This window comes from Notolepis coatsorum (assembly GCF_963971535.1).
Source record: "Notolepis coatsorum genome assembly, chromosome: 5".
Lineage (NCBI taxonomy): Eukaryota > Metazoa > Chordata > Actinopteri > Aulopiformes > Paralepididae > Notolepis > Notolepis coatsorum.
In genome coordinates, this window is record NC_140169.1 from 129,711,080 (window position 1) to 129,961,079 (window position 250,000).

The following is a 250,000-nucleotide window of genomic DNA, read 5'->3' on the forward strand; positions in this document are numbered from 1 at the left end:
TATTATGTGCGCAGGGTACCTTTAAGTGCTTCAGTAGGATGGCGTATTTATGGCGTTCATCCAATACATCCACCAACATGGTCTCCAGACACATGCGGAGTTCTGTATACTGGGCCCGGTTCTCTTGGGTGAAGTCGGGTACCATAGGCGTGCCAATGTATGACGCTGACTGTGGATACATCGGCGAGCGTTGGGGGAGAGGCCTCCTAGGCGAGTCTCCTCCCGCTCCTTGGTCTGGGCTGGTACCGGCAGTGTACCATGGCCCGCTTGTCCAGGTGCTGTTCCTCGGTGCGGGTCGTGCGTCGTGCTCACCCATGTATAGAGTCGGGGGTCTGTAGCGCAGCTCCGCGGGAGTATAGCCTGGGCTGTACCGGACCTCCTGGTCCGGTAGAGTACTGTGCTGTCGTCGGGCGTGGTTCTCCTCCTCTTCCTCTTCGTCTTCAGTTAGGTCATCCAGTGCTTGTAGTCTCTGGTTTAGCCTCTCCACAGGATATGCTGCTCCTTCCCGGTTGCTAGGTCTCGCTTGGACCGGTGGGGGGAGGTGGTCTGTGGGGGGTATAGACCTCGTCTGTTGGTCAAGTTCAGGGTTGTTTACTCGGCTAGGGGATGCCGCCCTGGAGGTGTGTCTAGACGAGTTCCTGGAGCCTCTGGCGGAGGGAGAGGGTGTTGTCCGTCTGATCAGCTGTTCTATTAGTTGCGCTTGCTGTCTGTCGCGCTCTGCGTCCCGTAGAGCACCAGCAGCTGCTCGCTGGCTGTCTGCTCGGTCTCGGGCCACATTCTCTTCCCTCTGAATGCGTCTTATTTCTAGACGTATATGCTCTTCTTCGCTCCGCTGCTGGATCTGCAGTCGGTCGCGTTCAGCAGCGGCGTTCAAGCTGATGAGGAAGGCCTGCTGTAGGGTCCTCTCTGCCTCGCTTGGAGAAGGCGGTTGTATAGGGGAGCCTTCCCTCGGGGTACTCCTTGCGGAGCCTTGGAGCTCTATCTCCACGGTGCTCTCCCCGTCTTCTTCCGTGCCGAGTTCTCTCTCGGTAGCGTTGTATTCCTCCCGGGACTCATCGGGGACTACTTCTTCAGTACTGGCGGGGTGTGAAGTCATGTCTGGTTCCCACTGGTCCCCACCGTGAACTTGGTCAGTTACATTAGAACCCGTAGGGGCCTCTATGGTCGGGGTAGTCTGGGCGTTGGGGTTAGACATACTTTTACTTTCTAGTTTTACCGCGTTTACTGTTAGTAGAAGACTAGGTTGTTGACTGACAGCGTAAGCCTCTAAGTACTGAGGGAGCCGTCGTTCGCGCTGCGGGCGTTGGTTAGGAGGATCGTTTCGTGGAGTGTTCATCATAGGCCATTTCAATATTAATAACACTATATTAATATTACACTAATTACCCTCCGGCTCGAAGGACCAATTGTAACTGAGGGGTACAATTCCCTGACTGTATTACTAGATATGATACTTACTACCACTACCTTTGTACTTAATATTCGGCCACCCAGTACTCGGCATAAATATATTATGATGAACACTGTCACGTAGATGAAACGGATCCAACACAAATGTACGAATTAGAAATAGGTCTTTATTTCTACACAGCGATGGTGTGTAGAGCAAGCACTTAATCAAATCAATCACATTTATGAATGGGAATTAGTATGCACTTTTATGGCAAGAGTATTCGTCGGTATATCAATAGAGAATGTCCAATCTCTGAAGGCGCAGGTGGTACATATACGACCTGGAATAGTTAAGGAATAACAGCAATGATACTTTAATGATTATAGACTGGATACACTAGGGGGGGTTAATCCGGTCGCTTGTAAGCCGACAGGAGTAGGAAGGGGGGGGGGGGGTAGAGTCCGGCTGCCTCATCCGGCCAAGGGTATCCCAGGTGAACCCACTGTAGTGCCGTTCAATGCGCCGGCGATCCTTGGACCGCAGATGAAAGCAGATGGACTCTTTGTGGGCCGGCGTCCTCCGGTCCACGGAGGAGAGACGTGAAGCGACCTCGTCTTGCAGAGCGTCTCCTCACCTTGCGTCCTCTCCAGGGGGGGGGGGTTCCAACACACGGCAGTGTCGGGGGTCTTTATCCATGGAATAATCAACGTATACAAAGCATAATCCGTGCCTGGGAAGGCGGGCTGTCGTCGGTAGAATAATCCGGTATACAGGTCCACTCGCTCGTCGGCTCTGGGGCTCCTCGGGTGCAATCTCACATGGGGTCGATCATCCTGGATGAGCAGCCAGTTTTCTGCCCGAAACGATGGGGTGCTGACTACGGTAGTATTCTCACCGCACGAAGCACTATATATTAACAGACTATTATTAGCTTAATAGACTACGTCCAACTCGACGATATAGTGCCAAATATGACTATTCAAATATTAATATACACGATGTCTCAATACCGATAGTAGGCCGAACTTGGCCTTACTCCCACACGTGGCGTCGCGGGGAGGCTTTACGTCTGTCACTCTATGGGAGGGTAAGAAACTGGACTGAAAAGGAAGTCCTACTTTAGTAGCGCAGTATATATACGCACTATGAACAAATAGTCCCATTAGTGGTGCGGTAGCCAGATTCCTACGCGGAACTAGGACTTGTTCGTACATGTTGAGCGGTACGTTTGAACTGGGTCTGGGGGGTATGGCAGCCTGGCACCAAGGTCTCGACCAATAGTAGAATGGAGACTATTATGGGATGTTCAGTAGGCTAGAATGGATATTCAATGCATATTGTACAAGGAATATACAAGGGATATCAGAGAATATTAGAGAATATACAAATACAATTAAATATATATATATAATAAATATATATATTCGGTTTAATCTGGCCCTTCACAACAGTAATCATAGTACTGCTACCTACCTCTTAGTCTCTAGTCTACCCATATAACTCTGTATGATAGGATGTACAATAGTGCTGAATATGCTGTATATATACAGTACATTTATACAGTATATTTATATTTATATATATTGACCAAATACTGTATATATATATCCATATCTATCTGAATATACCTGCATATAATCCTTCTATACAACTACTTATACACCTGCATATAACCCGTTACAACTCTGCATGATAGCATGTACAATAATGCGGTATATACTCCTGTATATATATACTGTATATATATATATATTTATTTATTCTTACCGTATATATATATATATATATATATACACGTCTGTCTGTACATATCTGCATATAATCCTTTTTACATATCTGTAGATATTATATATCTGTACATATCCCTTACCTACGCTTACTAGTTATACTGCTGGCCAATAGGTACAACTTACTACCATAATGTCTTTATAACTGTATCACTGTACATTAATACTACAACTCAGTAAATACATCTGATTAGCATCCGGTTTAATCACCTGTACATTATGTATATTACTGTATATTACTATTGCACTTTACCGTTACATTTGCACTCTGGTTGGATGCCAAACTTATTTTCGTTGTACTGTACTTGAAGTGTATAATGACAATACATTTTAATCTAATCTAATCTAATCTAATATAATATAATCTAATCTCTAAAACTAGGTGAATCACATCAAAACTATCTGGATAAATAGATAGAACTCCGGTAGTAAGGGGGACGATTCTTTTATATTTGTATTTTGGGTGAATTGCCCCTTTAAGATAAAGCTCTTTCCCTTTTCAATTTAAATATCACAGGATGTGCTGATACCACTTTTTCCACTAGGAAACAGATTTTGAGTCCTTTAAAGGAACACATCAACATTATGGGGAATTGATTGATTGATTGATTGATTGATTGATTGATTGATTGATTGATTGATTGATTGATTGATTGATTGAAAACTTTATTAACAGATTGCGGAATGGGTACAATACAGTGCGGCTCAATACAGACAACTGTTAAGAGGATGCAGACCAGAAAAAGACTTTTGTCTTGTTTACATCAGGGTCCCCCATTTTCAATTCATCAAGACATTTATGACATACATGACATACAGATATACAGTACTGTTTCATCAAGACATTTATGACATACAAGACATACAAATATACAGTACTGTTTAAGAGAAAGATCATAAGAAAAATATATATACATTCGAAGGGGAAGAAACTGTACATTGGAGGGGGTTGGGTGGGTGGGTGAGGGGGGGTTTGGACATTTACCAGGGCCAGTTTCTAATTGCAGCCACCCATAGGTGCTCTTTGTGAGCGGTTTTGAAGAAGGGTAGGCATTCACATTATTTTGTGGCTGTGGGTAGATCGTTCCACATTGTTGTGGCATAATTGCGAAACGTGTTTAGTCCCTTGTTTGAGCCGAATCTGGGTTGAACATGATTTGTGGAACTCCCTCTGGTGTTGTGGTCGTGGAATTCACTGACCTTTGGGAAGTATTTCGACATGTACATGGGTATCTTAGTGGTGTAGTGTATCTTTTTTTTTTTTTATCCACTTTTTCTCCCCATTTTTCTATTTTTCTCCCATCCCAATTTCGTGTATCCAATTCTTCCCTCCCCTGTCTTGAACGTTGCTAGACTATGCCTCCCACAGGTCAGTTGTAGTGAGGACAGAAGCCTTGCATCACGTGTCCCCTCCGGTACACGAGGAGGCAGCCTGTCGCATCTTTTCACCGCAGCAACTCAAACTCTCAGTGGCGAGGAGTAACGCGTGGGAGGCTCACGCTGCCCCCGACACTTAATTAATTCCTGCTTCCGTCGCACCGGCGTCACCAAACCGACCTGTAGGAGTCGCTGTCCACAACGTCAAATCCCCACCCACCGGCTTTCCCACCCTCTAACACTTGCCAATTGTGTTAGTATGAACGACCGGCCAGCCGGTAGTAACGCCGAGAGCTGGGCTCGAACCCAGCGTCTCCAGCGTTAGAGGCGAGCGCCTTGCCCACTGCGCCAATCAGCCGCCCGTGGTGTAGTGTATCTTGTAGACCAGGCCCATTGCAACTAAGTTGCTGTACTCTGTCGTCTACTCTAAGCCATCCTAGGTTGTCAAAATTGGCAGGGGCAATGCTTACCGTGTTCTCCAGAGTCCGACATTAAGATAGATACCAATGTCCTCTCTGTAGTAGAAAGCTATGTGCCTGCAAGCTAGGCTAGCTTAGCACAAATTAATGGAGATAAACCACTAGCCTAGCTTAAAACTCTGGGAGAGGTGTTTTTGGCCAACAGCTGGGTCCGTATCTGCTTCCATTAATTTCTGCTAAACTAGGCTAGCTTGCAACCGGATAGCTTTCTACTGAACGCATAGAGAAGAAATTGGTATCTATCTTCCTGTCTGACTCTGGAGAAGACGGTAAGCACATGTCCCATAATGTTGGTGTGTTCGTATTTGATTTGATTTAATTTAATTTGATCTATATTTATCTCGAACACAACAAACCTACAAATCACAGTAAAGCCAAAATGCAAGGGGCAGAAAGAAGCACAGTTTATCTAGTCCTCCCCCTTTCTTACAATATAATAACATTTAAAATAAAACTATCTTACTACCCTAAGAAAAAAATAATTAAAGACCATAAACCATTAAACCATTTTTTCAAAACATTCCCTGAGAGCAACTATCTTTTGAACTGTGCAATGTTATTGCTCTGTTTTGTTTCCACTTGTAGTCCATTCCATAAAGCTACCCCACAAACGTATGCTTTTAAGAGTGGTGTGGACAGTAGGATATTTTAAGTTAAGTTTCCCCCTTAAATCACAACTTCCATCTCTGTCCATTAATATTTTTTGTATATTACCTGGCTTTAAACATGATTTGAGCAGTTATAAATGTAACTAAATCCATGAATATTAAAGTGTGTGACATTAAAAACAATTGATTAGTATGCCCAACATGATTTATAATCCCTATTGCTCTTTTTTGCAGTGTGCTTATCAGTACAGTGCTTTTATACGTACGCTGAAATTATATTAAATCCCCTTAAGCTTTATTAAAACTATTCTCTTGCGCTGAATTTCAACAATTTTTTTTTAAAATGAGCACGTCTGGATTCGCTTCACAGTCAGCAAACATAGCATTACCCGGGGAATTAGGGAGACTTTGTGCGTGCAAATATGAGGGGAAACTTCAAAAGCACCGAAAAGAGTTCGAGTTCCTCCTCCAAAATGTGCTTTCACTTGATGTGGGCCTACAGTTATTACACACTCTGTGTCAGAGAGGACACATAAATAATACCATAACAAGCCCACTCAAACCCCCCCTTGTAAAATGAGGTGTTTCTGGGAATGAACATAAGGATGGTTGCTTGGCATTCCATCCAGACAGACAGGGAGGGGAGGGGGGTTGGCACAAGCTCAGTGACTGAGCAAGCCTTGAGTATAAACCTTGTATCCAGGCAAGTTCCAGGAGACCAGACAACGCCCCAAGGTTTTCTTTCTTTTTTTTCCTTTTTTTTTTTTAGAAAGAGGGCTGGTTACGTAATGCTGCCTGAATGCTCAGAAACTGTTAGGTGGTGGCCTCTGTGTGATCTACTTCACTGAGGGGAGGAGACGTCTGGGTGTGCGTCTGATGACAGGGGACACTGGAGCGTCTTAGTGGCCAAAAGCTTCAGAACTCTCTCTCTCTCTCTCTCTCTCTGTGCGTGTCTCTCTTTCTCTGGGCCACAGAAGTAGCGCATATCTGCCTCTGAGATATAAAGGCAGCTTCGGTGCATTTTGTACAGCAAGTAGGGCCTTTGATATTTATGGGAATGACATGCAGACAGCAGGAGCAGCGGCTAACAGAACAGGACAAAACCAGCGTGTGTTGCTTCAGTGGTGTGTGCTCTATGTAAAGTTCAGTTGGTACATTAATGGAGAACAGAGAACAGGAGCGTTCGGTTCGTGTTCATTTGCCTCTTGGCACTGGAAGAGGATTACAATGCAATGATTGTAAAACATTCCAGAGCCGAATATGATCTATACATAATGCTGAGGAAATCTCATTGTCCAAACAGTCTTATACTGTAGGAGAGAACTCATCAAGTAGATTATACCATAGACATCCTAATGAGGGAAATAAATGAACACAAGATGGAATAAATACACGTACTATCATGCTCTCAGGCACACAAAATGGTTCCATGTTCACCACTCTGCTGGATTTCAGTGCTCTGCATTGACTGAATAATTATGGTATGCAGCCTGTAACCCATTAATTACACAGTAGAATGAAAGACAAGGCAGTTCTTCATCACTGAAGCGAATGTCTCTGAACTGGAACAGAAATATTCGGTCCGCGGTATTATATCCTTGATTAGCCTACATTTAGACATGACAGAGCAGAGTTGAATTAATTATGAATGTGACTAAATATAAATGTATGCAGGACTGTTACATGTCCTGTTCTGTTTCAATCACAGTCACAGGCATGAATTGCATATCTCAAGACAGAATGGGTTAACTTGTTTTCCTATTATTGTGGCCTACACCGATATAGTCCAGGTGAAAAAGTTTTCCATATAGGATGATCGTGATGTATCTGAAAAACGAAGAACTATAAACTTAATTAAAGATCCAGTACAGTGATGTTTTATTTGAGTCATACATTTTAAATAAATAAAATATTTTGGACTATTAACACTTTCAGTGCCAAAAACTACTTAAGTCGTTTCTGGGCCCCGACCGTTGAGTGCCAAAAACGACTTAAGTAGTTTCTGGGTCGTTTTTCCTTTTTTCCCGATATTTTTATTCATTATCCATCCAGGGAGCCTGTTATTACCATAGGGAATGAGTCTGAGGTTGCCAAAGTGCAATACCGGCCGCATCCAGCTAGACGGCTGTATCGAGCACCCTTTGAAACCTTGTATCTTGGCCTGTGCGTCGATTTCCGGGTCGTTTAATTTTTTTGTTTAAGCTGAGCGGTTATAACGGCCGGATTGAGAAGAATCAAATGCTCCCAATGCATGATGTGTAGTGGATTATGTTGGCGACACGATGGACATCAATACTTGGAATCGCGATCAGATAATTGGAATATTCTTTTTGGGGTACATCCTAGTCAAGATAAGGTGTTACGATTAGAACGTTTAGATGGCATGGTGGTGTGTAGAACCCAATTGCAGCATAGACACGAGGAGAGGATAGACAGGAGGCGGAATGCGTTGGTTGCTCTTTCACAATAACGTACACTTTATTGTGACACACAGAGAATAATACGAAAAGAAACACTTTGAAATAGGGAAAAGAAAAGAGAGACCGTAGTCTCAAAAACGAGATAAGCACAACACTAAAGAGTACTCACAACAGTGTAACAGGAAACATTAGTAATGACCCAGCAAGGAATCCTGGGCAGACAACACTTAAATACACAGACTAATTAGAGACATGAGGGTGATTGGTAAATTAGACACAGCTGGGTGGAACAACTAAACAGAAAACATAACAGGGTTAATATACTGAAACATGACAAGACCAAACAGCACATAGATACAGACACAAGGGAGACAAAACTAGATTAGACAATGGGGCACAGCACAGACAACAGATGAACAAACAACAGATTTGTGATGACAGACAGGAAATGAATAAATACAAGACAACAAAGATGTACACACTGAACTAGGCCACCTGGTGGTTGAAAGACATAGTTCAGGAGTGGGAATTGTCCATGGACAGATGGGAGTTGTGAAGCAGGACCGGGGGGAACGTTATATGATATCAATCTTGCGTTGATCCAAGTATGTTTTCACCTCGATCCGAACGTGTGTGTGTAACGTTAGTCCACAACGTATGCCGTTGGTGGCGATCAAAGCATCAAAAAACGACCCCCCCCCCCCCCTTTTTCATGCATTCATGATGAAACATAATACCTATGATATAGATTTGATTTGAGAATAATAGCGGGTCCAGGCAACAAACAGCAATGGTTATAGTATAATACACTTATAAGGCTATTCCTCAGCATTTCAGGAATTACCCCAGACCGATCTAAAAACATACTTATATTCACCACGGTATAACGCGCAAATGTATGCATGGAAAAATTATCTATTTTTTGCATCTCGACCGGAAGAAAGTCACTGTCAAATGACCATAGTATTAAATCAAATCAAATCAAATCAAATTTATTTATAAGGCCCAACAACACACGTTAATGTCCCCATGGGCCGTACAGGTCTTCTTTAAACAAGTCAAGAAGAAAACATAACAATAAGTCAAGAACAAAACAAGGACACCATAAGGTCCAACAAATTTAAAATAAATGCAAATAAATGAAAGAATGTATTGTATCCATAGCTATAATATAGAATATAGTTATAGCTCTACAAACAAGGTGACAGACTCCTATCTTTTAAAGCGTGGCATTGAATAGATGGGGCCCCAAAACAGCGCGGCACTCAAAGTGTCTTGAGTATATTTTCTTTGCTTCAGATGTATCATTTGATTTGTTAAGGCCACCCTCTCTGAGCATAGCCAACTGAGGTGTGGCCTTCTAATACATAGACACTATAGAATAGATGTTTGACAGTTAAGTTAAAGACTCCTCATATCATGCTGTGAGTCCTTTCACTCAGCTAGGTGTGACTGATGGGCCAATCAGAGCAGCTAGGTGTGACTGATGGGCCAATCAGAGTAACCTGTGTGTATTATACAATATTTCAGAGAAAGCAGACTGGATATCTGAAATGGTTTGATTTTGTTGCTATGCAGGGGGGTAAATATTAACACATTGACGACCAGCGTGTCGCGCCGATTTATAGGCCAGAGGACCGAGCGTTGTCAACAAACCGATGTACTTTCTAACAGCTATATATATACTTTATAGTATTGCTATCTGTCCATTCTCATTGTCACTTCAGTGCATAAACCGTGCCTTCATAATGGCTTAAAGAAAATAAAAATCCATCAGTTGGTTGTCATTTTATAGCGCCGTGAATATAAGGTTTATCGCAGTTTTCGCCTAGTCTTTTTTCTGGGGAGCTAGATAATAGGCTAAAGGCTAGTCACGTTATATCAAATGCCATTTCTGCTGTATATATACGAATGAAATAAAACAAACTGCGTAGCATCCGGACTATTACAGAGCATCTATGGATGAAATGGGGGCGGCGGGCGACGCCGATTACTATTATTTATTAGCAATACAGTGTGCGTTCAATCAGCCATTTTCACTGATCGATCACGTTGAGTTTTAAAACAATGTCCAATCCAGCTGTAATTTGGGGGAATAGTATCTTACCGTCAGCCCATGTGATCGCCGGCAGCATTTCGTCAGTAGTCATCGGAATCTGGTAGATCGATATGTCCATTGGTTGATCATAAATCCCATTATTCCAGGCTGAAATCTGCGTTCGGTAACGGGATCAAAGATGGAGGGTGTTCGTTTGGGGCCGAGGCTCATATGAAACGCCCACAGACAGTACATTTTTTTTCAATCGCCCTCAATGATACTGCAGTGGAGCGATGGCGCCCCTAAGCGGATCTGGCCGGTATTGCATGTTTCGAAAATCAAATATGCGGGTAGGTTCTGCAAGTCGATCACGGGCGTTAATAGCGTTATTAATATGGAATAAAACAATAACAACTTGCCTGGCACCGAAACACGAGTTAACTCGTGGCTGGTCCCTATAGTGTTAAAGGGCTTTGGTCATCATTTCCACAACAACAACAACAACAACAACAACAACTCTAACATGTTGGGTAATGTAATGTTACATACCTTCTCCTGTAAAAGCAAATGCAATGAGATTGAAAAACAAGATTTTCATTGCACTGTATCTTTAAACTATAAACAGCTTCCCTCCACTCTTGACTGATTGACATAGTCAAAACACAGATGCTTGTTTTCACTGACGACATTTATACACAGGATATGATCACTTGTGCCAGAGACATGAGTGAGTTAATATATACATACATACACATAAGGGTCTTCTAGTTTATTAATCCCCTTGGAGAAATTCAGGTATCACAGAAGCATGGGGGGGGGGGGGGGGGGGGTACAGGTAGAATAGGTGTAAAGTAATACAAAGTGCAAAGTAATAATGGTGATAGTGATAATAGTGATAACAGTAGTGAATGGCAGGATTCAATCGGACAGTAGTGATAGTGATGATGATAGTACTGTATACATGATCCAATAAGTCAAGGATAAGTCTATGGCTGAACGTGCTCCTCGTCTTGGCTAGCTCCTCATAGAGGGGGTATAGCTAGCCTTCCTCACCAGCTTGTTCAGTTTGTTAGTGTCCATTGAGTTGATGTTACTCCCCCGAGCATACAACAGTGGAGAAACCAATACTGGCTACCACAGACTGGCAAAATGACTACAGTAGCCGGCTGCACACATAAAAGACCTGAGTCTCCTCGGGAAGAACATGTATGGGTGTAGCAGGGTATGGGTGGCCAGTGCAGAGTGTGGGTACGTATGTCATTGGGGTTTTCAAGTGTGCATCTCCCCACCACACCTCCAGAAGGCTCAACAGTAGATGATAATTACATCATCTTGGAACCACCTTTAAACCCACGCTATCTACAAACTCATTGCCAACAATACTACCTGAACCTCTACATCCACACTGTAAGCTAGAGAGCTATACGTCAATGCTTAGGCTACCAACCATGCTAATGAATTATAAGTTACTTACTTACTTACTTACAATGCTAATTATATCCCCAAATGACAGTGTCGGGGTATTATGGATTTAACCAGACTGCCTCCAATGCAGATCCTTTGTGTGAATGTGATAACTCCAATAGCTTTCATTTGAATCTTTTCAAATTGTTTGTGCACATTTATAACCCCTGGAGGATGAACCCTGTTGATTTTGGTGACCCCATGACCTTTCGTCTAGTGCCACCACCAGTCCCAAAATGTCTAATTAGTGTATCTCTAACAGCTTTCATCCGAATATTCTCAAATTTGCGTTGCACAACCATGACCCCAAGCAGAAGTCTTGACTTGGTGACTCCATGACCTTCCCTCTTGCGCCACGCATTAGGCCAAATGTTCAGTACTCAAATTAGTGTATCTCCTGATCCAATTTCCACCTAACTTGACAAATATATTTGCCTTACCACAGGCAAGGAGGCCTGTGAAGTTCTGAGTCATCTGGCCTCATGGTGGCGCTATTCTCATAAAACTAAAAACATGAACAATTGCACAATCGAAGCGACAACTCCTCAACGGCTCGAATAAGGGCCATGGTCACAAAAGGTGGATTGAGAATTCAGGCTGTTCAGGGAGATACCTGCTGTGGGTCACCAAAATTCTTCAACATACAATGCCAATAAGCTATAAGCTAAATCTACAATTGTAATGGAATATGATCCTCAAAATCCAGGAGCTGAATCCATGCCACAGGGAAATGCACACGTTACATTATGTATCATTATTAGTCTATTATTTGTACCAATACCCACCGACTCAAAATTATTTCTAAACAAGAGTCAACCATAACATTATGACATGCATGATATTCTTTACTCACAATGAACATGAACCTTATTAATTAACAATAAAGGCAGTATAATCCATTGATGGCTAGCAGTACTAGGAGGCAACGGGTTGGAGAGACAGCTGAAAGGTTCAGAGATCAATATAGGCAGCCTCTCACCAGTGAAATGAGATTAGTCATAATACAGCCAATACTGAGGTAAGCAGCTTGAGAGCTTTCTGTATCACAGCGTGAGCTCTCCCTTTCTTTCTCGCACACACACACATACACACACCCACACACAAAAATACACACATCCACTGGAGCTGCACAATATATAGTTTCAGCATCGATATCTCAATGTGTGCATAGTAACACAATAGTGACATTGTGAAGGATGCAATGTTAAGGATGTTAATTATAAGTTTAATGTTATGCTTTAAACTTGAGAACTGCCTGTAATCTCCTGGATCTCTTCCAGACACAACCCTTATTTTAGGGTGAGCAACATGCATTGTTGTATTATGTTGTATTATGGACATTAGCCTGCATTGATAGATGAGTATTATCTGAATATAATGGTGTCATGGTGAGTCAAACAAGTATTAAACAAACGCCTAATTTCCTCCTCCCTAATCATTGCTAGAGTGACTCATTCTTCCCAAATGAAGTTAAAATCTGCATATCTGGTGAAGTTATGGTGTATGTTTTCATATATACTGTAGCCTATATCGCAAAGAAATAACGATATTGCAATGTAATTTTCTCCAATATCGAGCAGCAGGCCTAACATCCATAGAAAACATACACACACCCACACAAACATACACACACACACACACAAACAGACACTCATCCACACAAACATATATACACGCAAACAGACACGCACCCACATGCAAGCACAGCACCCAGCCACCCACCCACATGCACTGATCATGTTCTGTACAAAGACAGCATTATCTTACCCCCTCAACATGTCTCATGAATCCTGGACACACAATACCTTGTCTCAGATGAATAAGAGGGTATCATGTCATCTTAATACAGGTGGGTTGGAGGGGGGGGGGGTAAATTGACAAAGAGGTGCCAAATACGGTTTGATTTGTAGGAGGTGTCTCTCCTTGATTAAACTGAATTATATAGGTGGAAACAATCCCAAGCCCTGTATTATAAGAGTACAGTGTTTGTGCAGTTGTTGAAAAGGAGCCTCGTCACCTGTGTTGCTGAGGGGTTTTCCTACAGAAGGAGGACGTGGGTGGGGTTGGGTTGGGCAGGCAGAGTCGTGACATGCCAGGCTGATGGGAGGAGGATGCAGTTACATGGCTGCAGGTCTTCTACTTTCATCTGCCTGCTGCAACTAACCTAATATGTTTCATAATTTTCACAGCCCAATTCATTTATTATTGTTTACACTGTATTCACCTAAATCAAATAGGCCTACTACTGTGTGCAATGTGCCACGTTATCTAGTTGGGTCAAGTGTACCATAAACTTGTCTTTGTGTGCTTTTTCTATTCAGCAAACAGCTGTTGTTATTATTATTTGCAGTGGCTTTCATAGGCGACATAATTTGCGATAATTCTTACATTGCAAATTTATTTTCGTTGAAAATCTGCATTTAATGCAATTTTGAACATTCTAGTAATAGCAAAGTGTGCAGGTATGCAGATACCGGTGGTGACGTCTTCATCTCTGCTCGTAGTAAACCCCGTGACCTAAAAGCCCGCCTTCTTTGCCTCCCTACTGGTTAGGTTTAAGTGACAGCCTGTTAGCGCTACTAAATAACTATTTCTTATTGGTCGGTGTTAGACACGGTATCCGCCTTCATTGTTGGGTTTGGTTGAAGTTGTAATTTTTTTCAATTCCTCGTCGAGAAACGCACACAGAGAGAGAGAGAGAAGAGCACATCCACCCGGAGTAGCAGCACAGCAGAGATATAGGATCCACGTCAAAGGTTCGGATGTCATCATAACGTTGTGGCTAATGTTAGTTGATTATTAGCTACATTGAGTCGCGTGATTACTAATAACGTCAACGCTAGATGTATTTCAATGTGCACGCTATAACGTCACGTGTTCATATTGACATGCACTAAACATTATGCCAATTTTGAAATGAAATCGCTGCTGTTTTTTTTTAATAACTTCTTGGGCTAGCCCCGTGTTAGCAGTCTAGCTAACGTTAGCTAATGCTGGTTGCAAAAAAAGCTTGCTTATTAAGATTGATTGTATGGCAAGAGTAAGTTAGTTTGGATTTGTTAACGATATATTTTAGCTAACGTAAAGTTAATAACGTTAACTAGCTATAACTTTACGTTACGGGTTGGCCCAACGTTAACGTTACATTCCGGTCATGTAAGTACGTTAACGTTACATTCCGGGTAATGTAAGTACGTTAACGTTACATTCCGGGTAATGTAAGTAAGTCAACGTTACATTCCGGTCATGTAAGTACGTCAACATTACATTACGGTTAATGTAAGTACGTTAACGTTACATTACGGTTAATGTAAGTACGTTAACGTTACATTCCGGTTAATGTAAGTACGTCAACGTTACATTCCGGTTAATCTAAGTATGCCAACGTTACATTACGGTTAATGTAAGTACGTTCACGTTACATTCCGGTTAATGTAAGTACGTTAAAGTTACATTCCGGTTAATGTAAGTACGTTAACGTTACATTCAGGTTAATGTAAGTACGTTAACGTTACACCTGGTTGAGGGTTCGTCCAGCCCGCTCCCACATGATGCCACGGATGCTCATCTAATAAACGTCTCGTTAGCTAGTAGTAACGCTGCGTTAATAATAAGGCCAACTACAACCCCGCCCGAGGCTAATGTAAATAACGTTAGAGAACGTGTAAACGATCGGACGTTACCGACTAGAAAAAAAACGGGTGACCGTTCCTATTTGCTGAAGACAGGATGCTCCTCCTGCAGCAGAATCTTGTTGCAGTGCAGATTGCAGCCTGCTAGATTCATGCTGGCTAGCTACTAATAGTAGTAATACTCATAATAATGGCATGAATTGTGATTAAACTGTCACAATATGCTTTCACCCCCCCCCCCCCCCCCCCCGCAGGTGTCCGACAACAGGATAGACAGTTTGTACGTTTGTACCAGCAAGCAAGTTCCTTCACTACCGACCGACACCGTAGGATCGGCATCGTCCACAGAGCTCTGTCCTCGGCTCGCTGGTCCCCTGCCTCCCCTGTCCCCGGACTCCACGGTGAAACTAGGAGCTGCAGCGCTTGAACACAACAACAACAACACAGACATGGATAAAACGGAGCTGATTCAGAAAGCCAAGCTGGCCGAGCAGGCAGAGCGATACGACGACATGGCTGCCTCCATGAAGCAGGTCACGGAGCAGGGAGCGGAGTTGACGTGCGAGGAGAGGAACCTCCTGTCGGTCGCCTACAAAAACGTGGTCGGAGCCCGCAGGTCGGCGTGGCGGGTCATCTCTGCCATCGAACAGAAAACGGAGGGCAGCGATAAGAAAATTGAGATGGTGAAGGAATACCGGGAGAAGGTCGAGGGCGAGCTGCGAGACATTTGCAAAGATGTACTGGTGAGTGAGTGAATGCTTGCAAATGCAAGAAGAGGAGAAAGTGGCCATAATGACGATGCTGGGGGGGATTAGAAACCCTTCCCGAGACCCAGGGGTGTAGCACAAACAGGGTTATTTATGTGTAAGAGATATTCAAATTCTATATAGTAATGTTCTTTTTGTTTAGTGTAGCAGAGGCGGTTTGTCACAGTAGGGCAAATCATTTTTAGGATGCCAGTGACCTCCAAATCCCTTGTGAGGAGGAGTGAGTATCTCACTCTAGTGGTGAAGCTGAGCTGGCTGAGATGATGTAATGCTTGATGTAGCTGTGCTAAAGTCCCCCCACATATGGACTTTGACATTGTAGCGTTATTGGCCTGGTGCCCATCGCCCGACCCGTCTGGGACTATGCAGAAGGGCTGCACCAATTGATTCCGACTCTGAACGGTGGTGCAGTGTGTGTGTGTGTGTGGAGTGACCTACACTTTCCATAGCTCTGGATCAATATTATGCTCGCAGTCAGAAAGGGCTGCACCTCACCACCTCTCCCCTCCACACAGTTTTGAAATGGCATAGATGGCAGGGTTGCTGCCGGCTAGTGGTCTCGGCCGCTAAATGAATGTTGGCTTTGTTCACATGAAAGCCACTGGTTTGAGGGATGATATTTAGCATGACAGGCCATGAGTTTAATAAGGCGTAAAAACTGGGCCACTGGTTGGGATGTACTGTACTTTTAGACAATGAGTGCATTAAAAGCCTGATCGCAGCTGTGTGTGCTATGTGGACAAATCTAAAATTACCTTGTTGATACACCAATCGCATGCATAATACACCTAGTTTTATATAGGATTCTTGTCATTCTCAACTTAATCTTTTGTTGTTGTTCACTTCATATATCCTGATCTAATTCTAAACAAGAATTTCTGATATTTCTACCGATGACCTAATGGTGCGTGCCTGGTGCCTGCCTCATCATCCTTGGTGACATCAAGTGCGATTCATAATTGTTGCAATGAGTTGACGGGGGTGAGCTCTGCTTTGAATAATTTATTAAACGTTACAGGTGTGATTATTAGGGGGAGCAGCTGGCTCACTTGGTTATCTCAGTTGGTCATTATGAGTAAGCCTGGGGGCAGGGATCTGTGGCCTGTGTTCTCTCCTCACTCTTTGTTAGGACAGACTGTTGCCTGACCCGGCCGTTTGCTGTTGGTGTTATCTATGGTCATTATGGCGAACAGAGAGTATTGTTGCATCTACTGTAGGGACTGGAGTCTCACAATTTGATTTATTCTTGGGGGGGCCACGTTTCCATTTCAAATAGATTCTTGATTTCATCACGATTATCTAGGAAATTTAATTTGATGGATTTGATTCTAGACTGATAAAAACCCTTGATACTTCTATGTCATGAAAAAGTTGAAATCATATAAGACTGAGAACTGATGGGGGGAAAAAAAGATTTGTGGGACTTAGGGATGCCTTGATAACGTTATTTTGCTACCGATCGCTGATCGATATGTATGTATCATGTTAACAATATGGGCCATATCGGCTGATACACTGCCGAATCAATAGAGATTTTGTTTAGTTATAGCAGCTGGTATATCAGTATTATAGGTCCGTTTACATTGCAGATGGTATTTGTTAATCTGTCTCAGACACATTTGTAATAGTTCCATATTTTAGGTTAGTTAGCATGCGACAATGACACCAACTCCACTGAGAATTGGCATGCGTTTTTGAGTCATTGATCGCTTGCAATCGGTGACTAGAAAGCAATATCGGAATACCCCAATCTCGTATTTATACTGAATATTTGCCGATAACGATCGATCGATAACCTATAGGATTTTTTGATCAATTTTCTAATCTTAGAAAATAGAATTTCTATTTATTTTTTCGACCCAACCCACTCGCCCCTACTTTACTGGCCTTCAAGGTGTGGTATTGGTGATGGCACTTTGCTATTTTTCTCAGATTACATTCCAAGGCCACTTTAGTGATCATCTGCTCCAACATTCCATAGCCATATGACACTACAGTCTAGATTGGTCAGACTAGATTTCACGTGGGAATTTGAATGATTGCATTTGCCCTTTTCTATGCCAACTTGACAGATGGGGCTAATATAGGGTAATTATTACATAGCGCCATGCTGTCAACTCGGTCCTTAAAGGAAAACTCCAACATTTTGGGAAATTAGCTTATTTGCCATCTACCCTGGAGTTAGACAAGAAGATGCATACTTTTTTCTTCTCTGTGCATGCAGTAGGAGTAGGAAGACATTGGGAACTAGGCTAATGGAGGAACCTACTTCCAGTGACTGACGCTAAGCTAGGCTAACGGTGCGCGTCTTCCTACTCCTACTGCATCCACAGAGAAGAAAAAGGTATGTATCTTAACACTCCAACATGTTGGGAACCCTGGAGTTTGACAAGAAGATGCATACCTTTGTCTTCTCTGTGCATGCAGTAGGAGTAGGAAGACGTTTGGAACTAGGCTAATGGAGGAACCTACTTCCAGTGACTGACGCTAAGCTAGGCTAACGGTGCGTGTCTTCCTACTCCTACTGCATGCATCTTCTTGTCTAACTCCAGGGTAGATGCCAAATAAGCAAATTTCCCAAAATGTTGGAGTAGGAAATAGCAGAGATAAGAGGTGAATAAATACCAATATGATGATAGTCCTCCTGTGTTATTCCTCTGCCAGTGGATAGTGGACATCCGCTCAAGTTTCTCCTAACCAGAAACAAGAGAGAAGAGTCTGTCCTGCCCCCCTAATCTCAGCATCACTCTGATGTGTAGCTCCATAGAGAATGATTAGCCCTAAGAAATGGAAAGAGAAGATGGAAAAGGTGGTGACAGTAATTAGTTGGATTTTTATGGGGATGAAGTTTTTTTCTTTTTTTTTTAGCGACCAGCAGCTTTAAAGGTCACTCTTGTCAGTTGGTTGGTCCATTGGTCAGTCAGTCCACAAAATTCCCCACCCTCTAGTGGCCACAATTTTCGCCCTAGGAGGCTGAAATTTAGCATGGACTTCAAGTGTGTGTGTTCATGTCAATTGGCTAAAAGGGGCCGTGGCAATGGGAGGGGCCTATTGGAAGAAGAAAAAAAAGTGTTTGAATGCATGCACGTACGCGATTGTAGCTAATGCAAATGTACCCTTGTTTTCTTAAGCTATACTTCTGTGTGGGCTGTCTCTTTCTCCGACCATCATACCTACATGTCGTCTGTGTCGCCCGACGTTCACTTACATTTTTGGCATCAGCTGCACATAGACCTCGCTGAGCTCTAGCCTCTCAAGCCAGACAGAAGAAATGAGTTGTGAACAAATTATGTACATTTTCTTCCCGTCTTGTGAGGGTAATGTTTTCTGGTTCAAAACTGAAATCACTATCATAATGTGAAAGCCACCATTACTAGGTTAAAGGTCCGAAAACAACCTTTGTACCAGTTCCTCTTCATAACAGATGGAGCGTTGTCAGGCTTTGCATTAACATCACGGATTCATTTTTTGTTCTCTGGCTTCTTGTGTGTAGGAAGCACAATTCATGTTTAGAAATATGGATTGAACTGTCCTCATCTCATAATAACAATATAGAAATTCAAGGTTTGAGCGGTATTCCACTTTAAGTTATATAAATTGTGTACCCTCCTCCCTATCATGTTGTTGCTCTCTAATCATAACACTTTCCAATGGAGCCACCTTCTGACTTCACATAGAACCACATTTAAAACAATCATGCATAAAAGCAAGGTAGTAATATAATATGTAGAAAATAAGATGGAAAATGTCTTGTAAATAATATCAATGAAAAACAACGGCAGTTAAAAATGCGAGTGCTCCTTGGCAAGCAGGCTTCCAAAGTTCTTTGGATAAAACCGCCCACTAGCTAAATAGCATATTACAGTGTCTACTGTCACCGAGCCGCCAGCACAATAACCCTGTGCTGCTGAGGAAGTGTATGTTCTGCCCTACTATAAATAGGGCAGGGGATATTGGTGCTGTTGGCGGATTAAGAGATGTTTGTGCATAGCTTAGCTGCATTGTTCCGCTTATCCCTTGTGAACACTGGGGGTGTCCTCAACGTGAGGCCCCCCCAAAGGAAGGGGCGGGTGAGGGGGCTTTACAGAACCTAATGCATAGCCACCGCACGGGAGAGGGGAAGGGTTCTGTGTTGAAACGGACTAGCCGACTTCACGTAAGGGTTACTGCTGCTCTGTGGGGAGGGGCCGTGTTATGGTTTCCTGTCAACATGGGGAACTCCTTTACCTATAGCTTTATATAGTTAATGGCTAAGGGTCTGAGGCATGTCACAACCCGTTAGCTCTTCGTCCAGTCATGTTCAGTGTGATTTGTGTGTGGGGGGGGGGGGGGGGGGGGGGTGTATTGGAGAAAATCAATACTACTACACTTTGCATTTGATCCTTTCCAGAGTAAACCTTAATTAAATCCGATCCACAGTAATTCCGACGGGTCCTTTTTCTACAACCTAGGATCTATGGTAGCTACTGTAGCTTGGGATGGTGAGTAGGGTTAGCCTGAGCATTGAAGCTGTAAAGCATGCATCGTAGAGCTGCTCGATTACAGCAAAAATCATAATCATGATTATTTTGATTTATTATTGAAATCCCGATTTATTAACTCAATTACTCATTCTTCTCGACCAAAGGCTGCCTTTCTGTCATCTTCTACAAGTTACCAAAGACGTTGCAAAAAACTGGAGAAATGCGCCGTGGCTCCCTCCCTCAACACAAGCTGAAACTACTGTTTGGGCTTGAGTGGGGGGCGGAGCGCACCGCCTTGAAGGAAGGGTGCGCTGCATTTACTACACAAGACAAAATGATAGCAACACGGCATGCGGCACAATAATCGTTTTATCCCCCCCCCCATGATCGTAGGAAGCCAAAATCGTAATCGTAATTGATACTGGATTAATCGCCCAGCCCTACTCCACGGCTTCACTTCACCACCCATTTCTTTCTAGCCCATGTGATTCGCTGTGACCCTGAAACGGATGTTCATTCACAAAGCATTACTGTGTTTGGCTCGCGATGCCTGTTCAAGCTCTTAGCATCTGTGTGCTCCAGCTCTGCTCTGGCCATCTGGTAGAGGCACCCTCCCCTGCCATGGCTCCTCTGGGCCATAGTAGTGCTTTTGCTCTCTTGATTACATAACCTAACAGTCACATTCTCTGGGTACATGTAGGGGGGTGGGGGCTGCACGCATGGTTACTTTGGTAAATGATTTAGTTATTATTACAGAACATGAAGCACATATCAAATTATATTTCACTGCCCTGCCATTGTCTCAATATGTATTATTGCAGGCTGGAATTGTGCGTAAGCTAAGAAAATTGTGACTATGATCTTTTCTAGCTAAAGCACAATCTCATTTACTTGCACAAGCCCACACGTTTCTTCTTAACCTTTGGACTGCCACAGCTATGTTGATAATAACATTATACCCCATGTATGTTGCTAATAACATTATACCCCACCCCAGGTATGTTGAGAATAACATATTTTCCAGGATCATGGTTGATTTGGAGGTACTACTAATAATAATAATAATAATAATTCATTATATTTATATAGCGCTTTTCTCAGACTCAAAGGGCTTTACAACGTAGGGTTAGGGAAATTGCCTCCTTCACCACCACTGGTGGTGTTTGTTTCAGCCTAAAGCCTTACAGGCTCCTTAATGCTTGGAGGGGGGGGGGGGGGCTATAGATTTGGGGCAGACGCACTTGAGTGTCTTATATTGCGGTGGCTAGAGCTGGGTGATATATCACTATTTTCTGTGGTTTTGACGGTATAACAGTACGTGGTATAGTTTTCCAGTATAATTTTTTTTTACAACAGGGCTTTAATTCTATCTATATATTGTATTAAAAGAAATGCACACCCGAGCCACTAGAGGTCGGCAAAGTGGCATCGCGAATCGTCCACATGTGGGCCCTTGGATGTTAAGAGATTAACACTTTGGATGCCAACGACGCTATAAGTTGTTAGTTCATGCCGCCAGTTGAGTGCCGCCAACGACATATAGCGTTTGTTTGTCGTATTTTTTTTTATTGCCGGTTTGAATTCATACTTCATCAATCGAGCCTCACGCTAGTGTTGCAGAGTGTCTGAGCTCAATTGGGAAGATACCGCCCCCTATCGTCTCTCCCTGTGTAACTGCACCCCATTAGTTTAGACTGATGAGGGGGGGGGGGGGGGGGGGCAGTTTCCTCTTTTTAATTTTCCGTCAAGCCAACTGAAGAGACCAAGTGATCGCCGGCCCTCAGAAATGCGTGGATTATGTAACGCTGAATCAAACGCGATCGATATTTGGAATGGCGATCAGGAATTGGAATAATCTTTTTGGATAACATCTGATCTGAGGTAAGGAATCTATTTTACCAGTCTTGGGATAATCGGAGCTTTTTTCACGGATATATCAACGTGTCCCATATGTGTGTGTGTCTGTGTGTGCGCGCTGATCAGGAAATGAGAGAATCGATATTTCAGCCCGCTTCTATAGCGTACATAAGTACACATATACTATCGATAATCTAGCGTTTATTTGAAAACGATTCATAAATAGGCCGAAAAATGACAGTTTTTGTGTATGCCAGAATATTCCAGTAAATGCCGTTTATCACAGAATCTATATATTTTCCTGAAAAACTAGGGCTTTTCAAAATGCTATAAAACGGAAATTAACCGATTATTAAAAAAATAAAAAATAAATATATATATATATAATACGTTTCGACAATGTTGACTGCAAACAAGTCATTGATAAGCAACGGGCAGATTAGACACATAGCCATAATTTAAGACTGAGATTATGCGTTCACAACGCTATCATTGAAGTGGGTGCTGGCATTTAACGGGGTTTTACCATGTTCACCAGTGGTACCATCGTTTTTTTTTGTAGCCAAGAGTAAAGTCCATAACCCTATCAAAAACAGTAGTCAGTCAAAGTGTATATTTTCATTTTTACCAATGTTTTATACCATTTAATACGAATTTATCGAAAAAATGCTAATTATCGTAAAACCGCAAGGAAATGACTAAATCCAGATTCAAACCTGCCATTGGAAAGAGGAGCATTTTCCCTATCCATAGATGTATGATTTGGCCATAACAAGGTCAAATATGAATTCATAATTAAAATCGATTATCATTTATTACTGTATCTACAAATCCTTCTGTTTAATCATCTTCCCTTTTCATTTGCTTAGATTTTTTTAACACTTGATCTCAACAAGGTGGTGAATGAGCTCAGTGAGCGACCTCGGTTACGGCACAATTGTAACATGGTGTTATTCACAGGCACAGATGCAAAAATAAATCATCATTTATATTCTCCTTTTCTTCATTACAATTTACCCATGGCTAGTAACAGACACAACACAATATTTCTCACACCAGTGGAAATGCATACCCCCAGGTCCCTAGATGTTCCTAGATACCAAGAACATGCAAATCGACCTTGCAGAAGTGGAGCAATCTTCCATTTACCATGTACCTTTAAGTGAAAACGGGCTACAGCTTAAAATTCTGCTGCAAGGAATCTTTTTTTGATTAACTTCAAAATATACTGTGTGTGTATATAATATATATATTACATACACATGGACGATGGTATAAAATCCACACCTTTGCATGGATCCATGACTGTATTATCTTCATATTCTGTATACCTCCCAGCCGTGGCCCACCCACCACAAATCTGTAGGAAATGAAGAGGGGCCTTGCTAATCACATGTTGGCAACATGGCAGCCCTGCCAAACTTGAAGCAGCTCACATGTCTGTATTTGCTAGCACTGTTCTGAAGGATCAGAAGATGCACTCCGTCACTCGTTCTCTTTTCCAGAAGCGAGGTGGCCTAAGAAATCAAAGGGGGGAAAGGCAGTGATAAACCGCAAGGAGGGAAATAACAGAAGTACAGTAATTCAATTAGTCTAGACCCAGTAATGATCATGAATAATAAATTATCTTCTCATTTATTTCTCAAGTTTTTTTTCTTTCTTTTTGCCTCAGATCTGTGTGGATGGTGATTTGTAACCATGGCGCATTAGCAGTGCCAGCCGAGCCCTGTTCTAGATTTTTAGTTTTGCTTTTGACATGATGCTGTTCTGCTTACCTGTCACTTTTGAAGTGCATGTGAGACTGCTGGCTGGGCGGTCCTGCAACTTTCCCGACCACAAAAGGGGGGTTGATGGTCGTTATGCAGGGTAGGGCACCGAAATTCTTTTTTAGCGATCCGGTTCGGGTAGTACTACGGAGCCTGTTGACACCGGTAACCACTCAGCATCCAGTTCTCTGTACCCAACCATACTCTATACTCTAACTTAAGGACCTTATTATTTCTAAATAAACACTCACATTTTGGAAGGAATGTTAACGTGAAACATTACTATTGTTTACTTGCTAGCTAACAAGTCAGCAGCCAACATTACCATGATGCAATGAGCTGACAATGACGTTAATGTTAGGTATTGTTAACGATGAGGAATCAAACTTCCCCTCTTGAAAACGGAAGTATCCCTTCCAGGTTCCACAGCTGACGTTAGCTGTGCAGCAGATTCAGGATCCCTCGCTCAAGTAGGGATGTGAATTACTTTGCTAGTTGACATGTCGGAGGCATAAATTGACAAGTCGTTTTTAGATTCTGATGTAGACCCTGATGTAGACCCATCAGCTTTAAAAATGCACTGTTTTATATGGCTTAATTCACCACAAAATGTATCTCAATGTAAGGATATTTTCGCAGATAGGCCTATTTATTTCCCCATATCGGATATGAATTAGCTTTTTCACTGCCATTCCAATGGTGCTCTCCTTTCCACCACAATTGCACAGAGATTGATGTTCACTCTCTGTTGTGTTATGTATAACGGTCGGTATGCATAGGGATGGCCACTAGCATGTTTTAGTCTAATGCAGCCAATGTAAACGGCCTACTTCGCTGACTTCTCAAAGTCTGTGAAAATGGGTGTCTCAACTAGTATAGATTCCTACTCAAGTTGTGGCATTAATGCGCCGGCTACATTAATAAAGATTTTTCAGTTTCTCCAGTCCACTAATTCTGTCCTAATATATCCAGATAATGCATCAGCTAGTATTTTTGTAAACTGAAAGTTCTTCGCGATTGTCCAGTTCTAATTTTGTAACAACAGAGTTCTGTCAGTGGTGCAGACTGATGATGCGAGCGCTGGTGGCCGCGTGATTGATGAGACATTCCCATGGAATAGTCACTTAATCCAGATAAGAGAACAAGTACTAGAAGTGCTTCTTATGCTGTTCTCTCAGCTATGTTTTTGCAATCTCTTATTGCACATATACAAGGCATAGTTTTCATAGGCCTTGATATCACAAAATCATAACATACATTGGCTTATTATTGTAACAATTAGTTTAGCTGTTTTTCATTTAATCTGAACAATGATTATAATGTAGTAGGGGTGGACGGTATAAACTGTATACGGTATAAACGGTATGAATTTGCGCTACGGTACGGATTTTGACTATACCTTGTGACCGGTAGACTAGAGCAGCTAGTCACAACAGTAGCAATGACGTTAACGTTACTTGACGATTCACTCAACGTTTGCAGTGGTTGTTGCATAGTGTTTAATTGTACGGAGTTTTTCTCCACTTGCTCACGGACCTTGCCATATAGTTTTGGCATTTCAATTTGGCTAAGGAGGCTGAGAGGAGACTGGCTTTAGCACAGCAACGGGCTAACGTTAGCCGCTAAGCTAACGTTCTAACGTGACTCTGCGGCACCAGTTCCACCAGTTCCATTAGGGTTATATTGACGAGGCTTGACAACAGAGGTTCAAAGATAACTTCACATTTATTTGGCTATTCGTTTCTTTATATCGCTTTATCCATCGGGGCTGCTCCCGTTTCCAACTCTGTGTGTTGACAATCCTGGTGTGACATCATCAACTACAGTATCTTAGGACGCTCGAACCTCAAACTAAAACCTATTACATCACGCTCTCTCTCCTCTCTCTCTACGTTGTCAAACATGTACACTAAAGTTAAGTTATGTTGGAGTTGTATTGTGCTTGAGTTGTTTGAGGGGGAAAAAAACTCCTGTCCTGCTGTAGTTTTTATTTTCACTTTGTGCTGCTTGATTTGATTGTATTTCATAAAAAAAAGTGTTTTTCAGAGATGGAAGTAACTTCAGAAAAGGTTTTGCATTTTTCTATTGCAGTTTTGCACAATAAATGTTCTTAAAACACCTCTACTATGTGAAATATGTCCTAGTAATACAAGAGTACAATAGCTGCCATACCAGTGTTTTACCCCTTCAGAAGCATTTAGACATTTTAAGATAAATGAATATACCGTGATATATACTGTTACCATCTACGCTTCAAATTATACCGTGATATACATTTTAGAATTTAGACCATACTGTCCAGCCCTATAATGTAGTAAAACTAAATATTTTAAATGTGTAACGTCCACGTTAATTTTGGGACTACTTGGATTGTATTTCTGGGAGGATGGTGAAGATAAGTTGGTGAAGAGCCCAGCCTACTCATGTACACTCCATTTAGCATTACAACATATGGAGCATTTTCCGTGGATAAAGGGAACATTTGTTTGGGTTCAGATTGGTTATCTCTGCTATGAAGAGCCAGGTCAAAGTCATCATGTTTTGTAATCGATTAAACTGACCATAAATGGCATTTGTACTTTTCTTAAAATAAGTCGAATTTCCCCTGAAGTCGGACCAAAAAACCAAACCCAAGCATGTGATTTGAACCTCGGTGACTGACTGCAGCGCCTGAATGTCTTGAGTTTAGCTGAGGGCAACAGCCACTGGATCCAGCCGAGATGAAGGGAGGACGCCGTCACGTTCCCTCCCTGCATGATGACCCAGCTCTGTGCAGAACCTGGGAGCAGAAGTCTGCCCTGCTACACATGTGGTCGTCTTCTTGAGAGGAAGCGGCATAGTGTTGCTGTGTGTGTGTGTGTGGAGACTAGAGAAGCTCTCATTCTTTGAAATCTGGGTTTGCAGTTGCCAGCACTTTTCTCTGGTTCAGGATGCCACTGTTAAAGAGGCAAAAGGTCATGCGAGTACAGCAAGACATGATACTAGTCTGGCAGTTTCACTTGTGGCTTGTGTGGCCTCCCTTACTGCAGTATGCACACAGCACACCAGCACTCAAACTCAGTTACTCAAAAATGATGCATGTCTGCTCGGATCTAACTAACCTCATTCTTAAATGGGTCATCCTGCACCTCTGGCCACAGGAAGTAGTCCATCACATTTCTGACTGTATTACTGTTGCCTAAGCCAGGTTTTTCAAGGTCTCCCAACCCCCTCAGTCACAATGAAAAAAAACTAGGGGCGATATCTTTCTGAGATTTGATGGTATAGTTTTCCAATGCAAATTACAACGTGATGACGTATATATATATTTTTATTTTAATACACTTTTGTCATCGTCCTATTTCATTCAAAATGGTCTATTTTCTTTGTACCCTTTAACACTTTCAGCGCCACGCCTGGTTTTCCATTTTACCGCTTGAATGCCACCATCGGCGCCAATGTTAACGTTAATATCGCCTAATCTATGTTTTAAATTATGGCTATGTGTCTAATCTGCCCATCGCATTATCAAATACTATTTTCCAGTCAGTGCTGTGAAGGCAGATTGTTTTTTTATCGCGTCGTTTCCGTTTCAGAGCAGTTAGAAAAGCCCCCGTTTTGATATAAAAAACAGCTCATTCTGGACCATTCTATGAAAATCGTCTTTTAGTGGAATATTCCACAACGTTGATATTCATCTGCCTTTTTATGAATCGTTTTCAAATAAACGCTAGATGATCAATATTATACGTGCACGCAAGCACATTACGGCCGCGCACTGATAATCGCTCCGTTGATTTCCTCACGGAGTTTTACAGTGAAACCGAAAGAAGACATTTCACAAAACAGCTTATAACTTCATCAAACTTACTCTGATTATCCTACCACTGAGTCCTTACCTGACATCAGATGGTATCCAACTGGTATATTCCAATTCCTGATCACCATTCGAAAAAATCGATACGTGTATGGATCCAACGCGATACAGTAGAACTCCATGATCCGCGGGGCTCTGAGGCTCCAGAATGAACTCTGGTAACCCCGGCTGGATCAGTGAACTGGAAAATGTGGAGTACCGGATTTTTTTCCCCATTTCATTTTCATTGAGTCCATTCCAAAATCACTTATGTCATCTGGGAGACAAGAGACTTTTAAGTTTAAGTCGAGCTCTTTTCATATTCATATGTTATGTTTAAGTCAGAGAAAAATCGTGAAATTTTTGCAAGAATCATGCAGCCCTAATACCGTTGCATGGACCCACGACAATATACCCTTCAGTATACCTCCTCCCAGCCCTAATGAAAACCTAAGCAATGTTCCTCTACTTTTTTTTCCAATATCTTTAAAACGACTGTACTGTGAAGAGGAGACTGTGATATTAATGCTTACTTTCTTTCCTCAGGGCCTGCTGAGTAAATACTTGATTGAAAATGCCCCGAACTCAGAGAGCAAAGTGTTCTACTTGAAGATGAAGGGAGATTACTACAGATATCTGGCTGAAGTAGCCTCTGGAGACGACAAGAAGGGTGAGTGGGCCTCTGTACAGTGTCCTAGAACACAAGCTGCTGCCGGCAAACTTGGGCTCCTGTGACTTGCCATTACTTAACAGCTGGGATGAGTCGGCACAAGTACAATGGGGGAAATAAGTATTGAACACATCAACATTTTGTTCAGTAAATGTATTTCCAATGAGCGTATTCAAGCGAAATTTGCACCAGATGTTTGTATTAATTAAGAAATCCAGACAAGAAATCTAAACATTAAAGTCCATATGTAAATAAAGTTATGTGTAATAAAGTGGAATGAAACGGGGAAAAAGTATTGGACACACTAAGAAAAAGCAGTACAGCAAGGAAAGGCAAGGAACTAGCTGAAAACCAAAACTAATTAGGAGGCAACTCTACCTCCTATCTGTGCTAATAATGTCAACTGGGTTAGAATATATTGATGGGGGTGGCGCAGTGGGCAAGGCGCTCGCCACGAACGCAGGAGATGCTGGGTTTGAGCCCAGCTCTTGCCGTTGCTTCCGGCTTGGCTGGTCGTTCATACTAATACAATGAATTGGCAGTATTAGGGGGTGGGAAAGCCGGTGGGTGGGGATCGGACGTTGTGGACAGCGACTCCTACAGGTCGGTTGGTGCGCCTGTACAGCAGAATCAGGAAGTATCGTGGGCAGCATGAGCCTCCCACGCGTTACTCCTCGCCACAGAGATCGCGCTGTACAGGTGAAAAGATGCGACGGCTGCCTCCTCGTGTACCGGAGGGGACACGTGATGCAAGGCTTCGTCCACATTGCAGCCGACCAGTGGGAGGCATGGTCTAGCAACGTTCGAGACAGGGGAGGGAAGAATTGGATAATACGAAATTGGGATGGGAGAAAAAAGTAGATAAAAAAATATATATATATATATTGATGTAAAATGTTTTTTTTGTTACCAAGGTGCCACACAAGAAACATCAAATGATGGGTAAAAGCAAAGAGCTCTCAAGACCTTCACAAACAGATTGTTGCAAATCATGAAAATAGAATTGGCTAAAGACGTATTTCACAACTTCAGAATCTTCCAGTAAGCACCATTGAGGGCATTATCCATAAGTGGAAGCAACATCACTCCCATCATCAACCGGCCATGCACAGGTGCTCCTCGCAACATTTCTGATCAGGGAGTCAGAAGGATACTTAGAAGAGTAGCCAGAGAGCCATGGACCACTAGGAAAGATCTCCAGAAAGACTTGGAGGCAGCAGGTACAACTGTGACAGAAAGGACCATAGGCAATGCACTCCACCGCCATGGCCTCTGTGTGCGCTCAGCCCGCAAGACTCCACTACTGAGAAAAATACATGTTGAAGCTTGTTTAAAGTTTGCCTAACAACATTTGGACAAGCCAGCGAATTACTGGGAGCATGTACTCTGGTCAGATGAGACCAAAATGTTATTATTATTATTTTTATTTTTATTTTTTTTTTATCTTTTTCCCCCTCTATTTTCCTCCGATTTTCTCCCATCCCAATGTTAGTCGTTATGCCAATTCCCAGTTCCCTTCCTGGTCGCTGCGCATTTACCCCTCACAGTCGGTCTGGGAGAGTGGAGGCTATCACGTGCTTCCTCCGACACACGTCCAGCCAATCAACCGCTTCTTTTCACCTGGCAGCGCGGACCCCCATTGAGAGGGCGTAGCGTGTGGAAGGATCACACTATCCCACTCAAGTCCTATCCGCGCTTAGCAGGCGCCCCGACCGAACTGTAGGAGTCGCTGTTTACAACGACCCGGACCCACCCCGCCAGCTTCTCCCACCCTCTAATACTGCCAATTGTATTAGTGTGAACGGCCAGCCAAGCTGGTGACAACCCCGGAGCTGTGAGCTGGATTCGAACAGGCGTCTCCGGGGTTGGTGACGAACGCAATCTCCGCTACGCCACCTAACCGCGCTCAAAATGTTACTTTCTGGCTGTCACACAACACCATGTTTGGAGGAGAAATGGCAGTGCACATTACCCGAATAATACTACCTGGGGCGACCAGGTGGTGCAGTGGGCAAGGCACTCGCCACCAATGCTGGAGACGCTGGGTTCGCGTGTTTGATCCCAGCTCTCCACATTGTTTTCAGTTTGGCTGGTCGTCCGTACTAATACAATTGGCAGTATTAGAGGGTGGGAAAGCTGATGGGTGGGTCCTGGGTGTTGTAAACAGAAAAATACTCCTACAGTTCGGTCGGGGCGCCTGCTCAGCGAAGGAAGGGTCTGGAGGGAGGTAGTGTGACCTTCCACACGTTACACTCTCCCAGTGAGAATCTGAGCTGCCAGACTGGCTGCCGGCTGGCTGCGCATGTGTCGGAGGATAGCATGTGATAGTCTCCGGCCTCCCGGACCAACAGTAGGGGGGGTGCGCACCAACCAGGAAGGGAGTTGGGAATTGGCATAACGACTAACAGTGGGATGGGAGAAAAATCGGAAAAAGAGGAGGGGAAAAAAAGATAGTAAAAAAAAAAGTGAAGTTTGGAGGTGGAAGTATCATGGGGCTGCTTCTCCTCTCCTGGTACTGGCAGACTTCATATCATTGAAGGAACAATGAATGGAGTCATGTACAGAGAGATTCTTGAGATGAACCTGCTGCCATCCACCAGGATGCTGAGGATGACACGTGGGTGGACCTTCCATCATGACAACAATCCAAAGCATACAGCAAAGGAAACTTGCAGTTGATTTCAGAGAAAGAAAATCAACTTGTTGGAATGGCCCAGTCAATCACCTGACTTAAACCCAATTGAACATTTGTGGAAGCATCTGAAGATCCAGATTCACAAGAGGCCCCTCCGCAATCTTCAAGATTTAAAGACTATCTGTGTAGAGGAATGGGCCAAAATCACACCTGAATACTGCGGGTGATTAGTTACATCATACAGAAAGCATCCTTGGAGCTGTCATTACAAACAAAGGCTTCTCCACTAAGTATTGAATTAATTTCAGTTGGTGTGTTCAATACTTTTTTCCTATGTCATTCCACTTTATTACACATACATTTATTTATGTATGGGCGGCTGCGTGGCGCAGTGGGCAAGGCGCTCGCCACTAACGCAGGAGATGCTGGTATCGAGCCCAGCTCTCGGTGTTGCTACCGGCTTGGCCGGCCGTCATACTAACACAATTGGTAGTAGAGGGTGGGAAAGCCGGTGGGTGGGGATCGGACGTTGTGGACAGCGACTCCTACAGGTCTGTTGGGTGATGCCGGTGCGGCGGAAATGGGAAGTATCGGGGGCAGCGTGAGCCTCCCACGCGTTACTCCTCGCCACTGAGTTCGAGCTGCTGGGGTGAAAAGATGCGACAGGCTGCCTCCTCGTGTACCGGAGGGGACACATGATGCAAGGCTTCTATCCTCACTACAGCCGACCAGTGGGAGGCATAGTCTAGCAACGTTCAAGACGGGGGAAGGAAGAATTGGAAATACGAAATTGGGATGGGAGAAAAAAATAGAAAATGGGGAGAAAAAGTGGATAAAGTTATTTATGTATGGACTTTAATGTTTAGATTTTGTCTGGATTCCCTGAGTTAATACCAAAGTCTGGTGAAAATTTCACTTGAATGGCCACATTGGAAATATATTTACAGGACAAAATGCTGATGTGTTCAATACTTATTTCCCCCATTGTATATTTATATTTGTTAATTGTTCCCTCCATCTTTTTGAGTCTACTTAACACAATGTCTGCCACGCAGTTTGACCATCTTATACCTCTCTCTGCCAGTGCTGTAAGCCTATGGAGTTGCTCACCTTCTTTGCAGGGCTATAACTTTTTAAATATTATAGCTATATCGACATGACTATGGCCCATTCAACATCGGGTATCTATCGTTCCGGATGTGGGAACGTTTGTTCATGAATTTGTCCATTCATACATTGTCGTGTTAATACCGTCGTGAATATAAGTGTGTTTTTAGAGTGTTCTGCAATAATTCCTACAACGCGAGTTATAGGCCTGACTCATATTATACATAATCGATTGGCGTTTTCGTTCCTATACACGCTATATTAAAACATTTAAATTCATATGATCGGTATACATTATGCTCCATCATGCGTGACGGAAGGGGGGGGGGGTCGTTTATGATTCCTTGATTGTCAGTAATGGCTTTCTTTAGTACGACATCATACGTTGATCAGATGGATTGCAATGAAATAAATGGACAATCGAGCTGGAACGTTTGATTCCTCTTACCTGTGGCCGATGAGTCTGGAGAAAAAAATTCCAATTATTTGATTTCCATCTGCTAGATCCGTTTTCCGTTTGTACTTGATTCTTGCGTCTCGAAAGTGATCCAATGCACTAGAGTGTAGGGCTGACCTTCGATTATTTTTTTGAATTCGAAGCTTTGGGGCCGAGATTCGATATTAAAAAGAAGACATATTTTTTTTGTGGGACTTGTACAGCACTCTGTTCAACGTCAGTGCTGTAACGTTAAAATCTTAGACAAACAGGTAGCGGTCAGGTGGCGTAGCGGAGATTGCGCTCGTCACCAATGCAAGAGACTGCGGTCTCGACTCCCGGAGTCAGCATTGCCTTGGCTTGGGCTGATCGCTATACTAACTCGTTTGGCTGGGTTAGGGGTAGAGTTGTTCCGATACCGATACCAGTATCGGAAATGCCGCCGATACTGCCTAAAATGCTGGTATCGGCGAGTACCCTCTAATTCTGCGCTCCGATACCATATGACGTAATTTATCAACAACACTGCGGTCTGCTGAGTGAGCATTATAAAACAAACGTGTTTTTAACCGACGTGAATTAAAGTGTCAATGTCATTTGTCATTTTAACAGCAGATACTTTCCAGATACGTTGCCATCGTGCTGTTGACGGGGAGCTCTGATGGGTTCGCTTGGTGGTGTTATTAGCATTGAACAGCTAACCGAAAGCTAGCGTTAACTAACGCTAAAGTTTTATCTTTAACGTTACCTTGGCTAAAGTTGGGGCTATTCATAATCCAGCAATAATGGCTGCAGACCTGCAAGCAAAGTACAGGAAGTTGGCAAATGAGTATTCCAAGTTAAATCACATTTTCACCAGTAACGTTACAGTCTTTCCATCTACCGGTAGCTCATGCTAGCTAACCTAACGTTAGCTCACGTTAACGTCGTCACTGATCGACCACCTCGCGTATCGGTGACAATGTTTAGCTCTTAGTGCCAAATGATAAGAGTCTGAGGCGGAGTCTCAAAAGAGAATGTTGAATATTTATTGTGCAAAAATCACAACAAAAACGGAGCCTTGTGGAGTGTGCAGCAACGAATAATGTCTGTGTGGAACTAATGTGCCAACAACCTTTCCGTGGGTGAACTCATTGAGATAGTTTTCAATTACTGATACTAATACTAATCTATACAATCACCTGTTGTTGAATAAATACCATTACCAGCCTTGCTGGATGAATTATGAATGGCAATAGCGAATAAAGGAAATAACGATCATAAAAACGAGTTAACTCGTTTCTGGCGCTCAACGCATGATGGCCAATAGTAGTATATTCGTTAATGGCGCAGAAACGGTTAAAGGTGCTATAGATAACAATTCGATGTAGAGTAATTGTTTATATAAAAATTAAGATAATAATACGCTTTTAGAAAGGTGCAGAATAAAAGTATTGCCCCCCAAAACAATTTATTGATTAATTTATAATAAAAAGAAAATGTTGGCGGGTCCAAAACGAATGTTGTTGTTTACATGTTGCGTGCATGTCCCTACTTCCCATTTTCCCTGTGTGGAATGCACCTGATTGGATAAATGACATGATGGTGCTCAGTCTAGTGTGACATCTAGTGGCTCAATGTTATCTATAGCATCTTTTTAAGAAACTCAAACGTAAAATGAGTTGAAAAGGCTCAAATAATTCACTTGACAGCTTCTATGCTGCCATGTTTAGTCGCACACACGAACATACTTTGACTCATAAACACGGCACACATATGTGCCACATTCAAACTAGGGATGCTCCGATATTGATATCGGATATCGGCCGCCGCCTGGCCTGATATGACTAAAATAGTTGGATCGGGTATCTGTAAAAAAAAAAAATAATAATAATATTGTAATTTTTTTTAACACTTTGGTTGCCTAAGGTTAAATTCATGATATACCATAGATTGCCAGCGCTATTTGTCTATGGAGAAAGTCCCCTTCTTTGCAGGGCTATAACTTTTTAAATTCTATTGCTACATTGCCATTATTAGGGCCCATTCAAAGTCCTATATGTATTGTTCATTGTGTAGCAACGTTAAACTTTTTCATTCACATATTCATAGTAAAGTATGGTCTAATGTATAAGTATATGATGTATAAGTATATGATGATGGCGCCGCCCCGTTCGGCTGCCTCTCTGTTTGCTCCGTCGAGACTGTGTTTACTTTTGTTAATATTTATAGTTTTTAGAGTTTTGTGCGTACCAACTGTTGGTGCATTTAATGTATATGACCGTCAGTCACTCATAGACATTGGATTACGGGAAACTTACCAACTGGATTACTCGCTGGATCAACTTTCCGAACCACATCAATGGCCGGAAGAAATCCTCCGGAGACTAGGACCAGATCATTTGTTCCTAGACCCCAGGAAAAGACGTCGAGGAAAAAGGGCTGGGATCCGAAACAGGCTGAGATCCAGACGACACCGTACACCACTTCCCAGTATATTGCTAGCCAATGTACAATCAATAGACAATAAACTGGATGACATCCGAGCAAGGATTCAATATCAAAGAGACGTTAGGGACTGCAATGTCCTTTGCTTCACCGAAACATGGCTAACACCGGAGGTTCCAGATCACGCGATTCAACCAGCGGATCACTTCTTTATCCATAGGAAGGATCGGACACAATCAGAGTCCGGTAAACAACGTGGTGGAGGTATTGCCTTCATGTTTAACAAAAATTGGAGTGATCCAACGAATGTGAAGGAATTATCCAACCACTGCTCCCCAGAACTGGAATATATAACCATCAAGTGTCGTCCTTTCTTCCTCCCGAGGGAGTTAACGGCGATCGTCCTGGTCGGAGTGTATATTCCACCGCAAGCCAACAACAACGCCGCGCTCTCCAGACTCCATGACGAGGTAAATAGTATACAAGCGACGAACGTTAACGCCGCCATTTTAGTACTGGGAGATTTCAATAGCGCCAATCTGAGAAAGGTATTGCCCGATTTCTACCAGCATGTGACTTGCAACACCAGAGGCGGTAACATCCTAGATCACTGTTACACGCAATTTAAAGGTGGCTACAAGGCTCATTCTGATAGTGGCTTTGGCAAGTCAGATCACGCATCCATTTTCCTTACACCAAAGTACAGACAAAGAATTAAAAGTACTCCCGTAGTCTCGCGAGAGGTGCAGAAATGGGATGTGACGTCAGAGGATACGATCCGGTCAGTGTTTCACAACACAGACTGGATTGTATTCCGCGACACAGATAACATTAATGCCTACACGGAGACAGTGCTGGACTATGTCTGTACTAGGGTGAAAGAAACAATCCCCACTACCAAAATGAAAGTTTACCCAAATCAAAAACCCTGGGTAGACAAATCCGTCCGTGAAGCTCTGAGAGAGCGCACCAAAGCATACAATGACGGCCTAGTGGCAGGCAACATGAATGACCACAAGGTGGCGCAACACAACGTAAGGAGGACAGTGTCAGAGGCCAAACGGCGCTACAGGGATAAAATTGAACTCCAGTTTGAACAAGCTGACTCTAGAGCTATGTGGCAGGGGCTCAAAACGATGACAGACTACAAAGGCGCCTCCCTCAAACTGAACAGTGACATCTCCTTAGCAAACGACCTCAATACCTTCTATGCGAGGTTTGATGCTGGTAATAACAACACCAGCTCACAAGCCTCGGCAATGGGGGGGGGGGGGGGTCGGCTGCTGATGGAGGCGCAGTGTTCAGGGTAACAGAGCATGAGGTGAGGCGGACCTTTAAAAAAGTGAATATCAGGAAGGCAGCAGGTCCGGACGGCATCCCCGGCCGCGTCCTAAAAGTCTGTGCCGACCAACTGGCCCCAGTATTCACTGACATATTTAACCTGTCCTTAGAACAGGCTGTCATCCCCACCTGCCTGAAGAAGTCCACTATTATCCCTGTACCCAAAAAATCCAAGCCTGCTTGCCTCAACGACTACCGCCCTGTAGCTCTCACCTCCATAGCCATGAAGTGCTTTGAGAAGCTAGTAAAGGGCTACATCTGCTCCTCCCTCCCCATCAACATGGACCCCCTGCAATTTGCATACCGCCCCAACAGGTCCACGGAGGACGCCATATCCCATGTGCTGCACACAGCAGCATCACACCTGGACAAGAGGCAGGGGAACTATGTGAGAATGCTATTCATCGACTACAGCTCGGCATTCAATACCATAGTCCCCTCCATACTCATAGCCAAGCTCAGGGACCTGGGCTTGGGCTATGACCTCTGCCAGTGGGTCTTGGACTTCCTGACTGGCAGACCCCAGGTGGTGAGAGCAGGCAACTGCACCTCCTCATCCATCACCCTCAACATAGGGGCCCCCCAGGGCTGTGTTCTGAGTCCCCTCCTCTACTCCCTGTACACACACGACTGTGTGGCTCAGCGGAGTAGCAATACAATCGTCAAATTTGCTGACGACACAGTGGTGGTGGGCCTGATCTCTGCCAACGACGAGAGGGCCTACCTGGAAGAGGTCAAGGTCCTGGCGGGATGGTGCCAGGAAAACAGCCTCTCCCTGAACGTCAGCAAAACAAAGGAGATGATTGTGGACTTCAGGAGGTCGGGGGTCAAGGACTACAGCCCCCTCAGCATCGACGGGGCACCGGTTGAGAGAGTCAACAGCTTCAAGTACCTCGGAGCCCACATATCCGAGGACTTGACATGGACCATACACATTAACAGTGTGGTGAAGAAGGCACGACAACGCCTCTACTTCCTCAGGCGCCTAAGGAAGTTCCAAGTCAGCCAGAAGATCCTTAAGAACTTCTACTCATGTACAATAGAGAGCATCTTGACCGGCAACATCACCTCCTGGTTTGGGAATAGCACTGCAAAAGACCAAAGCAGACTACAAAGAGTGACACGTTCAGCCGAACGCACAATTGGAGGGGGGCTCCCCACCCTCCAGAACATTTACTACAAGCGTTGCAAGGGGAAGGCTAAGAGAATTATTAAGGACTCGAGCCACCCGAACAACTGCCTCTTTGAACTGCTGCCGTCAGGCAAGCGATACAGGAGTCTCAAGGCGAGCACAGAAAGACTCAGAAGTAGCTTCTATCCCCAGGCCATCAGGCTGCTAAACGAACAATGAATGAACACTACACAACAACAACCACCAAACACACATAGCACACACATCCACACGCACACACTCACTTTAAACAAACACACTGTAGCACCCACTACACACACTTTATAGCACACACCCACTTTAAACAAACACACTGTAGCACCCACTCCCCACACTTTATATTTATGGATGAAGGATTGCACTACAACTCGTACACCTTACTGTAAATTGTACCTAAAATTGTACCTCATCCCATTTCTGCTTTGCACTAGATAGTACTGTACATTAGTACACTGCATAGTATTGTGTATTGTATATTATATGGTAACTCAGAACATTGTACATATGTCTATACCGAACAACTGTGACCTCATTTTCTTCTTCTAAATTCATGCTATATTATGTTATTATGTTATTTGATACTATCTTGTCTAGCACAGTCTCTGGAGCGTAACAGTAAGAAGCATTTTGTATGAAAGTATTCTGTACTTCTGTATGACAACTATTAAAGAACTTGAACTTGAACTTGAGTATGTTTTCATCTCTTTCTGCAGCTTTCTCCAGAACGTGATCTATAGCCCCAAATACATTATATTGATGATGCAATACAGTTTTATGGCAATCAGCGTGATATAAAAAATTACAACTAGACGTACTTCTAGAAGTTACTACACGTCATCTGATGTTGACCGGATGGGCTAGGGGCCGTTTATAATTCCGTGGGTAGCGTTATACCAATCATCTAATGTGGGTCAAATGTTGATAATAGCAGTTAGTATCGAAGACGGTAACGTTACACGCTGAAACTCACCCCAGTCTCCGCGCGCCGTTGGGCGATCATCGTAGAGTTGAAATCTTATCATTATGGGATGTAAATTTACCCGGTCCATCTCCAGCTTGTATAATGGTATATACGTCCAAATCATGTTGTTTATCGAGTTATTGGCAATTGATCACTGTGTAGCGTGACGAGCCAGAGTCGCGGGACCTATAGCGAGCACCCGGAAGTACTATGGACGTAGCACAACCTCTATGCCACTTCCTGTTAAAGCGATTGCGCCGATCGGCCACCAGATGGCGCTCCTGAACCGCCAGAGAGCTCAGTGGGTCCTGCTGGTGGATCTCAGGCCAGCGGAGGGGACATATGAATCCGATCGCAGATTTTTGAAATATTGATATAAGGACGCTGTACAGCGTCCCCCGGCAACTTGAGCATGGCCAGCAATGACGTCAAAACACGTTTCATGGCAGTCAAAGTGTTCATATATAATTTTAAAAAATAAATAACAATTCAGTACATTTATATCTGTTAATTTGTTACATTTTGTTTCAATAAGTTAGGGAAGTAATGTTTTAAGTCAAGCCTGATGTTGCCTTGCACAAAAGAATGATCCCAGTCTCTTCCACACAGTGAGGCATACAGTTTATTAATTGAACAATGAGTATCGGATCGGTACTCGGTATCGGCCGATACCCAAAGCCCAGGTATCTGTATCCGGACTGAAAAAGTCAGATTGGTGCATCCCTAATTCAAATGTCAACTCGAAAGACGTTTTATTTGGTACAGGCCCAGTCCACTCTGTTGCTCTGTCTAAATGACTCTTGAACTGTGGTGAGGTGTATTTCTCATGCAGACATCCTCCCCAGGAATGCTGTTTTCTCTGGCGGTTAGTGAAATCTGTCTTGTCTGGAGCCCCCCCCCCCCCCCCCCCCATGGCAGCTCCAGGGGACGTCAGTCCGTTGATATAAGTTAGGCTGAGTGATTTTGGGCTGTGATGGATGCGTGAGTGTTTGCTTCCCTGGGGGCTGGCTGGCTTCATTCTCATACATCCTGCAGTGAGTCGGCCCCTCGCTTGGAGCTTTGCTGCCAGGCTCTGCTGCCTTAGCTTCCTCGCCGCCGTCCTTACCCCCCCCCCCCCCCGCCCAGGATGTGAACATGATGAAGAAAGGCATTACTATCATCATGGTTTCGCAACTTGGTCTGAACTGTGAGTTCAACGTTCGTCGGTGGTTGAAAACCCGCCCAATCGTCCGCCACAGAATAAAAACACGTTTTCAATCAATATCTGAATAAATAAAAAGGTCTTACTGTCTATACTACTATGTACTCTGCTACTATGTCTATACTACTAACTAACTACTATGTACTACGGTATGCTACTATGCCTATACTACTATCTACTATAAGATAAGATATTCCTTTATTGATCCCCTTGGGGAAATTCGGGCGTCATAGCAGCATGGGGGAGGGGGAGATACAGGTGTGAGCATGGTAGTAGTAGAAATGCATATAGGCAATACAATTTGATCTGAATATGAGAAAAGTAAACGGTATTATCAAAGGTGCAGATGAGGGCCTGTATGCCCTATCAGTTATATTATACGTTACAATAAATATGGGCAATAAAGAATTAGAATCTGAATATATGAGTAAAAGTAAACATGCTACTATTTTTACTACTATCTATGTTATTATGCCTATACTACTATGCACTCGAAGTGAAGCACTCAAGTTCGGCACTGCTAGACAAACAAACACTACTTACCCTTAGCCAGAGGTGCATTAGATAAATGACTAAATGTAGCGGTGGAAGGAATTGTGTATTGATTTATAAAATGTCACTGCAGGCTTTTGAAGTTTTAACAGGGAGGCCATATTAACACGTTGAGTGCCACGGGTCCGGTGCCCCGGAACCCCGTTGCATGCCACCACCCACTTCAATGACGGAGCTCTCATATTTGCGAACGCATAAACTATATCTTATATGGCCGTCGCTTATCAATGACTTGTTTGCAGTCAACATTGTCGAAACGGATTGTTTTTTTTAATCGGTTCATTTCCGTTTTATAGCATTTTGAAAAAGGCTCGTTTTTTTGAAAGTTTCAGAAGATTCTGTGATAATCGCCCTACACTGGAATACACAAAACACGTTGTCATTTTTCTGCCTATTTATGAATCGTTTTCAAATAAACGCTAGATTATCGATAGTATATGTGTACTTATGCACGCTATAGAAGCGGGCTGAAAATCGATTATGTTATTTCCTGATCGCACACAGACACACATATGGCACACGCTGATATATAGGTGAAAATAGCTCTGATTATCCCAAGACTGGTAAAATAGATTCCTTACCTCAGATCGGATGTTCTCCAAAAAGATTATTCCAATTCCTGATAGCCATTCCAAATATCAATCGCGTTTATTGATCCAACGCTGGGTACTGGAAACACACATTCTCCGCTGTTCTGGTGGTGGGCAATGACTTCGATCGTCTCCGGTTACTGACGAGTAAAATGTGGAAGCAGGACTTTTTTTTTCTCCATGCGTTTCATTCAATCCAATCCAAAGGGGTGCAGTACCAGCCGGAGAGACGATAGGGGCGGTATTTTCCCTGTTCGAGTTCAGACGGATCCCCACTGGTAACGTGAGGCTAGATTGATGAAAAATGAATGGAAATCGATAATAAAAAGAAATAACGATAAAAAACGAGATCTCTCGTCGGCTGGCACTCAACGGTTGGCATGAACTAACGAGAAATCTCGTTGTTGTCACTCAAAGTGTTAAAGACTCAGAATAGATTGCTTCCACCCACTTGTTTAAACTCCTGGGTCCATGTTAATTGATAGTAGTGCAAAATAACGATTGACAATAGTGATCCGCCAATCCAGCTGTGTCTAGCCTACTACTTCCTCAATCATAAGACCTCCGAAACCACACTGAAAAAAAAGGACGAGAACTGTTTGTTTGGACAACATGGCGCTTGAAGAAGTGAAATTTAAGGGAAAGGGTGCTGTTGGGCAACTTGTAACACTGACAGACTCAGCAGCTAGAGAGCTTTGTCGCTTTAATTTCTTATTTGCTGAAGTGGACAGTGAGTGGAGTTTTAATTTTGAGAGTTTGGGGACATAGCGACAGTAATTAAGGGAGGCGGAGTGAATACAAGACACAGTGAATGTCTATTATAACATTGTTATTTAAGACGTTTGTCTGAGGGAAGGGACAGTTGTGATTGGAGCATCAAGAAAAGAGGGCATTGCTTGAGATGGAGGTCAATTCTATAAGGTCAGCAACTACCTTTGCTGAAGCATAGTGTTGTAACCGTTTATCCCTGTGTTTTCCCCACAACATAGAGACGATATCCAACTCCCAGGATGCTTACCAGGAGGCGTTTGACATCAGTAAGAAGGAGATGCAGCCCACGCACCCCATCCGCCTGGGCCTGGCCCTCAACTTCTCCGTCTTCTTCTATGAGATCCTCAACTCCCCAGAGAAGGCCTGTAGCTTGGCCAAGCAGGTGGGCGTTTGTTTCCCTGACATGTACAGTTTGTATAATGCTCTCTGTAGAGCTGGTTAATATATACACTGTTCTAAGGTATAGCATAATTGATATTACAATCCTGTTGTCAACAATAGTTTGTTTAATTAATTCATTAACCGTAAGGTTTCACATTGTGATGGGAATTGATGGACATTTCTGCAGGGGTAAATTTGTCAGTTTTTACCATTTAAATGAATGACATTGTCTCTGAGTGGCTGTCAAGTCTGTCTTTATGCTGATGACACTATTGTGTATTGTTGACTCTGTACAACTATCTACGGAGAACCTGCAACTATAATGCTCTACAAGATGCACTTATTAAACTTAACGAAAAAACTAAAACATAATTCATGCTGTTTTCTAGACCCAGGCAGAGATATAAAATGTTATGCTCACAATAATCGGCATATAACCACTACGAATGGATATAACATTGAGAGAGTATAAATATCTTTGCATCTGGCTTGATGAGAAATGTCCTTTTAAATGCCATATTGATAATCTTGTAAGCAAACTGCAACAGAAAATTGGCTTCTTGTACAGAAACAAACTAGCTTTCCTATGATTTGGTAGGAAGAGGACCGTTGAAGCAGTTTTGGATTATGTTGATGTCATTTATAGACATGCTGCTGCTTCCACTCTTAAACCCCTGGACTCTGTATATCATTCTGACCACCATTGTCTCCTGTATAATAAGGTTGGTTGGCCTTCTCTGGCAGAGAGGCGTAATAAACATTGGTATTTGTTTATTTACAAAGCTGTTATTGTAAGCTACTACCTTGCATCACAATAATGCTGGATTGGAACTTTGGACCAACAATGCACTCAAATGCCTGGCTTATGTTTAAAGATTCAGTACAATGAGGCGGCTAGGTGGTGCAGTGGGCAAGGCGCTCACCTCCAATGCTGGAGACGCTGGGTTCAGTTTGGCTGGTCGTTCGTACTAATACATTTGGCAGTATTAGGGGGTGGGAAACTGATGGGTGGGGATCGGACGTTGTGGACAGCGACTCCTACAGGTCGGTTGGTGCGCCTGCGCAGTAGAATCAGGAAGCGATGGGGGTGGCGTCCCTCCAAAGCGCAGACCCCTGACGCTGAAAGATCGCGCTGTGCAGGTGAAAAGATGTGACGGCTGCTACCTCGAGTATCGGAGGGGACTCGTGCAATGTATGGCTTACACGTCCACATTACAGCCGGCTTGTGGGAGGCATGAAACAGCGTTCGAGACAGGGGAGGGTTGAATTGGACGATACGAAATTGGGATGGGAGAAAAATAGAAAATAAGAGAAAAGGTGGATAAAAAAAGAAAAAGATTCAGTACAATGAAAATCTTGTTTTTCAATCTTGTTGATTGAATTTTTTTAACACTTTAACTGCCCGAAAACGCCGGAACTCGTCATTCCCCGCCATGCTCAAGTTGCCGCGGACGCCGTAACTCGTCTTTGATATCAATATTTCAAAAATCTGTGATCGGAATCATATTTCCCCTCTGCAGCCTTGACGCACAGTTCTGATCTCCTCTCAATCCTCTAGCGGTTCAAGAGCGCCATCTGGTGGCCGATCGGCAGATCGAAACCGGATGTCAACCTTTAACCCGGCAGGACTCACTCCATATGTGGTCCGGGCACTTGCTAATGTTAGAGAGACTCGGGCTACGTTTAGACGAGCGTTTTGTGAACAGAAACCGCAAAAGTCATCTTGCGGTTTCACTTTTAATTTTACGTTTAGACGAGCGTTTTGGGGTGGAATTCTCCGTGCAGACGACGCTGTAACGACGGAGCCCCGCTGTCACACGATTGGCGCATATGTCACATGACGTGCTGTGAAGACCCGCCCTACTCTGCCTCTGATTCGCAGACTGTGGATGGGGAATGTGATTGGACCAAAGCAGAGTCACTCACAGACAGTGGGTCCACTCACGCCGCGGGACAGATTCTTGTGTATTTAACCCTTTCACTGCCACACGACAGCCGGTTGTGTGATAGTAAAGGGTTAACCTTCTGTCGTGTGGCAGTGAAAGGGTTAAAAGTACTGCCAATGTAGCCTTCAGGTGATCTCCGTTGATATCATACTTGCTTTGTTTACGTCTCGACTACTGGCGCATACCTGCTACCTGTGACGTAAGCAGTACGCGCGACCAGAGCCGTGACAACCCTTTCGTCATCGTTTTAACAGATTTATACGGTTTTACAGTTTAGACGAGAGCGCAAAGCTTTTGCGTTTCTAGGAATTCCACCCTGGAAGGTAGTCTCACTTTTTTGCGGTTTCACCCCGTAAAAACGCTGTTTCCGTATAAACGAAAGGCACATCCGAAAAAATATTTTTGCGGATTCACCTGCTAGCGTTTCCGTCTAAACGGGGCCTCAGTCTTCACACAGTGAACATCGATCGGTGGAAATAACTCGAAGAAACAACATGATTTGGACGTATATACTATTATACAACCTGGAAATAGATCGGGTATTTCGACATCCCATAATGGAAAACGGTCTACTCCACGCTGATCGCCCAACGGCCCGAGGAGACTGGGGTGAGTTTTAGCGTGTAGTATTACCGTGTTCGATATAAACTGCTATGATGAACATATGACCCACATTAGATTAATGGTATAACGTTGCCCACGGAATTATAAACGCCCCCTCGCCCATCCGGTCAACATCAGATGACGTGTAGTAACTTCCAGAACCACATCCAGTTGAAATTTATTATCTGGCACAGATCGCTATCAAACTGTATTTCATCATCAATATAATGCATTTGGGGCTATAAATCACGTTCTGGAGAAAGCTGCAGAAAGAGATTTAAACATACTTATACTTTAGACCATATTTTAGTATGAATATGTGAATGAAAAGGTTTAACGTTCATACACCCTGAACAATACATATAGGACATTGAATGGGCCCTAATAATGGCAATCTAGCAATAGAATTTAAAAAGTTATAGCCTTGCAAAGAAGGGGAACTTCTCCATAGACAAATAGAGCTGGCAAGGGATGGTATATCATGAATTTAACCTCGGCAGTTAAAGTGTTAACAGAAGGTATGTTGACATAAAATTTCCTAAAATGTTAGAACTCTTGTTCTAATGAATTAATGAATAAATAAATAAATGGAAGTGGATATGGACCACTAGCCTAGCTTAAAACTCCGGGAGAGTTGTTTTTGGCCATCTGCTAGGGTAGCTGGTTCATATCCGCTTCCATTCATTTGTGCTAAGCTAGGCTAGCTTGCAGCCGTATAGCTTTATACTGAAAGCACAGAGGAAATTGGTATCTATCTTCTTGTCTGACTCTGAGAAGACGTATTTAAACGTATTTCCCATAATGTTGGCGCGTTCCTTTTTTAAAGATCGATACTCTCGTTCAAAACCATCATCACGAACCGCTGTGCATCAATGTGTAACTGTCTTAGCTGATTTTCTTTTGTTTGTATCTTGTTTTGTGTGACTACTTTCGACTTGTCCATTACTCGTCGTCACAAAAAATGAGAGCAACCTTGATGAGAGAAATTATAAAAAAAAAAAGGTTTTATAAAGGTTTGAATGAAGGAGAATGGACCATTTCAAGTGAGTGTGTGCAATGATGTTTTGCAACAAGAAAATATGTAAATATCATTATCACATGAAAAAGAACAAATATTGATTGATATATCTCTCCTTCATTGCCCAGCACTACTCTGTTTTGTCTCTACATGTATAAACCATTTGCCCTGTGTGTTTTCCAGGCCTTTGATGATGCTATCGCGGAGCTGGATACGTTGAGTGAAGACTCGTACAAAGACAGCACACTCATCATGCAGCTGCTCAGAGACAACCTCACAGTAAGAGCCCTACAGCTCCCATCGTACACACGCACACACACGCACACACACACACACACACACCTAATTAGGGCTGCTCGTTTATGGCAAATATATAGGCACCACTGTGAAGGAAGGGTGTGCTGCATTTACAACAAGACAAAATAACTAAGAGTAACGCAGCATGCAGCACAATCATCGTTTTATCTCTTATCTTGTGGGAAGCCAAAATCATAATTGAAATTTAAACTGTATCAACCCATTCTCTGCCACCATTTTGATCATCCTAAACCATCCTCTGCCAGCGCTATTTGTCTATGGAGATGTTCACCTTCTTTGCAGGGCTATAACTTTTTAAATTGTATTGCTAAATTGACATTACTATGGCCCATTCAACATCAATTATCTATCGTTCAGGATGTAGGAACGTTTTACTTTTTCATTCACACATTCATACTAAAATACCGTCTAGAGTATAAATATGTTTTTATCGTTTTCTGCTGTATTTCATAGAACGTGAGATATAGGCATAAATGCATATATTAGATTATCAAATGCAGTTTGATACCGATCAACGTTATATTAAAAATGTCAACTGTACATGGTCCTAAACGTCATGACTGATCATCTGCGGGTGAACGGAGGGGGGGGGGGGGGGGGTCGTTTATAATTCAATGACCGACGTTAAATGATTTATGTAGTATGGGTGATATATTGATCAGAGCAGTTTGTATAGAAAATTATAAAGAAAAACGCTGAAACTCACCCCAGTCTCCTCGTAGCGTTGGGCGATGATAGTGGAGCAAACGGATCCCAATTATGGGATGTTGATCAATGCGATCCATTTCCGGTTTGTATATTACTAATACACGTCCAAATCATGTTGATTATTGAGTTATGGCAAAGATCCATATCGACGGTGTCTGTATTGAGCCCCGGGACGATAAACAAGTGGCCGGACGAAAATAGGGGACGGACCGAGCTCCAATGGCCACTTCCGGTTTGGCAACTCGCCGATCGGCCACCAGGTGGTGGTATTGAAGCGTTGCAGAGTTGTGATGGCTCAGATAGCATCAGCCAAGACTCTGTGGGTGAAATATAAATACCATGATGAAAATATAAAATATTGATCTCAAACACGCCTTACGGCGTGATTGGCAGACAACGCATGGCGGAGAAACCCGCCTTAACACGTGATTGACGGAGAATGGGTTAATTGCCTAGCCCTACACCTAATTCACTCACACACAATACACAAGCGCAGTGTTTCTTAACAATTGGATCTGGGACCCAAAATGAGTTGCGTGCCCGTCCGTCCGTCGGTGGTGGTGGTGGGTCACCAGATGACAACCACATGTGTGTCGTAATGAGCCTGGGACCCAATTGATCCATCTCAAACCCTGCCCCCGTTTCTTGATCCTCCAATCCAGTCGTGATTGGGCGACCAAGAGGGCGGGCTTGAGACAGGTCAATGTTGGCACAGTCTTCAGCCTGAATCCATTGTTTAGCACTGGATTTCCATTCGTCTCTTATCAAGAGCTTATTTTGTGGGCGGCTGAGTGGCGCAGTGGGCAAGGCGCTCACCACTAATGCAGGATTGGCAGTGTTAGAGGGTGGGAAAGCCGGTGGTTGGGGATTGGACGTTGTGGACAGCGACTCCTACAGGTCGGTTGGGTGACGCCGGTGCGGCGGAAACGCGAAGTATCGGGGGCAGCGTGAGCCTCTCACACGTTACTCCTCGCCACTGAGAGTTCGAAAAAGATGAAAAAATACGACAGGCTGCCTCCTCGTGTACCGGAGGGGACGTGATGTAAGGCTTCTGTCCTCACTGCAGCCGACCAGTGGGAGGCATAGTCTAGCAACGTTCAAGCCGGGGGAGGGAAGAATTGGAAATACGAACTTGGGATGGGAGAAAAATAGAAAATGGGGAGAAAAAGTGGATAAAAAAAAATTGCTTCTTTTGTGACGATCCGTTTGCTGTGAAAGAGGTTTGAAAGAAGATGATGGCGAGGCCTGCGATGCTAATTATGAATGTCTTGTCTGTTTCAGCTATGGACTTCTGACAACGCAGCGGATGAGGCTGAAGCAGGAGAAGGAGCAGATAACTGAAGCCCCCCCCCCCCCCCCCCCCCTGTCCTCACCACAATGAAAATAAACGAGAAAAAAAATACATTTTACATATGTTCATTCCTTATTGTTCCACTTGAAAATTTACACATGTTCATTCCTGACTGCTCCACTTGAAAATATTATAGTAACGGAAGGCCATTGTTATCACAGACCTGTGTGTGTGCAAAATTTTAATCATTTAAGTTTTCACCACGTGGCTTTTGTTTTTACGATGAAAGACGAGTCAATTTAAAAAGAAAGTGATATTGCCATTCCTGAGTTTGTGTTCGTCTTGGCCCCCCTAATGTGCAGTGTCTCTGCTGTAGAAAAGTATTAAATAGCTTCACCTAAAATTTAACATTAACTGTCTGGATGACACGACATTGCCGTTTGTGTGCGTGTGTGCGTGCTTGCGTTTTTGCATGTGTAATCAATTCTGAAATGCCAATCACGAGCACCTAGAGCAGCCTCTATATGGATGGGGGAGATGTGTCATGCCAATCCTTTGTGCTGCTGTTGTGATCTTGTAAAAAAAATAAAAAACTGCAGGACAATGGAAGACAACCAGATGTGTTAGCTAGACTGCTCCTTTTCACCTGTACTGTAAGCCTGTGGAGACTGCTGTTCAAACTCACAAGACTGCAAGCATCTCGGTAGAGCAAGTGCTATACTGTATATGAGCTGTTCTAACAAACTCCCTTTATAATGGGTCACAAAAAACACTCCCTCATTTTAACATTGAATATGTTACTCAGTAGTGGGCATGTACTGTGGCAAGAAAACAGTTGCACCTTTTTATGAAGACCAGAGATGGAGAGGCGGTAGACCATTAACATGCATGGCCATTTATACAATGTACACTGGAATGGGAACCAATTGCATACACAAGTTCCACTTGTTTGTTCAGTACTTATTGCAGGTTTGTGGACATGTGAGAGGGTGTTTGGTTTGTCCAGTGATTGTCATCAAGAGATTCGGACCACTATTGTGTTTTTCTTTTTTTCTTTTCTTTTTGCTACTCATTGATTGTAGTTCCTGGAGCCTTGTTAAAATGTTTTAACGCCCTGTGTAACTGCTAACATGAATAAAATTGACATTTTATAAATCGTAAGCTTGTGAGAGTTAATTTGTATCCGTGTCCTTGTATTGAAGAGACCGTTTGGTTTTTATGGCCTGTAATGAAGTTAATAAATATAGGCATGCATGTCTGCTTATAAACGACTCACCAATGTCGTTTGTTATGTCGCCCCCCAGCCCAGACGCAAGACTGAATATAGTCTGTTGATGCCATCTCTAAAATATCCAGTAGCATGGTTACACATGAAACAATAACCATACAGTGAACTAGTTTGCATTTATTCCAGCCTCGATTGAACATTGTTTATTCCTGCAGGCCTATATTCTCCACCACAGGGTTGCATGGGTCATTGAGTCAGTGGGTGTACATTAGATGGTCAGATTTGGAGGTCCAAGCATTAAAAATAGATATGCGCAGATGTCACTCACTCAGTTTACTTTGCTACTATTGCCCTTACGTAAGATGATAGAGTCGGAGGCACAATTTCCCCTCAACGATTCTAATATCGACGGCTACTTTATGATAGCCTTTAACATGTTGCTTTGATGGGATGGCTTGTCTTTTCTTTTCTTTTTTTAGAGATGCATTTTTTCTTTTTCTTGTACAGTAGCATTACTTCCGGGTGCGCGGACGCTTTCCCCAAGGCGACGCCAAGCAGCGAGACGCTTGTTGTCTAAACAAACAAAAGGGTTATACGAAGTAAACTTATGTAACGTTTTATTGATGTTGTTTTGTTACAGTTTCGGTGCAAATCTGGTTATTTGTCAATGTATATCAAGTCGGGAGAACATTCGCGTCGCTCGAGGCAAATTCAGAGCAATTCCATTCAGTTAGTCTGTGGGCTCGAGTGTAAATATCCCACACACACATCGGATAAATCACAACATTATGAAACAACAATTGTTACTAATAATTTATATTGTATTAACGGAGGGTGCAACTACACCGCCTGCGGATGTTGAAGACAGCGAATATAGTGAGTAAAAAACATTTCCCTCTTTACTTGACTGATCCAATGAATCCAGCACCAGTCTTGCTAGCTCCCACACAACTGTATGAAAGAACTCAGCATGGGAAAAGAAAACTGACTGGTTGCTGGAAACAGAATAGTTGGCATTATTTCAGTCGCATACTTGGCCGAGTTTAACTTTTCATAGATTAACTTTTATTATGTGAACATGATGGTGATGACGGGATAACTGTTTGATGCCCTCTTCTCCCCAGGTAACAGATAAGATAAGATATTCCTTTATTGATCCCCTTGGGGAAATGCAGGCATCATAGCAGCATGGGGAGGGGAGGTACAGGTAGTAGAAGACATGGTACATGCCACAGAATTATAGTACAGTGGAGAAGTAAAAATAGAATAAAAAGGCAGTGTAAACAATATAACAATATAATTAACTCTGGACATGTGCATATGGTCAACAAGGTGCGAGATGGGGGTATGTATGCCCTCTCAGTTATATTTGCCCTACAATAAATAGTTACAATATATAATCTAAATCTAATCTATAATAATAATACAAAAAAATAATACAAAAAAATAACCTACATTCTCTGTATTTCAGACACCCTTAGTTCTATGCTGGCAGATTTTGAGGTGCTGCCCCTCGCCAGTCTCCAGGCTCACTCAGTCCGGAGGAGGGATGCACAGACACAGACACACGTGGAGAGACTGCTCAGCTTCACCGCCTTGCAGAGGTAGGCTAGTTGACACACACACACACACACACACACACACACACACACACACACACACACACACACACACACACACACACACACAGGAGAGTGCAGTGGGCAGTTGGGTGTTTGGTTTGAATCGTGTCCAACTTATGTTGTTTCTGATAGCTCCATGGGGAATTCTGGGTGCCATTTGACCCTTGTTTGATGATTCTCCAGCTCTTTACTCTGTAATCCAGTGGTGCCAAAACCATTTGACAGGGAGGGCCATGGGCTGAAATGTAACATGGGCCATGGGGCCAGATTTAATGCAACTTCACATTCATACTATAATAAATGTGGAGTACATAACAGTGTCTCAGGTCTAATGGCACTGTGTTTGTACCCTGTAATAGCCAAGTTAGTTTAAAAAATACCTTCTCAAATCATCATTCACTACATCAAAATAGACAAAAACAGAATATCTAATAATTCTCTGGAACCCTTTGAAGGGCCAGCGATAATGTTGTGGAGGGCCGAATTTGACCCACGGGCCCGTTTGGGCAACCCTGCTCTAATCTAATGCATGAATGGTAACCTGGTGTTCTCTGTGATTAGGCATTTCAAGTTGTACCTGAGGACAAACACGGAGCTGTTTACAGATGACTTCAGAGCAGTGTTTGTGGACGAGGATGGCGAAGAAGAGAGCTATGAAGTCAACAGACAGAACTTCTTCACTGGACATGTTGTTGGTAGGCTGAGGCATTCATTACATTGGGAAATGTTTCACATCAAATAACTGCTAGTGCTGACGACTTAGAGAGCATTTGCACACTATTAACCCACCCACTGTTGTTCTTCAGGGGAGGAACATTCTCGTGTGCAGGCACACATCGACAACAATGACTTCTCTGCGCACATCCTCACTGATGAGGCAGAGTACATGGTCGAGGTACTGTATGGGGGTGTCTGTCTTCATACCAGAGACTGAAATACAGATATTTATATATATATAAGTATTCATTCAGATTTCTCTAATTCCCAAAATGGCTTCTGAAATATTTTGAGAATGTGAATTGAAAATGACTATTTCAGTTTTGATATAGTACCACACTTACCATTACCATACAGTCCAATATGATCAGTTGGATTTATCTTAATGTGATTTTCCATACCTAAGCAGATATTGTGATATAGGCTATCATTATGACATTTTCCAAACCTAAGCAGATATTTTTATATAGCCTAAGCTATCATTATGAGATTTTCCATACCTAAGCAGATATTGTGATATAGGCTATCATTATGAGAAAAAAAAAGTATTTTGACAGATTGTAAGACTTTACTTTAGTAGCCTACCTTCGTAATTAATGAGGAACTATATGTTAATGATTAAGTAGCCTACCTTGGTAACTAATGAGGAACTATATGTTAATAATGATTAAGTAGCCTACCTTGGTAACTAATGAGGAACTAGGCTATATGTTAATAATGATTAAGTAGCCTACCTTGGTAACTAATGAGGAACTATATGTTAATAATGATTAAGTAGCCTACCTTGGTAACTAATGAGGAACTAGGCTATATGTTAATAATGATTAAGTAGCCTACCTTGGTAACTAATGAGGAACTATATTTTAATAATGATTAAGTAGCCTACCTTTGTAACTAATGAGGAACTATATGTTAATAATGATTAAGTAGCCTACCTTGGTAACTAATGAGGAACTATATGTTAATAATGATTAAGTAGCCTACCTTGGTAACTAATGAGGAACTATATGTTAATAATGATTAAGTAGCCTACCTTGGTAACTAATGAGGAACTAGGCTATATGTTAATAATGATTAAGTAGCCTACCTTGGTAACTAATGAGGAACTATATTTTAATAATGATTAAGTAGCCTACCTTGGTAACCAATGAGGAACTAGGCTATATGTTAATAATGATTAAGTAGCCTACCTTGGTAACTAATGAGGAACTATATTTTAATAATGATTAAGTAGCCTACCTTGGTAACCAATGAGGAACTAGGCTATGTTAATAATGATTAAGTAGCCTACCTTGGTAACTAATGAGGAACTATATTTGAATAATGATTAAGTAGCCTACCTTGGTAACCAATGAGGAACTACATGTTAACCAAACGTAGGAACATATATTATTTAACTGATTATCTATTTTAAAATATCTATTTTCAATTGGGTAAACAGCTAATAATGGGCATTTGAGAGTCTAATGGACAGTTCTTTACTTTCAATGTGTCATTTGGAAGCCAAGTAGAAGCCATCCTGGGAGGATTTCCCAGCCCTGAGACATCATCAGGTCTGAGATGTCAGTAACTGATAGTTATCCAACAGTTTGTTGGATTGAGAGGTTTAAATGGCCAACGTCTCAACAGCGAGGCTGTCTTCAGCAGGGTGTGGGAGGAAGACAGGCTCAGCGAGGCTGTCTTCAGCAGGGTGTGGGAGGAAGACAGGCTCAGCGAGGCTGTCTTCAGCAGGGTGTGGGAGGAGGACAGGCTCAGCGAGGCTGTCTTCAGCAGGGTGTGGGAGGAGGACAGGCTCAGCGAGGCTGTCTTCAGCAGGGTGTGGGAGGAAGACAGGCTCAGCGAGGCTGTCTTCAGCAGGGTGTGGGAGGAGGACAGGCTCAGCGAGGCTGTCTTCAGCAGGGTGTGGGAGGAAGACAGGCTCAGCAAGGCTGTCTTCAGCAGGGTGTGGGAGGAGGACAGGCTCAGCGAGGCTGTCTTCAGCAGGGTGTGGGAGGAAGACAGGCTCAGCGAGGCTGTCTTCAGCAGGGTGTGGGAGGAGGACAGGCTCAGCGAGGCTGTCTTCAGCAGGGTGTGGGAGGAAGACAGGCTCAGCGAGGCTGTCTTCAGCAGGGTGTGGGAGGAAGACAGGCTCTCCATTGAAATGTTGGGTAAGACGTCTGTGGTAGTGAAACTGTTAACCTTTTGTAGTGTGGCAGTGAAAGGGTTAACCCTTTATAGTGTGGTAGTGAAAGGTTAACCTTTTGTAGTGTGGCAGTGAAAGGGTTAACCCTTTATAGTGTGGTAGTGAAAGGTTAACCTTTTGTAGTGTGGCAGTGAAAGGGGTTTAACCCTTTATAGTGTGGTAGTGAAAGGGGTGAACACAACACTAACTTACCATCTTTAGATAATAAAGTACTCAACCTGTATTGTCTTTAACTATGAATGAACACAATACTCTAACTTACTATCTTTAGATAATAAAGTTTGAAAACGTTGTTCCTCTGAAAACGACTTACATGGTTCTTCGTCTGAGGTACTAATTTATTCCTTAATTTGAATCAATGGATTGTTAACATTTAGTTCCTTGTGTGTTTCTAGGTACTTGATCATTTGTGTTGTCAGAATCTGAATCAGAATCAGAAAGGTCTTTATTGCCAAGTAGTTTTCACATACAAGGAATTTGCTTTGGTAGTTTTCGGTGCGATATTAACGACAGATAATAAAATATGAAGGTGGAGTAAAATTAAATTAAATATGAACTAAGTTAAGATAGAAGCACAATAGAATAGAATATAATTATGAAATAAAAAACAAAGAGGTTGAATAAAATAATAATAATAATAATAATAATAATAATAATAATAATAATAATAATAATAATAATAATAATAATAATAATAATAATAATAATAATAATAATAATAATGAAATATGGGATATAAACTAAATTAAATATAAGCACAATAGAATATAGTACAATTACAAGTAAAACAATTAAAATAATAAGAATCGGCCAGGGCTGTACAACTGTGCAAGGTGTGGTCAAGTATATACACTGATTAGAATAAAAATAGCAATACAGTTATTGTACCTCCTAAAATAAAGTGTTACCTGCAAATCCCCCCCCCGGCCCACACACCTATCGCCCAGCCCTAGACTGATGTGAGGGCACTTATACTGTATCTAATAGTATTATATGATATCATATCTCAGACTGATGTGAGGGCACCTATACTGTATCTAATAGTATTATATCATATCATATCTCAGACTGATGTGAGGGCACCTATACTGTATCTAATAGTATTATATCATATCTCAGACTGATGTGAGGGCACCTATACTGTATCTAATAGTATTATATCATATCATATCTCAGACTGATGTGAGGGCACCTATACTGTATCTAATAGTATTATATCATATCATATCTCAGACTGATGTGAGGGCACCTATACTGTATCTAATAGTATTATATCATATCTCAGACTGATGTGAGGGCACCTATACTGTATCTAATAGTATTATATCATATCATATCTCAGACTGATGTGAGGCCACCTATACTGTATCTAATAGTATTATATCATATCTCAGACTGATGTGAGGGCACCTATACTGTATCTAATAGTATTATAATATATTATGATGTCACCTCTCACCTCTCCCTCCTCTCAGCCCCTCTGGAGGTTCACTGAGACGCCGCCTGATGGCCGCCTGCTGGTGTACCGGTCGGAGGACATCAGGAACCTCAGCCGACTGGCCTCGCCCAAAGTGTGTGGCTACGTGAATGCAGGCTCCAACGACCTGCTGCCCGAGAGCATGAGGTCGGCCGTCCTGGCGCCGGCGGAGGAAGAGGGTCAGTCTGGGATAACTCAACTCTTGGTGCAGAGCGCCGGGCGGAGTGTGCACGACCACGGGGATATGTGAATCTAGTGACGTAGCGAACAGGAGCATTCAGAGCAGTGAGATTCTGTATCGTAGCTCTGCTGTGTCACACACAGATCTACTCGTTTTTGGCGTGAATGGCTGGTTTTTCCAGTCTTTCTGTGATATTTAGTGTAGTCACAGGAGTTCCGGCTCCGCTCTCTCCATAATTATACAATCCCAGTAAGACACTGATTTGCGGTCAGCCATTATGGTGTAATCAGAGTACACAACTCCTGAGCCTTACATATGCTGTGTTGTGTACGGTAATATATAATAGAACTCCTTGACGGTAACATGCTTATGCAATGAAGGGGATCCTTTTTACCCAGAAGTCAGGAGGTGCTATGTGCCTCTGCTTTCCTGTGTCTGATCTTTGGGCCTTAACAGCCTCTCTCAGGCCACATGGTTATGGCTTGTTTCATTAATCATCATCTCTGTTTTCATTGTGTTGATTCATTATTAACGGGAGGCTTATTATTAGACAGCCGTAATGGAGGGCTGATGACGATTGCATAACTACATGGTTGGAGCCAGGAGAAGGAATTGCATGTTAGCCAATAAACAAACAAACAAACAAACAAACAAAACAAAAAAGGAAATGGGCCATAATTTCAGTTGTTTACCAAAATAAATTTATATGCTAGGGCAGTGGTTCTAAAACTACGGGTTGCGACCCAAAGTGGGGTCGTGGGTAGGTGACAGCGCATTGGCAAGTAAAAAAGAAAAAAAAATCAATATTTTTTTTTATGTTCTGGCAACATATTTTGGCTAAATATGCCTTGTTTTATAAATGTGTATTGATAACATAGTGCTGTAATAAAATGTTCTAATAAATATGCATGATCAAATTCAACAACGTGCTTTTAATTTGATATTCCTTAATTCCACGTTGAAATTACGCGATACATTAAGTGTGGGGTCACCAAAAAAATGGGGTTGTGGTATAAAAAAGTTGAGAGAACCCCTGTGCTAAGGTGAGTACACATGTAAGGACCATAGATCAGATGCAAAAGGAACAGAGAGTGGGGATGTCATTGGAGTTATCAAGAGAGCAACACCATCACAGATTGTTGAGTTTGGCTCACAACACCTCAAGAAGACTCAACAGCACATTCCAGCCTGGAACCACTTCTGGCCTCCTTCCAGGGTGCATTATCAACTAGTTCATTACTGGTTACAGTGGAGCAGTGCAGTTCTTTCCTGTGGTGAGTGATTTTGTTTTCCACACAGCGCTCCTGGTCAGAGAGAAACGACAGGTCCACGACCACCGCAAAAACACCTGCCCCCTGCTCCTCGTAGCAGATCACCGCTTCTTCGAACACATGGGACGAGAGGAAGAGAGCACCACCCTAAACTACCTGGTGAGATCTGGTAGAGACGGGGGGAGGGGGGAGGGGGGAGGGGGGGGGGGCAGCAAAAGTAGTTTGGTGGAAGGTTCCTGGTTAGATTCCGGCTCATCCTGGCAGCACTTTGAAGTGTCCTTGAGGCAAGACACTTGCCCCTAACTGCTCCCGATGAGTAGGTTGGCACATCGCATGGTTGCTTCGGTGGGTGTGTGAATGAATGGGTGAATGTGAGGCATAAGTTGTAAAGCTCTTTGGATAAAAGCGCCATATAAATGCAGACCATTTACCATTTATGAGAGGAGGAGAGGAGGAGAGCAGCACTAGACTACCTGAGAGACCGAGGAGGAGAGTGGGAATTGTGCTTTATTTACCATGCTGCTTGTCACTATATTTAGAATGCACTAGTATATTTTCAGAAAATCCCTATGGGCCAATTTGGGCTTTCAAAAGCACAATCAGATGGGTAAGATTGTATTTTTATTCCCGATTGTTGGCAGATTGTAGAATTGAACGTTTTGGTGACCTTTTTACTGAAAGTGTGTTGCTTAATGCAAGAGCCAAGTGAACGACAACACAACATTAACATTGGAGTTTTATTTGAAAACACAAATCATTCCCAGTTTATTTCTCCTTTTAATTTACATGGTTGCATCCTTTATAATTGACACAGGGAGTGTTGTAACCCCCCCTACACTCATGATACCATTATTTGAAGATAGGCACATCTGGAAAAAAGTCTTAACTCTTAATCTGTTTTGTGTCTGCCTTTGTACTAATTGTGACCGATACAATTTATCTGTGACGGATATATCATGATTATCTATCTGTCACAAAAACAGCCTAAAAAGAAAACACAAATGCATCCCTAGAGAGAAGGCATAAGGTGATCGTGTGACAAGAGTCACAAGACTTTCATTACCATGTCTTCCTCTCTCGCTCTTTCTATCTATCCATCTTTGCAGATTGAGCTGATTGATCGCGTGGACGACATTTACAGGAACACGTCCTGGGATGACGAATTCAAAGGCTACGGTGTTCAGATCCAGCAGGTGATAGTGGTGATTAATCGTCGTCATTTAACACGCGGGACGTTATCGAACATGATAGAGGTTTCCCCCTCATCCGTCCCATTCAGATCATCATCGAGAAGAGCGCCACCCCTGTGCCGAGGGGGGGGTCCCACTTCAACATGAAAGGCAGCCCAGTGGAGGGGAAAGACGTGTGGGACGTTAAGAAGCTCTTGGAGGCGAGGCCACGCACTCACTGATATGAAGCAGGATGAGGAACTCTTTATTTACAATATCTACACATAATGTAGAGATGACTCCTCAAAGGCTTTAGACAAACCTATGTATGTAGGCTAAAATAGACTATGTTTTCATCAATCCAGATTCCATGGTATTTATAATGGGGGACCTGTTCAATTTGAGTTCCTTTCATAGTACATAATGTCATTGGCATTACTGTGATCAGATCTAGAGGAAAAAACGACTTATATATATAAAAAAAAAATAGAAGAATTTAAACCTTCCTGAAGATTAGTATTATATCATATCAATGATGCATCATAGCTCAAATAAAATAGTTATTGTAATTTTTATTTTTTGTCATTACAGCAATTTAGTGTGGACATAGCAGACAAAGCAAAGCAGGTATGCCTGGCTCATCTATTCACCTACCAGGACTTTGATGAGGGGACCCTGGGGTTGGCTTACGTGGCCCCCTCCAAGCACGGCATCCCTGGAGGCCTGTGCTCCGAGAGTAAGAGCCCTCTGATCCGCAGCCTGGCCCCTTTGAAACCACAGAGGGTTTTGCTGCTTCCAACCAGGGATGCACCGATACCAGACTAGTCTTGGGTTGATACCAGACTAAAACAGGGTTTCTGTACGGAAGAATCTCCCTAATGCTCTAATCCACAACCAAGAGCCGTGTTTAACATTTACGAAATCAAAGCAAAGTATCTTGATGTTCTGCGTTTTTGAGCATGGTGGAAAGATGTATTATATTTGAATATTCTTTTTGTCCAGTGATCCCAAACTAATGATATTAAGTCTAAATGGTTCAGTAAAAGATTGGTACTCTGTCTGTATTGACTGCTATTTAAACTTCAGGAGAATCTGTATCAAAAGTGGTATTGATGCATCGGTGTGTGTGTCTCTGTCTCTGTGTGTAATAGTTCATTTTATTGAGCATGCACAGTTAAAACTATAATGTCCTATTTTCTCCAGAGTGCCCTCCGTCTTCAAATGAACACAGACACATCTACCTCAACACTGGGCTAACCAGCACAATGAATTATGGGAAAACCATCCTGACCAAGGTTGATTCGTTTTTTCTTCTACTGAGTTTTAATGTTCAATTCTACCCAAAGACAGGCAGGCTATACAAGCACCCTATATCCTCTGTGTATTTCATGCTGCTTGTGTGTGTTTTCTGTCCACAGGAGGCAGATCTTGTGACGACCCACGAGCTCGGTCATAACTTTGGGGCAGAGCATGATCCCGATAACATCCCCTACTGCGCCCCCAGGGAGGACCAGGGGGGTAAATATGTTATGTACCCCATAGCTGTGAGTGGGGACCATGTCAACAACAAGGTACGACCAGGCTTTTCACCAAGAGCTCTTTTAAAGGTGCACTATGCAGTTTCAGAGCAGGGGGGTTTGTTTGCAGAGCCTTAAAAATAAATGTACTGTAATTATTAGAATTGTTCTGTCTTATGCTATCATAAATTAAAACAAAATAATTTCTAGGTACTGTGAACCAAACATAAGCCCAGAACCAAACATAAGATTCCAGCGTTTCAATTGGGCACATTTTGGCCATTTCGCTAAATAAGCTACTACTGACTTAATCATCAATTCATTTGGAAAGCACTTCCACTTATTCCAAACCTTGTTATTGGGATATCTGGTTTCTGGAAACAAGTATTTTCCACCAGGTTAGCTATGGATTTGCATTGAAATGAAAGATTTGTGTAGATTTTACTGGATTTCGACTCTACTTTTAAGACTGAGTAAAACTCACCATGGAGTATACATACAATTAAAAGCTACAGGAAGAATTGCTAATGAAATTGTGACAGTTTAGAGGGTGTAGTCAGATGCAACTTTTGAAATATTGAGTATTGAAACATTCTGGGGAACAATTTCTTTCCCTAAATGGACACATCACCTTGGAACTAAACCCTTCACATGCTCGTCCCTCCAGCTGTTCTCCAACTGCAGTAAGATTTCCATAGTGAAGCGGCTGAGGAGCAAGGCAGCGACGTGCTTCAAGGAGAGGAACAGTAACGTGTGTGGGAACTCTCGCGTGGAGCAGGGGGAACAGTGTGACCCAGGCCTGCTGCACATCAACAGTGACCGCTGCTGCACCTCCGACTGCAAACTCAGACCCACGGCGCAGTGCAGGTGAACCCCCGTCCTCGCAACACAGGCTAGAATCAGACTAGGATCAGACAGAAGGAGAATCAGACTAGGATCAGACAGAAGGAGAATCAGACTAGAATCAGGCTAGGATCAGACGGGAGAATCAGACTAGGATCAGATTAGAATCAGGCTAGGATCAAACTAGGATCAGACAGGAGGAGAATCAGGCTAGAAAAGGAACCTTTGCTAGCCCCCACCCTTTCTCCACTTGAATACATTTTTGGTGGGGCATCTTTGAACATTTTAACGATGCCCCACCAAAAATGTATTCAAGTGGAGAAAGGGTGGGGGCTAGCAAAGGTTCCTTTTCTAGCCCCCACCCTTTCTCCACTTGAATACATTTTTGGTGGGGCATCTTTGAACATTTTAACGATGCTATAGATAACATTCACTAGATGATGCACTAGAGGACCAGCATATCATTAATCCAATCTGATGCATTCCATGTGGGTAAATGGGAAGTAGGGAGGGAATACATGCACACAATCTGCTATCTGCTAACATATGTCGTCAATGTGCTCTTAATTTTACTCATATTTTGCATGATGTGTTTTTAACCTGTTCTTAATTAACTGTTGCATGCTATATATATTATTCTTTCTTTTTTAGCGGCTTTTTAACACCAGGCCCATGGACACCAGTTGAAAATTAGCTTTGGCTAACACTGTCACACATTCAAGTTTCAAGTTTCTTTAATAGTTGTCATACAGAAGTACAGAATACTTTCATACAAAATGCTTCTTACTGTTACGCTCCAGAGACTGTGCTAGACAAGATAGTATCAAATAACATAGTATAGCATGTAATTTAGAAGTAGAAAATGAGGTCACAGTGTTCAGTATAGACATATGTACAATGTTCGATGCAGAATAGACGTAACTGAGTTACCATATAATATACAATACTATGCAGTGTACTAATGTACAGTACTATATAGTGCAAAGCAGAAATGGGATGAGGTACAATTTAGGTACAATTTACAGTAAGGTGTACGAGTTGTAGTGCAATCCTTCATCAATAAATATAAAGTGTGGGGAGTGGGTGCTACAGTGTGTTTGTTTAAAGTGGGTGTGTGCTATAAAGTGTGTGGAGTGGGTGCTACAGTGTGTTTGTTTAAAGTGAGTGTGTGCGTGTGGATGTGTGTGCTATGTGCGTTTGGTGGTTGTTGTTGTGTAGTGTTCATTGTTCGTTTAGCAGCCTGATGGCCTGGGGATAGAAGCTTCTTCTTAGTCTTTCTGTGCTCGCCTTGAGACTCCGGTATCGCTTGCCTGACCGCAGCAGTTCAAAGAGGCAGTTGTTCGGGTGACTGGAGTCTTTAATGTTCATTAATGTGTGTTGTCCCTGTTCAAATAAAGTCTAAACTAAACTTTGCGGAAAAGCAATACTTTTATTCTGCACCTTTCTCAAAGCTGGATGTATTATTATCTTTTGATTATTACTCTATATAAAGATTTTATCTATAGCACCTTTAACAGGATGTCAGCCTCGAGCACACATGTGGTCCAAGATTTTGGTCAGAACCAATGGGTATGATTCCAGATGACAGAACGATGGCGTGTAGGTTGAAAATAACTGGAATGATCCTTTTTAAGCAGAAGACATCAATGCTCAGAATGGTATTGTTTGATTACAGCACATAGATTCTCACACTTTCTTCTCCGTTTTGAGTTTATTTTCTTCTGCCGGTGTGCTTCTAGCGACAGGAACAGCGCATGTTGTAAGAACTGTCTGTACGAGGCTGTGGACGAGGTGTGCCAGGAGCCCATTAATGCCACCTGCAAGGGGAAGTCCTACTGCACAGGTGAGCTTCAATGTCAAATACTATCCATTGATTCATTGCTACATCATACTAAACCAATCGCTCGCTTCAGTCATCACTGATAAATAAAATAATCAAATTGTAGAGCAACAGGAGGGATTGGAGCCAGAACCAGCTGTAACTGCATTTAGGGCTGAAATGAGAATATTGTATCAAAGTTCTTTATGAGAACGATTAGCTAATTACTCAACAAAAATGTATTCACACGGACATTAAAGAAGGGAATACGTACTGTCCTGTAGTTAATCAAAGACTTTAAGCCCCTCTGACTTCAAGTCCTTATAAAATGCTTACATGTTACAACTGTATATTTTGTTGTGTTTTCTCACAACAGGAAATAGCAGCGAGTGTCCACCCCCAGAGAACGCCAACGACACGACGGTGTGTTTGGACAATGGGAAGTGTCTGAGCGGAGTGTGCATCCCCTTCTGTGAGGCTGACCTGAAGCTGCAGTCCTGCGCTTGCAACGGTACTCAGCTCCTCCTCCTCCTCTTATTACAACATCTTGGTTTTAATGGGTGATGCTGTGTGATCGCAAACTGCAAACATCCCTTATACTCTGTTAATTTTTTTGCTCACTAGAAACAAACTCGTCCTGCAAGGTATGCTGTCGGACCACAGACGCTGTGTGCGCCCCGTACCAAGACAGCCTGGGAGAGTTCATATACCTCCGCAAGGGCAAACCCTGCACCGTGGGCTTCTGCGACGGAGCTGTGAGTGAAAATTACGGGTCTTTCCCCCCAGAACTACTAGGAACGTCTAAGTGTGTCTGACTCTTACCATCTAAACTGCACGGACTATAGCCCCTTTCGTGACTGTGATGCAAGCCTTGCTTGAATACGCAGTCACTGATTCTACGCTACTAGCCATGTTAATGTGCACCATCAAGCACTGGTTAAAAACGAGCGGTTGGTCCAAAATATATCAGATATAAATTTCAAAGGTACTCACCGTTGCATTAGGGTTTCACACACAAAAGCGGGGGGGTTTGAAAGCTCGGCGTTGCTAATAAACATTTTAATTTTTTTTTATAAACGAGTAAAAAAATCACTTCTTCCGCATTGTGACGCAGGAGCGCTGTGCTTTGTCACATGCCAGCAATCACAGCGCTCCTGCGTCACAATGCGGAAGAAGACATTTTAGCCAAGGCTAGCTCAGTGATTTTTTCACTCATTTATAAAAATGATTTAAAATGTTTATTAGCAACGCCAAGCTTTCAAACCCCCCCCGCTTTTGTGTGTGAAACCCTAATGCAACGGTGAGTACCTTTGAAATTTATATCTGATATATTTTGGACCAACCGCTCGTTTTTAACCAGTGCTTGATGGTGGACATTAACATGGCTAGTAGCGTAGAATCAGTGACTGCGTATTCAAGCAAGGCTTGCATCACAGTCACGAAAGGGGCTACACGGACTACAAAGCATAACATATGACGTATATTGTGCCGGTTAGGGTACCTTGTGTATACTGCACCTGTGTATACTGTTTACTTTACTTACTCATAGTATATATTCTCTATTGCCCATATTTATTGTAACATATGTTAGATTTCAGGGTAATTAGCCCATCATTGATGGTTCCTCCATCTCCTCTTCCGTGATGTATCAGCGTTTAGTTAGTTCACGGAGGCAATCGTTCGTGGAATTCTGTCCTCCCACGCACTGACTGGCTAAAACACTGTCTCTATTCCCTGTATGCATCCAAAATGAGTCTGACATACATTGAAAGTTCAGGTAAAAAAAAAGAAAAAAGAAGAAGGTTTATTTACATAAACAAAGGTTCTCGTACAGAATGAACAAATTGAAAGTCTTTAAAAGGTTAAGAAACTAAATTAAAAAGTTCTATCTCTCCTTGGTTGTTGCGGCCTAGCTCGCTAGCTCTCTCTCTCCTCGTGGTCTACCCTCCCCCAGCCTCCGTGGAGGCTGGCTCTGCTCGTCTTCTCTCAGTGTCTTGTATCGCTGTTCCAAAAACACAAACTGGTCTAATAAGCAATCTACCACTGTCTTTCTGTAATTTGCTATCTACCCGCCTCATCACCTAGGCAACGGCTGTCTCTCTCCTTGCGCTCTCTCTCTCTTGGTCTACATTGAGGAATGCCGACCCTTACCAGCTCCGCCTAGCTTTCCTGGGTTGCCTAGGCGACCCGTATCACTATCTATTGTTGTGACTTCGCTATCTCTCACAGGCCCAGGCCCTGAGCTTATACAGAAACTGGAGTGAAATGTCTGTCTAATACAGATTAGTGAAATGTCTGTCTAATACAGATTTTGTCTAAAAGACTAAACGCCACTTTGCCAGAATTAAAAGGTGTTTACCTACATACTTTCTGTTATAACCATATGAAAACATGTCATATCTTTCAGTATAACTGATGGGGCATACAGACAGAGGGTTAGGCATAACCCTATTATAATTGTATTGCCTGTATTTATGTCTTTCTACTATTACCATGTCCATACCTGTACCCCCCCCCCCCCCCCCCCCCATGCTGTGACGCCTGAATTTCCCCAAGGGGATCTTATCTTATTATTGTGTTTCCTTACTGATGCACAAGTTTGTTTTGTTTTTCAGGGCAAGTGTATGAAGCAAGTCCAGGATGTCATTGAACGTCTGTGGGATTTCATAGACAAGCTGGACATCAACACCTTTGGGAAGTTCCTGGCCGACAACATTGTGGGTTCCGTGGTGGTGTTCTCCCTGGTGTTCTGGATCCCCCTCAGCATTCTGGTCCATTGTGTGGTAGGTGTTGTTGGCGAGGCGGGTGTGCGTTTCAGATGTGCTGGAGTCACGATCACGGTCTTTCAGTACTGTACAACGCAATGGGCCGTGCTCAGTTATGTCCTGAATGGCCGGTCAATTTCCACATTAAGGTGAAGAAGCTGATTAACTCTCAGTAACTCGTGCTAAATGAAAGTGTGCAAAACTGTTTGTAGCTTTTGGGGATATGTGTGTGAGATTATGTGCAAAATGTGAAGTGCCCTTTTTAAGAACATTACATTTGAATAATAAAATGAGCTCACATTATGTCAGATGTATTATGTTATGTGTAGAAAGTAGGCCCCATTTCAAACACAACTTGTTCGGTTGCTCTGAATGACCATGACCAGTCATCATTGACCCCTTGAATCCAGTGCTGGAGTGGGACGCTCGGATGACTGCTTGTTGCATCTGCAGTAACAGAAATATCCAACGTTTTTTTTGTATTTAATTTTTTTAAACATAACATAAATTAGACACACAAGCATTAACAGTAAACATCCAATGAAATCACCATTTAAATAAATGTAGTATACGAGATATATACCTAATACTTGCTATCTAATACCCTACATACATATGCTCTCGCTCGCTCACCCCCCCCCCGGACCCCCACTTGGATAATCCATCCATTATCATTTGTTCCTAACCAGGCACTACAATTCATATGCTAGCTTTTATTCTCTCCACCACTTCTAACCAGATTGCAATTTTGGTTTCACTGACACCTAAAATTCTTGCTGTAGATATTTCTAGATAAATCACATTGAGATATGTAAGAACCCATACCTTCCGACACATTTTTTCCGGTTGAAACAATCGTGATGCTATCAGCTTTTTAGCCGCTGTGAGACCAGATACAACTAGTCTCTTTAGCTGTATAGGGGCTGCAAACTGAAAAACATCATTCAACAGCAATACAGAGGAGTGTACAGGTATGTTCAGAAATAAGAAATTTGATAATGGCTGGGACACTTCTTTCCAGAATATCTTAACTGGTGGGCAATCCCAATACATGTGCATAAATGTACCCTCATCCCCATCTGGAGTCTTGTTTAAGTCCCATTCTGTTCAATCTTATAGGAGTCAGGTATGTCCTATGAATATAATTAAGATTAATTTGTTGATGGTCTGGGTTACGTGACGCAATTCGAACGTTTGCCCAGACTTCTTGCCAATCAACATTTATTTCCAAGTCTGGTATATCCCTCCTCCAGACTAAGTCTAGGGGGAGGATTCCATATGAGGACGTTAGTAAGTGATGATAAAAATCAGATACGAAACCTCTTGATGTTTCTCTTTCATAGAAGAATTTGTGATATCTGTGGTGCTCAATTGGTATCCTTAATGGGACTCCATGAGCCTTCAAACAAACCAATAACTGTGCGTAAAAATAATATGTGGAACTGGTGAGATTAAATTTTTTATGTATGTCTTTATAGCTACAAAAACACTGTTTGTTGAAAACATCTCCTAATGTGTGTATGCCCTGCTTTTCCCATTTAGGGTATCTTATAGGTCGTTTTCCAATCAGGAGTGCATTGTTATTGAATAAGGGAGTATGACTATGCCATTTATGTTGGTTAGAATATTTTTTTTGTGTTTCACGCCATATCCGGATCACATGAGTAATAAGGGGGCCAAATTTCAATTCGCATAGCTTAATTGATAATATGGTGTATACTATGTCCTGCAGTCTGTGGTGCTACTATATTTTCTTCTAAGTTTCTCCAGGATATAGATGCTTGGGAATCAAACCAGGTTGTCAGTGGTCTTAAAGAGTACGCTTTAAAATAGTGGTAAAAATCTGGAAATGCCATACCTCCGAAGAAATATCCAAAGTTTATCATTCTTTCCTCTCTTTCTTTCTGTAGGATAAGAAACTGGACAGGCAGTATGAACAGACCACCAAATCTCAGTTCTTCCCTAGTGTAAGTATTGTCTGGTTATTTTGTATATATCTTAGATTATTGGTTTATGTTTGAGTTTAGTGCTCAGTACAACCCGTCTGATGGCCTGCTGCGACTCTTGTGTCTCCAGAATGCAGAGCTACTGAGCAGCCTCGAGTCCGCATCGGTCCGCATCTTCAAACCCCCCGCGTTCTCATCAGCCATGCGCTTCCAGGCCTCCGGTCCCCTACAGACCAGCACACCCCCGGCCCTCTTCCCCCCCCCCGCCCTGGCGCCCGGTCCGCCCCTCGCCCAATCCCTCGTCTCCGTCCCTCTGCCCCCGTCAGACAGTCCGCACATGGCCACCATCCAGGAGGATCCCAGCTTGGACTCCCACCTGGACGAGGAGGCGCTGGAGGAGGACTTCCACAGAGCCGCCGCGGGCTCCGCGTCCCGCTCCTTCGACGACCTGACGGAGCACTCGCTGGCCGGACGTGTCGACAAGGTCCCGGCCTTCAGGCTGAAGAGGCAGCACCGCATCAACAGCAAGGAGACCGAGTGCTGAGAGGGAGTCTGGCGGACGGAGAGACTGGAGGAGTAGGTGCAGCCTCCTGAGGCTCCCTCAGCGTGAACCAGAACAAGCTGGGCTTGTGTGATAATGTGTAGGTTGACAACGGCAGCTTTAGTTGAAGACCAGAATGTTCCTGCAGGCAGAAAACAAGCCATGCTTTACTATAATCAGGGTCCTCGTTTTTTTAATGTGTGTAGTTGACAATCACTAAAGTGTCTATGGAGTGCCTGACTATATTCTCGTGGTAATTGAGTACTAGGTTTATAAACGTTTATCGTTGCAGATAAACCGCCAGCACAGCGTCTCCTACATCAGCCTGATGTAAAGCTGGATATACTTGTTGTAACACCATTTGACCTCAACATGTAAACTTAAGTGTGTGTGGGGTTCTTAGATCTTATTATCTTACAAGGAAGGACCTTGAAAATGCCAAGAATGTTTGAGGATCTGGTCTATTTACATGGTTGGTGTCTAAAAATCTTTAATATTTGCAGCACCAGCACTATGTTTACCGTTGGATGTCGCCAAGCCATGCGTTTATTACATTTGTCCAGTGGGGACTGTTGGGAAATACTGAAATATAAGTTACATCCAGCAGTTACATCTTTGTGGAGGAAAGTTGGGTAATTTAATATGAATATGCTACTCCTGGCATTGAGAGTAGCTTAGAAATACAAATGGTTACACAAACCGTTGCAGTAGAAATAGGGTTTTAGGCCACCGTGAAAACAAGCCATCTGCTGCACGTTTCTCTGGAGTTGGAAGAACTTGAAACACCAGATGATGAACGATTTCTCAGTGTTCTATTTTGTTCTTCCCTAATGAATGCATTTGAATGTGCTCCGGCAGATGGTTCCCATCACGTTTAAGGTCCGACTCAACAGTGTTTACCATCAAGATGTTCTAAATATGACTAAGGCGGAATTTAAGACTGCAAAACCCACCATTACACAGGAAAAGCAGCACTAATTCCCACTAATATTTGGCATGAACCAACCATCACATTTGGCTTTCTATCATAGTTGGGATATGAGATTAGTGACCGTATCCAATTACATATGGTCATATACATATGGACCATTAGATACGGTCAATTGCAGCTGTTGGAATTTGGAAAATGGTACATTGTGTTTACATGCACAAACTCAAGACAGATAAAATGCAGTCAGTGGTGAAAAGGAGGGTAGTTGCACAGTTACTCGTTAGATTCTAGGACTACCGTTAACACTTGTCTTGTTACAGACACTTGTGTTTTTCAGTGATTTTTTTACACTTTTGTACTGCCAAGAAGGTTCCTTAACCGTGTCAGTACCTTTTGAGGCTAAAATAAATACAGTCAGTATTACAGCCATTACATTCATATTGTAAGTACTCAAACTTTCTTTAGTAACAGACTCAATTGCCATGTATGTATAACAGGCATTGTTTGTATTCATATGCTAAATGACATGGCAATACAAAACAATTCTATTTTAAACTCTTCTGGCACAAAGTCCATTTATGACCACTATCAGTAGTGCCTTATGTCCAGTATGTTTTGTACTTAAATTAACTACATTACATATTTTGCTCTTATTTGATATGTATTGTGATGTTTTCTATTGTTAGTATAATTACCTATACATTGTGTGATGTTACATCTATTATTTGCCATATCTATTAATCTTTTGCCATTTATTTTTGTCATACAAGCCCCTTGTCATTTTATGATGTATGCAATGCATCTACATGTGTTATACCTTGTATGATGCACACAATGCATTTGCATTTATTTCCCTATTGGAATTTATATTGTTAAATAATTTTCCATGAATTGCAGTGCATAGCATTTATGTTTATTTTCTATACCCATTTTAGATCATTTGTTAACCAGCCCAGTACTTACTAAGAGCAGTCTATTCTCAAGTGCATTCAGGCTCTATTGTATATCTCAAGTATATACAACTTTATGAATAGATTTTCCATTGAATTCCTTCCAGCTATGTGCTGGTCTAAAATAACTCCAGTATTTATAACTGTGGTTATTTTCGTTCCCCCCCATCATTTCCTCATCTTTGATCTGGTTGGCCGGGCTCTTTCCTCCCTTCACTTGTGTCACAGAGACGGGTTTAGGTTGTCTTTTTGGAAATGGCCGAGCGAAAGCCAGAGATCAGTCAGAAGTGCACTACGGAATCATTTTGTGTCTCACACTGTGTCTTATGTGTATCAAATAAAGGAATTTGCACCTTTTGAAATCGACACGTTTCTGTAGAAGGCTCATTTGAACACAGAAATAATCAGAATACCCCAACATCGACACCGAGTCATTGGTCAGTCAAAGACCTTTATTCAGTCATAAAGTGATTGGTCGTCTTTCAATTCAATTCATTTAATATTTTTATAAAAAAGTACAAAGGCTATTCCAAAATAAACTGATGGCGATTCCGTTGGAATCGTGTTTTACACACAGATTTCTTTGTGTACGGCAACAGCTAGACAAACAGGAATGAAAGGAAAGAAAAAAACATCTACATCTTCTATAAAAAACTATCTGCTCTGCTCCTTCTTGAGGATGAAGCCAGAGAGTGATCCGTCCCAGAGGAGTGAGACGCTCCTCCTCCTGCTCAGCTGACGGGGTCGAGGGCGTCGTACAGACGCTGAATAGCCAGCTCCACCATCTCTCTCAGGGTCTCGTCTTCAGCGCTGCCGTCCTCATACTTCACCGTCTGCAAACAAGGAGGGTTCCAGTTAGAAAACACATCATATGTATGCCATTTATTCTTTTCTGTAGGAGCTACAAGAGCCGCCCCTCCCTTAACACTTTGAGTGCCAGCCATGCAGAGAGCTAAAAGGCTCCATATGCCAGCGTCCACTTCAATGATTAGAACTCTCATATTTGCAAAACGCATAAACTATGTCTTAAATTATGGCTGTGTGTCTAATCTGGCCGTCGCTTATCAATGACTTGTTTGCAGTCAACAGTCGAAATGGATTGTTTTTTTTAATCGGTTCATTTCCATTTTATACCTTTTTGAAAAACGCAATTTTTTTTTAAGTTTCAGGAAAATATTAAGATTCTGTGATAATCGGCCTTTACTGGAATATTCTGGAATACACAAAAAACTGTCATTTTTCAGCCTATTTATGAATCGTTTTCAAATAAACGCTAGATTATCGATAGTATATGTGTACTTATGCACAGATGTATATAATGTATTTATTATTTAAATGCCTTTATTTCATATTCGATGCCGACGGTAGGCTATATATAGCACATTGTTATTAATCTTATTAAACTGTATGCTTCACCTAGCACCGGGATTTGTAACCGCACAAAAGCACCGCTGCGGGAGCATCTTCTCACTGAGAACACACAGCCTGCACTTAACTTTTTTCTTTTCTTTCCCCCTCACAATTTATTTAACGTGCCCTGGCTGGCTGGCTCGGCGAGGCTCTCTGTAGCCTATACCGGCTCTACCGGACCCGGTGTCTGCGAGTGATGGGGGCTAGTGGCGAGTGAGGTGGCGAGCTTCTCTCACGGTTTTCTGGACAGCTTCGGTCCCTCGCTGGTGCCTTGGCGGCTCATCATCATCCCCCGGTGCGCGTCTCGCCGGAGTCATGGAGTATTATTTATTAGCAGTTTAAAGACAGCGCAACTGTCTTTCCGGTATGTCAAGTATTTGAGCCGTGCCGTTTATTAAAGTCAACGTGTAAATACGGCAATTGGGGGGTAGAGGTGCGTGTTCACCAGCAGAGGGGTCGGCTGACAGGCAGCAGGCTTTGCCCCAAGCGGGATTCAAGCAGTCAACACGGAGCTGCGAGAGAGAGGTTCAGCACCTTGGACAGCGTGACAAATGCACCCATTTCATTGGCTGTCACTCTGTTACACTATACACGGCTGGCTCCGCAGGGGTAGAGGTGCATGTTTCTTCTGACTCAAGTGACACCGACACACTTAATTGGAGTGAGGCATTAAGACTGTGCAGGAGACGCTGGGTTCGAGCCCAGCTCTCGGCGTTGCTACCAGCTTGGCTGGTCGTTCATACTAACAATTGGCAGTGTTAGGGGTGGGAAAGCTGGTGGGTGGGGATCGGATGTTGTGGACAGCGACTCCTACAGGTCGGTTGGTGCACCTGCGCAGCAGAATCAGGAAGTGACGGGGGCAGCGTGAGCCTCCCACGTGCTACTCCTCGCCACTGAGAGGTCGCGCTGTGCAGGTGAAAAGATGCAACGGCTGCCTCCTCGTGTACCGGAGGGGACATGTGACGCAAGGCTTCGTCCACATTGCAGCTGACCAGTGGGAGGCATGGTCTAACAACATCCGAGACAGGGGAGGGGAAAATTGGACAATACGAAATTGGGATGGGAGAAAACCAGAAAATGGGGAGAAAAAGTAGAAAAAAGAAGAATAAGTATACACCTGTACAATCTACATTTCCCACGTTATTGTCCTGCAAATGAATGCAATTGGCAAAGCATATTCATGAATATTACGATGAAATAAATAAAATAAAAAGAACAATCCACTAAAACATCTAAATAATAGTATAACCGTTAGCTAAGAGAATCTATTTTAGTCAAGGACTGTACACAACTCTGTATGTTCAGTCACACAGTAACACTGTAGGGACTCACCCTGGTCTCTAATGTACATTCAGTCACACACCAACACTGTAGGGACTCACCCTGGTCTCTAATGTACATTCAGTCATACACCAACACTGTAGAGACTCACCCTGGTCTCTAATGTACATTCAGTCATACACCAACACTGTAGGGGACTCACCCTGGTCTCTAATGTACATTCAGTCACACAGTAACACTGTAGGGACTCACCCTGGTCTCTAATGTACATTCAGTCATACACCAACACTGTAGGGACTCACCCTGGTCTCTAATGTACATTCAGTCATACACCAACACTGTAGAGACTCACCCTGGTCTCTAATGTACATTCAGTCACACACCAACACTGTAGGGACTCACCCTGGTCTCTGGGTCGATATAAGCAGTATTTCCATCCACTGTAACCGTCAAGTCTTTGTCATCTTTGAAATTCACACAGTCCTCTCCGAACATGTCTCTGTGAAGAGAAGGAACACCAGACTTTAAAATCCAGGCCACATCATAGGTTTCAACAACATCTATGACCTCAGAAATATGGACACTTGGTCATTATGGACATGTGTGTTAGTATAGACACCTGCAAATATCTCATTATGTTAAAAGATGAACCATTAGATTATCCACTATGATGAACATCTATTAGATTATCCACCATGACGAACATCTATTAGATTATCCACCATGACGAACATCTATTAGATTATCCACCATGACGAACATCTATTAGATTAACCAACATGATGAACATCTATTAGATTATCCAACATGAGGAAGATCTATTAGATTAACCAACATGAGGAACATCTATTAGATTATCCAACATTATGAACATCTATTAGATTATCCAACATGATGAACATCTATTAGATTATCCAACATTATGAACATCTATTAGATTATCCAACATGAGGAACATGCATCATGAAAATCTGATGCGGACCGTATAGGGTTGATATGTTGATTTTCTTTTGTCAATGAATGAAGTATTGAGATATTCTCCAGATATTCTTGTTGAGTTTTCAGTCCTCAACACTCACTGTAGCATGATCTCCAGCCTCTCCAGGAAAGTCTCCATGTCCACGCCGTCGTCCTTCTTGGACTCCACAACTACAATGACAGAACAGTATCAGGACAACGGGACACAGGATCTATTTCTTTGGTTCTGTTCAGATTCCGTATTATTCCTTTATGTATACTGACGTCTCTGAGCCTTGGGGTTGGACTGGACCTGCAGAACCACGGTGGTGACCGCATCAGCATACATGTCGTTCAGAGGGTTGGCGAGCCACTGTGGAGGGACAGACAACCGTCAGGGCGTTTACCTCGCAGGGACCCGCCCGCACTCTTTTCTTGATCCTCCAATCACAACTATTGCTTCCCATGCAATGTTTGGCAAGAAAAGAGGGCAGGGCTACATTTTCTGCTATCGTGTTAGTGATGTTATCGTGCATCAGTCGTGGAATAGAGCTGGGCGATATATCTATCTATTGTTTATTGTATCTTTTTTCATAAAAGGTGAATCGTGATACACAATTTGGTGTCTAAATTAATAATAAAAAGCAAATGTTGACAACATGACAAACATCTATTAGATTATCCAACACGATGAACATCTATTAGATTATCCAACACGATGAACATCTATTAGATTATCCAACACGATGAACATCTATTAGATTATCCAACACGATGAACATCTATTAGATTATCCAACACGATGAACATCTATTAGATTAACCAACATGATGAACATCTATTAGATTATCCAACACGATGAACATCTATTAGATTAACCAACATGATGAACATCTATTAGATTATCCAACACGATGAACATCTATTAGATTATCCAACACGATGAACATCTATTAGATTATCCAACATGATGAACATCTATTAGATTCTCCAAGATGATGAACATCTATTAGATTATCCAACACGATGAACATCTATTAGATTATCCAACATGAAGAACATCTATTAGATTATCCAACATGATGAACATCTATTAGATTATCCAACATGAAGAACATCTATTAGATTATCCAACATGATGAACATCTATTAGATTAACCAACATGAAGAACATCTATTAGATTATCCAACACGATGAACATCTATTAGATTAACCAACATGAAGAACATCTATTCGGTTTTCCATCAAAGCAGATATGACATCTATCAATATTGAAATAAGTCTTGATATAGAAATGTTTTTATAAATAAAAAGGTACATTTAAATGGTAAATGGCTGCATTTATATAGAGCTTTACAATTTGTTTCTCACATTTTTACCCATTTATTCACACATTCACACACCGATGGCGGAGGCAACCATGCAAGGTACCAACCTGCTCATCGGGAGCAATTAGGAGTTAAGTGTCTTGCTCAAGGACACTTCGACACGCTGGCCGGGAATCGAACCGGGAACCTCCGGATTACCAGACGACTGCTTTACCTCCCGAGCCTCTGTGCTTTTATTTTGAGGTGCCAAACCGAAGTCCCATTTAATCTTCTTTGTGGTAGTTTGACACCCATGGACAACCAATTTGTCCATTCCTGTGTGGCATTGCCCGTCACCAAGGCTCATCGCGGAAAATTCATAATTCCAACAGTGACGGTTCTCTCACCTCCAGCACCACCATGCCTCCTTCATGCACCAGGGTGATGTGCTTAAAGATCTTCACAGTGATCTTCTCCGCTGCCTCCACCTGCTCCACGTCTCCTGTGACAACAGAGGACATAGGAAAGGATGAGCACAACAACATTCACTTTTGAGAGATGAGAAGAAGAGGGATTCAGAGAAGAGGGAGCTGCGAAGAGGAGGAGGAGGAGTAGGTTGAGGAAGAGGCAGGTGGATGGGAGACAAGAGAGTGTGGAGAAGCGGTGACCCACCGGCTAGACTCCGCAGCTGGCTGACCAGCACCGAGATGGGGCCGGAGAAGGGAATGGCCTGGGTCTGCTTCACCGTGCTCATGGCGAGGTCCGTGTAGTCTGGAAAGACACAGAGCGGGTTATCTATGAACGCAGACCGTGACACACCAGAGCTCCTGCAGGCTCTCCCTCTCTCCTGGGCGTGGAAGGCTGACATGGCGGCACAAACTGAGATTTCAGCACAAGTAGGCTCTGTGCCAACTGGGGTGTTTTAGGGTTGGGTTATATTAGGGATGCTATTGTTGAGCTTTCCATACTTTAACAGGTAGCACTTGCTGGCAACTCTGATCGCCAAAGCAAGACGCATATAGTCCAAAATAGTCTGCAAAAAACATCATCTCGCATTTGACATCCTGACCGGCTAAACTAAACGAACGCTAGAAACATCATTGTTAGGAACTGCAGCGCACGGCCACATCTTAACCCTTTCACTGCCACACTACAGAAGGTTAACCTTTCACTACCACTGTGGGTGTGAAAGGGTTAACCTTCTGGATTGTCGCAGTGAAAGGGTTAACACACACACACACACACAACAGGGTGTAGAGAGAGCAGCACTCACTGGACAGGTCTGAGGGGCTGAGGATGTGGTAGCTGAAATTCCGTTTCACCAGGATGCCAGACACTCTCTGACCCTGAGCACATTTCTCATCAGCCAGAGAACCCATCACCTGCAACACAGAAGACAGAACTTTAAAAGGAACACGCCAACATTTGGGGAAATTAACTTGCAGTCTTCTCCAGAGAGAGACAAGAAGATAGATACCAGTTTCCTCTCTGTGCGTTCAGTAGAAAGCTATCTGGCTGCACGTTAGCCTAGCTTAGCACAATGAATGGAAGCAGACATGGCCGGTTAGCCTTTGGGAGAGGTGTTAGTTGGACAATGCCTAGGCTACCCGGCACTGTCCGCTTTCTATTGAATATACAATGGATTATACAACCCCCATTGTATATTCCTGTTTATAATGAAGTCCTGGATGAAGCCAATGTGTTGCAGGAAACCAAAATAACTTTCGAACTAGGTTAGGAAGCTACTTCTGTGTAACCAAATATGGCCTTTACTCCCTTGCTTTATCCAACCCTGCCTCATAACAAGCATTTGAATGGATAGAAAATCCAAACTGGGAGAAATATTTCCATGTGTCTGTAAAAATGCAATACGTGTGCTGTTAAATGCTTCCCACCAACACCAACTATATATAGTGAAAATATTTAGTTCCGCCTGGCTAATTTGTCATTGCAATCTAGTGCGGTTAAATATCGATTCGGGAGGCAGCGATATCAACAAAGAATAGCGATACTTAAGTGAATAGATTTTTTGCCCCACCCTTAGGCCATGTCCAGACTAAACCGATTTCGGTCGTATCGGTCAAAGTATTTGAATTGATCGTATGTACCTTTCATCCACACGGAACTGCGTTCTGGCAGCCTTAAGACGCTACTTTCTGAGACCGGCTTCCAGAGTGCGCAATTCTGAAGACGCTCCCCTTTTGTCACCAACTTCACAAGCGATACGCGTCTTCTCCTGAACCGATGACACGATAGCCCACCTCTCCCTTAACCCGCATGTGCAAACTCAGCCAAACATCACCAACCACCGTCGACAACAGATTGACATCTTCCTTACAGTGTTACAGAAGCTATTGAGCTTGATCTGGCTTTTACAGCTAAATGTACTTTTTCTGAAAACCCAAGTAGTAGCCAAGCACATACTGTTCCATAGCATACCCCTTCAGTTGATCATGACAAATCCTCTTACCTTGACGATTAAAAAGCCTCCATAATTTAGTAAATAGTATCCCCATGGCATGGTGTCGAGCTGTAGCCAGCAAGGTATGCTATGCTATCAACATTAGCTAAATAGCTAACCAACTAAATACAAGAGATAGTGGTATCCTGAGGTAACGTTAAATACAGACAACTTTTGCTACAATTACAGTGGTATCCTGAGGTAACGTTAAATACAGACAACGTTTGCTAGTCGAAAGGACTGGACAGTGGACACGGACAAGTTAAACATCAATCAATTAATTTAATAGAACAGTTAGTTTGATCTGCCTCCGACCGCACCACGGGGCTATTATATTATATACAGCTTTGAGCGTTCTCTCTCGCCTGCCGATTAAAATCAGCAGCTCGTCCTCCTCCTCCTCGTGTAGCTGCTTGCGCTTGTGTGTCTCTGAAAACTAGCGTCGGCTCAAAAGCACAGAACCGGACACACAAGTTATCGAAAACAACAACGACAACACTTCCGGTCGGGGTTTTCAAAATAAAAGAGCGACGTCTAAAAACAGGAAAGACATTTATTTTGTAAATTTGTGGCACACACTAATAATCTTGAGACGTTTTCGTTTTTACGGAAACATTTTTTTAAATGAAAACGAAAAAGATCAAAATCGTTTTTAGTCTGGACAAGGCCTTAGTATGCATTGTTTACATTGTTACATTGTTTCAATGCGACATTCCCTGATTAGATAAATGGAGGAAAGAAAATAAACAAACACATCTGTCTAACAAATGATACACATTCCCAAAAGAGACAAATCTACAACCCCAGTAGAGGACCTGTGGCGGTCTCACCTTGGCCAGTTTCTCTCCTCTGAAGTTCAGGTTTACGGCCTCTGTGTTGCGGGGGTTGTGGACCTCGATGTGGACCTCGTCGTTGTCTTCGTATTCCCTGATCAGAGCAGCCTTCAGACGGGCCATCTCGTTCTGCTCCCCATGGACCAGGATCTGAACAAGACCAGGATACACTGGGTCTATACACTGGGTATCTATTCTGAGATATGTACAGTATTATAAACTCACACCCTCGAACACCTTAAGAGCTACATTATTATAAGGCTCCCCCCTTTCATGCATCTATGATAAAACATAATACCGATAATCTAGCGTTGAAATTGTTGTGACAATTATGCAAATCCATTTTACACAATTATGTAAATCACAGTTTAGCCCATACGGTGAGAATAATTACGAGTCACAGCAATAATATAAAAACAGAGTCTTACCTTAAGGTGTATTTGAAGAAAGTTTATTAAAGATACCGACAATTCTTACGGTAACTGAGTCTCTCTGGGTCCCTGCTAATCAGGGATATCGCATCATCATTACCTCTGCCCAATGCAGCTACGTCCATCATCAGAGATAACTCAGCTCTAAGCTGAGTTTATCCGTTACTAGCTGACTACCTCCAGTGTTCCATAAAGTTCTGGAGGAGAGACTAAAAAGCACACGGTAACATCAGCTTATATAATAAATAAAAGATGAGGCTTTTCTTATCATACAAAATGATCTTTAACCAATCAATGACCCTTGTGTCATTTATCCTGTGGGTTATTGGACATCTGATTCATGATGTAAATGAGCGTTATCCAATGAGTTATAAACTCTCACCCTCAAACATCTTAAGAGCTACATTATTCTAAACTCACCCTCAAACATCTTAAGAGCTACATTATTATAAACTCACCCTCAAACATCTTAAGAGCTACATTATTATAAACTCACCCTCAAACATCTTAAGAGCTACAGTATTATAAACTCACCCTCAAACATCTTAAGAGCTACAGTATTATAAACTCACCCTCAAACATCTTAAGAGCTACATTATTATAAACTCACCCTCAAACATCTTAAGAGCTACAGTATTATAAACTCACCCTCAAACATCTTAAGAGCTACAGTATTATAAACTCACCCTCAAACATCTTAAGAGCTACAGTATTATAAACTCACCCTCAAACATCTTAAGAGCTACATTATTATAAACTCACCCTCAAACATCTTAAGAGCTACATTATTATAAACTCACCCTCAAACATCTTAAGAGCTACAGTATTATAAACTCACCCTCAAACATCTTAAGAGCTACAGTATTATAAACTCACCCTCAAACATCTTAAGAGCTACATTATTATAGTCACCCTCAAACATCTTAAGAGCTACATTATTATAAACTCACCCTCAAACATCTTAAGAGCTACAGTCAGGGGAGGAAACTAACTTTTTGGCTTACCAGCCAACTGGCGAGTATCTGATTTTTTTTACCAGCCAAACAGATTTTTTACCAGACAAAAAAAATCGCTAATTGTGATAATTACTTCTTTGTATGTCAAGCCGCGTCAATGTTGTGTATGCATCTGGGTAGGTACACTGTGCCTTTAAGACAGCACGGTGGTCTTACGACAGTGCTGTGAAGTACCGTCAAGTGTTGTGGTAACGTCAGTTGAGTTGGTGTGCTGTTGTGCACAGTGCACTGGTTGAGCTAGCCCCTTTCGTGACTGCGATGTGCAAGCCAGGGGCTTTTGAGCATGAAATAAAATGTCTAACCTTACGTCGTAGTCCGGTGCTTTTTTGGAAACATTATAGTCATAACAGATACACCTAGCTGGCTGCTTTGAGCACACGGGGCTAACGTTAGCTAGCAAGCAGCTATAGCTAAAACGCTAACTAGAAGCTAACCACTGTATACAGTTCCAGTAGACTAACATTACACCTCTGTGATTTAAATGTGTCCTTAGTAACTTATACTCGAGGGTTGTACTAGGGTTGGATGCAGTTCCCCGTTGGTCAGTCTGTCTGTTTTCCATCTTCTGCTGTGTTTAACGTTATCTGTTTGCGAGTGCTCCTGATGGCTAGCCTAGTACCGCGGGACCTTTATTATTATATGTCCGCGGGTTGGCCAGTACTGCGCAAACGTTTATTAAACATTATATGTCCGCGGGTGGGCTTGTGCAGTGCTCTCGTGGCACTGTCAACTAAAGCGAACACTCAGAAGACGCGCACCGTTTGCCAGTGCAGTGATTGCAGAATGTTTTTTATTTTTTTGTATACTCGCCAGCAGGGGAGGAAACTAACTTTTTGGCTTACCAGCCAACTGGCGGGTATCTGATTTTTTTTACCAGCCAAACGTAAAAAATACTAGCATTTGGCCAGTAAAGTGGCCTAATTTCCTCCCCTGGCTACAGTATTATAAAGTCACCCTCAAACATCTTAAGAGCTACAGTATTATAAACTCACCCTCAAACATCTTAAGAGCTACATTATTATAAAGTCACCCTCAAACATCTTAAGAGCTACAGTATTATAAACTCACCCTCAAACATCTTAAGAGCTACAGTATTATAAACTCACCCTCAAACATCTTAAGAGCTACATTATTATAGTCACCCTCAAACATCTTAAGAGCTACATTATTATAAACTCACCCTCAAACATCTTAAGAGCTACAGTATTATAAAGTCACCCTCAAACATCTTAAGAGCTACAGTATTATAAACTCACCCTCAAACATCTTAAGAGCTACAGTATTATAAACTCACCCTCAAACATCTTAAGAGCTACATTATTATAAAGTCACCCTCAAACATCTTAAGAGCTACAGCATTATAAACTCACCCTCAAACATCTTAAGAGCTACAGTATTATAAACTCACCCTCAAACATCTTAAGAGCTACATTATTATAAACTCACGCCCTCTCAAACATCTTAAAAGGGTAAATGAGTTGCTCTTGGGTTACAACACGGTTATGGAAGCTAAAGCCAGTTCAATGACCAATATTAGTTTTGTCTTTAATGTCTCAATAAAGATATTATCTTTCTGTTGGGAGTTAAACTCTTTTGACTTTGGTTTGAAACCAGGCTACTTACCACATGAGGAGGCTTGAGAGCTCTGATGAACTCGCTGGTCTGCTGGTAGTCAGTGTGGGCAGAGAAGGAAATGTAGTCCACAGACATCTTCAGCTGAAGCTTCTGACCGGACATGGTGGTGATCTCCTCCGGCTCAGACATGATGTGCTGGAAAACAAAAGGAACTGTTCAGATATCATGCAGGTCAACATCGACAGGGCTACTTTTAACTGTACCATTTTGCGTCCCGGTGTGACTGAACCTATTGTAGGAGAAAATGTATAGTTTCCATACCAGAAGATCATAATTACTATTGATCTACAAATCAGTGATATTTAGGGTTGTGTAAGAACACTAACTTCCCGTCGAGCTCTGTAACATATTAACGTTGACAGACCTCTGTGGGAAGGTTTGTGTTCATCTTCATCAAACAATATTCAAGGTAGAATGTGTACAAAAGCAGGACATGATAACATAACCCAGAACATTAAAGCCAGGTCATCAGGACCGGGGGGGGGGGGACTCGTCAAAGAGCCCATGATCTTTGTCCGATGATGTAAGATCGTATGATTTGAGGGAGGACACGCCTGTTTAGACTTGTCATGTGATCAGCTGTTCTTGAATGTCTATAAATATTAATATATTATGAAAGACCGGGCTTCTCTTTCTTCTGCCGGCCAGTTCTGTTCTGTTCCGTCTTGAACTTCAGTGCTCTAAATTGAATAAAGTACTGTACGTATATGATTAAGACCAGCCTCGTCTACTTTCCTTAAGAAGCTCGGTTCTCCTTCACTATCCTTTCTTTTCATGTGATGAAATGTCACAATACCCCCTCTGCAGCCATTGTGTCCCTCCTAGTAGCCATTCTGTTTAATGAAATTATTTGTGAGACAAAACAGTGCAGGTGAAAGTGACCCATTGGTAAATTGGTCTACTTAGCAGGAGGGACATGAAATGGCTGCTGCAGAACGGTCACAAATGGGAGACATGGCAATTCAGCAAAAGCAATGGATAGCAAAACCAACTTTAAGTTAAAATGATGAAAACAGGCTGCATCATTGCCAAATATTATTTATACCAGAGAGAACATGACTATGTTTATTTATTTAAATTGAGCCCACCTTGGCCAGTGTCCCCTCCACACAGTACCCAGCGATGATGACTCCGTTCCTCTTGTCGGTGCACCAGCTCTCAAACAGCTCCCTGGACAGACCGCTCTGCATCATACCTGGAGACGCCATCACCACGCTGGGACCGATGTCATCAAAATGGTCCATGCTCTGGGGGTAGACACACAGACAGGTCGTCATATGACTTCTATATATAAAATAAAGTTGACCTTGATGCCTTTATACCATCACCACACAAAGGGGTAAAGGGCACAACATGTACCCTTAGATACAAACATCCGGAATGGAATTTACCTATCTCAAACCCTGCCCTCTTTTCTTGATCCTCCAATCGACAACCCTCTGACAAATAAAATGTGTCCTGTAAAAACATTTGTCCGAGGGAGGCAACAGTTGTGATTGGAGGATCAAGAAAAGAGGGCGGGGTCTGAGAGAGGTCAATTCCCATAAAAGGATATTTCCAGGCAACTGACGAGAAGGATGTCGTGGACAAAATATCCTCACCTTGAGGTTGCTGATGTGCTTGAAGACAAAGGGGTTGTTGATGTTGATGGCCTTGCGGATCTTGTCGTTCATGGCGTTGACGTAGGTCTGGTAGACGGCCATGCACTTCTTGGCCAGAGACGAGGCGTAGTAGATGGGGATGTCGTGCAGCTCCGGGTGGTTCTGCCAGTACTCGTCTGAAGAACACACACAGGCGTTAGCGACTTCTAGCCGCCTAGACCCATGATGTCAGTGGGTGGGAGTATTTGCCTCGACAGACACACTCTTCAGCCAATCAACGTAACAGAAGTCATTCAGTCGGAAGGATGACGGAAACATATTTACCGCCGAGAATGTCCGCTAGTGCTACTGGTGTTCTTGTTTAACTGTTATAGAGTCTATTTCTTCTATAACTGCACATATGGCTGTGTTTATTCTACTAACGTTAATGTTACTGCTCGCTGTGTAACTATAGCTATATGTACCCCATTTATATCATATGAACTGAGATTTAAGTCATACATATTTTATTAATTTAGTTATTTATGTATTTTTTTCTTTTTCTCCATCTGTATATGAGAAGTTTTCCTTTTTATATTTTATTGTGCTCTGTAAAACACTATATAATTTCTTAATGTTTTGTTTAAAAAAACCTTTTGGTGTGAAAGACTGGCTTCCAGGCTAGGCGTGTGTGGTTGTAACCATAGAACTGTGAGTGGATAGAATACTGTATATTCTTGAATGGCCTGTATACTTTAAAATGGCTACCAAAAAATATTTGATCATGTTGTTATGATACAAGGTTTTGGTGCATGTATTTTGTATTGCCATGACAAAAGTCACAATTTGCATAAACATTCCAATGGCAGTTGTGTTGACCTCGAGTGTCATGGCACTGTCCCACACATGAACCAAAGACCAATTCCATGACTACTACATTATCAAATGACCATGATAACACTAGGAGAGGCCCTTGCGATCCATCCAAATTGTGTCTCTCTTACCCAGGATGAGCAGCAGCTCCTGGGCTCGGCCCAAGGCAAACACTGGTATGAGACAGCGGCCTTCTCGGTTGACAATGTCATGGACTGTATTGCAGAATCGGGCCTCTCTCTCCTCCCTCTTCTCGTGGATGTGTGTTCCGTACGTGGACTCCTGGAGACACGGAGAGAGAGAGCGCAGACATCCCATAATCATTACTTCTAATGTAGCCTACTGGAAGTCAAAGTGACAGAAGTCGTTGATGAATTCTCCCCCGTTTGTTGTACCAGGGGTTAAAGAGTAAATTGCAGGTGTGTTACTGTAAGCAGGACTCACTGTAATGAGAATATCAGGTTTGACACTGGGGATCTCTGCTGCCATGAGATGTCTGTCCTCCTGACGAGAGAAGTCTCCTGTGTACAGGATCTGTGGACATACAGAATATTAAGACAGGGGGAAACCACTAGCACAATGGGTGATGCATTTCATCCTCTCATTTGACTCACTTGATAGGGAAGGTTCTACTGAAAGCATCAGGTTGCCACCTAGTGGCCGGGATAGGTAGCTAAACATTTCTAAACAAATGTTTACTGAGCAATGACCAGTGTGGGTCTGGGTCAAGGAATCAACACAAGTCATCCTATCATTTGTTTAATGGCAACTGAGGAGTATTGTTGCTGTATTCTTCTGAATCAATTGTTTGAAGGATTTGATTATTTGCCAGCATTCTAAGATATTGACACCCGTTTGTGTATGCGTGTATTTTGTGAAGTAGTATGGACATTTAGTTTACCAAATGCTTATTTATTTTGTTTAGCAATTTGGTTAGGTCTAACCGAATGCTGACTGAACATTAGTCATTATTATCATCATTATTTACATTATTTCCATTTAGTATAATTTTAGATTATTTATGGCATTTATTCCTTTGATTGGAATTGTCCTTTGTTTTTCAGTTTATTGTTGTAGCACACATCTTCTTCAGTAAACACACCACATTTGCATATTCTTGGTATCTAGGTACATCTATGGACCTCAGGGAATGTATTCACAGTGTCAGAAATATTGTGTCTATTACTAGGCTTGGTTAAATTGTGATGAAACAAAGGAGAATATGAATTATGATTTTTCTTTGCATCTTTGACAGTTAATAACACCATGCTAATAATTACCAAACATAAAAAACGTTCAGTACCTTCTTGAGATCATGTGTACAAAAAAATCTAAGGAAATTAATAAAGGGAAGATAATTAAACAGAAGGTTCTGTAGATACAGTACTGAATTCTCCCATCCGGACCAATGCAATTTGAAATATTATTATAGAATATAGAATAAGAGGCTTATAAATTACCTTATTATAGCCAATTCGCACATTTATATATATACATATATTATCTTTCAAATGCCCCGAGTTCAATTTGGATTTAGTATCACCAGGCGTGCATAAGAACAGATAATGATATCTACTGTAATGTACTGTACTTTTTTATTTTCACCACAGTGCAACCATTTTGAAACTAATTTCAGATCTAATTGTTGCTACATGCTAACAAATAGGGAGGAGAAACTAACTGCGTTTCAATATTTGTCAAAAACGTTACCTTTTGTGGCTTATTATCCCGAATAATAACAGTTATTGATATTATTCATTCAGAACGCTGAACCCCCACAGAACCTGCCAGAAAGTGTAGTTTGAAAAAAAATCTGCAGCTATAGAGGCCCTCCACAAAATGGCCGCAAAAAAACTACAATTCCCATGGTTGAGATTTTCAAAATGGTCGCCGTCTCGCAGTAGACTTCAGTAAATCGAAAACTTAAAACTATCTAATGGCACTTTTAACCTATTGCTAAACTAACGTATTGATGATAATATACATTCTACATGCTTTTGTGTCATGTTAGTGATGTTAATACTTGAATACGTTTGATTTTAAAATCGCAAATGTTTTGCATCACTCTGAAAAATATGGATTTATGACCAGATGCCATTTTGGGACCGGATCTGGTCCCGTCGGGTGGAACAGGTTAAATACTGTGACTGAGGATGCAAGGAATAGAGATTAAGTAGACCCTCTCAACACAGAGCCAGTACAGCATCAAAAGGAACAAAGAGAAGAGGAGGAAGTGTACATCAACATAGGGCTGGGCGATATGGCCAAAAACGTTATCGCGATAAAATTATAAAATTATTTTCATATAACTCGATATCGATAATTATCGTCGATATAATTTCTATCAAGTTTAATTAACTTCTTATGCCCGGCGCCGATGGACGGGCTATTAATAGACTTGTTTTGCTGCTGCGAATGTCTCGAGTTGATGTCGTCATCAGTCCGCGCACTAACAGTTAGCCAGAGCAAGCGGTGTATTCCATGACAGTGTACTAACTATCACCCTAAAATACTCCGTTCCGCCCCAATACATTGCAACGACGTCCACCGCATACCCCACACTACTCTAACCGTGGCCTCAGAATTCACGCCACACACCCACTCGGCACGTAAACTATAAAATAGCGGCGTGCAAGCTAATTATCCTAGCCAGCCTTGTTTCTAATGTACTAACTATCACCCTAAAATACTCCGTTCTGCCCCAATACATTGCAACAACGTCCACCGCATACCCCACACTACTCTAACCGTGGCCTCAGAATTCACGCCGCACACCCACTCCGCACGTAAACTATAAAATAGCGGCGTGCAAGCTAATTATCCTAGCCAGCCTTGTTTACTACTAGAGTGTCCTACCTCTCTACCCAGAGGTGCACCGCAGGTCTCCTTCGCTGTCGGCCATCTCCTTCACTGATTGGTTGTTAGTGCGTGTGCTCATATCCAAGCTTGGAAAATCGATATATCGAAACTTTGCGACCACGTTTCATGTTTATTTCGAGGAAATAATTTATCGCGATAGTTAGTTATCGTTATCGTTTTATCGCCCAGCCCTACATCAACACCTGCCCCCTCGGAGCAGAATGACAGAGGCGCTAGTTCAGCTAAGACCTCTTCACCAGGAGCTGCCCCCTCTGAGCAGAATGACCAGTCCACCTCACTCTAAACATAGCTCTAGGGAAAGGTATAGGCCCCCAACTGAGGCAACTGCTACAGGCAGCAGCGGATCCTACACATACTGCAGTGGTAGCAATGCTAGCACTGTTGCTCTTCTGTTGGACTCGGTGAGACAAACAGCCTACACACCCTAATTGTGTATCAAAAGCAACAAAAGAAAACTGTTCCTCAAAGCAGATATACTTTCATATAGAGCATCGAGCACTCCGAGCATGATTTCAGTGTAATCACACTGACTTAAGAGATTGATGCTTTTACAAAGTAGCTCATATTTGCTGGTATAAAGTATTTAATCAACCGGTCCTCACCTTCACACCAGCGATTTCAATCATGAACATGGCGGCTCCCAGGACGTGGCCGGCGTGGTAGCACCAGAACTTAATACCGGCCACCTCCTTCACCTCGTGGAAGTTGATGGTCTCTATCTTATCCATGCTCTCCTCCAGGTCCGTCTCTGTGTAGAGCATTTCATCTGCTGAGATATTGCTGTTAAAATAAAGATATTGCTGTTAAAATAAACATATTACTGTTCAAATAAAAGCATGTGGGTGTAAAGTAGGATGAAGTCATAATGATCTGAACATGTCAGCGTTACTGTACATCAGCACATGCCATACAGAAATGTAACCCCTAGCAATGTCAGTGCCGCAGTCTACTCAGCCGTTACATTTCAACTGGCCTCGCGTCTCGCTCTGCTACCGAGATAACCTCTTATCTCCTCGCACCTAGCGTGCACATGAAACAAAAACAAATGCACCCACTTGCACGTGACCGCGCCACCCCCATGCGTCCCTATATGATGCCGGAAGTGGTCATGCCTCACCCTTCCTCATTTCGTTTCCAACACTGACGTAGCAGTGCAACTGGTTGTTATGAAACGTAGGGAGAAATTACACAATGTTGGGTATTTGCCAGAAGTTCACCAGCCCCCGGAACCTTCTCGGCACATCCTAACAGCACAGCGGTCCTGTCCTGGGTTTTCCTCGTCTCGTGACCGAGGGACGTCGCGCGACGGTTAGCAGTCGAGCTAAGTTGTGCACAGGTAAGGCCTGCGCTATCAGGCATCGATACTAGCATGGGTAATACTGCTCGTTGTCTCGTGAGACGACCGAGTGATGTATTGGCGCGGGGGGCGGGATATTTGGGAAAACAGTCGTCATGACTCTTTTGGGTGTTTTTCCAGATATCCTAGAGCGTGCAGCTAATGCTACAATGTTGGGACGCCGTTCCCCATGTACCCCGGCAGGGTTGTCGCCACTCTTCCTTCCTCTTAACCGTTTCATTGCTGAAGGTCAATCGGTGTCTAATGTGGGGGGTTTTGCTGAGGCTTATTTACCCTTTATACGGGTGGATGGGCTGACAACAGGGCGCAAGGCAGGTGTGCCGTGCTTAGAGGGCCAGGTAGCATCGGCCCTTTGCCCTGGCATGGTTGAACGGTATCCCACCCGGAAGCCGACGCCAGAGGGACGAGAGTGGGCTGGTGAAGCTTATATCGCCGCGGGACGGAATTTAGCAGCAACCAATAACATTGCTCATTTGGCTGCTTTTCTGTCCAAAATGGTGTCGGGTGGTGGGGCCTTAGGGCCAGCCGACGTCAAAAACATTGCGCGTGTTTTTGAGGTTATACAGCTTTTGACCCAGCCGCAAGCAGGGAGGGCTAGGATGCTGTCAACACTTGTTCACAGGCATCTTTGGTTGGAACAGTCTCCACTTGAGGAGGAGAGAAGACTTCCCCTCCTCAGGGCTCCCCTCTCCGCAGAGGGACTTTTTGGTCTGTCCGCAGGGGCACGGGCGGTATTTGACCTGGGCCCCACACCACACAGCCAGAGGCGAGAGCACGGCCTCGCCAGAGGCTGCAGCGAGGCCCCCGACCGGCGGCCATGTTTCCCCCGCCTGAGATACCCTGGGCACAAATAAAACAGGCGGCCGAGGGATCGGCTACATTAGATGAGCACGCCCTAAAAAACTGTTGCCGTCTAGCTGTGTCTAGCACGCTCTCCGGTTACTCCCCCTCGCTACGGGACACAGGGCTCTGATTTGTTCCCTTTGGCTGTGGGCCGCGTGCTTCCAGTGAAGCGCAAGCGGCCCCACGTTTCGCTTCTCATGGGGACAGGGGCTGACACCCAGTTGCTAGCTAGGCCTGGGTCTGACTGAGAATGCTGTGCTGTCAAGCGGCTCCCACACCACACGTTCTGCGTCTGTGTTTGGTGAGCCTGGTGTTGTATCAGTCGACGGAGCAGGGTTCCCTGTATCTAAAAAAGGTTGTCAGAGGGGGAACTCTAGGCCCAGGAGGTCGCAGCGTAAGTTCCCCCAGCCCCGCCCTCGCCAGGCCGGGTATCACGTTGGTGCCTCCCCCGACCGGAAGACCGGCGGTGGTCAGTCAGGCACGCGTGGTTTGGGTGGTAGTAATATCACTACAGGGCTACGGTGTGTAGGGACCCACCCTATCGGGCAGTGTGGGGACCACACACCTTGCATGTCCAGCTGCAGAGCAGGCTATCCTCAGCAGTCTATGCTGGGAAGATGCTCAGCGGGGGAGCTTATGTCACCAAGGGTGATGGCCGCTCCCCCCGTATCAGACCGGCCCTTTCTGTCAGGGTCCCCCCTTGGGTGCGATTGCCTCGTTGGTAGAGTCAGGGTGCGATATCCCGGCTCCGCGAGACACCCTGCTCGCGCTGTTGGCGAGTCCAGGGTTGGCAACACACAGCGGGTGGGACCGGGCCTCCTATCTACGGTTCCTGGCGGGCCAGCACCAGTTGGCGGCGGGTGTGCTTTGGGATTATCATCACGTATGGTTACAGGAGTGCCATATGTCGAGGTGGATGGAGAGAACGCTGAGGCTGGGGCTTGTGTTGCAGTTTGCACAACCCCACCCTCCGTTTTTGGGTTTGGTACAGACCCTTTTGTCAGGGTCTGCAGCGGTGACAGCTCTGGCCGACGAGATCCAATCTCTGTTGGCGAAGCAGGCCATCGTCGTGGTCCCAAGGGAGTTTACTCCCGGTATTTTCTGGTGCCCAAGAAATCGGGAGGTGTCAGACCTATACTGGACCTGTCCGCGTTCAATCGGCTGATTGTGGCGAGACGGTTCAGAATGTTGACCGTCAAACACCTGCTAAGCGCTGTCAGAGTGGGAGACTGGTTCACCTCTATAGACCTGAAGGATGTGTACTTTCACATCCCGATCTTCCCTCCTCACAGGAAATTCCTTCGCTTCCTTTTTCAGGGCATAGCGTATGAATACCAGAGGCTGCCGTTCGGCTACTCTCTGGCCCCTCGCACATTCACCAAGTGCGTGGAGACCGCGCTGGGACCTCTGCGTCGTCAGGGGATACGAATTCTATTCTACCTCGACGACATTCTGCTCCTCAGCCGGTCAGAGGAGATCGCCAGGTCTCATACCAGGCTGGTGGTGGAATTCCTCACCAGTCTAGGTTTTGCTGTAAACTGGGAGAAGAGTACTCCTCTTCCCAGTCAACAGGTGGAGTACTTGGGCTTGGTTCTGAGCTCAAGGCCCATGAGGGCAACCCTCTCAGAGCGGCGGCGAGAGGATATTCTCAGCGCGCTCAGGAGGTTCCGTCCTGGCAGGACGGTTACGGCACTGTCCGTGATGTGCCTGCTCGGTATGATGGCATCTGCTCTACCTGTGGTCCCTCTTGGCCTCCTCTTCATGAGGAGGATACAGAGGTGGTTTTTCAGTATGAAAATAGACCCAGTGAATGTCAAGTGGAAGCGACTGAAGGTTCCCGACCACTGGTGGAGGCCTGGTGCCCTCACCAGCGGGATCTCCATGGGCAGCAGGCTATCACACGTCATGGTCTTCACAGACGCCTCCCTCAGGGGATGGGGGGGGGGGGGGGGGGAGACGTGTCGGGCCGACACAGTAGGGGGCAGCTGGCAAGAACCATGCTGCCCGGTCTGCGCTACATATCAATGTGTTGGAATTGAAGGCGGTCCTTCTGGTCCTCAAGCGGCTCGGCCACCTGGTGGTGGGCGAGCATGTTTTGATCAGGACGGACAGCATGACGTCAGCGTCGTATATCAACAGACAGGGAGGAGTACGTTCCCCCCCAACTGCACCGGGCGGCGGTCGAGCTCTGGCTATGGGCGTCTCTCAATCTGCGCAGCCTGAGGGCTCTCCACATCCCTGGCAGGGAGAATGTGGGTGCAGATGCGATGTCGCGGGCGGTCCTCATCCCGACGAGTGGAGACTACGTCCCGACATAGTCAGACGGGTCTGGGACAGATTCAGGGAGGCCACGGTGGACCTGTTTGCGAGCAGACAGTCCCACCAGTGCCCCTTGTGGTTCTCGGTCAGTCGGAAGGACAACCCCCCTCTGGGGGTGGATGCCTTCTCGATGTATCCGTGGCCGCCCGGGATTATGTATGCGTTGCCCCCCATAAACCCGATAGCTCAGCTGTAGGAGCGGGTACGTCGGGAGCGCAGGACTTTGATCCTGATCGCGCCGGGACACGGCTGTGTGGTTCCCGGTCCTGATCCAGCTCTTGGTAGCCCCGCCGTGGGCTGTTCCATGGTCGCCGCGGGCCCTCTCTCAGGCACGCGGAACGCTGTGTCTGCCCCCTGTTCTGGGGCAGCCGTTGATGGTTTGGCTGCTGAGAGGGTGAGTCTGGAGGGGATGTGTCTTAACCCTACTGTGGTTAACACCATCCGGAACGTGCGCGCTCCGTCTACTACCGCTGTTTACGCAGGTAAGTGGCGTGCTTTTCGAGAGTGGTGTGAGGTTGGGGGCCTGGACTCTGTTCTTTCCTTCCTCCAGTCTATCCTGAATAGGCCGTCGGCCACGACAGTGAGGGTATGCGCCGCGGCTATATCCTCTTGTCACATGGGTTTTGAGGGCGGTACGATGTTCAGCCACCCTCTCGTGAAACGTTTCCTGCTTGGCGCTCGGCGTCTCAAGCCTGTGGAACGTTCTCTGTCTCCGAGTTGGGACCTCCAACTGGTCCTGGGCCGGTTGTCGGAGGCCCCGTTTGAGCCTCTTGAGCAGGCGCCATTGGATCGGCTGTCCTTTAAGACTGCGTTCCTTTTGGCCATCACCTACGCTAAGCGCGTGGGTGAACTGTGTGCTCTCTCGGTGCGGCCTGAGTGCCTGTCTATTCGGGCCGATAGCGGTGTGACTCCGAGGCCTAATCCAGTCTTCGTGCCGAAGAATATCCGGAGCTCTTTTCGCTCCAGGGATATTGTGGTTCAGGCGTTTCATCCGCCTCCTCACGCTAGTGGGTTGGAGGCGAGCCTTCACCTGTCGTGTCCTGTCCGTGCACTAAGGGTTTACCTTAGTCGGACGCAGGATCTCAGGGCTTCCGATCAACTTGTTTGTACGGTGGCCCTCGCGCGGGTAAGGCGCTATCCAAGCAGCGCCTGTCACATTGGTTGTGCGAGGGCATTGCCCTTTGCTACACGTTGGCTGGACAGGTCCCCCCCCCCCGGGAGTGTCAGGGCACACTCCACTCGTGGTGTGGCGGCCTCTGCTGCCCTGTTAGGGGGGGCCTCGGTCGAGGACATCTGTGCTGCGGCCTCCTGGTCCTCCCCGGGTCCTTTCGTTAGGTTTTACCTCATGGACATGACTGGGGGTTCTGTCTCCCAGGCGGTCCTGAGGTCCGGGACCTCTCCTGCATCCCGCCATCAGGTGGGCTAGCAGGGGTGTGCGGGTGTGGACCGCGGGGTGCTGTGTCACACGTGGTCCTGCCTGTGCTGTGCGTTCAGGGGTACCCGTTTCCCCCTTTTTCGCACTTTGGTGGAGTTGACTGCCTCCCCCGCTTCGTATCTCAGTAGCAGAGCGAGATGCGAGGCCAGTTGAAATGTAACATATGGTTATTCTATAACCCTAGTTACATGATACTGGCTGAGCGTCTCGGTCTTAGCGCCCTGAGGTCCCTTGGGGGTGTTTCCGCTTATGGAAATCGAATTGGGAAGGGTGAGGCGTGACCACTTCCGGAGTCATATAGGGACGCATGGGGGTGGCGCGGTCACGTGCAAGTGGGTGCATTTGTTTTGTGCACGCTAGGTGTGAGGAGATAAGAGGTTATCTCAGTAGCAGAGCGAGACGCTCAGCCAGTATCATGTAACTAGGGTTATAGAATAACCATACGTTACATGGGACCAAAACCCCTTCATGCATCGCTGTTGTAAATGTTCATTTAAATTCAAAAGGCAACTGAGGTTTCCCTAATTTACAGTCACGCCGAGTGTACATACAGAGTTAAGCAAAAAAGGCATACAAAAAAAATCACACAGCATATAAAATCATAACAATAAGACAAGTAAGGATAACAATCAATTAAAACATGTACAACTTGATTGACAAAGAGAGGAGAGTCTCAAGGACTGTTGGAGTTCATTTCATGAGCTAGGGGGCATCATAGCAAAATGCAGATTTACCCTGTTCCAAGCAAAGTCGAGGGACCTTAACTGGACCAGCCACTAGAACGGGTTCCATAACATAGGTACCAAAATTCCATTCCAATAATGTAGTATAAGTAGCAGAAATGAATATGAAGTCAACATCTACCTGACTTTAACGTAGTCAGACAGTAGCCAGCGATAAATGGCTTTGGTAGCGTGGGTCATGAAGGTCCTCCCTTTGAAACTGGTCTTCTGGAGAAACCAAGGCAAGGCACCACAATGATCTAAATGGAAACTGAAGAAATAGAGAGAAAGAGGTTGTACTAATGAATGTACTAATGAAGGTCAGTTATTAGACAATATGCCATTGTATTCTTGATCCTTGAATAAACAAATAAAACACACAAACTCCAAAAAGCTCCACTTTGATTGAAACGATGTTATCTGATGTTTATCACTTACTATTTCCAAAGTATAGATGACTACATCCTCTGTAATTTGACAGTAGTATAAGCAAAGGTCCATAAGACATACAGCAACTTCAATAATATTGAATAGTGAGTTTTACTTACACGTCAGCAATCACGTCTCCAAAGTGTAAATACAGTGGATATTTAATAACCTGTTCCACACGATGTGAAAATCCGCATAAAATATATACCTAGGTAAATGGAATATTGCTCCACTTCTACAAGGGCTATTTGCATATTCTTGGTATCTAGGTACATCTATGGACCTCAGGGAATGTATTCACAGTGTCAGAAATATTGTGTCTATTACTAGGCTTGCTTAAATTGTGATGAAACAAAGGAGAATATGAATTATGATTTGACAGTGAATAACACCATGATAATAATGACCAAACTTCAAAAACTGACCTCGTTCAGTACCCTCTTGAGATCATGTGTACAAAAAATCTAAGGAAATTAATAAAGGGAAGATGATAAAACCGAAGGTTCTGTAGATACAGTACTGAATTCTCCCATCCGGACCAATGCAATTTGAAATATTATTATAGAATATAGAATATGATGCTTATACATTACCTTATTATAGCCAATTCGCACATTTATATATATATATATATATACATATATTATCTTTCAAATGCCGGAGTTCAATTTGGATTTAGTATCACCAGGCGTGCATAAGAACAGATAATGATATCTACTGTAATCTAGTGTACTTTTTTATTTTCCCCACAGTGCAACCGTTTTGAAACCAATTTCAGATCCAATTGTTCCTACATGCTAACAATAGGGAGGAGAAACTAACTGCAACGTTACCTTTTGAGGCTTATTATCGTGAATCATAACAGTTATTGATATGATTCATTCAGAACACTGAACTTTGAACCCCCACAGTCTCTGACAGGAAGTGTAGTTCGCAAAAATTCCAACGCTGGTCGACAGCTATGCATGTCCTCTACAAAATGGCCGCAAAAACACTACAATTCCCATGGTTAAAAATGTCCATTTCCGGCTTGGATAGACGATCGAAAACTTAAAACGATCTAATGGCACTTTTAACCTATTGCTAAACTAACGTATTGATGATAATATACATTCTACATTCTTTTGACATGTTAGTGATGTTAATACTTGAAAACGTTTGATTTAAAAATCGCAAAAAATATGCAACACTCTGAAAAATATGGATTTAAAGGAAACTCAATACTGATGAGTTATAAGAACAAATCACTCACTGGCTGATGAGAAGCAAGTCAACCTCTGCGGGATCGATCAAGTCAATATAAGGAAGGGCATCCATCCCCTCCAAGCCTGGGTGGATTCCACAATCCAACTGCAGAACAGAACAGTCATGTTAGACCTTTCACTTTAAAGCGAATTAACGTTACACACTTACTTGACGAAACATGACAAGACATTACCATGATTTTGCGTCCCTTGAATTCCAGAATGATGCATGATCGTCCCACTTCTTGACCTGCACCTCTGCGTGCAAACAGAGAAACAATGAATGAATGAATGAATGACTACTTTATTTAACAGGTTGCAGAATTGTTAGGGGGGTGCAGACCAGAGAAAGACGTTTGTCTTGTTTACATTCCCCCATAGCCCCCTTCGTGACTGTGATGCACGCCACTCGGCCAAACCTTGTTGGCGTGCATGACGGTGCATCACAGTCACGAAAGGGGCTAGGTCCCCACAACGAGTGTCACTAAATAAAACGATTTATTCGCTCATCTGATCTGAAACTGATCTGGATGATGAAGTATGAGCACTGAGCAGGTAGTTTAGCACAAAACAAAGGTTTAGCTATACAACATGTGGTGTTAGTACCGTCACACTTCACTCAAATCATTACATATCTGGACTGGAGCGATTCGTTAGCTAATGTTAATTCAGTACAAAACAATGTTAATATAAAACTTACAACGGACGAATGAGGAGTTGGTCACTTTCCTCAGCAGGAACAGTTACATCGGATTTCCGTTTGGTAGCCATGCTTCAAATTATGAACAGACTAATATTATTATACACTTTATTATTTCATAACTTTGTCTAAGTTGTTGCAACTTCAGCGTGGCTAGAGCTAGCTATGTAGGTAGTCGCTAGGCAACTTCCGGTCCATGTCGAAATATATCCGTGTAGTAAACGTTCCCTGCGAACTTTCTGTCCGCAATAAGCGGGGTAGCTCAGATACACACATTCATTATTGTAAAATACTACTAGGTAAATGCAACTTTAGAAGCACAGCTTAAATTAAAGTTATATTGTATTCGTTTGAGGAATCCATTTGTGGTGGGCCTGTTTGATATGGTGGTTGACTACAAAATATTAGTTATACAACAATCAGAATGTTAAAAACCTTCATTCTGGTAGTAGAATATAATTACATTTCCTCCGTTTAATTGTCCACCCGTGAATATTACAATCTGAGATATTTATGGCTTATTTGCATGATATTACTGTGCAGTGATGTTGAATTAATGAATGAATGAATGAATGAAAACTTTATAACAGATTGCAGAATGGTACAATACAGTACGGCTCAATACACACAATTGTTAAGGGGGTGCAGACCTGAGAAAGACGTTTGTCTTGTTTCCATCAGGGTCCCCCATTTTCAATTCATATAGACATTTATGACATACACACAACATGACATTTATGGCATAGGGACATATAGGTATTTAGTACTGATACATTTGTGACTTAAACGGTATATTCAAATATACAGTACTGTTACCCCTAGATCCTGACAGAGTATACATATGATGGGGAGGGGACTGTACATTAGGAGGGGGTGGGTGGGTGGGAGAGAAATATACATACGGCGGGGAGGGAATAATACATGCGGTGGGGAGGACTCAGACTGTCTATTAGGAGGTGGTGGGGGTTTTGGGCATTTACGGTTGATTGATTGATTGATTGAAAAGTTTATTAACAGATTGCAGAATGGGTACAGTACAGTACAGCTCAATACATACAATTGTTAAGAGGATGCAGACCTGAGAAAGACTTTCGTCTTGTTTCCATCAGGGTCCCCCATTTTCAATTCATCATATGACACACATGACATACAGATAGACAGTACTGCTACATCTATACATTTATGACATACCAGATTTTCAAATACAGTACTGTTTGTGATACTAAAAAAAATCCAGAAGAAGAGTATATACATTTGGCATAGAAACTGTGCATTGGGGGAGGTTGGGTAGGTGGGGTGGGGCTGTACATTGGAGGTGGGGGGGGGGGGGGGGTTGGGTGGGGCTGTACATTGGAATACTGACAAAGCCATGCTTGGTCTTTATTGTACAACTGGGTTAGGACATTTGTAGGGGCCAGTTTTGAATTGCAGTCTCCCGTAGGTGTTCTTTGAGAGTGTTTTTGAAGGTGGGTAGTGATTTACATTCCTTTACAGCTTTGGGTAGGGCGTTCCACATTGTTGTGGCATAATTGCGAAACATGTTTAGTCCCTTGTTTGAGCCGAATCTGGGTTTTACATGATTTGTGGAGCTCCCTCTGGTGTTGTGATCGTGGTATTCACTGACCTTTGGGAAGTATTTTGACATGTACATGGGTACCTTGGTCGTGTAGTGTATCTTGTAGACCAGGCCCATTGCAAGTTGCTGTACTCTGTCGTCTACTCTAAGCCATCCTAGGTTGGCAAAGTGTGCAGGGGTGAGGTGGGTTCTAGGAGTCAGGTCAAGCAGTAGTCTGACTAGTTTGTTTTGAGATGTTTGTAATTTGGTTTTTAGTGCCTTTGAGGTGCTTTGGTACCATGAGGTGCAAGCATAGTCGTAGTACCCTTGAATGAGTGCTCCTGCCAGAGTCTTCAGGGTATTCTTGTTTACCAGGGAGGAGATCCGGTACAAGAATCGAGTTCGTTGATTGACTTTTTTTTATTACATTGGATGCCATTTTGTCACAGGAAAGATTAGCCTCTAGGATGGAACCCAGGTAGGTAATTTCATCTTTCCTTGTGACAATATTGTCACCCACTGTAACTGAGAAGCCGTCTGTTTTGCTGAGTTTGTTATTTGAACCGAAGAGAATGGACTCTGTTTTGCCCATGTGTAATGATAGTTTGTTGTCGGCGAGCCATATGCAGATTTTGCCTAGTTCCGAGCTGAGGGTTTTTTCAACCTGTAACTTGTTCTTGTCAGAGACCAGCAGGGCTGAGTCGTCCGCAAACAGGAACAAGTTGCAGTCACAAGCTGACGACATGTCATTTGCATAAATTAGGAACAGTAGTGGTCCTGGTATGCTTCCTTGAGGGACACCACAGTTCACTGTGAGGGGGGGGGGGGATAGGGTACCGTTTACCTCCACCATCTGTTCTCTCCCCTCCAGGTAGGATTGTATCCAGCTCACTGATGGAGGTGGTGGGGGTTTTGGGCATTTATGGTGGCCAGTTTCGAATTGCAGTCTCCCGTAGGTATTCTTTGAGAGTGCTTTTGAAAGTGGGTAGTGATTCACATTCCTTTACAGCTTTGGGTAGGGCGTTCCACATTGATGTGGCATAATTGCGAAACGTGTTTAGTCCCTTGTTTGAGCCGAATCTGGGTTTAACATGATTTGTGGAGCTCCCTCTGGTGTTGTGATCGTGGTATTCACTGACCTTTGGGAAGTATTTTGACATGTACATGGGTACCTTGGTCGTGTAGTGTATCTTGTAGACCAGGCCCATTGCAAGTTGCTGTACTCTGTTGTCTACTCTAAGCCATCCTAGGTTGTCAAAGTGGGCAGGGGTGATCAAAGTCCTTTTAGCTTGGCCCACCACTTCTAAATATTCGATATATTTTTAAAGTGACATATAAAAACGCCACTGTGCGTGCGTGCACGTGTATGTGTGTGTGGGGGGGCCTCCACAAGAATCTGGCCCAGGGGCCTCTGAAGTCTTAATCTGGCCTTGGCCACCTGACCGCAACAATTGTGTGTATTGAGCCGTACTGTATTGTACCCATTCTGCAATCTGTTAAATACAATTTTCATTCATTCATTCATACTTGCCGTCTTTGGCGTTGAGCCAACAAAGTCATCAATGGGTTTTGGGTCCCTAAACAATGGTATTGGTATAGGGGCACAGAGCCACCGTGAGAATGCGCCAGCACCACCATGTGGTTATGAAAATAAAATAATAATAATAATAATAATAATAATAGTAATATAAAGAATTTTTTAGCTTTTGCAGTGGAAGTTTGGGGCCAGCTTATACCTCATACACTGTACTTACATTTGCACTTTATTATGCTATAATATTGAAATTACATCTTTAAGTTGCAGGAAATAACAGCCTGCTACGAGAACTGTTTTATTGATTCACGGCACTATAATGAAATTACCAATTATTTTGTAAATGTCCTTAGAATGGTGAGTGAGTATTTTATTTGGTTCTCAGGGTTAGTGGGATCTAGATTTTACAGTTATTGCATGCAAATCCAATGGGATAAGAAAGTTTGACCAAGCGCTGGTGGCCATTTTGAAATGTAACGCCCCAATATCCAGTTTTGTTTCCAATATATCTATCAACACATCTGCCAAATTTGGTGCTTTTATCACAAAATGAACAATTGGTTTGATATGTTGAGCTATGCCGCACCACTATTAACAATTGTGTGTATTGAGCTGTACTGTATTGTACCCATTCTGCAATCTGTTAAATAAAGTTTTCATTAATTCATTAATTCAACAAGACGAAAGCATCCCCTTAACAATTGTGTGTATTGAGCCGTACTGTATTGTACCCATTCTGCAATCTGTTAATAAAGTTTTCAATCAATCAATCAATCAATCAATTAATCCTCCACTGATCATTGCAGTTTGCAGACAAGCAAGTTAGAGCAAAATGCAATCTTCCGTAGGCATGAGGGAAGATAAAAACAAACAAAATTGAACATTGAAGTACTGCTCTGGGCTTTCTTATCATTTATTGTGTCTACAAACTAATAACTTTAAGTAGACATACTTATTGCTGTTCTGCAAAGTAAATCAGAACTGTTCTGTAAAGTAATTCAAAATTGAAATTGTTATAATGTACCTTAGAACGGGTGAAAAGGCGGATGAGAAATACCTAGCTCTGACAGTAGTAAACATCTAAAACTGCCATAGAACTGTCAAGACACACCATTGAGTTGATCATACTCAAAGTATTAAGAGCGAAATACTGCTCTAGGCTTTCTTATTATTTATTGTGCCTAAAAACGAATAAAACGTAAGTAGACATACTTATTGCTGTTGTTCTGTAAAGTCAGCTAAATGACTAAATGTAATGTAAATGTATACATTTCGTCTTCATATTTGATTTTTTTTGTTTTGGGAAGGGCACTTGTGGCCCCCCTTCAGCCCTATCTGTGCACGCCACTGTTCTATAAGGTACTTTAGAGCGGGGAAAAGGTGGAGTATGAGAAAGACCTATGGCTCTGACAGCACCCATCTAAATGTCTATTTGATGTGTATCAGTGATAATGAAACCGTAAACAGAGGCCTATTAAGATGTTAGATCCTAATATGAAAAACGATGTGATTTAATGTTCTATGCCTTACCTTTGTCTATTTTATCCTTATTTTATGTCTGCATTTTATGCATTGCTCTTGATCTGCCAATGTTGTGCTCATTTTATGTCTGTCTTTTTATTTAATACATTTTTTTTACTGCTGTGAAGCACTTTGAGCTACAATTCTTGTATGAAAGGTGCTGTACAAATTACGTTTATTATTATTATTATCTTCGTCGTCATCAGCATCAACACTATTTAGAAGAAAGAGAAGATCTTCCTACGATACATAAATGATTTGTTCATTGAGGTTTGGTTCTTTACAGATGTCCATCAATTCACATGACATTGCCTTGAAAACACATCTTTTAATGACACTGTGCATCATGAGAACATAAGGGAGATGTACATTTAATTCCATGTCCAGTTCAATATCACAGCTCAAATATACACATACAGAGTTACCCTGCAACCCTGTCACCTGCATATTCAAATGCTAAAATATGATGTTCCATCACGTGTTCCTAAAAATCCAGTACAAGCAGTGTGTGTCAATAATGTAACATAAAATAAGCTCTGAGACAAGCATCTATACAGATCAGGGGTCTCCTGTCTCCATGTTAAAGTAACTGCTTAAAATTTGGCACATACTGTCGCATAAGGGAGGTCACCTTGTTATCATCCTTGGCCACAACTAAATGACTTTATGTCTCCACGTTGCTTTTATTCAAATATAGAAACAAACACTGATATACAATAGTCTACATCTCTTGATGGCAGCTTTGGTCCAACATGCTGAGGCATCAGTCAGTGATGAAATGTACAAATGTCACAGGAAAGACGCCTCTCCTGGTCGGTTCCGCTTCAATGTGTCCATACTGCAAAACACAAGAGAACACAGTCAGCGGTTGAATAGAAAATTAACAATGTATTTTCTCTAGTAAATCAGAGAGAGCGAGAGAGACATTTAAACTCCCCTTTTTTAAACACAGAAATCCATCACAATCCTTTTTTATAGATTTGAATGACAGAAATCTATTACTGTTATGGTTTGTAACCGACCCCAATCGCACAACACAAGACAGGTATGATGGTTTGCCAAGAAACAGATATTTATTGAGAGACAGGGAAAAAGGGCACTGTCCCTTTAAGGGAGAACACAAATACAGGAATATAACAAGAGGGGAAAAACTAGGTGCCTTTAAGAGGCGGGCAGGAAAAGGGAACACTAAGGGAAGGTTAATGAACGCTAGGGGAAAGTTAAAGGAACACTAGGGGAAGGTTAAAGGAACAGAGGAACTAGAGACTAGGAGAAGTCGGGACAAGGAGAGCTAGGGAACAGGAGAACTGGGGACTAGGAGAACTAGGGACAAGGAACTAGGTGGAACTAGAAGGGGAGAACTTGGGACCAGGAACTAGGTGGAACTAGAAAGGGGAGAACTAGGGACAGAGGGGACTGAGGCCCGCGGAGGCGGCTGGGGAACAGGGAGGAACTGGGGACAGAGACCCGCGGAGGCGGGCTGGGGACAGGGAGGAACTGGGGACTGGTGGGAAAACATCTGGGCCGCTCTGCAGAACAGAGGAGAGGGTTAATATTCAAAAGGGAACAAACAGAGCAGATGCAGAACAGTCCAAATAAACAGAGTAACAAAGTAATAATATCTTCGTGTGACAAACACACAGGGGGAGATGTAATGTCCAAAAATACTATCTAAGTGAGAACAAAAACAGAGTGGGAGATGAAATGTCCAAACTACTAACTAAGTGAGAACTAAAGGAGGCATTACGCTGGGTGAGTGACATCACAATCAAAACTCACCCAGGCGTATGCGTAATGGTACAGGAACAGCAGCGAGACGGGGGCAAGAGGCATTACGCTGGGTGAGTGACATCACAATCAAAACTCACCCAGGCGTATGCGTAATGGTACAGGAAACAGCAGCGGGAACGGGGGCAAGAGGCATTACGCTGGGTGAGTGACATCACAATCAAAACTCACCCAGGCGTATGCGTAATGGTACAGGAAACAGCAGCGGGAACGGGGGCAAGAGGCATTACGCTGGGTGAGTGACATCACAATCAAAACTCACCCAGGCGTATGCGTAATGGTACAGGAAACAGCAGCGGGAACGGGGGCAAGAGGCATTACGCTGGGTGAGTGACATCACAATCAAAACTCACCCAGGCGTATGCGTAATGGTACAGGGACAGCAGCGGGGCGAGGGCATCGCCACCGGGTGGCTGGCTGTCCGAGCCGAGGAACAGAGTGCTGGAACAGCGGCGGTGGCGAGGGTGTCGTCCACCGGGTAGCCGCTGTCGGAGCCGAGGAACAGAGTGCTGGAACAGTGGCGGTGGCGAGGGTGTCGTCCACCGGGTAGCCGACTGTCGGAGCCGAGGAACAGAGTGCTGGAACAGTGGCGGTGGCGAGGGTGTCGTCCACCGGGTAGCCGACTGTCGGAGCCGAGGAACAGAGTGCTGGAACAGTGGCGGTGGCGAGGGTGTCGTCCACCGGGTAGCCGCTGTCGGAGCCGAGGAACAGAGTGCTGGAACAGCGGCGGTGGCGAGGGTGTCGTCCACCGGGTAGCCGCTGTCGGAGCCGAGGAACAGAGTGGCGCGCCACACCTTGGTGTGCGCGTCGGAACCGAGAGACGCATCGGGGTGCGTCTGCGAGGAGGAGTGTGCCAAGCACGAGGATCCTTGGAAGATGCGCGTTGCGCGCTGGAGACTGGAGAGCGTGCCAAGCCCTTGAAGATGCGCGTTGCGCGCTGGTGACTGGAGAGCGTGCCAAGCCCTTGCAGATGCGCGTTGCGCGCTGGTGACTGGAGAGCGTGCCAAGCACGAGGATCCTTGGAAGATGCGCGTTGCGCGCTGGAGACTGGAGAGCGTGCCAAGCCCTTGAAGATGTGCGTTGCGCGCTGGTGACTGGAGAGCGTGCCAAGCCCTTGCAGATGCGCGTTGCGCGCTGGTGACTGGAGAGCGTGCCAAGCACGAGGATCCTTGGAAGATGCGCGTTGCGCGCTGGAGACTGGAGAGCGTGCCAAGCCCTTGAAGATGCGCGTTGCGCGCTGGTGACTGGAGAGCGTGCCAAGCCCTTGCAGATGCGCGTTGCGCGCTGGTGACTGGAGAGCGTGCCAAGCCCGAGGGTCCGGGAGATGCGCGTTGGTCTAGATGTGCGTCAGGACGAACAGCTGCGCTGGGGTCTGCAGTGGAGCGCTGGGGTGCCTCCCGTGGAAGTACAGGGAGCGCAGAACAGTCTCCTCCACAGGCTACGGCGACAGCAGACGAAGGCTGGAGCAAAACATCTCAAGGCTGGAGAAATCCATATACAGCATTGGTAGACCAGAGGATCTCCCGAAAGAGTCTAGATGTTAGAGAATATGACTCAGCATGAATACAACACGACCCCACGCCGAAACGAGGGGAAGAGCCCTGGTATTTAAAGCCCACAGGGGAACTAATTAGCCTGCCACCACAGGTGCGAGAGGTAATTGATAATAGTCCAGGTGTGGCCACTGAGAGTAAACGAGAGTAAAGAACGAGAGGGTGGGGGCTAGAGAGAGTGAGTGAGAAGGGAATTTCTAACAGTAGGCTTAAAGAAAACAGAGAAAGTTGGTGAGCAGCGGACAAAACCTCACAGTACCCCCCCCTCAACGGGAGCCACCTGGCGACCCAAAACAAATACAGACAGAGTGGCAGGGGGCAAAACAAGACAAAAACAAAAGGTACTGGCCAAGCCAGCAGGGGAAGCCACCACAAGAGTGGGGCTAGCAAAAGAAACAGGGTCGCCGAGGGGTAACTAGGGTAGCAGAGGGGCAACAGGAGGAACTGGCCTAGAGGAAACCGGGCCTAGAGGAACCGGGTCAGGAGGAACTGGGTCCAGAGAACTAGCCTAGAGAACTGGCCAAGAGAACTGGCCTAGAGAACCGGTCTAGAGAACTGGTTTAGAGAACTGGCCTAGAGAACTGGTCTAGAGAACTGGTCTAGAGGAACTGGTCTAGAGGAACTGAGGGGCAAGCAGGGTAGCTAAGGGGTAACCATGGTAGCACCGGGAAAGGGCTAGCAGAGGGAAAGGGTAGCTGCCAAGGCACTGATAGCTACAGGGCCTATGCTAGCTGTACTGCTACATCAACATAGAGGCTGCGCTAGCTGCCGAGCTAGGCTAGCAGGGGGAAAGGGTAGCTGCCAAGGTACTGATAGCTACAGGGCCTATGCCAGCTGTACTGCTACATTAACATAGAGGCTGCGCTAGCTGCCGGAGCTAGGCTGGCAGACAGGGCTGGACCAGCATGAGAGAACAAGCTAGCTGGAAGGACAGTCCTAGCTGTGTGAGATAAACTGACCTTGCTAGCTGAAGGGCAGTCCTAGCAGTGTGAGATAAACTGACCTTGCTAGCTGAAAAGGCAGTCCTAGCAGTGGGAGAAAAACTGACCTTGCTAGCTGAAAAGGCAGTCCTAGCAGTGAGAGATAAACTGACCTTGCTAGCTGAAAAGGCAGTCCTAGCAGTGGGAGATAAACTGACCTTGCTAGCTGAAAGGGCAGTCCTAGCAGTGGGATAAACTACACAAAAAAGTGGAGGCCATGCAGAGGGACCGGGTTAGCTGCTTGGGCCTGGCTAGCTACAGGGCCCATGCCAGCAGCAAGGGCTGCATAAACATAGAGGCTGTGCTAGCCGCCGAGGCAAAGCTAGCAGACAGGGCCATGCTGGTAGTAGAGGCCTAACAAGCTGCAGGGGGGTCAAACAGGGCTAAGAGGGGAGCTAAACAGGGGAGCTAACCGGGGAGACTAACAAGCTAAACAAGGGAGCTAAACAGGGCTAACAAGGAAGCTAAACTGGGCTAACAGGGAAGCTAGAGGGAACAAGAGAAAAAAAAGGCAAACTCAACATACACCGTCTGTGCTGGCTGGGGTCGTCGATTTGGTGGGGTCGTACTGTTATGGTTTGTAACCGACCCCAATCGCACAACACAAGACAGGTATGATGGTTTGCCAAGAAACAGATATTTATTGAGAGACAGGGAAAAAGGGCACTGTCCCTTTAAGGGAGAACACAAATACAGGAATATAACAAGAGGGGAAAAACTAGGTGCCTTTAAGAGGCGGGCAGGAAAAGGGAACACTAAGGGAAGGTTAATGAACGCTAGGGGAAAGTTAAAGGAACACTAGGGGAAGGTTAAAGGAACAGAGGAACTAGAGACTAGGAGAAGTCGGGACAAGGAGAGCTAGGGAACAGGAGAACTGGGGACTAGGAGAACTAGGGACAAGGAACTAGGTGGAACTAGAAGGGGAGAACTTGGGACCAGGAACTAGGTGGAACTAGAAAGGGGAGAACTAGGGACAGAGGGGACTGAGGCCCGCGGAGGCGGCTGGGGAACAGGGAGGAACTGGGGACAGAGACCCGCGGAGGCGGGCTGGGGACAGGGAGGAACTGGGGACTGGTGGGAAAACATCTGGGCCGCTCTGCAGAACAGAGGAGAGGGTTAATATTCAAAAGGGAACAAACAGAGCAGATGCAGAACAGTCCAAATAAACAGAGTAACAAAGTAATAATATCTTCGTGTGACAAACACACAGGGGGAGATGTAATGTCCAAAAATACTATCTAAGTGAGAACAAAAACAGAGTGGGAGATGAAATGTCCAAACTACTAACTAAGTGAGAACTAAAGGAGGCATTACGCTGGGTGAGTGACATCACAATCAAAACTCACCCAGGCGTATGCGTAATGGTACAGGAACAGCAGCGAGACGGGGGCAAGAGGCATTACGCTGGGTGAGTGACATCACAATCAAAACTCACCCAGGCGTATGCGTAATGGTACAGGAAACAGCAGCGGGAACGGGGGCAAGAGGCATTACGCTGGGTGAGTGACATCACAATCAAAACTCACCCAGGCGTATGCGTAATGGTACAGGAAACAGCAGCGGGAACGGGGGCAAGAGGCATTACGCTGGGTGAGTGACATCACAATCAAAACTCACCCAGGCGTATGCGTAATGGTACAGGAAACAGCAGCGGGAACGGGGGCAAGAGGCATTACGCTGGGTGAGTGACATCACAATCAAAACTCACCCAGGCGTATGCGTAATGGTACAGGGACAGCAGCGGGGCGAGGGCATCGCCACCGGGTGGCTGGCTGTCCGAGCCGAGGAACAGAGTGCTGGAACAGCGGCGGTGGCGTCGTCCACCGGGTAGCCGCTGTCGGAGCCGAGGAACAGAGTGCTGGAACAGTGGCGGTGGCGAGGGTGTCGTCCACCGGGTAGCCGACTGTCGGAGCCGAGGAACAGAGTGCTGGAACAGTGGCGGTGGCGAGGGTGTCGTCCACCGGGTAGCCGACTGTCGGAGCCGAGGAACAGAGTGCTGGAACAGTGGCGGTGGCGAGGGTGTCGTCCACCGGGTAGCCGCTGTCGGAGCCGAGGAACAGAGTGCTGGAACAGCGGCGGTGGCGAGGGTGTCGTCCACCGGGTAGCCGCTGTCGGAGCCGAGGAACAGAGTGGCGCGCCACACCTTGGTGTGCGCGTCGGAACCGAGAGACGCATCGGGGTGCGTCTGCGAGGAGGAGTGTGCCAAGCACGAGGATCCTTGGAAGATGCGCGTTGCGCGCTGGAGACTGGAGAGCGTGCCAAGCCCTTGAAGATGCGCGTTGCGCGCTGGTGACTGGAGAGCGTGCCAAGCCCTTGCAGATGCGCGTTGCGCGCTGGTGACTGGAGAGCGTGCCAAGCACGAGGATCCTTGGAAGATGCGCGTTGCGCGCTGGAGACTGGAGAGCGTGCCAAGCCCTTGAAGATGCGCGTTGCGCGCTGGTGACTGGAGAGCGTGCCAAGCCCTTGCAGATGCGCGTTGCGCGCTGGTGACTGGAGAGCGTGCCAAGCACGAGGATCCTTGGAAGATGCGCGTTGCGCGCTGGAGACTGGAGAGCGTGCCAAGCCCTTGAAGATGCGCGTTGCGCGCTGGTGACTGGAGAGCGTGCCAAGCCCTTGCAGATGCGCGTTGCGCGCTGGTGACTGGAGAGCGTGCCAAGCCCGAGGGTCCGGGAGATGCGCGTTGGTCTAGATGTGCGTCAGGACGAACAGCTGCGCTGGGGTCTGCAGTGGAGCGCTGGGGTGCCTCCCGTGGAAGTACAGGGAGCGCAGAACAGTCTCCTCCACAGGCTACGGCGACAGCAGACGAAGGCTGGAGCAAAACATCTCAAGGCTGGAGAAATCCATATACAGCATTGGTAGACCAGAGGATCTCCCGAAAGAGTCTAGATGTTAGAGAATATAGGGCGGCTAGGTGGTGTAGTGGGCAAGGCACTCGCCACCAGTGTGGAGACGCTAGGATTCGCGTGTTCGAATCCAGCTCTCCACATTGTTTTCAGTTTAGCTGGTCGTCCGCAGTAATACACATTGGCCGTATTACGGGGAGGGAAAACTGAAGGGTGGGGATCGAACGTTGTGAACAAGCGACTCCTACAAGTCGGTTGGTGCGCCTGCGCAGTAGAATCAGGAAGTGTCGGGGGCAGCGTGAGCCTCCCACGCGTTACTCCTCGACACTGAGAGATCGAGCTGCGCAGGTGAAAAGATGCGACTGCTGTTACCTCAAGTACCGGAGGGGACTTGTGCTATGTATGACTTAGTCCACATTGCAGCCGGCTTGTGGGAGGCAAGAAACAGCGTTCGTGACAGGGGAGGGTTGAATTGGATGATACGAAAATTGGGATGGGAGAAAATATAGAAAAATGGGAGAAAAAGTGGATCAAAAAAAAAAGATGTTAGAGAATATGACTCAGCATGAATACAACACGACCCCACGCCGAAACGAGGGGAAGAGCCCTGGTATTTAAAGCCCACAGGGGAACTAATTAGCCTGCCACCACAGGTGCGAGAGGTAATTGATAATAGTCCAGGTGTGGCCACTGAGAGTAAACGAGAGTAAAGAACGAGAGGGTGGGGGCTAGAGAGAGTGAGTGAGAAGGGAATTTCTAACAGTAGGCTTAAAGAAAACAGAGAAAGTTGGTGAGCAGCGGACAAAACCTCACAATTACAATCTTATTATTTTTTTTTCTTTTCATAGACTTTAATGACAGAAAATGAAATCTATAAAAAAAAAATCATAAGCCAAACGGTGAAGCACAATTACATAAAAATCCAAAATAAAATAAAATACGACTTTGACAGGTGGTCAAAACTCAGTACAGGCACGGGTATCAATAGTTAAGATGGATGTCCTACCTAGAATCAACTTCATCAGCTCAATGCTACCGTTACCCCCTCCAGATGGTTACTGGAAGATATTACACTCTTCCGCATACAAATGTATTTGGAATAACAAACCACCACGTATAAAAAGATCCACCGCACAGAGAAACAAAGCCGACGGAGGTATGGCATTTCCAGATTTTTTCCACTATTTTAAGGCGTACACTTTAAGACCACTGACAACCTGGTTTGATCCCGAAGCATCAGTATCCTGGAGAAATTTAGAAGTAAATATAGTAGCACCACATAGACTGCAGGACATACACCAACTTATCAATTAAGCAATGCAAACTGAAATTTGGCCCCATTATTACTCATGCGATCCGGATATGGCGTGAAACACAAAAAAAAATGTCTAACCCACATAAATGGCATAATCATACTCCCTTATTCAATAACAATGCACTCCTGATTGGAAAACGACCTATAAGATTCCCTAGATGGGAAAAGCAGGGCATACACACATTAGGAGATGTTTTCAACAAACAGGGTTTTTGTAGTTATGAGGAAATACACAAAAAAATTTAATCTCACCGGTTCCACATATTATTTTTACGCACAGTTATTGTTATGTTTGAAGGCTCACGGTGTCCCATTAAGGATACCAATTGTACACCACAGATACCACAAATTCTTCTATGAAAGAGAGACATCGAGAGGTTTTGTATCAGATTTTTATCATCAATTACTAACGTCCTCGTATGAAATCCTCCACCTAGACTCAGTCTGGAGGAGGGATATACCAGACCTGGAAATTGATTTTGATTGGCAAGAAGCCTGGGCAAATGTTCGACTTGCATCACGGAACCCGGACCATCAACAAATCAACCTTAACTATATTCATAGGACATACTTGACTCCTATAAGACTGAACAGAATGGGTCTTAAACAAGACTCCAAATGCTCCTTATGTACAAATGGGGACGAGAGTACATTTATGCACATGTACTGGGACTGCCCACCAGTCAAGATATTCTGGAAAAAAGTGACCCAGCAATTATCAAATCTCTTAACTCTGAATATACCTGTACACCCCTCTGTATTACTGTTGAATGATGTTTTTGAGTGTGCAGTACCTATACAGCTAAAGAGATTGGTTTTATCTGGTATCACAGCGGCTAAAAAGCTGATAGCATCACGATGGTTTCAACCGGAAAAAAATTGCCGGAAGGTCTGGATTCTCACTTATCTCGATGTGATTTATCTAGAAATATCTACAGCAAGAATTTTGGGTCTCAGTGAATCCAAAATTACAATGTGGTTATAAGTGGTGGAGAGAATAAAAGCTAGCATATAATTGTAGTGCCTGGTTAGGAGCGAATGATAATGGATGGATTATCCAAGGGGGGGGGCCCGGGGGGGGAGCGAGCGAGAGCATATGTGTGTAGGGTATTAGATAGCAGGTATTAGGTGTATATCTTGTATAAGACATTTATTTAAATGGTGATTTCATTGGATGTGCACTGTTAATTAATGCTTGTATATCTAATTTTATGTTGTCATGCTTGTTTATGTGTTTGTTTAAAAAATTATAAAAAAAAAGAAGAAAAAAAAGAAAAAAAAATTCAGGGAGGTTGTAAATTCTTTGCTCATCTTATGCCTATGTCTCCATCACTGCTGTGAAGCACTTTGGGATGCAATTCTTGTATGAAAGCTGCTATAAGTGCAAATGTTTTCACAGGAATTCTATCTAGGAATTCTAGAACTATATAGCATTCGATGACCAGGAGGAGCCATTGTTACATTGTCGTTAAAGGAACACGCCAACATTTTGGGAAATTAGCTTACAGTCTTCTCCAGAGAGAGATAAGAAGATAGATACCAGTTTTCTCTCAGTGCGTTCAGGAGAAAGATATCTGGCTGCATGTTAGCCTAGCTTAGCACAATGAATGGAAGCGGACATGGCTGGTTAGCCTAGGCATTGTCCAACTAACACCTCTCCCGAAGGCTAACCGGTCATGTCCGCTTCCATTCAATTGTGCTAAGCTAGGCTAACATGCAGCCAGATAGCTTTCTACTGAACGCACAGAGAGGAAACTGGTATCTATCTTCTTGTCTCTCTCTGGAGAAGACGGTAAGCTAATTTCCCAAAATGTTGGCGTGTTCCTTTAACGTGTGAGATTGTACACAGAGGGAAGGAAGAGTTAAAAAGTGGGCGGTACTTACCCACCACTCGAGATCCTCTTCCCCGTCCACCACTATCACCTCTCCCTCGACAAACGTCAGCTCGTCTGGGTTATCTGCTGAGCAGCTGTAGATGGCTTTCACCCTCTGAGTCTTCTGTTTCTTGAGATACAAACAAACAAGGAGACAAAGCGACGGACGTGGACAGTTAACTCTATACGTTTAATCAAAATTGTCTTCCTTTTGTCCAGCAACTTGGATGAAGCCTGTCAGTGCAGGTGTTATGTGGGAGGAGTCGTCAGAATTCGTGGAACTACTGGTATTGCTTTGGGGGAGCTGCAGTACTTACAGGGAAGTTAGTGCGAGGCTTGGGCGTCGGTGGTGAAGCCAGGCCAGAGCTCTGTGGGGGTTTTGATTGAGGCAAACCCCTAGCTGCACGTACATGAAGAAAAAGAAACAGGTGATTCTATCAGTGGGTGTGTGTGTGTGTGTGTATTTGTGATTTTTGTGTGTGTGTATTTGTGATGTTTGTGGGTGTGTGTGTGTGTGTGTATTTGTGGTTTTTGTGTTTACCTGGCCTATCAATAGATCCAGTCCTAACTGGTGGTCTTTTTGGGACGTTCGTCTCTGACCTTAAAACAAAGTATAAGAATTGATATACTGTAGTTGAATTGTGCAAAAAATATATATATAAATAACATTTGATCAATCAATGAACAATATTTCATCAAAACATGTGAGGGGCTGTGTCCACCGGGCACCTCCTGTTTAGCTGACAGTGCTAAACAGATGTTGAGGGAAGCGCCGTTTATGGACGCTGTTGTTGTGCTCTTTTGCCGAAAGCTGAAATGTTTTCAACTTCTAGCGCTCACCACTCGGAACGGGCACCAGCGCAGCGTTTCCATGGAAACAAATAAGAAGCCAGATCCCCGATGGACACACAGCCCAAGGGCTTAATCCCATGGCACCCCCTTCCCCCATCTCTTTGATGATCTCCCTCTACCCATCTTTCCTTCCTACCCCCATCCCTCCCCCCGTTCCTTCCTACCCCCCTTCCCAATCTTTCCATATGTCCCCAAAATGTCACGACACCCCTATATTCGTGTATTCCTGTGAAACCCCACCCTTTCCAGTTTTGTATGTATAAAGATGTTTCAAGATCCGGTGAGGGCTCTCTCTTCCCGTGGTGTCTTAGCTAAACACCTCGTTGAGATTCATCCAGCCTAACCTTTACTATTTTGTATTGATACTTTGATTGAGTTAATAAATCGTATTAACCAGGTCTCTTTGGACTGAGTAAATGATTAGCTTAGGCTATTTCCCACCACAAAGGTCTTACCTAGTGGGTGATTTCGGTGATTTCGGCGACTTCGGCCCCGAGAGTCTGCCGGACTGGTGGATGGGTACAGGGGGTGGCTGTGGCGAGGATTTGAATGGTCGTGCCGCACAAGGAATAGTCAGCGCGGTGGGGACCGGTGGTAGTTGCATGGCTGGCGGCGCGGTGGGTACCGGTGGTGGAGGCAGCGGTGGGAGAGGCGTGTTCCTGGCCGAGTGGCTCTTTGTCTCCAACATACTGGTCCTCTTGTTTATGGCAGGAGGTGGTGGCGGCACAGCTGGTGGAAGTACTGCGAGAACACGGAAGTATTGTAATGTTACAGTCTGGTTATTTAGTCTGGATATATTATTGGATGTATTAACTCTGTGAAACAGAATCAAATAGAATAGCCCATTCCTACTGGCCCTCAAAAATGGAATGAGGGCTAAATATCACCGTCACTCTGTTTATCTTTGTTATCTCTGTGTTATCTTTGGTTAACAGATGCCATGTTGTCATCTGTCCCCGAACAGACTGGTCCGTTCAGAAAAACACACGTCGAATCACGAAAGAAAAAACATGCACTTAATGGCATTTTGGTGGACAGAGAACAGCTCTCACCATACATAGAGCTGTTCCTCTCCGGTGTGTGAGGCTTGGGCGGGTCAGAGGAGGACCGCTGTCTACCCACAGTCTCCAAAGTGCCTGGCCTGTTAGGTGCTGGACCTGTACGAGACAACAGTGTCAAAGGGTTTTCACACCTCTGCTTCCAAGGAGCTGAACCCAGGGGGCAGCAGCGCAGCAACAGTGTGTGTGTGTGTGTGGTTGTATTAAGGATAATATAATAATAATAAACTGGACTTTTGAAGAAGTCTTTATTCATCATGCAGTGACACACGCATGCGATGGGCGGCACACACAGGAACACACACATGCAATTGTTTTTGGGTCACAGATGAAATTGAGTCTCTGGGCTTGACCCATCCCGTCGTCCTTCCCTCCAAGGGCAGCCGGGAGTGGAGCCGCGCCCCGGGGACCAATCCAAGTGCTCCTGTGCATCTTCGTCAGGGAACGCGACAGCATTAGCGATCTGTTGTGCATGTTTTTCCACTTGGTTTATCTTATCGGGAGGGGAAACCCTTGCGAGCATGGGGAGAACTCCACACAGAAAGGCCCGGGAGATACCCCACCTGGCAGGGACGTGCACAGGACTTTAGAGGGGCAGGTGCTCAAAGGCTGAAAAGGGCACTGGGCCTGTGCTATTTTTGGGGGCCCTTTTTGGGCGGGGAGGGGCCTTTGTAGGGCTGGGCGATAAAACGATAACGATAAATATCGCAATAAATTATTTCCTCGAAATAAACATGAAACGTGGTCGCAAAGTTTCGATATATCGATTTTCCAAGTTTGGCTCCGCTCAGCCTCGGCTCAACACACTCACTAACAACAACCAACGTTACGTGATGACATGCTTACGCGCCCCACAGCTCCAGATGCGCTACTGTTTTGGTTTAGGACTCAAGTGGCTAGGATAATTAGCTTGCACGGCGCTATTTTATATATTTACGTGCCGAGTATGTGTGTGGCGTGAATTCTGATGCCACGGTTATAGTAGTGTGTGGTATACGGTGGGCGTCGTTGCAATGTATTGGGGCGGAACATAGTATTTTAGGGATATTTAGGACATTTGGATACATGGGTGCCTAGGATAATTAGCTTGCACGGCGCAATGGTATAGTTTGGCTAGCTAGGATAATTAGCTTGCACGGCGCTATTTTATATATTTACGTGCCGAGTATGTGTGTGGCGTGAATTCTGATGCCACGGTTATAGTAGTGTGTGGTATACGGTGGGCGTCGTTGCAATGTATTGGGGCGGAACAGAGTATTTTAGGGATATTTAGGACATTTGGATACATGGGTGGCTAGGATAATTAGCTTGCACGGCGCAATGGTATAGTTTGGCTAGCTAGGATAATTAGCTTGCACGGCGCTATTTTATATATTTAAGTGCCGAGTATGTATGTGGCGTGAATTCTGATGCCACGGTTATAGTAGTGTGTGGTATACGGTGGACGTCGTTGCAATGTATTGGGGCGGAACAGAGTATTTTAGGGATATTTACTAGTACATTGTCATGGGATACACTGCTCGCTCTGGCTAACTGCTAACGTGCGCGGACTGATGACGACATCAACTCGAGACATTCGCAGCAGAAAAACAAGTCTATTAATAGCCCGTCCATCGGCGCCGGGCATAATAAGTTAATTAAACTTGACAGACATTATATCGACGATAATTATCGATATCGAGTTATATGAAAATAATTGTATAATTTTATCGCGATAACGTTTTTGGCCATATCGCCCAGCCCTAGGCCTTTTTTTTTTTTTTTTTTTTTTGACCAGTCAGCTGGTTCTTTTTGCGTTTATCGCTTTTTTTTTTCTGGTCAAGTATGACCGACAAAAACAGGTTGAATGGGGGTATAGATGGGGGGAAAGACACTCTGAGAAAGTACGGCTTGTCCGGGAGTCGAACTCGCTACCCCAGATCCGTGACGCGCACGGTTGTCCCCGACGCCAAAATAGCGTTCGAGGTACGCGGTGAGCTACTGGAGCTCCCAGCCCTAGGCCTTTTTATGCTTTTTGGGGGGTTTTGGTGATCAAATATTGAATATTGAACTATAATAATCAGTGCAGGAGCTCACTTATCCTTGAAAGACACTTTTATCACTGACTTAAAAGGCCCATACATCTCCATAAATGTTCAGGGGGGAGGGAATAAGTGCTTACCCTACAGACCCCAAGAAGTGCTGTATATTCTGTATTGTTTAATATAAATGCATTTTTTATTCCAATCCCGATTTGTATTTGAGATTCCCAAATCCCATCGGACTTGACTTCTTTGTGTCCCTCAGTGAGTGTAATACCAGCATTCAACTGTATGCGCCACAGCGGTTTCTATCATCATCATCATCATCACCACCCACGCTATGCATAAAATATAGGTCCGCGGAGAGGCACGCTGAGGAGGCCGTGCAAAATGCAATGGAATATGGGGCATCTCTCTCTCTTTACCTAATATTTTGATTCTATCCTGACATTTTTAGTTGGAAGGGCAGTCTATATGCGTAAAGAATTTATTTAAATTAAATTTTTCAAAAAGGCACTTTTTTTATGAGGCTCAAAAAGGCAGGTGCTCAAGCACCCCTTGGGCTCTATGTGTGCACGTGCCTGCCACCTGGGTACCTGGCAAGGCGGAAACCTGGTCCCCAAGTGGGAATCGAACCCTGGACCTTCTAGCTGTGAGGCGACAGTGTTAACCACTACACCAAACCTCTTCCTATCTCCACACAGCAGTGTTGTAGTATTCAAGTCCAGGACTGATTTTCAGGACTCGACTTGGACTGGAGCACTGATGACTCGGACTTGGAACGTGCAGGCGAGGACTCAAGATAAATACAGTTATTTATTACCTTTTTTGTCATAGGCCCTAATCATTTGGCATAAGAGATTGATGGCTAGTGAATTTGTTTGGCTATTGTGTCACAAAGTAACTCCCTGTGTCATTTATGTTTAATGTAGACCTTTTTTTATTTGTATGTCAGCTCAGACTCAACCTTGATGACTTGGACTCGGACTCGGACTAGGGTAATGGGGACTCGACTCGGACTCTTCTTTGGTGACTCGGACTTGGACTCGAACACTGGGGGACTTGGACTCGAGATTTAGTGACTCGACTACAACGCTGCCACACGGCCACAAGGGGAAATGGTAACTTTGCTAACTTCACTTTCTCATCTAGAACATTAGTACCAAAGACAATAGAACCGACCTTTGGTGGGGAGTCTCGGGGGTAAGGGTGGGGTGGGGACCCCTGGTGCCCCGGGCGGGGGCGGGCTAATGTCCAGCATGGTGCCGTACGTCTCGTTGCTGATCATACTGCTGGCCTGAGACCTCTGCTTGTCTCTGGCCAGGGAGGCAGCATCGCGGGCCAGGGCGGCCAGGTTGGGCTGCATGGGAAGGCTGCCTGGAACAAAGCAGCTGACGGGACGCTCGTCTCGCCTGTGGGGGATGGGCTAGAGGACACGGAGCACGATATACATTTTACATTTAGTCATTTAGCCAACGCTTTTATCCAAAGCGATTGACGAGTTCTGTACGACAAGTCAGCAGAAAGTTGCAGAGTAACAATATTCATCAAACAGTGTTGAAACTTGGGTGCTGCAGTGTTGAGTGCATAGTAGTAGAGACATATTAGTATAGTAGTAATATAGGCAAGGAAGATTATTTAGTGGAAGAGTGCATGATAGTAGAAGACAGTACGATGGTTATTATACTTTTTTTTTCTTCTTTCATTTCAGATATTGATTGTTTTTAGTCGACGGCGAAAGATTAGTCGGGTTTCAGCTGTCCTAACAAACAAGTGTGAGAGCATGTCATAGCAACAGCTGTATTTGCTGTCTCAGCCGACGTATATATAGGTAAGTGTGTGTGTGTGTGTGTGTGTGTGTGTGTGTGTGTGTGTGTGTGTGTTTGTGGTCAGAAATAGAATCTAGGCAATTGACTGATAATTGCTGTAGTTTCTAAAACAATCCGACTACCAGTTGTCAATTGTTAGGCCACAGACGTACGGCATAGACCAGTGTGATGGCGTTAGGCGGGCTGTGGGTGCAGGTACCAGTGCTCCACCTCACCTTGTCCTCCATCTCATCCTCGCTCTCATCCATGTCGTCGTTGCGGAGCCGCCACTCGTACTCGACGTGCACGTGGACGTTGAACTTCCCCGTCTGAGCCTGGTTCAGCTGGCGAACAGAAACACAACAACGTTAGACACTTTAGATCCGTCTTCTCCTCCCCTTCCTGTCGCACAGATCCATGTCATCGTGTATCATCCTCCTCCATGCAGTGCATCAAAGACCCAAACTGTGATCCAAATGTAAACGAATGGGTCACCCCACCGACCCACAGAGATAAGGACCAGGAACAGAGAGATGCGTTCTCTTGTTGATGGACGGAGCGATAGATACAAAGAACCACGTGAGTTGGGGCTGTCATAGGTTTGTTTATGTTGGTCATGTTTGTTTATGTTGGTAATGTTTGTAAACATTGGAGCAAAACAGATGTACAGTATATTTTGATTTATGACGTGGTAAATAAGTTCCAAACAGCATATCTTCCATCTACAAATTGAACTGGAATCTGAGACATTTGAATGTATAATGGACAATGGAATGGATGGTGAATTTAGAGGAGTTTGGCTTGGTGACGATGGTACAAAGACATACCAACAAGTTACAACATCCACAGTACAATAGACACACATAGGACTGGTTGATAAACCGGGAATTACAGATACAGACATTCTGAATTACCAACCTAATCTTCTAAGTGCATTCCTCCAGAGCACTGGCTGTTTAGTTTTGTTCTTGACAAAATTGACAGGTAAACATTACAAACATGATGACAGACAAACATGTTGACAGGTAAATATTACAAACATGTTGACAGGTAAATATTACAAACATGTTGACAGACAAACATTACAAACATGTTGACAGACAAACATTACAAACATGATGACAGACAAACATTACAAACATGATGACAGAAAAACATTACAAACATGTTGACAGACAAACATTACAAACATGTTGACATGTAAATATTACAAACATGATGACAGACAAACATTACAAACATGATGACAGACAAACATTACAAACACGTAACACTACAAACATGATGACGGACAAACATTATAAACATGTTGACAGACAAACATTACGAACATTTGCTAGCCTTTTAAAAAAGTTAATTAATTTATTGTCACCAAGGTCAATTATGGCATAATCACGATTTTTTTTTTATCCACTTTTTCTCCCATTTTTCTATATTTTCTCCCATCCCAATTTCGTATCATCCAATTCAACCCTCCCCTGTCACGAACGCTGTTTCTTGCCTCCCACAAGCCGGCTGCAATGTGGACTAAGTCATACATAGCACAAGTCCCCTCCGGTACTTGAGGTAACAGCAGTCGCATCTTTTCACCTGCGCAGCTCGATCTCTCAGTGGCGAGGAGTAACGCGTGGGAGGCTCACGCTGCCCCCGACACTTCCTGATTCTACTGCGCAGGCGCACCAACCGACCTGTAGGAGTCGCTGTCCACAACGCCCGATCCCCACCCATCAGTTTCCCACCCCCTAATACGGCCAATGTGTATTAGTATGAACGACCAGCTAAACTGAAAGCAATGTGGAGCGCTGGGCTCGAACTGACGAGCCCAGCGTCTGCAGCATTTCGTGGCGAGTGCCTTGCCCACTACGCCACGTAGCCGCCCACGCATAATCACGATTATTTAGATTGATATTGAAATCACGACTATTAAACACGATTACTCATTGATTTGAAAACATCATATGACAACGACTGAATTAGTTTGACATTTCAAAATAACTTCAAGGTCATACCACGCAGCCCTACACATACGGTACAACGACAACAGCAACCCACACGGTGCACAGTATGACATGATAAACAATAGACAGCAGACTGTGGATACTTGTACACGAGTGTTAGCCATGTGGCATACAGGATAGTTCTGAATGCTATTTAAAAACATCACGTACCAGTTCCTCACACTGTGCGTGCCGGAGGCGCTTGGCGATGTCCAGCGGCGTTTCTCCAGATTCATTGACTGCATAGACAAAGGTACAAATTTTTTATAAAACTAGACTTGACCAACACATCCACCGCCATTAAGTTCCCAATAGAGTTACCGATAGAGATGGTGGCTTTCCCGCGCAGAAGCAGCTTGAGACACTCGCTGTTGTCCGTCAGGCAGCAGTAGTGTAGCGCTGTAGACCCTTTAGCTGTCTGCTTGTCTAGGTTCCCACTGTCACACACACACACACACACACACACACACACACACACACACACACACACACACACACACACACACACACACACACACACACACACACACACACACACACACACACACACATTATATTTGATTATTGTCATTATGCAGCACAAGGACAGTACAACGAAAAGAAGTGTGGCATCCAACCAGAGTGCAGGTGTACCGGTAAAGTGCAACAGCAATATACAATGTACAGGTAATTAAACTGGGTATAAAATATATAAATGAGTACTACTGGATGTAGTGCTAATCAGATGTATGTACAGAGTTGTAATATTAATATGTACAGTGATACAGGTATAAAGACAGTATGGTAGTAGTCATACATGGCGTAACTAGTAAGCGTAGAATATGTACAGATGTAGATCTAGTATCTACAGATATGTAAAAGGATTATGTACAGACAGAAGTGGATATATATATATATACGGTAAGAATAAATATATATATACGGTATATACAGCATTATTGTACATTTCCTCTACTCTATTCTAGTACCCACCGGCCTACCAGGGGCATAATTTACATATTGAAAATCACCATTAATGTTCAATGCAACGTTTTATTTAGATTTCTAAATCTGAAAAGGACACTCTGGGTCAGGGGTCCTCATTAATTTCCCCCTGTGTGCAGTCACACAGTCACACAGTCACACACACACACACACACACACACACACACACACACACACACACACACACACACACACACACACACACACACACACACACACACACACACACACACACACACACACACACACACACACACACACACACACACACACACACACACACACACACACACACACACACACACACACACACACACACACACACACCTGTTCTGGGCTAGGAAGTCAACAATATGGAGGGAGTTTCGGTCCACCATCCTGACTGCCAGGTGAAGAGCCGTCTCGCCTGGTTCCTTTAAGAGCACATAATAAACATGTTAAAGCACCAGCCGGCTCCAAAGACACATCTTTCATTATTGTGTGTTCATCCCTGACAGTGGTGATGAAGTAACCAATCACATGACGACATTCCTCATTCTGCATACTAGATACTATCCTGGTTAAGGTCTTAGACAGGATAAGGTGTTTATAATGTCACGTAATGTCTGCATATGTGAGTAAACAGAATACTGTAATTGTAATATTACCATGGAAACGGAAAGCGCAGACCACAAAAGCCAGCAGCAAATAGGATAAGGATATGTGTTGGGCTATGCCGCCCTCTAGAGTTGTGTTTGAATGGTGCATCCCAGCAGACAGAGCTTTGCGTTTGTACTTCCTGGCATTCCGTACGTAGCAAATACACATCTACAAACACACACACACCTGCTGCTGCCTCTGTGTGACTATTGACTCAAAACAAGTGTCCCAGCGATATTAATATGCACGTAAACACATCCAATGACATACGTATGATCACAAATCGCCTGATGACCTACATGCTCATTGGGCAGTGAGAGGGTCTCCATGAGGTCCACACCCTCGGCGAAGACCTGGAAGAGTGAGAAGATGTCGCGGGTCCTCACGGACTCAGACAGGCACTGTAACCTGGACGCGGCGTCCGCATGCTGCTTCTGGGCGTAGCGCTTCTCCGTGTACTTCGCTGTGATGTAGTCTTTTCTCATCTGCCTGAGGGAGAGGAAATGGCACAGACTGTGTTACGAGGCACAGCTGAAAACCATCTAGAATCAGAATCTACGTTCTTGTCACATTGTATTGTCGTCCTTTTTACAGTATAGTGGAGTGCTGCTCCTCTGCCCAGCAGTACTGGGTTTAACAAATCATGTTAAACCCAGATTCGGCTCAAACAAGGGACTAAACACGTTTCGGAATTATGCCACATCAATGTGGAACGCCCTACCCAAAGCTGTAAAGGAATGTGAATCACTACCCACTTTCAAAACCACTCTCAAAGAACACCTACGGGAGACTGCAATTCGAAACTGGCCCCTGTAAATGTCCTAACCCAACCCCCTCCAATGTACAGTAAATGACCAAGTACGGTTTTGTCAATATTCCAATGTACAGTTTTGCTTGTACAGGTGTACAGTGTTCCCCACCCACCCCTCCTACCCAACCCCCCCCCCCCCCCCCCCACCCCACCCACCCAACCACCTCTAATGTACAGCCCCCCCCCCCCCCCCCCCCACTCACCCAACCCCACCCCACCTACCCAACCTCCTCCAATGTACAGTTTTTACGTCAAATGTATATACTCTCTTTTCTGGACTCTTTTTGTATCACAAACAGTACTGTATTTGCAAATCTGGTATGTCATAAATGTATAGATGTAGCAGTACTGTCTATCTGTATGTCATGTATGTCATATATGTCCTGATGAATTGAAAATGGGGGACCCTGATGTAAACAAGACGAAAGTCTTTCTCTGGTCTGCATCCCGTTAACAATTGTGTCTTGAGCTGTACTGTATTGTACCCATTCTGCAATCTGTTAATAAAGTTTTCAATCAATCAATCAAACCATCAACACAAGTGGTGCAAAAGAAGCAATAAAGCGATATCCTCCCACCACCTTCACCATAGGAAGAAGAATCTTCTATAGGCACGTGATTGTTTATTTTGTATCAAAAGATTATCTTTAGGATTTGTGTTGAGGTTAGAAGCTAATTTCAAACATTTTGTACCAAATTATTTTCAGAGGTAATTTTTCCTTCCCAAAACCACACTCAGCAGCTTTAAGATTAGATTAGATTAAAATCTATTGTCATTATACAGCACAAGTACAGTACCACGAAAAGAGTGCAAGTGTAACAGTAAAGTGCAATAGTAATATACAATGTACAGGTGATTAAACTGGGTATAAAAGATGCACATTAGTACTACTGAGTTTTTTTTTTTTTTTTTTTTTAACTTTTGTTTAACTCTTTGTGTCAATAAATAAATACAAATACAAAAAATACAAGACAATATGGTAGTAGTCATACTGGCCAGACAGGATAAGGTGTTCATATGCAATTTTCATATCCCAATTACCAATATTCCTATATAGATGGTTTCACTGGAATTTTGTTGCTAGGGAACAGTTTGTCAGTTATTGCATTGCCCTGTCACTCACATGTCACTGGAGGGACTGGGCTTGGTCACTTCCTGTGCAGGTAGGTCCGCCTCCATTATCTCATTGAATCCAGCATTCCCCACGTTCTTAGCCAGCTACGGGAAAGATGGAGAACAGATGAATTAATTTGTGGTAACAATACATCGATCCTAAGGTCGAATCGCATCGAATCAAATCGTGTTCAAATTAATATTGAATCGTTGCCTGAAGAATCGTAATCAAATTGAATCGTTGTGGGGTTAAATATTTACACCCCTATTATTGACCTATAGTCCATTCATGCTGAGTGAATCAGTTCCTCCAGGCACATTTGTGTATTCAAAATAGTTTGTGGAATTAACTGATAGAAAATGTATCGAATCAAATCACATCGCATCGAATCAAATCGTGGTCAAATGAAGAGATTTCATGATGCATTGAATCGTTGCCTGAAGAATCGTAACCGAATCGAATCGTTGTGGGGTCAAATATTTACACCCCTAATAATAATACATATAAATAAAAAATAATAAAGCTACCGTCACACCTACTGGTGGCAGAACAACTATAAATGATATGACTATACCTAGAAATATACACCGTCATATCTTATTATGATTGGTCAATTATCTTTAAAGTTATCAGAAGGAGACTTTATATTAACATAGAACCAACTATCCACTATTATAACCCCGGGCCTGTAATACTTACCAAGAGCTCGGACGTTCCCAGGACGTCCAGCTCAAGAGACTGTATCCTGGAGTAGTGGACGCCCATCTCCCTGTGGATCCCCGAGCACTCGATGCAGATCAGCACCCCGAGGTTCGTGGACAACCAGGTAGGACCTGAGGACAGAAAGGGAGACATTTCACGTCATTTCTGTGATTCACCCGCCTGCTGTTACACATGGAGTTTACTGCTACGGTACGCAACTTAGTTTGAAATCAGGTTATTGAAACCAAGTAATAGTGACTGCTCCAAGAAGTCAACACACTGTAAAGGCTATACAGGTTTCAATACAGCATCCAGTTCATATAATACTAACACGGTAGCCCTCTTTAAGGAACCTGTGCGATGGGCATGACAAATGATGACCCAAGAATGCAGTAAATGCTAAATAAAGTACAGTTAGTATGGGTATTCGGGTAAGGCTACATTCTGTGTCAGAGATTGATGAAATTACATTCAGCTGCAAGTAGACCTATATAAACTAGGAAACCAGCAGATTTACCCAATTTCCCCATTTGGAAGAACGAAGTTCCTCTTCTGATGTTATCTAGAGCTGCAGCCTTCGTTGTCAGGTAATCAGTCTACTTTCAGTAGATTATCGTTTCTTTATTTGTATGCTTTTCCCTGCTAAATGAGTTATTTTCTTTAAAAAAGAGAAACACCTCTTTGATAAGAACTAGGTCCTCCAGCATGATGCACAGTAGGAAACCTTTACATTTTTTTTTATCCACTTTTTCTCCCATTTTCTATATTTTCTCCCATCCCAATTTCGTATCATCCAATTCAACCCTCCCCTGTCACGAACGCTGTTTCTTGCCTCCCACAAGCCGGCTGCAATGTGGACTAAGTCATACATAGCACAAGTCCCCTCCGGTACTTGAGGTAACAGCAGTCACATCTTTTCACCTGCGCAGCTCGATCTCTCAGTGGCGAGGAGTAACGCGTGGGAGGCTCACGCTGCCCCCGACACTTCCTGATTCTACTGCGCAGGCGCACCAACCGACCTGTAGGAGTCGCTGTCCACAACGCCCGATCCCCACCCATCAGTTTCCCACCCCCTAATACGGCCAATGTGTATTAGTATGAACGACCAGCTAAACTGAAAGCAATGTGGAGCGCTGGGCTCGAACAGGCGAGCCCAGCGTCTCCGTCATTCGTGGCGAGCGCCTTGCCCACTACGCCACGTAGCCGCCCCGAAACCTTTACATTTTAACGTTTTAAACACAATTTGTAAATCAGTCAGACAGTTTTAAAACACAGTTTCATCAACTAATTGATTAATCAACAAAGTCGACTTAAGTATTTCTTTAGTCAAGGAAAGCCCTCATCTTATCTTATCAGGTACTGTTTCCCAGCATGCCATGCTTGCCGACCACTCACCGGGAGCTCCGCAGTCGCAGCAGACATCGTTTCCGCTCATCCTCTTCACCTCTCCTACGATGGCTTTGGTCAGCTCCTGGACGATGTTGTTCTCCCCTCCATCCCGGTTCCCTTTGAAGGCATTGTTCAGGGCCTCCTCCTTACTGTTCTGCAGCACTGAGATCCATCTGAAACCAAGGAACCCCCGTAAATCATTCTACAATGCGTTTACGTGCACATTCATATTCTGGATATTAGTTAAAGCTGCACCATGTAGTTCTTCTTTTTGTATGGGAACGGTCACCTCTAAAAAGGTCAAGTATAATATATCTTTAGTATTGAATATACCAAAATGTCACAACAGAAAAACTTGGTTGGAACATTGTTTGAAGCTAGAAATGATCTGTTTGGCTGTGGTGGTGCTCCTATCCTCCCACCACCTTCACCATAGGAAGAAGCATCTTCTATAGGCACACTGTTGGTCCACTTTGTATCAAAAGATTATCTTTAGGATTTGTGTTGAGGTTAGAAACTAAGCTCATTTTGGCATATCTCATATCCTTTTGGGTTTCTCATAGTCGAGCTATGAGCTCATCCTGGCCATTGTCAACACGGAATATGGCGCGTCCGTGCCCCCAACTCATAGACGGAATGCTCAGGTATCCCAAATCATATTGGAATATGAATGGGCGCACAAACACACAAATGTCAAACATGAAAAATGCATAGGGGCACACGCGTCGACCAGCTCCATTCCTTTATGGATACAGCCTGCATACAGTACTTACATCTGACACTCTGCCTCTTCCTCTGCTTGGAAGTGATACGTTCTGTCATCTGTGAAGAAAATAAAATAAAAAAGTAAAGACAGTTTACTAAGCAGAAGAGGTAGAAATTTGTAGGAAGATGAACTACCTGAATTTGCCTCCCAAGATAAAAATATAAACCTGAGATCAGAGAGCATCCAATCAGAGAGCATCCAATCAGAGAGTGCCCAACTTACGTGAAAACAGATCAAAGCTCTTTTTCTCGTCGGGATTTCGCTTCACTTGACAGGTTAAAAGGTTGAGCTTCGCCGGAGGCCTGTTAGCCTATGAGGATTGGAGAGATGATGATGTATGAGAGGAGAGAGACTGGACCGGAGTCTAAGTGACCTATCTCAAAGCCCGCCCTCTTTCCTTGATCCTCCAATCACGACTGTTGCTTCCCTCTGGGAAGGAGGATCAAGATGAGAGGGGTGGAGTTTGAGATACATCAGACCAATTACACAGAATTTTGACACGTCTCGATTTTGTTTGCACCATGCTCCTTTTGGGGGAAAACAACTCTGGGAATAAACAGGGATTAAATGGTGTGTGTTCATAAACTACAACTACAAAACACACGGATATGAATCACACTGAAGACCATTGTTGCCCAGAAAAAGTCATTACCTCTTAGGAGATAATAGTCACTTAGAGATTCAGAAGCGTAATATTAAATGTCCAGGTCACAGCGGTGTGCAGTGTTGGAATGTAATTGCTTGACTTAACATGATGCACTAACAAAAACTTTTCAAACAACGTAAGCACTCTGATAACAGTTTTTACACGGGCCAAATACAATGGTGGTCAATAGGAACAGTGTCTGTGTTTTCCCCAAAAGTAGGCGTGACTGCAAAAAAATCCAAAGTACCCGGATGTGCCGGTCTAACGTATAGGTCAATACTGAAACGGATGAAATGTATTTGATTGCATCAAAAGATCTGCTGGCAGTCCATTCTCTGTTCATCAGCCTTTGATACTTTGTCACGACTGAAACACAATGGAAAATAAAATGGAGAATGTTGAGTCAATTTTGATCAAATTCCTTGTGAATCACATTTGACAACACCACAAATAATTTTGTCTAAACGTTGAATATGGTGATCGTCTGCTTTGGATAGAAAGTTGAAGTCGATTCTTAATATATGTAATTATTCAAATGGGATACCGGGGGAAATCCCAGCATAAAACACATTGTGAGTAAATAAAAACATACGTGGCGTTAGAAAGCCGCCAGGGTGTGGCACAGCTAGGCTAAGAAACAATGGACTTAGTGTAGAAAGTTGACAGTATCCTGGTTCGATGCCATTACTCCCCCCTCCCCCCCTACACCACACAGCATAAAACACCTACAACCTCTTTTGCCAGTTTGGACAGCAAGGAAGAGGTGTAATGGTGCATTCGGTTGGTCACCATTCAACTTGGAAATGTACCATGTGACCAAATGGTAAATACGAGACGATGGCAGTCAGACGCAAGGCAGCAGATCCAGCCGATTATTATTATTCTTTTTTTAAAGATGAACCTTTCTTTCTTGATGCAGGTGGTTTGAGCGCTTTTGTTTTAGGAATCCCAGCATGTCAACATCATATTTCTTTTTCTTTTTTTTTTTCTCCATTTTTCCTTTGATTTTCTCCCATCCCAATGTTAGTCGTTATGCCAATTCCCAGTCCCCTTCCTGGTCGCTGCGCACTTACCCCCCACAGTCGGTCTGGGAGAGTGGAGGCTATCACGTGCTTCCTCCGACACACTTCCAGCCAATCAACCGCTTCTTTTCACCTGGCAGCGCGGATATTCTCTGAGAGGGCGTAGCGTGTGGGAGGATCACACTATCCCACTCAGGTCCTATCCGCGCTTAGCAGGCGCCCCGACCGAACTGTAGGAGTCGCTGTTTACAACGACCCGGACCCACCCCGCCAGCTTCTCCCACCCTCTAATACAGCCAATTGTATTAGTGTGAACGGCCAGCCAAGCTGGTGACAACCCTGGAGCTGTGAGCTGGATTCGAACAGGCGAATCCTAGCGTCTCCGGGGCTGGTGACGAACGCAATCTCCGCTACGCCACCTAACCGCCCTGTCAACATCATATTTCTGATGATGTCTCATGATACTCCATGTTCATAATAATAAAGTATATATACAAAAGGTGAAGAGGTCGGTGAAATGTCACAACTCGTAAACTGTGGTCTCATGGAGCCTGAGTTCCACCACTGGTATTATTTACCATTTGGTCGGCCGCTCGAGTGCAACTTCCTGGTGGTAAAAACTCCGAAATTTCCGACTTTACGAGGACCGACTGAACGCACGAGGAGAATGCTGGGTACTGCTTACTGCATTGAGGGACCAGGCTAGGAAGACGGAATGACATCAATCCAGGAAGCCACAATTTTTATGCATAAAGCCCTTTTCAGACAAAGTCCAGATAGTGTTGTGTATCCTGCGGTGAATTAAGTTGCGACGCACTCATAGCCTCAATTCAACAACTCGATCTATTTGTAAAACACAAATGGTAAATGGCTGCATTCATTTAGCGCTTATATCCAAAGACGATTACACATTGTTCCTCACATTTGACCCATTCACTCACACATTCACACACCGATGGCGGAGGCAACCATGCAAGGTGCCAACCTGCTCATCGGGAGCAATTAGGGGTTAAGTGTCTTGCTCAAGGACACTTCAACACGCTGCCCCAGGAGGAGCGGGAATCGAACTGGGAACCTCCGGATTACCAGACGACTGCTCTACCTCCCGAACCACTGTCTCCCCCACACAACATCGGTTTGTGTTTTATAAATAGATAAAAGTATGGTAGCATTGAGGCAAACGAGCGCGGCAACTCGGGGGGTGATGTTCTTCTGTACTAGCGGCTAGGAACTCTCTCCAGGGTGACTATAAACCCTGCAATAGTTTGTGTATGTCAAAGAACAAAGTCATGAATCTGATTTCAAATTCAAATGGTTCCTCTTCCCACCCTTCTCTCTGTCATCCTTTTCCTTATGCTCTTCCTTCTCTTCCATTGTCTCTTCCTCTGCCGCTTGCTGTTTGGCTCTTCGTGTAAAAACTTCAAAATCACACACACAAAAAAATAAAATAAACGTGCTTCTTCCAGAACTTATTTCACGGAGACGACAAATCCAAGAGAGGGGAGGAGCTGGAGACGTGGGACATGCGGGACGTTCAGACAGAGAGGAGAGCACCTCATGCAATAGGAGGAGGAGGCGACCCGCTCTCTTACCGTGCCGTGATGGATGGTCAGGAAGCCGTTCTTCACCGAGCACTTCCTTTTCTGCCACACTTTCCTTAATCTGAGAACGAGACAGCGGTGACAAGGCTTTCAGAACATTCTAAGAAGATGAAGAAGAATATTATTTTATTGTCAATGTACACAAGGCAATTTAAATCTCTCTTTTTCGCATTTCCCTCCTAGTTACACGTACACACAGTTTCCCCACACATATGCATTTCATCAGAGAGGTCAGAGCGTAGGGTCGCCCGCAGTGCAGTGCAGTTATGGGGTTCAGTGTCTTGCTCAAGGGCGCTTAGGCAGAGATGGTGGGCACCGTAGATGTAATATACCAGCCACCCTTCAGTCACCCGCTCACAGATGGAATACACCCTCCTGTCAGTGGCGGGGATCGAACCGGAGACCTTTCGGTTACTGGCAGGCCTCTAAGGCCATGCTGCCTCCCCATGCTTAAATGTTTGTAACTGCTGTCATACAGATGTTTTACATGATTATAGCCACTTTCCTATAGATCAGGGGTGTCCAAACCTTATGACATGGAGGGCCAAAACGTTAACATGGGTGGTGGGCTGTGGACACTGATAATGACCTTAGTAATAATCTAATTCGTTTAAAGATCCCTCCTCAAATGATAGTTATGGTAATGCTTATAATTACCATATAATACAAATGAGAATGATGGATTTCTTATGCAAGCTTTCAACAAGGAGGAGAAAAAAAATCAAACACATTAATATTGTCATCTAATATCCCTCTTTATGAAGACAAAACACTTGCATGGAATTTCTCCTCAAAGTAAATTCATCACATGTTTTTTTTCAAATGGCAAACATCTGCTGCTCTGAAGTAAATGCAACCATAACTATGAAGAGGTTTCAAGAGCCATTGACCCGCCTTCTCTTCCTGCAGGTTTCGACAAGTTAAATGTAAGACTTTTTAAGACCACTTTGAAGGAAAATTACTATGAAAGAAGTAATTCTATATTAATTGTTGGGGGGAACTGATAGGCTTAGTAGTAATAGTAGTTACCATACTGCTTACTTTGCAGCCCGGACGTTTCCCCCAAACACATTTAAACAGAGAAGTTATCGCAACATAGAAGTAACTTCCTAATTCAATACATTTTTAAGATCATATTTAAGACCTTTTTTAAGACTTTTTAAGGCCTAAAATAATTTTTCTCCTCCAGGTTTATTCACCCAGGGAAGATGAGCATGTATGATCTTTTTCAGTAACGGCCTGCAACACATTCATACAGCTGCACACATTCACACCTAGGAGCTGCCCAGTACAGCCACCGTACTCTACCGTTAGCCACTAAGAAGCTCCAATGGAGAAGTTAGTGACTTGCTCAAGGGCACGCCAGCAGCCGTTGATAAGGTAGGGGACGGAGTTCATCATTCACTTCCTCCACACAGAATTTCCCAGTCGGTTTTTTTGGGGGGGGGGGGGGGGGTTCAAACTGGCGACCTTCCAGCCGCGAGTCTGCTTCTGTTAACCTTAAGGTTATCACTCATATACAAGCAAAGCTCTGGCTACTTACCCCTCGCTTTTCTTGGAGAGCATTCCGGAGCGTTCTGTGCCATGAGCCTTGTTTCCCTGAAGCTGGTGGAGACTGTACCCTGCATTCTGTTTGGCCGGGGAGTCCTACAGAGAGAGAACAGAGAGAGAACAGAGAGAGAAAGAGAGAGAGAACAGAGAGAAAGAGAGAGAACAGAGAGAGAAAGAGAGAGAGAACAGAGAGAGAACAGAGAGAGAAAGAGAGAGAACAGAGAGAGAAAGAGAGCATCTGTATCACTTCCCACAGTTCAAACCTACCAATCCACTGCTATATACTAGCAGGAGAACAGTATCTGGTTTTATCAGTTAATGCAAGTAAGCCTTAAAGATACAGTACAATGGAAATCTTGTTTTTTTCAAATCTTGTTTCCATTTTGTTTTTGCTGTTGTGAAAATTATGACTAAAGCCCTGGTGATATCTGATGATATCTATCCCTATCAACAGAATTTCAGATATCCAGTCTGCTTCCTCTGAGATATTGTTTAATACACACACGGGTTACTCTGATTGGCCCATCAGTCACATCAAGCTGCTCTGATTGGCCGATCAGTCACATCTAGCTGCTCTGATTGGCCCATCAGTCACATCTAGCTGAGTGAGAGGACTCAAGAGGAGACGAGGAGAATCTACATAGTGTGTAGTGAACAGAAGGCCACGCCCCCTCAGCCTACAGAGAGTTGGCTGTGCTCAGAGAGGGTGACCTCGCTCTCAGTTATATCAAAACAAATTATATTTCTGGGGGAAAGAAACTATAGTTGTGACATTAACTGTCCACAATAAGCAATTTATGACATCATTACAAAACATCATTGTACTGTATCTTTAATAACGTGCCTCTCTGGAATCTGAACGGGGGAATGGACAGAGAAAACAGTGCATTCTAATGGGATTAAAGTGTCGGGTGTCAGGCCCTTATGAACTGGTCAGGCGAGCATGGAATTCCCAGACCAAACAAAGGGGCTTGATTCCCTGAGAGGCAAACGGTCACCGAACCAACTTGAATGTCCAAAATTATAAATATTAAGAGCTCAGTCAATCAACTACAGAATGACATTTCTCCATTTCCATTTAACATTTTTGGTGGTGGGGCTAACCGCTGGTTAACATTTGGATCACTGATTGGGCCTTTAACTCATGATACTCCGTGTCCATAATAAAGCATGTTTGCACCACAAAAGATGAAGGGTCAGTGATATATACAGTACGTCTACAACTCATAACCTATTATTATCCTATAACCTAGTTATATGAATACTGGCTGAGCGTCTCGCTCTTCGCCATTATGAGATATCTCTTATCTCCTAGCACCTAATGTGCTCACGAACAAACAAATGCACTCACATGCACGTGACCAGGCCACGCCCCCGCGTCCTACTATATGACGCCGGACATGGTCACACTCTACCTTCCTCAGAAAGATTTCCAACACTGAAAACCCAACCAAGGGACCTCAGGGCGCTAAGAGCGAGATACTCGGCCAGTATTCATATAACTAGGTTATAGGATAACCTTTCGTTATATTATCATACTGGCCAATCGTGTCTCGCTCTTCGCCATTATGAGATATGGGGCAGAGCAGACGCGTGGCCCGACAAGTGTACCCCCTGAGGGCCCGTAAGCCCCAACCAGGGAGGAGGGGAGTCCCGTCCACCCGCCCGTCCTAACGAAGGGGGGGAGGCAGTCAACTCCACCAAAATGCGAAAAAGGGGGAACCAGACACCCCTGAAAAACGCACAGCACAGGCGGGACCACGTGTGACACAGCACCCCGTGGCACACACCCACACACACCTGCTAGCCCACCAAATGGTGGGACGCAGGAGAGGTCCCAGACCTCAGAACCGCCTGGGAGACAGAACCCCCAGTCACGTCCACGAGGTAAAACCTAACGAAGGGACCCGGGGAGGACCAGAAGGCCGCAGCACAGATGTCCTCCACCGCCTGCCGCCCGGTGCAGACGGGGGGAGCGCACTCCTCCCTGTCTGACAATATACGACGCTGACGTCGTGTTGTCTGTCCTGACCAAAACATGCTTGCCCACCACAAGGTGGCCGAGCCATTTGAAGACCAGAAGGACTGCCTTCAATTCCAACACATTGAATGTAGCGCAGACCGGGCAGCATGGTCTTGCCAGCTGCCCCCTACTGCGTTGGCCCGACACGTCCCCCCCCCCCCATCCCATGAGGGAGGCGTTGGTGAAGACCATGACGTGTGACAGCCTGCTGCCCACGGGGACCCCGCTGGTGAGGGCACCAGGCCCTCCCCAGAGGACGAGGTCCCCCAGTACTGACATGGGAACCTTCAGCCGCTTCCACATGTCTCTCACCGGGTCCATTTCCATACTGGAAAAAACCACCTCTGTATCCTCCTCATGAAGAGGAGGCCAAGAGGGATCACAGCAGCAGGCGCATCACGGACAGCACCGTGAGGCCTAGCCAGCAACTGGGTGTCAGCCCCTGTCCCCATGAGAAGCAAAACGTGGGGCCGCTTGTGCTTCACTGAAGGCACGCGGCCCGTAGCCAAAGGGAACAAATCAGAGCCCGTATCCCGCTGGTGTTGGGGGGAGGGAGTGACCGGAGAGCGAGCTAGACACAGCTAGACGGCGACGGTTTTTTAGGGCGTGCTCATCTAATGTAGCCGATCCCTCGGCCGCCAAGGCTGTCGGCCTTGTGATCACCTGTTGTCTTTGTGTCCTGGGTACCTCAGGCGGGGGAAACATGGCCGCTGGTCGGGGGCCTCGCCACAGCCGCTGGCGAGGCCGCGCCCTCACCTCTGGCTGCGCGGTGTGATGCGGTGTGGGGCCTAAGTCAAATACCGCCCGCGCTCCCGCGGAAGACCAAAGTCCCTCTGCGGAGAGGGGAGCCCTGACGAGGGAAAAACCTTCTCTCCTCCTCAAGGGGAGACTGTTCCAACCAAGATGTCTGTGAACAAGCGTTGACAGCATCCTAGCCCTCCCTGCGGTTATAGCTTGCGGCTAGGTCAAAAGCTGAATAACCTCAAAACCTTGCGCGATGTTTTGACGTCGGCTGGCCCTAAGGCCCCACCACCCGACACCATTTTTGACAGAAAAAACAGCAATTTGAACAATGTTGCCAGTCGCTGCTAATTCTATACCGCGGCGGTATAGGCTTTAACAGCCCACCAGCCACCTGCCGGGCCGACTCGCCTCATGGCGTCGGCCGGGCGGGACACCGTTCCACCGTGTCAGAGGCAAAGGACTGATGCCACCTGCTTCACAAGCACGGAACACCAGTGGTGGCTGCAGACCAAAATCTACTACTAGTGAAGCACTGCCTCACTAGTAGGCATGCAGCAACCTCCACTGTGGTGTGCACCCATGAAGGGGTAAATTAATAAATGAACGAAAACTCCACTAACACACTGCAGAATGGGCTAGCCCATACACACAATTGTTAAGGGGATGCAGACCAGAGAAAAACACCAGTCCCGTCCACACAATTCATAGATTCACAAAAAGCACACCAGCCCTGAGCCTCAGCCCATCCACCCATGTAAATGGTAAACAAGCCCCTGTTAAACCCCCAACATTAGACACCGATTGACCGTCAGCATGAATGGTTAAGAGGAGGGAAGACCTTTTAGTAAAGACAGCCCTCGGCGGGGAACAAGGAACGGCGTCCTAGCATTGTAGCATTAGCATTAGCCGCACGCTCTAGGATAGCTGGGAAAACACCCAAAACAGAGTCATGATGACCATGTTTTCCCAAATATCCTGCCCCTCGCGTCAACACATCACTCGGCTGTCTCACGGGACAACGAGCAGTATTACTCATGCTAGTATCAATGCCTGACAACGCAGGCCTTACCTGTGCACGACTTAGCTCGACTGCTAACTGTCGCGCGACGTCCCTCAGTCCGCTGTCACGAGACGAGGAAAACCCAGGACAGGCCCGTTGCGCTGTTTAGGATGTGCCGAGAAGATTCCAGGGGCTGGTGACCTTCTGGCGAAAACCCAACATTGTGTAATTTCTCCCTGCGTTTCATAACAGCTAGTTCACGGAGTGCACTGCTAATTCCGTGTTGGAAACAAAAAAGAGGAAGGTAGAGTGTGACCATGTCCGGCGTCATATAGTAGGACACGGGGGCGTGGCCTGGTCATGTGCATGTGAGTGCATTTGTTTGTTCGTGAGCACATTAGGTGCTAGGAGATAAGAGATATCTCATAATGGCGAAGAGCGAGACGCGATTGGCCAGTATGATAATATAAACTCAGGTATCAAGTAACTTGCCCAGGTTACCACTGGCATTCACTTGGTTGGCCATTCGAATGCCACTTCCTGGTGGTAATAAACTTGTAAATGTCCAACTTTACGAGTTGACGAGGACTTGCCCCTCTTGAGTGCACTATATCCGAGCGTTAAAATGCGTGACTAATTTGTGTGGAGGATTGGACAATGACATCTTTCATCTCCATTGACCATATTCCCACGGTGGCCATTTTGGTCTTATGGTATGGTATGGTATGGTAATGGTATGGTTTATTCTTTTTTTTTTATCCACTTTTTCTCCCATTTTTCTATATTTTCTCACATCCCAATTTCGTATCATCCAATTCAACCCTCCCCTGTCACGGACACTGTTTCTTGCCTCCCACAAGCCGGCTGCAATGTGGACTAAGTCATACATAGCACAAGTCCCCTCCGGTACTTGAGGTAACAGCAGTCGCATTTTTTCACCTGCGCAGCTCGATCTCTCAGTGGCGAGGAGTAACGCGTGGGAGGCTCACGCTGCCCCCGACACTTCCTGATTCTGCTGCGCAGGCGCACCAACCGACCTGTAGGAGTCGCTGTCCACAACGCCCGATCCCCACCCATCAGTTTCCCACACCCTAATACGGCCAATGTGTATTAGTACGGACGACCAGCTAAACTGAAAGCAAATGTGGAGCGCTGGGCTCGAACAGACGAGCCCAGCGTCTCCAGCATTTCGTGGCGAGCGCCTTGGTATGGTTTATTCTTAATCCCAGAGGGGAAACATGGTTTGCCACCAGAGAGAGTACAAATACACAAACAAGAAACAATAACATACAGTACAAGTTACATAACACAAGTCATGCTCAGGTGGGAAGAGGGTCGAAAGGAACCCAACCTGAGCATGATATAAGAGCAAAATGGTCACTGTGTGAATATGGTCAATAGCGTGCAAAGTGAGCTTCCTCACCTCCTTCTGCTCAGACTGCAAAGAGGACTTGAGGACATCTCTGAGTTGAGTCAGTTGTTTCCGCTCCCCATCCTGTGTCTGTTTAATCTGACGGCAAACAGAAAGAGAAATGAAAGGGCGCCCGGGGACAGAGACACACCAGGGACACATCAGGGATATCAACAGCAAAACAATATTCCTATTAGTCGCTGATCACATTAGACTTTGAAATGAAAGTCCGTGTATCTATACAGCTTAGAGCTGAGGAAACATGAGGAGTTTACACTCAACACTGAGTCAACATTTCCTGTAAAAGCCTGACCAAGTACTTTGGACATGCAGTGAATGTGTCAAACAAGAAAGAAGAAGGGTGGTTACTGTGGTCAGGTCTGTTGCCAGTTTCTCTATGGAGGGCTTCAGATTCTCCACCGTCTTCAGTCCGTCCTGGAAGAAGCTGAGAAGAGAAGAGAAGGAAACGTTGGTGTTGGTAATGTATGTCTTTTGGATCCAGGTGCAAGATGAACTTGTGACAAACAAACAAAGAGAAAGAGAGAGAGTAACCTACTTGCATTGGGCGTGGAAATACTTGATGAGGCTCTGAAGAAAGTCAACCCCCTTCTTGACTTTGATTTCATTCACTTTTAGAAGATACTAGAGAGAGAGACAGATAAAGCCCATGGTCACTGGCATTAAGGGTCTAATCGACACCACCTCCTTCACAGAGTCCGAGTTGCTTTGATTTCTTACATGTTACACGTGGTTCTTGGTATCGGGATTCTAGTATCTCTGGTGATACCGATACCCTGCTATAGCCGCGTATTGGACCGATATCCGATACCATTGTCGGTATCTGTGCCTCCCTAGCTTGAACCGCTGATAATGAACCAACGCAAAACTCCTGATGGTAACAAATGAGAGGGATAGGGGTGAATCTCTCACCTCGCACATCTGCAACTGGAACAGTCGCCTCTCCTTCTCCATCTCCTCTGCGATCTCCCCTCCGCTGAACTCCGTACGGATCATCCCGTGCTGTTTGGCGTGCTCCCTCTTCTCCTTCTCCAGTTTAGCTCTGCGGTCAAGAGGAGTGTTAACGGTAGGGAGGCACCGATACCGATACAGATACAGATATGGGTCTGATACCGGGCTAAAATGGATTATGAGAATGGAATGGCTAAGAATGGAATCGAAGAATTTCCCAGATACTAAAATCCGATACCAAGAAGCATGTCTAACATGCTAGAAATCAAAGCAAGGTGACTTGATTTGCTGCATTTATGACATGTTAACTCTCTCTAATGGAGAAAAATGTATTATATCTCAATATTTCTTGTCCAATGAACCCCCCAAAAGTCTATACTGTTAAAAGTAATTATACATTAAAAGTAATGGATCGGATCGGATCTATATCGGCCGATACCCCAAGCCCAGGTATCGGTATCAGGACTGAAAATGTCGGATGGCTGCCTCCCTAGTTAACGGCATAGAGATGGGAGAGTCCTGACCATGCGATGCCATTTGAGTCAGACCATCTCCTTCTATAAACACAATGCGTAAAGTTCCCTTTTCCAACCAAACGAACCAGGGAAACAGTGTGGTATTCTTGGTAGAAAACGAAACAGAGTTATGATACCGCATCGGGGATCGACTGTGTGGCTGTAAACTACTCGCTCCATTAATGAGGTCGATTTTAATCTCTTTGGTTAGAAATTAACAGCATCATGAAAGGCTTTATGAAAAGCAACAGTTAAGGGGATTATGAAAAGCAATGGTTGGTTGTACTAACACTTACGCATAATCTGTTTAAGACAAAATCCCAAGTATAATTTGTTAATTTCAAACTAGTTTGTTTCATAGTGTGCGTGCGTGGCCTGTGTAACGTTGCTTCTTTTACTTCACACTCTAATAGATACTGTATTAAGAACTAATAAGAACTCTTAACTCAATGCTCATTCACATTCATCCAAACAATATGTACTGCAGATATGTGCACAAGGCATTAGTCTTCCGTCAACTAGGAAAATCATTGACCCAGCCTTCACTCAGTGAAGAGGGAGTGCTGTTAACTTATCAAATAAGTTTAAAAGGGAATTCCACTCTGGGTTTTCTACAGGGTAAAACAAGGTTAACACCCAGCGCTGTACATATCGTCAGTCCTACACTACTGCACATGCTCCAGCCTTCGGCTTTACAAAGGACTGAGGTGAACAAGGGCCTGGCGTCAGACAATGCCAGGCAGAGGTTGACACTCCTGCCAAACACACAAGCAGGCGAGGGGCTGAGGGTTTACTTCTGGTTACTCTGTTACCCAGCAGGAGAGAATGGGAAGCTGATTGAGAGAGAGAGACGAGCGAGGTATCAGAAAATCTAAATGACACGCCCATTATAGTTCTTCGAAAATTGAGGTTCATTAAGGACATATAGCTCTACACAAATTATTAGCACCTTCCGCTGGCGATGTGTCTGAGGCTAGAGATGGCTTTGGCCACATAGAGATGAATGAATCAGTTACGCCTCAATCTGGTAGACAGGTTTAATTGCTTTGTGGTCGAATTTTCCTTTAAAAATGCTTTACTCGACTTTTGCACTGAATTCAAATAGGTATACCGTCTCAATCAAGTGGCCGCGTCCTCAAAGAACAGTGTACACTGCTTCTCAGTTAGGAGTCAAAGAATCCGTGAAGGAGTGCCTCTGCGCTCTTCTTTGTGTAATAATGTGTCAGAACTGAACACGTTCACATTCCTCCCTGTGGTCCGTCTGCCGGATCAGCTGTTTTATGAACAGAGTTTGACGTTTTAGCTGCCTCCTTTGTTTCCCCTTTTCTATGGGTCGTTAAGCTGAATAGACACATGTTCAGAATCTTACATGCCAACGTAATGCAAAACTACCCCTTGACCCCGTGCTCGCCTTGTGCTTAAATCCCCAATCCAGGTTTATATTAGGACCATATAGTATTATTAGTATATATAATAATACTAATAATGATAAAAAATGAATGAATACAAATAATAATAAAAAATACTTTTAACACTTTCTTAATCCATCGAAAATCTGAACATATAGTTCTATTTTACTCCAATATTTACAAGCATTACCATTGTAAACAAACTTTTACAAGAGCTCAATCATTCAACTAGAGAATGTAAACATGTCTCCATTCCTATTTGTGTTGTGTTTTTGCTGGTAAATGGTAAATGGCTGCTTTTTTATATAGCGCTTTTATCCAAAGCGCTTTACAATTAGTTACTTACATATTACCCATTCACACACCGACGGCGGAAGCAACCATGCAAGGTGCCAACCTGCTCATCGGGAGCAATTAGGGGTTAAGTGTCTTGCTCAAGGACACAACGACATGCTGCCCAGGAGGAGCGGGAATCGAACCGGGAACCTCCGGATTGCCAGACGACTGCTCTACCTCCTGAGCCACTGTCGCTGGTGGTGGGGTTACCCATTTGTTGACATTTGGATAATGGATTGGGCCTTTAAGCTATAATGGTTAACTTCAGACTTAACCAGTGGTGGCCTGGGTCAGAAAGGACTATATCAGTGGGTCCAGCAGGAGACGAAGAAAGCAGCTCTTACAGTTTCGCTTCGTAATCCTTCCAGGCTTTATCAAACGGCTTTTTCAGATCCTGTGGAAGCGGAAAAGACAGACATGAAGATAATATAGTTACACTCTGACAAGATCCAGTCAAATAAATGGCTGGAGGTTTTTCAACCGTATTAAATTCATGATTTACAGCAACATGTGGACTTTGCTCTCTGAGTCATTTAGAAACTATTCCAGACACGTGTCGAGTGTGCTCCTTGTGGAATGGGAAACGCCTACAGTATTAAAGGTCACATATTATTCTCCTTTTCAACAAGTTAATAATATATGTCTTTGACGTTTTTTTGTTGTTGCTGAAGATACCACTCAGATGAAGCATTCTAGCAGCCTCTATACCCCTTTGTATCAGCCCTGTTCTGTGTCTGTAGCTTTAATGCAAATGAGCTGCAGCTCCCCAACACCGTGAACTCACGAGATTCAGCTTAAACTGTCAAACTAGGGTTGTCTTATTGAACAGTTTGAATGTTAGTAGGCCCACCAGAGACCCAAATATATACACACAGGGACTGGAAAGGCGAAATGTCCCACAATATTTTACATTTAAAAGGAGCTATAGATAACATTCAGCCACTAGATGTCACACTAGAGCACCAACATGTCAGTTATCCAATCGGGTGCATTCCACGTGGGGGAATGGGAAGTAAGGAGGGGATACATGTAAACAACAACATTCATTTTGGATCCGCCAACATTTCTTAAATTATTACATTCAATTATCAATATATTTTTGGGGGGGAAAGCTATCATTTTATTCCGCACCTTCCCTTTTTTTTGTATCCACTTTTTCTGCCCATTTTCTATTTTTCTCCCATCCCAATTTCGTATTATCCAATTCTTCCCTCCCCTGTCTTGAACGTTGCTAGACTATGCCTCCCACTGGTCGGCTGTAGTGAGGACAGAAGCCTTGCATCATGTGTCCCCTCCAGTACACGAGGAGGCAGCCTGTCGCATCTTTTCACCGCAGCAGCTCGACCTGTAGGAGTCGCTGTCCACAACGTCCGATCCCCACCCATCAGCTTCCCACCCCCTAATACTGCCAATTGTATTAGTATGAACGACCAGCCAAGCTGATAGCAATGCGGAGAGCTGGGCTCGAACCCAGCGTCTCCTGCATTGGTGGTGAGCGCCTTGCCCACTGCACCACCTAGCCGCCCTATTCCGCACCTTTCTAAAAGCTCTGTGGATGTATCTTTTTTATTTCTAATACATGTTCACCCTACATAAAGATTCTATCTATAGCACCTTTAAATAAAGTGAAACCCACTCAAATATAGAACATACCCCTTTGACTCCTTTCAGGTCTCCTTTCAGTAGACTGTCTATGGGGAAGGTTATGATGTTATTCATGTTCTGCAACTGAAAGCGAGAGGAGAGGACAGAGTGTGATGTTGTTACCGACACACAGCTATGAACCACAACAACACGTCAAAAATCACACGGCACTCCAGTTGATGACGAGGTGTGGAAACCTCACTCACACTCTGATGAAGATAACCCTTAACGCAAAAGAGCTAAATATGAGCGTTGGATGAGTTCAAGAGAGGAGAAGACGGTGGAGGTGAGTGGTTGAAGCTAGGCCTGGGCGATATGGAGGGCCGACAGAGCAGTCGTCTGGTAATCCTGAGGTTCCCGGTTCGATTCCAGCTCCTCCCGGGCAGCGTGTCGAAATGTCCTTGAGCAAGACACTTAACACCTAATTGCTCCTGATGAGCAGGTTGGCACCTTGCATGGTTGCCTCCGCCATCGGTGTGTGAATGTGCGAGTGAATGGGTGAATGTGAGGAACAAATTGTGAAGCACTTTGGATAAAAGCGCTATATAAAATGCACAATTTACCATTTACCATGGACAAAATATATCACAATATCTTTTCGTAGTTTTGACAGTGTAACAGTATTTGATGGTATTTTATTTTCCAGTACAAATTACAATGTGATATAAAAAAGGTTTTAATGTCATCATCGTATAATACAATTGGAATGGTCTATATACTTTTTTTATACTGCTTCAAGGAATGTATATTTTGTTACTATGTTCATATTGTGGAAGACGGTATAGTAAACATTCAAACATTTGCATGGTGATGGTCCGTGATGGTCTACCGCCCAAATTAAGAATTACAATATGTTATTTCCACGGCCTAGGAAAGTTCAATATTTGTGAACATGAGCTACTCTCCTAAAGCCAGAAACCAGAGAAGTAAGACTCAACCCTGTGATGTCATCAGGTATAAAGTCTGAAGCCGCTCCATTGACAATGAATAGGTGGATGGTATAGGTGTCATCTATATACTAGGGCTGACCCCTATTAGTCGAATAGTCGACTAATCGATCGAAAGGAGCCGTAGTCGACTGCCAACCGCTCAGTCGAATACAAAGAAAAATAAGAAATTATCATTAAAAAAAATAAAATAAAAATGTATCATTCTTTCCAAAAGAAAAGAGGCCTAGAAGCGTGGCTGACGCTAATGGCACGCATACCAGCGAGGCTAACTGCCTAAGAAAACAGGCACAGAGGCACTGAAAGAGGATTTCACCCATCTAATGAACACACTAGACTAGACAAATATCAAGATGTATCCATCAGTGGACCAATTGCATGCTTTTGCAGAGGACAAGGAGCCTTCAGTCGACTCCTTCAGACATTAAGCACCCAGCCCAAATGGAATGATACAAAAAATATATATATATATATATATATATATATATATATATATATATATAATATATATTATACTTTTTTCTTTTCTTTTTTGTCATAGTCGACTATCGGCTCATTTCGGCCAATCATAGTCGACTATCCAAATCCTTAGTCGGGGACAGCCCTACTATATACCATCTTTCCTAATCCATTGTCTATAGAGCAGCTTCAGACTTTATACCTGATGACATCACATATGAGATTTATAATTTTTGTAGTTGGGCGAGGGTTGTTCATGTTCACTAATATTTTTGGACCGTCTTAGGCGATAGGAATAACAGGTAAACTATGAATTATTAAATAGGACATACTCCCCCATTCATAGTAGAATCTGTGATGTCGTTGAACAGCGACCGCTAAGCAAAAGAGCCCCACTTGGTATTGCGCTTTATTTACATTTGTTGTTTTGGTCTGACGTGTGGGTTGGAGTTAGTTTAGTAACTTATTATAGAGTGAATACCTCCACACCTCTCTTGGCAGAGCCTGAGGTGTGGCCAGCAATAGCAGCACCTCTCATATATATACCCACTGAACTCCCAACTCACACATCAGACCAAAACTACAAACGTAAACAAAGCGAAATACCAAGTAGAGCTCTTTTGCATAGAGGTCGCTGTTTAACTGCATTACAGATTTCTACCTTTGATATTCGGTACACCTCCAGCCCAATAAGTCCATTTGTAATATTTCAGGACCGCCTATGTGTTTGCAGTTGTAAAGTCAATCCAATTCAGTTGAATTGTGAATGTGACACATCATCATCATCATACACACATATTCACTATTCTATTGAACACAAATGGACTACATTTATAAAGCGCTTTACAACTTATGACCCACAACTTCACTCACACATTCACACAGCGCTCAAGGACACTTCGACACGCTGCCAGGAGGAGCCAGAATCGAGCCAAGGAGACCTTCCGATTGCCAGACGACCGCTCGACCCCCTGAGCCACTGCCGCCCCACACAACACCCCGCCTTCCCATCTTTAGATAATGAGGTTGAAAACAGTGGTCGTCTGATATGTCACTTGGGCCGATATTGTCAGTCTTTCCCTCGGTGCACAGGGACTGCCGCCATGGGCTATGTATGTATGAAAAATTGTGGTCACTCACTCAGTCATGGACGAATTGGTGAGTTCAACAACTTTGTGTTGTAGTTTATCAGATGCAATATATATATATCTGCTTTATATCGGCTGCCCTGCTCTCTAAATTTCGGTATTGAAAAACCTATATCGGTCGACCACCAGTTGGAAAACATTGTTAATCTGAAAACTTAAAATAAGAGTTACAGTATATGGTTCTTTGTCTCCAGTATTGAATTATGGACGGCCTGTAGATTCTTACCAGGTTCTTGAAGAGGGCTGTGAGCTCTTTGGTGAAGGCAGAGAACGTGACGAAGGCTGAACCCACCTCAGGGTTTTCTCTACAATTGTCCCCAAACTTCTCCATGGACTGGACGTACTGCTCCTCATTCTCAACATGGGCTGCATGGTGACGGGACACAAACACTTGCTATGACTTTTTCAGGACCCCTTTCAGATGTATATATATTTTGGAATGTTCTCAGAATTATATATTATAAAATTCCAAATGTATTTCCCATCAACAATTGCATTAGCTCAACATTGTAATTCAAGAAGACTCACAACACTGTATCAGATCCCAATATTTGTCTTATGTTATGTATTAAAGGTCTACAACCTCTAAGCCCTCGTGGGCTCTTCATCAGGTAAAGAAGACTGGTTAGAGGGCTGGTTAGAGGGCTGGTTAGAGGACTGGTTAGAGGGCTGGTTAGAGGGCTGGTTAGAGGACTGGTTAGAGAGCTGGTTAGAGGGCTGGTTAGAGAGCTGGTTAGAGGACTGGTTAGAGAGCTGGTTAGAGGGCTGGTTAGAGGGCTGGTTAGAGGGCTGGTTAGAGGACTGGTTAGAGGGCTGGTTAGAGGGCTGGTTAGAGAGCTGGTTAGAGGACTGGTTAGAGGGCTGGTTAGAGGGCTGGTTAGAGGACTGGTTAGAGAGCTGGTTAGAGGGCTGGTTAGAGGGCTGGTTAGAGGGCTGGTTAGAGGGCTGGTTAGAGGGCTGGTTAGAGGGCTGGTTAGAGGACTGGTTAGAGAGCTGGTTAGAGGACTGGTTAGAGGGCTGGTTAGAGGGCTGGTTAGAGAGCTGGTTAGAGGACTGGTTAGAGGGCTGGTTAGAGGGCTGGTTAGAGGACTGGTTAGAGAGCTGGTTAGAGGGCTGGTTAGAGGGCTGGTTAGAGGGCTGGTTAGAGGGCTGGTTAAAGGGCTGGTTAGAGGGCTGGTTAGAGAGCTGGTTAGAGGACTGGTTAGAGGGCTGGTTAGATAGCTGGTTAGAGAGCTGGTTAGAGGACTGGTTAGAGGGCTGGTTAGAGAGCTGGTTAGAGGACTGGTTAGAGGACTGGTTAGAGAGCTGGTTAGAGAGCTGGTTAGAGGACTGGTTAGAGAGCTGGTTAGAGAGCTGGTTAGAGGGCTGGTTAGAGGGCTGGTTAGAGGACTGGTTAGAGGGCTGGTTAGAGAGCTGGTTAAAGGGCTGGTTAGAGAGCTGGTTAGAGAGCTGGTTAGAGAGCTGGTTAGAGGACTGGTTAGAGAGCTGGTTAGAGGGCTGGTTAGAGAGCTGGTTAGAGGGCTGGTTAGAGGACTGGTTAAAGGGCTGGTTAGAGAGCTGGTTAGAGGGCTGGTTAGAGAGCTGGTTAGAGAGCTGGTTAGAGAGCTGGTTAGAGGACTGGTTAGAGAGCTGGTTAGAGGGCTGGTTAGAGGGCTGGTTAGAGAGCTGGTTAAAGGGCTGGTTAGAGAGCTGGTTAGAGGACTGGTTAGAGAGCTGGTTAGAGAGCTGGTTAGAGGACTGGTTAGAGAGCTGGTTAGAGAGCTGGTTAGAGGACTGGTTAGAGAGCTGGTTAGAGAGCTGGTTAGAGAGCTGGTTAGAGGACTGGTTAGAGGGCTGGTTAGAGCTGGTTAGAGGACTGGTTAAAGGGCTGGTTAGAGGGCTGGTTAGAGAGCTGGTTAGAGGGCTGGTTAGAGAGCTGGTTAGAGGGCTGGTTAGAGGGCTGGTTAGAGGACTGGTTAGAGGACTGGTTAGAGAGCTGGTTAGAGGACTGGTTAGAGAGCTGGTTAGAGAGCTGGTTAGAGGGCTGGTTAGAGGACTGGTTAGAGAGCTGGTTAGAGAGCTGGTTAGAGGGCTGGTTAGAGAGCTGGTTAGAGAGCTGGTTAGAGGACTGGTTAGAGGACTGGTTAGAGGGCTGGTTAGAGGACTGGTTAGAGGGCTGGTTAGAGAGCTGGTTAGAGAGCTGGTTAGAGGACTGGTTAGAGGGCTGGTTAGAGGGCTGGTTAGAGGACTGGTTAGAGGGCTGGTTAGAGGACTGGTTAGAGAGCTGGTTAGAGAGCTGGTTAGAGAGCTGGTTAGAGGACTGGTTAGAGAGCTGGTTAGAGGACTGGTTAGAGGACTGGTTAGAGAGCTGGTTAGAGGACTGGTTAGAGAGCTGGTTAGAGGACTGGTTAGAGAGCTGGTTAGAGGACTGGTTAGAGGACTGGTTAGAGAGCTGGTTAGAGGACTGGTTAGAGAGCTGGTTAGAGAGCTGGTTAGAGGACTGGTTAGAGGACTGGTTAGAGAGCTGGTTAGAGGACTGGTTAGAGAGCTGGTTAGAGAGCTGGTTAGAGGACTGGTTAGAGGACTGGTTAAAGGGCTGGTTAGAGGACTGGTTAGAGGGCTGGTTAGAGGACTGGTTAGAGGGCTGGTTAGAGGGCTGGTTAGAGGGCTGGTTAGAGAGCTGGTTAGAGGGCTGGTTAGAGGGCTGGTTAGAGAGCTGGTTAGAGGGCTGGTTAGAGGGCTGGTTAGAGGGCTGGTTAGAGGGCTGGTTAAAGGGCTGGTTAGAGGGCTGGTTAGAGAGCTGGTTAGAGGACTGGTTAGAGGGCTGGTTAGATAGCTGGTTAGAGAGCTGGTTAGAGGACTGGTTAGAGGGCTGGTTAGAGAGCTGGTTAGAGGACTGGTTAGAGGACTGGTTAGAGAGCTGGTTAGAGAGCTGGTTAGAGGACTGGTTAGAGAGCTGGTTAGAGAGCTGGTTAGAGGGCTGGTTAGAGGGCTGGTTAGAGGACTGGTTAGAGGGCTGGTTAGAGAGCTGGTTAAAGGGCTGGTTAGAGAGCTGGTTAGAGAGCTGGTTAGAGAGCTGGTTAGAGGACTGGTTAGAGAGCTGGTTAGAGGGCTGGTTAGAGGACTGGTTAAAGGGCTGGTTAGAGAGCTGGTTAGAGGGCTGGTTAGAGAGCTGGTTAGAGAGCTGGTTAGAGAGCTGGTTAGAGGACTGGTTAGAGAGCTGGTTAGAGGGCTGGTTAGAGGGCTGGTTAGAGAGCTGGTTAAAGGGCTGGTTAGAGAGCTGGTTAGAGGACTGGTTAGAGAGCTGGTTAGAGAGCTGGTTAGAGGACTGGTTAGAGAGCTGGTTAGAGAGCTGGTTAGAGGACTGGTTAGAGAGCTGGTTAGAGAGCTGGTTAGAGAGCTGGTTAGAGGACTGGTTAGAGGGCTGGTTAGAGCTGGTTAGAGGACTGGTTAAAGGGCTGGTTAGAGGGCTGGTTAGAGAGCTGGTTAGAGGGCTGGTTAGAGAGCTGGTTAGAGGGCTGGTTAGAGGGCTGGTTAGAGGACTGGTTAGAGGACTGGTTAGAGAGCTGGTTAGAGGACTGGTTAGAGAGCTGGTTAGAGAGCTGGTTAGAGGGCTGGTTAGAGGACTGGTTAGAGAGCTGGTTAGAGAGCTGGTTAGAGGGCTGGTTAGAGAGCTGGTTAGAGAGCTGGTTAGAGGACTGGTTAGAGGACTGGTTAGAGGGCTGGTTAGAGGACTGGTTAGAGGGCTGGTTAGAGAGCTGGTTAGAGAGCTGGTTAGAGGACTGGTTAGAGGGCTGGTTAGAGGGCTGGTTAGAGGACTGGTTAGAGGGCTGGTTAGAGGACTGGTTAGAGAGCTGGTTAGAGAGCTGGTTAGAGAGCTGGTTAGAGGACTGGTTAGAGGGCTGGTTAGAGGGCTGGTTAGAGGACTGGTTAGAGAGCTGGTTAGAGGGCTGGTTAGAGAGCTGGTTAGAGAGCTGGTTAGAGAGCTGGTTAGAGAGCTGGTTAGAGGACTGGTTAAAGAGCTGGTTAGAGGACTGGTTAGAGGGCTGGTTAGAGAGCTGGTTAGAGAGCTGGTTAGAGGACTGGTTAGAGGACTGGTTAGAGGGCTGGTTAGAGGACTGGTTAGAGGGCTGGTTAGAGAGCTGGTTAGAGAGCTGGTTAGAGGGCTGGTTAGAGAGCTGGTTAGAGAGCTGGTTAAAGAGCTGGTTAGAGGACTGGTTAGAGGGCTGGTTAGAGAGCTGGTTAGAGGGCTGGTTAGAGGGCTGGTTAGAGAGCTGGTTAGAGGGCTGGTTAGAGGACTGGTTAGAGGGCTGGTTAGAGGGCTGGTTAGAGGGCTGGTTAGAGAGCTGGTTAGAGGGCTGGTTAGAGGGCTGGTTAGAGAGCTGGTTAGAGAGCTGGTTAGAGAGCTGGTTAGAGGGCTGGTTAGAGGACTGGTTAGAGGACTGGTTAGAGGACTGGTTAAAGGGCTGGTTAGAGGACTGGTTAGAGAGCTGGTTAGAGAGCTGGTTAGAGGACTGGTTAGAGGACTGGTTAGAGAGCTGGTTAGAGGACTGGTTAGAGAGCTGGTTAGAGAGCTGGTTAGAGGACTGGTTAGAGGACTGGTTAGAGAGCTGGTTAGAGGACTGGTTAGAGAGCTGGTTAGAGAGCTGGTTAGAGGACTGGTTAGAGAGCTGGTTAGAGGACTGGTTAGAGAGCTGGTTAGAGAGCTGGTTAGAGGACTGGTTAGAGGACTGGTTAAAGGGCTGGTTAGAGGACTGGTTAGAGGGCTGGTTAGAGGACTGGTTAGAGGGCTGGTTAGAGGGCTGGTTAGAGGGCTGGTTAGAGGGCTGGTTAGAGAGCTGGTTAGAGGGCTGGTTAGAGGGCTGGTTAGAGAGCTGGTTAGAGGGCTGGTTAGAGGGCTGGTTAGAGGGCTGGTTAGAGGGCTGGTTAAAGGGCTGGTTAGAGGGCTGGTTAGAGAGCTGGTTAGAGGACTGGTTAGAGGGCTGGTTAGAGAGCTGGTTAGAGAGCTGGTTAGAGGACTGGTTAGAGGGCTGGTTAGAGAGCTGGTTAGAGGACTGGTTAGAGGACTGGTTAGAGAGCTGGTTAGAGAGCTGGTTAGAGGACTGGTTAGAGAGCTGGTTAGAGAGCTGGTTAGAGGGCTGGTTAGAGGGCTGGTTAGAGGACTGGTTAGAGGGCTGGTTAGAGAGCTGGTTAAAGGGCTGGTTAGAGAGCTGGTTAGAGAGCTGGTTAGAGAGCTGGTTAGAGGACTGGTTAGAGAGCTGGTTAGAGGGCTGGTTAGAGAGCTGGTTAGAGGGCTGGTTAGAGGACTGGTTAAAGGGCTGGTTAGAGAGCTGGTTAGAGGGCTGGTTAGAGAGCTGGTTAGAGAGCTGGTTAGAGAGCTGGTTAGAGGACTGGTTAGAGAGCTGGTTAGAGGGCTGGTTAGAGGGCTGGTTAGAGAGCTGGTTAAAGGGCTGGTTAGAGAGCTGGTTAGAGGACTGGTTAAAGGGCTGGTTAGAGAGCTGGTTAGAGGACTGGTTAGAGAGCTGGTTAGAGAGCTGGTTGGAGGACTGGTTAGAGAGCTGGTTAGAGAGCTGGTTAGAGAGCTGGTTAGAGGACTGGTTAGAGGGCTGGTTAGAGAGCTGGTTAGAGGACTGGTTAAAGGGCTGGTTAGAGGGCTGGTTAGAGAGCTGGTTAGAGGGCTGGTTAGAGAGCTGGTTAGAGGGCTGGTTAGAGGGCTGGTTAGAGGACTGGTTAGAGGACTGGTTAGAGAGCTGGTTAGAGGACTGGTTAGAGGGCTGGTTAGAGGGCTGGTTAGAGGACTGGTTAGAGGGCTGGTTAGAGAGCTGGTTAGAGGGCTGGTTAGAGAGCTGGTTAGAGGACTGGTTAGAGGGCTGGTTAGAGAGCTGGTTAGAGAGCTGGTTAGAGAGCTGGTTAGAGGGCTGGTTAGAGGGCTGGTTAGAGAGCTGGTTAGAGAGCTGGTTAGAGAGCTGGTTAGAGGGCTGGTTAGAGAGCTGGTTAGAGAGCTGGTTAGAGGGCTGGTTAGAGAGCTGGTTAGAGAGCTGGTTAGAGGGCTGGTTAGAGAGCTGGTTAGAGGGCTGGTTAGAGAGCTGGTTAGAGAGCTGGTTAGAGGGCTGGTTAGAGAGCTGGTTAGAGGGGTGGTTAGAGAGCTGGTTAGAGGACTGGTTAGAGGGCTGGTTAGAGAGCTGGTTAGAGAGCTGGTTAGAAGACTGGTTAGAGAGCTGGTTAGAGGGCTGGTTAGAGGGCTGGTTAGAGCTGGTTAGAGGGCTGGTTATAGTCAAATGCACAGTTAAAGAAGCTGTCGCAGGCCTCTGAGTCAGACGTCTCCTATGAGGCAACAACACTAGAGAGGAACTATCTCTGTGAGACAGGAAACTCTCCTGGCTAAATGCAAAGAGTAGCAGTTTGCTGTTGAACATATTTCTATGTCCATATATTCTTGCACAATTCCTGAGCAGAATTACTTTATTTTGTTCCACTTGCTTCCTGACTCCCACCACCCTCCCCCAACTGTGGAGGCGCCCAAAAAATAAATAGATTGCAATGCGTGAATTTTCTCATGATGACATTTTGCGTTTATAACAGTGAAATGTGGGAATGGGTTTGATTTCTTTCCAGCTGAAAATAATTTGTACAGCTGTAAATCTGCATTAGCTGCGACTGCGTACGTGCAAATATCATCCACACGTGTGCGCATGCACAAACCACACACACCTTCACACACGTGCACTTGACCTGCATGCCAAAGTTTAGCCTCCTAGGGTAAGAGGGTGGGGAGACCTTTGTGGACCTACCGAGCAACCAGCCAATGGAGCAAGCTATAGAGCTACTGGATACAGATCAAAACTAAATCCATGTAGGTTCTCTCAAAGTAGCATTGAACTTGATGGTACGAGCGTCTTTATAGCAGAACTTTCGGCCGAGTCTGATGATGCCTCCCACAAGTGTCTATGACAAACGGTTCATGAGTTGTGAAAGGGGCGTGGCTAAAGTGTAGGGGACGGGGCTAACACACCAAGGAAAAAGGAACTCTCTACTGAGACGAATGGCGCCTCCCACAAGTGTCTATGGCAAGTTATGTGCCTTTTTGTTATAGGCCCACTGCCACACATACCTTTACACACACACACACACACACACATGACCTCCAAGCTCAATTTCAGCCTCCTAGGGTGTAAATTGTGGCCGCTAGAGGGTGGGAACATTTTTGTGACCAACCCAACCTTTCAATAAAATCTTGCGCAAGGCCACTCCCATTGCCAAGCTTCCTTTGAGCTAATTGGCATGAACACACACACACACATACCTTCACTCACACACACACACGCACACATACATTTAGTCATTTAGCTGACGCTTTTATCCAAAGCGACTTACAAGTTCTGTACAACAAGTCATCAGGAAGGGCACAACTCTATCAGCTGAGTAACAATGTTCATCAAAGTGTTGAGTGCTACAGTGTAGGTTAGTATATTAGGACAAGTGCATGACAGTAAGGTTAGTTAGGGTTAGATTTTTTACACACACACACACACGCATGCACGCATTTGTTCTCTAAGACAGTAATGGAGGCGTAGTATACAGCCATGCAGGAAGTACATCCCCGGGCCTGCTGGGACAGGTGTAGGGCACGAGAGGAATGTGTTGAGGCTCTCTCTTATGTGTCTTTGAGGTTCAACTACACCTGCCTCGACACAGATCCCTTTCAGTTACAATAGTCAATGCTTCTCATTCTCACTGTTTCACCTCCACTGCCTTACAAGCTGCCCTACAAGCTGCCTTACAAGCTGCCCTACAAGCTGCCTTACAAGCTGCCCTACAAGCTGCCTTACAAAAGCCACACAGCAGATACCAAAGGGTATAAAGGTGTATTGCCTGTGCACTTAAGCAGATGGTAATATGATCTACTTTCATACCAATAATATGTGATCTACTTTTTGTACTAACGATACATAAGATAAAATAAAACAAGATAAGATAAGATATTCCTTTATTGATCCCCTTTCAATAATCGCACAAAGAGAACAAGAGTCTGGCCTGCTACACTGCACTGAGGGGTTAAAGCAGGACACTGGGAATCTACACACACAGTGGTTTTGAACCGTGAGTCATAAGCCTCTTTTGCACATTAACTCTGGACAACGTGCAGAGAATCGGGTGTGGGCATCGTTGCCTGAAATTGCCCTTAATTGCACATGTAGCGTAGCACACAGCATGCCATTATCCATGGCAGGTGTGTTTGCACACATGGAAAATAATGCGCTTGGTTTAGGTGATGGGCGGCGCCTAGGTAGAGCGAGGGAATGACGCAGAAAAGTGGCCGACCTCCTCTGCCTGTGTACGGAAGATCATCATTTTAAATATTTATTTAACTGGCATGTAACTCAGCATCTTGAAAATGAGGGCAACATCAACATCAGACATCAACATTGAAATAAGCGACCAACGGTGTTCCGTACAGAGTGAAATAAGCGACCAACGGTGTTCCGTACAGAGTGAAATAAGCGACCAACGGTGTTCCATACAGTGTGAAAACCAGGATCTTATGACATGAAATTCTATATAAATGGTTTCCAATCATAAACTTTTAATTCATGTAAATGTTTTTGGATTAGTCTACGTTAATCAATAAGCCCGCTTGCTCGCTGTGTGAATTCTGCAAACAATGATCCGCTTGTGTTCTGACATGGGCTGAGTTTGTCATTACACAGACTTAGGACTTATGTGCTGGGAGGGTAAACTCCGTGCGGAATAATTTGAACATTTGCGTTCGCACATATTCCACCCCTCCGATTAATGTGCAGTTAAGGTCAGGAGTCCAGTGCATGTGTGAAAGGGGCCATACCAACCAAGAGTCTGTTTTTCTGTTGCTTTCAAGACTATATTTTCCCAGCTTTACACATGATTGAATGATTTGACTGCTATGTCATATATTACAATGTTCACAATATAAATTATGTCTTTTTTATTCTTCTAATATTTCAGTTAGCTGATTGAAACAATTGATACAATTACTAGATGAGTAAAGAAGATTCATTTCAAAACGGCAACAAATATGTGCATTTCTGACAGGCTCTTAATCCGTTGTCACTTGACTTCTACACCTTTCTGCCAGACTAAACAACACAGTGAAACAATACCTTTCTAGGTAGCTTCAAATAATGTTTTACTTTTCTCTTGGATTCAAATGTCCCTCCCAAAACTAGATAGCGTAGCTTTAACTGTTTTTAAACAACCATTCACACAGTAAGCCGGATATCGGTCCGATACCAGGCTAAAATAATATTGTATCAGAGAATTTCCCTGATACTAAAATCCGATACCAAGAAACACGTCTAACATGCCAGAAACCAAAGCAAATTGATCGATTTGCTGCATTTGTAACTCTCTGGACTGGAGAAACATTTATTATATCTCAAAATGTTTTGTGCAATGACCCCAAAATGAGTGTCCAAGTCATGTTCATTAAAAGTAATGGATGGGATCGGCACTCTGTCTCGGCCGATCCCCAAAGCCCAGGTATTGCTATTGGGACGGAAAAGGTTGGATCGGTGCATCCCTACTTACAACACATCATAATTATAGGGAATGTGGAACTTGTGGGTGTGTGTGGATGTAAAGGTTATACAGTACATATGGCGTATAACATACAGTAGCTTTATACTATAATATCGGCGATACTCACACAGGCCCGTGTGGTTGATGGACTTGACAGATTTCTTGATCTTGTAAAGTACACCTCTGTCCACATCCAGAGCCTATGGGAGCGAAAGAACAAAGCAGATGTTTAATGTCAACACAGCAGAAATATTATCATAGGATGCATCATGGGTGCACTTTGAACCAGATCATAATCGCCTGCTGTTGTATCTGCCTAGAGAAAGAAGTGGAGGTTCATTGCATGCCTGCAGACTGCAGTTATAATTGTTTTACAAACAAACAAACAAACAATACAATTACAAACAAGAAAGGGACCCAAGTATTGTAAATGTTATAATATATTCAATATGTAATATTCAGTTACATATGAGCACAATCTACAAACAGGTTAGTGGATACAGCTAATAATATAATAATTTAGGACCTGCTCAGAGGTCATCAATCGGCACACATGCGATGCATGCATGCAATTCGTATCTGCGATTAACCCATCCCGTCGTCCTTCCCCCCCAAGGGCAGCCGGGAGCAGACAGGCGTCAACGTGAGCCGCGCCAGGGGACCAATCCAAGTGCTCCTGTCCGTCTTCGTCAAGGACGCCACAGCGTTAGCAATCTATTGTTGTGCATGTTTTTCCATTGGGTTTATCTTATCGGGGGGAAACCCTTGCAAGCACGGGGAGAACATGCAAACTCCACACAGAAAGGCCTGGGAGATACCCCACCTGGGTAACTGGCATCATGGAAACCTGGTCCCCAAGCGGGAATCGAACCCTGGACCTTCTTGCTGTGAGGCGACAGTGTTAACCACTACACCCCCGTGCCGCTAATTGGCAGAATAACATACAATTGACCTATCTCAAGCCCCGCCCTCTTTTCTTGATCCTCCAATCACAACTGTTGCCGGGAAGATCAAGAAAAGAGGGCAGGGTTTGAGATAGGCCCGTTCGTCTCGCTGTGTGACTGGCAATGAAGGCGGATACTGAACAATATCTGACTAACTGCTTGACCCTCCCTCTTAAGACCAGCAATCTGAAGGCCCCTCGCGACTAGCCTATGTACATACGCCAGGCGCCTGAATGCCTTCTACAACATAACTGCATTTCCGCGTCTCTGATTGGCCAGGTCATTTCTGGTCATGTGACGTGTATGCCCAATCGTGGGACCGCAAGTTTCTACAATGGTTAAGCTTAGGCGCTCTTTCGAAGTAGGTTAAGGTTAGAGTTTGTCTTAGAGCATGGTGATAGAACGCCTGCCCTGATTCCGACGGTTAAGCTTAGGCACTCTTTCGAAGTTGGTTAAGGTTAGAGTTTGTCTTAGAGCATGGCGATAGAACGCCAGGTAGTTTGCAGGCTGTTAGACCCGGAAATAGGCGCAGAACTTGCTGTCCCACGATTGGCCCACATGTCACATGACCTGGCCAATCAGAGCGCAAAACTCGAACGCGGAAATGCAGTTCCGTCGTCGAAGGCATACACGCGACCCAGGCACACACACACACAGAATTATTGGTCCCGCCCTTAGTCAAAGTGTGAATACCCAGGGGATTACGGTGCTTCAGTGACTGAGAGAATGGCTAGCCCAGCCCTAGTGTTTACACAGCACCAACACAGACATGGCACAGGGCCAAGTCCAGCATGCTCAGCTATAGCTCTCTCTCTCTCTCTCTCTCTCAGGCTGAATTGCTTGAACTTCCTATGCCCCTTTTCTGTCGCTCAGTGCTTTTTTAAGATCTCACATGAGATCAGAATGTTAAGAACTGAACCCCTCCCATCCAACCCCCACATCAACATAAACAAAAGATTTAAACAAAGCGCAAAGAACGGGTTATTTTGCCTAGACTAGAGGTTGCTGTTTGATCTTTTTCCTGTAAGTAGGGAAGTCCAAGACGGATGGGCACCACACTCTCCTTAAGAATCAACTTCCTACGTAAATCCTGTTTAAAGAAACTAGAAGGGCTGGAAAAACTATACACGGACCTATACGCCGCGGCCTCACTGCAGATGAACTACAATGAGCAGATACATACACAATGTATGATAGTTAAAGGGGACATGCATTGCTATTCCTTTCACTATTTGGGCAACTTTACGCAATTCCTGTGAGTCTATGGAACACATCTGTAAAGTTTTTTTTTTTTTTTAAGATTTATTTTTTAGCGTTTATCGCTTTTTGCTACTGGGCAGTCCAGTAGAGAGAGAGAGAGGAGGAACGGGAGACAGAGTGGGGGGAAGACATTTGGCAAATAACGACGGGTTCGGGAATCAAACCCGGGTCGGCCGTGCCGCGACTCAGCGCGTTATGTGGTTCGCCACTGGGGCGCCCCTGTAAAGTTTTTTGTTTCTTTCAAAAAAAAATTTTTTTCTATTTCTAATCAATTACTCTAAAGCAGCATTTTTCCACTTTAAGATTTCAAGCAGTTAAACTTTTTGGGCTGGGTTCTGTTCCGCCCATAAGCGCTTTGAGTGACAGTCACCCACAGTCTGCGACTGGCAGACAGAGAGAGAGATAGAAAGATTGAGGGGGATACTAATAAATGTTGCCGCGGGGGGCATAATCGTTCTCTGCTGTCTGTCGGCACCCTCTGTTTGAGGAAGTAATTCCACTCGCTGTTGTTGAGCGAATTGTTGATTGTGGGCGGTGACTACAACCACAGAGCCGGCATTGGCTCCAACCACAGAGCCAATCAGATCACAATCAGTTTAATCAGCTCCTTGATACGTCGCATTGCGAGTCAAATCAGAATGACCTAATTCACTGGGGGAGGAGATTGTCTCAACTGAATTAGAGCAATCCGCCAAAATGGTAATTAGAGACACAGACCCATTGATACTAACCCCCATTGCTATAAAACAATGCTAAACATGGGAAAAGGCCATTTATAAGAGACGGGACCTTTAAAAAATTTATAAATTCCATACATAGACAACACTCAGAGTTTTTAATACATAGGACGAGGCAAAATTATTACTTTCATGGCTCCAGACCAAGCCACTTATTGGTAATGAAAATACGCTCAAATGATAAATTCTCGGATATCCACTCAATCAGGACACAACAAGGAGCAATCACCACTGACTCAAAAAAGATTAATGACACTTTTAGAGAATTGTATTCACAACTGTATAGCTCAGAGGTCAACTTTGATCATAAAAAAATTTGAAACGTTTATTGATGGTCTCAAAATACCGAAATTATCTGAGGAAGAGGCTGGGGAATTGGGGAGACCAATCACTCTCGTTGAACTCAGAGAGACAATTGCTGAAATGCAGAGAGGTAAGGCACCAGGTTGGGATGGGATCCCGCCTGAGTTTTACTTAGCATTCTGGGACCAGTTGGGCCCATTGCTGTTCGAGATGATTCAACATGCTATTGAACAGGGGGGATTCTCGAGAGACGTTAACATGGCCTTGATCTGCTTGTTACTTAAAAAAGACAAGGACCCCAATGACGGACGGGTTGATCTTAAAATGTTTGCCAAAATACAAAAAAAAACAGCCCCCGGTGGGCGGTCGTTAGTGGTTAACATACCGTGGTATTAGTTCGGTACAGTACGGTACACACTGAAACAGTTGGGTACGGATACGTGTACCTTTACACCCCTAGACACTCACGCTCCCCATGCAGAGCTAACAGACAGGAGGAGCAGACAGGCTGAGACAAGCTCCGTCAGACACAGGAGGAGCACGTAAGAGAGAGAAAGGAGAGGGAAATAAGGAGAGAAACATTTGCCATTGAGAGTGGAGAGGGGGAAAAAAGAGAGAGACAGAGAGAGAGAGAGAGAGAGAGAGAGAGAGAGAGAGAGAGAGAGAGAGAGAGAGAGAGAGAGAGAGAGAGAGAGAGAGAGAGACAGAGACAGAGCTTGCTGGGACAAGAGCAGACAAGCACAACCCCATCCTTGGCCCCAGGGGTGTAGTCCCAGCATGCAGCAGCAGTAGGCCAGTACAACATGTGGCCAGCAGGGCCTTTGTTTCTCAGGCAGAGACCAGTGATCCTCCTCACAAACACAGGAGGAGCGCTGTGGTGTGATGTTCCCCATACAGGCAGGCCACAGCATGATGGTGCTCTGATGCTCTCTCTCTGCAACACAGTGCAACAGGCCACCACAGAGAGCTGAGGAGACTCTGATCCTCTCTCTCTCTCTCTCTCTCTCTCTCTCTCTGCAACACAGTGCAACAGGCCACCACAGAGAGCTGAGGAGACTCTGATCCTCTCTCTCTCTCTCTCTCTCTCTCTCTCTCTGCAACACAGTGCAACAGGCCACCACAGAGAGCTGAGGAGACTCTGATCCTCTCTCTCTCTCTCTCTCTCTCTCTCTCTCTCTCTCTCTCTCTCTCTGCAACACAGTGCAACAGGCCACCACAGAGAGCTGAGGAGACTCTGATCATCTCTCTCTCTCTCTCTCTCTCTCTCTCTCTCTCTCTCTCTCTCTCTCTCTCTCTCTCTCTCTGCAACACAGTGCAACAGGCCACCACAGTGCTCTCTGTCGCAGCCTGTTGCAGAGAGAGAGGGAGGATCAGAGAGTCCTGTGCTCTCTGTCGCAGCCTGTTGCAGAGAGAGAGGTCTGATCCTCTCTCTCTCTGCAACAGGCTGCGACAGAGAGCACAGGAGACTCTCTGATCCTCTCTCTCTCTCCAACACAGGCTGCGACAGAGAGCACAGGAGACTCTCTGATCCTCTCTCTCTCTCCAACACAGGCTGCGACAGAGAGCACAGGAGACTCTGATCCTCTCGCTCTCTCCAACACAGGCTGCGACAGAGAGCACAGGAGACTCTCTGATCCTCTCGCTCTCTCCAACACAGGCTGCGACAGAGAGCACAGGAGACTCTCTGATTCTCTCTCTCTCTCTCTCTCTCTCCAACAGGCTGCGACAGAGAACACAAGAGACTTGTGCAACTGGAAAGAGGAGTGCTGTGAAGCGACTTGGAGAGGGCACATGCGTTTGAATGCTGCATCTATGCATGCCGCCTCGTGATTCTATGATTCTATCAGCATGGAATATGATATATAATATATCTCTACCTTTTCCCTTTCATCAGACGAAGAGCAGCTAACAATACAGATAAAAAGTGATCTACTGATCTGTACATCACTTCTTAGTTTTTATCTGTATTGTTAGCTGCTCTTCGTCTGATGAAAGAGGGAAGAGATCGAGTAAACTGTTATCCATTAGTGGCTTTCCTGTTTTTTCACAAAGGGACTGAAACTCATGTCCCAGCTCCTTACTGACATCACCTTAGTTCATATAAATATAACCTATAATATATTTGTTATCGTCTGATTAATTTGGTCATTGTGGAGTTTTTTTTTTTTTTTATATTAAAGGCTTATAAACAAGTGTTTAGTGCTATAAGCAGCAAAACACACACGCACGCACGCACACACCTGGATTGGCCTTTTAACTAGCTGTATGCTATTTACTGGTTTGAACAAACGTTGCCATTGTCCCTGGGCAGGCACACATTCACTTTTTGCACACTGGGGAAAAGCATATAGGTACAGAGAGGGTATTCATTGTATTATAAAGCATATATAACTACTCTATCATTATGCGACAGGGTACAAACATGACCAGGTGCGAATGGGCGAGGTTCAGTAGCCAGCCTGCCTGCAGTTCAGGATTTAAGCAACAAGGTTTTAATTTCGCAAAGCGGAAATAGCTTGTGGTTTCGTTCCTCTTTTATGTAAAAAAAAATACATATTGGTGTGGCTTGTGCTGTTCCCGACGGGAAGCTCCACTGGGGGAAAAAAATTTGAGGAGCACCGTCTGTCTCCCAATTCCATAATAACATCCACCTTACCTCTTCCAACGATGCCACTGTATTGCGACAGTGGGACATCCGAGTGGTGAAGTTTGAAGTGGTCGGGGCTTTGTAGTCCTCATTGGTCTCAGCCACAAACTCTATGACAGTGATCAGCTCCGGCATACTGAATAATAATAAATATGAGTACGTTACGGGGGGGGGGGGGGGCGGTGATGAACCCGACGTGTTTTAGTATATAAAAGCTACTGTATGTCTAGAGCCAGACAGTTAAGAGGCAAAGTAAACTAGAGAGTAAGAAATTATCCAAACTGTCAACTTTTATAGTCCCATTCCTGTGTCTTCTGCGTCCCTCTTCATTCTGTAGCCAAACATCTTACGGGCTATCGTTTCGTCCACTCAAAAGAAAGTTGACATAGTTCCATCAGTCCACGGTTGTACTACCGAATCCAATAACCATTTAAAGTACAATCGGTAAAGTCACAGTGGCTTACTGCAACCTGCGCGCTGACTCAGTTGCTGTGAGCAAATACCGACAGTTGAGCTTCACCGACTGGGGGCGGGACAAAGTGTTTAACGAAACGGGAAGTGTCTGACCAATCAGTGGCCTTTCTTTCTCATCATCAGAAATGAATGACAATTATAAAAGTTTAATGTGAGTTTTAATAAAAGCCCCGATCGTAATATTTTCAATCATGCATGGGGTAAACACTCACATCTTGAAATGTTTTATATTAGTGTGCAAAATAGCCCCTTTGGAACCGTATTCGCCCATTACAAACCAGAATAAAGTTGGTTTACAAACATTACTCATGTAAACAAACCTATTATTACAGTCCCAAAATACAGCAAATATGCATAGTGTAAAAATAATTCATCTGTTGTCTTCTTTGTATCAACAGCTGCATCAACAAGAGAATAGAAATGTCTCCCTTGCCATTTTTTGTGGGGTGTTACACATTTATTTACTTAACGCATTATTCATTGTTTAATTAATGAGCAAAATAATCTCTAGAATGATGACTACCAAATGTATGATTTCATAGAAGTGACTTTATTCATAGGAGGGTGTCAAATCATGATGAAAACAAACAATTTCCTTATCCACTGCACAATAATAAAAAAAGAAAACATAAAATATTAGCACAACTGAACAACACATTACTCGGAACATCAAGAGGTAAAAAGAACAGACGCAAGTGAAATACTGTACACACAATGTTCCAAATCACTACATGTTATTAATGCTGTACATTAACCCATTACTGTCCCATAAACTGTTGATATAATAACAATAGAAGAACTTACACATTTCAGAATGACCCACAGTGCAGTAGTGGAGATGATGTGTATTGCACCTACAAATGATTCTCTTTGATTTGACTCAAAATTATTACACAGAAAAATAAAGCTTGCAACTTGCCTCATGAGCACTTTTTCTTTTTCTACAATAGAGTCAAACTTGCAGACATACAACTTTTGCAAAGGACCTATCTCAAGCCCCACTCTCTTTTCTTGATCCAACAGTTATGATTGGAGGATGAAGAAAATAAGGCAGGGCTTGAGATATGTCCATTGACATTATGGGCAAAATGGAGTCTTTTACGTGTGCTAAATGTCAGTATGGATTTTGAAAGAAAAAGAAGAGTCTCGACGACAGTGACAAAATGATCTTCCATGAGAATAGTGTTGGCGGCCATCACTGGCTACCCGCTTTGAACAGCAGTCTGTGGGGCTGAGGCATCTGCAAAGTACAAACAAATATATATATATATCAGTTAATCAAAACTTGACACCAACAGACGCTTCCCTTTATCCATCTATATTAAAATAGTGAATCTTGATTATTCTATTCAACTGCAGTCAAACATAGGCAGCAGCGCCATCTGCTGCACACATCAAGGAAACACTCATTATGTCAATAAGGCTCTCTCCTAAGAAGGTTATTTATGGTAAATGGTGCATTTATAAGGCACTTTTATCCAAAGCGCTTTACAATTCCTCACAATGTTCCTCACATTCACACACCGATGGCGGAGGCAACCATGCAAGGCACCAACCTACACATCAGGAGCAATTAGTCTTGCTCAAGGACACTTCGACACGCTGACAGGGAGGAGTGGGAATCGAACCGGGAACCTTCCAACTACCAGGCGACTGCTCTACCTCCTGAGCCACTGTTGCCCCCGGTTATCTTGGACCAGTTTTCCTTGAGCAAGTCATCATTAACATCACTGTGATCCGTTTGCTTCCATTGGAGGACAGAGGTGCTCACAGAGAGCAGCAGTAAGGCAGCGTTACCTGTATGCAGAAGAGCAGTCTTGATTCTGCTCTCCTCCAGCGTCACAAAGCATCCCATCTTGTCATAACTCGGAAAGTCCAGGGATTCGTCAGGTCTCTCCATCTCACACGTGAAGACTTTGATTGGACCCTTTCCTCCTTTCAAATGGACCTGAATACTGTCCTGCAGAAGGAAAGAACCAAAAGGCAAACCTCAAGTTAAAAGGGCCACTTTGCCGATTTTCAACCTTAATCCTATAGTTCTGTTGTGAGGAGAACATGTGATAACTCAAATCAACATTTTTAATTAATTCCCCCGATGCATACATTCATCATCATGTTTCAATCAGACATGAATGGATGAAACATCTACCCGTAGGCCCGCCTTCTTATCATATTTATGAGAATACAAAGTAATAATACATCTATTTGGGGAGAGGACAATTATCCAAGTTTTATGATGTGTTGTTATCAGGATCGGAAGAGAGCTCTTTGAGCAGTTTGCGGGCATGGGAGAGGGACATGCAGGTGGAAATAGCAGAAGAGGACTGGGAACAAGCATGTGAAATGTCACAAACACTTTCAATTAATACCAGATGTAAACTTCTACAATATAAGTGGGTCCATAGAGTATTATTATTACACAAGTTTTATCCCATGATCCCGGATGAATGTACTATGTGTGGGGTAGAGCTGGGGACCCTGTACCACTGTATGTGGGAATGTGAGAAGATACAGGAATATTGGAAAGAGATCTTTGAGCTCATATCTGAGATGACAGAGATAGAAATCCCGACCGATCCTAGGTTATGTATACTACACTTATATCCAGATAAGTTTCCAGCTTATATTAGAAAGAGGAAATTGATTAATCTTTGTCTGTTACAAGCCAAGAGAGTGATAGCTCTGAACTGGAAGGAGATACAGAGACCGGGAGCTAAACAATGGTTAAAGGAAGTGTCAGAAAACTTAGCAATGGAAAAGCTAACATACATACAGAAGGGAAAAACAGAACAATTTGAAAGGACATGGACATCATTTATACATTTCCTGAAAAATGTGAGAATCTAAAGGGATAGGAAACAATAGGGGTAAGGGATAGGAAAGGGAAAAAGAAAAAGAAAACAGATGAGGGTAGAGAAGCCGAAGAAGTTTATTTTATATTTATTTATATTTGTATTTCCGTGATTTCTTATAATTTATTTAACAATAATTGTTTTTATTATTGTAATATGTCTGCGTGAATGTCAATTTGAATTATAATTAGGGAAGGGAGGGGGTTGAAATGTGTCTTTAAAAAAAATTATGTGTTACTGTATGTTTGTATAAAAGAAAAAAATGCAATAAAAACATTGTTTAAAAAAAAAAAAAATACATCTATTTTATATAGCGCTTTCCAGGTGCTCAAAGACGCTTTACATGGGTAGAAGAGACAAAACTATGGCAAAACAAAAAACAGAACAAAAATAATACATGACAAAATAAAATAAAACTGACAGAATTAGAGGTCAAAAGCAAGATTGAAAAGGTGGGTTTTGAGGGCTGATTTAAAAGATGTCAGGGTGTTTGCATCACAGATATGGCTGGGGAGGGCATTCCAGAGGGAGGGGGCAGCAGCAGCAAAGGCCCTGTCGCCCCAGGTCCGGAGCCTGGTCGTGGGAGGTGTTAGGAGGTTGGCATCTGCAGACCTAAGGCGACGGGTGGGCGTGTGACGGTGGAGGAGGTCGGACAGGTAGGGAGGGGCAAGGTTGTTGAGGGCTTTAAATGTGATGAGAAGTATTTTAAATTGTATCCTGTATTTGATTGGAAGCCAGTGGAGGTCGTGGAGGACAGGGGTGATGTGATCAGAGCGACGGGTGGAGGTGACCAAGAAGTAGACCAAGAAGACTGATAACATCAGGTAGGCAGAGTGGACCTGCCGTCCCCAAGACGGCTTACCTCCTTGGGTGTAGGCACCTCCAACTTGGTATCCTCTGGTGCCTTTATGACAATAACAGTCTGTTCCTGGAACACCTTGATGTGACTGATGTCCTCATGAGTAACATAGGCAGATGTACAGAGGCAGTCAAAGAAAACGACACACATATAGAGTGTTAGTTTAGAAACTATGAGTCAGGATACACTAGTATAGAGTGGTAGTTTAGAAACTATGATTCAGGATACACTAGTATAGAGTGGTAGTTTAGAAACTATGATTCAGGATACACTAGTATAGAGTGGTAGTTTAGAAACTATGATTCAGGATACACTAGTTTAGAAACTAGTAGCTTGTTTCCATCTGGCATTAACATCCAATCACAAGTGGACAGCTCCAAGTACACCTGGCATTAACATCCAATCATAAGTGGAAAGCTCTAAGTACACCTGGCATTAACATCCAATCACAAGTGGACAGCTTGTACACAGCAAGTACACCTGGCATTAGAATGCGTCTTGAGTGACCACCTGTGATCGGCTCTCACTTACCCGCTCAATATGCATATGATACATTATGTTCATATAATAAGAGCGCATGCAGTGTTTCTATTACAATTTATACAGTGAAATCCCTTATAGATAAAAGATAAAAGATATAGAAAATAGAAATCCTTTAGAAACTGCTACTTTTTAAATTCTTCCAGACGGTGTGAATGGAGGGGCATCACACTAAATAACCTGCTGGCCGGTTAGGATTTTCATTATATGCACTGCTGGTCTGGATTCTCTCTCTCCCTCCCTCCCTCTTATCAACTACCTTCACGTTTTGAATAAGGAGGCGAGATGATCCGCACATAGTGCCATTTACGGATTCATATATGGGCTCATCTACTCATTATTCTCCTTCCATATTCTCATTGTGGATATTAGTCGACACTTTGCCTGCATTCTGAATGGATTTAGCTTTTTTTTATATATATATATATATATATATATATATATATATATATATATATATATATATATAATTTTTTTTATGCTTCCCGACAGTAAGAATGGATGGGCATCACGCTAAATAACCGTCTGGCCGGTTAGGATTTTCATTATACTGCTCGTCTTGATACCCTCTCTCTTATCAACTACCTTCATGTTTTAAATTAACGAGGAAGCGAGATGATCCGCGCACAACAGTGCTATTTGTGCACATATACATGGGCCATCTACTCTTCATTCTCAGTGTGGATATTAGCCGCATTCTGCATGGATTTTACTTTTCCGTTACCCAAATCACCCGAAAGCTGGGAAGACATGGGAAACACGATGCAGATAATAAAACCACTCTCCAGGCGAAACCAGATAATAAAACCGCTCTCCAGGCAACAGCAATACAAACGTCAGAAAGATCAGAAATTGTATTTCCAAGCAATAGCACGATGACCAGCGAGGGTCTCCAGTGATGACAGCTGTCCAGAAAAGCTGATTAGGCCTATCTCATAATATCACATAGCACTTTCCTTGCGTATTTGTTCCATACTACAAATCAACAGTAACTCAAGCATCTACCATCTCCTCACAGCTTTTGTCAGCAGTGACCGTATGAATGAATGCATCTACAGAAAAAGAAATCACTCTGGGAATTTGTGAACAGCGGGGTCGGGAGCCCGTGCACGGATAGCCCGTGCACGGATAGCCCCGTACGTGACTGCGATGTGCAAGCCAGGGGCTTTTGTAACCGCAGTCACTCTCAGCTATATAGCTACCAGGCTCATTTGGACCACCAAGCACTGCTTCTGAGCTCGGGGTGGGTCAAAGATATATCAGATATAAATTTCAAAAGGTACCCAGTGTACAATTAGGGTTTCACACAGCGACGCGCTGGGGTCTGAAAGCTCGGAGTTGCTAATAAACATTTTAAATCATTGTTATAAAACGAGTGGTACGCACAGAGCGAGCCGTGTATTTCCGCCGTTGGTGTCACAGCGCATGCGCACCAGGCAGCCAAATAGCCCCTGTAATGTACTACACTTTTTATTTTATTTTGCACTGTAAATAGTTCAAATGTATAATAAATAATAAAGTTGTCCCCCGAAGAGGGGGGTGGATGGAGTGCCCTCAAAAAAGGGCCGGGATAAAAAAAAAATAAAAAATTAAAGAAATGTGGCCGAGGACACATTTGCGTACATACAGCTAACAAAATGTGGCCATATGCCAATGTGATCTGAGTGATCGGGTCTCAATGCGTCCTCAATGCATATTGGGTGTGTTCACACCTGTACTTGGAGCTAGCCACTTGTGATTAAGGATGCACCGATCCGACTTTTTCAGTCCCGATACCGATACCTGGGCTTTGGGTATCGGCCGATACCGAGTACCGATCCGATACCCATTGTTCAATTAATAAACTGTATGCCTCACTGTGTGGAAGAGACTTGGATCATTCTTTTGTGCGAGGCGACATCTGGCTTGACTTAAAACATTACTTTCCTAACTTAGTGAAACAAAATGTAACAAATTAACACAGATATAAATGTACTGAATTGTTATTTCTTAGTATATTATATTATATTATATATATATTTTTTTTTATACCTGATCCAGCTATTTTAGTCATATTGGGGCAGATATCCGATATCAATATCGGAGCATCCCTACTTGTGATCGGATCATGCAGATGGGATCTTAATGCCGGGTGGAACCAGCCTCTCTGGGCTGAGGGGTCCCAACAAGGGGCCAGGTGGGTCACAGGGTAATAGTTTGATTAGAATGCCGATTGGATTGTGCCAATGCTGAAGACTTGAGAGGGATAGACAGTGATTGCTTGTCGGCAACAGCATATAAGTAAAATGGGTTTATGTCAAATACAATGCATGCAGTTTGTGCGTGTGCCGCGTGTTTAAAAGGATATCCTATGTTCGCTGTGTCGTCAGTCATGTCAAAGAGCTGTTGAGCGCAGGTTTTGATGAGGTCATCCAGGGCCTCCTCCACAATCTTCAGGTTTCCCATTTCTTTCTGACATCTCTGGGTCTTCCTGACAAAGTTGGAGACTGGCATTTTCCCTCTAGGAAAAGGAACAAGAGGAACCAACAGCTTTTAGATTAAGACAGAAGAAAGGCGACAGCCCTTGGGGCTTTTAAACCGAGGTACAGTATATACTTACATCCACTTTATCTTGCTGGCGGACTCCTTCTTGATGAGGCGGATGCCGTCGAGGACGTTGGTGATGTCGTAGACTCTCCGTCTGCGTGTCTGAAGGTTCACAGCTACCTGCTTGAGGTCCATGACCCCATCCGGGGCATCAACCATGAGATCCAAGAAACGCTTGGTCAGAATGCCCAGCGAGAAGTCTATGGGAGTTAGACAGACACAATGCATCATTACTGGGTAGTAGAAATGATGCATTATGGCATCTAAACCAAAGGTGAGCAGTTTTAGATAAGGAAATCAACATTTAAAGGCAGATAAAATGAGTGGTAAATGGCTGCATTTAATATAGCGCTTTTATCCAAAGTGCTTTACAATTTAGTTCCTCACATTTTACCCATTCACTCACACATTCATACACCGACAGCAGAGGCAACCATGCAAGGTGCCATCCTGCTCATCGGGAGCAGTTAGGGGTTAAGTATCTTGCTCAAGGATACTTCGACACGCTGCTCGGGAGGAGCGGGAATCGAACCGGGAACCTCCGGATTACCAGACGACTGCTCTAACTCCCGAGCCACTGTCCGCCAGATAGATTTGTATTAATCAAATAGTCAGATCTAAGAGTCTTGCTAATGGCTGTATAAACTAAACATCCGCCTGGATGCTATTCTTGGGACTTCAGTTCGGCCTTCAACACTGTCATTCCTAACAGACTAGAGTCCAAACTCCACAGCCTGGGCCTGAACACAACCACTTGCAACTGGACTCACTCTAGATCTTCTGACCAACCGTCCCCAGTCTGTCAGGTTAGGAAAGCATACATCCTCCACCCTCAACCTGAACACAGGTGTCCCACAGGGATGTGTGCTGAGCCCTCTCCTGTATGCCCTCTTCACCCTGAACACAGGTGTCCCACAGGGATGTGTGCTGAGCCCTCTCCTGTATGCCCTCTTCACCCTGAACACAGGTGTCCCACAGAGATGTGTGCTGAGCCCTCTCCTGTATGCCCTGCCTGAACACAGGTGTCCCACAGGGATGTGTGCTGAGCCCTCTCCTGTATGCCCTGCCTGAACACAGGTGTCCCACAGGGATGTGTGCTGAGCCCTCTCCTGTATGCCCTGCCTGAACACAGGTGTCCCACAGGGATGTGTGCTGAGCCCTCTCCTGTATGCCCTGCCTGAACACAGGTGTCCCACAGGGATGTGTGCTGAGCCCTCTCCTGTATGCCCTCTTCACCCTGAACACAGGTGTCCCACAGGGATGTGTGCTGAGCCCTCTCCTGTATGCCCTCTTCACCCTGAACACAGGTGTCCCACAGGGATGTGTGCTGAGCCCTCTCCTGTATGCCCTGCCTGAACACAGGTGTCCCACAGGGATGTGTGCTGAGCCCTCTCCTGTATGCCCTCTTCACCCTGAACACAGGTGTCCAACAGGGACATGTGCTGAGCCCTCTCCTGTATGCCCTCTTCACCCGAGACTGTCCATCTGTCCATCATCAATTTCACCGAGTTATAGGTCTAATCCATAACAATGATGAGTCAGCATACCGGGATGAGGTGTGTGACACATGACAGCCTGGTGTTCTGCCAACAATCTCATTCTTCTTTTTTTTTTTCTTTTTTTTTTATCTTTCTTCCCCTCCTTTTTCCCGATTTTTCTCCCATCCCACCCTTCCTGGTTGTTGCGTACTTTCCCCTACTTTCCCCTACTGTTGGTCCGGGAGACCGGAGACTGTCACATGCTTTCCTCCGACGCATGTGCAGCCTGGGGCAGGCCAACCTGGCCGCGCAGGTTCTCACCGGGGAGAGTGTAGCGTGTGGGAGGCCACACTATCTCTCCTCAGTCCCAACCCTCGCTGAGCAGGCGCCCCGACCGAACTGTAGGGGTCGCTGTCCACAACGCCCAGGACCCACCCTTCAGCTTTCCCACCCCCTGATACAGCCAATTGTATCAGTGCGAGAGGCCAGCCAAGCTGATAGCAACGCCGGGAGCTGGATTCGAACAGGCGAATCCTAGTGTCTCCCGGTGTTGGTGACGAACGTAATCTCCGTGCGCCACCTGCCCCCCCCAACAATCTCATTCTTAACTAAAAGAAGACCAAGGATATTGTGGTGGACTTTAGGAGGACAATGAGAACAGATCTAGGCCCAGTGTTCATTGACAGCGAGGCTGTAGAGAGTCTCCAGTTTTATATTGCTGGGATATCTCCTGGCCCAGACCACCCGTGATCGGGAAGGCCCAAAGAAGCCTCTACTTCCAGAGGAAGCAGAGGAGAGCCAGACTACCGCAGAACCTTCTTGTGAACTTCTATAAGTATACTGCATTACAGCTGCACCCGGATGAACCAGACAGCTCTGCAGAGGGTCATCAAGACGGCCCAAAACATAATAGGAACACAGCTGCCAGCAATCGAGGACATCCACCAGGCCCGATGTCAGGGCAGTGCCTCCAACAAGAACATCACAAGACTGAAAAACAGCTTCTTCCCCAAAGCTGTCAAACTGTTGAACATGACCAGACATGTTCAACAGTTAACTAAAACTAAACTTAACTAAACTAACCTAACCCTGGAAACGCTCACAGGCACAGCAGAGAAATCTGTTTAGTTTTCATGGAGTTCCAATAGTCATGAAAGGGAGGGGCTGAGCCCGTCTCCCTCTGGCCAGATAATGTTGATATTTAAATTAAACATAAAAAATAAGAATACATAATAAATGTATACATGATCGTGCAACATTAAGAAAAAGGTTGTGGGAACGTTTTGGGAGAGGGAGGTAGGGAGGGTTTTAGTTTGTGTGGTGTGTGTGTTGTGTGGTGTGATAACAATGTTGAAGTTTAGATTTACAACTGAAATAACATTTAGTTATTACAGAGAGAGTAAAGTACCGGAAAAAGGTACCTTGGGTACCGATATCGATTCCCAGGTACCGGTACCAGTTCAAATGTGAACGGTACCCAACCCTACATATACAGTACCATATCCCCATCCACTACAACGTACACATACATACCTACATATATACATATACATTCGCCCCACTGACTATGCCATACTTGATTATCGATATTGGTTTGCATCTCTCGTGTTGCTGCAAGATCGTATGCTGCTAATTGTTATTGTTTATTTGCACACTGGAGCAGTTTCGGAGTACTTAGTTTTGATGTCAAATACTGCTTTTATATCGTATTTAATATCAGGAAGTGCCATCGTGATTTCATCTTGCACAGCAGTATAATGACAATAAAAGCTTCTCATCTTATCTTACAAATACTTTAAACTACTAACCTTGTCTTGGACCAAATTTGGTCTTCTGGCACGTCTCCTCGTCTGGTGTAGGGGGAGTCGGGGGACTACAATAAACAAAGCCAAAATAAGAGTACACAATTATTTTTAGGATGAATTCATATGACAACATTCGTTTCTGTTTCTGTCATTAAGGACTAGAACATTGCTGCAACGTGCATTAGTCTCTACTAGAACCTTGCCTGTGTGGAGCTTTAACCTCTGACTGACTGCCAAGTTTTCCATCTTGTTGATTCTGTAATTAAGAAAAGCATAGCTTGAAACATGAATGAATGAATGAATGAAAACTTTATATAACAGATTGCAGAATGGGTACAATACAGTACGGCTCAATAATACACACAATTGTTAAGGGGATGCAGACCAGAGAAAGATGTTTGTCTTGTTTACATCAGGGTCCCCCGTTTTCAATTCATAGTGACATTTATGACATTCAGTGAGCTTGCTTTGATGCAACTCAAAAATTACAATGTAATGTTGTAACAAAAACACAACTAGTGAATATGGGAACAAAAAAATACGCTAAGAGCCAAGGGCTCAAGCTGTAGTAGTATCTGATGTTGTTCCACCCTTGTTACCGGGTGATGTTGGTGGTCTGCAGCCGCCTCCTCCGCCCCCCACCCCTCCTCGTCCTCCTCGGAGGAGGACTCGGCGCCCCACGGGCTGATGAGACCCAGCGGCCCGTCCAGGTACGGGGGCATGAGAGGGATCGCGTCCTCACTTATTCCGCGGGGGGTGATGTGATCCGTGAGAAAGTGGTCTTCGCAAATGAGGTGCTGTTCAGTTGAATCTTGTTTCTCGGTTTCCCTCAGGGCGGCGAGCCATACTTTGACGCGCGCCTGGTCCTTTGGAAAAGTGAAGAATCTCTTGGAGGGGCGATGATTCAAGAGCCCTCTGTTGTTGTTGTTGTCACTGCGGTTAGGACACCCCGTGACCACGCATTTTACCATGGTTACCGCTCAGTCAAAACACATGCATGCGAGCGGTGCGGTCAATACAAATTCACGTTTGTTTATTTATGTGCAATTCACGTTTGCGAGACAGGAAAAGACGATCCCCCCCCTGCGGAAGTAGAATTGTGATCACGTTCAGCCAATCGCGTTCAGTTCTTTATTATCTTTATTCTAATTAGGCGTGCACAATCGTACAACCCTGGCCTATTTTTTTTATCCTATTTTTATTTTGTAATTATATTATAGTCGATTGCGCTTCAATTTTAATTGTATATTCCATTTGATTGTATTCCACCTTTTTACTCTATTCTAGTTCTACCGTAATAACGGTCCGTAATTGTCTGTCGCACCAAAAAAGACCAAATCAAATTCCTTTTATGTGAAAACTACTTGGCAATAAGGATGATTCTGATTCTGATAAAAAAAATAGAAGGAATAACAACGAAAGGCGGGGACACGTCTTCCTCGCGTGCATTGTTCAGTCCATAGTCTAGCGGTCGCTGCCGCCTGCCGTATTGGCGAGGAAATGCGCATTGCATTTTATTCTGCATTGGAGAAGGGGACCCTTTTTACAAGGTTGAGAAGATTATTTGCAACCAGTGCTTGCAACATGTAATCTATCATAGCCGATTACCAGTTTAGAATTGTAGGCTAATTAGCAGTGTAATCTATTGGAATTCAATAATTAACTTGGAATTCTACTTATGAACAATTCACTCCATTTATAATCGTTATTACTATCTACACAGCCATTATCAATTCAAAATGGTAATCCAACAAGTAGGTAATTAATCTACCATCCTCAGGCCTACTGATGATGTATTTATTTATTTATACTGTAAATATAATGGAGTCGCCTAATTTTGCTATCACAATACAGTAGGCCCAAATCCTGCCAATTTGGACAGTTTGATCTGGGATTGGAATACAAAAAGAGCCCAGTGTGTGGAGGTCACTTGGTATGTTAATTCATTGTAAAGGTTGCCAGCTGGCTAGACTGCATGGTGCAGGTAGCCTGCAACCTCCATCTCAGTGATAGAAGTTATATTGCCCCTATTAATCTGGAACGATTATTGTGAGATTTGTGTCGTGCAAAACGAGAATGGTAGAATCTGTAATGCTAGCTGTCAAACAGCGACCTCTAGGTAAAAGAGTCCCGCTTGGCACTGCACATTGTTTACATTTTTGTTTTAGTTTTGGTCTGATGTGTGGGTTGGAGTTGAGTGGGAATAGAGGAAGGGTTGCTACTGCTGGCCACACATCAGGCTCTGGCAAGAGAGGTCAGCGACTTCGGGTCATTGAGAAGCGCTATATAAATTAAATGAATTATTATTATTATTATTATTATTAAGGTGTTCACAGTATAATACGTTACTAAACTCCAAACCACGCATCAGACCAAAACAAAAAATGTAAACAAAGTGCAATACCAAGTGTGGCTCTACGTTTAAGGCCACTTGACTACTCACACCATTTTCTCTTTGAAATACTACAGTATACACTAATACATAAACCTAGACGTGTTTACCTTTCTGTTATTTGGCAACCAAGTAGGCTAAGGCATTTACATAATCTTGATATTCCAAATATTAGCATCATACAAAGGTTTGCATCACACAAGAAGAGGATTCAAATATCAATTTACTTTTTAATGTTGGTCAAAAAGACTGGTTTCATTCATAATTAGCTTGATACTATCACTCCCATTGTCCCACTGACAGAACCCTGAATAAAACCTCGTGTCAACCTGTACTATCTGTTAACTCTCTACTTTCTTATCCTGGAGAGATTCCCATTCAATTTTCACATCTCACTCTAGTTCTGTGAAGAAGTGCTGAAAAAGCTCACTGTAAACTGTCAAAGAGCAAAGGAATAATATTTAAAGATCAAATTCAGTCGTAATTATACAGTAGCCTACTTTTGCCAGTTGCCCCCCCCCCCCCCCCCCCCCACACACACACACAGGCTGACTGGTACATATTGTACCATATGATGTAAAACACAAGATAGGATTTGTTGTGGTTTGTCCAAGCTGTTTGTCTTCTACCCAGGGGTGGTGTTGAGGGACAGGAGTAGAGGGAAGAGTGCTATTGGGATATATTGGACAACACATTCAACACATATCTACCTGATGATGATGATGATGATGATGATGATGTGATGATGATGGTGATGATGATGACGATATGCCCCGCCTGGCTGCAACTAGTTTATTATACGTGTGTTCGGAAAAAGGCGAGGCTCGTTATATTGTTGCGAGTTTGAAAACGTCTAGTATAATAATTGTCTCTCTAAAAAAGCAGCTGACTGTGAAGTCGAGTCGCATCATTCTCCCCTCTTAACCGCGTTCCAACACAATGACTGTTTTTTCGGATTCTCTTTGCCACCGGGGTCGGTCTCTCTGCACATAAGCGCTGATGTAGCGCATCTAGCAGCCAGTAGTGGCCAGCAGCAAACAGCAGCCAGCCACAGCGGCGGGCGAGGAGGAGAGACTCGGGGCGAAGCGGGGACCCACTGTCTGTCAGAGGAGGGGAGAGAGAGAGCGCTGGACTCCCTCAACGCCGCCCGAATCATGGCCACTGAGACGATCTCTCCGGCGTGTACAGGATCCAGTTTGCTGCAACCTATTAGTGAAATTATAAATCTCCCTTTGGATCAGGTAAATATTGTCATTATCACTGTGTATATACCTATTGGTTCGTTTCATTGCATTCCGTCGCATATAGGCTACTACAAAAAACCAAGACTAGCATTGTTGCTTCCTCTTCTATCTAACAGATTTTATTTGACGAGCGGAATAGTGAATTGGGTTTGGGCGCTGGGGGGGCATCGATGCAATCGCAGTGTTCCGTTCATTTCGATCGCAATAATGCATTGGTCTTGAGTGAGACGCAGAGACTACTGAATGAAACCTTTAATTGTCCCAACATCTTGTAGACAAAATGACTAGGTTAGATAAGAAAGAAGAATGAATGACGTCGGTTTCAACAAATTACATATTTAAACAGGTTTGCCCCCCCCCCCTCGAGTGTGCAGTGCTGCTAGAATCAATGATAATTTGTGAATTTCATTATAGGTTAGTTCATTTGAGCCGACTCTGGCGAGTTTATGTCAGTATTCCAAACACCGTAGACTGATTAGTCTCTGGATGCATGCCAAATGCAAGCATTTCTGTCTTTATGTAACGGCAATTTAAGAAGATAGCCCAGTTTCTTTGGCTTTGACCTATAGGGAGTAGCCTATACTGATGGCACATATAAAAGAAAAGTGGTATTATTAAGATGGTTTTCTATTTTTCTAAATGGATGCATCCTCTTATCTGGACTTTGTCAACTGTAGGGCATGCTGAGTTTTAGATAGCCGGCCCTAGCCTATACCCATTCATGCATGTAAGCCATACAACCTTGACATAAGTGCTCTAATGAACTAGATGAAGCATGGAGGCTCTAAGTAAGGTCAGATCACATCTCTGGATTGGAGTCTTGCCCAATATTGGCTATATAGCATAATCTGTTGCCCTCTAATTGCCACCCCTGTCATAAATTAGTGAGAATGTTGTGCAGGCCAGTTTTGAACCCAGGCAGACATGATGCTTTACTTGTCAACAATGGATATTTCTCATCCCTTTCTCATTTTCTTCAAATCAAGCGAGTGTATACCCACTCCAAGGTGGGCATAGTGGCATGTTATTACACCTTGCCTCAACATTGTTTGTTTGTAAAAAAAAATTTGCGTCTATGCTTTCATATAAGTTCTCAAGCATAGCAGAGACTAAGCGTGGCTTCCATTTATCAATGGCTAAACACGTTAGTCACAGCTCAGTTGATAATTAAGTCAGACCCACTTGCCTGTGTTATTTAAAGATCGCTGGCGATGCTTTGGGGACAACAAGGCATTGAAAACAGAAGTTTCCTGCTCTTTTCCCCTTTGGCTAAACCCAAGAGCAAGTTAACCAAGGCCCGGTTACTGCCTGTAAATGGGGCCCTTTTACATCATATGCAATATTAATGAAGGAGACGTCAACAACCGATTGCCTGTTTCACTTCAAACGCTGTCAAGGGGATCTGTATCAGGTGTTACAGTGATTAATTCAATAGGTATATATACTCCAAATATTTGTGTCTCTGAGGTGTGGTTTTGGCACGACAATATCTTCCATTCGCTTGGTATTGCCCCCCCCCCCCCCCCCCCCCCCCCCCCCCCACAGTTGTGTATACGTCTGATGACGGATGCAGCATTCCTGTCACTGAATGAGAATATAATAAAGGCCTGTGTTTCAAGTTGACTGTATAATGTGAACAGTGGTACTCGGTAACATTGCCCTCTTCTCTTCCCAGACACACTGGCCTGTGGCTACAGATCACCAGAGGCTCACAAGTCACTGGGAATGTGTGCAGTAGATCATGCACTGTAGATGTGGGTCGGTTGTCATGCAGAGTAATGACAATAGGGGTGCACAGATGATGGTACTGGTATGGGATATTATTGGGCTAAACACCAGGTTAAAACACGGTATCGGTGTCCTCGCTCCTAAAAGGCAGTAGCAGGACTTTCTCATGTCAGTAATGAAAACAAAGCAACCTGAATTTCAGTTGTTTTGGACAGTAGATCTCTCTAATGGAGAAACATTGATTATTTCCCCATCATTTCTTTGCCCAGTGACCCAAAACAAAAAGTCTTAGAAGAAGATACTTTAGACCATTAGTATCTCTTATCTGCAGTGGAAAAGGGTATCAGTGATTCCCTACATAATAGTAAGTCATATTTCACCTATGCAGTGTTATTCTGTAGCTTTTAAATTATTATTATAATTTCTTTTGTACATGTAACTCGTTCTGAGTTTGTAAACCCAAGTAATATTTCACTTGTTTGGTCTCATGACGTCATTCTATTTCAGAACGTTCCTTTTTATTGACTGTAGGGCTCTTGTGGTGTATTTGTTGTCAAGGATCATAAGTTTGCCTGCATCTGTCATGAACAACTTTACCGTTATAAATCCATGGCTGGAGTGATGTCACGCAGTAGGCTATGCCAAGGTTCCTTGCCGTTAGGAATATAAACCTCCCCCAGCTCCCCCTCCTCTTTGCAAGCACGATATCGAGCCAATAGCAGGCTAAATGAGAATATCAGTATCAAGAGAATTTCCCCCAATTCTGAAACCCAATACCGGAAGAAATGTGTCTAGAGTTCAGTGTACCGTGTCAAGTAGTACAAGCAAAGAGCTTGAATTTCTGTATTTTGGATGTTAGAAATAATGGAGAAATGTCAATTTTTCTCCCATCCCAATTTCGTATATCGTCCAATTCTACCCTCCCCCGTCTCGAACGCTGTTAGGCCATGCCTCCCACAAGCCGGCTGCAATGTGGACGAAGCCTTACATCACGTGTCCCCTCCGGTACTCGAGGAAGCAGCCGTCGCATCTTTTCACCTGCACAGCGCGATCTCTCAGCGTCGGGGGTCTGCGTGGGAGGGACACGCCGCCCCCGTCGCTTCCTGATTCTGCTGCGCAGGCGCACCAACCGACCTGTAGGAGTCGCTGTCCACAACGTCCGATCCCCACCCATCAGCTTCCCACCCCCTAATACTGCCAATTGTATTAGTATGAACGACCAGCCAAGCTGATAGCAATGCAGAGAGCTGGGCTCGAACCCAGCGTCTCCTGCATTGGTGGCGAGCGCCTTGCCCACTACACCACCTAGCCGCCCGGTGATGTTAGTTTCTAATGGAGAAAGAAAAAGGATTATTTTCACCCAATGACCCCCAAATAATATCGTCTAATTCTAGAAGAATAGAATAGAATATATATATAAGTCTAGAATAATAGACTTAGAGATTTAGAATTGGTATCAGCAATGAAGAATCTGTGATGATTCCCTACTGGGATTGGTAGATTTTCTTTCTTCCATGCAGCTCATTCTGACCTTGTGAAGAACTCTTTGAAGTATCCTAATATTCCACACATTTTGTCTCATCTCATGACATCATTCCTTTTCCAAAGTTAAAAGAATCTCATTTATCTTATTATAATTATTCTTAAAGGATCATGCCAACATTATGGGAAATGAGCTTAATGTCTTCTGCAGAGTCGGACAAGAAGATCGGTACCAATCTCCTCTCTGTGCGTCGATGGGAAGCTATCCGGCTGCAAGGTAGCCTAGCTTAGCACAAATGAATGGAAGCGGATATGGACCACTCACCTAGCTGTTGGCCAAAAACACCTCTCCCGGAGTTTTAAGCTAGGCTAGTGGTCCGTATCTGCTTCCATTCATTTGTGCTAAGCTAGGCTAGCTTGGAGCCGGATAGCTGTCTACTGAACACACAGAGAGGAAATTGGTATCTATCTTCTCGTCTGACTCTGGAGAAGTGCATTTCCCATAACGTTGACATGTTCCTATTTATGTAGACCATTAGGTAGGGCGCTTGTGGTTTAGTTGTTGTCAAGGATCATACCTGCCTGCTTCAGTCGTGAACAACTTGCCGTTATAAACCCACGTGGGAGTGATGTCACGCAGTAGGCTATGCCAAGGTTCCTTGCCGTTAGGAATAGAAAAACCGCCAGCCTCTCCTTTGCGAGTCCTCAGTTACTCGTAAATGTCTTTGCTGCCAATAAAATACATCTTTATTTATTACCGTAACAATCAAAAATTTGATATCCTCCTTGTTTTCATAAAATGGGCTACATTCTAGAGGACACAGTGACATTATTCCGTTGTGTGGCCCGTTGAGTAATGAGGTATCGTGGTATTTACCTGAGAAATTCCACAGTGTTATGAGAGTCCGTCAAAGGAGTAGTAGTGTCCGGCAGGCTGTCCATTAAAGTGGGCGTGACTCCATCTTGTTTCTGTAACACTGTCCTGTGTGTGTGTGTGTGTGTGTGTGTGTGATTAGCTGCATGCTTTTGTCATGTTACTGTGGAAACTACCTTCTGAGCTAGAGACGAATGAAAAGCAACCATAAAAAGGGGCTAGGGGGATCTGTCAGTGGCCCGGCTAGATTCAATTCAGACGTTCTCTGCTGCTCCCTGTTCGGCCACTGTGTGTCAAGTGAGCTGATTTAAGGTTGAAGATTTGTCCAAGGGAACGGAGGGTATCTAGGCTCCCAACTCCCAGTAATAAGTCTTACAGTGCAAAGCCAAGGTGGCACAGAGCTGCTGTAATATCAAAGGAGAGCAATAATAACCCGTCTGCCTGCTATAGTCCGAAAGACACACACTCGTTTGACTCAACCCCAGGGAAGCGTCTTCGTCTCCGAGATGAGCTACTCGGAGGATGAAATGAGATGTGTCATGAAGTGCTTGTGATACAGTTTGTTCCCACCACACACACACACACACACACTGGTCTGCTAAATACTGTATTCCCATACTGTGGCCACTCTGACCTTGTAGCTTGTAGCGAGAACTGGTGAATTTCACATTGGTTAATTTTTATTTTTTTTATTATTTTTTCCCCTCCTTTTTTCCTCCGATTTTCTCCCATCCCAATGTTAGTCGTTATGCCAATTCCCAATCCCCTTCCTGGTCGCTGCGCACTTACCCCCCACAGTCGGTCTGGGAGAGTGGAGGCTATCACGTGCTTCCTCCGACACACGTCTAGCCAATCAACCGCTTCTTTTCACCTGGCAGCGCGGATTCTCACTGAGAGGGCGTAGCGTGTGGAAGGATCACACTATCCCACTTAGATCCTATCCGCGCTTAGCAGGCCCCCCGACCGAACTGTAGGAGTCGCTGTTTACAACGACCCGGACCCACCCCGCCAGCTTCTCCCACCCTCTAATACTGCCAATATTGTATTAGTGTGAACGGCCAGCCAAGCTGGTGACAACCCCCGGAGCTGTGAGCTGGATTCGAACAGGCGAATCCTAGCGTCTCCGGGGTTGGTGACGAACGCAATCTCCGCTACGCCACCTGACCGCCCCACATTGGTTACATTTCTGATATAATAGCCTGTATTGGAAACCCTGCAAATCGCGTCCGAAGTGGGGTTATCCAGTAGCCTACGGTCCGGAGTTGTACAGGGTGTGTGTACAAGATAATGACAACGTCTACAAATTGCCCCCCTCCGTGCAGGGAAGGGCTTTGGTGGCTTTGTATTGGCATGTGATGCAAATCTTTAGATTTTAGGTTAGAGGAACATTGGTACATTTTAATTCCCACTGACATGACGAATGCAAGTGAGGATCACTGTCATCTGGACCTGTGTAGCTGAGTGGGTAGAGTGCTTGACAGTGGGGAGGTGCCATTCATACTGGGGCCCACCCATATTGAAACGTGTATGCTGTCATTCCATTATAGTACCTTTTTGTGTCCTAGTAGTAACTCAGAAAGCCCTATAGAAATGCAGATATTCATTCACTGGATTCATCGAACACACAGTACCGTATGGTATGTTTCATTCCCGATGAGAGCACATGTGTCCCAGGATAATCTCACTGGCCGCACCCCTGGCTCCTGCCAATACTTAGAGGTCTGGGTAAACTGGGATAACGGTGCAGATGGGAGTACTTTGCAGACATTTGATTGGCTCTGAGTTCAGTGCTCCTCGCGCGAGGCCCCTTGAGGAGGAACTCTCTTTGTTTTTCCAGCTAGACTCCGCCCCTACAGACAAACTGTACTGCTTTTACTTTACAATGCTCCATAGTGTCACCACCCCTGTTCTGACTGACCTTGTGCTTAATAACAATAATAATATATCCGGTGTGTATTGTCATGACATCACTCTCAGGACGACAATGACTACATCTACAAAGCACGAGGGGTGTTGTTCCTTCCCCCTGATCATTTCAAAAGAGTGTGTGTGATGATGTCATGATGATGTCAGCCACATGCCACGGCCTTCTAATCAGGTATATGATCCCAATTGACCCATCTCAATCCCCAGCTCCCTCTTTTCTTGATCCTCCCATCACAGCTGTTGCTTCCCTCGGACAAAGAAGCAACAGCTGTGATTGGAGGATCAAGTAAAGAGGGGGCGGGGTTTGAGATGGGTCATGTAAAGTAACTGGGGGAGAAGAACGCTGTCATAAAAAAAATGGAGGGTGCAGAAGATGACTAGGAATCAGCATCTTCTCCCGTCTTGGACCAAAATCATAGCAGAAAAATAAAAGCCTTTCAGATGGTGTTTGTGTTTGTTAGCATTATTTAGTTCTTACTTTGATCATACACAGAATGTTGTACTTGCCCCCCCTTGGTACAAATGTGTCATAATAGCACAGAGGAGTGGTTTAATAGTTGTCCTGTTTCCAATGGTGCGGCATCTGCCCCATGTGTGTGAGTTAATTGTGTGTAAGTAGTGTATGGTTATGATATCATCACAGTATGAGAGTTAAGACTTGATTATGCTTGTTTTTAACTTTGGTAGTTTAATTTCACTGGTAGTTTACTTACATGGTCATTCTTGTATTTTTAAATCTGGACCCAGTGTTGAGTGGGATGGCTTCAGTCCCAAGCCGCTGTAATGTAATCCTTGGGGACATTTGTGCATGATGTCAAAACACGTCCACTAAAAGTGCTGCCACTGACAGGCTCAGACTGTAATTGTGTCTGACTGCATTATGTAAAGATCCCTACAGAGACCATGTGTTTACGTTTCACTTCTTCCGGTCTCTGTTCTAACATCCCAGGTCGACACAATAACTTTAGCTAATAACATTACCTCCACTCTGTCTGCAGCAGGTCTCTCCACTCTTAGAAAAACATTGGTGCTGGTCCACATGTCCAGGACAAACGGGAGAAATTCTGATAAAATATTATCTGTGTTTATTGATCTTATTGCAATAACATTATATCCGACGCTTAATAATTATTGTCAATCAAAAAAGTCACAATTACCATTTGTAATACTTAATGTTACATTACCTCCACTCTGTCTGCACTGCAGCAGCTCTCTCCACTCATGGAATAGCAGATTTCTTGTTTCGGTGCAGCCAGGGTGTCTCAACTGTTTGGGTCCATGTAGCACAAGCTAGCCACAACTTAAGCGTGTTCCTCCGTATCAATATGAACTAGGGATGCTCGACATTGGCTTTTTTACCGATATACCGATATTGTCCAACTCTTAATTTCCGATACCGATATCAACCGATATCAACCGATACCGATATGTGCAGGGTCCCCCCCCCCCCCAAAAAATGGAATCATTTCAGGTAACTAACATTACATATCTCTTGTTGTGGAATTAACACAACATTATGCATACTTTTGACAATAAATAAAATCAGAATTTGTTCTTACTTGCTTGCCTGGGTAAATAAAGGTTATAGAAATGTAAAAAAAAAAAAAAAAAATGATATTTTCCGATATCACATTTTAATGCCGATATCGGCCGATAATATCGGACATCCCTAATATGAACCCTATACGAAGTGGGCGACATGTTGTTTGGGAATGCACAAACATGAACCATTGTTTTTATCTTTTAGATACCACTATGGTAGCTGTATTCCAATGCAACAAAGTTTCCGTGGTAACACTCCTCTCCAGTACCACGCTTCCAGCTTCCACTGTTTTGTTTTCATTCCTGCTCACACACTCACTCACACACACACACACACACACACACACACACACACACACACACACACACGCGCGCGCGCGCGCGCGTTACGCAATATCAGAGTGAGACTTTTGTTTGAACAAGATTTCTTTTTCAGTGACAAGCACTTTGAGTGGATTTACGTTACTGGTAACCAAATAGAAATAAGAAGGTATTATTTTCACTGGACTTAATGCCCGGAGAGATTTAAAATAAATATGTTGGGACTTGAACAGATGTTCCCAGTAAAAAAAGAAAAAGAGAAATTCTTCTCCTCTGGTCAAAATGGTCTCCAAGGCGCAGTGTATGGACAGGAGTGTTGTCATCCATTTGTAGCACAACAACTTCAGTGTGTCCCGATGCAACAAAGGTAGTCTATGAAAACTGTGCGAAGTGTGGTGCAACATACTGTTGGTACAATTTGGATATTTTAATATCTTTATAATGTATAGCTCTTTATGTCAGGCTATACTAGCCACAGGTGAAAAATGGACCTCATAGGTGATGATTGGCTACATATCACTCACTCACTCACTCACTCACTCACTCACTCACTCACCCACTCACTCACTCACTCACTCACTCACCCCCTCACTCACTCACTCACTCACTCACTCACTCACTCACTCACTCACTCACTCAACTCACTCACTCACTCACTCACTCACTCACTCACTCACTCACTCACTCACTCACTCACTCACTCACTCACTCACTCACTCACTCACTCACTCACTCACTCACTCACCCCCTCACTCACTCACTCACTCACTCACTCACTCACTCACTCACTCACTCACTCACTCACTCACTCAACTCACTCACTCACTCACTCACTCACTCACTTACTCAATTTATAGCATGTACTGCATGTGTTGTATGAGTTTCTAACCAGCCCGTACTCTTACAGTAATCATCAAATTCTTCTTCTGAAGTTCTAGCCATTTTCTAGACGTTCTAGCCATGCGACTGCGTGCTGCCGTGTGGTAGTTGAGGCAGATGAATTGAGCTTGGGTTCCCCTGATATTCTATTAGGCTATAGAATTATTTGGCTCCCCCCACGGCCTGGTAGAATGGAGGCCCCCTGATAGCTCTTGTACTGGGCCTGCTGGGAGGCCCTCCTCTGGGACTCTTCTTTAGAGAGAGCTGTGCCACAGATATAAGGCCTCACGTTTAGAGTGCTGACTAACTTTGACTAGGGCTGTGTACTGGCAAGAACCTGTTGATACAATTCATATCACGACACAGTGGTCATGATTCAATATATTGTGATATACTGCAATATATTGAATCGTGACCCCTGTGTTGTGATACATCATAGCGGAGACATTTGAGAAAGAAATGTTATAACGTTAGTAAATGGGAAACACCTCAATACACACAGTAAAAAGTTTCCTTTCTTTAGTTTTCATGGAATGTATTAATCAATAGGAAATGCAAAGGATTCTTGCAGGATTCTTTAAGTAAACAAGGCCTGGAAAAAGTCTAATGTAAAATATCATGATACTGGAAAATCACACGTCGATACAATATCCTGGGGGAAAGTATCACAATATCATGCTGTATCGATATTTTTCCAGCTAGGACTACAATGAACCTCTAGGTTTTTGTAGATGGTTTGGCAGGAATCCGTTGCTCCTATAAATGTGTGACTCTTCAATCAATCAAATGATTTATTTAACCAGATAAGCATCATTGAGATTAAAATCTCTTTTTCAAGAGCGATCTGGCGATTAAGGGCATGAACGGAATGCTTTGTTTTTGTAATTGGAAACGGTAGGGGTGTAACAAATGCATCGATCCTAAGGTCGAATCGAATCGTGGTCAAATGAATATTGAATCGTTGCTTGAAGAATCGTAATCTAATCGAATCGTTGTGGGGTCAAATATTTACACCCCTATTATTGACCTATAGTCCATTCATGCTGAGTGAATCAGTTCCCCCAGCCACATTTGTGTATACATTTTTTTTGGGGAATTAACTGATCGAAAATGTATCGAATCGAATCGTGGTCAAATTAAGAGATTTCATGATGCATTGAATTGTTGCCTGAAGAATTGTAATCGAATCGAATCGTTGTGGGGTCGAATTGTTACACACTACACACCCCTAGGAAACGGGCATCTTTTTGTTACCTTTTTGGGGGCAAATGAAAATGATTCTAGGAATGATGCTAGGATGTAGCCGAGTACACCCTGGCTCTGACTTGTCTCTCATGTGGTGGGGCTAATTAATTTAACAAACCTCTTGGGCTTGTGAATCTGTATGATGTAGAAAGTGTTTTAGAGACAGCCATCGACCTTGTTGCTCAGCGCTTTCCCTACGAGAGGAAAATAGATCTAACAGGCAGACTGGCCCTGTGGCTAAAAGGCTTTTGAACACTAGAATATATAGATTGGATATAATGACTTGGTGGATTGCCTCATCAAGGAATAGATCAGAGGTTGACACAATGGCTTATTGAGCGTGTGACAATGTGTTTGATACATTTTTCTTTGATATTTGGCATCACTGTAGGGGGGCGTATGCAAATCTATTTAGTTTTTAAAGGGCTTTTCCCCCCGATGTTGGACTGTGGGACCTGATATTCTTTACTCTGTTTCTTCAGTTGTCACCCCCCTCCCCACACACACACCAATGTTAATCCTCACCTTTCAAACATCTGAAAAGTTTTGGTTTAACTTCATAGAGTGTCTATGAAGTTAAACCAAAACCTTTCAGATGTTTGAAAGGTGAGGATTAACATTTAGCTTAATATAAGACAAGATCAGATAAGATAAGATAAACTTGTATTAATCCCCGTAGGGAAATTCGGGTATCAAAGCAGCAACAGCAAATAGAACGAGGTACAGGTGAGAATAAGAAACACAAGTTGGGCTACATTTTCTTTTAGTTGCCAATCAAACTGGTGTTTCTCACCATTGACCTCTTACGCAATTTAATTCAAATGTCCATATAGCTGTTCTGTAGTCAACAGGTACTGTAGTCTGGGCTGCTGTCGTGTGTGAGTGTGACTACAGTGAGATTGTTTGTGTACTGAGTACTGACTACTGATTTCACCTCCTGTCAACAACCCGCTTTGTAACGGTTCCAGACCCCGAGGGGCAGTGTGTGCTCTGGGCTATGCAGCGTGCCATACAGTATAGGAATGGGTGGTGCTTGTCGGTGATGTCATTCTCTTTTAGCTGCTGCTTTAACCCTCGAATCACTTCCTTACCCCTGAATTAGTGACTTCCTGGAGGAGGTCAAAGTTCACTCTGGACTAGGATGGGAATTTCCCTGGTTCCCGTGTCTGAATAAGCCCAGTGCCTTTGTATTTATGTTGGTTGGCGTGAGTCAGCTCAACTGAGACTGCTACAGTGTAACTGTGCTTTAACTGAGCATAGTAAAGAATGGTTGCGCCTTTCACTGAGCATCATAAGAAGGATTTAATTGAGGTTATTATATGGTAATGTCGATATTTCAAAATTTTTTATAGGTGTGAATACTATTCTTAAAACTAGAAAGGTGTGCTCAGCCTCAGTAGAGTGCAAATCTCCACCAGGCGTTATGCCAGACACACAGGCAGACAAATACACAGACAAACACAAAAACACTGACAGCTCTCCTTATTAGCAATGCTAACAAACACACTGACCGACCGCATGCAAATGCTAGAATATAATAGGTAGCTAGCATAGGAAGGGTGATGGGAAGCATATTAAGAAGCATAGGAAGAGGGGAGCTCCAGTAGCTCACCGCGTATCTCGGCGCTATTTCGGCGTCGGGGACAACCGTGCGCGTCACGGATCTGGGGTACACGAGTTCGACTCCCGGACTCGCCGTATTTTCTCAGAGTGTCTTCCCCCGATCTATACCCCATTCAACCTGTTTCTGTCGGTCATGCTTGACCAGAAAAAGCGATAAACGCTAAAAGAACCAGCTGTCTGGTCAAAGTAAAAAAAAAAAAAAAATAAGCATAGGAAGCTTAGGAAGGGTGATAGGAAGCATAGGGAGGATGTTAGGAAGCATAGGAAGGGTGATAGGAAGTACTATGTTAGAAACAGGTTCCAAGCACGAGGAGGCGGGCCTTATTTCAATGGACAATAGGGTCTAGAAATGACAATAGGCACTTTAGCACTTTGAGATTTTCACAAATATAAAGTGCGGTACAAATAGAATTTATTATTATTATTATTATTATTATTATTATTATTATTATTATTATTATTATTATTATTATTATTATTATTATTATTATTATTATTATTATAGGGTTTGTAAATAGGGGCCAGAGAGCCGATTCGCAGAGGCTCTGAGCAGCAAACTGTAGTATTTTACACCTACTGTATGTTCAAACGGTGTAACTTTTCCTGAATATGTATTTCAATGGACAATGATGGAAATGAATTCAAATAAAATACTTGTCGTTGACTGATGTGAAATATATTACAGCATGCACTTCCCTGCTGTCAGCCTATGTGGTCAGTTCATCCACTGCGGCCTTATAAGTTGGTGAGATGAGCTCCAGAGTCCAGACAGACAGACATACAGTCACACAGACGCAACCAAGCGCATAATCTCCTCCCAAGCTATAATAATTCATCTATTAGGCTACTTACAGCCAAACTAGGGCTGGGCGATTCTTGCTCAAATGTGAATCACGATTTTTCTCTCTAAGAATTGAGATCACGATTCTCTCACACGATTCTTATTTTTTTAATAAAATCATTTATTGCACTCTTTCTTAAACAGACAACATAACATATCAAAGTGCTTGATTTAAACTTAAACATAACATATATGAAAGTGCTTGACTTAAACTTAAAAGTCTCTTGTAACATACAAAATAACTCAAGTCAGAATCGTCATCATTTTAAAAAGTTAAGTAAAAAAAAAAAAAAATAATAATAAATAAAACATCTTTTAAATAAAAGAAATCGTCATAATTTTCAAATGAGATTGCATAGGTCTATGAATCGAGATCACGTTTTTTCCCCCGATTAATCGTGCAGCCCTAAGCTAAACCATTGTCTAATAATAACAGTACTGGCAAACACCTTGCAATGTAATAAATTACAAAGCAACCTCTTACACCTACTCCTCTGTCTTTGAGACTGATTTATTCGCTATAAATACCACCTACCATAACAAGCCTTTCCTCCTTCAAAATATAGTGGTTTTTATTTGATTTGATCAATATCATTATCAACATTGAGGTGAAATATTTATCAATCCAAAAGCTCTACAACTAAAGCCCCACAAATTCTTCTCCATCCCTTAACAAGAGAGCTCATGTGTGTATAAGATGAACTCTTTTGACAGTTCAGCTGACAGGTCATAATGCAAGGCCTGGACAGTGTGAGCGTTTCACTCGCATTTGCGACTAAAATAGATTTGTGTGCGAACTGGAAAAAATGATTTAGGAACACATGAGCGAGTTAAGATTATATCCTACAAATTGACAGTTCAATGATCCCCCCCCCCACTGCATATGTGTTCCCATACATAGGCTCTACTTGGGCGGCATGTCCAGGTAGATTAAGATCCACCCAGGATCTTCATAATCCACACAGACCAGTGTGTGGACCTTCAATTTTAGAAACTATGGGCATGAGCAATGGGTCAAATGCATCTAACATATTTTGCATCCTCCGCCATCCCTGCATGGCCAAGCCACAGTAAAAACCTAAACTCAGCTAATGTTGTTAACTAAGCTGGTGCCAAAACAGTTCAACTAACACTGGAGCCGCTCATACCTGAACAGTGACGAATGGGAGGGGCTGATCCTGAGACCCCTCTCTCTCTCTCTCTCTCTCTCTCTCTCTCTCTCCTCTCTCTCTCTCTCTCTCTCTCTCTCTCTTTCTCTCTCTTTCTCTCTCTCTCTCTCTCTCTCTCTCTCTCTCTCTCTCTCTCTCTCTCTCTCTCTCTCTCTCTCTCTCTCTCTCTCTCTCTCTCTCTCTCTCTCTCTCTCTCTCTCTGTATGTTTAATGATGTATGTTTAATACATACAGATGTTTAATGATTTTAAGTAGCCAAATGTTACACTATAAAAACTAACTGGATAGTTGATGATGATAATGCAGAGAAAAATGACTACTGAAATTACTATTACCTAAATATGAACATAAATTCATCATTAGTTAAGAATAAGATATTTAGAATAGCATGATAGAATAGAACATTCAGGGCGCCCCAGTGGCGAACCACATAGCGCGCTCAGCCGCGACACGGCCGACCCGGGTTCGACTCCCGAACCCGTCGTTATTTGCCGAATGTCTTCCCCCCACTCTGTCTCCCGTTCCGCCTCTGACTCTGTCTCTCCCTACTGGACTGCCCAGTAGTAATAAAGCGATAAAACGCCAAAAAATAAATCTTTAAGAATAGAACATTCAACGCAAACTTGTTTGGTTCAAATATAATCCAGTTAATGTCTCCCTTTTTATCAGTCTGGCTCCGCTCAAAACATATCTCCCCCGATGCAACCCACATAGCTTTATGTGCTATTATTTAAGGTATTTGTATGACCGTCCGTCCGTCTCTACCTATAGAATGGTTTATGATGAGCGCCATGTGGATATTGAGCAGAATAGTGGCCTTTTGTATGCAAGATAAATAATGGAGTGTCTAATGTATTGCACTGAAAGTGCACTTAGTGTTCATGGGAGATTTAATCATCTGAGTGCAACTGTTTGCCGTGGTGTAATTCCGCTGGTGTACGCTAAGGACAGATGTTTGACTGAGCAAAGGAGATGAAGGGGTTAATATTAAAGCTGGGCTAGCCTGTTACAGGTGAACACTGTGTTCCGCCTGGATGTGGACCATGATCTTCCACTGCCTGCCTGAGACCAGGCTGATCTGATCCCAGACTCCCAGGGGCCAGGGGCCGGCTGGGGCTCGGGAGTGCGGCCTGCGCCTGCCTGAGAAATGTACTATAGTGGGAAACAGGGAAAAGTGCAGTCAACCCTCTGAAGTAACACGTATGACCTTTCTGTGTTTCTTACGGAAACAGTATGACCTGATGAGAGTTGTGTGTTGTGTGCTGTGTGATGTCAGCAGGGGTTGCTGACGTGTTTTGGTCTCTGCTCTCAGCGTACTCTCTGTAAAACCACAAGACTTCTCTGGGGAACCTGATGAGACTCTCGTCGGCTGGTCCTCATAGTAGAAATAGAAAGGTCTCCTCAGCACCCAGGGGGGCAGTAACAATAAACATAACTAGAACTACTAAAAGATTCAAATCATTTCAAGTAGGCCTATGCTGTCCCGGCGCAAACCTTGTATCTCCGATTTGGTGATGTTCCTGTTTTTGACTTGAAGTTGAATTGAAAGTTTACATCTCTTATGTTTTTAGAAACAAGCTTCAGGACCCTGAGGATCGTGAGATCCGTTCAAAACCCAGTGTAGAGCTTCAACAAACGTGGATTCGCAATAGCTGCGCAACCTTTACCTTTCTTTTGTTTTTTTTGCGATAGGCCACTCCTATTACCACGCCCCCTTTTAGCCAAATGGCATGAACACACACAAACACCTAACTTCCGTGGCCAATGTGGCAAAACCTGTGGCCGCTAGAGGGTGGGGATTTTTTTGTGGACCAAGTTACCGACCGACCGACCAACTAACCAACCGGCGGAGTGACCTATAGAGCTGCTGGTCACAGAAAAAAATATCTGGGTGTCCGGAAATTAGGTTGTTTCCTTTTCAGGTTCATTCCTGAAAAGTTGACCCTTTTGGAGATATACTTATTTTTTTCTTTTCGTTTAGCAAGCAATTGTGATTTTAATAGTTGTACTGATCATTATAATTATTGTTCTTGGTATGACTTATTAACAACCGTTGTGTGTAGGGACTGGAGTACAATCTCTGACATATTGATTTGTTTGATCATTATTAGAAATATAAAAGCAAGCTTTGGGTTCATTAAATATGGGCTCTGGAGCCTGGTTCTGTTTCCTAGCCCTCTTCTAATGATTTTCTCTTTATGTATGTATGTATGTATTGTCTTATTGATGTCTCTAGCATTGACAACGATCTCAACATTTCTTTTACCAGACAGCTAGACATTGTGTTCTGAGTCATAATAGATTGTTCAAAGGATTGCTGTTGCTCCTGCATATTTGATATTCACACAAGCATAGTGGGTTTTGCATTATGCTCAAAAACTATAATTGCATTGGGGTTTGCTTTGCTTTTGAAGCAGTTCTTGAAGACTGTAAGACCAGCTCAACCATAGACCAACTGGTATATACAGTTAGCTTTAGGCTGAACCGACAAGGCCATATATTGCATTGTGTTTTTGATGCAGTCAGTGAGTGTGATGCAACCGCTAGGACAAGACGAGACGGGTGATTGTAAAACATGTCCTCATCCTCCCTCCTTACTTTGGGGAGGCTTGTCTCCTAGCAACAAGCATCTCAAGGATCTCTTCCATCATAGGGCCAATGAGCTTTTAATTACTTCCTCGTGGAGGGTGTGTTCTGTCCTCTTCTCCCGTTCCTTTAGTTTCAAGGCTGTGTTATATCACACAATCGGGACCTTGAGAGACGGCTTGGGTCTGTGATGAAGACGAGGGTCCGGTGCTCTCAGAATAGGACCACAGCATCAAAGAGGAGAGGGCTGGAGCACACGGATCATCTTATAATTATACTTTAATTGGTGCAAGTGATGACGAAATTAGGGAAATTAGTAGGCTACTGTTGAATCGAAACATAGATGCAAAGATCAGAGGAAGGATATATGAAGCATGTGTGAGATCAGTTCTCCTGTATGGTTCAGAAACGTGGGCAATGACAAAAAGGGTGATGGTGGTGTTAAGAAGCTGTGATCGGAAGATGTTGAGGTACGTGGCGGGAGTCAGATGGCAGGATGGGAGGACCAGTGCCGAGGTGGATGAGATCTGTGGTGTCAGGGAAATAGCTTTGGACAGTGAGAAGATCGGAGGAGGGGGGGATGTTGAGAGGGGTGGAGGAGATGATTGTGGATGGGCGGAGGCCGTGAAGGAGACCGAAGCAGATGTGGAGGGGATGTGTGACTGTGGAGAATGATACGAGGGATTTGGAGATAAATGTAGACATGGCACAAAACCGTGCCCAGTGGCGTGGAGTCATTGCCCGTCCAACCTCACTGTAGTGGGAAAATAGGGACGTAAAATGATGATGATGATGATGATGATGATGATGATGACAGACTTTTTTTTTTATACAGTAGCATCTTCTTCAGAGTGCCGACACTCTTCTCCTGGCTGTGATTCCCTGTGTTTTAGATTTGAGGCACATGTACAGTATGTATTGTATAAGTCATATATTCACGTATTGATCTGCAAAAGTCTTATGTACAAAATTCCACGGCCAGGGGCCAAGCCAGTAGTCATTGCGGTAGTAGGCAAGTGCTTTCACCACTACACTACACTACACTACCCACACACACCCATGCTATGGTTATGGTTAGGGTTAAGGTTAGTTTTAAGGTTCGCTTAATGGTTGTGATTAGGGTATAAAGTTAGGTTATTTTTAAAAACGATTTATTTGACACATAATCTCACACACGTCCAAAAACACACATTAATTTGTTTAACCGTTATTGCGGGTCAATTCGTTCGAATATGGCCACCAGTGATGTCATCGGGGACATTGAATCCTTGTGTTGTTAATTACAGCTCCATGAAATGATAGCATGAAAAGGTAGCGGTCCCTATAAGACAAGGTGTTGCTATTCTTTCATCTACATCCAGTCAAACTCAATGAACAAGGGCAAAACGGTTTAGAGTTTTTGGATGTGTGTGAGATTATGTGAAGAGTAAATCAACATTGTTTTTTGGTGAAGTGCCCTTTAACGGTTGTGGTTAGTTTAAGGTAACAGTGTGGTTAAGGTTAGGGTTGCGGTGTGTCTCTGTGTCTTGGTAGTGTCGAGGTAAAAGCACCAACGTAGTTCAACCCCGGCAGGCGAAAATCAAATCTTTTGACAACGTAAAAGTAATACATCATGTACTAATTCGTAATACGTCCACATTGTACATTTCCAATACAATACGTAAATATTACTTGAGATAACATAACATACATTATGTAAATTGTTCGTGTGTCTTGTGGTCGATTAGAACTTTATTTACATATTTTAAGCAAGAACCGGCTGGCAGGTCATACTGTTTCCGTAAGAAGGTCATGAGAAGACCACTCACTGTGGTGAACATGTTTCTTTTCCCCGTGGGAAGCTGGTGTGAGGAAGGGTGAATGGAGAGGGGCCCCTGGACAACCGTGGTGTTGACGTATGTGTCCCCCGGGGGGATTCTCCCCATTCTGTCATCCTTCCCCGGCGCTGCCTCAACTACAACCATATGCTGACTGTACTTTTCCACACCTCTTGATATACAGTAATATTGTGAATGTGAACTCATCCTTTATTTTTATTTCCTTGGTAGAAAGAGGCCCCAGAAAGAGGCCTCAAAATGCCCCAATTAGTATTTCAGTAGCTAAACCAGTAACAACTCTATATTACATAAGATCAAAAAAAAATAAAAGAAATAATGTAATATAGAAATGTCAGCCTTCTGAAAAAAAATGTTCACTCAGTACTTGGTTGGGGCTCCTTTTGCACAAATTACTGCATCAATACAGCGAAATATATTGACTTTTCCACGATATTCGAATTGATTGAGCTGCACCAGTACTGTAGTGTAGACGCTGTACTGGTTGGATGGGAGCTTTCAAGAATTCAAACAGTGTTGTGTCGTAGTGCCTCCTCCTAACCTGTCCAATCCATGCAACCTTGTTCATCTGTAAAGCTCTTAACAGCTGTCAGATAGATTCCAGTCCAGCACCTCACTCCCCTGCTTGTGTCTGTGCTTGATCTCTCTCTCTCTCTCTCTCTCTCTCTCTCTCTCTCTCTCTCTCTCTCTCTCTCTCTCTCTCTCTCCTGAAAATCGGATTAATCATCTCCGATTAATCACAGTGCAGTCATTGTGTATATCCAGCATGGTTTCAGGTTCCAGTCCAGCACCAAACTCTAACTCCTCTGTTTATGTCTGTGTTTGATTCTCTCTCTCTCTCTCTCTCTCTCTCTCTCTCTCTCTCTCTCTCTCTCTCTCTCTCTCTCTCTCTCTCTCTCTCTCTCTCTCTCTCTCTCTCTCTCTCTCTCTCTCTATCTCTCTCTCTCTCTACCCCCCCCCCATAAAAAATCGGATTAATCAGCTCTCTGATGAATCCCAGTGCAGTCATTGTGTATACAGCATGGTGTCAGGTTCCGTTCATGGTTGTAGTACTATACTATACTATACTATACTATACTATACTATACTATACTATACTAATACTATACTATACTATACTATACTATACTATACTATACTATACTATACTATACTATACTATACTATACTATACTATACTATACTATACAGGTGACCCGGCCCGCTTGGGAGTCAGTGACACACCGCTCTGGTTCCCATGGCCCGGGTGTGACTGGAGCAGGAACACCATATAGCCCAGTCAGAGACGGTAACGGGAAACACCGGGGAGCATGGATTAAAGAGGACAAGGTGTCTGGACGCTAGCCGTTCCAGGCGAGGAGGCCTGGGCGCTGCGGAGAGCAGTGGGCCACGCGGTTAGATATTAATGAGAGGTGGATGGATGAAGTCAGGGCCAGGACTTCTAAGTAGGTCTGCTCATCCCTCACAACTTTTACAGTCACAGGCTCTTTCCACTGCTAATCTGAAAACTCATCAATCTTTCACAGCGTACTTGGAAGCGAGTGATTATGGCTGGGCGGTATGCCGTCTTTCTAAGGTATGGAGCCATGCAAAGGAATGCATTTTACAATACCGTCATCTGCTATATATATACAAATATACATTAAAATATACTTATTTTATATAAAGTGCACATTGCGGCACTATTATAAAGAATTTGCGATGGAAATTGGATGGGAAAATATGTAAAATATTACGTCATATCGCATTGTAATTTATAGTGGAAGACTAAACTACTATTGAATACCATTATACGCAGGAACGTCGACAACCACCGATATCACATTAACAAGCACCACCGATATCACATTAACAAGCACCACCGATATCACACCACCGATATCACATTAACAAGCACCACCGATATCACATTAACAAGCACCACCGATATCACATTAACAAGCACCACCGATATCACATTAACAAGCACCACCGATATCACATTAACAAGCACCACCGATATCACATTAACAAGCACCACCGATATCACATTAACAAGCACCACCGGTATCACATTAACAAGCACCACCGATATCACATTAACAAGCACCACCGGTATCACATTAACAAGCACCACCGGTATCACATTAACAAGCACCACCGATATCACATTAACAAGCACCACCGGTATCACATTAACAAGCACCACCGGTATCACATTAACAAGCACCACCGATATCACATTAACAAGCACCACCGGTATAACATTAACAAGCACCACCGGTATAACATTAACAAGCACCACCGATATCACATTAACAAGCACCACCGGTATAACATTAACAAGCACCACCGGTATAACATTAACAAGCACCACCGATATCACATTAACAAGCACCACCGATATCACATTAACAAGCACCACCGGTATAACATTAACAAGCACCACCGGTATCACATTAACAAGCACCACCGATAAAACGTCCCTGCTAGATAATATAATAATGCAGGACCTGTTGCAGAGGTCTTTATTCGGCATGCAACGACACTCAATGTTTTAGTGGTACACACAGTGGTTAGTATAGCACACACACCGGAACACACACGCATGCATTGTCTCTTTAGGATCGCCGATGCGATTTGTCTCTGCGATCAACCCATCCCGTCGTCCTTCCCCCCCAAGGGCAGCCGGGAGCAGACAGGCGTCAACGTGAGCCGCGCCAGGGGACCAATCCAAGTGCTCCTGTCCGTCTTCGTCAAGGACGCCACAGCGTTAGCGATCTGTTGTTGTGCATGTTTTTCCATTGGGTTTATCTTATCGGGGGGGAAACCCTTGCGAGCACGGGGAGAACATGCAAACTCCACACAGAAAGGCCTGGGAGATACCCCACCTGGGTACCTGGCATCATGGAAACCTGGTCCCCAAGCGGGAATCGAACCCTGGACCTTCTTGCTGTGAGGCGACAGTGTTAACCACTACACCACCGTGCCGCCACTATACCGTGCCGGGCCATAGTAGATCGTGAGTGAGTGAGTGCGTCTGACAAAATGTCCCTGCTAGATCGTCCGTGAGTGAGTGAGTGAGTGAGTGAGTGAGTGAGTGAGTGAGTGAGTGAGTGAGTGAGTGAGTGAGTGAGTGAGTGAGTGAGTGAGTGAGTGAGTGAGTGATCCCACTTGTCATGCATGGCCCACGGCAGCAGTCCTGCACCCGGTGGGGAAAAGGTGGAACTACATCCCTGTTAAAAGTAATGACTGAGGAAACTTTCCACAGGTAGTACAGTATGTTATGTTAGGGGTGGAATCTGAACAGGGCACCTAGAGACCGTTCAGTTTATTTTGGTACTGTGGAACCCTTTGCTGTAGCCTAATACATCACTGGGGTGTGTATGGAGTGCTTTTGTAACTGGCCTTTGACTATTTCCATTTACTGTCATACAACACTAAGAATAAGGAATGCTAAGTTCAGTAATTAGGAAACATTAGTAATTCAGGTCCGTTACATTTAAGTCCAAAACGGAGCAGAACTTTTCACTTTTCCTCGGAAATGGCTATTAGGCTACTGGTAATGTTGTTATCTTTAGCAAACTGCAGCCCAGTGCAGTCGCGTTTGTTATTTCAGTGCATACCGTCGAGCCACAACATTAATATTTCTTCTCAAAGTCACTTCAGCAACAGGTAATTTCCAAACTTCAGCAACAGGTAATTTCCAAACTTGGAAAAGACACAAGGCAGAATTGTCAAGGGATTATCCAACATGTCCATTATAAGCCTAATGGCCGTCCAGAGCAAAGTTACCAGACTGCCCACAATGAAAGCCACCTATAATTGATAATAGCCAAGTATGTGTTCCTTTATACTTTCAGCTAATGCATTGAAGGCAAAACCTTATTATTATAAAAATTATTTAACAAATACTATTTGAATTAGCAATGGGATTTTTTCTCCCCGCTGAACCGTACCGAACCAAAAACCATGACCCCAAATCATGATATGAACCGAACTGTGATTTCTGGGAGTCGTTCTACCCCTAATATATATATATATATATATATATATATATATATATATATATATATATATATATATATATATATATATATATATATATATATATATATATATATATATATATATATATATATATATATATATATATATATATATATATATATATATATATATATATATATATTAGTTGAATTGATTTATAAATGTTCATGTCATACAAAAAATTGTGTTGCAGTGGTGAACTATTTCATTACATTTAATTTAGTTACAGTACAGAATTACAGTTACAGCTCCGTCTTGAACCTTCTCTCCCAAGCTTGGCAAATAAAATCTGCGGCAAAAAAAAGTTCCCTTCCTGAATTAAAGTGTTTCATAAGCATGCAGCTCAAAGAAATCAACATGAATGAAGGACATTTTACTAAAAAAGACATACCTTGTGTCCTCTAGACAGGACAGTAAAACCTAGCTCACACACCAAACAAAGTCTGTCCTCCTCTGGGGTGGCATTAAACCTGCCAGGCTCCAGGGCTAATGGTAATGTTCTTCAACGTATCTGTGCACATCAGGGATCTTTGTCTTATAAATTATACTTCACATACACTGTATTCTTTTGGTTGATACCATATCAACAGACCATTGTCTTTATACATGAGAAACATTTGACTCCCAATCTTATTTAAATTTAATTTAATTTAACCAGCTAAGTTATTAGGAACAAATTCTTATTTACAATGGTGACCTGGCAAAAGGTACCGCCTTTTGAGGGATAGGGGGCAAGGGGTAAAATAAATAGAAGTTAAAACAGAACAAGATTAAAACAAGTTAAAACATGGTAAGACAAACAAAACAGCCACAGCAGGCAGGCATATACAGATCTAATCTCCTGAATATCACACAATAACCTGTTCTGGAAAATGAAAGACAAATCGTTCAAATAAAATAAGGATTTCAACTCATTAGCCCATGCAAAATGTCCCAATTAAATATATATTTGAGTGGGTTTCTGGTCAGAAATCTTCACAAGTCTATTCCAAAGCCGAAGCATTTTACATTTATATCTGATGTTTGGAGGTTCCCCATCCTGTATCTACACTAATGGCCAAAACAAGTACATTTATGGACTCTCAAAAAGGATTGCATAGCTCTGTGATGCACAGTTTTGCAAATTGTATGTTCACAGAAACCCCAGAAACATAATCAGACACAGGACACACACTTGAATCATTGAGTTGTGTAGAAGTATGGAATCCCAGGTGACCACATTGTTTAACTGTGTTTAGTACAGATCCCGCTGACTGAGCTAGAACACTGACAGTTTCTTTACAAGTCATGTGCTCATCAACCGTCAAACCAAGATATTATATATTTGCCTGGAGGAGATTATGTGTTTGTTTGTGTGTGTGTGTGTGTTTGTGTCTGTCTGTGTATCCACATCTAATCTCAAAAACTACAGGGCCAATGTGGATGAAATAAGATAAAATAAGATATTCCTTTATTGATCCCCTTGGGGAAATCCCTGAATATTTTTCAAATAGGGCAACGACAAGTATTTTATTTCCATTGTCCATTGAAATATTATAGTCAGTATAAAGCTACAGCTTGAATCTCTTAGTTACATCAATATTGTTCTGTCAGAGTCTTATGTTTGCAGGCTAAGTATTTAATGTTCGCTATTGCCTATTACTTGGTTACTGTCATCTTATCACCCAGGAAATGCTCACATCAAATCTAGTTCTATGCCACCCCTCTTGTAATTCTCTCTTCCGCTGTGCTCCGCACCAGTCATCTGGACTGCGGTTTGTTGCTCAGTGCAAGGACCAATATGACAAAGATTATGCAGAAACATTGATATGTTCATTTGACTGTGATTGTGAAGATCTCATGTTCTAGTATCGTTAACTTATTGAGACACTGGAATGCCTCATTGTGGCCTCAGCTTGCATTTCTGACAGCAGTCCGGCATTTTTAACAGCAAGCCTGGTGGAGATTTGTACTCTACTGAGCGCATCTTTCTAGTATTTTAGCTGAAATGATGTGGGCTACTGTATTCATTCCTGTTGTTTTGGGCCCATTCTAATCATTGCTGCACTGTAGGGCTGAACAATATATTGAATTCATATTCATATCCAAAGACTTCAGTCGGGGCATTTTTGTTTTAGAAATACAACAATAAATTAAAAACAAGTGCAGCAGAGTCTGTGAGGCGTGCCTCACTCACACCCGACATTTAGTCCCTAAATTACAGAGATGGGACATCATATTACAAGTAGATTGGTCATCATATTATATAATATTACAAGTAGATTGGTCATCATATTATATCATATTACAAGTAGATTGGTCATCATATTATATTATCTTACAAGTAGATTGGTCATCATATTATATTATATTACAAGGAGATTGGTCATCATATTGTATTATATTACAAGGAGATTGGTCATCATATTGTATTATATTACAAGGAGATTGGTCATCATATTACATTACAAGGAGATTGGTCATCATATTATATTACAAGGAGATTGGTCATCATATTACATTACAAGGAGATTGGTCATCATATTATATTATATTATATTACAAGGAGATTGGTCATCATATTGTATTATATTACAAGGAGATTGGTCATCATATTACATTACAAGGAGATTGGTCATCATATTATATTACAAGGAGATTGGTCATCATATTACATTACAAGGAGATTGGTCATCATATTATATTACAAGGAGATTGGTCATCATATTATATTACAAGGAGATTGGTCATCATATTACATTACAAGGAGATTGGTCATCATATTATATTACAAGGAGATTGGTCATCATATTACATTACAAGGAGATTGGTCATCATATTATATTACAAGGAGATTGGTCATCATATTACATTACAGGGAGATTGGTCATCATATTATATTACAAGGAGATTGGTCATCATATTACATTACAGGGAGATTGGTCATCATATTATATTACAAGGAGATTGGTCATCATATTACATTACAAGGAGATTGGTCATCATATTATATTACAAGGAGATTGGTCATCATATTACATTACAGGGAGATTGGTCATCATTCATATTATACATTACAAGGAGATTGGTAATCATATTGTATTATATTACAAGGAGATTGGTCATCATATTGTATTATATTACAAGGAGATTGGTCATCATATTACATTACAAGGAGATTGGTCATCATATTAATATATTACAAGGAGATTGGTCATCATATTATATTACAGGGAGATTGGTCATCATTCATATTATACATTACAAGGAGATTGGTCATCATATTATATTATATTACAAGGAGACGGGTCATCATTTTATATTACAAGGAGATTGGTCATCAACAGGAAACCCAATAGGAGATGGCGTCATGCCATATACAGTATCACATAGTAGGTATTGCTAAATGTATTCCCACAATATACGGTTCTACTGAAAGAGTTTAAACCACATGAAAAGGAAGTGTAGACCCCCCCCCCCCCCCCCCCCCATTGGAACTAGCCTGATCCTCAGGGCCTTGTAGAATGGTTGATTAATGCCCTCTTTCTTGAGAGAGAGAGAGAGAGAGAGAGAGAGAGAGAGAGAGAGAGAGAGAGAGAGAGAGAGAGAGAGAGAGAGAGAGAGAGAAAAAAAAAAAAAAAAAAGGGAAGGCCATCAGCCCCAGTCCCAACAATACCGGCAGCCCCGGCGAGGCTCAATATTTAGGGCTGAGACCTATCAAGGCCTCCGCAGATCGGCCGCTCGTCAGGGAGCTCGGGCAGCCCAGACTGCAGCCCCGTGGACGGCAGGCCGATGCCTCGCTGGAGCAGGAGCCCCAGAGGAGCCGGGTCTCTGCCACTGACCCCACTTGCTATTCAGCCTCATTGTCCGGCGAGCAACAATGGATCACATTGATTGGATTTTTTTTTCTTTCTTCATTTTATTTTGGGGCTGACATTTCTCCACAAACAGCCCCATCCAACTGTGCCCTTGCATATTGCCGCAGAGGAATAGATGCCTACTGTATAAGGGCAAATATGTAATTAAGCCCCCCCCCTCCTTCAGAAATTTGAAATTATGCGTCTTGCATTTCTTGTTTGCTCATGCTATGGAGTGCTCCTCAGCATCAAAGGGCTCTTTTATTTCCTCCACACTCTGAGCCTTCTCGTCTTAACCTCTGGTTGAGGGGAAACGGCTCGATCAAACACTGCTGAGAAATATGATTATGGACTTAATCTGACACTGAAGTGATGATATACTGTACTGTAAATCATCTGGTTCCATTTGGGTTTTTTCATTCAAATGTCAATGTTTTTTTGTGTCTCCATGTAACAGCCCAACATACTTCTTCTCCCCCCTTAATTGGCTGATATCAATCCCTGTCTCCTGAGCCGTTCAGCCATTGTGTAGTGTGATGTGTGCCTGGTGCCAGTGTATGGCAGCCCAAGGTTGGGTGCTACCAGTGGTGGTGAAGGAGGCCATTTCCACCCTACATTGTGGGGAGCGCTTGGAGTGTCTAGAAAAGCGCTATATAAATGTAATGATCATTCATTCATTAATTCTAGCTAAGGTTCTGCTCAGCACATTTGAGATATATGTTAGAATAATCCCTGTTGGCATGGAGGGTGTGTGTGTGTGTGTGTGTGTGTGTGTGTGTGTGTGTGTGTGTGTGTGTGTGTGTGTGTGTGTGTGTGTGCGTGTGCGTGTGCGCGTGCGTGCGTGTGTACATGTGCTTTAGCTGGAAGAGGGATTGTGTATAGGTCCTTTTAAGTGCTGTCTCTACACTGATGGACTTTATCACTGTGGAGAAACGTAACCACCAAAGGGTCCAGCCCAGACATTATGCAGTATGATAACGCAGTATAGTGCTCCCAGAAAACAAATGTGGAGAGTCTTACTATGCCTGAACAATTAATCTTTATTGCAATATGGGCTCCTGCAATATTCAAATCGCAGGAGGCTGCAATATTTGATAAATGCACACAATGTGTGTAGAATACATGTTGTGTAGTTGAAATGATAATATTGTGCGGCGCTAGAGAAACAGCAGTCCACCGAACACGTCATCTTTCTTTGGTACCGCCGCCAAAATCACATACTTTTAGCGCTTTTTCAATGAAAATTGGAATAACGTGTGCAAAAATCATCACTCCCTCCGATATCGCGAATCACATCACAATTACAATATCTGTCAAAATAATAGCAATTACACCCCCCCCCCCCCCCTCCCCCATATCGTTCAGCCCTAGTGAGGAAGACCATGAATATCATACACATAGCAGATACATGTTCTTTTATGTTCTTAAGAACCTACAGTACACGGACTCTACATGCTATTGCCCCTCCCTGGCCTCAGTCCGCCGCTGTCGCTTGTGTATTGTTCTGTATGCCTGTGGTGGTAAACACAAGCTGTCCAAACAGTGCGGTGGGGATATGGCTTTGAAGCCACTCTTCTGTGTGTGTGTGTGTGTGTGTGTGTGTGTGTGTGTGTGTGTGTGTGTGTGTGTGTGTGTGTGTGTGTGTGTGTGTGTGTGTGTGTGTGTGTGTGTGTGTGTGTGTGTGTGTGTGTGTGTGTGTGTGTGTGTGTGTGTGTGTGTGTGTGTGTGTGTGTGTGTGTGTGTGTGTGTGTGTGTGTGTGTGTGTGTGTGTGTGTGTGTGTGTGTGTGTGTGTGTGTGTGTGTGTGTGTGTGTGTGTGTGTGTGTGTGTGTGTGTGTGTGTGTGTGTGTGTGTGTGTGTGTGTGTGTGTGTGTGTGTGTGTGTGTGTGTGTGTGTGTGTGTGTGTGTGTGTGTGTGTGTGTGTGTGTGTGTGTGTGTGTGTGTGTGTGTGTGTGTGTGTGTGTGTGTGTGTGTGTGTGTGTGTGTGTGTGTGTGTGTGTGTGTGTGTGTGTGTGTGTGTGTGTGTGTGTGTGTGTGTGTGTGTGTGTGTGTGTGTGTGTGTGTGTGTGTGTGTGTGTGTGTGTGTGTGTGTGTGTGTGTGTGTGTGTGTGTGTGTGTGTGTGTGTGTGTGTGTGTGTGTGTGTGTGTGTGTGTGTGTGTGTGTGTGTGTGTGTGTGTGTGTGTGTGTGTGTGTGTGTGTGTGTGTGTGTGTGTGTGTGTGTGTGTGTGTGTGTGTGTGTGTGTGTGTGTGTGTGTGTGTGTGTGTGTGTGTGGGTGGGTGGGTGGAGTGGGCAGGGGGGGGGGGGGGCGGGGGGGGGGGGGGGGGGGGGGGGAGAACACTGTTGCTGTATGATGTGCAGCAGACCTCTCCAGGAGAAGAGGGTGAAGTAGGAGAATTGACATCTTTGCTAACTCACCCCCGGCCTGGTCATTGTTTAGTCATTGTTTACTGGGACCAGATGGCAGCTAATGTGAAGAGGGAATGTCAGCAGTGAATTCAGGCCATTATGGGCGACTAGAAAGATGGCAAAAATGGTCGCTGTTTTGTATGTGTTTGATTAACCTGCTTGCAGTCTTGTTGTTAGTCATGTTTGCTCACCTATCTTAGGCTGTTTTAGTGCACAGCGTGGCAGCAGATGGCTGATTACATCAAATGCCCGGAGTATCAAAAGACTGGGCCTGTTGAAAATGGCAATTTCCTCCCCAGACTACCTCATCCTGACCCTGTTATTTAGCCTCTCGGTGCCTCTGCTAGTCTAATGGGCTGCTCCAAGGGTGGATAAAGCGGGAGGGGTCAACAACAACACAGCATGTAACTCCCTTAACATTGATTGATTGAATTGATTGAAAACTTTAACAGATTGAAGAATGGGTACAGTACAGCTCAATACAAACAACTGCTAAGAGGATGAAGACCAGAAAAAATACTTTCGTCTTGTTTACACAAGGGTCCTCCATTTTCAATTAAATTCATCAAGACATGACAACAACATCTCTTAATAGCAAAGCGTTTGAGCACACGCTAGCTATTTACGCGTGCATGCCTGCTGGTGAAAAGACGTAGCCTCTCTCAAGGTAGAGTGTACTTGGTTTGCCCCGTGGGCTAGACAGCCTATTGTTGTTGCAGAGGGAGAAGAGCCGTTGTTCTGATGTTGAGTCATGCATGTTTGAGTGTTTATGTAATGTTCCCCCGGGTCCGCTGCTGAGCCGGCAGTTTGCCGCCGTGGCTTCGACAGTGGGGTGTAGCACCGGAGAGAGGCGGGCTTTACACCTTATCATTATTATACAAATATTTGAGACTAATTATAAAAAATCTAATAGTTAGTCTCAAAAGAAAATATTTCCCCTTGTTTTTTACTGGCACCTACACTGTGTAGTGTATTGAGATGGGACCCTATTAACTGTTACACTGCTGAATGGCATGCTGAGTACAGCTCGCTAGCTAGCCAGGTAGCATAACGGTCTGTTAACAGCTGGGAGAACAGAAAAGAAAGACTGGAGATGTTACATGGTAGCAAGTTAGCAACGTTTTGTACGTTTGCCATGTTGTTTCACTAAGTTCACACATTTCAAGAACTCTGATCTAACTTTCGGAATGAATGCTTTGGTTTCTAAACTTTCTGGAAGTAACGTTAGCCTGCTGCGGCTCCTAAATATCCAGCTGTTAGTAATGACAGCAGCCAGCTAGCTCGCCTGTTTGATTATCTCATGTTCGCTATTAAGTTAAATCAATATCATATGTTAATGTGTGGGGGGTCTTTTCTTATTTTTTTGACCAATTCCTCCTATTCATTGTGTGCTACGCTTACAGCCATTTCTCCATAGATGGAGGGCGAGGCCGGGCCTGGGGAGGAGGACTAACATTGTAGATGGAGGCTGGGGAGGAGGACTAACATTGTAGATGGAGGCTGGGGAGGAGGACTAACATTGTAGATGGAGGCTGGGGAGGAGGACTAACATTGTAGATGGAGGCTGGGGAGGAGGACTAACATTGTAGATGGAGGCTGGGGAGGAGGACTAACATTGTAGATGGAGGCTGGGAGGAGGACTAACATTGTAGATGGAGGGGGAGGCTGGGGAGGAGGACTAACATTGTAGATGGAGGGGGAGGCTGGGGAGGAGGACTAACATTGTAGATGGAGGCTGGGGAGGAGGACTAACATTGTAGATGGAGGCTGGGGAGGAGGACTAACATTGTAGATCGAGGGGGAGGCTGGGGAGGAGGACTAACGTTGTAGATGGAGGGGAGGCTGGGGAGGAGGACTAACGTTGTAGATGGAGGGGGAGGCTGAGGAGGAGGACTAACATTGTAGATGGAGGGGGAGGCTGGGAGGAGGACTAACGTTGTAGATGGAGGCTGGGGAGGAGGACTAACATTGTAGATGGAGGGGGAGGCTGGGGAGGAGGACTAACATTGTAGATGGAGGGGGAGGCTGGGGAGGAGGACTAACATTGTAGATGGAGGGGGAGGCTGGGGAGGAGGACTAACATTGTAGATGGAGGCTGGGGAGGAGGACTAACATTGTAGATGGAGGGGGAGGCTGGGGAGGAGGACTAACGTTGTAGATGGAGGCTGGGGAGGAGGACTAACATTGTAGATGGAGGCTGGGGAGGAGGACTAACATTGTAGATGGAGGGGGAGGCTGGGAGGAGGACTAACATTGTAGATGGAGGCTGGGGAGGAGGACTAACATTGTAGATGGAGGCTGGGGAGGAGGACTAACGTTGTAGATGGAGGGGGAGGATGGGGAGGAGGACTAACGTTGTAGATGGAGGGGGAGGATGGGGAGGAGGACTAACGTTGTAGATGGAGGGGGAGGATGGGGAGGAGGACTAACATTGTAGATGGAGGGGGAGGATGGGGAGGAGGACTAACGTTGTAGATGGAGGGGGAGACTGGGAGGAGGACTAACGTTGTCTCTCTCTGAATATTATATCACAATATATTTTTTGGTTTTGACGGTTCATCAGTATTAGAAGGTATTTCGTTTCTCAGTAAAAAAAACTACAGTGTGATATGACATCTTTCTGGTGTCTTTATCTTGTAATCAATTGTCATGGTGGTGCTTAATTTAAACTGTCTTTTGTCATCCAATTATTTTACAGTACTGTCGTAATGTGAAATTTCTATATACTGTATTTTAGATTAGATAAAAGAAAAACTAGACCCGACATATGTCGGATTACATAGTTGCAGAGCCATGAGATTTCTCCCGCACTCGCACTAGTGCCACCAAGTCATGAACATGTACTTCCCCAAATAATTCCCCCCAAAATTGCATTATGCAATGATTGTTCTTACAGTGTAAAGCCCTGAATTAGGTCCTGAATAGTCTAGATCGCTAAGTATAATTTTAATTTATTTCAATTCATTTAATTTTCATTATATAATATATTATTATATAATATATAATATCGGACATCCCTAGTGAGGGTGTATAGGTAGAGAGACCATTGACCGGAGGTAGGAGGGAGCCGTTCCCTTTGTTGCACGGAATGCCAGGTCAAGAACCTTGAAGCGGATTCATGCTGCAATCAGAAGCCATTGCAGCTTTTTGAGGAGTGGAGTAATGTGGGCTGGATTTGGTAGGTTGGAGACCAGGCCGGGCCGCTGCGTTCTGTATGAGTTGTAGCACCTTGGTCACGCCGGCTGGTAAACCAGCTAGCAGAGCATTGCAATAGTACAATAGGTTGTGCTCGTTGAGGCAGTGTGAGCAGAGAAGTCCAGCCGGTTGTCAAGGACCACACCAATTCATAACATCAACAACATGTTTGGACATCAAACTCCTGCACACCTGGTACAATGTTACATGTTCACACTGTGATAATGTGTGTTTGACATCAAAGTCACTTAGCCCTTCTACTTATCCAGCTTAGTTGACATTTGCAGCTAACGTTAGTTCAGGTCATTGACCATGGAATTTGTGATGGCCTTTCATCGCTTGCTCTTTTTGTCACACGGACACCGGCAAGCAATGTCTGCGTTGTGGTGTTTCATCTAGCAGCAGCTGTGGAGGGACTGCTTGTCGACTCTCGCTCGACATTGCTTGCAGATAATAGATTTCTGCTCAATGACCGACTTTTTAAACCCAAACCACATCCAGATGATGTTTCTTTCAAACAAATTATTTGTCATTATTTGCATCGGGAACGGGAGCGCTCAATGCCCTCCATTTCACCTTGCATCTCTTAGTAGCCAATAATGGGCCAACTTCTTGACGTGTCTTTTTGCACAAACTAGTTTATTATCTTTTAATGGCCGTGCACAGTTCGCTAACTTTGTGTGTTACATTTGTAAATGTGAAAAAGTGTTTTTACATTCAAAGAGCCTAAAGGTAGCCTTCTACCGGTACATCCGGCAGAGTCAAATCTCTACCTCGGCACAGATTTCTACCGGTATACCGGTTCTACCGTTCTGCCCACCCATAGTACAACATGCCTTCCAATCCGAAAGAAGCTTTCGTACTCAAACATTACTCCAGTAAGGACGCTGCTCACCTCATAATTAGCTTATCAACTTGACGTGGACTTGACTGATCGCTCCCAAGTCAGGCCACGTCCCGGCGGGGTGGAGTCGGAAGTAGGGGTGGGAATCACCAGAGGCCTCACGATACGAACGATACTATCACGATACTTGAGTCACGATACGATATATACTAAATATATTGCGATACGCTGAGTATTGCGATATTAATATTGCGATTTATTACCTTTTTTCAACTGCAAAGTAAAACTTTGTCAACATGTGTTATCTAATAAAATAAAGTTCAGTCTGTTCATCTCACTTCAATCATTTTTTTTGCAGAACATGGTATTTTCTCAAGCAGACAGATGTAATCTACACTGTAATCTGTGTTGCATGTACCTGACAAACTGAACTGTTTGTATTACAGTCATATTCCAACTTAACTGAATGCACACGTGTGCGTGCGTGTGGACTACTGTACTATTACAGGTATTGAAATGAACAATGCAACTTCCTTATAAAAATAAAAATTATTTTTTTTATAAATAAATAAATATTTAAATATCGATACTTGGCGTCCCTGTATGGATACAGTATCGCCACGCAAAGTATCGCGATACTACTATGTATCGATAGATATTTCCCCCCACCGCTAGTCGGAAGGCCGTTCTCCCATCAAGGGCCGGGTCAAACTGGATTGGAGAGCCGGTAGATAGAGTGATGTACAGGCCAGTCTTGCCTGTTAGCTACAACAGCTAGCCACCTGCTGTAAAGGTGACACCGACTGTACATCTTAATGTTTGTGTGTGTTTCTATGTGTGTGTTTCTACAAGTGTGTTTCTGTGTGTGTGTTTCTGTGTCCGATAGCGATGAGTGAGAGTCAGGGAGAGCCTCAAGACTGAGAGGAAGAGGAGGGAGACACCCTGTGGTTTGAGGGAGAGAGAGAGAGAGAGAGAGAGAGAGAGAGAGAGAGAGAGAGAGAGAGAGAGAGACAGAGAGAGAGAGAGAGAGAGAGAGAGGAGGAGGGAGAGAGAGACGGAGAGAAAGAGAGGAGGAGGGAGAGAGAGACGGAGAGAAATAGAGGAGGGAGAGAGAGAAAGAGAGGAAGAGGAGGGAGACACCCTGTGGTTTGAGGGAGAGAGAGAGGGAGAGAGAGAAAGAAAGAGGAGGAAAGAGAGAGAGAGAGAGACAGACAGACAGACAGACAGACAGACAGACAGACAGACAGACAGACAGACAGACAGACAGACAGACAGACAGACAGACAGTCGGGTAGAGAGAGAGAACCCTCGAATCGGTGATGTCACTAGGTTTTAAGTCTGGGGCTGCTCCATAGACAATGAATGGGGCTCTGACTTTACGAGGCCATAACATTTTTGTGTGAGCTCCTCATCCGGCGAATGAGGTTTTAATTCTGGTGCGGACCTTGTAGCAATGCTAGAATATAGACACCGGCAGAAGAACACGAGTACAATGGGTGACATTCCTCTTTTACGTGGACGTTTAGGTTGTATCCTCACTCACAGATGATCAGGTATACATGATAGATGTCTGAGGGGTTTACTTCCAAAATGCTATAATGTCCATTTTTGGGTAAAACAGTGTTACTTCATGTTCACTGCGGTGATGATCACATCCTCTCACGTGTAACTATTTTAATAAACGGTCTGGAGGGAACCAACCACTTCTATAATGTTTAATAGTGAGTTCTACTTTCATGCCAGTGATCATTTTGTTAGAGTAGGTGTGAAGTTGAACATTTATTTAACACCCACATAACTGTTGCAAATACATGAGCAATAGTGTAAGAAAGACATAAAAAAAAGATCTTAATTTATTTTAATACATTTAAAAATATATATATATATTTTTTACAAAGATGTAAACTGTACCATAATGTGCTATAAGAAATTATGCTACCAATCCTATATGTACATGTCACAAAGTCATTTTAGTCATCTACGCAGTACGCACAGGTGGATCTGAATCCCAAGACGGGAATTCAAAACGGGGCATGTCGAGCACCGCCCCATCAAAGGTGACTAGATGGACGACCTTGTGGTCAAAACATATTGTGTGACGCTAGTAACGTCGGCCGTGTTAAATGTCCTCTGCGGTCTGGCTGGCATGGATTATGCATGGGGCTGTCTGGAAATCAGAAAGAGAGAGGGGGCTGCCCCGAGTTTATTGTCATTTGTAGACAATCTGTCTAATGGATGGCAGCCTGTAAAAGGGCTAGGGCCATGATAGCTATAAATAGTTGTTTTGGTCTCGTTTTGGACGGCAGTCGGGCTCACTGAATGGTTGCACATCCAGCGGGAGCTTGGGGGGAACACGCAAGTGTATTCGCAATACATCACACCGGCAAATCTGGCTACTTTTACTTTTTTCGCGGCCACACCTACCTAAATGGTATATGGTAAATGCCAATGGTGCTTTTATCAAAAGCGCTTTACAAATGGTGTTCCTCACATTCACCCATTCACTCACCGGCGGCAGAGGCAACCATTCAAAGGTTCCAACCTGCACATCGGGAGCAATTAGGAGTTAAGTGTCTTTCTCAAGGACACTTCGACACGCTACCCGGGAGTATTGGGAATCGAACCCGGGATCCTTCCGGCTACCTCCTGACTGAGCCACTGTCGCGGGTCGCGCCTACCTTTTGGGGGGGGAAACACAGACACTGTCCTTATGGACCGCCATCGTGTTTGGCCTGTCGGCAGAATGCTTACATTGTTTGAAACGTTTGTTTTGTCAGTGCATTGTGTTAAGTTAAGCAATTACTGGCTGTTGTTGAGCATTCGCGCCGTTGTGAAAAGTTTAATTTGGTCTGTTTTCAGGCTCCTTCAGTCTTCCCCCATGGTAGTTCCCCATTCAGCTGCAGGATATTTTCTCATTTCCCTACCTGGACATTTAATATCATGCCCTATGGATCTCCAAGTAACTTATGTCTAAGAGGTAATTACTATTTCTGGGCCTTGATAGTCTTTTGCGTGATTTATATGTTCCTAAAGTTTGTAGTTTATAAACAAATCCTGTCTAATCCCTGTTTATTCCTTGAGTTGTTTTCCCCAAAAATGAAGCATGGTGATCAATTCAAAACTCAGTGCGGATGACGTTTCGCCAGTCTGATGTATAGCTGCAACCTTTTGGCGATAGGCCACTCCACCTGTCACGCCCCCCTTTTAGCCAATTAGCACGCATACCTACACACACACACACACACACACACACACACACACACACACACACACACACACACACACTTGACCTCCCAGCCAAATGTCAGCCTCCTAGGGCGAAAACTGTGGCCGCTAGAGGGTGGGGACATTTTTGTGGACCGACCGACTGGCCGACTGAGAAGATTTTTGCAAAGGCATGCACTTATCTTGGGTTCTGGGTTTGTAAGATTACATTTAAAATGTAACTCATTAACACATTACCGATTACCTGTGGATAATCAGTGCAGGTTATACCAACTCAGCAGTGCAATCCGATTACTTTCAATTGTTTTTGAATTACTTTCACAGTTACCGATTACAGTTACCCATTATTGGTAATCAGATTACTCTTAATCCATTACTTGACAATCGTGGACGTGAAGTCATGGATCTGAACCTGTTTGTTGGTCTTTGTGTCTGCTGCGTCATACATGATTTAACACATGTTCAATAACAATGCATGGGGTTGTAATGAAACACAACACTGATGTCACTCTCACCGCTCTCTGTGACAGGACCTCCCAACCACCTCCACACCATTGAGCTGAAGTTGTTGCTTGATGATTGATGGCCGTTTAGAGCAGTCACAGACTCTCGATTGTTAGAAACGGTTGGTTAGTTACCACTGCTTTGGGGGTAGGGGTAGGGGGGGGGGGGGGGGTGTTCAAACTAAAAGATGTGAATTCCCTTTTAATCTGAATAATTGTCTAATGTCTAATGTCCCCTTTTCATACCACCTGTTTAATGTCACATTGCTGGAGTTTAACTTGTGCTGGCTAAGAGAGGAGGAGGGGAGGGACACTATGAGGACTCTGCTGACCTGTGAATGCATTTCAAGAGACACTATAGGGACACTGCTGACTAGGGTTGGGTACCGTTCACATTTGAACCGATACCAGTACCGGTACCGGTACCTGTGAATCGATACCGGTACCCAGCGGTACCTTTTTTCGGTACTTTAGTCTCTAAACATTTTAATATACCTACCTCAGTTGTAAAAAAAAAAATCCAAACTTCAAATGATTTATTATCATTATTATTTATTTAGAACAATTTGTTAATATTTATAGAATATATAATATTGCAGCAAGCGTTGTCTGCATCTAGTTTTTTAAAGTGTAACCACACTTGCGACCGTTTTCGGCTTGCCATTGCCCCGACTGCTTTGTTGTTGAATCAAGTCAAATCCTAGGTAAGCTTGTATTGTGGCGTGAGCGTGCAGCACACTTCATTTGGTTTCGTTTCGCGGTATGACGTCCTCGGACTTAAAAAATAAATAAAAATAAAGGTACATTTTCTTTTTTGCATTACCGAAATGTGGCACCGGTGGATCTCACGTGAATCGGTACTCAGTAGTACTGACGTGATTCGGTCGATACCCTTAAAAGTACCGGATTCGGTACCCATCCCTACTGCTGACCTATGAATGGTGAATAAGTATTGTGCACTCTTCCTAGAAGAGCCTGGTTGTGCAACAAGCCTTCGCCTCCTGTCCCAGAGTCCGTTGCAGATGATTTATAGAGTGTAACACATAAGTCCTACGAATAGTGTAACAAAGTACTTTTTCCCAGGGAGTAATGTAATTTGTTGTATGTGGTAACGCTCCTATGTCTGATTTGTCACACAAACTTGGGGGGTAATTTCAATCCACGACTGGGATTTTCTTTAGACGACTGGGAGTAGACATTTTTAACATTTGTTAGCAACACAGAAGAAAGTCAATTAACCATATGCACACAGCCATACAACCATGTTTCTCTCATGTCAGGGCCAGGCTCAAGTTGGGTTCCTTTCCAATTCCCACTTTCAGTGCTTTGTGGATGGTTTGAGATGACTCAGTGAACTTAAGTGAACTGTTCCTTTTAAGAAAAGTAATGAGTAATGCGTTACTATTTTGAGTAACAACAACACTGTTAGGGAAGGACCACTTCTACCTCTCTGATGGTTTAACAGTGACATCCCAGTAAGGGCATTTTGAGTGACAGCCTCTGTTTCCCAGGTTGACAGTGCCCAGAGGCCATAATGTAATCTGTAATTGAAAATTATTGGTCTCTTACCAGAAAAACGTGTGTCTGTTAACTCCGGCTCTTGGTTGACTGGACGCCATTCAGTGTTGTAGTTGAGTCACTAAATCTCGAGGTCGAGTCTCGAGTCCCCAGTGTTCGAGTCCAAGTCCGAGTCACCAAAAGAAGAGCCCAAGTCGAGTCCGAGTCGAATCCCCATTACCCTAGTCCGAGTCCAAGTCATCAAGGTCGAGTCCACTCCACTCTGGCAGTCAAAGAGCTGACCTACAAATAAAAAAAGATCTAAATATAATAAATCATAAATGACACAGCGGTCACCATTTCAAAGGGAGTTTATTTACTTTGTGACACAATAGCCAAACAAATGCACTAGCCATCAATATCTTATGCCAAATGATTAGGGTTTATTACAAAACAAATCATAAATAAATAACTGTAATTTATCAATTAACAAGTCAGAGTCTGCACGTTCCGAGTCCGAATGCAGTCAATGCTCGAGTCCAAGTCCAAGTCCGAGTCATCAGTGCTCAAGTCCAAGTCGAGTCACGACTCACGAGTCCTGAAAATCAGTCCAAGGACTCGAGTACTACAAACAACACTGACGTCATTCATATGAAAATGACTCTCCTCGTCCCCCGTTCAGTGTTTTCCCCCCACGTGCATAGATTTATTTGTGGTGTGTGTGGGGCCCGACTACACTATCAGACAGACCCACCGCAAATAGATTTCCGGAGGTGACACACATGGACATGGCTGCCAGGCGCTGTGTGTGGTATTTACACAGTTCTTTCTGCTGTTCAATTAAGCGTGTCTCACCCTCCCCCAGCCTCAGAGCACCTGCGGGAGACACTGCTGTTTCAGGCAGGGTCAGCGGGGTCAGACGATGAGCGCTGGCCAGTGAACAGCAATGCGAGCATGAGTGAGGAGCGGCGGAATAGATTTGTTTTTTTAAGTGTTTTTTTTTTTTTTTAAAGGAACACATACGTTTTTTTCGGAAAAACTTGCTTATTTGTCATCTACCCTGGAGCAGTGATTTCATCACCTCAAAAGCACAGTTTTTCAAAAAACAACAGGGCTTTTGAGGTGATGAAATCACTGCGCCCAGGCAGCAGTGGTTCGGCAAAAAGAATTTCAGAGTATATATCTGCTTAGAAAACGAAAATGTGGGCGGTCAGGTGGCGTAGCGGAGATTGCGTTCGTCACCAACACCGGAGACGCTGGATTCGCCTGTTCGAATCCAGCTCACAGCTCCGGCGTTGTCACCAGCTTGGCTGGCCGTTCACACTAATACAATTGGCTGTATTAGAGGGTGGGGAAAGCTGGCAGGGTGGGTCCGGGTTGTTGTAAACAGTGACTCCTACAGTTCGGTCGGGGCGCCTGCTCAGCGCGGATAGGATCTAAGGGGGGTAGTGTGATCCTTCCACACGTTACACCCTCTCAGTGAGAGTCCGCGCTGCCAGGTGAAAAGAAGCGGTTGATTGGCTAGACGTGTGTCGGAGGAAGCACGTGATAGCCTCCACTCTCCCAGACCGACTGTGGGGGGTAAGTGCGCAGCGACCAGGAAGGGGATTGGGAATTGGCATAACGACTAACATTGGGATGGGAGAAAATCGGAGGAAAAAGGACGGGGAAAAAAATCAATAAAAAAAAAAGAAAACGAAAATGTGGGGCACCACCAGTGCCGTCTGGGAGAAATGCGAAGCCCATTGTGAGATTTTAAATAAAATAAATTGAATTAGCGAGAGAGAGAGAGAGAGAGAGAGAGAGAGAGAGAGAGAGAGAGAGAGAGAGAGAGAGAGAGAGAGCAAGAGAGTGAGAGCGAGAGAGAGAGCGCCCGTGAGAGAGAGATCCACGGCGGGAACAGAATAGATTGCATTAAAAACTCACCCTAACGCAGAATCAATGGCAAAGTTGAGGTCCAAGAGGAAGGAGACGACGTGACGTCGACGCATTTTCCTACTGTGGAGATGACAAAGTTCACCAGTCCCATGATATTGTCCCCCCATTGGGATGAACTTGGGAGTCTGTTCCTAGTTTATCTGCCACACGTTAGCACTCGATAACGTAGCTAACGCTAGCTAGCTAGGTTAGCTAACGCTAGTTAGCTGTCCCTGTCTTTAGCTAAGCTACTAGCCGACATGGCTAACCCAACTGAACCACATGTTAGCACTCGATAACGTAGCTGAAGTTAACTAGCTAGCTAGGTTAGCTAACGCTAGTTAGCTGTCCCTGCCTTTAGCTAAGCTACTAGCCGACATGGCTAGCCCGACTGAACGTTCTAACACGCAACAACTTTCATCTTCAGTCCATCTGCCGAACGTCCTCTTCGTCTTGGCATAACCTAATCACTATACTTGGTATTGATAAGCTTACGGCACGCAGCGTTATTTCTTCTGCTCCGATGCTGCACATTTGGTTTTCAAAAGTAGGATGCTCTTGGCCAAGACATATCGATACCGGTACCCAGCGGTACCTTTTTTCGGTACTTTAGTCTCTAAACATTTTATATACCTACCTCAGTTGTAAAAAAAAAATCCAAACTTCAAATGATTTATTATCATTATTATTTATTTAGAACAATTTGTTAATATATAGAATATATAATATTGCAGCAAGCGTTGTCTGCATCTAGTTTTTTAAAGTGTAACCACACTTGCGACCGTTTTCGGCTTGCCATTGCCCCGACTGCTTTGTTGTTGAATCAAGTCAAATCCTAGGTAAGCTTGTATTGTGGCGTGAGCGTGCAGCACACTTCATTTGGTTTCGTTTCGCGGTATGACGTCCTCGGACTTAAAAAATAAATAAAAATAAAAGTACATTTTCTTTTTTGCATTACCGAAATGTGGCACCGGTGGATCTCACGTGAATCGGTACTCAGTAGTACTGACGTGATTCGGTCGATACCCTTAAAAGTACCGGATTCGGTACCCATCCCTACTGCTGACCTATGAATGGTGAATAAGTATCGTGCGCTCTTCCTAGAAGAGCCTGGTTGTGCAACAAGCCTACACTATTCTACAAACGTGTCTAATGTGAAATATATAAGCATGTAAGCAAAACTAGATTTTAGGTCTGTGATGGAAAGTGATTATATATATATATATATTTTTTTGGAAAGTGATTGTTAACATTCTATTTATTTGTATTTTTATAAAAAAAAATATATATATATATATGTATATATTTTTTTTTCTCGCGAGGCCCCCCTTATCGTGAGGCCCAGTGCGACCGCACTGCTCGCACACCCCTAGCGCCGGCCCTGGGCACCACCCACGGTGGCCCCACACTGCGCTCGCAGTGTAATCGCAGTGTCCAGGGTTCGGATCCGGCCTGGGGACCTATGCTGCATGTTCTCCCGATATCTTCTTTCGACTTTCCTCTCTGCCTGTTCTATCTGAAATAAAGCTGTAAAATGCTGAAAAAAAATAATAAATTAAAAAAATAAACGACAATGTCAAAAAAATACACAGGTCACAACATGTTTACAGGAAAGTTTTGGAGCGTATTGGGGGTGACTGTTGGGAACTAGGCTACACTGGCACACCTACTTCCAGTGAATGACGCTAAGCTAGGCTAACGGTGCGGCTGTTCCCTAAGCCTAATGCATGCACAGAGAAGAAATGGTATGTATCTGCTTGTCTAACTCCAGGGTACATGGCAAATAAGCTAATTTCCCAAAAAGTTGGCGTGTTCCTTTAAGTGTTGTTGTTTTTTAAGGGGTAGATAACCTAATCTAAACCAAAACCGTGTGTTTCTTTGTATGTTAGAAAGCTGTTAGTATGCCGGACATACCGGCTCTGCCAGGCAGCAGATCAAATCAACCAATGCCGGAGGCTACCGCTGCATGCTGCCAAGAATGTCCCTTAGAACTAGGAATGTCCCTTAGAGGGAAATTACTTATCTCAAACTCGCCCCGTCTTTTCTCGATCCTCCTAATCACAACTGTCGCTGCCGCTTGTCAGAGGGGAGCAATGGTTACGATTGGAGGATGGAGGAAAGAGGGCAGGGGATGTCATCGGGGACATTGAATCCTTGTGTTGTGTTAATTACAGCTCAATGAAATGATAAGGTAGCGGTCCCTGTGAGACAAGGTGTTGCTATTTTCTCATCGACAATTTCATGGAGCTGTAATTAACACAACACAAGGATTCAATGTCACCGATGACGATGACATCGTTGGTTTTTGGATGTGTGTGAGATTATGCACGAAATAAATCAGCATTGTTGTTTTTTTTTGTGGTGAAGTGCCCCTTTGTTGGATAACATTGGAGGTGAGGTACAGGTATGGGCAAGGTAATAGTAGAAAGACATAAATATAGGCAATAAAATGATTGAATATAAAAAAAATAATATATATAAGGAAATATATATAATAAACAGTGTAAACAATATAATTAGCTCTGGATATAAGAGTATGAGAATGTAAACGTTGTAGGTGCAGATGAGGGTCTGTATCACTTATATTGTGAATTCTTAAAGTGGACTGCATTCTCTCTGAATGTTTAACTGATGCCGTCTTCTCCAGCAGCAGTCTGACAGATGTAGCGATGAGTGTCCGCCTCACTGCACCCCACTTCCCACGCGTCTCTATGTTGGTCAGGACCCGCGGGCAGCGCATGAGAGATGCACAGGGGGAACGGTCACCCATGACGAACGATCTGGCCCCGGCGGTCAGCGGACGGGCATCCAGACCCTGCTCAGGGCTCGTTCCCAGTAGGACCACCTGCTGCTGACCAGTGCAGTGGAACCGGAGAGGTTAATCATGCGCATGGTCAAATCTTCATGGTTGATACAAATTGATTGTTAAAACATTATTAATCAAATACAATTTAGCGGCTGGGTGGCGCAGCGGACATTGTGCTCGTCACCAACGCAAGAGACACCGGGTTCGAATCCGGCTGTCGGCGTTGCCTTGGCAGAGTTAGCGGGTGGGAAGTCGAAGGGTGGTAGTCTGGTCGTTGTGAACAGCGACTCCTACAGGTCGGTTGGGGGACGCCTGCACAGCAAAGTCAGGAAAATGGCGGGGGCAGTGTGAGCCTCCCACACGTTACTCCTCGCCAAATGAGAGTCCGCGCAGGTGAAAAGAGGTGACAGGCTGCCTCCACATGTATCGGAGGGGACATGCGATGCAAGGCTTCTATCCTCCCTACAACCTGCCAGTGGGGGGCATATGCGAGCAACGATCAGGACAGGTTGAGGGAGAATTGGCACGAGAGATAAATTGGGATGGGGAGAAAAATCACAGAAAAAAAGGAGGAGAAAAAGTAGATAAAAAAATCAAATCAAATACAATTTAGATCAGAGGTTCAGTCAAGGACTTGACTTCCTCTGGCGAGGAGAAAGGATCAATCATTCTGTGAGCTCGCCTCCTAAGCTATTGCATGCACTTATTTGTGTTTCATTACACATTATGTGTGCATGCTTACCAACTGTTTCGCCTATTTTATTGCAAGACTAATATCACCGACATCTAAGAAGGAAGATTCCCCCTTCGGCCCTTCTAAAGTTTCTCTCCTCCACATTGCCTGTGGTGCATTTTTTCCTATTGCTAGGTTTTAGTCCGTTTTTCCTTACCTTCGCGTGGGGTATGTCTGGGAGTGTTGCATTCATTTATTTTATTTATTCAAAAATGTTTGGACTTCATGGTGTTTTTGTTTTGTTCTTGATTCATTGTGATGTTTCTTCTTGTGTCCGGCCCATAGGGACATTAACGTGTGTTGTCGGGCCTTACAAATACATTTTATTTGATTTCTGGGAGAAAAGGGGGCGGGGGAGGGACGACCAGGTGAGGGGAGAGGAAGGGGAGGACACAGGGGGGAGGGGGAGGTGTGAACAAAGGCCTCAAAGGAAACGTCCACACCAGACACACAAAAGAAGAGGGTCTCCTTTTGAGGTCATCATCGTCATCCTCTGTATGTGTGTACATGTACAGTACTTGTGGGCCTGTGTGTGTGTGTGTGTGTGTGTGTGTGATGATGAAGAGTACGTGTGTCCCTTCTTCTCAGACCTAATTTGGGCACCGCTGTGGCAGAGTGCTGGGCTTTTGATTAGCCCGGCCGTTTTTGGCATCTGCTGAAGAGAATATGATTAATCTGGGTCAAAGAGCATTCCTTCCTGTGTCACATCTCATCGAGCCTCCTGGCCACACTGTCCGTATTGTGTTCTTCACATGCTGTGTGAGGACGATAAGGGGAAGAGGTTTTGTTGCAGAACACTGTATAGGAATAGTACTTGGAACTTTCTTTGGTATGGAAACTGATTTCTCACTGAGAGTTGTTCACGTGGAGCCGCTTATCATTCATCACACATCTCTGGGAAGCTATTAATATCCCCTCCTTTCCTATTGAACCAGAGAGGTGTCTGATCGTATCGGTCCTTTTAAATGAGCTTCTAGCTGGTATTACATCTACAGTGCCCACCATCTCTGCCTAAGTGCCCTTGAGCAAGGCACTGTACCCCCAGAACCGCTCCTGGGTTGTGGAATGTGTGTATGTGTGTATGTTGGAGGGATATGCAAAAGAGACACGTTTCAGTTGCCGTGTGTAAATGATAATATCCTCCTAAAAGATCACTGTGACAGAGGTCTATTGTAACATCGCTCCCAGAGCTCTCTGGGATTATATTACTGAGCTGTGTGTTAGTACAATATAATAAGCCTACAATATAATAAGCCTACTGTATAAAGTAACATCTAAATCCCTCCCTCTCTCTGTCCCTCCATCTCTCTTTCTCTCTCTCTTCCTCTATCCCTCCCTCTCTCCATCTCTGTCCCACCCTCTCTCTCTCTTTCTCTCTCTCTCTCTTCCTCTATCCCTCCCTCTCTCTCTTTCTCTCTCTCTCTTCCTCTATCCCTCCCTATCTCTGTCCCACCCTCTCTCTTTCTCTCTCTTCCTCTTTCTCTCTCTCTCTTCCTCTACCCCCCTCTCTCGCTCGCTCTCGCTCTCTCTCTTCCTCTACCTCCCCCTCTCTCTCTCTCTCTCTTGCTCTCTCCCTCTCTTCTTATCTCTCTCCCCCTTCCATCTCTCTCTTCAGGTGAACTTTGTGGTGTGCCAGCTGTTTGCCCTGCTGACAGCGTTCTGGTTCCGTCTCTATCTCCACCCCAGTAAGACCAGTCCCTTCATCCGGCATGTGGTGGCCACTCTGCTGGGCTTCTACTTTGCCCTCTTCTGCTTCGGCTGGTAAGTCAGTCAGTCAGTCAGTCAGTCAGTCAGTCAGTCAGTCAGTCAGTCAGTCAGTCCCCTCTGCTGCCATTGCTGCGAGTGTCGGGTTCCACGCTCTGCACTGTGATGGCTAAATGGGTCGATTAGGGAGAAACGGATATCTCCACTTACAGCCATTGTGTGTAGCTCATAAACGGCTCAGTGTTGTTTCCGTATCAGAATCGTAGTATTCCAGGGCGTCGGGAGATCCGTGGGACCTGTTGGAGACACCGGCGCGCCCTAAACGTGATTCATGGATAACTGTATGACTGTACGCGAGCACATGCCAATATCTGCCAGCGGACGCATCTATCATCCGGCTGATATGAAGGTCTCATTACCAGTACTGTCCGGGCAAGATCAATGTTTATCGGGACTAAAAAGATTGTGCTCATTAACAGATCTGCTTTCACGAGACAAATAGGTCGATGGGCTGAGCTGATCCAAATTAAGACTGCCAGGACCTTTAGTTGCTCCTCTAACTTGGGCCGTAATTAGAGCCTACATATTTACAGGCTCATTTGCTGTCGGGTTGCTTGCTTGGGTTGTATTGTGTCGTGTTCACACTGTGCCGTGGCCCGGTGTCTTTCTTTTGTCTGTGTACGCAGAAAATGTGTGTTGAATGAAGCTAATAAGGTGATCTCTAGCTCAGCTGCACAGAACCACCACACATTCATACATACCACACGTCCTTCCCACCCGCTCCATGCATGCATGCATGTACACACACACACATACAGACACATACACACACACACACCCACCCACCCACACACACACCCACCCACACACACACAGACACACCCACCCACACACACATGTGCGCGCACACCCACCCACACACACACAGGTCTATCCTGAGAAGGGACTGACACTAAAAGACCTCTATTTATAGTACGGTTAAGGGGCCTGTTGTTGTAGGTGAACCTTGATGCTGTCATCACCTCTCTTGTCTTCTCTGATGCAGGTATGCTCTGCACTTCCTGGTTCAGAGTGGACTCACCTACGGCATCATGATCTTGACGGGAGTGGAACACATGCACAAGTAAGCCCTTGTATATATGAACTGGAGCGACACGGCCAAGATGTCATTAGCATTACCATGTTTTTCTTAATTTGATGGAACTGTATTTGATGGCATTTAGCTTCCAGTACAAATTACAATATTTTGTTATGTCTTTATCCTGTAATACTATTGTCATGGTGCTATTTCTTTCAAAGGGGTATATTTTCTTGATTAACTATAAATACTGTATCTTTTTTCGAATAAAAAAAAAATTAAACCTTTTTATGTGTATATATCGTGGATGGCGCTAGTAAAAATGCCATACCATTGCAGGGATCCATGATATCTTCATTTGGTATACCTCCCACTCCTACTCAGTATACTGAACCCAGCTGGAGTCTATGGGTAAACACCAACCAGACGGACGGCAATAGCAAAAAGCTACATTGACTGCAAGCCATAAACAGTGTGGAGCCTATCTTAAAGTCACTCTTTGCCTTTGTCAATGGTGAACTCCAGCCTTGGAACGCCGCCACCGAGGACCTGCCCGAGGGAGGTCGCATTCACTTTTAACACTTTGGTTGCCACTGGTTAAGATGGTAAAACATGGTTGAATGCCACCACCCACTTCAATGATAGCGCTCTAAACGCATAATCTATGTCTTAAATTATGGCTATGTGTCTAATCTGCCCGTCGCTTATCAATGACTTGTTTGCAGTCAACATTGTCGAAACGGATTGTTTTTTAATCGGTTCATTTCCGTTTTATAGCATTTTGAAAAGCCCTCGTTTTCTTGAAAGTTTCAGGAAAATATATAGATTCCGTGATAAACGGCATTTACTGGAATATTCTGGAATACACAAAAACGTTGTCATTTTTCGGCCTATTTATGAATCGTTTTCAAATAAACGCTAGATTATCGATAGTATATGTGTACTTATGCACGCTAGAGAAGCGGGCTGAAGAATATATTCTCTCATTTCCTGATCAGCACACACACACACACACACACACACACACACACACACACACACACACACACACACACACACACACACACACACACACACACACACACACACACACACACACACGGGGGGCAAACGCTGATATATAGGTGAAAACAGATCCGATTACCCCAAGACTGGTAAAATAAATTGCTTACCTCAGATCAGATGTTCTCCAAAAAGATTATTCCAATTCCTGATCGCCATGTAAATATGTATTCCATGTTGTTTTCCGGCTCGCCAATCACTTCGGTCTCTTCAGATGGCTCGCCGGATAAGTAAAATGAGGAAACTGGACCCCCCCCCCATCAGTCTAATCCAATGGGGTGCAGTTACACAGGGAGAGACGATAGGGGGGCGGTATTCTCCCAATGGAGCTCAGAGAGAGTCTGCAGCACTAGCGTGAGGCTCGATTGATGAAATATGAATTCAAATCGCTAATAATGAAAAAAACGGCATTCAACTGGCGGCATGAACTAACGACTGGCGTCCGTGGCACTCAAAGTGTTAATAGCAAAACACGTGATGACACAAAGTAGTGTTAAATAAAATAAATAAAAAATAAACATCAAATAGTCTCTGGGGTGGATCAGTGTCTTTAAAACAATTCTTTTTTACCTTTATTTAACAGGGAAGGTTCTCTGAGCATGAATGCTCTTTTTCAGCAACGCCCATTAACACTGTTGACCACTGAGCAACTCCACTGGAACAGTTGGAGGTCAAGTGCCTTGCTCAAGGGTACTTCAGTGGTTGGTATTGAGGTGACGGGAGAGAGTTATTCATCTACTTCCCAGCCCAGATTCTTCCTGCCTGTCTGGGGGATCGAACCCGGCGACCTTCCGGTCACCAACCTGCGACCTGGCCGGCGTTTTCGCTGCCACGTTTCCCAGTCGTCCCAGTTCACATTTGCCAAAATTCCCTTCCCAGGTGTGGGAGGCAGAGCTTTATCGCCTTCCTGTGCCTGAACACCGTGACCTGTAGTCAGAAGCCCCTAGCTTAGTGGCTGGAGTGTAACAGTGCTCTATATACAGTACTCACTGCTTACCTGAGTGTTATGAAACATATTCTTTGTCATGGATGTCTCAATCAGGTTTTTCTATTGAGTATCTGCCAATACTGAATCCTGATCCGCTATTTGTATTTTCCTAGATAATACAGCAGCACAGTGCACACCTCAAATATATTAAAGTTAGTAAAAAAAAACAATTCAATGTATGTGGATATATTTGGCAATTGAATAGCTGTGCATTAAGAAAAAACTAGCATGTATTTTTTATTGATTTTTTTTTTACAAAAATGGTTTGATCAGACTTAATTTAGCTGATACCAATCTATTAAAATGATGCCGTGATCGGTTCCGATACCAATCTTTTTTCCGATCCGACCGGGACATCCCTATTCTGTGTCCGGGTGGACGTGTGCAGGTTATAGCTGCAGATCTCAAGTTGGCCCGTCTCCAGTGGCCACTGCAGGGCCAATATCATTACAGTTCTCCCCGGGGAGGGGGCGTGGCATAAATCAAGCCTGAAATAAAGTGATGCTTGGCTGTCTGGGCAGCGTCCATTAGTCTCCTGACAGCTATTGGTTTAGAGAGACGGGCAGAAATGGGAGAGAGACCATTGTAGTCTGCCTTCTGTCTTCCGAGTGCTGGAACACTGCATTTCCCAGCAGGCCTATATCTAATGAAATCACTCCGAGAGACCTGAGGTCACATCCTGCCCGCACGCCTCCGCTTTTATATTTATACTCTGTTGTGTATGCACCTAGGTCATCCCAACAAATTGCTTCCATTACGCACCGGACGTAATGAAGTAATTGCGACAGTAAAAGAGGGATTAATCATAGGTCCCCTAGTACCCAGGAACAATTACAGGGGCTGCTTTTCCCGTAAGTTAGCTTTTATCTGCACCACGCAGTGGCTCATGCCGCTATCCGATCCTATACTATCCCCGGAACGGTGACGGGGCACCGAGTCTTGATACTAAATGGATCTTTTATTTTATTTATTATTATTTATCTGATCAGTCCTGGCTGTCTGAGCGGCTGTAGCCAGGCTCCAGTGGAGAGAGAGGTCTGACATAGTAATGATGGGGCCCGGTACAGACCGGCCTGTTGGCCTACCAGCTGCTTACCGCATTCCCATGGCGTCATGACCGCCGTGATGAAACAGTCCATGACCCGCCTCCATCCTTCCATAGGTCATCACACTGCAGGCTGCTTCAGCTGACGGTGGGTCTGTTCAGAACACTGGGACACTCACTCCCAGCCCTACTCCCCTGTTAGCCCACATGGTTCACTCCCAGCTCTACTCCCCTGTTAGCCCACATGGTTCACTCCCAGCCCTACTCCCCTGTTAGCCCACATGGTTCACTCCCAGCCCGACTCCCCTGTTAGCCCACATGGTTCACTCCCAGCCCTACTCCCCTGTTAGCCCACATGGTTCACTCCCAGCCCTACTCCCCTGTTAGCCCACATGGTTCACTCCCAGCCCTACTCCCCTGTTAGCCCACATGGTTCACTCCCAGCCCTACTCCCCTGTTAGCCCACATGGTTCACTCACTCCCAGCCCGACTCCCCTGTTAGCCCACATGGTTCACTCCCAGCCCTACTCCCCTGTTAGCCCACATGGTTCACTCCCAGCCCTACTCCCCTGTTAGCCCACATGGTTCACTCACTCCCAGCCCGACTCCCCTGTTAGCCCACATGGTTCACTCCCAGCCCGACTCCCCTGTTAGCCCACATGGTTCACTCCCAGCCCGACTCCCCTGTTAGCCCACATGGTTCACTCACTTCCAGCCCTACTCCCCTGTTAGCCCACATGGTTCACTCACTCCCAGCCCGACTCCCCTGTTAGCCCACATGGTTCACTCACTCCCAGCCCGACTCCCCTGTTAGCCCACATGGTTCACTCACTCCCAGCCCGACTCCCCTGTTAGCCCACATGGTTCACTCCCAGCCCGACTCCCCTGTTAGCCCACATGGTTCACTCACTCCCAGTCCTACTCCCCTGTTAGCCCACATGGTTCACTCCCAGCCCTACTCCCCTGTTAGCCCACATGGTTCACTCCCAGCCCTACTCCCCTGTTAGCCCACATGGTTCACTCCCAGCCCTACTCCCCTGTTAGCCCACATGGTTCACTCCCAGCCCTACTCCCCTGTTAGCCCACATGGGGTCATCTCTTGTGAGGGTTAACCGACTACGCGGAGGAGACTGGACTACGTTCCTCCACAGGTTCGATGCTACAGTACAATTATCTGAACAAGACACACGGAACAAGACACCGGCTTCTCTCCTTCCTCTCTTCATTTGAAATCTAGAAAGGGACGGCAATCTTAGTTTATTTGCCTGGACGCGTGCCTCCAACAGTGGGCCATTTGTTAGATCCTTCCCTTGAGCATCTCTGCACAGTCAGCAGCCGAGGAGGAGGAGGAGGAGGGGTTGGTAGCACAACCCAAACATCTTCGGTCCCTCCTGAGCATAGTACAGTACACACACACACACACACACACACACACACACGCACACACGCACACACACACACACACACACACACACACACACACGCACGCACACACACACGCACACACACACACACACACACGCACACACACACACACACACACACACACACACGCACACACACACACACACACACACACACACACACACACACACAACTGAGGGGCAGGCGGGCTTCCCTCTGATGGGATGCTATCTAGAAGAAGCAGGGTCACAGGTTTTCTACCACTGAGTCTCCACTGTGAGTGCAGCTGCTCTCTCAGCACCGGTGGGTGGAGAGAGGGAGAGAGAGAGCAGGGACAAAGGGAAGATGCCTTGGACATGTCTAGAAGAATAAGGCCAGGATAAGTCACCGGGAGACAAACCGCGATGTCAGGAGGAGCGTCGTCGTCTCCCGGCACCGAACTCCTTCTATGAGAACATTGGGGCTGTGACCCGCGCGCTCTTCGCAGCGCTCTCTGAGGAGCCGCCAGGCCGCCGTGCCATAGGTCCCACGCTTGGTTTTTGCCAGTAATGAGCCAGGCAGCAGGTGTGTGTGCCCACCAAGAGGCAACGCTAGCCGCTCCAGGTCCCGCTGTGAGACCACTCCGCGTTCCACAGCATCGTCTCCATGGATACCCCCCTCTGCCTTTTGTTATTGGACACATATATGCCAATAAACTCTCTCTTTATTTCGTTCATTTATTTTTGGACGGCCCGATGATGACTCGTTCTAACGAGATTAATCCACTCGCTTTGAAAAGGTGATTCACTTCAGGCAATCGGAAACGTAAAGTGTTATGATTCGGGAAACAAAGAAGCTTTTCCTTTTGGTCTTTAAGCCTCTTCCATGTGAGTGCTGTTGTGTATCAGAGTAGAATTCCACTCATGAGACTGAGTTCTACTGCAAGAAGCCGTCCTTCATGTTTATGGGCCGGGGGGGGGGTACGGCACCAACCCACAGCACCTCTTGTTCTATTTAGATTTATTTTAACTCTGGGGAGACGGAGACGGAAGGGGAGGGAGGGGGGGGGGTACAATAATGTAGGGTCTGTGAACCTGGCCTTGTGAATGTGCAATGTGTACTAATGTACTTTTAGTTTTGTTTGTGCTAAGTTCGTGTGAGCTTGTTTGTCTTGTGTCCTCCCCGGTATGATTGCGCTTATGGAGTGTGTAAGGTTGTTTGTCTTTCTGCTGTTCTCGAGCGCTGATGCATCAAAGCAAATCCCTGTCACCCTTTTTTGATAGAATTGAATTATAGATCGTCAAGGTAGAATAATCTCAGCTCTATATCTTCAAAGTTTTTCGTCACTGAAGGCTTTGATTATATAGGAAATTGAATGTGCACACACACGCACACACACGCACACACACACACACGCACACGCACACACACACACACACACACACACACACACACACACACACACACAGCTGTTTGAGGGATCGGTGAGAAAATACTGTACAGAACTGAGTGTTTCTTTTCTTTGTGTCTTTTCCTGCAGATACTGTCTGGTGGTGGCCCTCGGGTATCTCAGTTTCTGCCAGATCACACGTGTTTATGTGTTTGATTATAGCATGTACTCTGCTGACTTCACAGGGTAAGACATCTCTTCCTCTTTCTGTGTTTAGACTGCAGCCTTTATCAGTGTTGCTTCTAGATGGGATTCTCTAGCAGGGAGAGGGTTAGGATCAGGGACATTCTGGATTAAACATATCAACATTGGGACCTCCTATTTCTCTTACCTTAAAGAAACACACAGATATTATGGGAAATGCACATTTACCGTCTTCTCCAGAGCCAGACGAGAAGATGGATACCAATTTCCTCCCTGTGCGTTCAGTATAAAGTTATCCGGCTGCAAGCTAGCCTAGCTTAGCACAATGAATGGAAGCGGATATGGACCAGCTAGGCTATCTGTTGGCCAAAAACACCTCTCCCGTCCCGTAGTTTTATGCTAGGCTAGCGGTCCGTATCCGCTTCCATTCATTTGTTAGGCTAGCTTGTAGCTGGATAGCTTTCTTCTGAACGCACAGAGAGGAAATTGGAAATGTCCCATAATGTTGGCGTGTTCCTTTAACCATACCGTTAACCTTACTGGAGACCTCACGCCCCACCATAACCTCAACCAGAGATGAAAGTTTCATCCAGAATATCTCTGGCGACTCTCCCTCTCCGCAACTAGGGGGCGGTAAGACGATGTGGACGTTACACAAACAGGTGAGAAGACTTGTGTTCAACAATCTTTGATTTGGCAGTGACTGAAAAGGTACAGGCTGAAGTATAATGCTTATACATGCCTGTCCTATGCTAATATGTCTTTACTACTATGCATTCAAGACTGTTTTTTGTTTTCAACACTGGTTGACGAACATTGTTACTCAGCTGAAAGTGTGCTGACCTGTTGTACAGAACTTGTAAGTTGCTTTGGATAAAAGCGTCAGCTAAATGACAAAATGTAAATGTAATATAAACATGTGCTTCAACAAGCCTTTCAGATTTGCCTCTACGTCATACGTCAGTCGGGGGTTAATAGACAATGCGTGGTCCTTGACTCACGTGAAAAACGAGCGGGTGTACTAAAATGGCAGCTTGTTAATTCCCCCCCCCACCAACTGGTTATCTTTTATGCGAGAAGTAAAGCATGCAATTGAATGGATCTTAACCTCATGTTTGATCTGCAACGCCTAGTTTGACAGTTTGATCTGAATTTTGTGATCCAGGAACGCTGGAGTTCATACGCAGTTCCGGAGCACCGAGTTGGGGAGCTGTAGCTCATTTTAAATAAAAAAATCATTAAAAGCTAGAGACACAGAAACAGCATGTCAAGAACAGGACTGAAACAGAATGCATAATCTGAGTGGTATTTTCAGCAAATGAAGCTACAAAGACAGGTTTTGTGGACCTCAGACCTATATTAACTTGTTGTTTCCTTGAGTCAACCGCACACACAATTTCTTGGAATAAGCCCAGAGCCGGCCGTGTTTTCCTTTTTACCCCCTTGAATGCCCATCAACCACTTCAATGTTAGCGTTAATATCGCCTAATCTATGTTTTAAATTATGGCTATGTGTCTAATCTGCCCGTCGCTTATCAATGACTCATTTTCCAGTCAACATTGTCGAAGCGGATTGTTTTTTTATCGGTTCATTGCCATTTTATAGCATTTTGAAAAGCCCTCATTTTCACGAAAAATAAAAAGATTCTGTGATAAACGCCCTGTACTGGAATATTCTAGAACGTTGTAATTTTTCGGCCTATTTATATTATTTCAAATAAACGCTAGATTATCGATAGTATATGTGTACGTATGCACGCTGGTGCCGCGAGCTGAAAATCGATTCTCTTAGTTCCTGATCGCTCGCACAGCCAAACAGCCATATCACACATAGGGGAAAAGCTTATATCTCCGTGAAAACAGGTCTGATTATCCTAAGACTGGTAAAATAGATTCCTTACCTGAGATCAGATGGTATCCAAAAAGATTATTCCAATTCCTGATCGCCATTCCAAAAATCGATCCTTTTATTGATCCAATGCTACGTACTGTAAAGACATATTACACGCTGTTCTGATGGTCCACAATGACTCCGAGCGGCTCGGGGTACATGCGTGAGAAGTAAAATGTGGATTCCGGACTTTTTTTCTCTCATCCATTTTCATGATGGTGCATTACCATCTGGGAGACGATAGGGGGCGCTTTTTTCACATCTGACGCCTGGTGGGGCTGGTTTCCCAACGGTAGACTCGGTTGATGAAATATGAATTCAGATCGCTAATAAATAAAGATTCACGCTAATTATCGTGCTGGGCATTCAGGGGGCGGGCTGCTAACACGTGTTACGTCGTGGCTGGCATTCAAAGTGTTAATATAGTGGTTGAGTCTACAAGGTCCTCATTGCCGGAATGTGTCGAATGAGGACAAATGACAACATTGCGCGCTCGTGTGTGTGTGTGTGTGTGTGTGTGTGTGTGTGTGTGTGTGGTTGAGTCTACACAGTGCTCACTTCAAATGATTGAACTCTTAGTGCACCTTTAAGTATTATCAAGATTTACATAGGCAATACTGTTCACACTGATCACAATCCTGTATTATTATCAGTGACCTACCAACATTGATAATAGAGTTCTATTCCTTCCAACAGGACTGCCTGTAACCATTAGTAACCAGTAAGAAAATGCCTAACTTTTGCATTTGAAAAGCACAATATTACTGTTCCTCTCTGATGTGTTTATAAGATCCAGTAATAATAGATTATTATATTTATTATTATATTTCTCATATATATTTCTCATATATCAACACAATAATAATAATAATAATAATAATAATAATAATAATAATTATAATAATAATAATAATAATAATAATAATAATAATAATAATAATAATAATAATAATAATAATAATAATAATAATAATAATAATAATAATAATAATAGATTCAATTTGTACCGCACTTTATATTTGTGAGAATCTCAAAGTGCTACAGGAGATAAAGATAAAAAGTTAAATGAATAAAACAATTAAAATGAATAAAACAACCAATGAAACAACTGTTGTTTTGCACATACTGTGGCGGCCATTGTTTCTTCCACCATGGAGGACAAGTGGACATTCCATGAAAGGCCTCTATTTCTGATGACCCTCATTGTTCTCACTCTCTTTCTCTCAGGCCCATGATGGTCATAACACAGAAAATTACCAGCTTGGCATTTGAAATACACGATGGTAAGTGTGTTCCCTCTTGGTATGTGATTACACGACCCCTCCCCCCCCCCCCCCCCCCCCCCCCGACTTCACAAACACTGTAGAACGCTTCTCGTTATTAATAACCAATCTTTGTCCTCGAGAATCAGATTAAAACGGGGGACCTGAAGAGAAGAGTTGTTTATATTTCTGAAACTTCTCGCTTCGCCATCAAAACCGTGTCATAGTGAACGCTCACCCAACTGGTGCGTACCAACTCTTCAGTCTCCCCGGAGAGGAGCGGACAGATAAGGGAATTGCATTCTCGCAAAGTTTCCACTGTGAAAATAATTCTTGTTGTGTGGTTATTACAGTCTTTATGGATGTTCCGCAAGCACTTGTCAGCTGCTTTTAGCTCCTGCCACTGAGATTAAACCACAAAGTTGTTTCACAGTCTCTCCTAATGTCTTTTTTACACACACACACACACACGCACGCGCGCGCACGCGTGCACAAACACATGCACACACCACACACACACACACACACACACACACACACACACACACACACACACACACACACACACACACACACACACACACACACACACACACACACACACATGTACATACACACAAGTGCACACGGAGCGTCCGCCAACTGTTAAAAGGCCAGTGAAACTAATTAAAGGAATGGAAGATGGATGATTAGGGGGCAAGTCACAGAGAGCAGCCTGTCATCATAACACGGCTCCTGTCTGCAGACCTTCAATGTCTCCCTTCCTCTTCATCCTCTTCCGAGTCTTAAGATAAGATGTTCCTTCATTAATCCCCCCGGGTGGAAATAACTCCCGACGTTCGATTGGCAAGGTGTAGGCTACGGGCCCTGCCGCAACGTAGACGCTTTGATTGGCTACGGTTCCCTACGGCCCGTTGTGAGTGACACTACGCGGCGAATGAGCTGACATCATCTGTTTGGAGACGAATCTGTTCTCCGATGATCAGCATAAACACTGTCTCGATTACAGTTTCACGAAGGGAAGACATTATAGCGTGAACGCAATATAAACACCGTATACCGCGGTGCAGTGTGTCTCTGGTGTTGAATTATGCCACTCCAGTGATGCAGAACCCTGCTGCGTCTGGTACGGTTTAGCCTTCTGAGGCACCTATAGCGAGGCGTGTCTCAGGTCAGGCACCCTATCTACAACTATCTATGGACTGTGAGGTGTGTTGTTAGTAATGCAGCCTGTCTCACAGACATGAGTGCCACCCAGTGTTGCCACCCTCACCGCCCACCAGGCATTAACCCTTTCACTACCACACTACCAAAGGGTTAACCCTTTCACTGCGACAATACATAGGGTTAACCCCTTCACTGTCACACGACAAAGGGTTAACCCTTTCACAACCACACTGCAGAAGGTTAACCCTTTCACTACCACACTACAGACGGTAGTGTGGTAGTGAAAGGTTAACCCTCTGTAGTGTGGTAGTGAAAGGGTTCACGGTAGAATCTGTAATGTTGTCAAACAGTGACCTCTAGGCGAAAGAGCCCCTCCCTCCCAGGGGTCACTACTGCTGGCCACACCTCAGGCTCTACCGAGAGGAGGTCCGAAGATGTTCAACATATGATAAGTCACGGCGGCTGGGTGGGTGGCGCAGCGGACTAAGCGCTCGTCACCAACGCCAGAGACACTGGTATCGAATCCGTCTGTCAGCGTTGCCTCCGGCTTGGCCGGCCGTCATACTGGCTCAATTGGCAGAGTCAGCGGGAGGGAAGCCGGTGGGGTGGTAATCTGGTCGTTGTAAACAGCGACTCCTACAGGTCTGTCAGGGGGCGCCTGCACAGCGAGGAAGGGAGATGGTGAGGGTAGTGTGAGCCTCCCACACGTTACACCTCACCAATGAGAGTCCGCGCTGGCAGGTGAAAAGAAGTGGCTGGCTGACTCCGCATGTATCGGAGGGGACATGCGATAGTATCTATCAACCCTCCCTAGACCGACCAGTGGGGGGCACATGCGGGCAACGACCAGGAAGGGGAGGGGGGAATTGGCATGACTAAATTGGGATGGGAGAAAAACACAGAAAAACAGGAGGAGAAAAAAGTATAAAAAAATAAAATAAAACATATGATAAGTCACTAAAACTCCGACCCAAAACACAGAAAGTAAACAAAGTGCAATACCAAGCACGGGGCTCTGTTTGTTTGTCTGTTTGATGGCATTACAGATTTAACCTCTCATTGTAATGTCAGCTGATTAGCCAGCTAATCTTGTTATCAGCATAATGTCTGAGAATAACCGGAGCTCTCCGCCTCTCGTCTACAGCACCATGAACTGCATGGGGGGGGGGGGGGGGGTCCTGCGAAACAACAGGCCACAAACTTTCTTGGGAGTCGATTAACTGGCCCTTAATGATCCCATACATCAGCCGGGTCCTGTATAGCAGCGCAGGGTATAATGGAGTCGTTCCCTGTGTAGGGGCCTTCTTCACACACCACTGCACTCCTCTATAAGACAGAGTATACAGGCCGGGCAGGGCAGCCTCTCACGCCAGGCATGCTGGAATAATGAAATGGTGTTTTTATTATGATGCACAATAATAATTACGATGTAATAACTCATGTGGTCAGCTGTGGCGGGGCCTCCTGCGGGGAAATGTAGCAACGCTCGCGAGACTCACCGACCACGGAGTCTCTCCTACCCCTCTCTTCGATCTGGGGGTCCGTGGGTCTCCGCCTTCGGTGTGACTGTTGGCACGGTGTGTCTCTGCCTCGACTGAGACCAGACCCATTTCATGTATACGTTTCTCTCTTTCCCTCCTCCAAACAGGAATGGCAAGAAAAGAGGAACATTTAACGCCTGGTCAGAAATTTCTCGCTATAAGGTACAGTATGTTTCAAAAGCATGTCATAATTATATGCTTGGAGGAGCGCCTCTATAATTGAGTAACTCAGGCGAAGAACCATATAACGCTGTTTTAAGTTGAAGGAGCCATGTTTTCAAACTTTATTATCTAAAGATGGTAAGTTAGAGTGTTGTGTTCACTCATACTGTAGTTAAAGACAGTAGAGGTTGAGTATTTTATCATCTAAAGATGGTAAGTTAGTGTTGTGTTCACTCATAGTTAAAGACGGTAGAGGTTGAGTGAATGAATGAATGAATGAATGAAAACTTTATTTAACAGATTGCAGAATGGGTACAATACAGTACGGCTCAATACACACAATTGTTAAGGGGATGCAGACCTGAGAAAGACGTTTGTCTTGTTTCCATCAGGGTCCCCCATTTTCAATTCATATAGACATTTATGACATACACAACATACATGACATTTATGGCATAGGGACATATAGGTATTTAGTACTGATACATTTGTGACATAAACGGTATTCAAATATACAGTACTGTTACCCCTAGATCCTGACAGAGTATATACATATGATGGGGAGGGGACTGTACATTAGGAGGGGGTGGGTGGGTGGGAGAGAGATATACATACGGCGGGGAGGGAATATATACATGCGGTGGGGAGGAGACTGTCTATTAGGAGGTGGTGGGGGTTTTGGGCATTTACGGTGGCCAGTTTCGAATTGCAGCCTCCCGTACTTTATTATCTGAAGATGGTACGTTAGAGTGTGGTGTTATGTCTTGTGATATATCACATTCACACTCCCAGTGATTTAGATTAACCTCACAACTGCAAATACATGGGCTGTCCAGAAAACGTCAGAACTGTATTGCATTCTGTGGGTGGGTGGGTTTCTTGCTTCCTCAGTCTGTGTGTGTCATCCACAAACTCAACTGCACGCCCTTCTTAGCGCCTGTAAAGCGCAAGTGCACTTGTTTATAAGATAAGAGAACTAATATTATCTCCAGGGGAAGATTACAGTTGTCAACACAGCGCTACATAGTTGGAAGAGAATGTACAAAAGATAAATAACATCATAAAAGAAAAAAGAAAAAGATTAAAAAAAAAACAATAGAATAGAATACAGAGATAAAATAGATACTGTTAGAAGCACCAGATTAAGCACATAATTCCTATTTCTTGGATGTGGTTCATTTCATCAGACGACACAGTGTTATCAACCAGAGAGCGTTTGCACACCTAAAAAAAATGGGATCTTGACAAAAGTCACAATTTTAGCGATGCAACAATTCAGTCGAGCTTTGCGTGGTTCAAACTATTAGGGCTGACCTTCGAAAGAAATTTGGCATTCGAAGCTTCGGAGCCGAGATTCAATTTTAATTCGACGCTTTGAGATAAAAAAAAAAATAATAATAATACTTTTAAAATTTAAAAAAAATAATTTTAATAATATTTTTTTTATGTTGTGGGACTTGTACAGCACTTTGTTCAACTTTGTCAGTGCTGTAAAGTTTAAACCTTTTTAAATCTTAGACAAACGAAACACTTACTTTCATGAAATATTGTAAGCCGTCTGAGGCTTTATAGAAGCAGCACAATGAACACAAATCTGTCAGTGCCGAGTCCGACCTCGTCTTAAATAACAAACGGCATTGCTTGTTGTAAGAGAGGCAGAGTTGATTTAGCAAGAAAATATTTTATTTTCCCATTCGAATCCCATGCCCATCGAACGAAGCTTCGAAGTATTTAAGACAGCCCTACAAACTATACTCTTGTCCTAACCGCGGCCTGTCTCTGTGTCTCCCTGCTCTGACCTCTGACCTGCAGGAGAATGCCCAGTCTGTTGGAGTACTTCAGCTACAACTGCAACTTCATGGGCATTCTGGCGGGGCCCACCTGCTCCTACAATGACTATATCGGCTTCATCGAGGGCACGCCCTGTCGCCATAGATACCTGGAGACCAATGGGAAAGCCAGCGGGAAGCTCCGCCAGAGTGAGCCCTCTCCAAATGTAAGCCATGTTTAAAAAGCTTGGACTTTGAATTGCGTGTGAAATCGTATATTATGAAGGGGGGATCACTGGGACTCCTTTGTAGTTTTTTCTTCATTTCTTTCTTAAACTTTTATAGTTCTGTTTTGTAGTTATAGTTGACATATATAGAATTATAGTATTCCGAGTTTGAATTTTGAGATAACATTCCAAAAGAAAACATCCTCGAGAGTCTGGGTTAACGAGTCCTGTACAGTAAAACCTGGAATGTGTTTACTAGTCCCAGCGGGCGATTGATCTGGCCTCCGTCGTTCTCTCTCTCTGTCTCCAGACTGTCGTCGTGGGTAAGCTGGCCACCTGCTTCTTCTCCCTAATGGTCTTCCTGTCCGTCTGCAAAGTGTGCCCCGTGGAGCGCAACGTCGATGACGACTTCATCGCCAGCACGCCCTTTTACATCCGGGTGGTCTATCTGTACCTCTCGATGCTGACCACCAGGCCCAAGTACTACTTTGTATGGACGCTGGGTGAGTTCTCTCTCTCTCTCTCTCTCTCTCTCTCTCTCTCTCTCTCTCTCTCTCTCTCTCTCTCTCTCTCTCTCTCTCTCTCTCTCTCTCCTCTCGCTCTCTCTCTCTCTCTCGCTCTCTTGCTCTCTGTGTCGAAGCTATGTATTGAGCGTCACATTAACTGATGCCTCTCGCAAACACATTCGCACCTCAGCAGTCAGTCTGAAGTCACCTTCCTGTGCGCGGAATTAGTTTTAATGAGCTATGTTTTCTAAAGCACACAACCAAGACAGTCCTGTCTAGGCTCCTAAAAGGTTGAGTTCATATCCGTAAAGATATGTTGTTATTCTCACATTAGAATAGTGAAACTGGATGGGTTAATCGCTTGCAGACTTGTTTGTGCACACAGAGGCTGTATGGTGATAATCACTGTGTACAAGTGTGATTCAGACTAGAGCTGTATGTTCTATACAGCCCATGGCACTGCCTACAGAGGGACATGATCATAGGACAACGTGTTGGAGTGTAATGAGTCCTTATTTTCCTTCAGTAGTATCGTGAGCTCAACGTGTGGCATGTTGTCATGTATTTTGTTGTTATTAGTGTCACGGCTAGACATATTGAACCCAATATGCAGACAAGAGAAAGGCAGACGGGTCTCGTTAAAACCCAGCACGGGTATATTTAATAAGAAGGAGTAGTCCGGTATCCAGCCAGGAATCGAGCAACACGGAGGGGGACCTCGTACAGTCCAGGGAGCATGTGTGGGGGCAGGGTAGTCAGATGGGCAGGGGTAAATAATATAACGGGTACTCGGGTAATAAGAGGGAGTAGGCAGGGGCAAGGCAGTCCAACAGGCAAGGGGTCATACACAGGTTCAGGTCAGAGAAAGAGAGAGTAGTCAGGCAGCGACTGTGACTATTAGAGTGACTTTGGTTGCTCTATGCAGTTTCAGGGGAGGGGGGTTATTTACATTGGCGGAGCCTTCGATTACTTTATACAACATATTTACTGTACATGCAATTTGTAGAATTGTTCTATCTTATGTCATCGTAAAATCAAAACAAAATATTTTGAGGCGTTGAACCAGACATGAGCCTAGAATATGTTAGTAAACATTTGCCTTTTGTTAACATCAACAACAACAACAACAACAACAACAACAACAACAACAGTGAAACAGTCATTTCTTCCCAGGGACCCAATTTTCCTCTGCTGACAGCTTTGTTTATTCACTTCTGAAAATACCCTTTAGATAGGAATGCGTACGTACTGTATTGTAGACGAGTGTCTCCACTCACAAGTGTTTTGATTTAAACGCAGCCGACGCCATCAACAACGCAGCAGGGTTCGGCTTCAACGGGTACAACGGTGACGGCTCTCCGCGCTGGGACCTCATCTCCAACCTGAGGATCATGAATATAGAGGTGAGACGAAGGAATGAATGAATGAATGAATGAAAACTTTATTTAACAGATTGCAGATTGGGTACAATACAGTACGGCTCAATACACACAATTGTTAAGGGGATGCAGACCAGAGAAAGACGTTTGTCTTGTTTACATCAGGGTCCCCCATTTTCAATTCATAGTGACATTTATGGCATAGGGACATACATGACATACAGGTATATAGTACTGTTACATTTGTGACATATACGATATGCAAATATACAGTACTGTTACCCATAGATCCTGACAGAGAATATATACATATGATGGGGAGGAGACTGTACATTAGGAGGGGGTGGGTGTATACAAAAATATCCATACGGTGGGGAGAAAAAATATACATACGGTGGGAGGAGACTATTAGGACAGCGTGCTGCAGCGGCAGCATCTCCGTGGCTCGAGAATACACCGTTGTGATGGCTTATTATTATTCTGAGACCTCTGCTTGGTTTTCCATTTCAGTTCGCCACCAGCTTCAAGGTGTTCCTCGACAACTGGAATATACAAACAGCACATTGGCTGAAACGGTGAGCAGACTTGTTAGCTCTGTCGTCCTCGGTTCTTGCTTCTATATTATGTTATCCCTCAATGTAAAATAAACTAATGGTATGGGCTCTGTCTGTCGTGCTAAATCAGTTCAGGAATAATCTTAAGAATGCAGTGCATCTCGTCAACAAACTGGGTGGTGCTGGCCTGCTGCTCACCAGGTGTAAAAGTATGCCATCTACTGGTAGACATTTAAAAGTCCAACAAACAGGCCCAACCTGATTGATTGATTGATTGAAAAGTTTATTAACAGATTGCAGAATGGGTACAGTACAGTACAGCTCAATACATACAATTGTTAAGGGGATGCAGACCAGAGAAAGACTTTCGACTTGTTTACATCAGGGTCCCCCATTTTCAATTCATCATAACATATATGACATACATGACATACAGATAGACAGTACTGCTACATCTATACATTTATGACATATCAGATTTGCAAATACAGTACTGTTTGTGATACAAAAGTGTCCAGAAAAGGAGTGTATATACATTTGGCATAGAAACTGTACATTGGAGGAGGTTGGTTGGGTGGGGTGGGGTTGGGTGGGTTGGGTGAGGGCTGTACATTGGAGGTGGGGGGGGGGGGGGGGGGGGGTTGGGAAGGGGACACACACACATTTTACACTGTACATTGGAATATTGACAAAGCCTTCCTTGGTCATTTACTGTACAACTAGGTTAGGACATTTGTAGGGGCCAGTTTCGAATTGCAGTCTCACGTAGGTGTTTTTTGAGAGTGTTTTTGAAGGTGGGTAGTGATTCACATTCCTTTACAGCTTTAGGCAGGGCGTTCCACATTGATGTGGCATAATTGCGAAACGTGTTTAGTCCCTTGTTTGATCCGAATCTGGGTTTTACATGATTTGTGGAGCTCCCTCTGGTGTTGTGATCGTGGTATTCACTGACCTTTGGGAAGTATTTTGACATGTACATGGGTACCTTGGTCGCGTAGTGTATCTTGTAGACCAGGCCCATTGCAAGTTGCTGTACTCTGTCGTCTACTCTAAGCCATCCTAGGTTGTCAAAGTGGGCAGGGGTGAGGTGGGTTCTAGGAGTCAGGTCAAGTAGTAGTCTGACTAGCTTGTTTTGAGATGTTTGTAATTTGTTTTTTAGTGCCTTTGAGGTGCTTTGGTACCATGAGGTGCAAGCATAGTCGTAGTACCCTTGAATGAGTGCTCCTGCTAGAGTCCTCAGGGTATTCTTGTTTACCAGAGCGGAGATCCGGTACAAGAATCGCGTTCGTTGGTTGACTTTTTTTATTACATTGGATGCCATTTTGTCACAGGAAAGATTAGCCTCTAGGATGGAACCCAGGTAGGTAATTTCATCTTTCCTTGTGATAATATTGTCACCCACTGTAACCGAGAAGCCGTCGGTCTTGCTGAGTTTGTTATTTGAACCGAAGAGAATGGACTCTGTTTTGCCCATGTGTAATGATAGTTTGTTGTCGGCGAGCCATATGCAGATTTTGCCTAGTTCCGAGCTGAGGGCTTTTTCAACCTGTAACCTGTTCTTGTCAGAGACCAGCAGGGCTGAGTCGTCCGCAAACAGGAACAAGTTGCAGTCACAAGCTGACGACATGTCATTTGCATAAATTAGGAATAGTAGCGGTCCTAGTATGCTTCCTTGTGGAACACCACAGCTCACTGTGAGGGGGGGGGATAGTGTACCGTTTACTTCCACAAGTAAACAAGTAGACTGTAGCAGGTCTATAGCATTGATTGATTGATTGATTGATTGAAACGTTTATTAACAGATTGCAGAATGGGTACAGTACAGTACAGCTCAATACACACAATTGTTAAGGGGATGCAGACCAGAGAAAGACTTTCGTCTTGTTTACATCAGGGTCCCCCATTTTCAATTCATCATAACATATATGACACACACGACATACAGATAGACAGTACTGCTACATCTATACATTTATGACATATCAGATTTGCAAATACAGTACTGTTTGTGATACAAAAAGTGTCCAGAAAAGAGTGTATATACATTTGAAACTGTACATTGGTAGTATTGCCACGTAGTGGCACACGTAGTATTGCCTCAAAAAGAGTGGCGCGACCTGTGTATGAATTTATGAAGTCATCGTGAAGCACTATCATACTTTTTTGTTTCTCTCTCTCTCTCTCTCTCTCTCTCTCTCTCTCTCTCTCTCTCTCTCTCTCTCTCTCTCGTTGCAGGGTTTGTTACGAGCGCTGTCCCTACAACCCCACAGCAGCCACATTCATCCTGTCGGCCATGTGGCACGGGGCCTACCCAGGGTACTATCTCACCTTCCTCACTGGCATCGTGGTCACGCTGGCCGCGCGAGCAGTGAGTTACTCCTCTCTCTCTCTCTCTCTCTCTCTCTCACACTGTCATCATTACATACCCTTGTCCTCCGCTCATCTCAGGATGCAAATCTGGAATCTGGCATTGCACCACTAAGCCGAGAAATGGAAGTTGAAAGTCAGTGTCTGGGAGAACGTATTGACATTCCCACAGCTGAGCTCTCTACCCTCGCTCCCTTTTTAACAGATGAAACAAAACATCTGCTGTGCGTTTCCTGGAGAGAAAAGGTCCTCTCCATCTGTCGTAGTTAGGGCTTTTTGCCACAGAGGCAGTGTGGTAGGAGCGAGACTGAAAGGGGGCCAAGCTGAACAAAGCCTATTTATTAGAGGGCGGTACGGCTGCTGATAACAGGCGGGTCAGATCAAATGAAGACGAGACTAGATGTGGGCTATCGGAGCGTCACCTGAGTCACTTTGTAACTCACTGAGGCCAAGCCGTCGCTTCCACGGTCCAGTAGCACAGTGTGATTAACTTGACCTCTTGGCGCCTCTTTACACTGCTGAGCTGACCCGGGTTAAAATGCCACAGATAAAATAAATCATGATAAATTTCCACAGGCATATTGTGCACAGGTGATGGAAAGCCACACTACCAAAGGGTTAACCCTTTCACTGCGACAATACAGAAGGTTAACCCCTTTCACAACCACACTACAGAAGGTTAACCCTTTCACTACCACACTACAGACGGTTAACTGTCTGTAGTGTGGTAGTGAAAGGTTAACCTTCTGTAGTGTGGTAGTGAAAGGGTAGTGAAGTGTGGTTTTACCATTTCTGATTACTTTGGTAATTATTTTCCGGCCTCCAGTATATCCGGAAATGTATCTTAAACGCCACATACACTGAAGAAAGTCATCACATTTGACTAAATTAACCTTTTTAATACCTATAAACCTTTTTTAGACACAATAGAGTAACTTTGCAGGGGTAAAGCTCATATTTTAGCATGGCATTTTAGATGTGGTGACTGACTGCGGTCAGGTGGCGTAGCGGAGATTGTGCTCGTCACCAATGCAAGAGGCTGTGGTCTCGACTCCCGGAGAGTCAGCATTGCCTTGGCTTGGGCTGATCGCTATACTAACTCGTTTGGCTGAGTTAGGGGGAGGGAAGCCGTGGGTGGGTCCTGGGCGTTGTGGACAGCGACCCCTACAGTTCGGTCAGGGCACCTGCACAGCGAGGGTAGGATCTGGACAGAGGTAGTGCGACCTTCCACACGTTACACTCTCCCAGTGAGAATCTGCGCTGCCAGGCTGGCTGCCGGCTGGCTGCACGTGTGTCGGAGGAAAGCATGTGACAGTCTCCGGCCTCTCGGACCAACAGTAGGGGGGGGGGGGGGGGGTGCGCAACAACCAGGAAGGGGGTTGGGAATTGGCATAACGACTAACAGTGGGATGGGAGAAAAATCGGAAAAAGGAGGGGGGAAAAGATAATAAAAAATATATATATACCGGTATATGTGGTGACTGTCATGGGTTTAGGTGGTGTTTAAGACACATTTTCAGATACAGATGGAAGCCTATGGTGGTAAATATGCAGAGAATAATGGTAGAAGTAAGTATGCCTTGGTTTTTGTATCAAGGCAAGAATGAATTGGAACCCGCGTGTCAAAAAGACTGGCATGGTCCTTTAACCATTTCCTTTTCTCTGGCTTGGAAAGTCTGGGTCAGCTTCACCAATTACCCAGTATGTATAGAAGGCTTTAGATACAACATGTGCACTTTCAGGGAATTAAAAGCAATGGAAATGTCAAAATGCAGTTTGCTGTGTGTTTCATTGCCTTCTGACATAACTCTGGCCTTCATAAGAGAAATGCTTTCTCCTGCTTCCTTTTTAGGTGAGACACAATGTGAGGCCATATTTCCTGGCTTCTCCCTCCCACAAACTACTGTATGACATCATCACGTGGGCGGCCACCCAGATAGCCATTTGCTACACAGTGGTGCCTTTTGTGCTGCTTTCTGTGGGACCATCTATGAAGTTCTACAGGTCAGTGAATAGGGACCAACAACCTGTTGCACCCGCTGTTTGTACGTTCAAACTTAGCCTAGTCATAGCGTAAATTATTATAAAGTTGTCATTTCTGCATTATTAAAGTAAAAGCAGTTGCACCACAGAGATAAGTCGCAACATGACTCTTAAGTAACAACTAAATGGTTACACATGCCCTAGGGTAGGTGTAAATCATAAAATGTCACATAATTATACTCACTAACTGTAAAACGGCTGTTTTTGCCACACAGCATAATTTTTTCATTAATTGCAGGCCATTATGCAACACAGTAATCCAGTAGAGACCAAATGTATTGATATGATATTTTAATATCGATCTAGCTTACTACATGCGCTACGATGCCAAGTGGCTCATGCCGGCCTAGTAACCACAATAATAGGGCTCTATCTTTGATCATTGATTGGCCACTTGCCTTAGTTATGACTGTAGGTACAAACTAGTTAGCTTATGCCCTAAGTAATCGTGGTGCAACCAACTTTAGTAGCTGATTTAGTTACAAACTAACCAGTTACTAAGTGTCTAGTGTCGACTGTACACCCTCACTTAGGAGAGAACGTACACATAGCCGGTGCAACCCAGTGCTGAAGCTCTTGTCATTCTACCCAAACATATTCACTGTTTGAGACACATTCTGATGTGTGTTTTGTGCATAGGACAATGTCTTTTTTGAATTTTGGAAAGTTTGTAAAATTATATTGACTATACTATTTTAGTGCAATATTGTGGTTATTGGCACCGGTGTGTGTTGTTGTTGTGGGAACGATGCTGTAGGCCGAGTCTCCAGTAGATGAGCTCAATATGTGCCAATAACCACAATATGTCCCCATGGGGATAATAAAGGCAGACTTGACTTGACTTGATATGGCATGACCTCAAGTATGTTATTGCTTTTATATACCATTTGTATTGTTTAAAGACATTTTGGGTTTGTTTTGATACATTTATTTTGGTCCTTCGTCAAGAAGAAATTGTTCCCTGTTGCTAAGCAACTGAGTACCTCACATAAAGAACCATATAACTTTGTTTTAAGTTTTCAGAGGAGCAGTGTTTTCAAACGTTATTATCTAAAGGTGGCAAGTTAGAGTGTTGTGTTTGCTCACCGTTAAAGACAGTAGAGGCTGAGTACTTTCTGGTGATATATCACATTCACACTCCATGACTTTACAACTGCAAATACATGGGCTGTCCAAAGAATTTCAAAACGGGACTTATACGGTATGGTTCTTCAGTGCGAGGGTTCAATTAATATCCTGACTTAGCTTAGTTTCCGCTGCTGTGTTCAAGTTGATCCAACTCCCAAGATACCATTTTGTGTGCGTCTACTCTTCCTCTGCCTTCGGCTCATCCTCCTCTTCATTCTTCATCATATCGTCACCAAATGAATCAAAAGTCACACAAATCCATGTTGTCCGCAGCCACTAACGTTAACTAAGCTGTCACGGTTAGTTAGCAACAGAAAATGTGTAACTGACTGTGTGGATCAGGATTAGGCTAAATGTAAACAAGGCCGGGTGATATACTGGTGAAGTTGTCCGGTACCAGTGCTATAAATGGTAAATGTTGTATTTTATATAGCAGCTTTTATCCAAAGTGCTTTACAATTTTGTTCCTCACATTCACCCATTCAATCACACATTCACATGGCGGTGGCAACCATGCAAGGTGCCGACCTGCTCATCGGGAGCCATTAGGGGTTAAGTGTCGGGGAGGAGCGTGTTAGATTTGGATCAATCAGCCAGTATCACCTCTTCATCTGTTGGCTTGTGTAGTTCTGCGTTGTGGTTATTTTCTCCAACGTCTTCTCATACTGGCTGTACATCGTGGTCATTCCCCTTTAATGCAATCCGTAATCATAATAAGTCACACCGTCAGACATGTTACCTTTCTTGGAACCCGGTGTTCTCCCTCTACACTAAATCACTGGGTAACATTATCACGTCTCATGGCTTCTCCTACCATTGTTATGCCGACGATACTCAACTCTTCCTCTCCTTCCCTCCCTCAGATATCCACGTCTCTGTGCGGATCTCGGCCTGTCTGTCCGACATCTCAGCCTGGATGACGTCCAACCACCTCAAACTGAACCTAAGCAAAACAGAATTGCTCCACCTGCCGGCCAAATCCTCCCCCCTAACCGACCTTTCAATCACAGTCGAGAATGCAGCTGTGACTGCGTCCCCGACCGCCAAGAACCTTGGTGTTGTCCTCGACGACCAGTTGAACTTCTCTGCTCACATCGCAGCGACGACCAGAACCTGCCGATTCCTCCTGAGCAACGTCAGAAGGATACGCCCCTTCCTGACAAAAGAAGCCACCCAACTCCTCGTCCAATCAACAGTCATCTCCCGCCTCGACTACTGCAATGCACTGCTCGCTGGCCTCCCGGCCACTGCCACTAAGCCTCTTCAACTCATTCAGAACGCAGCGGCCCGCCTGATCTCAAACCTACCGAAGTCGGCCCATGTCACCCCACTTCTTAGGGACCTGCACTGGCTCCCCATTGCTGCACGAATCCGCTTCAAGGCCCTCGACCTAGCATACCGTGCGGCAAAGGGAACCGCTCCCGCCTACCTCCGGTCAATGGTCTCTAACTACACACCCTCAAGACCCCTACGCTCTGCATCTTCTGGCCGCCTCAGACCTACTCCTATCCAAGCTCCGGGAGGGTCATCAAAGAGAAGTCGCCTATTCTCAGTCCTTGCCCCACAATGGTGGAATGAACTACTCACCCCAGTTAGGACAGCCGAATCACGTCCAATCTTTCGCCGTCGACTAAAGACGCACTTCTTCAACCATTATCTGAATTAAAAAAAAAAAAAAAAAAAAAAAAAAAAAATCTAACCCTAACTAACCGTACTGTCATGCACTTGTCCTAATAAACTAACCTACACTGTAGCACTCAACACTTTGATGAACATTGTTGCTCAGCTGATAGAGTTGTGCCCTTCCTGATGGCTTGTCGTACAGAACTTGTAAGTCGCTTTGGATAAAAGCGTCAGCTAAATGACTAAATGTAAAATGTAAATGTATTACATAAACAAAAGCCTCAGATGTTACCCATCTCGTATTGTCCTTGGAAAGTCTTTGATGGAACACTAAATTCATTATTCGAATGATCTCCTGTTACCCCGCTCGGTGGTCGTTGCGGCCTTGTCGTAGCCAACAACCATATCTGCTAGCCGAAAGCTAGTGATGAGGTGTCACTCCCCTCCCCCACCCAGCGAGGGTGGAGAGGGATGAAAGTCTCTGATCAACGCGTGCGCTCTTCGGTGTGGTTCGTTTCTCATTCTAACTGTACCCGGAAGAAAACTCCATTATATTATCTTCACCATAGCAACGACAGGCCCCGCCCCTCTTCTTGTTACTATGTGACGCTGCCATGGCAACTGCTTAACCTTTAGTTTTGAAAATGGTATGGTTCGATGTCAAACTCTGCATAGTTCTCTCTGACCAAATCTGCACTGTTCTCAGTCCTTATCAGTGTTTATGTTTAACAAGCTGAACGACCTCGAAGCCCTGGGCTCTATCTTAGTCTGCTGCTAAACACATTGACTCTCTCTCTGACCGCCTCCACCACCACATCTACCTCTCTGACCTGGCACCTTTAGATGCTGTCATCTCCCCCAATATATACATTATATACATTGAAAAAACCTTGACATCCTTCACGGGAATCAAACCAGGAACCTTCCGATTACCAGACTAATGCCTCTCATCCAATCACAACACGTCTACTATAATGCCTATCGTCCAATCACTACGTGTCTACTATACTGCGATTAATGCTTCTCATCCAATCACAACGCGTCTACTATACTGCGATTAATGCCTCTCATCCAATCACAACGTGTCTACTATATTGCGATTAATACCTCTCGTCCAATCACAACGCGTCCATGTTGGAACTAAATGTCACATGATACTATTTAAGCCCGTGCCGTGGTCCTGAGTGCCTCTCTCTCTCCTCCCCAGGTCTTGGTACTTCAGCTTCCACCTGGGCTGCATGCTGCTGGCCGTGGCCCTGCCGGTGAAGCCCAGGCACCTGCGTATGAAGGACCACCAGGCCTCGGCCCTCAGCCACCTGGACTCCACAGACAGCAACTACAACCAGAAGACCAAGACGTCATGAGCCAGACAACAAGAGACTGGCATCTGAGCGGGGACATTATCCGACACTGTATAACATCCACTTTAAAAAAAGAAAAAAGAAAACACAAAAAAAAAGAAAGGAAAGAAAACTGCAGATAGAGGAGCGTTCGTGAGAAACAAACAATATCAATGTCTGGGTTTTTTTTCTTTTTCTTTTTTTTTAATAAGCAGTGGGTTCCCATACAGTAACATGTCACTGACAACGAGCAGTACTACGGATGGAGAGAAGGGGCCGAGGTTAACCTACTGTATCATCGTGACTCGTGCATTTGGGCAGGTAGGGTATAGGTCCCCCAAGTGAAAAGCCAGTATTATTCTACTGTATATGGAAGTATGCAAACTTGCCTTATACTCCACTGTCTACCCTGTATTTCAGTTTTGTGTAGATATCCGTACGTGGATATTGCTGGGGCTGTATCGGGTGGAGTAGGGAGAGAGAGGGTGTCCCTTCAAGCTGACAGTGGCCAATTATTTCAGTCATGGTTAGTCATCAGTTAACCGCCCCACACTAGGGCCGGAACTACTCCGAAGCGAAAGAATTAACAGAGAAGGAAAGCGAGATTCCAATGTCCGTGAAGAAAGAGGTCTTGTCACAGGTCTTGTCAATATGATTTATCACTGTAGTACCGACAAAAGGGGACTACAGAAAGATTGCTTTTCCTCTGTGATGTTATCGACACATTTCAATGCCACATTGTGTATGTATTCTTTGACGGTCATTGTATTCTCATATTCTCAACGGGTTTTGACACAATCACACTCTCAAGTATTGTCCAAAAATCAATTATGGTTTTGGGGAAAGTGCCAATTACTATTCTACTCAAGTCGCCTTAGCTATTTTGGGAAGAATTAAGAAAAGAAAAAAAATGCAGGCTACTTTGCAGGACTTTAGTTTTACTGTTTCTTGAGACAAGTCGTGTTTCCATTCGTAGAGGTCAATTTTCTGTCATTTCATGTAGTTGTTATTTATGTAATTCCAGTGGACTTGTGGTTTGGTGGATAAAATATGGAATCTGAATCTATTTCAGTCTGAGTTCTGTTGAGCTGGGGAAAAAGCTTCACGGTAAATTTCCGGTATGAACAATAAAACTATTCTGATTAGAGTTTTGTCATGGGGAGCAATGGAAGAAAAAACTACAATCCTGGAGTCTGATGTGAGCTACTCTAGCGACTACAGTATGAGAAGTTTTCTTGAAATGGTTTAAGTAAAGAGGCTGGTTTAAGTAAAGAGGCTGGTTTAAGTAAAGAGAGGCTGGTTTAAGTAAAGAGGCTGGTTCAAGTAAAGAGAGGCTGGTTTAAGTAAAGAGAGGATGGTTCAAGTAAAGAGAGGCTGGTTTAAGTAGAGTAAGATGCTCAGACGGTCAACTTTGAGAACAGTTTTCTTGGAAGTGCTGAAGAAAAGGTGATACATGAGAGATGACACTCACAGACTCTAATCCAACTACTTGTTCATTTTTATCATGTGGATGATATGTTTTTGTAAATTATGTGATTAAAAGATGGATCTTTTTGCAACTTGACATCGCAAGTGTGTTCCTTCTGTGTAGAATAATGTTTTTCAATGACGCCCCGCCCCCTGCCTTCACAATCTTTATTCTGACAGATCTTTGATCATTTTGATTATACAGGTTTTTAACAAACTACAAACAGAGTTTCTTTTTGATCTCCATTTATTCAGAATTAGAAATCCCTCTTCACTGTGAGGATTTGATGTAACTCATGTTTAATTGCCAGCAGTGGGGTGGCAACCTCTGAAATCTGGTTGGTTCAGGACCCGTATGGAAATGTGGTATAAATGGAAAGATACATGTTCTATCCTTTTATTTAGTAAATGTACATATGTCAGATGAACAGGTCACCGTTCCCTTGCCTATATTCACACCTACACCATACGTTCTTTCTCGGCTCACTGGCACAGATTTAAAAACAAATACTTCTAGGATCCTAATCCTTCAAAGAAGAGTGCTATTGTGGGTGAATGTGAGTAAGGATTTACTCAGACAAAAGGTAGACTCAGTTGATGAGGTTTATTAGCTTGCAACCTACAACCCAGGAGAATTGGCTGGAGAGACCCCTGGCCAGGGGGGGGTCCCATAAACGGGCTCCCCAGACAAGGGAAACCGGTTGTCTATATAGAAGTGGGTGTGTCCAGGTGAGAGAGACAATATTGGATTGAATGGAGGGGGTGAGTGAGGATATGGGAAGGGGGGGGGTATCAGGTGAGAGGGATGAGGTAAGGAAGGGGGGAGGGTCAGTTTTAGGAGATGGGGGGTGAAAGATGGATGGGGGAGGGGGTTTACTATTCTGCCACTGTATAATTGCATATGTGTTTGGGTCATGAGGTTTATGAAGAAAATAAATCCATTTTTATTTGTACTTTATTCATAAATACCCCCTCTTCCGCCCGCTGTTAGTCACTCCATGAATAAGGATCTCGGACCACCGTTGTGTCAGTTCATACAGGTAGTGGGACTTGTTAGAGCAACAGGGCCTGACTGAAAGGGGCGTTTCACCTACATCTGAACTATTTGAGCCCAAGTCATTTTATAGTTCTAGTGATATGGTCTTATGTTCACTAGAAATTTGGATTAAATGCTTCGAATTCTTATAACACCCTATTCACAGTATCAGGTAGACCTGTGTACCTGTATAATGGATATTATACTAATGTTACCCATCCCTCCATAAGATTAGATTAGATTAGATTCAAATGTATTGTCATTATACAGCACAAGTACAGTACAAGGAAACAGTTTGGCATCCAACCAGAGTTCAAATGTAACAGTAAAGTGCAATAGTAATATACAATGTACAGGTGATTAAACTGGGTATAAAATACATAAATGAGTACTACTGGGTGTAATGCTAATCAGATGTATGTACAGAGTTGTAATATTAATATGTACAGTGATGCAGGTATAAAGACAGTAAGACACTGGTAGTCATACTGGCCAACAGCGTAGCTAGTAAGAGTATAGGGATATGCACAGATAATAGGTATAGTATCTACAGGTATGTAAAATAATTATGTGCAGGTATGTACAGACATATAAAGTAAGTAAGAATAAATAATATACATTATATACAGCATTATTGTACATGCTATAATACAGAGTTATAGGGGTTATATGCAGGTGTATAAGTATAGGTATATAGAAGGTTTATAGAAGGGGAGCTCCAGTAGCTCACCATGTACCTCGACGCGAAAGCGTTGGGGAATACCGTGCTGCGTCACGGATCTGGTTGACTCCGAGTTCAATTCCCGGACCCGCCGTCATTTGCCGAATGTCTTCCCCTGTTCTCCCTCCCGTTTCACCCTGCATCTGTCAGTCATGCTTGACCAGAAAAGCGATAAACGCAAAAAAATGAATACAAAAAAAAATAAAAAAATTTATAGACATATGTATATATATATTTATTAGGGGTGTAACGGTACACAAAAACCACGGTACGGTACGTACCTCGGTTTGGAAATCACGGTTCGGTACAGGTTTTCGGTACAGTGGGGGAAAGTTTGGCTTTCCATGTTCCACTCAGCGGTGATGTAGTGTGCAGTAACTAATTGTACTTGTAGGGCTGTCAACGAATATTCTATATTGAAATTAATAATTGACTTATAAAAAAGAAAAGAATAATTATATTAGATTGTGAAAAAAACTGCCCCCGGTGGGCGGTCGTTAGTGGTTAACATACCGTTGTATTCGTTCGGTACACAGCTGTTCGGTATGGTACGGTACACACTGAAACGGTTCGGTACGGATACGTGTACCTTTACACCCCTAATATTTATATATATATATATATATATATATATATATGTGCGGTAAATGTATGAATGTATATGCGGTATATACTATGAGGGGCCGATTAGGCCATATACCGTCACTTAAATCATACGTATGCTATTGAAAAACTTGGCCTCATAATATACAGCACTGTTGTATAAATCTATTTCATGTCCATCATTTCACTGAGCTGTAATTAACAGCACAAGGATTTAGTGTCCTCCGATGACATCACTAGAGGACACATTCAAACCTTATAAAAACAGTTTACAATTTGGGGATGTGTGATTGTGTGCAAAAACAATAAGCACTGTTTATTTTTTTCTTGTGAAGTTCCCCTTTAATATACTAGCTGGCATTCTGCTGTCCTTGCCTCTGCATATTATTAAGATATCTGTTATCAAGCCAGTGGCAGCAGAGAGCAGAACAGCTCGGCACAGCACTTGCTCAATTACTCTCATAAAATGTGCACATTGACCCCTCATAAAAGGATAATTAGCCAGACTGATGTTGATTAAATCCTCTGAGCTTGTTTCCCCCCATCCCAGTCCCTTCCTCAGACAACTCCTGTATAGCTTGAATAAATAACAAAAGAAGAAATACTAAATAAGTAAATACAAATTACGCGATCTGTCCAGGGTACCCTACTAAAATGCTAACATTAACAAGGCGATTAATCATTCACAACAACGCCATTATAATTTTGACAGGGCTTGCATGACTATTCTGGGGATTATTTGTAGACAATAGGCATTTGCACTATGGTACACTTTGCTTCCTTTAAAAAATTTTTTTACTGGAATTATTCCACACTGTATTCACTATTCAGTTATAATATCATACTGTCACAAGCATATAGCCTAAGATGAAATATTCCTTTATTGATCCCCTTGGGGAAATTCAAGCGTCATAGCAGCATGGGGGAGTGGGGAGAGGATATACAGGTATGGCCAGGGTAATAGAAGAAAGACATAAATATAGGCAATACAATTAGATCTGACTAATGAGAAAAATAAACAGTGTAAACAATATAATTAACTCTGAATATTAAGAATATGGAAAATAAACAGTGTAAACAAAGGTGCAGATGAGGGTCTGTATGGCCAATCGGTTATAATAAATATAGGCAATCAAACATTTGAATTGGAATAATATTATACTTATATACTAACTTATATCATAAGTTGTAGTCCGTGCAGGTTTTGGAGGTCAGACATTCTTAATAGTTCTCATAGTTCTCATATTAGACTTTTGTCTCTGGTCTCTTTTATTATTGTATTTTTTTGTACAATGTCTTTATGTCTACATCATGTAGATGGGTGATACTGATACCAAATGTGACTCCTCTAGTCTCATCCAGAGCTGGTCTCATCCTCCCATCTTCAAAGCGGCCGCGTCACAGTTTGTGGGCGGGGCGTAGGATTTGAGCGACAGGAAAGAAGCCACTCTAGTACACTGTTTTTCTGGTCCACTAAAATGGCTGTTGTCTAGGATGGGGAATCGCCATAGCCTTTCATCCGGAGACCGCTAAGCGCACAAAGAAGGCGACATTTGAGGGAAATTCGCCGTACTTTCGGACGATACGTTTTTTCCTCTGTGAAGGTACATATGGCTATTTTCTTATCAATCAGCATCCTCTATAATCGATGCTTCTTTGATTGACAGTTCTCACGTCGCGTTCATTAGCCAGCCGTTTATTCATTCCCATACATACGCTTCTGTAACCTGCTTCACAGTCGACTGCATTTAAACTGTTCAGGGAACGATATCACGTTACTTTGGTTTATAGAATACTCTAGAACAAATAGCTACTCGAATCAGTTGTGAGTCATTGATGGTACTGGACAGAGCTGATACCGGTGTAGATAGTAAACAACAACGGCGTCAAGGTTGTCAGGACAGGTTATTGTAGAGGCTAGTCATTAGAATAACGAGGGCATTATGCACGGACTACACAACCACACTCTGTTACATCGATATTATGACCTAATGGCTATTAGCTAGCTAGTTTTGATGTTAACCTTTCCAAACGCTACCTGCTGTAGGGTTTCATAGATTAGGAATATATTTTAGACTACATAAAACAATTAATTTCAAATAGCTAAAACGACTATGAATTGTCCTACTTAGTAGTAGGTGTATTATTTTAGGCTATTATCTATTGAAACCAGATGGCCTATCTTGTGAATTTACCTTTGTCTATAGTATTGATTTAAGGACATTTCATATTACTACACACATAGCCTACAATGTCCCACAGAATAATAAGGCTACTAGGGAAGACATCATTTGAACTTTAATTTGTAAGAAAAAACAAATACTAATCTAAAAGTGCAATTTTTCAGTAGCTAATTTGATTACTCTGTTATTATACTAGTATTGATCACTCAGAATTGATTTGGACCTACTACAGTATATCTGTTTTGTTTTCATGTCTTCTGAGCATGTGCCTGAGAGGCTGGGTGTGGGTGGTACCTGCCTTGCCTTGTATAATTCATACTATTCTATAATTTACTATAATATGGTAAATTAAACAGTTTTCATCGGACAATCCTGTTGCAGAGCAGAGGAGCAGGAGAAAAACAAAACATTAAGAGAAATGTTTTACTATGTTTTCTATGTAGGCTATGTATGCAATGGAGACAGACAAGCACACCACAACTAACTTTGATCTCTTGCTTTACCTCCATTTTCTCTTTGTCATTGTCAGCTGCTTTATTTTGCGTAACAGGCGGTGTCATGTTGTGGTATGCCTGAGGGCTTGTCCCTGGAGAGATGGAATGCCATTTCAGTCGGCATTTCACTGGTTATTGGTCTCTCTGTCTTTATTCATTGCACCCATGTATGTCACACACAGAGAGAGAGAGAGAGAGAGAGAGAGAGAGAGAGAGAGAGAGAGAGAGAGAAGGGTTTTGACGCCCCAAGGACCCACACCCGTATTAAGGCCATTGGTTGAATAATAGGCTATAGATAGCTTAGAGGCTGGTAGCCTATTGGTTGTCAGAAGGCCTACTCTTTGTCTTCCTCTCTGTTTTTCAAGGTGTTTCACATGTCAAACCTACAGAACATAATAACAACACCTTAATTACTAGGTCTACCGCGCCAGTCAACTGTTAATCTACAGTAATACCGCTGTTATAACCACTAAGCTAATAGAGCTGCAATAATTCAGCACCCCCTTTCCCTCTCTCGGTAAACCGTCTGGTTTCTCATTTACAGAAGCTATATCTGGTGGTTGAGTAAGCAGTCTGAAATGTGCTGTACTGTACTGTGTTGTGCCGACACACAGCACAGTACATACATGGTATGGAACACATTAGCTATCAAGCTCTGGCAAGCAGGTGGGTTGACTCACATGTCCTGTCTGTCGGGTCTTGTCGTTGACCCAGGCCGGTTTTACCAGGCAGGCCTCGATATCCACTCCCTGACATTAACGGAACACATCATGTGACGACAGACAGAATACCAAGTGGCTGGGATTCAGCGCCTGCTTTGATGGAAAGGATTTTCACATCATCAGAGACGCCTGACTGACGCCTGACTGGCTTTACAGATCTTGTCGAGGCATCTCTCCAGTCAGACGGGCTTCTTTCACTGCATGGCACGCACAGCCCACTGCCATTTGAGTCGTAACAAAATGGTGGCGAAGCTAATTATAGTTGCATTATATTACCGCTAATTTGTCAATTAACTAGTGTATCTCGTGTCAGACTGGGACTAACTGTAGATGTGTTCTGGCTTATAAGAGAAGCTCCACGATTTGCCCCCCAACTATCCGTCAAGTGAGCCCACTAGCGGTATTATTTTCAAGTTCCTCTAGTTTACCAAGTCATGAAACGACGCGTTTGACTAACAATAATGTGTTTTTCTAATCCTGCTTGTGTTGGCAGGTGTGGTGGTCGTTGAGTAACTGCAGCCATGGACACCACCACCTCCATCAAGATGACCACTCTGGCCATCCAGAACCTCTTCAGCTATGTGGAGGAGGAGAACCTGGCAGCGCTCAAGGTCCACCTGGACAAGTTCAAGGAGGTGGACGGCAGGAGTGACGTGAGTGTATTCACGTACACCACTTACATCCAGGGAGGAAGCTGAACCAACAAGAGATAGAGAGTCAATGCTTTTTTGGGATTGCTTAATGTTGATGTGCATATCTCTCCCCTGCAGAATGGTCAGACACCCCTGATGCTCGCCTCTGAGCAAGGCAGTCTGGAGATAGTGCAGGAGCTCATCAGGCAAGGGGC

The 250,000-nt window shown here is 44.2% G+C and overlaps 7 protein-coding genes across 10 annotated transcripts in view; 4 read left to right on the plus strand and 3 right to left on the minus strand.

Moving 5' to 3' along the window:
- The first annotated feature begins 14,199 nt into the window (after nt 1-14,199).
- Nucleotides 14,200-49,174, plus strand: ywhaqa (tyrosine 3-monooxygenase/tryptophan 5-monooxygenase activation protein, theta polypeptide a). Its single transcript, XM_084315365.1, has 6 exons — nt 14,200-14,322; nt 15,453-15,941; nt 28,433-28,556; nt 41,967-42,130; nt 45,880-45,975; nt 48,004-49,174. Exons 2-6 carry the CDS (start codon nt 15,648-15,650, stop codon nt 48,061-48,063), a joined length of 738 nt encoding a protein of 245 aa, XP_084171491.1. The 5' UTR covers nt 14,200-14,322; nt 15,453-15,647; the 3' UTR covers nt 48,064-49,174.
- A 581-nt stretch (nt 49,175-49,755) lies between these two features.
- adam17b (ADAM metallopeptidase domain 17b) lies at nt 49,756-69,538 on the plus strand. The gene is made up of 18 exons (XM_084315149.1): nt 49,756-50,117; nt 50,713-50,845; nt 51,425-51,558; nt 51,670-51,758; nt 55,238-55,418; nt 56,720-56,850; nt 57,798-57,884; nt 57,971-58,081; nt 58,452-58,596; nt 59,064-59,155; nt 59,279-59,431; nt 60,045-60,244; nt 61,960-62,063; nt 62,416-62,550; nt 62,664-62,794; nt 64,655-64,822; nt 66,715-66,771; nt 66,881-69,538. The coding sequence occupies exons 1-18, from the start codon at nt 50,030-50,032 to the stop codon at nt 67,292-67,294; spliced, it is 2,553 nt and encodes an 850-aa protein (XP_084171275.1). The 5' UTR covers nt 49,756-50,029; the 3' UTR covers nt 67,295-69,538.
- Nucleotides 69,539-69,598: 60 nt separating this feature from the next.
- On the minus strand, nt 69,599-95,061 carry cpsf3 (cleavage and polyadenylation specific factor 3). The gene is made up of 18 exons (XM_084314758.1): nt 94,887-95,061; nt 94,381-94,444; nt 94,195-94,292; nt 92,656-92,784; nt 86,440-86,617; nt 83,402-83,491; nt 83,089-83,239; nt 82,106-82,281; nt 81,593-81,751; nt 80,493-80,639; nt 77,420-77,572; nt 75,402-75,510; nt 74,801-74,899; nt 74,536-74,630; nt 73,106-73,193; nt 72,943-73,012; nt 72,266-72,362; nt 69,599-70,005 (listed from the first exon to the last, which is right to left on the minus strand). The coding sequence occupies exons 1-18, from the start codon at nt 94,955-94,957 to the stop codon at nt 69,904-69,906; spliced, it is 2,076 nt and encodes a 691-aa protein (XP_084170884.1). The 5' UTR covers nt 94,958-95,061; the 3' UTR covers nt 69,599-69,903.
- A 4,753-nt stretch (nt 95,062-99,814) lies between these two features.
- On the minus strand, nt 99,815-157,326 carry asap2b (ArfGAP with SH3 domain, ankyrin repeat and PH domain 2b). 3 transcript variants are annotated; one of them, XM_084314978.1, is made up of 28 exons: nt 156,851-157,326; nt 151,078-151,150; nt 141,643-141,782; nt 138,872-138,946; nt 137,563-137,612; nt 134,920-135,049; nt 134,546-134,631; nt 134,359-134,434; nt 134,002-134,088; nt 128,804-128,907; nt 127,252-127,321; nt 124,214-124,301; nt 123,999-124,047; nt 123,232-123,398; nt 121,834-121,967; nt 121,144-121,238; nt 119,508-119,697; nt 118,897-118,982; nt 117,907-118,022; nt 117,757-117,824; nt 115,825-115,932; nt 114,963-115,206; nt 111,754-111,858; nt 111,157-111,442; nt 110,391-110,449; nt 110,167-110,249; nt 109,860-109,973; nt 99,815-100,334 (listed from the first exon to the last, which is right to left on the minus strand). In XM_084314978.1, the coding sequence occupies exons 1-28, from the start codon at nt 156,974-156,976 to the stop codon at nt 100,260-100,262; spliced, it is 3,084 nt and encodes a 1,027-aa protein (XP_084171104.1). In that variant the 5' UTR covers nt 156,977-157,326; the 3' UTR covers nt 99,815-100,259. The 3 variants fall into 3 exon arrangements, with proteins under 3 accessions (XP_084171104.1, XP_084171103.1, XP_084171105.1); XM_084314977.1 differs by having other exon boundaries at nt 109,860-109,979; XM_084314979.1 differs by lacking the exon at nt 111,754-111,858 and having other exon boundaries at nt 109,860-109,979.
- Nucleotides 157,327-157,855: 529 nt separating this feature from the next.
- e2f6 (E2F transcription factor 6) lies at nt 157,856-168,560 on the minus strand. Its single transcript, XM_084314903.1, has 8 exons — nt 168,035-168,560; nt 167,639-167,691; nt 167,439-167,503; nt 164,166-164,352; nt 163,912-164,066; nt 161,030-161,142; nt 159,113-159,275; nt 157,856-158,555 (listed from the first exon to the last, which is right to left on the minus strand). The coding sequence occupies exons 1-8, from the start codon at nt 168,404-168,406 to the stop codon at nt 158,518-158,520; spliced, it is 1,146 nt and encodes a 381-aa protein (XP_084171029.1). The 5' UTR covers nt 168,407-168,560; the 3' UTR covers nt 157,856-158,517.
- A 2,091-nt stretch (nt 168,561-170,651) lies between these two features.
- Nucleotides 170,652-243,491, plus strand: mboat2b (membrane bound O-acyltransferase domain containing 2b). The gene is made up of 13 exons (XM_084313827.1): nt 170,652-171,068; nt 215,730-215,875; nt 216,864-216,941; nt 222,915-223,010; nt 226,087-226,142; nt 228,937-228,991; nt 230,804-230,987; nt 231,298-231,490; nt 232,793-232,896; nt 233,383-233,447; nt 235,662-235,794; nt 237,646-237,797; nt 241,795-243,491. The coding sequence occupies exons 1-13, from the start codon at nt 170,982-170,984 to the stop codon at nt 241,949-241,951; spliced, it is 1,506 nt and encodes a 501-aa protein (XP_084169953.1). The 5' UTR covers nt 170,652-170,981; the 3' UTR covers nt 241,952-243,491.
- A 3,731-nt stretch (nt 243,492-247,222) lies between these two features.
- kidins220b (kinase D-interacting substrate 220b) overlaps nt 247,223-250,000 on the plus strand; it is a 69,817-nt gene continuing 67,039 nt past the window's right edge. For both annotated transcript variants that reach the window (XM_084314916.1, XM_084314917.1), the window contains exons 1-3: nt 247,223-247,358; nt 249,647-249,806; nt 249,924-250,000. The exon at nt 249,924-250,000 is cut by the window's right edge and continues 22 nt beyond it. In XM_084314916.1, the coding sequence (XP_084171042.1) occupies nt 249,675-249,806; nt 249,924-250,000 (209 nt within the window). In that variant the 5' untranslated portion in view covers nt 247,223-247,358; nt 249,647-249,674. The remainder of the gene's footprint in view (nt 247,359-249,646; nt 249,807-249,923) is intronic.

What these genes read in the sequence shown, in the direction of transcription:
- ywhaqa (XM_084315365.1), top strand. Translation starts at nt 15,648, where the DNA reads ATGGATAAAACGGAGCTGATTCAGAAAGCCAAGCTGGCCGAGCAGGCA. An exon ending in ACATTTGCAAAGATGTACTG is followed by an intron (nt 15,942 to 28,432) that starts GTGAGTGAGTGA and finishes TTCTTTCCTCAG; the next exon opens with GGCCTGCTGAGTAAATACTT. An exon ending in CCTGTAGCTTGGCCAAGCAG is followed by an intron (nt 42,131 to 45,879) that starts GTGGGCGTTTGT and finishes TGTGTTTTCCAG; the next exon opens with GCCTTTGATGATGCTATCGC.
- adam17b (XM_084315149.1), top strand. Translation starts at nt 50,030, where the DNA reads ATGAAACAACAATTGTTACTAATAATTTATATTGTATTAACGGAGGGT. An exon ending in GGAAAACCATCCTGACCAAG is followed by an intron (nt 59,156 to 59,278) that starts GTTGATTCGTTT and finishes TTCTGTCCACAG; the next exon opens with GAGGCAGATCTTGTGACGAC. An exon ending in GGGACCATGTCAACAACAAG is followed by an intron (nt 59,432 to 60,044) that starts GTACGACCAGGC and finishes TCGTCCCTCCAG; the next exon opens with CTGTTCTCCAACTGCAGTAA.
- cpsf3 (XM_084314758.1), bottom strand. Translation starts at nt 94,957, where the DNA reads ATGGCTACCAAACGGAAATCCGATGTAACTGTTCCTGCTGAGGAAAGT. An exon ending in TCTGACTACGTTAAAGTCAG is followed by an intron (nt 86,618 to 92,655) that starts GTAGATGTTGAC and finishes TTATTTTAACAG; the next exon opens with CAATATCTCAGCAGATGAAA. An exon ending in CCAGCTGCGGAGTCTAGCCG is followed by an intron (nt 74,631 to 74,800) that starts GTGGGTCACCGC and finishes CTGTTGTCACAG; the next exon opens with GAGACGTGGAGCAGGTGGAG.
- asap2b (XM_084314977.1), bottom strand. Translation starts at nt 156,976, where the DNA reads ATGCCGGAGCTGATCACTGTCATAGAGTTTGTGGCTGAGACCAATGAG. An exon ending in CAGCCCTCTTCAAGAACCTG is followed by an intron (nt 138,947 to 141,642) that starts GTAAGAATCTAC and finishes TCTCGCTTTCAG; the next exon opens with TTGCAGAACATGAATAACAT. An exon ending in TGACCATCCATCACGGCACG is followed by an intron (nt 124,302 to 127,251) that starts GTAAGAGAGCGG and finishes CAATCCTCATAG; the next exon opens with GCTAACAGGCCTCCGGCGAA.
- e2f6 (XM_084314903.1), bottom strand. Translation starts at nt 168,406, where the DNA reads ATGGTAAAATGCGTGGTCACGGGGTGTCCTAACCGCAGTGACAACAAC. An exon ending in CAGACCACCAACATCACCCG is followed by an intron (nt 167,692 to 168,034) that starts GTAACAAGGGTG and finishes TCTTAATTACAG; the next exon opens with AATCAACAAGATGGAAAACT. An exon ending in GAGGTTAAAGCTCCACACAG is followed by an intron (nt 167,504 to 167,638) that starts GCAAGGTTCTAG and finishes TGTTTATTGTAG; the next exon opens with TCCCCCGACTCCCCCTACAC.
- mboat2b (XM_084313827.1), top strand. Translation starts at nt 170,982, where the DNA reads ATGGCCACTGAGACGATCTCTCCGGCGTGTACAGGATCCAGTTTGCTG. An exon ending in TACTCTGCTGACTTCACAGG is followed by an intron (nt 223,011 to 226,086) that starts GTAAGACATCTC and finishes TCTTTCTCTCAG; the next exon opens with GCCCATGATGGTCATAACAC. An exon ending in GGCATTTGAAATACACGATG is followed by an intron (nt 226,143 to 228,936) that starts GTAAGTGTGTTC and finishes TCCTCCAAACAG; the next exon opens with GAATGGCAAGAAAAGAGGAA.